The 288358-nt window shown below is 40.4% G+C and overlaps 1 long non-coding RNA gene across 10 annotated transcripts; it reads left to right on the top strand.

Moving 5' to 3' along the window:
• The first annotated feature begins 66106 nt into the window (after positions 1–66106).
• Positions 66107–268741, top strand: LOC147364553 (uncharacterized). Of its 10 annotated transcripts, none has more exons than XR_015134659.1 (5): positions 66107–66299; positions 80326–80441; positions 222221–222507; positions 241842–241993; positions 266694–266826. It is a non-coding gene; the product is annotated as an uncharacterized LOC147364553 (long non-coding RNA). The 10 variants fall into 10 exon arrangements; XR_015134658.1 differs by lacking the exon at positions 241842–241993 and adding an exon at positions 265229–265261 and having other exon boundaries at positions 266694–266801; XR_015134660.1 differs by lacking the exons at positions 241842–241993; positions 266694–266826 and adding an exon at positions 268186–268741.
• The last annotated feature ends 19617 nt before the right edge of the window (positions 268742–288358 follow it).

Genomic DNA, 288358 nt, shown 5'->3' with positions numbered 1-288358 from the left:
AGAAGGAAATGGCAACCCACTCCAGCGTTCTTGCCTGGAGAATCCCAGGGACAGGGAGACTGGTGGGCCACTGTCTATGGGGTCATGCAGAGTCGGACACGACGGAAATGATTTAGCAGCAGCAACAGCATAATGAGTGATGTTGAGCATTTTTCATGTGTTTTTTAGCCATCTGTATGTCTTCTTTGGAGTAATGTCTGTTTAGTTCTTTGGCCCATTTTTTGATTGGGTCATTTATTTTTCTGGAATTGAGCTGCAGGGGCTGCTTGTATATTTTTGAGCTTCATTTGCTATTATTTTCTCCCATTCTGAAGGCTGTCTTTTCACCTTGTTTATAGTTTCCTTCATTGTGCAATAACTTTTAAGTTTAATTAGATCCCGTTTGTTTATTTTTGCTTTTATTTCCATTGCTCTCTGAGGTGGGTCATAGAGCATCCTGCTGTGATTTATGTCAGAGTGTTTTACCTATGTTTTCTCTAGGAGTTTTATAGTTTCTGTTCTTACATTTAGATATTTGATCCATTTTGAGTTTATTTTTGTGTATGGTGTTAGTGTTCTAGTTTTATTATTTTACAAGTGGTTGACCCGTTTTCCCAGTAACACTTGTAAATAGATTGTCTTTCTCCATTGTATATTCTTGTCTCCTTTGTCAAAGATAAGGTGTCCATAGGTGTGTGGATTTATCTCTGGGCTTTCTATTTTGTTCCATTGACCTCTTTTTCTGTCTTTGTGCCAGTACCATCCTGTCTTGATGACTATAGCTTTGTAGTATAGTCTGAAATCAGGCAGGTTGATTCCTCCAGTTCCATTCTTCTTTCTCAAGATTGCTTTGGCTATTCGAGGTTTTTTGTATTTCCATACAAATTGTGAAATTATTTGTTCTAGTTCTGTGAAAAATACTGTTGGTAGCTTGACAGATATTGCATTGAATATATAGATTGCTTTGGGTAGTATACTCATTTTCACTATATTGATTCTTCTGATCATGAACATGGTATATTTCTCCATCTATTTGTGTCATCTTTGATTTCTTTCATCAGTGTTTCATAGTTTTCTATATATAGGTTTTTGTTTCTTTAAGTAGATTTATTTCTAAGTATTTTATTCTTTTCATTGTAATGGTGAATGGAATTGTTTCCTTAATTTCTCTTTCTGTTTTCTCATTGTTAGTGTATAGGAATGCAAGAGATTTCTGTGTGTTGATTTTATATCTTACAACTTTACTATATTAACTGATTAGCTCTAGTAACTTTCTGATGGAGTCTTTAGGGTTTTCTATGTAGAGGATCATGTCATCTGCAAACAGTGAGAGTTTTATGTCTTCATTTCCAATCTGGAGTCCTTTTATTTCTTTTTCTTCTCTGATTACTGTTGCTAAAACTTCCAAAACTATGTTGAATAGTAATGATGAGAGAGTGGGCACCCTTGTCTTGTTCCTGATTTTAGGGGAAATGCTTTCAATTTTTCACCATCGAGGATAATGTTTGCTGTGGGTTTATCATATATGGCTTTTATTATGTTGTCAGCTCATTTTTTGTATCATCTGGTAAAGTAGTGCACTTTGCTTCATATGTATCATATTCTTACAAATTTGTTTCTAGGTACTTTTTAAAAAATTAATTAATTTTAATTGGAGGCATGTTTCTAGATACTTTATATGTTTAGCACTATTGTGGATGGATCTTTTTACTATTACCTGGCTATGTGGTCTAAATGGATACTGCTGAAAAGCTTTTTTTGTTTTTCAGTACATTGACCTTGTATCTGACCACTATCCTGAAGCCTCTTCTTCATTCTAAGGGGGCTCATTGTGAAGGAGTGTTCTGATTATCTTAAATTTTTTTATGTTTAATGAAAGGTCATCTGAAAATATCAAATTTATCTTCATCAACTATAGTGACACCTCTCCCTTTTTTCTCATGCCTCTTGCATTGCTTGGATCTTTACTAGAAATGCCTCTAATTTAGTGATTCTAAATGTTTGATTATATATTAGAATCACCTGGGAGAAGACTCTCAGGTGTGTGTATTTTGGGTGTAGGGGGAAGAATCTCCATAAGTAAATTCTGAAGTCTATCAGTTTTACTATTATCACTGCTACTGTTTATCATCATCATCATCATAGAATTTGTTTAATGTGCTTTTATACATTTGTACAATCTATGGATAACAATGTATAATAAAATGTACATGGCATTAAATAGCATTTAATACAAGTGTTATTATAATGCTTACTGAGTATCACTAAATTACAGACAGTATACTAAGCACTTAACATGCATCACTTGAATTATTCTTATACTAACTCTATGTAGTAAGAAATTATTATGCCAATTTTACAGAGAGAACCAAAGCAGAAAGATAAAGTAACTTAGTGAAGGTCTTATGGGAAGAAACTGTATACCCAGAATTTAAACCTAAGTCAGAGTGAGTTCAGAGCCCATTACTCATAACTAACATTGTTATGGCTAAGTGTAATGATCAGTGATCATATTAAGAACTCTTCTATCCCCAGTTTTATGAAATGTACTTAAAAATTCTTACCTACTGTTTGCTTAGTATTTGTTGATATGATTTTTCTCTTTTGCTATATTGACATTGTTCATTATAGTGATAGTATACCTAATATTAAATCACTCATTCATTCTCTGATAGTTTATCTGATTGCAGAGGAAAATTCTTTTAGACGCTATTAAATTTGATTGTCTAGTATTTTATTTAGTATTTTTCTGCCTACATTGATTAATGTAATTGATTCATAGGTGGGGTATGTATGTATGTGTCTATGTGTGTATAACAAGATTGAGTTTCAGGGTCATATTTCTTTCACTAAAAAATGAAACTGTGTAACTTTCCACTTTCACTGTGCTCTGAAACAAATTATGTGGCAGCAGAATGATGTGATGTAGTTCCTTAAACATTTGAAGGAATTTGCCCATAAAGCCTCATGGCCTCTTGACATGGTTTGTAGGTACTCTGTAATAACTGATAAAGTTTCTTCCATGGTGATTGATCTGTGGGAAATCATTCCTTACAGGTGAAAAAGGTATCATTGTTATTTTCTATAACTTGCTCATCATTGAAGACTTCAAAAACACAAAAAGTAGAGAGCAGCAGAGAAATAATCACCATGTCCCACGCCTGACATTCACTGCATTACTGTTAATGGATTTCCTTCCACTTTCTTCAAAATCACAATTTTTGAATTTATGCTGCACACTCACTGAATTTTGTAATCTGTTCTTCTCAGTTAAGGTGATAGAATAAGTGTTTTACTTTCATTATAAAGATTGTTTTGAAATATTGAATAATATTCCCCCACTTTAAGGGTTTATTTGGATTTAAGTTCCACAAAACAATCTTGTTTAAAGATTGTATTCTAATTCAACTAGCTGTGGAACAAAGGAAGAAAGGAATGATAATATACAAATGAATTATCATTAAGAACCATCCTGCTTTGCGATGTTCCCAGGCTATGAGTGCAAGAGAGAGCCAGGGTAGATTTCTGTGTCCTTCAATTTAACTCACTTATATCTTAATATTAAATATTCAGGTGATTGTTAATTATGTCATTCTGACCTAGGAGTAATCAGAGTGGAAAGTGACTCAATTGGTGTAGGGCAATGAAGCAAGAGGATACCTGGAAGAATGGACAGCTTTAGTGTTTTTTAAAGGACAAATAGAAATTTCTAGGACAACAGCAAATGGAAAAGTCAAATACATAGGGGCATGAAACAGAGACATTGAAGAGGGAGTGGTTATAAGTAGTTCCTGAAACATCAGAAGTGAAGGAGCACAGGTAGTAGAAAGTAGGCCCAGAGAGACGAATGCTATTGAGATCCATGAACAGCAACCCTCTGTAGCCAATGGTCTGAAAGCCAAGTGAAGTTGGACCCTCTAACTTGGCTGGGCCTATGAATACCATCCCAGACTGCAGGTGCTGTCAAATTGACAAGTTTTAAAAAATATTTTAAAATAGATGCCTTTTTAATACTGATTTCTTCAAATTCTGATTTAGTAGGTAACTATTTTCTACTTGTTGTTATTGTTCAGTCGCTAAGTCGTTTCTGAATCAGCAACCCCATGGACTGCAGCATGCTAGGCTCTTCTGTCTTCCACCATCTCCCAGCGTTTACTCAAATTCATGTCCACTGAGTCAGTGATGCTATGTAACAGTCTCATCCTCTGCCACCCTCTTCTCCTTTTGCCTTCAATCTTTCCCAGCATCATGGTATTTTCCAATGAGTCAGCTCTTCACATCAGGTGGCCAAAGTATGGGAGCTTCAGCTTCAACAACAGTCCTTCCAATGAATATTCAGGGTTGATTTCCTTTAGGATTGACTGGTTTGATCTCCTTGTGATCCATGGGACTCTTAAGAGTCTTTTCCAACATCATAATTCAAAAGTATCAATTTTCTGCTTAGTTGGCAGTAACTGTTTGGTGACTTTGTGTTCTCTCAGAGGTAGACCCTAAGTTAAGTATTTAAGTGTAAGTAATGATGGGAAAACCAGACCACCTGACATGCCTCTTGAGAACCTATATGCAGATCAGGAAGCAACAGTTAGAACTGGACATGGAACAACAGACTGGTTCCAAATAGGAAAAGGAGTACGTCAAGGCTGTATATTGTCACCCTGCTTATTTAACTTATAAATAAAGATTATAAGTTTAACTTCTCATGACGCAGAGTACATCATGAGAAATGCTGGGTTGGAAGAAGCACAAGCTGGAATCAAGATTGCTGGGAGAAATATCAATAACCTCAGATATGCAGATGATACCAACCTTATGGCAGAAAGTGAAGAGGAACTCAAAAGCCTCTTGATGAAAGTGAAAGAGGAGAGTGAAAAAGTTGGCTTAAAGCTCAACATTCAGAAAACTAAGATCATGGCATCCAGTCCCATCACTTCATGGGAAATACTTGGGGAAACAGTGGAAACAGTGTCAGACTTTATTTTTGGGGGCTCCAAAATCACTGCAGATGGTGATTGCAGGCATGAAATTAAAAGACACTTACTCCTTGGAAGGAAAGTTGTGACCAACCTAGATAGCATATTCAAAAGCAGAGACATTACTTTGCCAGCAAAGGTCCATCTAGTCAAGCCTATGGTTTTTCCAGTGGTCATGTATGGATGTGAGAGTTGGACTGTGAAGAAAGCTAAGTGCCGAAGAATTGATGCTTTTAAACTGTGGTGTTGGAGAAGACTCCTCAGAGTCCCTTGGACTGCAAGGAGATCCAACCAGCCTATCCTAAAGGAGATCAGTCCTGGGTGTTCTTTGGAAGGACTGATGCTAAAGCTGAAACTCCAGTACTTTGGCCACCTCATTCTAAGAGTTGACTCATTGGAAAAGACCCTGATGCTGGGAGGGATTGGGGGCAGGAGGAGAAGGGGACGACGAGATGGCTGGATGGCATCACCGACTCGATGGACAAGAGTTTGAGTGAACTCCAGGAGTTGGTGATGGACAGGGAGGCCTGGCAAGCTGCTATTCATGGGGTCACAAAGAGTCAGACACAATTGAGCGACTGAACTGAATTTTTTTGTGGAGTGATTCTAGAAGGTACCAGTAGAGGACTAAAGAAGGAAGAAAGGAAAGAAAAGGCAATCAACAGCATTACTGTTATAGGCAACTGAAGCTTCATCCCACTTGTGGGTCTGGGGACTCTAAAGCAATCCCCCCTTCTCAACCCCAGAGTTATCCCACCTGGGAAGCAAGGGAGTTAAAGTATATGTATACCGTCTCCTGCCAGTCAAGGATTTCTGGGAAACAGTCAATGGTTAGTGTCCCACATGCCTGTCTTGCTGTGTATGCAAGCAGAGTAGACTCTGGAGGACCAAGAAAGACCTCAGGTAAAGAGGGTTAGATGGAGTTCAAGCCAGCATGCCCAAGGGGATATGGGTGGGGGCTGACAACTGAACACTTTGTACTCTAGACAAAATACAATAAAATAAAAACTTTTAAAGCTGCTCTGTGTCTATCAGCCTTGGAATCTTTTTTTTTTTTTTTTAATATTTATTCTTTTTTTTTTTTTTTGACTGCTCTGGGTCTTAGTTGTGACATGTGCGGAACTCCAACCCCGGTTGCAGCATGTGGGATCTTTTCTTTTTTTTATTTAATAGTTGCAGCATGTGAAGTCTTTAGTTGTGGCATGTGAACTCTTAGTTGCAGCATGTGGGATCTAGTTCTCTGACCAGAGATTGAACCTGGGCCCCCTGCATGGGGAGCACAGAGTCTTAGCTGCTGGACCACCAGGAAATCCCTATTGGCCTTTCATTCTTTTGACAAATACTATAGGTTCTTAAAAATCATAGAGACCACTACCATTCCTGCTCAAGCCTCCTAGATTTTATGCCTACAAATTATTCATGTAGCCCCATTTGAACTCCCAGTGACTCAACACTCCATCCCTTTCTCCCGAGGGATCCTATCAAATTTCCAGACTGCTCAGTGTTTTAAAAAGTGTCTCCTAATAGTCTAGAGAGATCTGTCTATTATACCACTGTTTCTTGGCTGCATGCTGAGAAAATCTGATTTCTCATTTACATGGCACTCCTAGCCCTGGTTGTGTGTCAGAATCACCTAGGGGACTTTTAAAGTGTACAGATTTAGAGAGGGTGTTCCCCCTCCAGGACCCCTAAAAAAGAATCTCTTGGGGCTGGGATTGAAGAATCTATAGAATTATCCCAGGATGTTCCTACAGACCTAGGCCAGCTCTGATGTATGGATTAGGTCATTAGACCATTGCTCTGGGCTTCCCAGGTGGCACTAGTAGTAAATAATCTGCCTGCCAATGTAGGAGACATAAGACATGTAGGTTTGATCCTTGGTTCGAGAAGATCCCCCAGAAAAGGGCATGACAACCCACTCCAGTATTTTTACCTGGAGAATCCTGTGAATAGAGGAGCTTGGCAGGCTGAGGTGACTTACCATGTTAGCACATTGCCCTAGATAGCATTCTTCAGTAAGCTGTAGGCAGCCATTATATTCATCTTGTTTGGTTGGTTGTGTTCATTTAAAAAAAGTTTAGCCATTTTTAAATTTAAGTATAGTTGATTTGCACTGTTGTATTAGTTTCAGGTATAGCACAAAGTGATTCAGTGATATATATATATATTTTTTCAGATTCTTTTCCATTATAGTTTATTACAAGATGTTGAATATAGTTCCCTGTGCTGTATAGTAGGATCTTGTTTATCTATTTTATATATAGTAGTGTGTATCTGTTAACCCCAAACTCCTAATTTATCTCTCCCTACCCCTGCCATCAGATCCATCTTAAAAATTCCCATTTCCAGGAAAAAGCTTCCCATTCTGTGCAAGCACTTCTAATGGGACATGGCTTCAGCATTTTGTCTCCTCTCCAAAATGTAGTTGTGTCTATTTTTACATTAAAGTGTGTCAACAGGAGTGAATATATTTGTGATCCGATAGGGTATAGCACAGCAAAATTTTCCCTCTTGCCTTGTAAACACTATAATTTAATGAATGCAGCCTCAGATCATATTAATGCTTTTTGAGGCCAATTAAGCTATGGATTCAAGATGAACTCACCATTGGCTAAAGCTTCTAAATCTCCTTTCTTTACTTTGGAAGTTGGACTTTCAGTTTAATTTGATTGTGACTCAAGGGCAGTACTCTTATTGCCTTCTCTTTTCTTCAGTATTTGTTTATCCTAATTCCAATTTATCCTAATTAAGACAGATAGTAAGGAGATGGAGTCAACAGAATTTGATCAGTTAAGGTGTATTTCAGATAATGGGTTAAAGATGCCTCTAAGGATTCTCGCTTGAGAAGTTACATGAAGCTCAAACTACGAATTTTTTTTTTTAACTTTACAATATTGTATTAGTTTTGCCACATATCAAAATGAATCCGCCACAGGTATACCTGTGTTCCCCATACTGAACCCTCCTCCCTCCTCCCTCCCCATACCTTCCCTCTGGGTCGTCCCAGTGCACCAGCCCCAAGCATCCAGTATCGTGCATCGAACCTGGACTGGTGACTCATTTCATACATGATATTATACATGTTTCAATGCCATTCTCCCAAATCTCCCCACCCTCTCCCTCTCCCACAGAGTTCATAAGACTGATCTATACATCGGTGTCTCTTTTGCTGTCTCGTACACAGGGTTATTGTTACCATCTTTCTAAATTCCATATATATGCGTTAGTATACTGTATTGGTGTTTTTCTTTCTGGCTTACTTCACTCTGTATAATAGGCTCCAGTTTCATCCACCTCATTAGAACTGATTCAAATGTATTCTTTTTAATGGCTGAGTAATACTCCATTGTGTATATGTACCACAGCTTTCTTATCCATTCATCTGCTGATGGTCATCTAGGTTGCTTCCATGTCCTGGCTATTATAAACAGTGCTGCGATGAACATTGGGGTACACGTGTCTCTTTCCCTTCTGGTTTCCTCAGTGTGTATGCCCAGCAGTGGGATTGCTGGATCATAAGGCAGTTCTATTTCCAGTTTTTTAAGGAATCTCCACACTGTTCTCCATAGTGGCTGTACTAGGTTGCATTCCCACCAACAGTGTAAGAGGGTTCCCTTTTCTCCACACCCTCTCCAGCATTTATTGCTTGTAGACTTTTGGATCGCAGCCATTCTGACTGGCGTGAAATGGTACCTCATAGTGGTTTTGAATGGGAGAAAATAATAGCAAATGAAGCAACTGACAAACAACTAATCTCAAAAATATACAAGCAACTCCTACAGCTCAACTCCAGAAAAATAAATGACCCAATCAAAAAATGGGCCAAAGAACTAAATAGACATTTCTCCAAAGAAGACATACAGATGGCTAACAAACACATGAAAAGATGCTCAACATCACTCATTATCAAACTAGGAATTATAAGGACTTCCCTGGAGGCCTAGTGGTTAAGACTCTGCATTTAGATTCAGGGGGTGTGAGTTCAGTCTCTGGTTGGGGAACTAAGATCCCACATGCCTCATGGTCAAAAGACCAAAACAGGAGGAGTATTATAACAAATTCATTAAAGACTTTAAAAATGGTTCACATAAAAAAAAAAACTTAAAAAAATGAAAGATTTACAGAAGGTGAAGCCATTGAAGGGTGGAGTAGAGGTGATTAATTCAGCTTTAGCCATTTTCAGTTCAGTTCAGTTGCTCAGTCGTGTCCAACTCTGGGACCCTGTGGACTGCAGCACGTCAGGTTTCCCTATCCATCACCAACTCCCAGAGCCTACTCAAACTCACATCCACTCACTAGTCAGTGATGCCATCCAGCCATCTCATCCTCTGTTGTCCCCTTCTCGTTCTGCCCTCTATCTTTCCCAGCATCAGGGCCTTTTCAAATGAGTCAGTTCTTTGCATCAGGTGGCCAAAATATTGGAGTTTTGGCTTCAATATCAGTCCTTCCAATGAATATTCAGGACTGATTTCCTTTAGGATGGACTGGTTGGATCTCCTTGCAGTCCAAGGGACTCTTAAGAGTCTTCTTCAACACCACAGTTCAAAAGCATCAATTCTTTGGTGCTTAGCTTTCTTTATAGTCCAACTCTCACATCCATACATGACTACTGGAAAAACCACAGCTTTGAGTAGATGGACTTTTGTTGGCAAAGTAATGTCTCTGCTTTTCAATATGCTGTCTAGGTTGGTCATAGCTTTTCTTCCAAAGAGCAAGTGTCTTTTCATTTCATAGCTGCAGTCACCATCTACAGTGATTTTGGAGCCCCCCAAAATAAGGTCTGTCACTGTTTCCACTGTTTCCCCATCTATTTGCCATGAAGTGATGGCAGTGCATGCCATGATCTTAGTTTTCTGAATGTAGAGTTTAGCCACTTTGAGGAGGCAGAAATGTCTACTAGATAGATACAGAGCTCAGAAAACAGGCTGAAGATATAAATTTGGAGCATATAGTTTTCTAGTTGGTAATTAAAGCTATAGAACTATTCCTCCTAGTTTAGGTTATTATTCACATATTTTATCAGTCATTTTATTTATAATGCAGTCACTGAAAAAAAATACAGGACTGCAACATGGTTTTAAAGACCTTCCTCCAAGTTGCTGTTGATTATCCAGAACATATTTCTGTATTAAACCCATTCAGATAGCAGAAGAAATCTTGGTCAAATTTCTAAATGAAGTTCATATATATTATTTCTGTCTCATTTCCCTGATGTTCCATATTAATAATCACGTAAGAGGAAGGAGGTCTGACTTTTGGAACAAAACATTAGCAAATTATGTTTCTGTTTGCAATTCTAGTCACAAAGTTATTTGTTCATAGTTTTAAGTAATGTCTTTTGGCTCCGTCTAGAATCTTTGCATATGAATTGCATTCTAAGCCTGGCTCTTTTTTAACATTTTGTAAATTGTTTTAAGACCTTAGGTGAACTAAACATAGTTTTGATGAGCACTCTTTTTCCAGGAAGAAACTTTTAGGAAAAGCACTGATGAGTTAATTTATAAAATAAAACTAAGCAATTTTAATGAAGGTACCAACTGCTTCTCTTTCTCAGCACTCAGGTCTCAAGGTGCGACATGGTTAAAACTAGGAAAAGCATTTTGGGTTTTCATTGGAGAAATAGTCCCTGGGATGTAATTCTGCTTTGTCCTGACTTCAAACAGAACGGAATAACAGGCTGGGGTTCTCCATGCTTTCGCTATGTATGTGATCATTTCCTTGTTATGAATTGCTTTTAAATTATTCCCTTTGCTCCTGTTTACCTCATTATTCTTTGAGCATAAATCTAACCCTCAAATAATTTATGCGTAAAGGAATCTGATAGAGGAACAGAACAAGCTCACCAAGTGTCTCCTGCTCATTACAAGTGAATAAATAAATAGGCATACCAAACAATCATTCTCATCAAAAGAATGTGGTAGGATTTTTTTTTCCTAGACATGTCTAATAATTACTAAGGGATTAGGGGAACCTAACCACTGTGAAACTCGGTACAAACTATCAAAATCAGCAGAGTCAAATATCTGAGATTTAGCCTTGGTGACATTATTTTCTGTCGTCATAAACCTTTTCATGATTAATCAGAGATTTTATGCAGTTGGGGGCTCAGTTTTCTGTGGAGTTAGCGTGGGCTTAGAGAGGGAAATGCCATCCCACTCCAGCATTCTTGCCTCAGAAATCCCATGGACGGAGGAACCTGGAGGCTACAGTTCATGGGGCTCGCAAAGATTTGGACACAACTGAGCAACCAAATACAAGGTGTGTTTCATTGGGAGAGGGGGTGGTTAGACTAGAGCACTATTTTTTTGTGACATGATTTGAGGGACTTATACAATGTTTCACCTCAGGCTATCTGCTACTGCCTGCTTACCCCAAGTTGGTGATGATCGAAGGAATGAATCTAATTGGCCTAAATATGTGTTATGCATACACCCTTAGTCTTACTAGCACAGCAAACCAACCAGCTAAGTAGTCTCGCTTCTGATAGCCTTCCTTCTCATCTATCAAACCTAAGAGTCAAATGTCCAATCCAGTCCACTCTCATTTATTCCTATGGATTGATCACTCAGAGTCTCTCACGTGGGGAAAGGTACTAGCGCCTGACTCTTCTCTGGCATGTAGGGGCTCATACTAGATAGTGATCTTAGAGGGGGCAGAGGGTACTGGCTTTCATCCCAGCCTACACACAACGGAGTCCCATCTGAACTTTAACTGCATGTGGTATATGCTCAGATCCCTCTTCAAGAATAAAAATAAGATGTTCTCCCAGGTGCTGGGAGTGCTTGCCAAAAGCAGTCCTAGAGCCCTTTTTGGGAATTGCCTTGGCTGAGGAAAACTGTCCCATCAAAGGTCACACTTTCTTCCATGGGCAGCTCACATTCACAATGACTGATCAACAGAAGGATATAAAAGCCAAGCCTGCTGCCCCAGCTTGAGAAGACCATCCCAGCTCCAGACCCCCCTACTGGACCCCCCAGGGCTTGCACTAGGACTACATTACAGCCAGCATCTCCCTCTGCCCAATTCTGTTGTCTTTCCCTCCCTCCCTTCCATAGGTGCTGTTCCCGGGAACTTTCCCTGATAAAAGCTCTGCGTGCTAGTCTCTGTCTCAGAGTCTGTTCCCCCAGGGACCCATTCAACTCTGATGTGTGTGAAGTAGCTTTATGTTACTTCATTCGTTATACCCTAGCTTGCTCCAAAAAAGATTCAGTTTAGGTCAAGACAGAGTCTGATTAAGCAAAATCCAGTGGCTATTTCTGCCACTTCTGTGACTCTGCTTTTAGCTGATATGCATATGGTAGATCATCAGAGTGAATGTGGGAGAGGAGAAGGCTCATCAGGCCCTCGTCCTTAATAGGACTCTCCAGTGAGGCTTGGGGATCTGTTTTTTGTTCAAAGTCCCCTATCTATTCTGAAGTGTAGTCTCGTTTCAGAATCATGGCTCCAAGCCATGCTGGCATCTTGACTTACTATGTAGAGCTCAAGGTACCAAGCCCCCAAACTGGTTCTTCCGGTGCCCTGACAGAAATGTGACAGTTATTAATCAGCTCAGAATGGATCACTTATGTTGTCCTCTTGGCTCCAGGAGAAATGTATCTCTGGGAAAGTTTCCAGGGTGACTTTAGGTCTGCCCTCTAACAGATATTCAGATCTAGCCAACAGCTGACACAGCTCTAGACCTTGGAGTTCCAGCTTGACTGGGCTGTGCTTAGAGGAGGAACATGATCCTTTGGCCACTGAAGAGGCTGGGGAACTCTAGGCTGTGGCCCAGATTGATCCACCAGTGTGCTCCATGAACCAAAAGACACACACAAGCTCTCAGGAGCTTTGAATAACCTTGTGGCACCATAACAGGCTTGAGAACATGAAACTGCCCCTGGGAGCCACTGGAGAGAGTGCTTGGGTCTGCAGAGTTCTAGGTCTTAAGAGCATGGCTTCCCTGGTAGCTCAGCTGGTAAAGAATCTGCCTGCAATGCAGGAGACCCCAGTTTAATTCCTGGGTCAGGACGATCCACTGGAGAAGGGATAGGTTGCCCACTCCAGTATTCTGGCGTGGAGAATTTCATGGACTGTATAGTCCATGTGGTTGTAAGGAGTTGGACATGACTGAGTGACTTTCACTTCACTCCACATCCCCCAGTAAAGGCTTGTCTTTCTTGTAGTTTAGCCAAATGCTGGGTTGAGTCAAATTCTTTCCTTGCTGTTCACCAGAAAATCATGGAAGCATGCAGATTTTTTTCAGGGTTCACCCAGGACTATTTCTCAAAATGATAGCACCCTCATCCTCTAATATCACCCCCACCACTGTCACCTCCAACCCCGCTCTCACTTCTTTATCTGGTGCTCGTGGCATAATCTCTTTTTCTTGGAAGCTATTAAATTAATCCTTTCCTAAGGAAACTTGGGAGACCTTTGGGAATTAGTTTCCAATGGTGGAATTTCAGTCATTCTGGCAGGACACAGAGAGCTTTTTTTTTTTTTTTTTTTAAAGCACAACCTGAATTCCTAGTTAACCTTCAAATCAGACAAGAAAAGAGACTGCCTCCTGTGTCTATCGCTGAAGCTGTCCCACAGAGGGCAGGGGGGCATTCAGGGGACTGGTCTGGAGCAGCCAAGAGAATTCACCTACGAGGTTTTCAGTACAAGACTTCATTGAGCAAGGGCCTAGCTGCTGTGCTTCGAAATCCATCACTGCATTTGCACTGAAGCCATGCCATCCCTGAGTTTCTCTTTGCTACAGACTGACGGTGGCAGAGATCATAAGGCCATCCCATTTCTGGAAGACACAGGACTCCTCTGACAGGCCATGTGGGCTCAAGGGCCCACCGGCTACCTTGCAGAGCCTCCCTCAGACTGCATGGTGGTCTGGGTTGCCCCTTCTCTCCTCATTTTCCACTGAGGGATCAGAGTTGCCTGGCGGTCTGACAGCTCTTTCAGATCTCCCAGTTCTGCCCCGTTTGCACTCCCAGGCACTTCCTCTAATAAAATCCCTGCACATTTAATCCCTTCTTGGCTTCGGCTTTTCCAAAACCCAGATTAATGAACCAGTCTTCTGTGTTAGCTGCCAATATTTGACTATTTACTAATCAACTCCTTCCACTACCACCATCCCCCATCTCAGAAGAGTAGGAAACGATCCTTTCCAATTGGACAAAGGGTTTTTAGATTCAGGAAGTCTCAGAGAGAACTTGGGGTAAGAAATAGCAACCACCAAATAATAAGATAATCATTAGAATTGCTTAAATCTTAAAAAGAGCATTCCTATGTATTATTAATTTAATCTTAGCTGCTCCATTAGAGGGAAGAACAGCTTGTAGTTGTTTTTGTTGTTGTTTGTTTGTGTCTTTAATCTTTGGCCATGCTGCACAGCATGCAGGATCTTAGTTCCCCCACCAGGGATTGAACCGGTGCCCCCTGGAGTGGAAGCTCAGAATCTCAACCACTGGCCCACCAGGGAAGTTCCAACAGCTCATGTTTACTGAGCATGTAGTACATGGCATGCGCTTGCCTCACAATTTTCACAAAGTGAATATGAATGCCAGATGAACAGATGAGGAATCCAAGGTATGGAAAGGCAGCATAATTACTCCAAGGTCACATTTCTAGCAAGAGATGACCTAGTATCAAACACAGCATTGTTGGATCTCAAAATCTGTGTGATGCCCACTTGCTGGGAACAAAGTAAAGATTTCTACCTCAGCCTTTTGACGGTGGGATGGGGAACAGTTGCCTCAGCAGCTAGTGGGGGTCATTTCCTGACCATACTGATGAGCCAAGGGTGACCTCTTTGTGTTTTCCTGAGTCTCTGCACCAAATAATTGTGAAAATAAACTCCCAGGGGCTCTAAACAAGGGGAAATGCTCTCAGCTCCCTGTGGAGGGATTGCCAGGACTGATGGCAAAGCCTGGGAAAGCAAGAAGGAAGATGAGGAGCGATTTTAAATATATAGACAGTCCAAGGGAGACCCATGAATAACAAAACCTTTCTCTAGAAGACAGAACAGAGCTGTGTCCTCACTGATACCCAGAGCATCCTCTACCAGCTCCCTCGCCCAGTCATTCCTCACTCTGATTCACTTTCCTCTCATTTTGCCTGGATAGAAACTGGGATGTGATTGAAGAAGCTGAAGGTAGGGGGGATTTGGGAAAAGACACACAATCTTAGGTGTGCTCCACATGGCAGGGCTCTGTTCCCCTCAGCAGGTGGAGAGTCTCATTCAGCCCAGTGGGAAGTTCTGTTTCCTGGAGAAGCTGGCTTCTGGACATTTGGAGGAAGTCTAAATCTCCTTACCAAATTCAAGAGGTGGTCAAACAACTTAGGAATGACTTCTACAAAATAAAAACCATGTATAGGAGCTCTTAGTATAGAAGTTCGTTGGAAGACTACTTTTGTTGTGATCTAGAGAAGAACCTAGAAGAAACTTGTAGCAAAATCTTCTGCATTCTGGAATTCTTTCAGTTCCCAGCATATCATTCTACTCTAGTCCCCTGAGCAAGGATATGAATGCATATCCCCTAAAGTTAAACAAATTGAGCATAGATCCCCAATTTTAGTTCTTTCCTTATACGTACATTTTTGATAAATTATATAAATATGCTATTATGATTTGCTACTCTTCCAAGGCACAATATATGTAATTGCATCAAGGTTTATGTTTCATGGGGGTGCATATAAATCTGTATTTCAGATAATCTTTGATCACTTCTGATTTTTTTAGCTGACCTTTAGTTTGATCTAATTGGATCATCATTATTTATATCATATGAAAGGGTTTGCTCATTCTGGGAGTAGAAATATAAACTGACATGTTTTCTTATTTTCATTTTTACTTTATTAATACATGATATCTTCTGTGAGACAGGTCTTCATGGGTTTCCTTTTTTGTTTGTTTGTTTGTCTTGAGAGCAGAGGCTCGGGCAACTTTCACTCTGGGCTATCTTCTCAAGGATATTTGTACAGCAAACAGCCTTGAAACTTAAAAGTCGTGGCTCCCAGAGCAGAGAGCAGCTTTGTTTGCTGTCCAGGATTATAAAGATAATGTCCTTCTCTGGGGCAGAGTATGGACAGGATTTTAGCAGCCCCTTTATATTGAATAGGATATTTGAGTTTCCTTCTCTCAGGCTTTGTTTAGCTGTGACACCCAGGCTGTCCATATTGGCCCGGAGGGACTTGCAGGATGAGGGGGTAAGGGAAGCCAGGACAGACATGCCTGCTGCTCCCTGTTGTGTTGTAAACAGTCAAGTATTTTGTCTCTGACCCAGGGGTCTTATATTCTGCCAGTTTCCATGGAATGTGGCAAACTAGTTTATTAGCTTGCAAGTAGAGGAAAACCTCAGACTCCCCATAGTTTTTGACGATATCTTTTATAATCTCTTTTTTTTTTAAACCTTTTTGCTGAATTTGTTACAACATTGCTTCTGTTTTGTGTTTTGTTTTTTTGCCTAGATAGTGAAGGACAGTGGAGCATGGCATGCTGCAGTCCATGGGGTTGCAAAGAGACAGAAATGACTTAGTGACTGAACAGCAACGACATGTAGGATCTCAGCACCCTGACCAGAAACTGAACCCACACCTCCTGCATTAGAAGGCAAAGTCTTGACCACTGGACCACCAGGCAAGTCCCAATACTCTTAAGTAGAGCAGAAATCCTTCTTAGCCATTTATCTGGTTATGAGGGTTAGTTTGGTTAAAACTCGGTGATACTGACAGCCCACTTCATTGCACACACTAACTCATCTCAGCATGCTGGCATGAAGACCAATACAAGGGCCCCACTGCCCACCAGTCCTAGTAATGAGCACTTCTTTCCCTTAAGATAGTGTGCCTGCCTCCCAGGTCACGTGGACACTGACACTCAGACTGAGGGAGGCTGCAGGTCCACCGTTATTTCAAGTGTTTGTGAAGCTGTTTTCTCTCCTTTGTAGATAAAATACAAATATCAAAAGAAATTATAGTATCTTCTTTGCACACTTTCAAAGGATAGCCTTGGTACCCCTTTGGGGACAACAGCTTCTGACTATATCTTCCTCACCATTACATTGTTTATAAGTGCCTAGAATGAACCAGTCCTTGAGCCAGGCACTTCAAATGAGGTTTTTTATTTATTTCATATGACACCTGAGGAATACCATATCTGTTCCATGTGGGAGTTGACTGTGGCTTAGATGTATCTCATACAGCAAAATGGGTACCAGCCTCTGTGGCCACAACGTGAGCTCCAATATCGTCTCCATTTTGCACATGTGGCAAGGTGTGCAAGGCCAAGGTGACTGACCCGACTAATCTCTGCCCAGCACCAGCTCCTATGTATGGGAGTGCCTTCCTTGTCAGGATGGCATAGGACAGGCCCTCTAGTCTTTGCTGAGTAACTGTGGTTATGAGCACAACCTGATTAATTTCTATTTAATGAAATCTATCTTGTTCAGAAACAGTATTAGAAGATGACATTTAAATATGCTCTTTGTTTTTGTGTTTTGAAATATGAAGATTGGGATTTTGTTCCTTAAGGATCTGAGGGTAAGAGAGGGTGGGCAGATTTGGGATAAGAGAGAAACTTTGATTAGTTTAGGAAACAAAAGGGAAGGATAGCCCGTCATACGACTCTATCGTACTTAGGGACATACACATGATTAAATACATACATGAACAGGAAGCAATTAGTCCAGCCAGTTCCACGGTTACGATATGATAAATTATCCTCCTCAACAGAGACTCTAGCAAGTCAGATGCGTCAGATCCAGGCTTTTGAGCACTGTCACACTTGACGCCTGCAGGTCTTTAAAAAGATTGATTATCCTGACACCCTCTGAGAAGACCACCACTGCGCTCCACTACTATTTTCCATGTTCTAAAAATGATATTTCAGTTTAATAGAACTCAAGGAAACTTTCAAAAACTGCCAGGCCATCTCCTCCTCTGACGTTTTAGAGGGAAAATCATCTAAGCTTCCAGAAGTAGGAAGAATGCTTGTGTTTGTGTAGACGGGGAGGTGGGGAGATGAGCGTGGAAGCTGGAAGAAAAGGTAGGGGGAGGCACAAGTGAAAATAGGGATTTTAAACAGATGAAGCAATTTGTTGTGCATCTTAACCATGAAACACTGCTCAAATGCCCCATTTGTATTCTCTAGCAGTGTATGAGATGGAAATCTTTCCAGGAGTTACTCAATACATTTTTTTTGGAGGCTGCAAAGCTGTATGGCATGGAAGCTTCCTGAGGATGGACGGGTTGTGGGCAGAGAAGGAAGGTAGGCAAGAGAGGCAGGATTTGGAGTAGGGCAACAGCACTAGGGTTTCTGAAGTTACGTTATTTGCAAGTCTTTCATGCTTGAAAGCCGTCTGATATTTCATTCATTAGCCAATCCTGTCTTTGCCACCCCCAAGATGATTCTGGCTCGTCCTCATTTTAGAGTTCATGATGATATGTTATAAATGCAGAAACAGGGGATTCCCTGGTGGTCCAGCGGTTAAGACATAAGCATTCGCTGCCATGGGCCCAGATTCAGTCCCTGCTCGGGGAACTAAGATCCCACAAGCCATGCTATGCGGCCAAATAAATACAAAGCACAAACTCCCCTTTGAGAAATTAAATAAGCGCAGGAACAATGGAGACCCATGTGCCTCCAGAGATTGTGTCTCACAAGAGGAGGGTTACATGTTTCTGGACATTTTGTGGAAGAGGAAACAGAACCTGAATAAAGGTACTGAGAAAAAAAAACCAACTCACTTATAGTCTCAGTTAATATAAATCACCATTTTTTCTTGACCACTGGTTAGGAAATTTTAAGATTTCCTTGTCATTAGAAAAGTCTTTTTCTATCCTTGATTACTTATCAAAGTGTGACAGTTAGAGTTGAGCATAATGAGATCATAGGGTTGGCATCTAGCCCAGCCTCCTCATTTCACAGAATAAACTTAAGCTCAGAGACATAAAGGGTCTTACCCAAGATCACACAGCACACCAGAGCCAAAAACCAGCTCTGGAACCTAGGGACCAGTGTCAAACATCAGCTCTCCTTTTAAAATGCAAAGTTTTCTGGAAGGATCAAAAATAAGTATTTATCTCCCTCAAAATGAGTTTTTCCCTTGGCAGAAGCAACATAGCCAAAAACCTTTGGTTTAAATAGAGAGGGCACAGAAAGGGTTGCAAAAACCCTGACAACAAACTATTCTCTAATATCATTGCACAAAGGCATGCAATCCACATAGTCATTTTCTCAAACTCTGCTGTCAGTATGTCACTCTCCTGCTCAAAAATCCTCCACAGGCTCGATCATCACCTACAGAATAAAAACCAAATTCCTTCACTGCACACAAACCAGCTTCACCTTTCCAGTCCACCACTTTCCTGTAATGAGTTCATGGTTGGTCAAGTACCTATTTTGTGCTGGGCATTGTAAGGACATGGGAGACACAGTAGTAATGACCAAACCAGGTCTTTTCCTCATGGGGCTCACATTCAGGAGAGGGAACAATAACCAAGTAGAGAAAAGAATGGACAAAACAATTATGACTTATAAGAATAGCCAATATGATGAAGTGACATAAGTAACTGGTGATGGTGATGGAGGAAGGGGAGGGAGTTTCTAACTACTTTATCTGGAAATGACATGTGAGCTAAGATCCAAAGGCAGCGATGAGCCAACTTATGAAAAGCTAAAGAAAGAACTTTCTAGATTGAAGGAACTGTAGTTTGTCCAACTGAAAGGCTAGCTAGTGCTTGCCTGTCTTCATTTCTTTATTCATGCCATTTGCACTGCTGAAAATGCCTTTCCCCCACTTGCCTAGACTGGCCAGTCCCAGCTGAAGCAATGCTTCCAAGTGCGGGCTCTGTGTTAGTTGCAGTGGGTTTCTGTTCACCATCTTGGGCAAGTCACTTCACCTCTGTGAGCCTTAGCTTCCTCATTTTTAAAGTGGAGATGATAATAAATCTTACCTTAGGGATTTACTATGAAAATTAAGTATAATATTTCATGTAAGACCTTTAACATAGTAAAACATGCAAAAAGCAATAAATCTTGGTTATTATCTGCTCTTCCAGACCGAGCTCAAGTCATATTTTCTCTATGTACTTTGTGAACAATAGTAGCCCAAACCCAAAGTAAAATTTATTTTATTGGAATTCTTATGTTTCCAGACCTGAATATCCCCCTGAACCCTTCCCCGCTGCAATTTTCTGTATCAGTGTTCTCTTGTGTATTTTATGTGGTATGTTCATCCATCTCCCCTAGTAGATTGTGAATCTTTCCACTGTAAGTTTGCCTTATGCTTACATTGCTTAGCTCATAATAAGTTATACTATATTTGTGTTCAAAGTACATATGTATGGTTGGCCAAGGAAAGGGGAGAGTGAAGAAGCAATGCTCATCACAGATTGTAGTCTTGGTTTTATTTGCCTGAGTTTGTTGGCCAGACCCTAAGATACCGCTCCCCCCACCCCCCACCCCAATGATCTGCTCCTGGTATTCATACCCCTGTATAAGCCTGCCCACTTCAGGGGCAGATGATGCTTGTGACTTGATTTTGTTCAGTAGAATATGGCAAAGGTGATGGGATGTTGCTTCTTCGACTAAGTTGTAAGAGTGTGACCTCTGTTTTCGTAGCAGAGTCTCTCTCTCTTTATTGAATTGTAATTAACATATATTATATTAGTTTCAGGTGTACAACATACTCTACACATTATGAAATGGTCACTGCAATATCATCCATCACCATACAAATTTGTTACAGTATTATTGACTACATTCCTGTGTGTACATTACATCCCTCTGACTTATATCAGAGCAGGAAGAACCTTCTTAATCTATTTTCCCTGTTTCATCTTTCCCTCCATCCCCACCTTTCTTTCAGCAACCACTTGTTTGTTCTCTGTACCTATGAGTCTGTTTCTATTTCGTTTTGTTTGTTGTTGGCTTTGTTTTTTTAGATTCCACTTGCAAGTGAGATCATACAGCATTTGTCTTTCACTATCTGACTTGTTATGCTTAACATAATACTTTCAGGTTCATTCATGTAACCTCAAATGGTAAGATTTTAATCTTTTTGAATTAGTATTTTCATTTTCTTTGGATATATACCCATAAGTGGAATTTCATTTTTGGTTTTCTGAGGAACCTCCATATCATTTTCCACGTGCAGAATGTGTATACTGCTACTTTGGGATGGAATATTCTATGTAAGTCTGTAAGTTCATCTGGTCTAATGCACCACTTGAAACATGTGTTTTCTTGTTAATTTTCTGTCTGGATGATTTAACATTTGATGTAAGTGGGATATTAAAGTCCCCTGCTACTGCTAAGTCATTTCAGTCGTGTCGGACTCTGTTCAACCCCATAGATGGCAGCCTACCAGGCTCCCCCGTCCCTGGGATTCTCCAGGCAAGAACACTGGAGTGGGTTGCCATTTCCTTCTCCAATGCATGAAAGTGAAAAGTGAAAGTGAAGTCGCTCAGTCATGTCCGATTCTTCGCGACCCCATGGACTGCAGCCTACAAGGCTCCTCTGTCCATGGGATTTTCCAGGCAAGAGTACTGGAGTGGGTGCCATTGCCTTCTCCGTTAAAGTCCCCTACTGTTTTTGTATTGTTGTCCCTTTCTCCCTTTATTTCTGTTAATATTGGCTTTATATATTTATGTTCTCCTATGTCGGGTACATAAATTTTTACAAATGTTATATCCTCTTCTTGAATTGACTGATTTGTCATTATATAATATACTTTCTCATCTTTTCTTACAGCCCCAGCTTTCTTTTCTTTTCCATTTGCATGAAATGTCTTTTTCCATCCCCTTACTTTCTGCCTATATGTGTCTTTAGATCTGTGGTGAGTCTCTTGTAGGCTATGTATAAATGCATCTTTTTCTTTTTTATAATCCATTTGACTACCCTATGTCTTTTGATTGGAGCATTTGGTCCATTTACATCTAATGTATTTATTAATATGTATGTTCTGTCATTTTATTAATATTTTTATGATTATTTTTATTGTTCTTCTCTGTTCCTATTTTTTTTTGTGTGTGGTTTCTTCCCTTGAGGTTTGATGGATTTAGTTAGTGTTACATTTTGATTCCTCTCTCTTTATTTTTTTGTGTATCCATTGGAAATTTTTGATTTGTGGTTACCATAAGGTTCATATATATCAACCTGTATATATATCCATCTATTTTATGCTAATTGTCACCTTAGTTGATGGTTCGAAGCAGTATATTTTTACTCCCTACTACCATGTTTTATGGTTTTTCTTTATGTTATATTTTGTATCTTTTTATTTTGTGGTTCCCTTACTTACTGTAGTTATGGTTGATTGTAATATGTTTGTTTTTTAACTTCACACTAGCTTTTTTAAGTGGCTGATCCACTGCCTTTATTATATATTTGCCTCTTCCAGAAAGATTTTTCCTTTTACATATATACATATTTCTAGTTATGAGTTTTACTTCTCTGCTTAAAGAAGAGTCTTTAACATTTGTAAAACTGGCTTACTGGTGATGAATTTCTTTAGTTTTTGCCTGTCTGGGAATCTCTCTTTAATTTTGAATGATAACCTTGCCAGTTATAGTTTATTTTGTTTTTGTTTTTTTTAGGTTTTAAGTTTTTTTCCTTTCAGTGCTTTAAATATATCCTGCCACTCCCCGCTGGTCTGTGAAGTATATGCTGAAAAGTGAACAGATAGTTTTATGGGGTTTCCTTTATATATGATTAGTTGTTTTTGTTTTTTGCTGCCTTTAAAATTTTCTCTTTATCTCTGACTTTTGCTATTTTAATTGTGATATGTTTTAGTATGGATTTCTTTGGGTTCATCTTATTTGGAACTCTTTGGGACTCCTGAATTCTGTTTTCTTCCACAGGTGAGGAAAGTTTTTAGCCATTATTTCTTCAAATGAATTTTCTGTCCCTGTCTTTCCCTTGTCTCCTTCTGGATTCCCTATAATATGAATGTTAGTACATATTTGATGTCCCAGAGATCCCTTAAACTCTACACATTTTTAAAAATTTATTTCTTTTTTATTCTGTTCCTACTGGGTGATTCTCACTATTCTGTCTTCTACGTAACTTATCCATTCCTTTGTTTCATCTAATCTGCTATTGGCTTTTTATAATATATTTCTTAATTTCAGTTATTATATTACTCTGATTTGTTCTTTCTTATATTTTCTAAGTCTTTGTTGTTGTTCTCACTGTGTTCCTCCATTCTTCTCAAACTGAGTTTGGTGAGCATTCTTATGACCATTTCTTTGAATTCTTTATCAGGTACATTACTTTCTCTGTTTCATTAGGAGTCTTTTGGGGTGGCAGAGGAGTTACTTTGTTCTTTCAATTGAAACATATTCCTCTACTTCCTAATTCTGTTTAGATTTCAATTTTTGTTTCTATGACTTAGGCAAACTACTTCTCTTGATCTTGAAGGAGTGGCTGTGTGTGGCAGCATCCCCTGTAAGACTGCTTGCACCTGGCAGCTTTAGCAGGCCAGCTGGAGCAGTTATCAGCAGGGGACAGTTCCTGGGGAGTTCTGTGCCTGAGGCCATCCTGGCAGGGAAGCTGGGGCTGGAATGGCCTAGACCAAAATTCTTCCCTGGGGAATGCTTAGTCTAAGGCTGACTTGGCAAGACAACTGTGCCTGGAGTTGACCCTGATTAGGGGCAAGTCCCTGGGCCAAGGCCACCTTGATAGGGTGGCTCAAGTTGGAGCAAGCATGGGCCAATGGGGGCCCTAGAGGGACACAAGAGAATAGCACCTGCCAGAGCCTCTAACACTAGAGAGGATTCAGAAGCTCTATGGTTAGCAAATGGATTTCCTTCTCATATGGTCTATGTGCCCTTTAAACAGTTGGAGTTGTTTTTCTGTTTTGTTTTTTTTGTTTTGTTTTGTTTTTTACTATCTCCCAGGGCTGGGGAGTCTACCCTGGGGCCCCTCAGCAGTATCCCTCTTTACTATAGGTTGCTGTGTGAGGCATGGAGTTTCATGAATACTGTGTCTCCACCTTTACAACCCCTTTCTATGTGGTTTTTTTGTGTGCAGTAGCTGTTCATTCAGCACCAAGTTTTCCTCAAGATGAATTGCTCTATATGTGAGTATAGTTTCAGTGTATCCGTAGGAAAAGATGAGCTCAGGGTCTTCCTCTGCCACCATCTTGTACTTCTCTCCCAGACTCTTTATTTGAAGAAGCAAGTGACCACATTTTGAGGAGGTTTGGAGGCAAGGAATGGAGTGTGGCCTCTTGTAGAGGTGAGCAGAGTACTAAATCCTACTAACAAACAAGAGACCTTGGAAGAGGGGCCATCCCCAGTTGAGCCTTCAAATGCAGTGCAGCCTGGCTAATACCTTGATTGCAACTGTGAGAGACTCTGAAGCAGAGGACCCACATAAGCTGCACCTTTAGTTCTGGTTCACAGAAACTATGAATGTGTGTGTCATGCTGAGCCCTTAGTGATAATCTGTAATATGCATTCTGAGTCCTTAGTGATAATCTGTAAAATGTTTGTAGTAATTTGTTATGATTTGTTAGAAAACACATAAATTTTTAGAGTAACGTTGGAAATATAACCTCACCTCTCTGAACTGTAGCCTCCTCTTTGTGTTGAGCACTAGAGTGTATATCAGGTCTACAGCAGCAGAGGAGACAGGCAGGATCCTGCTCCCATGCAGCTGCTAGTCCATCTTCAGTTCCCATGGGCTGTTGCTTTCACCCTACTGGCTGCACACAGAACTTAAGCAGTTCCAGGCCTTTTCATTAGGAGAACCAAACCACTTAGTAAAGAGAGTAAAGCCTGAGTCATTCCAGAAGCTCTTAAGAAAGAAAATAGGGGACTTTTCTGGTGATCCAGTGGCTAAGGCTCCAGGCTCCCAATGTGGATTAGATCCCTGGTCAGGGTACTAGATCCCACATGCTACAATGCAGACCTGGCACAGCCAAATAAATAAATATTCTTTTAAATAAATGCATTGTTTAAAAGAAGAAAGAAAATAATATCAAACAGATAAGTGCTTTCAACATAAGCAGATGAAATCAAGTTTTTTTTTTTAAATTTCTATGATTTTAAAATAAAGGCAAACATGGTACTTCTTCTAAGTAATGAGTATATGACATGAAAGGCATTCTATAGCCAAATTACATTCTATTTACCTCCAGCTCAAACTGGGAGCCTTTTTTGCTTTCTCAAGAGAGAAATGTATCTTTGCAAGTATCAGTTGATACAAGGAGTACCAGGACATTATTTTACTGCTAGGGTAAATTTTGGACTGTAAATAGGCATCTTTGTAAGAAGCCTTTTTTCTTTCAACTAGCCCCACATGGACTGTGAACTCATTGTCAGAAAGGAGGGCCCAGTGTCCTAACCCTGGACCCCCGAGCCTGCCTCCTGCTCCTTGCTTCCTTTATATATCTTCTCCCAGCCTTCCCTGCCTAAGTGCATTCCTCCACCATACTTTCTGTAGATACTACTTTTGCTCTTACCTAAAAATTTTTAACTCCAGCTCTCGTCTTCTTTGTTAGTACTCCATGATCTCTGTGAAATCATCCTTTGAAAGGACTCACAGCCCTTAAAGAAACAAAACGTGTTTATCTTCTTTCAAGGCTAAGTAAAGGGCTCAAAACTAAATGGCCTGTTGGTCCTTCTTGGAAGGAAGATACAGGTCTTCCTTTTTTTTGAGATACACATCCTCATGCCCTCCTAACCCTTATGAAGAATGGGCAGAATGTTGTCTTTCAGAATAGGACTCATTCACTGGGTCCAGAGTCCTTGCTCATGCATACATGCATGCTTAGTCACTCAGTCGTGTCTTACTCTTTTTGACCTCATGGACTGTAGCCCACAAGGCTCTTCTGTCCATGGGATTTCCCAAGCAAGAATATTGGAGTGAGTTGCCCTTCCCTTCTCCAAGGGATCCTCTCGACCCAGGGATCGAACCCCAGTCTTCTGCATTACAGGCAGATTCTTTACTGTCTGAGCCATCAGGGAAGCCCTAGTCCTTGCTCAGCCACTTATAACTGTGTGGCCTGTGACAAATTATTCAAACCCTCAGTTCTCTGTCTTTTTTAATGGGGACAATAATAGTACCTACCTCATAGACATGACATAAAGTACTTAGAATGGTTCCTGGCACAGAATAAGCACTCAGTAAATGTTAGCTATTACTATGATGTACCAACAGGAACAAACAAACCGAAGCAGACAGTTTTCATTTCTGATTGCACTGAGTTTGATCAGGACACAACTAAGAGAAACTAGAAAGATAGATATTTGTCCTCCACATTTTGTATTTTCTATTCAGATCCTCCTTTACTGCTATCATTTGCCAGTTCCCTTCCTCTGTCCCCTTCTTGGCCAAAGCCCCTCAGGGCAATACCCCATCTGGGGCCACGTCCTCCAAGCCTCAGATTTTACTGTCCCACTTCCTTCCTCATCACATCTCTCCTCTCCCCTGTCCTTATCCCTAGGGCTTTTGCTAGCATCTGATCAACTAATTTGTGCCAAAATGTTAATCACTCTTGGTTTAAATCAATCTTTTTCACTTTTTAAAATATATCTCCACACCTTTCTCATGAAATATATAATAATCCATTTTGTAACAGCATCCTTCACCATCTCCCATGCTTTGAGCTCTGTGGAGAAAGGGGGGAGTTAGTCTAGAAAAGCACCCCGCACCCTTATCAGGGTCTCGCCTCCAGTCCCTCATGACTTTCGAGAATCACAGCAAGTGCTGCCTCTTAGATTCGTCTTTTGGCAGATACCTTCAATGACATAACCCAAATAATATCTGATAATGAAAACTTAAGGTTCTGCAGCAGAGTCATATTTAAAGCCTATCAGGGTTGCTAGGTGGGGACTTCAGAGAAGGCATATTCGATCACATTTCTAATCACAAATGTAATCTGTCCTCTTTATCCATCTCTAAAAAAAAACCAAGTAACTGGTTTCTTAGGTTGATTTTCCTCTGACTTTCAAATACAATGTTAGACTGGCTCTCTAAGACCATCCTCTCCTAGTGTGTTTAGAGCTGGTTCTGGGAAAAGGGCAACATCTTTGTTTAGAAGTAGGAATAATTTGGAAATTCAGCTCTCTACTTACTTAACCCAAAATGTTAATTGTGTAGGGGAAACCTTCTTGTAGCTGAGAGTTCTAGTTGGTCTGAAGGGCAAGGTTGGCTGGGGAAGGCAGGATGGGCCTTCTGTTTTTATCCCTTAGGCCAATCAGGGCATAGTGACTACCTAAACCTCATATTGGTATCCCAGCCTAGGAACTCCTTGATGTCCCCAGTTCCCCATCTTCACTGGATGACCCTAAAAGGCAAATTTCTCCAGAAGGAGATATACCTCATGCTATCGTTCCCATTCAGCTTGAGTCAGGAAAAATGGTAATTGGTCAGATAAAATTCCAAGTATTTAATTCTGTCTCCATAAAATCATCTAAGATGTTTAATATTTTGGCATCAAACCAAAGTCTTCCAATTTGATCTGGGTAATGGTATGGGGATGTTGCTTTAAAATATCCTGTAACTGGTACTGTGTGTGTGTGTTTGTGTGTATGGATGTACCTGCTAGAACAGTGGTTCTCAAACATTGCCATATATTAGAATCTGACTGCACATCAAATCAATTAAATGAGAATCCCTCAGCCACTGGTATTTTTAGTTTCCCAGTTGGTTCCAATATGCTGCCAGTTTGAGAACTGGAGTGCTAGAAGGAAAAGATCTCTCAGGAAAAAAAAAAAAAAAAGATTTAAGCTCCAAGGAAGGCTTATCTCTAAGATCTTTTTTTTTTTGGCTCTAGTTTCTATGACTAAATAAATCTTTGTTGCTGTACAGAAAGAAAAATACATCTGCCAGACTATTACTTGCACCTGACAGTTGCAAAAATATGAACAAACAAACAAAAAAATCTTGTTCAGAAAACGCAGTCCCTAGACTGAAACTTTAAACTGGCCAAATACCAGTTCTGAGAATGCATCAACTGTCCTGTGGGCTGGCCTTGTCTCCTCTCCCATAACATTCTTAGATGAATATTTGGTTTCTCCAGGGAAAGTGTCTTACCACAGACAAGGCAAAGACTAAACACCAGAGGCCAGGTGGAAACCCAAGTCCCTGGCTAAGCGTTGAGTACTTCCTGTTGCATGTGCATGGATGGTGGTGTGGGACTCAGTCAAGGCTGCCAGAGGCATCATTAATTTCAATTAGGTGGAGAGTCTGTGGAGTGGGATGCTCCAGTGACAGTCATTTCAGGATGTCCTCTGCACATGGTGTTTTGGTGTTTTTTTTTCCCCCACAAGGATACTGCTAATGGAGTTTAAGGTCCTTTCATCTCAACAGAGGCTTTATTAAGTCTCCTCACGTCTGTAAGTACCTGTAGCTGCCCTGCACCCTCTTAATTCACTTTCTGTGCCACATTCAACAGTATTTGGAATCTCCACAAGAACAAATAAACCTCTGAACTCTGATACACATGTAATCTGCCAAGGTCCACCCCACAACTCCAGACTGTCCCCACACCCAGCTGAAACAACATCAGAAAGCATCAGTGTTTCCTGCAATCCATTTGCCAAAGACAGTGCACCAGACGAGTCCTGTTTCCTATTCCAGCCGTGCCAGTCATTGCTTTCCCTCCGGTAACTGGGGCAAGGGGTCAAGGGGGACTCTCAAGGTGACAGATTTGTTCAAGAAAAAAAAAAAAAATGCAGTCACTTTAGCCCCCAGGGCTCAGCACTAACCCCTCCTTATCTGTTTTCCTTTCTTTTTATTTTCACTCAGTGGATAAGTGCAGACTTTGTGAAAGGCAGAAAGCATGGTTGAAAGTTCTTACAGGAGCCAGCTATGCGACCTTGGGACTCAATGGCTGCCTCTGTGAAACAGATAATTCCTTAGAACACTCAGAATTTCTTTAATAAGGATTCTATTCTAATAAGGACACAAAGGGAAAATGAGTTTATTTCTATTGCCACAGGTACCCTTCTGGCTCAGCTCCCTCTTCACAGCAAGTTTATGGCCCTAAAGACATGCAGTTTTCCAAATACTGGACAGAGGCTCCCTCAGTTTATTGGGGAAACAGGGAGACAAAGGTCTTGATAGATGTATGCAGTGTACCTTTTCCTCTTTCTCTGTAAACTCTCAGCAACTAGAAAGGCTGGGGATGCTTCTCCCTCTTGTAATTACTTAGGAAGGAATGTCATAGCCTCAAGCATAATTAACAGCATTTTAATTCATTCTCTCTTTTTAGGCTGTTCACATACTTGCTGTTGCAAGAATGAGCACAGCATTATGGCGTGTTAACTTTTTTAAAATGAGGCCAACAGTGTTGAACCCCAGTGATCCCCATAAGGCAACATGGTCTCAGTTTAAATGAGGGCTGGGGAAAGCATTCTGTGGTGCGATGAGAATGTATAGGCTGGCCCTGGTCCTGTCTTCCCCAAGTGAGATACAGACAGAATTTAGCTATGCTTTTCTGAAGGAGCACCTGCTCATTGTGTGGCCAACGGGAAAAGATTCTACAAATAAAGTGCCCTCTGACAAGTTACACAGGCAGACGCGAGACTGTGATGGTGCACCTGTGGGCTTGCCCTCTCTCTCCCCACCCTCTGGATCCCTGGACCAGCACCTCTCCCTACCTGCAGGGGCAGCCATCCTCACCCTCTCCAGCCCAAATTTTAACAAAGAGAAAAGGTTCCTGTGTATTTGCTTGTGAAAGACAAGGCATGTTATTCCCTAAAGTGGAATGTGACAATCTCCTTTCTCAGAATGTTTTTAACTCCCATGATTATCCTTTCTTTGCTTAAAACACATGAAGACACACACCTGTACACACACATCTGCAGACATTGACTTTATAGAAGCAAGTAGTTCTGTCTGTCTGTTAATTTCCCACTCGGTGGTAATGAGTTATTTCAAACAGAAGCAGTAAATGTGCAACTTGACATGGGTTGAAATTTAGGGCATCCTGCTTTCCTATACATTATTCCTCACTTCTTAAATATTCATAACCACTTAAAGATGATTTATAGGGGTATATCTAGAATTGTATCCTGACAATAAGAGCTTTACATATTTTTATTTCTCAGGGTATAGATATGTTTGGTAGCAATTGGAGACTAAAATGTAGTAAAAAATATGTGTGGGTTAATTATGTAATATAAATATACATGTGATATATATACATATACATATTGGCCAAAGCTCTACAATGAGAGATGCCATGTCAAAAAGCAGTAAACTGTCAGGAATCTATGAATATAAATAGTTTTTAGCAATAGCATATTATCAAGGCATTCGTAACTACATTTGGCATTTTTGGAGCAAGAAAAATGCTGGGATTTCATTAAACTGCAGTGCAAAGGAAATGGAGAATCTGGATTCTATACGAAGATGTCCTTGAAATGAATAGATTGCACAGAAAAGCTGAAAGGTTTGTTCATGCAAAATTATACCCCTCCCCCTGCCAAAGAAATCTCATTTCATTTTTTAAGTGCCCAGAAATTAACAGAAAAAATGTGGTAAATAATTAAGAGTATGTTTAAATGTCATATACAATATTATTCATGATGAAAGGGAAGTTCATAAAAGATTCATTTGTGTTTTTTTGCTCAGTTAAAATAATGAGATCAAACAGTGAAAAACTCTATTTTTGTGATTTATCTCAATTGTGTACATTGTTATTTGATCATAGGAAAATTCCAGATGATGTATAGTGATTTACTGCTAGAAGAATATATATTCTTTCAATGATGTAAGCTAAAGGTATGTGGCAAACTGAAATTATAGATGATTCTTATTATGAAACACCAAGACAATATTTTTACTGTATTTTGGGTGCCAGGATATCACCCCAGGTACCTCATTGAAGCCAGCCAATCTGTGCTGTTCTCAGAAAAGAATTCGTTTCTGGGAAATTCGCCATTTGAAATTCCAATGGTTACTTATCCCCTTCTTAGGCTAATGGTGCCAGTTGCTAAGAAAACAGGACTTCTTGGCTGGCCAGAGGACGTAGCTCTTTTTTTGTGTTGCTGAAGGATCAGGGATCAACTTTGAGACACTCATTGTCCTGGAAAATTAGTTTATTGTGAGTTTTCTCAAACTTGGCATCCAAGAGTATAATCTGTATTGTTTGTTTTTTGATCTTAGGGAAGGTGCTGATAACAGTTTTGAAGTCAGTCTGTGTTAGCTCCCAAGATGCTCATATTGTAAAAAACTTGAGGTCTGGCTGGCTCGTAGGAAGACTTAGGGGAAGAATTTCCTAAGACAGAGCCAAAGAAGAGGGGCTGGCTACAGGTTTTAGTCATATTTTAATCTCCTCCTCCCTCACCAGTGTTCTTTCTCTTCAACTCTGGTGATAAGCTACATTAATTTAGGGCTATGTTCTCGTATGCTCTGTCTCTGTATGCTCTCTTGGGTTCTGTGCTGGACCCCTGACACTGATGCTAAAAATGCATTGTTAGGACAGGATACCTTCATTGTTGTGCCTGCGCAGGATGCCAGATTTGGCCAGAAACAAAATGGCTCACTGTCTCAAGACAAGACTCCATGATAAGCGACAAATGGGCTTCTGGAGGTCATAGTCAGATCTGTAAATACAGTCTCGAACCAAATTTTCTCCACCACACAAGACCTAATTCTCTTTTATGAACTATATTCTTTCTTCAAATGCTTCTGAGTCTGATATGCAAAGCTTTTCTACCTAGGATTACTGAAACAAAGAGTATGCTAGAAGAAAGAAGTGGAGTTAAAGGGAGGATGGTCCTAAAGGAAGCTTGTGGCTTAAAAATATCTGCAGAGTGAATGGTGAAGGAAGGCAGTGTAGAACAGTATTCTCTACCTGAGCAATTGGTTCACTCATTGATATAACTCACTGATTATAAACTTTAACGTGCTCCCTGACTGCCATTAACATCCTCCCCTCCTTGTGGCAATGATGTTTGTCCCCTCTACCCTTCCTATTTCTTCACAAAAATAATCATACAGCTATTATCATAAATAACTGTTTATTATCTATTATGTGCCAGGCCACATGAAAGTGAAAGTTGCTCAGTCATGTACAACTCTTTATGACCCCATGGACTGTATCCATGGAATTCTCCAGGCCAGAATACTGGAGTGGATAGCTGTTCCCTTCTCCAGGGGACCTTCCCAACCCAGGGATGGAACCCAGGTCTCCCGCATTGCAGGCAGATTCATTACCATCAGAGCCAGCAGGGAAGCCCACTTAGAGGTGCTGTTAAAAATCTTTGCATAAACTGTTCAAGGAAAGTTAAACACTCTTCTTTTTACAGATAAGAAAATTGGGAGTAAGACAAGGTAAATAAATAGCTTATCCAAGATCACAGGGCTAGTAGGTGGCATAGCTGGTTTCTAATCAAGTCAGTTTCCAATCAAGGTGTCTGAACCTAGTCTGCTATCTTAATCACTATATGTACTCCTGCCTCTGTAGGGGTACAGACAGAACTTTCTTTATTCTTACTTCCTCTCTCCATCACTACTCAATAGTAGCAGCTCAAGATCCTCTCTGAACCTGAGGTCCCAAATCCAGGTCTGTTTGATGCCAGAGCCTCACCATTTTCCACCAAATTTACACTGTCCACTAAAGTGGTCACTGGCCACTTGTGGCTATTGAGTACTTAGAATGTGGCTCCTCCAAATTAAGATGTGCTCGAAGTGTCAATACACACAGATTTCAAAGTCTTAGAATGAAGCAAAGAAGGTAAAATATCTCATTAATAGTTTCCTATTGATTTGATGTTGAAGTGAAACTATTTTTAATATATTGGATTAACTAAAATGTATTATTAAAATGATATTTAGTTCAGTTCAGTTCAGTCGCTCAGTCGTGTCTGACTCTGCAACCCCATGAATCGCAGCATGCCAGGCCTCCCTGTCCATCACCAACTCCTGGAGTTTACCAAACTCATGTCCATCGAGTCAGTGATGCCATCCAGCCATCTCATCCTCTGTTGTCCTCTTCTCCTCCTGCCCCCAATCCCTCCCAGCATCAGGGTTTTTCCAATGAGTCAACTCTTCGCATGAGGTGGCCAAAGTATCAGAGTTTCAGCTTTAGCATCAGTCCTTCCAACGAACACCCAGGACCAATCTCCATTAGAGTGGACTGGTTGGATCTCCTTGCAGACCACGGGACTCTCAAGAGTCTTCTCCAACACCACAGGTCAAAAGCATCAATTCTTCGGTGCTCAGCTTTCTTCACAGTCCAACTCTCACATCCATACTTCTTTTTACCTTTCACGGTGTGACTCCTAGATTATCTAAAATTACACATGAGGTTTGTAGTAGTTTTCCACTGGTCATCACTGCATGAGACCAGACAGCATCTACACAGAAGGATGTCGTGAGAAGGGCTGCCTGCTCCAACAACTTCACTGTCTCTATTGTCCCAAGCCTTCATCTCCCTGCCTCAATATTTCAAAAGTAATTGCTTCCCACTAAAAGGTTGGGGAGCCCTAGTATGTCATAGAATCTCAAGATTAGGAGGAAACTTATAAATCATCCAGTTCAAACCACCCCAATAGTACTTTTATAATCTCTGTTTTGGCACAGCCATTGTGGAGATTATATCACTGTTCCAAAGACTCACTTGACCTTATAATTCCCTGCCCATTGATGCCAAACTTGGCCAGGGTACTAGTAGTGCTCCCTTAGGGAGGACCATACATCCTCATCTCTTTTCATAAAAACTTATTTTTTGGCTGTACCTAGTCTTAGTTGCAGCACATGGGATCTTCAATCTTTGTTGTGGCACAGGGAATCTTTAGTTGTGGCATTCAAACTTTTAGTTGTGGAATGCAGGATCTAATTCCCTGACCAGTGATCAAACCCAGGCCCCCTGCATTGGGAGTGCTGAATCTTAGCCACTAGACCACCAGGGAAGTCCCCATCCCCACCCTTTTAAACTCAGGAGTGGCCATAAACTTGCTTTGGTCAATGAAGTATAAGCACAAATGTCCCTTCTGAGCTGTGGCTTTAATAAACAACTCATGTTGCCATGACTCATTTTCTTCTGACCTGAGGCCTGCAGTGTCCCAGGTAAAGGCTGCTGTGTCAGCCTGGGTCTTTAAGGGAGAATGATTAAGGGAATATTCATGACAACCATGGTGGACATTTTAATCTGAGTGAAAAATAGGCCTGAGTTATTGCAAACCACTGGGGCTTAGGGAGTCTTTGTTATTCAAAAACCTGGATACAGATGCCATCCTCACCATATCCTCACACAAGTATATTTGAAACCCTTCAGTGACAATAATTATAACTACCACCCCAGGAAGAGTATCTGATCTTTGGCTAGCCCTGGCTGCTAGAAAGATCTTCCTCATATGGCATCGATATTTGCTTTCTGGGAAAAACTTCTCCCTGAGCCCCAGAACAGGCTTCCTTCCAACTGTCTGCATGGGTGAGGGAGTAATAAGCTGAACCTGGGGCTGAGCTCAGACATCAGCAAAAGCAGAAGAGGTCACTGTGGGTCCCTCCACAGAGTCAGTAGACTTAAGAGTGAGCCAAGGGGAGAACATGACAGGCTGAGCCCAAGAAATAGGTGAGCTCCAAGTCATGGGGCAGATGAAGAGGAAAAGCCAGGGAAAGTAGGAAATCCATCCATGGTTGGTCTGCTGGAAGTTGTCAGGATGGCAATGTGATGTGATGTGACAAGCTGTCTAATGAACACTCTGCTCACTGGGCAGGCTCTGGTAGTATGAGGGACCCCAAACTCTGAACTGCCATTGCCACCTTGAGTCATCTACCTACTGGTTTCATCCATGGACCCATGATGTAAAGTTCTCTCCTCCTGCCCCATACCAGCCCTCCATATATTGGAGACAATATCATTTTGTTGCCTGAACAAACTAACATCGATGCTCTGTAATTCAGCTAGAAGCGTAGGGAAGTGGTTCTGAATTTGTGTTTCAGAGTTGAGTTAGATCTTGGTTCAAATCATAACACCATCAACTGATAACTGTGCGACCTTCAGCAATTTTCTAACCTCTAGAAACCTCATTTATCTATAAAATAAGGATATTTTACAATATCCCACTTTGAAGGGCTATTGTTTGAAGATTCAATGAAATAATACCAAGTGCTTTCTTCTATATCTGCCCTCCAGTAAATGATAGTTATATATTCTTCTCTATTAAAACCAAAGGAAAATTTTTAAAAAGTGGTAGTTATATATTTTTTCCTCTCTTAAAACCAAAGGAAAAATAAAAAAAACATCCATCATAAGATGACAACCACACTGATAACACACCCCATGTGTTAAAACTCATTCAGAGCCTTACAAAATCCTCAGTAATTCCATTGGTCCTTATATTTTAGGACAGAATCATCTGCTATTGAAATTTGCCCCATGATCCCATAAAGGTTCATTTAAGGTAATTCAGAAAAGGGATGCATTCCTTATTTCTATTTGTGTCCTATTTTCTGTTGTATTTCCTTATCTAATTTCTCCCCTTCTCTTCTATTGAAGTCAGTGCTGAGAATCAGCACCTTACAAGAGCATTATAGCAAAGGCGTGTAGGAATTCCACAGCCAATTTCATATAAATATTTGAAAGCACAAGAGAAGCAAGAGGTGAAGAGAACACTTATCATGCAGTGTGCAGTCATAAAAGCATCAGAAATGCTGCAACAGAACTGGCCCAGCCAACCAGCCAGCTCAAGAGTCTGTCCCTGGCACACAAGGTTGTCCTTCCCTGTGTCACCTTGAAAAGTTTGGTTCTGCTGCAAACAGCTCAGCTTCCCCTGAATGTTATTAAGCCCATTAACAGAGCATAATATATAGTTTGTAAAAATTCCTACCTGAGTGTGTGTGTGTCTGTGTGTGTGTGTGTGTACAGAGAGCGGGAACAAGGAAGAGGGGTATGGAAGGAAGGAGAGAAGGAAAGGAGGGAGGAAGGGAAGAAAATAAATAAGGAAAGCTATTGGACCTTTTGAAATCCTTGTGTGTTGTTTGAACTTAGATTCTACTTCCTCTAGGTCTTCCTCAATCCTATGAGCAGGAAGCCTGGTGTTTACTTCCTTAGTCACTTCAGATGTCCTCCAGCCCTTTCCAGGGTGCTTGCATTTTATGGAGGGCCAATAACCAGAACTGCTTTGGGTGGTGGGGCACAGTATGGTACTTGATTTTCCCCTGGCAGACGTGAATTCCCTTGTTGATAATATTCGGGATACAGATCTTCTGAGCCCTACTCTATTCATCTCACAGCTCCAGTCTACAATAATTTATGTACAGATGATACATATCTGCAAGTAAGATAGAGACAAACAATACAAACTTGGGCCCTATAGCTCTATAGGTATACTGAGGATCATATATTTACATTATCCATTTTATAGTGTTTTCCCAAAGTTCTAACCCAATTCAAACGAAAGTGTTCCCCAATTGTGCTTACTTACCTTCAGGGTGCACAATAAAATAAAGTGCTTATATTTTTGTAAAATTAGAGTTTTTAATTCCCTTGAACCCACCTCAATTATCCCATTTTCTGTCTTCATTCTTTAGCAGACTATTAACTCTCATACATGTATATCATGAGTGGGGGATTTGGAAAATGTATGCACACCTGTCAACTTCTGAGTTGTCATAGTGGTAAATTGGATGTGCCCAGTACACCCTCTCTCAACTTCCTATCAAAATGCTCCAAGAATACATACAAAGATAGAAATTGGTGACATAGTTATCACCTAAACTTGCCATGGTCAGAGATTTACGTCAACTGAGTCACTGATGATTGTGGGTTAAAAAGCCCATTGTAGGACTACACCTCACAAACCACACACACCATCCTGTGAACCAGAACAGACCAGATAGTTGCTAAGAAGGCTGGACTATGCCCACTGTCTGGGCTTAATCAACCCTGTTCTACTGAGGGAAACAGGGAAACACAGCCCAGTGAAACACTGACCTCCGAGCCCAGAGCCCTACTCTTCCTTGCCCACATCGGCTGTTTTTCTGCATACATTCAGTCACTGTTAACTCAAAATTCACAATACACCATGAATAACTCTTAGTTGTTGAAGAGAAAATGTCACAGACAGGAGTAAAGGCAGAAAGAGATTTGTGAATGGTGAGTGTTCTTTCAAACTGTGTCGGCTTCTCCATGTCATGTCACAAAAGCAAATATCATATCAAGGTTCAACTGAACACGCTCACACTGGAGGAAGCCTGTCTGCGGCAAATTGAGCAAGGGTACTGCTTGTCAAACTGAACCAAGAAGCAGGAGCTGCCATACCCAAGTGAGCAGCAGGGGCATCTAAGGAGATCTAAGGATGACATCTTTTGTGTTAGTCAAATAGTAACTCAAGAGAGCTTCTTTCCTCTTGAAGGCTGGTAAAGAATGGCTGGCAGGCTGGCTGACTGGGTGGGTGGATGGATAGATGGATAGGTGGATGGATAAGAGGAAGGGAGGAAGGAAGGAAGATGAGGCAGAAAAAAAACATATAGAATGGGAATATAGATATAAGGCAATGGCGACCCACTCCAGTACTCTTGCCTGGAGAATCCCATGGACGGAAGAACCTGGTGGGCTGCAGTCCATGGGGTCGCAGAGAGTCGGACACTACTGAGCGACTTCACTTTCATTTTTCCCTTTCATGCGTTGGAGAAGGAAATGGCAACCCACTCCAATGTTCTTGCCTGGAGAATCCCAGGGACGGAAGAACCTGGTGGGCTGCAGTCCATGGGGTCGCAGAGAGTCGGACACGACTGAGCGACTTCACTTTCATTTTTCCCTTTCATGCGTTGGAGAAGGAAATGGCAACCCACTCCAGTGTTCTTGCCTGGAGAATCCCAGGGACGGGGAAGCCTGGTGGGCTGCCGTCTATGGAGTCACACAGAGTCGGACACGACTGAAGCGACTTAGCAGCAGCAGCAGCATAGATATAGATTGTAGACACAGAAGCAAACATAGCTATAAATAAATGTCATGCTTATGAACCAAGAGCAAAGCAGAAAACAAAGAGACTTTCATAAGACTTGGAGGAAGAGATTAAAAATGATTTTCTGAATGTTCCACATTCTTCGTATTTAGCAACAGGAATCCCTTACAACTCAAATGGCAGCAGACAAGGGAGAACTTAGGCCGTCAATGTACATGTAAAACAGATACATACATATAAAACAGAGGCTAGATTTGTGTGGCCTCTGTGACTCAGGGAGGGAAGGAAAACATTTCTTTCTTATGGGCTTTATGCTCACGTTTTGGAAACACTGATGTCATACTTAGCTATCAAAGAATCAGAACGCATTTTAAGACAACTAGGTTGAGTAAAAGGCATTGAAGAATGCATTAACTTGCTGGAAATAATTATGATATATGAAGTTCCCAATTGATGGAACTATTTAATAAGTAAAGACTAAGAAATTTCTTTGAAGTCATAAAACAGTTTAAAAATAAATTGGTAAAAATAACTTTACTACTTAATAGAGAATTATTCAACCAAGAGAAGAATCAAATGACTATTATTTGTTTATTGGTTAGTAACAGCTCATTTATAACCTTGATTATATTGAAGGATAACATTGTTAGTGTATTCTGTATTAATAAAAATGAAAAAAAACTTAAAAAGTGATTTTCTGAAATTGAAATTAAAATCTCACATTTTTCTAACTTCCTAAAGAAAAAATACAGGGTGACATGACTTCCTTGAAACAGGATAAGATTGTCATGACAGAAAATGACTAAGATGACTACAAATATGCAAAAATTTTCTGGTCAAAACAAGAAATGACTATGGAGCAATCCAAATTTTAAAATTGGCTTTAAAAAGTCTTATTGGGAGCCACAAAGCATATCATTGAGACTGCAAAAATAAATTGACTCAGTGATATAGAGACAAATATAAAAAACCAATTATACAGAATATGTATAGAAAACCTAGAGTGAAAGTCGGTGAGTAAGAAGCTATTCAATAGGACATCAGAAACTGGCTTTATAATAAAAGAATTGCAAGTAATTTTGAGGATTAAACCAAAGCAGTTAGAAATAGTAATCAAAGATATAATAGAAGGTGATTTTCCTGTGCTAAATAAGAATTAGAAGAACTTAAACGAACACAGAGAAAATAAGTTCACACTTTTGGTCAGTGATGGCTTAACATTCTAGTAATGTTTCTGAATTTTGAAAATAAAAAAAAGCTTACACACATCGAGGAAGTTAAAAAGTTACCTACAAATCAAGTTGACCTCAGACTCCACCTGCAAACAAACAAAGAAGCAGAAAACAACGGAGAAATGCCTACAGATTTTTTTTTTAAAAAGGAAAGTTTGGGATACATTTCTAAACTCAGAACTCTAATATTTACATGTGACAGCAATAGAAATAAAATTCTAGAGATACCTCAACAGATAAAACATACTACTTATATCAAAATTAGAAACTCAGGATTGGGAATTTATAGAATACGAAATAATAGTGCTGGGCATTGAAACCACTTAAACACTTTAAGGGGAACAAGTGCTCTCAGTATGAGTCCATGTTTTGGAAATCATTTTAATAGGTTCTTACTCTCGCTTCTGATCTCCTGAATCAGAACCTTTGAGAGATGGAGCCTGGACAGTTGTGTTTTTTAAGAACTCCACAAAGGATTGTGATATGCAGCCCAGTTTGAGAATCCTTTTAATAAATGGACAGTATCTTTGCTTGAACTTGCCTTCTTAATCAATAGTAAAATTAAATTTCTGTTTTTTTTAAGCTATTTTATGTCTTTTGTGAATTATCTGGTCTTGGTTATATTTCTCTTAATATATCAGTATTTGTCTTCCAGTTTTGAAAATGTTTTTATGTTGCGAACATTAAGCATTTATCATAATTGATAAAAATGTTTTTCACAGTTATCATTGCCTTGGACTTTGTTAAAAGATCTACCTTGTCATTCACATTCAAAGAGATGGATTTTAACTCTTCTGGACTCTCTGGGTTCCCATAACTTTTAAATTCTTGAATGTCTTTCCTGTTGTCTAGCATTCTTGAATAAAAAAAAAAAAAAAAGAAAAATAGGCACATCTCTAGGACAGCCATAGCACTATGCATGCTGCTGCTGCTAAGTCACTTCAGTCGTGTCCGACTCTGTGTGACCCCATAGACGGCAGCCCACCAGGCTTCCCTGTCCCTGGGATTTTCCAGTCAAGAGTACTGGAGTGGGGTGCCATTGCCTTCTCCCTATGCATAGGGAAAGTATTAATATATCATGTGGTAAAAACATTCAGAAGTAATTGGGACAACAGAAATATCATTGGGTCTTCTCAGATCATTCCATGTTGAGCACTATTTCAAATCTCTGTTCAAACACAGAAAGGAGATAAGGTAACCATGTTTAAGGCCATAAATCCCACAGAGCTCACCCAATTCGGATGGAGAACTTTCTAAATCCTCAGAGAAGGACCCACTGATCTTTTCCTGTTTGGTTTTTTTCCTTTGTTTTTATGTTGAGAAAGCCTTTCTCACCCAAAGGTTTTTGTTTGTGTTTTAAATTGATCTCTATTTCTTCTGGCCTTACGGATTCACCTTTAATTCACTGATTTATCCTTGCAATTGATGTACTATTTCCCATTTTTCATATGACAATATGAAAGCTCAAAAATGATTTTAAAACTTGGCTCACCATCAGATGTTCGAATTCTAAATCAGTTCATTCCCAACAACCCTAGAATAGGAACATGATTTTCAATCATGATAGCCTATAATTCTTGCTATCATAGGACCTGGGTTAAAGGACATGACCTAGCATGAGTCAAAGCCATGAATGGAATGATGTCTGATTTATTAGCCCCTGACTCTAGCCAGTGCAACAAGAGTGGTTGGAGGGCTACTCTGACACTACACAGAGCAATGGGGCTGTGATCTACTCTAGGGACCAAATGGCAGCCACCACTCTAGGGACCAAGTAGTAGCCACGAATGTGTATGTTTAAACTTCAGCACAAGAACCTTTTCCAGAGGGATTTGTGGAACCTTCTAATATATTATTACTTCCAGGTATTTTTCTATTGTTGTTGTTTAGTCGCTAAGTCGTGTCTGACTCTTTGGACCCCATGGGCTGTAGATTGTCAGGCTGTTCTGTCCATGGGATATCCCAGGCAAGAATACTTGAGTGGGTTGCCATTTCCTTCTCCTGGGGATCTTCCTGACTCAGGGGTTGAAACCAGATCTCTCGAAACCAGTGTAGCAGGCAGATTCTTTACTGCTGAGCCACTTTTACTTCCAATTATTTTTCTATGTATCTTAGCTTTCAAAGAAACTATAGGACAAGATAAAAAAAAATTATTTGCATATACAGTAGATACCAAAAAATTAATCAGTCTGAGTAGTGTGAGTTGAATATTTATTCTAGTGTTTGTTTCAGCCTATTAAATGAAAAATAATTACTTTGATATTTCAGAAATGTGCTTCATTCTGTTTTGGGAATTATTAAGACATATTTTAACATGAGAGAAAATTGGGTTGGATAGTGTCACAAATTTACTTCTACCTTTTCTAAAATCTCTTTAGTAACTCTACCTCTGAAGCGTGGGTGCTCACATGTACCTTTTGGGCTAAGATTGAACCAATATTAAATATGTCAATTTGTCACTACAGAGATTTACATAAGGACTGAGGAGAGTTTTATGTATGTTTTTTAAAAAATGGATAAATCCCTACTTGGTATAGTGGATTGTTAAGGAAAAGGAAAGTGATCACAGTGTACAGCCTTAATTAAAATTCAACTCTGCCATTTGTTCTTTCTTCCTTGACAACCAAAAAAGAGAAGTGATTAAATAAAAAGATTCTGTTTTCTAAACACCACATTTTTTTCTTGATAGCTCATTGATAGGAATATCTTGTTCTTAAGGTATAAACTACTCACCTTGGCTTTCTGAGTCTTTACTATTTTCTGGTAAGGATAAATTGCTAATCATTTTGGACGGTATCTCTTAAACTTTCCCTGTGAACAAAGCATGCTTGTCTGTGAGATGACTGAGATAATTAAATGAATGAATGTAACTTAATACCCTATGGTCAGTGTTACAAATTTATATCCATTGTCTACTAATCATTCATTCATCAAGCACTTATTGAATACTTAGATAAGTCAGGTACTCTGCAAGATATTTGGAGTATAAAAACACAGACAACTGCCCCCACAGGCTAATAAGGGACTCTGCTGGGCGAGTTAAATGCTATATTATGGTAATAATGCTATAACAGAAACACATATGAAGTATTAAGACAGAATGGAGGACCTAGGAGCCATTATTCTTGTGGGAGTTATGGAAGGCTTCATTGAGATTCTAATATCTGCGTTGAGTCTTGATGAAAAAAAGGAAGTTTAGCAATTTTAGCAGCATGAACAATGTGTTCAGAAGTAAGTAATCTTAAATGACAATGATATGTTTGGGGAATAGTAAGAAAATCAGTCTAATTTTCTAATATGGGAAATATGTTGTGTATAGACATAAAAGGGGATTGAAAAAGTGGATTGAGCTGGTAATTTTTTTTTCTGTAAAGGTAGTAAATAGTTATGGCTCAGGAGAGACTTATTCTACTCTATACTTGGAGTGCGAGAGTAGCCATAGACAACATGTAAACAAATGGACATGGTTGTGTTCCAATAAAACTTTATATACAAAAAGAATTAGTGGGCTATATTTGGCCCACAGGTCATAGTTCTAACTGATTAGCTGAAATATAAAGTGTAGTTTAACATCATATTTTAGATTCTAGTGGCTCAGATGGTAAAGATCTGCCTGCAGTGCAGGAGGCCCAGGTGGTTTGATCCCTGGTCAGGAAGATCCGCTGCAGAAGGGAATGGCTACCCACTCCAGTATCTTGCCTGGAGAATCCCATGGAGTGAGGAGCCCAGTGGGCTACAGCCCATGGGATTGCAAAGAGTCGTACGTGACTGAGCAACTGACAAACATAGATGTGAACCCGATCTTGATGTCTGTAAGTATGGTGTTATCAGACATATTCTCTTGAAAGTTAATTGTCATATCATCATGCAGGCAGAGATAGGCATCAGAACAATGATCTGGGTCCTGAGAAAGAAAGATAGTGGGAAAGAGAAAAAGGGCCAGATGTTTGAAATAGTTCCAAAATGAAATGAACAGGAAGTGAAAGTAGAGTGGAGAGTGAGAGGATGAAGCTGACTTTCACTCTGAAGTCTCCCGTATGTGTCTTGACGATCAATATAGGAAGGATGGGGTTTTTTACTTCTGTATCTCATTATCCTTTTTTGGAAGATTGAAACCAGAAGATAAGCCCCAAAAGTTTGTATCTAGAATAGGAATTGTTTGGTTTTAGGTCTCAGCTCTTATTCTCATTGTCAAGCCCTAAGTTTTTAAAATTCCTGAAACTGGCCACACCTAAGATGAGCAAATCTTTCTCCTGAGAAATCCCTGATGTTGAATGCTGTTATTTTCTGGAAAATCTTTAGAGATTTGGACTCTAAAGATATGATATAAGGAAAAAACATACAGGATGAAAACATTCTAACTTTCTTTTTCCATTTATGCTCTTGTTTTACATTCTTTTCATGGATGTTAAATGTTCCAAATGGTTGTATCTTGACTACAAGATGTCCAGAGTACCTTGAAACTTGAAAAAAAAATCACTGCCATGACTCAGAATTGAAATTACCATATCATAAATTTCTTAGTAATCTGTCTGTCCCTAGGCACCTGGCCTTGTCACCATGAGTTTAAATCCTGTGATTTACTCCTCACCCCTCCTCTGCTCTCTCACCTTCATTTCTGCTGCAGCAGACAAGAGTCAACTCTTCTAGACAGAACATTTTTGCTCACCATTAGCATTTTGACTTGATCTAATCGACATAGATCAGCTCAGAGGATCCCTGAAGTGGCTTTTAAAAACTAAAACATTGAACTTTGTGTGGTCATTGTTTATAAAGCATGACTTACCAGTGAAGCTCATTTGAACACTTGTCCTATATCTTTGTTATGACTAATTGCTGGCTTTTGGACTTCAGTCTTCCCTTGCTTCAGGTTCAGTTGTGGGGCCATCTTGCTTTGTGGGATTGCTGAAAACCCAAGACTTCTCTGCCTCCTCAAGGTGTCATCTGGTGACCCCGAGATTCATTTTGCTGCAGGAGTGTGCTTCATTGGCTTGCCTTCCATCCCTTGGAATGTACAGGTCATCTTGCAGCTCCAATATAAACTACAAAGTGATAAATGAATGTAGGTAGAATTTGTACTCCAGAAACCTTCCCTCTGAAAGTTGTCTGCATGTCAATGAGGAAATTGCAGCTCATGTTCTTACATGTGTTCCGTTTTCCTGATTGAATGTATAGGCAAGCCAAGTACTTTTTCCTAGGGACCTTGCTTTCAAAATGAAGGAAAAATTAAACACATTTTAGGCTTTTAAAAAGTGCTTTAATTTGACTAAAATATTATGGATTAGGAAGACTTTCAGAATACCACATACTAAAAATATTTTATGGAGAAAGAGTCAAATGTAATTAAAGCACAGTTAGGACTTAAGAGAAGCAGGTTCTTGTTTCAATTATTGCCAAAATATGTGTGCTGAGTAATTAATTTCTTATTTGTAAAATAACAAAGTTGAATTAATGCTTGATATCCTGACCAACTTTTAAAGCATTGTAGTTTTTGTGTATGTAATTACAACTACTTTTGACTTTTGGTGGTGTACTGATGTAACTGTACTAGACGTGTGGCTAAAATCCTTATTAGGCTTCCCGGGTGGTGCTAGTGGTAAATAACCCGCCTGCCAATGCAGGAGACATAAAACATGGGTTTGATCCCTGGGTCCGCAAGGTCCCCTGGAGAACCTTGTAAACCTACCCCTAGTATTCTTGCCTGGAGGATCCTATGGACAGAGGAGCCTGGTGGGCTATAGTCCATGGTGTTGCAAAGAGTTGGACATGACTGAAGCAACTTAGCATACCGAAGTAACTATGAAAAGTATACCGAAGTTATTGTAAAAAATGTATGGCTAAAATCATTATTAAACCTGATTGAGGAATTCAACATTTGGTTGCAAAATTATTCTTAAATTTTTGTCTGATGGATATGTGTGTGTGTGCTCAGTCACTCAGTCATGTCTGACTCTCTGCCACCCCATGGACTGTAGCCCATCAGGCTCCTCTGTCCATGGGATTCTCCAGGCAAGAATATTGGGGATGGGTTTACATGCCCCTTCTCCAGGGAATATTCCTGACCCAGGGATCAAACCACATCTCTTATGCCTGCATTGGCAGGCCAGATTTTCACCCCTAGTGCCACCTAGGAAGTCCCTGATGGATAAAGGAGTTCCTAAACAATAGTGCTGTGCAAAGAAGATGAGAGATACCAGCAAGTCTTCCTATGGTTTTATGGTAGATTTCTTTACTGCTTCTTTTCCTACTTTGAGGATGGAGGAGCAGTCCAGACATTCAGATAACTGAGAGGGTTGAGATTCAGTGATCCTCAAAGTGTGACTATAAGACCATCTTAATTCAAATCACCAATTTATTTTTTTCACTGAAGATTAATGGATCCATCTTATAGCGAAAGACTCTAAATGCCTAACGGTGGAGCTCAGGATTTTGCATTTTGAAAAAGAAATTGGGTGAATTCTCTGTGAATTCACGTTAGAAAACCAGCAGCCCTGTTGAGAAGGTTTGAAGTTCAGTGGTTGAGAGGCTTTGGTTTCCAATAAACTCATTGTAAAATTGGTAATAATAAAATCCTCATGACAGGAATTTGGGGCACCAAGTGCCTGGGACATAGCATTCAGTATGTGATAGTTATTAATGCCATCATTTTTGTTTGATTGCTGTTCAGTCACTAAATCATGTCTGACTCTGCGATCCCATGGACTGCAGCTTGCCAGTCTTTCCTGTCCTTCACAATCTCCTAGAGCTTGCTCAAGCTCATGTCCATTGAGTCGGTGATGCCATCCAACCATCTCATCCTCTGTTGCCCCCTTTTCCTGCCTTCAATCTTTCCCAGCATCAGGGTCTTTTCCAATGAGTTGGCTCTTCACATCAGGTGGCCAAAGTATTGGAGCTTCAGCATCAGCCCCTCCAATGAATATTCAGGGTTGATTTCCCATAACTATTTGACTCAATTCTCCATTTTACAATGGAGAAATAACTACGTTTTGTGAGAGAAATCTTTGTCATTCAAGGTGGGACATTGGCAGTTTGTCATACCGCTTATGACTGTCATCTTGCCTCAGGAATGGGGTCTGTATGGGATTAGAGAAGTGGCTTCTGAGCTGGGTTCTGCCACGGTGTATCAGATGCAATGCATGCTGCATCCTAAGTCACTTCAGTCATGTCTGACTCTGCAACACTGTAGCCTGCCAGGCTCCTCTGTACATGAAATTCTCCAGGCAAGAGTACTGGATGGGTTGCTATTTCCTTCTCCAGGATCTTCCTGATGCAGGGATTGAACTTGGGTCTCCTGCATTGCAAGCACGTTCTTTACCATCTGAGCTACAGGGAAGTCCCCAGTGTCAGATGCAGAGGCAGGCTGGCTGCTGTCTCCTGTCCCTGTGAAGATGAGCTGTTATCACAAGGGAACCTCCATTTCCTTTTGTTTACTGGATCTAGAGGATTAGCTCAGAGAACACAGGAAATTCCAGGTTGGGATGTTGTTCTCTTTTCTGACTTTCTTCTCCTTTGTCAGAAAACAAGAGGGATGGATGGAATGGTCTCTTGGGCCTCTTCAAGTTCTGGAGTTCAAAGATAGCATATAATCTAGCATTTTTGAATCACAATGTTTAATAACTGGGAGAGAATTTAGTGGTTGGATTCTGTGACATATTTTCTTTGTGTAAACTGGCAAAGCAGAGAGAAAATCATACTGATTTGAGAATATTGGAAATTGTCAAGTTTCTTAGATCAACAGCCCTCATCTCAGTCCAGATATTCAGCTGGCCTACAGTGTTTTCGTGACGGAATCTGACTAGCCATGGCTGTGTTGTGCTATTACATAGCGCTGACAGGGAATATTTTCTCTTAGGAATAATCTGGTCTGGGAACTTGACACTGAGATTTGTTCATTGTCTTAGGCTGGGTTTCCTAGAAGCAAAACCAGAGATGTGGCCTCTTGTCAAAGGAATTTACTGAGGGGAATTGCTCTCAGTTGAAACTTGAAAGGGAGTGAGAGGAACAAGAGAGGGCAGGGGGAACAGCTAGCAAACCTGTGGGTTGACATGACACCTAGCCACAGCTTGACCCCCACCCCCAGCCCAGAACTCTGGAGAACACTGGTCCCTTGGGAGTATACCAGTCATCCTGCCTGGAAGCAATGGAAAATACCTTTTTTTTAATCCTATTAGTCACTGACTGGAGGCCATGATCCCTCCTTGTTGGATTCTTGATCTTAAAATATCTTATCACCAAATGGATTCGCCCTGAGTTTTTAATGACTTTTTAAAACATGATAGTATTTTTCCTTTGTTCCAGGTTTTCTTAGAATTTTATTTCAATCATGTAAATATACTGAATTTTATAAAATGTATTTTCTGTATCTGTTAAGATAATTCTGTATCTTTTCTTCTTTAAGTTGTTAATGAAGATTAGTAGTTTTTCTTCTGCTAAACTACTCTTGCATTTCAAAGATAATCCCTTCCTAGGTAGAGTATATTATTTGTCAGGATGCTCACATTCTGTTTGAAATTTATATATCTGTTGCCATAACTGAGTTTAGCTTATTTGGTATTGAGATTGTACTTGGTTCATCAAATTTACAATAGAACAGTTTTTATAATATTGGGATTATCTGTGTATTAGTTTCTTGAGGCTGCCTTAACAAATTATCACAGACTCGGTGGGTTAAAACAACAAAAATTAATTTTTTTATAGTTCTAGAAACTGGAAATCCAACATCAAGGTGTCAGCAGGGCCATGCTCCCTACAGAGGCCTTAGGGAATAATCCCTGTCTCCTCCAGCTTCTGATGGCTTTTGGCACATCACTCTAGTCTGCCTCCAGGGTCACCGTCCTCCTCCTGTTCTGTCTGTGCCTCTCTGCTCTGTGTAGCTCATTTAGGACACACTATTGGATTTAGGGTCCTCCTGGATACTCTAGGACAATCTCTGCATCTCAGAAGCCTTAACTTACTTACATCTGCAAAGGTCGTTTGCTCAAATGAAGTTAATATTCACAAGTGCCAGTAATTTGATGTGGCCGTAACTTTTGAGGAGATCACCATTCAACCCACTACAGTCTGTTTCTTGAAAGTTTAGTAGGTTTCATCTCTAAAATCATCCACTCCTGGTGTGTATGTGTATGTGTGTGTGCGTGTGTGTGTGTGTGTGTGTGTGTGCTGTGCTCAGCTGCTTCAGTCGTGCTCGACTCTTTGAGATCCCATGGACTATAGCCCACCAGGTTCCTCTGTCCATGGGATTTCTCAAGTAAGAATACTGGAGTGGGTTGGCATTTTCTGGAGGGTGATTTGAAGTTAAAGTTTTGAATACCGATTCAACTTCTTTAATAATTTTAGGTTAATTCACTACTTCTTCTTGTGTCTGTTTGATGCTTAATTTTTTAACCTTAAAAGGTAAAGGTAATACCATACCTTTTATTTGTTCATCTTATTTATTTTCTAGGTGGCTCAGACAGTAAAGCATCTGTCTACAATGTGGGAAACCCGGGTTCGAGCCCTGGGTTGGGAAGATTCCCTGGAGAAGGAAATGGCAACCCACTCCAGTACTATTGCTTGGAAAATCTCATGGACAGAGAAGCCTGGTAGGCTACAGCCTATGGGGTCGCAAAGAGTCGGACACGACTGAGTGACTTCACTTCTTCTTCAGTCAGAGCAGAGATTTTCATCCATTTGGATCACTAGGTATCTCTAGTACCTGTAACAGTCATGAAATATTTGCTTAATGAATAAACCAAAATTTGACTAAAATTTTGTCTCTCCCATTGTTTTCTTTTCTATTAATTTATGCTTTTTATTAATTCTTCTTTATTTTCCCTGAATTTCAGTACTTTTTTTTACTTTTTATGTTGAATACTTAAGTCATTAATTTTTTATCTTTCTTCATTTCTAATATAAGCATTAAAGATAAGCATATTTCCTCTTTGGGGAATTTTCATTGCCATTCAGTTCTAGATGTTTTATAGTTTCTTTATGATTTCCTCTTTCATCCATGAATAATTTAATAATGTGTGGATTATTTTTAGGGTTTTTAAAGTGAAATAGCCATTATTTTGCTGTTGATTTATGATTTTATTGTACTTTGGTGGAAATATGTTCCTCATAATATTAACTTGCTGAAATTGGTTGAGACCTAGTATCATGTAGACTTTGCAAATATGCCACTTTTGTGGTATGGCGTTTCTGGTATTACAGATAAGGTGGATTCTTCTGTTATTGTCTGCCCTCACTATCCACAGGTTCTATATCTGTGGATTCAATCAATTGTGTATGGACATTCAGCTGGTTATATCTGCAGACATGGAACCCATGAAAATGGAGCATCAACCATGTTTTGTTCTCCTTGAACTGATATGATTCTCTTTAATAACAACATTTGATTTTCAAACCTTATGAACATTGCCTCTTTTTTTTTTAAGGTGTTATATGTTTATTTTAAAGACAATAGTCATTAACTATAAATGCCATGATCTTGTCTCTAGAATAATGGAATGTGTTTTATTTAATGTTTTATTTTTTAATTAATAAATTAATTTTAACTGGAGGATAATTGCTTTACAATATTCTGATTGTTTTGCCATACATCAACATGGATCAGCCACAGGTATACATGTGTCACCCCAATCCTGAACCCCTCCTCCCACCTGCCTCCCTACCCTGTCCTTCTGGGTTGTTCCAGAGCACTGGCTTTGGGTGCCCTGTTTCATGCATTGAATTTGCACTGGCCATCTGTTTTACACATGGTAATGTACATGTTTCAAAGCTATTCTCTCAAATCATCCCACCCTTACCTTCTCCCACTGAGTCCAAAAGTCTGTTCTTTACCATCTGTGTCTCCTTTGCTACTCTGAATGTAGGATCCTCAGTACTATCTTTCTAGATTCCACATATATGCATCAATATACAGTCTTTGTCTTTCTCTTTCTGACTTACTTCACTTTATATAATCGGCTCCAGGTTCATCTACCTCTTTAGAACTGACTCAGATGCATCCCTTTTTATAGCTGAGTAATACTCCATTGTGTATATGTACCACAACTTCCTTATCTATTCATCTGATAATGGACATCTAGGTTGCTTCCATGTCCTAGCCATTGTAAATAGTGCTGCAATGAACATCGGAGTATATGTATCTGTTTCAATTCTGGTTTCCTTTGGGTATATGCCCCACAGTGGGATTGCTGGGTCATATGGCAGTTCTATTCCCAGTTTTTAAAGGAATCTCCACACTGTTCTCCATAGTGGCTGTACCAGTTTGCATTCCCATCAACAGTGTAAGAAGGTTCCCTTTTCTCCACACCCTCTCCAGCATTTATTGTTTATCGACTTTTCGATGACAGCCATTCTAACCAGTGTGAGATGATACCTCATAGTTGTTTTGATTTGCATTTCTCTAACAATGAGTGATATTGAGCATCTTTTCCTCTGCTTATTAGTCATCTGTATTTCTTCTTTGGAGAAATGTCTGTTTAGTTCTTTGGCTGACTTTTTGATTGGGTTGTTTGTTTTTCTGGTATTGAGATGCATGAGCTGCTCTTCTCACATGGATTTGTCTTCCTAGCAACATGGTCATTGTGTTGTAATTTATCAAAATTCGCTGACTTTCATAAAAATATGTATTTTTGCAATATACACAAAAGTTATAGTGGAATATTACTCATCAGGCTATTCATAACAATGGTTTTAGATACTACATCAAAGTGTGAAACTTATATTTTAGGAAAAAATATCTTAGTATTTTTTAAAAAATATTGTAAAACATCAAAATGTTTTCCCTTACTGTGTCAATTGAAAAAACTTATAAACATTTCCTCTACTTGATAAAACTAATGAGTTAAAAGTGAAAAAAAAAGGCTTTTTCAAATGTATATAATGCTCTAACTTTTAAAAAGTTTATTTTAAGCAAAAACTTTTTTTAAAACATTCTGTTCAGGGAGAAAGAGATTTTCATTCTGAAATGAGAATTTTTAACCTAAAAGAACATTTCCTTCAATTTAAAAAATATTTTTGTCAATCTGAGAGTTAAATGAACTGTCCAAAAAATTAAACCTCAAAAATGTCAGCAGCACCTAGAAACCCAAAACACGTTGCATATTTATGTCATGTGTTATGAGATCCAAGATAGTACAGGCAAGCCTCAACTCACAAAAAATGATGCATTATAGTAGTGTTCCTTCAAATAAACCAGTTTTTGGAGCTTGACCCACAGTGGTCCTCAAATAATGCTACAGAAATGGAGTCAGGTCCTAGGATAGCCCAATCCCTGATGATCTGTTAAAACCAAAGGCACTAGGAATGAAGGATAGTATTGTGTAATCACTGATAAAATAATGTTTCTAAAAGGAGGTGTAGAGGCACAGCTTGGAATGTGAGACACCCTTCTCCCCACTCAGTCAAGATATAGAGCCTCCCCTTCCTCTGCCTGCCTCAGCCTCAAGCTGGCAGTGGGAGACTGCTGACCACAGTTACAGGAACAGACTTTGCTTGGGAGCCTGAGCCATTGCAGGTGAAATACCTTTCCTAGCCCTATCTCCAATACCCTTTCCTCTGCCCTTTGCCCATGGTCCAGTCTTAGTTTTCAGTGCCCTCTCCCGATCAAAAGAGCCTCCCCTTGAATAGACTCCTACACTGTGCGAAAGTTGGACTGTGAAGAAAGCTGAGTACCAAAGAATTGATGCTTTTGAACTGTGGTGTTGGAGAAGACCAGTTTGATCTCCTTGCAGTCCAGGGCACTCTCAAGAGTCTTCTCCAATACCATGGTTCAAAAGCATCAATTTTTGGTGCTCCAAAATCACTGCAGATGGTGATTGCAGCCATGAAATTAAAAGACGTTTACTCCTTGGAAGGAAAGTTATGACCAACCTAGATAGCATATTCAAAAGCAGAGACATTACTTTGCCAACAAAGGTCCATCTAGTCAAGGCTATGGTTTTTCCTGTGGTCATGTATGGATGAGAGAGTTGGACTGTGAAGAAGGCTGAGCGCCGAAGAATTGATGCTTTTGAACTGTGGTGTTGGAGAAGACTCTTGAGAGTTCCATGGACTGCAAGGAGATCCAACCAGTCCATTCTAAAGGATATCAGTCCTGGGTGTTCTTTGGAAGGACTGATGCTAAAGCTGAAACTCCAGTCCAGTACTTTGGCCACCTCATGTGAAGAGTTGACTCATTGGAAAAGACTCTGATGCTGAGAGGGATTGGGGGCAGGAGGAGAAGGGGACGACAGAGGGTGAGATGGCTAGATGGCATCACCAACTCAATGGACATGAGTTTGGGTGAACTCCGGGAGTTGGTGATGGACAGGGAGGCCTGGTGTGCTGCACTTCATGGGGTTGCAAAGAGTCAGACATGACTGAGCGACTGAACTGACACTGTACTTGGACCAGATGATTTCGAGCCCTCCACTAGCTCTTTGAGATTTAATTCTCTCCTATGAGTTTATGTCTACCAGCTTGTTTTTGTAAGCCCTTGATTGCCAGATTTGTGAATCAGACTTTATCCAGTTCAGCTTGATGCCCTCCCTTGATTCCAGGATCTATCCCAAGCAGAGCAGCTAGTGCAGGCTTTGGTCAAACACTGGAGTATGTTTTCCTTCTTTAACTTGAAATGTGAATTTCTTAACCTAAAAAAGTAGCTCAAAATTTTGGGCAAAGTAAGGATGTGATTTTTTATTCCTAGATCCCTCTATTACCCAGGTCTAATATAAAATAGTGGTTATATTAGTTGACAAATCATTGGCTACTAGTAACAGAAAATCTGACTGCTGTTGCTTTCACAAATAGAGGTTTGTTATTCTCAAGTAAGTAATCCAGGGTAGACATCTGCTGGTGTTGGTTCAGCTGCTCCATCATGCCACTGGGGATCTGGGCTTTTTTCCCTCCATGCCCCATAGTGTATTGGACTTTTGGTCTCATACTTCTTAACCCTGTTCACAAATGGCCACCTAAGGTCCATTCATTCCAAGGCAGCATGCTCATCCAAACCCATCCTTGCCTGCCTTCCAGTATACCACAGTGATCTCCAACCCATCTCTGCTTCCACTCTGCCACCACCTCCAGCTCCATTCTCCATGTCACAGCCAAGATGGTCTTTCTAAAAGTAAAATCAGATTCTATTTTTCCCAGTAGAATTAGAGGAAAACCCAAATAAGCTGCAAGGTTCTAGGGCAGCAGTCCCCAAAGTTTTTGGCACCAGAGACCGATCTCATGGAAGACAACTTTTCCACAGACCAGGAGAGATGGTTTCGAGATGATTCAAGTGCATTACGTTTGTTGTGTGCGTTATTTCTATTATTATTGCATCAGCTCCATACAGATCATCAGGCATTAGATACCCCTCTATTCTAGGGGCTCTGATCATTGCCCCCTTTGCTCCTCATCTTCTGTCCTTCATCCCTTCTCTCTCCTTAAACTCAATTGCCCTGCTTTCTTGCTGTTCCTCAGAAATATGCTGCTTATCATCACTCTAGGCACTTTGCACTTCCTGTTTGCTTTGCATGGAATGTTTTGTTGCTTCTTGTTTTCCATAACTCTGCTCAAAGACCAAATGCTCAGTGAAACCCTCCCTGACTGCCCAAAATAAATTAGCTATTCCCTCTGCCCTCTCCACACTCACCCAGTTATTCCCTTTTTCAATTACACCATGGCTACTCCATGATTCTTACTCCTGGTTGCAGGTCTGAATCACTTGGGAAGCCTTAAAAAATACTACATTCAGTCCCTATTTCATAATTCAAGTTTAATTAGTCTGGGATGGCCCCCAAGCACTGGTATTATTTTTAAAGCATCCCACGTGATTCCCTTGTGCAGCTGTGATTGAGAACTACTGGGCCACATGGTTAAAGGTAAGAAAATGTGAACATAATTTTGGATAATGCTATAATACTAAAATTTTTTTTCTTAATATGCCTTAACTTGATGAGGCGGAATTAGAATAATACTCATTCTTGGTATATATTCCCTATAGCATCTGGTGAGTATTTGTATTAGATTGATACCTAAGGTAAAGGTTTACTTTGTTAGAAAAAAAATGAGAAAATAGTGTTGCTCTGTGTGTGTCTGTGTGTGTGTCTGTGTGTGCATGCATGCATGTGCACTTTCTCAGAGTGTGGTTTCTCAGTTTAGCTTGCCCTCTACACCCTCTCTACTAACAGCATTGGAGTTGTCTGTCAGTTTTGGGGAGATGGACTGTGGAGGCAGGGACCTCAGGGGGTTCTCAGCAAGCCTGGAGCCGGCCCGAGTGGTCTGTAAGAGGGAAGGCACGGGTCAGAGGCTGACAGATGGTCTTTCTGCCACACGGACGGCAGGCAGATGGCTTTGACAGTTTGGACAAGGCCACCACTTTGGGCTGCTAAGGCGGAGCTCTGAAAAGATGCTTGAAGAAGCTGCCTATGACAACCCTCTCTCTTGCCCTGAGCAGACATTGAGCCTGAAGACTCACAGGAGGTGGGGAGGGGGAAGAGAAGCCAGAAAATTAGGACAGTTGAGAGACTGTGGCTTGCTTACTCTGTGAAGGCAGCTCTTCTGCTCCCCTTCTCCTTCCTACTACAGGCGTGGAGGAGAGAGAAGCTTTGGAGGCAGGACAGGAGAGGTTAAGTGCACAGCTGCCTAAGTTCCAGTTCTGGTAACCTTCCAAGGGTACCAACATCTCATTCCTGTGTGCTCGTCATGCTTGAATCTAAATAAAAGCATTGGCTTGTTGGGGCCACACATTGGTACCATACTCAGGGTGAAGCCTGGACCCCAGTAAGAACTCTTAGCAAGTGGGCTCTGACTTATGTAGGGTGCTAAGTCACTTCAGTCATGTCCGACTCTTTGCGACCCTGTGGACTATAGCCTGCCAGGCTCCTCTGTCCATGGAATTCTCTCAGGCAAGAATACTGAAGTGGGTTGCCATTTCCTTCTCCAGGGGATCTTCCCGACCCAGGGGTCGAACCCGCATCTTTTATATCTCCTGCATTGGCAGGCAGTTTCTTTACTACTAGCACCACCTGGGTTTAAAAGGAAGTAAACTAAATCATGGCTTCCTTATTAACACATCTGATGGCTTTACTTCTTTGTGACTCCAGTCTTCTCTCCACCATATGCTCTTATTTTCAGTTACCAAAAGGCTCTATTTCTACTGAAAGGAGGTGGAGTGCCATGAGAAGGGAGTGGCATGAAAAGTGAGAGACTAGTCCCATGTTTACTACTAATTAGTAATTACCTCTACTAATCCCATGAGGCTTAGGCACAATGCTTAACCCTCTGCAATGATTGTTTGCACAGGCAGGATTTTTGTTTCCAGTTATCTGCTCAAGGGCCCAGAAGAAGGTCTTGATGACTCTCCCAGTTTGTTAAGAGACACTTGGGAATGGCCACTGTAGTGAGCACGCCTGTCCTCTTTTCCCCATACACTGGTTTTGTAAGGCCTCTTGGCACAGAACTCCAGCAGACATTTAATTAACATAAAACACTGTATAACACCATCAAGACAGTAGCTAGATTGGGAAGCTGGCAACTCCCCAACCCCGTGAGGTCAAGTTCTCAGACTCCAGTCTGTCCTTCAACTTGCTCATGGTGGTTGGAGATGCAGGAGATCTCTTATCCTAAGCGGTTGCCTCTGAAGCTCCTCCACCAGCCTTTTCTTGAACTTCTGGGGTAGAAGCTGGGAGCACTGCTGCACCCCCTTCTTCCACCTATCTTTTGGGACTCACCATCTCTTTTGCAGCCACTGAGTCACCCAGGCCTAGACTAGATGACTTCTCAAAACTGCAGGTCCAGTTCAGGCCTCTCATGACCTTTGGAGTCACATCACCTGTCCTGGCTTAGGCCAGTGTGTCTTCTTCAAAGTCCACTCTAAGTCCTCACTCTCCAGCTTTCCCCCTTGATGTGACCAAAGCTTGATACCCCCTTTGGAGGCCTTCATGTCACACCTAATTTGCATGCCACACCTTTTCCTCCAATTAACTGGATCATTTCCATTTTAACTCATATTACATGGAAAAAAGAATGTGTTCTATTACTAGACAAAATGTAATTGAGCACTTGCTGTTTGTCCAGCAACTAAAAACCAAAAGGCTGAATAAGGTGTGGTCCTTCTCACTGAAAGGATGTAGTCTGATGAGATGCCTCATACATACACCTCACTTTAATGCCACAAAGAACTCTGGAAGCAGAGACAACGGGTTAACCACTCTGCTAGGAAAGAGTGACATGTGGAATCAGAGGACAGCAAAGGATAGTGAAAGCAGCAGTTTTAGCCAAGTTTCTCTCAGGGCCCCACCCTGCCTTCTTCCTTGCTCCAGGTGTGGGTCTCAGGGCTCACAGATGCGTCAGTTGAATGATTAGGGGTACTGAGAAGGGCTTTCATAAAATCACCCTCTGTGGCCTGGCCTAGATCTGAGATGTCAGCATTTGAGATTTGTTTTAATTGTCATTATTTAGGGCGCCAGCACATTAAGCCTAGAATATGTCATTTAGGATTAATTTATCCTACTTTTCTCCTTTGGTTCCTCTTTGGTCATTCTTTACTCCTTCTAGGAGTGTCTAACAAACTCTGATTGGAAGGTGAAAGTGAAAATGAAGTCGTTCAGTCATGTCCGACTCTGCGACCCCATGGACTGTAGCCTACCAGGCACCTCTGTCCATGGGATTTTATTAGACCTGCATGTGGGCAAATTGCCTTTTCTCCTTAAAAGGCCAAGAAAAGGGCTTCCCTTGTGGCTCAGCTGGTAAAGAATCCGCCTGCAATGCAGGATACCTGGCTTCCATCCCTGGGTTGGGAAGATCCCCTGGAGAAGGGAAAGACTACCCACTCTAGTATTCTGGCCTAGAGAATTCCGTGGACTGTATAGTCCATGGGGTTGCAAAGAGTTGGACACAATTGAGCAACTCTCACTTTCACTTTAGCCAAGAAAATTGCTTGATTTTCCAGAAGTTACTTGGTTAGAAAACCAATGACTGGGGTGGAGGTGGAAATGGTGGATAAGGGAGAAAACACAGCAGATGGAAGCACAAAGCCAAAGCCAGAAATAGTAGCGTTTACTAATGCCATTTGCAGCAACAAGGACGGACCTAGAGACTGTCATCCTAAGTGAAGTCAAAGACAAATACCATAAAATGACATTTCCACATAGAATCTAAAACACAATACAAATGAGCTTATTTATGAAACAGAAGTAGGCTCACAGACATATAAAACAAATTTATGGTTATGAAAGGGGAAAGTTGGGGGCAGGATACATTAGGAGTTTGGGATTAGCAGATGTAAACTACTATAAACAAAATAGATAAAAAGCGAAGACCTACTGTATAGCACAGTACTATAGTATAGATATACAGTATAGATATAGATATATAGTATAGATATTGAAGATATAGTACTTCAATATCTTATAATAAACTATAATGGAAAATAATATTAAAAAGTGTATGTGTGTATATATATATATATATATATATATATGTATATATATATATATATATAACTATACATGTATATATTGCTGGAGTAAAAAATGACCCTGGAAAATTCCATGGACAGAGGAGCCTGGTGGGATACAGTCCATGGGATCACAAAGATTTGGACACAACTGAGTGATTGAGCATGCACATATATTATTCTTGCCTGGGAGAATCCCATGGACAGAGGAACCTGGTGGGCTCCTCCATGTGGTTGCAAAAAGTCAGACACGAGTTAGTGACTCAATCACCACTACCATATAACACACACATAACTGAATCACTTTGTGCTACACCAAAAATTAAGATAAAATCAACCATACTTCAATTAAGAAAAAAAAAAATAGAAAGGATTGAAATTCATGGTTTAGGAGTCCTGGGCCCGGGTCCTTGTGTAACTACTCACTGGTTTATGGTTTTTTCTGAGCTTTAGTTCCCTACCCTGCACTGTCTACCTTTCAGCTTTGTTTTGCAGATCCCACTCTATACTGTTTTATAATGTCCAAAGTTTGGTTAGAGAAGCCAGCTTATTTGACACAGATCCTATTCCAAGTGTGATCCATGGACCAACAGCATTAACTTTACCTGGGTGCTTGTGAGAAAGGCAAACACTTGGGCCCCACCCCAGACCTAGTAAGAAATCAGACTGTGTTTTAACAAGATCCCTAGTGATTTATTTTCGAACGTTGCAGATTGAGAAGTCCTCATTGAGACCACTAGATCTCAAATTAAAAATCACTTAACAGAATGTTTAAAATACTGGGGGTCAAAATTCCTTTCCCAGAAATCCTCATGAAATTAGTATGGAGGTCGACTTGGGCATCAAGGTTTCTGAAAGCTCCCCAAGGTGATTTTCACATGAAACACATTTTGAGAATCAAGGCTTTCAACCGGTGCTTCTCAAACCATCTCTGATGAATGACCATTTTGCTTGTAAATTTCCAATCCATCAGATTGTAAAATTATAAAGTGTCCCATGCCTTGAATACAGCAGGAAAGTCAAATTAGTATAAAGATGAATAAATTCTTGCTCTCAGTTTGTTCCTTCACTTGTCACAAACCTGTGACAGAGAGTTCTTGGGCCAACAGTGGTCTCTGGGTCATACTTGGACTGAGATACAGTGCAGATCAGGCCACCCTTCACCCCAGTTAGGCAGCCAGCCCCACCCACCCATTCCATCCCCTCTGATCCTTTCTTCTAGGTCAGAGGATGGAGTAGATTATTTTATTGAACACACAGTTACATGGCACTTATTTTGTACTAAGTACTGTTGTGTTTTATGTGTTTCTACTAATATTAGTATTAAACTTAATTATCATTACCCTCTTCCCTTTTGTGGGAGCAGAAACAGGCATTGGAAAGTAAACTAACCTTGCCCAAAGTCACAGAGTTGGTAGGTGGCAGAGGCAGGTTGTCCAGCTCTTAATCACTATGCTGCCTCACTCACAGGTGCTTGTAGGAGAAAGCAAGCACATACTTGCTTTCTAGTCTCTCACATACACCATACCTCATCGGTCATATGTCCTGTCCCCTTGACCCCTAAATGTCTCTAAGTCTCCATCTCCCTTTCTTCATCCTCTTCCCACTCGTTGCCTCCATCCAGGCTCTCAACACCTCTCTCCTGCACCATTACTATAATCTTATCTCTCCTCTTTGAAAGTATCCTCTGAACCTTCATCACGTTATCTTTTCCAAATGCAAACCTGAGCAGGTTCTAAATTCTTTAATGGATCTAAGTCCGTTAAGCTTATCTTCCTAAGTTCTGCACAGCAGCCACTGTGCAACAGGGTGCTGCCTGCCCAGCTTCTTTCTTGTCCCTTCCCCTCCTCTTACTCCAGCCACGCAGAATCAACCACATTGGTCATGGACTTTGCCTCAGCCACTCACACGTCAGGTCTCTTGTGTATTTGGTTTCCTGGATGGATGTCCTCTGTCTGAGGCTAACTCATCCTTCAAGGTGTAGCTCAAGTATTGCCTCCTCTAGCAAGTCTTTCCTGAGCATCTCCTGCAAGTACCACACCACTCCTGGTGGCTTATCATTCCCCCTTCATGCTTCTCCCATCACATTTGAGACACTGTACCCTGGTTCCCGGCTTCTGTGTTAGCATTCCTCTTGATTGCGACCTCCTCAACTTTGTACTTTAAAACTGGTACAAATTTAGAATCTTAAAAAGTATTCACAATTTATTTGGAATGAATGAGTGAGACAGTGAATGCATGCAAGCAGAACCACTATACCTCTTTAGAGGCACAGCAGGCGCTCCTCTTGTTCTATTTCTCCCTATCTTACTCCACTGCCTCGCACCCCCACCACCCTCTGCCTTTGAATAGGAAAGCTCTGTGTCCTCATTTTGACCTTGCCAAAGCTCTTCAGACTGTCAGCTTAGGAAGTCTGCCCCTTTCTCCAGAGAGCATCAGCTGTTGGGCAGCCGGCACCAAACAGTGGTCTCACTTTCTCTTATCGCTTCCTTGCTCTCTGTGCCCTGGAGAGAATATTAAATGTTTACACAAAATAGATGCTAAAATATTCATGAATATATTCAGAAGATTTTTTTTTTTGGTTAAGCCCCCTTTGTCTGAAAATAGAACAAGAAGAGACAAATAGACAAATGTGACACACAACAGTATGGAGAAAAATATACAGTAAGCAGTTAGATGCAATCGATCACTTTGCACTAGGTTAGCTAAAGACCAGTCTTAAAACATACCTGAATGTCCAAGGAGAGACATCCCCCTGATGTTGGAATAGAATGATTTTGAATTAACGTCTGCCTTTTGTCTTCAGGACCATGAGTCATAAGGTTGTTCTGCCTTTTTCCCCACCTTTTAAATATCTGTCTATTATCCCTTGAGGTGAACAGGCTTTGATGAACCTGGAGAGTTGGGTCAGTCTGGATGGCTTTGCCCTGGTGTTGTGGCTTTGTGGGTCGTGGCAAGCCCCCAGGGCAGACAGCTAGGTGGTGATTGTGACTGGTGCTATAAGGTGGCCTTAGACAGAAGCAGGACTGGGCAGCCTCACTTACATAGGAGGGAGGGTTCTCTGTGCTTTGGGACCTCTTGCCTGCATTGTCCATCTCAGCGGTTTCCACAGAGGAACTCAGTTCCTCCTTTAAGACCTTCCCAGTCAGCCTGGTCCACGGGTGTGTTGCACACATCTAGCCTCCTATGTTACCACCTTTTCTGTTCATTTCCTTCCATCCACCCTTCTTTCTTTCTTTACCTTCCTTCCTTCTTTTCATTTTTTCCCTCCCTGTCTCTGCCCATCTTTTCTTCCCTCTGTGAAGAATCATCTTATCATTGCCAAACCTGGAACAGTAGTTATATAATAAGAGCTATGACAGCATTTATTAAAGGGTATGGAAGTTATGCTTAAATGAGGAGATCTATAGACCATTGCCCACTAAGATACAACTCTTTTTATGGGGATAATATGGTGATACAATAAAAAGATGACTGTTCTAAAGTAAAACTCAGGCTTTGGGAAATGGACTGATGTCAGACCTGGGGCCAAGTAGCCACGGTACGAGGGCTAGGTCACAAACAGAGAGGGACAAGGGTAGTGTTTTTCCCAAAGAGCGAAGATTTTTTTCACTGCATTTCATCCTGGAAGGACAGTCCAGGGTACAAAACGAGAACTTGAGAGGCAGAACTTAGGCTGACCCAAAGATGACAAATGTTCCCTTTCCCAATGCAGAGCTTGTGTCAGCCCAGATTCTAAGGCCTAAAGCAGTTTCTTCAATGGCGAGTGAGCTGCTCCTGGCCGATCCCATAAGAGGTCATGATATTGCTGTTACACTGCCATCAGTGTCTGTGATATTGCTTTGTGTTCAGTACATCCATTTGTCTTTTGTTCACCTCTCACCTGACATTACCATTAGTCTCTGTGGTGTGTGGAAATCTAGGGGGGAGCTCAGTGTCCACATCTGGGGTATGGAGTAGGGGAGGACAAGGTCCTTTCCCTGAAACAGGGCTGGGGGTGGAAGCAGCTTCGTCGTGCTCAGCAGGCCCTGGTCTCAGCAGAGCCATGGAAGCCAGTTAGTGGGTAGTGAGACAAGGAGTCCAGATAAACAATTTAAGTGTTCATATCCTGAGCAATGAGAGGTCTAGACAAACTCTGACACAGTTGCGGGCCTCAGAGGAGGCTGACTCCCAATGCAGCGTCATCAGGGACTGCATCTCCATCATTTGTGGCCAATGTAGACTTGACCTTGGATAACAATGACTCCAATTTGAAGGAACACAGAATCTAATACCCCGGGTAGATTCGAGGTCTTTAAGTTAGGCAGATTCCAGATCCCTTAACTTAATATTCTACTACCTGAATAATGGTTTCCACAAGTTACAAAGTATCTCTGAAAACTAGTGCATTCTCAGTAACATAGCAATTAGTATAGTAAGTAAGAAGTCTCATTAGTATTAACAGAAATAAAAGCAAAAAAAAGCAAAATAACTAAAGTGCCTTATATGAATTGTTAGAGGATTTAATGATCATGACTGCTAGTTTCTTTTCCCTTATATCCACAATGGCAGCAGCAGGACAGTGACAAGCATATCCAGTCATACTACTTTTCACAATGTTTGTACAAATTTCACAAGCCTCAGTAGAAGGAGTCCAGGTAGCTGTTGCTAATACCCAGAATCTGTGTGAGAGACGTCTTCTCTGCCACTGTACCTGCAAATCATACCATTTAAGCTAGTGCTTAGCTCTCATGCTAATTGTGGCACCTATTTCTAAGCCTACCTAGAGAAGCAGGCAATTTGAAATGGAAGATCTCCTATTTCAAAGATCTAGACGCTGAGGATCGGAGAGGGCAATGGCACCCCACTCCAGTACTCTTGCCTGGAAAATCCCATGGATGGAAGAGCCTTGGAAGGCTGCAGTCCATGGGGTTGCTGAGGGTCGAACACGACTGAGCGACTTCAATTTCACTTTTCACTTTCATGCATTGGAGAAGGAAATGGCAACCCACTCCAGTGTTCTTGCCTGGAGAATCCCAGGGACGGGGGAGCCTGGTGGGCTGCTGTCTATGGGGTCGCACAGAGTCGGACACGACTAAAGTGACTTAGCAGCAGCAGCAGCAGAGGCTGAGGATACTGAGAATACCCCCTGAACTCTGGAGCCTAGTTACCAAGACAGCATTTCAACTTTATGGCAGAAGTACGGATAATGTCTTAAGGAAGTTATGGCAGAAGCATGGATAATGTTTTCTGGAAGTAGCAGCAGCAGCAGCAGAGAAAGGAGCAGGATAGCCAGAATGCTTCCTGGCAAAGATAGCACCTGGGCAGAGTCTTGAAGGGAAAAAAGAGAGCTGAGCAAATGAAGAAGGGATAGGGCATTATGTAGGCAGGGAGATGTACTGAGTAGGGAAACAGAGATGAAAGAACTGACTATATGCAGATGAATAATCTTTCTGGAGAATAAAATTCAAAGGATGAGGTGAGGGGAAGGGAGGGTTGGGTGTTAAAAGGGGCCAGGTCATAGGAAATCTTAAATTCTGTGTTAAGGAACTAGTACTCTCATCCATAGCCAGTGGTAACCACCAAAGCATGTTTAGCAAGGAAGGAGCATGACCAGAATGAAGTGTTGAATCTGAAGAGCAACATGTGGCCTGGAAGAAACACACGTGGGAAACAGGTTAGGATGAAGCTGCTGTTGTGGGATTGGGGGTAGAGAGCAGGGGTCTGACAACACTTTAGGAGCTAAAACAAGGACTGCGTGACTGACAGAAGGTCACAGGAGCAAGGCTGGAAAACAGAGAAGGCCAGGAACACCTTGGAGGCTCTATCTGCCTGGAGTCAGTACAAGTTTACTGTAAGGAGAAACTGAGGCACAGGGACTAAACTTACTTCTCAAATTTGTTAAAGGTGGCCCTTGTGCTTGGAACACCTGAACTCAAGAGGACAGTTCTCCTCTCCTCTCCTCCTCTCACTACATAAGACAAAGGAAAATAAGAAGTGGCACCTTTTTAAAATAAATTAAACCTCTGTGGTCTATAACCAGTGAGATTATGGGCTGTATGTTCACAGAGTATCCCATGCCTTCCATTTACTTTAATTTTCTTTTTTATTATTTATATATTTTTGGCTGCATGCTGGGTCTTTGTTGCTGTGCACAGGCTTCTCATTGTGCTGGCTTCTCCTCTTCTGGAACATGGGCTTTAGGGCACACAGGCTCAGTAGTTATGGTGCACGGGTTTAGCTGCCCTGAGGCATGTGGGATCTTCCTGGACCAGGGATCGAACCCATGTCCCCTGCCCTGGCAGGCATTTTCTTAACCACTGGACCACCAGGGAAGTCCCAAAGGTAATTTTCATCTCATTTTTTTTCGACACATAAACTGCACAAGCATTTATAGGAATGATATTATTTTATAGCCAAAACATGAGTGAAAGAAAAAGGGGAGAAAGAAGGGGAGAAAACTGAACCTGAGACTGCTTAGAATGTTGTTATTATTGTTCAATTGCCAAGTCATGTCCAACTCTTTGTGACCCCGTGGACTGCAGCACTCCAGGCTTCCCCGTCCTTCACTATCTCCCAGAGTTTGCTCAAACTCATGTCCATTGAGTTGGTGATGCTATCTTATCCTCTGTCTCCCGCTTCTCTTCCTCCCCTCAAATCTTTCCCAGCATCAGGGTCTTTTCCAATGAGTCTGCTTTTTGCATCAGGTAGTCAAAGTATTGGAGCTTCAGCTTCAGCATCAATTCTTCCAATGAATATTCAGGGTTGATTTCCTTTAGGATTGACTGGTTTGATCTCTTTGGAATCTAAGGGACTCTCAAGAGTCTTCTCCAGCACCACAGTTTGAAAGCATCAATTCTTCAGTGCTCAGGGTTCTTTATGGTCCAAATCTCATATAATGAGGATGCTACTACTTATGTTCCTAGTCATGGCCACCCCTCTTCTAGAACCAGTTTTCCCCACTGGGGTAGAAAGTTGGCAAGCTATTGGTCATAGTGCAGAACAGTCACTGGGCCACATTTTACCAGCAAAGATGGTCCACTGTGAGCAAAAGGGCGAAGCTCTCTGCTCTCTTCCCGCCCTGCACTTGAGTTGTTAAGGTGAGACCACTCCCCAGAGATGTTGTCTCCCTCTTTCTTTTTTTCCATGTGGCGCCCATTGATGAGTGGCTGTCCCCCTCCCTCTTCCCAGCCTCACTTTGTCCATTTTGGACTTTAAAAGTTTTTTTTTTTTTTTTTTTATGCATTACATCAAATTTACCACTGTATGAATGGAAATTAAGACTTTTTGTAGTTTTTATATGTTGTAATATTTCTTCAAATAAATCTCTTGTATAAAAAAAGCCCAGTGAAGCACAATGGCCTTCTAGTTGAGATTTGGGGTGTGGGCATAGAGACAGGGAGAGTGGTGGTTGCTTGTGCACTTTAGTTTCAAATCTAAGCCACATGCTGCAACAAGGGTTTTTCTCAGCATTTTAGTTTGGGGGCTGAACTCTTGCACAGCTATTAATAAAGTGGCACCTTGTTCCCATTCTGTTATTGTACCTGGTGTACATAACACTCTCAGGGAAGGAGGGGTGAGAGAGGAGAATGGGGAAGAGTGGTTTTCAGGCCAGGATATAACTATTCCTGGATTTCTCCATGGTCAAAATCACAATGTTATGGGCAAACCTGTATATCGGTTTCTAATGATTATAAAAAGGAAACCTGTCCCAACAAGGATGAACTCCACTGTGGACTTGAGGTTTCCCTAGGGGCTCAGAAGGTAAAGAATCTGCCTGCAATGCAGGAGACCCAAGTTCGGTCACTAGATTGGGAAGATCCTCTGGAGAAGAAAATGGCAACCCACTCCAGTATTCTTGCCTGGAGAATTCCATGGACAGAGGAGCCTGGCGAGCTATAGTCCATGGGGTCACCAAAGAGTCAGATGTGACTGAGCAACTAAGGCTTCTCTGAAGTTTGAAGATGCAACTTTCCTTTGAGATCAGAGGCCGTAGCCCTTTTTGATGTTTACAATTATCTGTCATTCTCCCTTTGGCCTATAAAGTCCCAGGCCATATGCTGCTTGATCCCATGGTCTGATTTTAAAACCATTTTACTCAAGGAAATTATGTTGGGGGATTAAAAGTGACGACCAATCTTAGCTATTTTATTAGATCCTGAACTTAATAAAGGTGACCTACACAAATCCTTTGAGGAAGGAAAACAGTAAATAGCATATGAATGAAGAGAGACAGAAGCAAGTCCATGTGTTACCTGCCCATTATGTGTAAGGCACAGTGCTGTTGCCTTGCATCATTTCCTTTGTTAAGAGTTAATGGGTATGTGCTTTGCACTTTACATGGCACCGTATACTGACATCAAGTACACCTCTTATAGTAGAGGGGAAAGCAGGGATTCTAGTGGAAAAGACTCAGCTTTACATTCCAGCTCTGTACCCACTAGTGATGTGACCATGAGCCGCTTCCTCATCTTTCTGGATATCTCCATTCTCGCAGGTAAAAACCAAATAGGGCATGATGGCATCTATCATGCCTGTGATAATATCTGCAAAAGAACTTTATAAACTAGAAACACAGTGAAGCACTGTAGAGCTCAGAGATTGTTATTATAGGTCCTTTGTACAGCTGTGCTTGGGGGTTGGACTGGCCCTGTGAACTGACGTCTGATGAAGACACGTGTGGGGAGAGACCACGTAGAACCATGCAGTCTGCAGGGTCCTCAGAGGATTCCTATTAGTGTTTTCAGCTGAGATGAGCACTCCGGCCTTGTAAACTGGATTTTGCTAAGTCATTTAGGAGTTACATGCCTGCCAAGGAGGTGCCGGAGGAGCGTAGCTTGCTGTGCTGCTCTTGTGAGTGTGAACTACACTTCTCAGGTACGACAGGGCTGGCAGGACTATTATAATATTTGGTGTGATGTTGCCTTCTATTATCACCATCTTACCCTCTCCTCTTTCCCCAAGCTGTGAGAATGGGAGAGGTGCTATATGGTTCATATGACTGGGCTGTATTTGCAGGTTTGGAGAAAAGATAGCTACATGCATTGTAACTTAGTAAATTGCCTTTCATGTTGTGAGAGTCCCTTATTCAGAGTTTGGTGGTACCGGACCACCCACAATTTACCAGAAATTGGAATATGTGTTTGAGACTTTTTCCCCCTACCTTTGGTCTTCAATAGATATTCCATACATCTTGAATAATGTTTTCTTAGATAGTCAGTTCACTACTCAAAGAGCTACCCAAACACTGAAGAACTGACCCCACTGTTGCAGTAAATCATCAGTCATTGATGCTGACTGTGGTAGCTAATCTCAACAGAAGGCCTCAAACCAGTGGTTCTCACCCCTGTTAGCACAGTAGACTCACCTGGGGAGCTTTGGGGACAATAACAGTGCCTTGGCTTCTTCCTAGGGATTCTGATTTAATTGACCTGGGAAGGACTCTAAAAATTTATATCTTAAGTAATCCACTGATACTGAAGGCTTGGTTTTACTTTGAGTAGAGTCGGAACATTGACTATGAATTAGAATCACCTGGGAAACTTGCATAAGTACTGTTGTCTGGGTCCCACTCTCAGGGGTTCTAATTGTGGCCTGAGTATCAGGACTTTTCTTAAAGCTGCCTGCTTATCTCTCATGGAGCCAAGGTTGAGAACCAGTGGCTTAAGAGAAAGATAGAAGCATCCTTTCTTATAAACATACAGCTTATAATTAACACAGTCCAATTTAAATAAGATGCATAAGGTTATTCCTGTACTGTTTGTTGTTTAACATTCATTGTTGTACATTTTATTAAAATTTTTCTAATCAGATATCTCACTCTTTTGCATAAATCCTAGTCCTGAATATAATCTTAGACCTGAATAAATTGCTTCCTTCTTAACTTAAATCTTGGTTCATACTCTTGCTGAGATGACTCATGATTTTTTTTGGCCAGTTTGTTGTCAAAAGTCTCTGGAAATATATCCTCAACCTTCTGCCCCCTTTTTCTCGCTTCACCCATAAAGAGCCTCTGCCCGCTTTTTTCCATATGGATTATAGAGCTCTTCAAAAGTTCCTTTTACTCTGCCTTTCTGAGTATGTTAGGATGATTAGCTCTTCCTCTCAGCTTCCAGAATCTCCTCTCTCCATCCAGCTAGGACAGATGGTTCCCAGCCATATACATTCTGGTTTCAGCTTTTAAGTTCAACCTCAAATCCTGTCTGGATTTCACTTAAGATGCAATGACTATATAGATCACTTTGGAAGAGAATTACTTTGGAAGAGAATTAATATCTTTGCTATATTAAGTGTTCCCATCTATGAAGATCATGTACTTCTTTAATTTAGATATTTTTTAATGCCATTCAATAAAGTTTTATAATCTTCTCTGAAAGATCTTGAACATGTTTTATTAGATATATTCCTAAGTTGTTAAGGCATTCATTATATCTTTTAAAAATTTATTTGTTTCTAGTATATGATTTCCGTATATTGATTTTTTAAACCTGGCAAACTTCCTATACTTTTAATAATTCAAGTAACTTATTTGGAGATTCTTTTGAATTTTCTAAGTATGGAAACATAATCCAGAACAACAACAAAAAAAGACAGTTTTATTTCTTCACTGAAAATGATGGTATTTCTTTTTCTTCTCTTGCTGTGTTGGTTAAGATCGTCAATAAAAATATCCAGTGGAAGTGGTAATGGAGGCATGTTTCTTTCTCCCTGTCTCCAACGGAAACTATTCAACTGTCATCTATGTTATTTGCTGCAGATTTTTAAACTATATTTTATAGACATCCTTTATTAGTTAAAGAAAGTTCTCTTTTTTATCTAATATGATAAATTGCATGATTATTCTTGGTTTTTCACCTTTCCCTGTGTTTGACTTCTATCACATGACATTGCAGTTCCTCCCACTTGACGTGGCATTTCCCCATGCCCAGGGATATTGGGCGTGACTATGTGATTACTTTGACCGGTAGAATGTCAGTAGAAATGTCTATGTGCCAGTTCCAAGCCTCAGTTCTGTTTAGTCACTCAGTCGAGTCCGACTCTTCGTGACACCATGAACCGCAGCATACCAGGCCTCCTTGTCCATCACCAAATCCTGGAGTCTACCCAAACTCATGTCCATTGAGTAGTTGATGACATCCAACCATCTCATCCTCTGTCGTCCCCTTCTCCTCCTGCCTTCAATCTTTCCCAGCCTCAGGGTCTTTTCAAATGAGTCAGCTCTTCGCATCAGGTGGCCAAAGTTCTGGAGTTTCAGCTTTAACATCAGTCCTTCCAATGAACACCCAGGACCGATCTCCCTTAGGATGGACTGGTTGGATCTCCTTGCAGTCCAAGGGACTCTCAAGAGTCTTCTCCAACACCACAGTTCAAAAGTATCAATTCTTATGCGCTCAGCCCTCCTTATAGTCCAATTCTCACATCCATACATGACTACTGGAAAAACCATAGCCTTGACTAGATGGATCTTTGTTGGCAAAGTAATGTTTCTGCTTTTTAACATGCTGTCTAGGTTGGTCATAACTTTCCTTCCAAAGAGTAAGCGTCTTTTAATTTCATGGCTGCAATCACCATCTGCAGCGATTTGGGAGCCCAAAATAATAAAGTCAGCCACTGTTTCCACTGTTTCCCCATCTATTTCCCAGGAAGTGATGGGCCCAGATGCCATGATCTTAGTTTTCTGAATGTTGAGCTTTAAGCCAACTTTTTCACTTTCCTCTTTCACTTTCATCAAGAGGCTTTTGAGTTCCTCTTCACTTTCTGCCATAAGGGTGGTGTCATCTGTATATCTGAGGTTATTGATATTTCTCCTGGCAATCTTGATTCCAGCTTGTGCTTCCTCCAGCCCAGCATTTCTCATGATGTACTCTGCATATAAGTTAAATAAGCAGGGTAACAATATTCAGCCTTGACGTACTCCTTTTCCTATTTGGCACCAGTCTGTTGTTCCATGTCCAGTTCTAACTGTTGCATCCTGACCTGCATACAGGTTTCTTAAGAAGCAGGTCAGCTGGTCTGGTATTCCCATCTCTTTCAGAATTTTCCACAGTTTATTGTGATCCACACAGTCAAAGGCTTTGGCATAGTCTAGACATTGGGAATTAACTTGTGTTTCTATTTACTCTTTTGTTGCTTCTGCTATCATAAGAAAACACACCCATGATAGCCTATTAGTCCAAATATGGACAGACTTGAACCTGCCTAAAACTCGAAACCAAGCCTAGATTAATCCATATAGATTAGCCAACGATCAGGTGACCTGGCATTTTGTTACACTGCATTATTGTGTCAGTAGTTCACGAATATACAGAAGCACTGAATTAATGATAATTAGATAAGTATGACTCCAGTATTCTTGCCTGGAAAATCCCATGTGTGGAGGAGCCTGGTAGGCTACAGTCCATGGGATCACTAAGAGTTGGACACGACTCAGCGACTTCACTTTCACTTTTCACTTTCATGCATTGGAGAAGGAAATGGCAACCCACTCCAGTGTTCTTGCCTGGAGAATCCCAGGGACGGGGGAGCCTGGTGGGCTGCCGTGTATGGGGTCGCATAGAGTTGGACACGACTGAGGTGACTTAGCAGCAGCAGTAGCAGCATTTTACCAATCAGATCAGATCAGATCAGATCAGTCGCTCAGTCGTGTCTGACTCTTTAGCTATCTAATTTGCTAATAACTTTTTAAAGTCGCAAATGAATTTTGAATTGTATCAAAGGCTGTCACTTTCTCTATTGAAATGAGTATTTTTTTCCCTTTAATCTATTAATATGGTGATTACATTAATTTGTTTTCCTAATGTAAATCAGTCTTGCATTTCTGGAATAAATCCTATTTGGTCATAATATATTCTAGTTTTCATGAATTTCTTGACTTGGTTGGTTAATATTGTTTAGGACTTTTGCGTCAATGTTTATGAATGAGATTCCCTGCAACTTTCTTGAATTGTCCTTGTCAATCTGGGTAGCAAGGTTGCAGTAGCCTTATAGAATAAAGGATGGGTATCACTCCCTCTTTTTCTGTTCTTTGGAAGGGATCACATAAAACTGAAATAATCTTTCTTTAAATATTTCAGAACTTGCAGGTGAAGAAACTGGGCCTAAGATTTTCTTTATGGGAAAATTTTTGACTTTTACTTTACTTTTATTTATGGCTATACAAATATTCAGGTCTTTTGCTTATTCTTGAATCAATTTTAGTGATATATTTTTTTCTAAGAATTTGTTGATTTTATCTAAATTATTCATAATATTTGTTTATCTATTTGACATCTACAGAAATTATTGTGATCTTCATTTCATTTCAGATAATGTTTATGTATAGCTTTTTATTATAACTTTGATCAATCTCATCTTAAAGTTTTTTAAACTATAGTATCAGCTTTTTAAATAATAAACCTTTGACTTTGTTGGTTTTCTCTGTTGTGTGTTCTTTCTCTGTTTTATTCATTTCTATTCTTGTCTTTACTATTCTTTCCTTCTATTGCATCTGCATAATCAGTACTTTTAAATTTGTTGAGAGTGGCTTTATGGCTCAATATAGAGTAAATTGTTCATATTCTGTCTACCTTTAAAGAATGTGCAGTATGCAGTTGCTGGGTGTTGTGTTCTATATTTGTCACTTAACCTAAGTCTGTTTTACAAATCTTCTATGTCTTTATAGGATTGTTGTTGTTTTTGCTATAAGTTACACCTACAATGGGGCCTCCCTGGTAGCTCAGCTGGTAAAGAACCCACTTGAAATCCAACCTGGTTCAATTCCTGGTTTGGGAAGATCCTTTGAAGAAAGGATAGGGTACCCACTCCAGTATTCTTGGGCTTTCCTGGTGGCTCAGTGGGTAAAGAATCCGCCTGCAATGAAGGAGATCTGGGTTTGATCCCTGGGTTGGGAAGATCCCCTGGAGGAGGGTGTGGCAATCAACTTCAATATTCTTGCCTAGAGAATTTTCATAGACAGAGGACCCTGGAGGGCTACAGTCCATGGGGTCACAAAGAGTCGGACACAGTTGAGTGACAAGCACAAGCACACCTATAATGATTGTGGATTTTTCTCTTTATCCTGGTAGTTCTATAAATTTTTTCTTTATATAGGCACTATGAGTTTCAAATCAGCATATCTCCCTGGTTATTACATTTGTCTTTATGAAGTTGTCTTCTTTATCTTTAGCATTTTGTTTTCTTTTGACTTTTGGTCCATTTGTTCTGATGTTAATGTAGTTACGCTTGCAGTCTTTTGATTAGAATTTGTCTGGAATGTCATTTTCCATCCTTTTACTTTTAAGCATTCTGTAGTTGTATGTTGTAGGTGTATACCTCATAAATAGCATATGGTTAACTTTTTAAAATGCCTTCTGATATTTTATCTTTTATTTGATACATTTGTCCATTCATATATAATGAAATTGCCAATATATTTATATCTACCGTCGTAGTTTGTAATTTCTTTTTTACCCTCCCTTATAGCATTCTTTTTCTGTTAATTATTTTTATCTTATTCAAGGTTTTTTATGACTCCTTTGAAATTTATGTTCTGTAGCCCCTGCTAGCTGGGAGATTACAGTAGGTCTGTATAATGTATCAGAAGCTAAAGTTAATATTTTAGCCTGGGGGAAACTTTATCTTGGGGGAAGCCCCAAGATGAGAAATTTAGAAGAGTTAAACTCCGTATCTACCCACCACCTAACTTATATGTGTTTACTGTTGTTGTTATTGTGCTTAGTTGTCTCCAACTCTTACCCTGGCAAAAATGCTGGAGTGAATTGCCATTTCCTCCTCTGGGTGATCTTCCCAACCCAGAGATTGAACCTAAATCTCCTGCATTGGCAGGTGGATTCTTCACCACTGAGCCACCTGGGAAACCCATGCACTTGCTATAATGTGTTCTAATTCAGTCTTAAAGAAAAAAAAAAAAAAAACTCTTAGTAATGTATTAGTTAGGTAATGCTTGGGCTTCCCTGATGGTTCAGATGGTTCAAGAATCTGCTTGTAATGCAGGAGAGCTGGGTTCAATCCCCAGGTCAGGAAGATCTCCTGGAGAAGGAAGTGACTCCAGTATTCTTGCCTGGAGAATCCCATGGACATAGGAGCCTCGTAGGCTACAGTCCATGGGGTCACAAAGAGTTAGACATGACTGAGTGACTAACACACACACACAGATTATAACAAGTAAATCCTGAAATCTGGGTAGTTATACTATGAAAGCATATTTCATACTCATGTTCCAGGCCATTGGGAAATATTTCTGGTTGGCTACCTTCAATGTCATCATTCAAGGATTCAGGCTCCTTCTATCCTATAGCTCCACCCTCTTTTTCATCTTTTGATCACTCTCCATTAAGTCAGCAAATGGGAGAAGATATACCCAATTCTTTACCACCTTATACCAGAAGTAGCCTGTATCACTTTTGCTCAAATGCTGTTAACCAAAATGCGGTCATGTGCCCATATATAATTGTACTCAATTCAGGTTCCTCATGAGAGAATAAAAAGAACAGTGGTAGTGATAACGACCTCACAGCATTTGTGAACATAAATCTCAGTATATGGCTTCAGTTCAGTTCAGTCGCTCAGTCGTGTCCGACTCTTTGCGACCCCATGAATCGCAGCATGCCAGGCCTCCCTGTCTATCACCAACTCCTGGAGTTCACTCAAACCTGTGTCCATCGAGTCGGTGATGCCATTCAGCCATCTCATCCTCTGTCGTCCCCTTCTCCTCCTGCCCCCAATCCCTCCCACCATCAGGGTCTTTTCCAATGAGTCAACTCTTTGCATGAGGTGGCCACAGTATTGGAATTTCAGCCTCAGCATCATCCTTCCAATGAACACCCAGGACTGGTCTCCTTTAGGATGGACTGGTTGGATCCCCTTGCAGTCCAAGGGACTCTCAAGAGTCTTCTCCAACACCACAGTTCAAAAGCATCAATTCTTCAGCGCTCAGCCTTCTTCACAGTCCAACTCTCACATCCATACATGACCTCTGGAAAAACCATAGCCTTGACAAGACAGACCTTTGTTGGCAAAGTAATATCTCTGCTTTTGAATATGCTCTCTAGGTTGGTCATAACTTTCCTTCCAAGGAGTAAGCGTCTTTTAATTTCATGGCTGCAGTCACCATCTGCATTGAATTTGGAGCCCCAAAAAATAAAGTCTGTTATTTTCCCATATGATTTTATTGGATTTTATTTCTTGGAGCCCCCCAAAATAAAGTCTGTTATTTTCCCACTGTTTCCACTGTTTCCCCATCTATTTCCCATGAAGTGAGAGGACCAGATGCCATGATCCTAGTTTTCTGAATGTTGAGCTTTAAGCCAACCTTTTCACTCTCCTCTTTCACTTTCATCAAGAGGCTTTTTAGTTCCTCTTCACTTTCTGCCATAAGGGTGGTGTCATCTGCATATCTGAGGTTATTGATGTTTCTCCCAGCAATCTTGATTCCAGCTTGTGCTTCTTCCAGCCCAGGGTTTCTCATGATGTACTCTGCATATAAGTTAAATAAGCAGGGTGACAATATACAGCCTTGACATACTCCTTTCCCGATTTGGCACCAGTCTGTTGTTCCATGTCCAGTTCTAACTGTTGCTTCCTGACCTGCATATAGGTTTCTCACAAGGCAGGTCAGGTGGTCTGGTACTTCCATCTCTTTCAGAATTTTCCATAGTTTATTGTGATCCACACAGTCAAAGGCTTTGGCATAGTCAATAAAGCAGATATAGATGTTTTTCTGGAACTCTCTTGCTTTTTCCATGATCCAGCGGATGTTGGCAATTTGATCTCTGGTTCCTCTGCCTTTTCTAAAACCAGCTTGAACATCTGAAAGTTCATGGTTCACGTATTGCTGAAGCCTGGCTTGGAGAATTTTGAGCATTACTTTATTAGCGTGTGAGATGAGTGCAATTGTGCGGTAGTTTGAGCGTTCTTTGGCATTGCCTGTCTTTGGGATTGAAATGAAAACTGACCTTTTCCAGTCCTGTGGCCACTGCTGAGTTTTCCAAATTTGCTGGCATATTGAGTGCAGCACTTTCACAGCATCATCTTTCAGGATTTGAAATAGCTCCACTGGAATTCTATCACCTCCACTAGCTTTGTTCATAGTGATGCTTTCTAAGGCCCACTTGACTTTACATTCCAGGATGTCTAGCTCTAGGTGAGTGATCACACCATCGTGATTATTTGCATCTTGAAGCTGTGTATTCTTGCCACCTCTTCTTAATATCTTCTGCTTCTGTTATGTCCCTACCATTTCTGTCCTTTATCAAGCCCATCTTTGCATGAAATGTTCCCTTGGTATCTCTAATTTTCTTGAAGAGATGTCTAGTCTTTCCCATTCTGCTGTTTTCCTCTATTTCTTTGCATTGATTGCTGAGGAAGGCTTTATTATCTCTCCTTGCTATTCTTTGGAACTCTGCATTCAGATGCTTATATCTTTCCTTTTCTCCTTTGCTTTTCACTTCTCTTCTTTTCACAGCTATTTGCTTAGTATCTATTAAATGTTCAACATGTGTCAGGTACTCTACTAAGTGCATAGTTTTTATCATTGGGTATAATCCTCACAGTAACTTGTAACATGGGATCTAATTCATTCCATCATCAGATGAAGCAACTAAAGTTTCAGATGAAGTGACTCATCTGGAAAGTAGCCTGTAGCTACTTATTTCCTACTTATTTTCTGCTCCTATTTTCACATCTAAACTGTACTATTTGCACTTATATGAGCCATCTTGCATGTATCTCTATTTGTTCCATGTGAATTGATGCTGTTTCTCCAACAAAATGTTAACTTCTTGATGGCATGTAACATGCCTTACACTTGGCTTACACTTGATTTATGATCCCCAAACTGAAATCTCAGCATACTGAACACAGAAAGGTCTTAATGCCTATTGTTGATAATGTCCAAGACTCTTTATTTTTTTTAATCTTCACAGTTCTTAACATAGCTAAGCAATTAAAGCATATCCCATAAATTATGTTGATTGATGGATAAGTGTATCTTTATATGCAGGATTTGCAAAATGGCAAGGTGGCCAGAAATAGAATGGACTAGACTAACATTGAGTTACTTATGTGGTTTTGGATTTTAATTTCTTGGGCTTTACCTTTCTCATCTGTCAAATCAGGTGTCTGAATTCAATATCATAAGTCTCTTTTACCTCTAAAATTCCATAATTTTGTGGAATTTGGAGATAAAAAATATATTGAGTTCTTACATAATTAATTCAGTTTATCCTTGCAACAAACATGTTGGTAAGTAGCTTTTATCCCAGCTTTATAGATGAAGAAACCTGAAGTTCAGAGTAGCTGAATAACTTGTATAAGGTCGCACAGTTACTAAATGGAAGAACTGGGATTCGTGCCTGGGTCCCATAGAAACCAGAGAACACATTCTCCCTCCTTTACCCCTCAGCCTCCTAAAAGCCTCTGTCTTAGCAGTAATAGAAGATTTTTATCAGATTTCTTTTAACTGCTTTTCCTCTAAATGGACTGTCTCAAGGCTAACCATGTCAGAGAAAATCCTAAGGCTATTAGGTCAGAAATCAGTTGCTGGCAGCTCCTCTTTGCAAGGTTCGTGTTTGGCTCACTTTAATTTGTCATTCATTAAGCCTGGAGGAACGGGAGGAGAGACATCTTTGACTTTGCAGGAGCCAGAAGAACAAAGTTATTACCCATACTAGACGTAAGCAGTTGGGTTTCGTTTGGGTTTGAGATTCTGGAAAAAGTTCAAAGCTTTCCATTTTCTGTGAAGCCACTGCCCATTCCTGTCAGGAGATCAGTAAATTTTGAAAGAGATTCCAGAGCTGATGGATGAGTCACAGATGCCCTGCCTCCGTAGAGCCTTGCTTGCACAAATAAAATGACCAGATAAGATCCTGCAGCTTCTTTGTGTTGCATGGATGTTTGCCATCAAACATGACATAGTACTGGGCTGTTCATGCCAGTGGATGAGAGGACAGAAAATTATAAAAGGGACACTTAGAGCAGTGTCCAGTGGATCACCTAAGACTTTGGTCTGACTTTGTTTTGTGACACTGTCAAGTGCTACCAAAGAACCAAGGGTGAGCAAGGCACAGCTCAGGGGAGTAGGTAAGGATGTGGAATTTGGCCCAGGCTGCCTGGGATGGAATTCCCATTCTGTCATCTACTCATGAACTTGACCAAGTTACCTAACCCTATTAGGTTAGGTTTCAGTTTCCTCATCTATGAAGTAGGATGAGATCAGTAGGATGAGCATGGTAAAAACAAAATGAAATAATATATATGAAGAAATTAGCACAATTCCTAGAATTCAGTAAACATTCTGTATATTGTAGAATTTTTTTAAATGTTAAAATATGTGTTCAAAGCCTTGATTCTCTTTATCTTTTCAACTGAGGGAACTGAGGCCCAGGCAAGTGAAATAAACAGGTCCTTCACTTCACAAGTGATGCAGAGGAAGAGGGGAACCTACGTTTCTTGACACATGAAATGTAGGTGTTAAGAAATCTCTTCTATTTATTTTTAAAATTTATTTATTTTAATTGGAGGCTAATTACTTTACAATATTGTAGTGGTTTTTGCCATACATTGACATGAATCAGCCATGGGTGTACACATGTTCCCCATCCTGAACCGCCCCCCGCACCTCCCTCCCCATCCCATCCCTCAGGGTCATCCCAGTGCATCAGCCCTGAGCACCGTCTCATGCATCGAACCTGGACTGGCGATCTATTTCATATATGATAAGATACATAGTTACAATGCTATTCTCTCAAATCATCCCACCCTCGCCTTCTCCCACAGAGTTCAAAAGTCTGTTCTTTACATCTGTGTCTCTTGTGCTGTCTCGTATATAGGGTCATTGTTACCATCTTTCTAAATTCCATATATATGCATTAGTATACTGTATTGGTGTTTTTCTTTCTGACTTACTTCACTCTCTATAATAGGCACCAGTTTCATCCACCTCATTAGAATTGATTCAAATGCATTCTTTTTAATGGCTGAGTAATATTCTGTTGTGTATATGAACCACAGCTTTCTTATCCATTCATCTGCCAATGGACATCTAGGTTGCTTCCATGTCCTGGCTATTGTAAACAGTGCTGCGATGAACATTGGGGTACACATGTCTCTTTCAATTCTGGTTTCCTCAGTGTGTATGCCCAGTAGTGGGATTGCTGGGTCATATGGCAGTTCTATTTCCAGTTTTTTAAGGAATCTCCACACTGTTCTCCATAGTGGCTGTACTAGTTTGCATTCCCATCAACAGTGTAAGAAGGTTCCCTTTTCTCCACCTCTCCTCCAGAGTTTATTGTTTGTAGATTTTTTGATAGCAACCATTCTGACCAGCGTGAGATGGTACTTCATTGTGATTTTGATTTGCATTTCTCTGATAATGAGTGATGTTGAGCATCTTTTCATGTGTTTGTTAGCCATCTGTATGTCTTCTTTGGAGAAATGTCTATTTAGTTCTTTGGCCCATTTTTTGATTAGGTCATTTATTTTTCTGGAATTGAGCTTCAGGAGCTGCTTGTATGTTTTTGAGATTAATTCTTTGTCAGTTGCTTCATTTGCTATTATTTTCTCCCATTCTGAAGGCTGTCTTTTCACCTTGCTTATAGTTTCCTTCATTGTGCAAAAGCTTTTAAGTTTAATTAGGTCCCATTTGTTTATTTTTGCTTTTATTTCCATTGCTCTGGGAGGTGAGTCATAGAGGATCCCGCTGCAATTTATGTCAGAGAGTGTTTTGCCTATGTTTTCCTCTAGGAGTTTTATAGTTTCTGGTCTTACATTTAGATCTTTAATCCATTTTGAGTTTATTTTTGTGTAGGGTGTAGAAAGTGTTCTAGTTTCATTCTTTTACAAGTGGTTGACAAGTTTACCCAGAACCACTTGTTAAATAGATTGTCTTTTCTCTGTTGTATATTCTTGCCTCCTTTGTCAAAGATAAGGTGTCCATAGGTGTGTGGATTTATCTCTGGGCTTTCTATTTTGTTCCATTGACCTATTTTTCTGTCTTTGTGCCTGTACCATACTGTCTTGATGACTGTAGCTTTGTTGTATAGTCTGAAGTCAAGCAGGTTTTCCTCCAGTTCCATTCTTCTTTCTCAAGACTGCTTTAGCTATTTGAGGTTTTTTTGTATTTCCATACAAATTGTGAAATTATTTGTTCTAGTTCTCTGAAAAATACCATTGGTAGCTTGACAGGGATTGCACTGAATCTATAGATTGCTTTGGGTAGTATACTCATTTTCACTATATTGATTCTTCTGACCCATGAACACGGTATATTTCTCCATCTATTTGTGTCATCTTTGATTTCTTTCATCAGTGTTTTATAGTTTTATATATATAGGTCTTTTGTTTCTTTAGGTAGATTATTCCTAAGTATTTTATTCTTTTTGTTGCAATGCTGAATGGAATTGTTTCCTTAATTTCTCTTTCTGTTCTCTCATTGTTAGTGTATAGGAATGCAAGGGATTTCTGTGTATTAATTTTATATCCTGCAACTTTACTATATTCATTGATTAGCTCTAGCAATTTTCTGGTGGAGTCTTTATGGTTTTCTATGTAGAGGATCATGTCATTTGCAAACAGTGAGAGTTTTACTTCTTTTCCAATCTGGATTCCTTTTATTTTTTTTCTACTCTGATTGCTGTGGCTAAAACTTCCAAAACTATGTTGAATAGTTCTAATCTGCTGCTATTTTTGTTTTCTAGATAATCATGTCCCTAAAACATCTTCCACACTATCAACTGACAAGAATTGAGAGAGAACATTAAACTCATTTTAAGGAAACTTGGTAGAAATAGTCTCCCCTGAAAGCTCATGTTTCCATTTATCAAGATATGTTCCTTAAAATGATAAGAACATTATACATCCAAAGCAAATGCCTCCTTATAAGGAGAAATCAAAGAGGACTTGTTTGTCCAAGGTAGAAACAACCAGATTTCTACTGATTAGCTCAAATTAAGGTATTCAGGTCATGATATTAATAGTGTAATTTTTCAAAAGGATATCACTGATTCAGATATCTAAGACTCTGCTTCTAAGGGAATTTCATCTTCAAATGAACTGGTAAATAGTTCTTCTGTAATGGAACTCTAACTTGTATACTGAAATATGTATCAGCCATTAAAAAAAATAATTTCTGTGCTTGATTAGATTTTAAAGATTTTTTGAAAATAAAACTGTCAAACATTCTTTATCTTAAAAGAATACTGTGGGATGAAAGATAAATAATTGCTAAATAAAATATTCTGGTTTATCACATTATATGCTTTAAATATATGTATTAAGAATAATTAATATTAATAGAGCACTTGTTATGTACCAGGCACTGGTGCTGAATTCCTTGGATTAATCACTTCATGTAATCCTCATAATATCACAATGAAATAGATGCTACCATTATTCATTTTTGGTGGATGATGAAAGTTAGGGAAAGAGAAGATAGGTAGCTTACCCACAGTCATGTAGCTGGTCAAGTGATAAGACCAGAAAAATGATAAGCTGGTCAATCTGTGTCCAGAGTCTGCCCTCTCCAGAAGCATCAGAATGGAGCAGAGGAACATGGGCCTTGGAGACAAAAAACATCTCAGGTTAGAATTCTGACTCCACCACTTACAGGCTGTGTGACCTTGAATCACACTATATATTCAGCACTGCTATGTTGCAGACTGCTTGGCTGGTAGACAACACTATATTGATTAGGAATCATGCCAATTGAGTCACTGTGTGGTGTGGCATACAAGATACCTATATTAACTCATCAATAGGTTAATACAGTACAGGGATGTACTGGTATATGTGGAGCCACAAGCCCTCCGGTGAAAAGAGTTTCCTAATTGATGAAGAGTTTCCTAACAACCTAATTGGGTGGTTTTTGCCTATTTCTGTAGTGTAAATACTCCTCTATTACTGATTTCAGGATAAGATTACTAAATGCTGAACTGGAAGGAGATACATACAATCACATCCTCCAAGCTGACATAAGCTGGCTCCAGCACACCACTGAAGGAGATTCATTCTCGTACATAACACCAGGTAAGCATTTGGTGCATAACTGTTCAGATCTTGAGAGTGAGTGAGAAGATCTGGACATCAGGCAAATAACAGTATGGTAATGATGCAGTTTTTACTTAAATGCCTGCAAGGAGGTTTATTATAGCCTTGCTATAGAAAAAAAAAAAAAAAACTTGGACACACCTCAGAGACAAAAAGTAGGGGATTAGGAGATACTACAGTGCAATGCTAAAGTACTCAAAACATTCACCAGAGTGAATTTGGATCAATGAATATTATATTTACTGCAATTGAGGGCCATACTGTCATGGATACGTTCAACCAGTGGAATCCTGTTTTGGGTGGGTGTGTACCCTAGGAACAGAAAGAAACAGCATTTTAAAGGTAGAAGCATAATGCTAAGCCAATGCCAAAGAAAGATTTAGTATTTATTGTAAAGTAAATCAATTTGTCCTATTGGCAATACCAGGATTTTATATGGCAATTAATAATGTTAGGTGTTATACAGTAGTAAAGTGGGACTACTTAAATACTGCAAAGCTCTTAGCACACTGCCTAGCACATAGTAAGTGTTCAATATACATTGGCTCTAATTATTATTGTGATCAATTACAGTGTCCCATATGATAGAACAATGATCATTAGACTTTTATAGATGATTATTGACATGAAAAGATAGTCACAGTTTATTTTAACATGAAAAAGGTTTTATCTTATTCCTGGAAATATATATATACAGTGTTTTTTATAATAGAAAAATGTCTGAAATTTCATAAGTGATTCTTTATGGATGGCATGATATTGCATTATTTTAATCTCTTTGTTGTGTTTGTGAAGATATGCACAATGTTCTAAATGAATTTTTCTTATTGTTATTATTAAAAATGCTTTATTTAAATTAAAAAACAAAGCATGCCTGTATAAGTATTTCTTTCCTTGTTTCTTTGGAAGAAAAATCAACACTTGTTTTGTGGTTCAACACTGGACAATCTGGCGAATCTTTTCCTTGTTAGTTTTGTTGAATAGCAGATTGGTTAATATCTAGATGGAGCACTTGGATAATATTTTGAGTCATGTACTGCCCCATGAACCTGCATGGCTAAAAAACAGAGCAAGCCCAGAGAATGGAATGTGTAGCTAGGAAAAACTTAAGGAATCACCTCAGGTCCTTTGGGTATTTTTTATTCTTAACTATGTTAAGAATAAATATGAAGATATATGAAGTAGATTTTAGACCACATATACAGTGTGGTAATCTTGGCCTTTTAGTTGGCATGTTTAGAGCATTTACATTTAATAAAAGTATTAGTATATAGAAGAAGGGGACAACAGAGGATGAGATGGCTGGATGGCATCACTGACTCGATGGACGTGAGTTTGGGTAAACTCCGGGAGTTGGTGATGGACAGGGAGGCCTGGGGTGCTCCGATTCATGGGGTCGCAAAGAATCGGACATGACTGAGCAACTGAACTGAACTGAACTGAGGTTTAAATTTATCATCTTGCTGTTTCTTTCCTATTTGTCCCATTTGTTATTGTTCCTTTCCTTTTTCCTGCCTTCTTTTGCTAAGAAACAATTGATTGAGTTGTTTAGCAATTCCATTTTGTCTCCACTATTGGCTAATCAGCTGTATATGTCTTTTTCTCTTTTTTTTTTTGATTGGTTGCTCTAGGGTTTATAATATGTACTTTTATTTACATATGCACATCACAATCTAATTTATACTTCATTGTGGAAGGAATCATAAGTCTCATATCCTTTCTAGAGCATAGGTAATAAGTAAGTTGATTAGAATTAAAGGGTGAGATATGACAAACATACAAAAAATGAATCTTTATGTAAGACAGGGTATAGGTCTGCTTTTCATTGTAGGAGTATCTGAGTAGATTTTATTATATTTTTCATCCTTTTGTTCTAGAGTTCTAGAGAAACAGCACAATATAATAGAAAGAGAATGTGCTTTCAAATCAGGCCATCTAAGATCAAATACTCTGGGCCCCACTACTTTCTATTGTGTGATTTTAGACAAATTACTTAAAATATGTGAACCTCTTTTCAAAAAGGGGGTAATAGTACCATCCTTCAGGAAATTTTTGGGGATTAAATGTCGTCATATGTAAATGCTTTAGTAGTAGTAGAGCACACACTTAGTTAATGGTAGTAGTTTTCAACTAGGAAAATGTGTTTGTGTTCATTTAGTTATTTTTAAATAGTTTCTTTTTGTCAAATTAATCTTGGAGTCAGAATGAATTTTTATTTCTCTTAAGTATTCCCCACCTCCCTCCAAAAAATCAGGCTTCATATCCTGGTTCTGACATTTCATTATTTGCAGTCAGGTAAATCACTGAACCTCAAGTGTTTGCTTCCATCTCCATGACATGGAGATAATTTTTTCATAATATTTTCAAAAATTATTGTGAGAATGAGTAGATATCTCTTTTTAAAATGGTGGTACCAATAATACATCTTAATCAAAATATAAGGCACTATTAAGACTTTGATGATGATAATGATAATGATGATAAATACTGGAGTTCATTATCATATACTTACCCAAACATGGATAATCCAGACATGGATTGTTCACCTAATGATCTTGAAAAGTTGAGATCATGTCTAGTAATAATGGGTAGCATGTCATTACCAGATGAGGGGCATAAACAGAAAGTGCTAAAATATTTCAAGGAAAGGAGAAGTTTGTGGATTCAAAGGATAGGAAAATGCCTTATCTTGGTAAAGGGGAACATGACCAGGTCATAAAGATGGGTAAAAGTCATGTTAGTAAAGCAGAGAGAGGAAGGAGAGGCCAGATGGAGGAGGACTACAGCCAAGGGTGGTGTGAGCAATGTGGAAGCTGATATGCTTATCCCAGAAGGTCGTGCAACTGGAATATGGTTTTATAGTGGGAAACAGGGGCCTTGAATTCTCACTGAGGAATCAAAACATTTTTCTGTAAGCTAAGTGTTTAGGGAATGGAGGAGGATAGATGGGGATTGGTACTATATGAGGGAAGGAATGTTAAACTTAATCAGACCCCATTTTTGTCATTTCTGTTAAGTTGTCTTTTAGCCAAGAGCGTCATTCCATTCAACTAACATCTTGCAACTTACAAATATGTTTTGGTAAATGTACTAATTTTCCAGGAATATGGCAAAACATTTTTATATAATCCTGTTTATCTGGAGTGGTCAACTAGTTTTAAACTAAATATGCATATTTTATATAATAAGAGAATGTTATGCAGAAAACAGTATATCTCTAAACAACATTTGTTCCACTTCATTGGAAACATTACATGAGCACAACACACTCTTTCAAAATTGAATATGGAACCTGAGAGTTAGAAGACATTTTTCTTTCAAGGCTACTTTCCCATTAACTCCAGACACTGAAAATGGATTATTCCAGAACAGGGTTTGGGCTCTGATTTAAGAGACAATCCACAAGCTTTCACTTTGGCTCTTTCCAATCTGTGGCTTTTTTGTCCTGTTCTTTATTGACGAGTTTCCTCCTCATAAGGGAAAATGTGGGTAGCAAAGTTTTGCAGGTGAAGTAAAAGTTATTTTTAGCCTTTTTTATAAGCTACTGGGGAAAATTGCATTTCATTTACCATATGTCATAATGGCTCTAGATAGAATGGAAAACTATTAGACCTGAGGAACGTGAAAATCCAGGCCAGTAACATAAATGTTGTCAATCCCAAAACACTCAAGGACAGTACTCACAAGAATAATTATTTTACTTAAGCTATGACTAGTTTGGTTAAGTTGGCAGGCTTGAATTGAGTTGAAATTCATTACAGTTTTAAAAAACATTCAGCCAGGCTGATGGAATTAACTAGTTACTTGACTAAATTGACTCCCAGTGTGAAGTAACTAGTCAATTTAATCAAAATGTTCCGACTGACTGTGCATACAAAGGTAAACCAGACACTTGAATGTGCTCTCCTGACTATTCTTTATTAAATGAAATAACAAATGTAAGGAGTTTTATAAAAGGTAATATGAATAGCAGATGATATAAAATGGGACAGAAAGCAAGCAGTTTCTGCCCTGGGATTAGCACTCAGAAATCTCACTCCCAGAGTTTGGATCCTCTAAATATATTTGCCAGATTACTGCTTAAACTCACAGTCCATACTGGGTCTTCCTGACTGTATCTGCTAGGATATTTCTGGTCATTCTCTGTAGAGCCAGAATGTTTTGAGGATGTACTCTGTTCTGTGCATGTCTTTACTCATACAAAGATTACATTTCTACTTAAAGGGAAAAAATGTAAAATCAGATCATCTATGACATGCTCTAACAATGGACCAGAATATTTTCTTCCTGGAATGTATCATTGCCAAGTTTTTGTGTCATGGGAAGAAAGGATAGAGGGAGGGAGGGAAGGAAGGAAAAATAAAAGAAAGACATGGCATATTAGAGAAAAAATATCAAGTGGATTCTGCATCATATAAAATGAGTAGTAAATTGAACCAAGTTAAACTATAGAAACAGCTTCCTTCTAACCCTAAGAACCTCTGAGTCTCAAAAGCAAAATCACTTCTTAGCATCCTCCTCCTTCTTTCTTTTGTAACATTTTATTAAGATGCTGTGGTACTTCTTTTTAAAGAAAAGGACAGATTTTTAAAGATGCAGGATATATTCAGTAGCATGCAGGACTCTAGAAATAGGAGTTCTGAATGCTAAGCCTGAATGTTACTGTCTTTGGGGAAATGGGTTCAGATGATGAGTCCTCCTTATTGTGGAGAAAGAGAAAAGTTGAATAGTTTGAAGACTTCTTAGCAGTGAAACTCAACTCTGAAGAGCCTTTGAGGTGAGTGAAATAAATCAGAAACATATGGATTACATTTCGCTTCAAGTGCCTCAGGGCTCAGAGTGTTTGGCTAAGTACATTTTAGGTTTTTCCCAATACAGAATTGAAAAAATACGATTGCCTGAAGCAGTTTCCCAAGCCCAACTTGTACTAGGATTCAGCTCAAGGAATGTCTTGCCCCTCTTCCATTAGAAATGCAAATGATCCCCAAGCATCAAATTTTTCAGAATGCTCTCAGGGAACGCCTGGCTGATCTGTAGGAGGCGGCTCCATAGACGGCATGATTATGAGAAGAAAAGGGGAGAAGAAAGAGAAAGAGAGAAAAAAAAATCCTCTCTTTAGAATCTTCTCCTTTGTGCTAAGCAATTATTTGTGTTCTTTCTAGTTGCCTCTCATTCTGAGCAAAGGCAATCACAATGTTGTGTGAACCTCTGGGTGTGAATGAGGTCATTAGGTTGTCTCCAGGGAAGGTCACTAGAAAAAATCTGGTCCAGAGGATCACACCAGAAACCTCTGAGACCCCCCAAAAAAGGAGAAGCTAGTAGAATTGCTAAAATGAGTACAGGATACATATTTCTTCCATACTAGTAGAGCATTTATGATATTGGGGCTAGATTTCAGCTGATTAACCTAGGACTCAAATAATAAAGATGATAATAATGTCAGATAATTTGCTTACTATGAATAATCTGATTTTGATCAGTTTTATGACTTCATCCCTAGACATTCTGATTTCATTTTCTGGAATAGGGTATGGATATTTAGTGTCCAGGATAGAAGCTATGCACCAGAAAATGCCTTTCATGATTGTTGGGAGTAGCGCTCTTTTTGAAATTAAAAAAACTTAACAGCCCAAGTGTTCCTAAGCAGCAAAATGGAAAAATAAACTGTACTATTTTGTACTATGACATACAATGGAAATTCTCTGCAGCAGTATAATGGACTCTAGACACAAGTTATGAAAACATAAACATGGCAGCATCTTAGAAACACATGGAGTGGATGCTCCCACTGAAATTATTCCTTTTGCCTCTGGAGACCAGATATAGCTATCATTGCTGCCACCTCCCATCTTTAGGATAAATGTCTGCTGTCCTTGATGGGAGGTGTCTGATTGACAAGCCTGGCCCCTCTTTCAAGGCAGCTGGTAAAGCCAATCTCTGTCACTTTCAAATTCTCTAGTGCTAGGTAGAAGAAGGTCTAGATTGTGAGGTAGGAAATTTCCACAATAGAGAAAGGAAGATTGGAGGCTAGGAAACTGAAAAAAATACCAACCGTTACTATAAACTCCAAGAGAAAGACATGAGACATGAGAAGCAGGAGTGACTCAGGAAACCAGTGAAGTCACTATTAAGTCTAAGTAAGCTATAGTTGATGTTTTGAAACTGTTAGTAACACACTAGAATTTAACTCCTAGATAGTATCTTATGGGAGATAAGGAAGAGATGGGGAATTAAACATATCATAAATCTTTTGTCCAATTTTGGAAAATGATAGAGATAATAATTGATTCTAAAATTGACAGAAAATTATTTATATTATATATATATATATATATTTCTGTCCAAATATAACATTTAAAAATATAAGGATGGAGGGAGAGGAGTGAATAGATGGAGCACTGAGGATTTTTAGGGCAGTTTTGTATAATATTTTGTATAATCCCAAAATTTTGAAGACACCATTAGATGTCCAAACTCATGGAAGTATAGTGTGAAGAGTGAACCATGATGTAAAAACTATGGACTTTGGATGACTCTAATGTGATAGGGTAGTTTCATCAGTTATACCAAATGTACCAATCTGGTGGGGGATGTTGATAATGTGGGAGGCTGTGCTTGTGTGGGCACAGGGAGTACATGGGAAATCTTTATACCTTTCCATCAACTTTGCACCAAACTGTAAATACAATCTTAAAAAATTGTAACAACAATTTCTTGGGGGTAATAATTAGAATGGGCCACAAGAACAGTTTCAGAGGTGCTGCTAACATTGTATGCTAATTACATCACTGTGTAAAAATATATGAAGCTGTATGCTTGTGATACATTTTGCTTCAATAAAGGTTTTTAAATATATTTTATGAAAGAACAATATGGGTTCATGTTAAAAAAACACTGTTTGAAAGTAAAGACATAGAGTAAATAGTAAGTCTTCCTATACCTGAGACCCACAGTATTCTATGTCCCCTACCTAGAGGCAATGCTGTAATAATTTCTTCTAAATCCTTCCTGAGATACTTTAGAATTGTGTATATTCTTATTTGTGTGTATGCTTGTACTTAGGAGAGAGATATATATACACACATATATTTATATAAAAATATGTTCATTTGTATTTCCCCCTCTTTTTTCATAATCAGTACACTATTATATTCTACATGGTGTTCTCCATCTTGCCAATTGGGTTGATTGCCCCTCATTTTCCAGGGCTACACAGAAATCATGGATTCTATTGTATATTAGACTGTTCTGTATCCAGTCTATGGCTACTGAAAGTCATACAGCAGAGAATGTTTGTATAAATATGTCACTGTATAAATGTATGAATATATATTAGCATGCATATATGTATGAATATATGTACATAAGCATGTGAAATTGCTGTATCAAATGGTAGATGCATTTCTAATTTTGATTTCACCAAAATACTCCCCAAAAGTGTTGTACCATTTATATTTTGCCAATGAGTGAAAATACTGTTCCTCCCTGTCTTTACCAGCATAATATATTGTCAGGGTTTTTCAACATGGCCAATCTGATAAATGAAAAGTGCCACTTGGAAATTTTAATTTGCCTTTATTCAACTGGCTAAATTTAGTAGTAGTTAGAATTTTTTTCATGTGTTTAATAGTCATTTATATTTTTTGTATATTCTTGTTTTGCTCATTTTTATAGTGAGTTGTCATTTCTTTATTAGTTTTTATTGTGATAAAATATACATAACATTTACCATTTTAACTATTCTTAAGTATATAATTCAGTGGCTTTAAGTGCTTTCATATTGTTATGCAACCATCAGTACTGTCTAGCTCCAGAACTTTTTCATCATCCCCAGCTAAAACTCTGTGCCCATTAAACAGTAGCTCCCCATCTCCTTATTAATTTTATGAGTCCTTTATATATTAAGATCATTCATGATTTATCATTTAAATCCTCTTCATAACCCTCTGAAGTAGGTAGCTGTTTGTTTAATTCATTCCAGTCTGATTTTACCCTCAGTACTCAACTATATCTGTTCTTACCAAGGTTGTCAATGACCTTCATATTGATAGATCCTATCATCAATTTCATTTCTCTTCTTGCCCTATGAACAGAATTTGACATAATTGATAGTCTTCTAGTAAAACTTTTTACACTAAGACTCCAAGGTGCCACAAACTCATGGATTTTCTTTTCTTTTTTTTTCGGAGAGGCCCCAGTGGCACCCCACTCCAGTACTCTTGCTGGAAAATCCTATGGACGGAGGAGCCTGATGGGCTGCAGTCCATGAGGTCGCTAAGAGTCAGACACGACTGAGCGACTTCACTTTTCACTTTCATGCATTGGAGAAGGAAATGGCAACCCACTCCAGTGTTCTTGCCTGGAGAATCCCAGGGACAGAGGAGCCTGGTAGGAGGCCATCTATGGGGTCGCACAGAGTCGGACACGACTGAAGTGACTTAGCAGCAGCAGCAGCAGCAAGTATCAGTACTTAACATTACTTCTTGTCTATCCTCACTCCTTTTGTGATCTCTTCAAGTCTTACGGCTTATGTAGCATCTGTATGCTAATGACTGCCATATTTATAACCCCACCCCAGATCTCTATCCTGAACTCCACACTTGTATATTTAACTGCTCCTCAATATTATTACATAAATACTTATTATTAAATACATCAAAACTAACAAGTTCAAAATTGAATTTGTAGATTATAGCTTCTGATAATAGTAGAACAACTTAGTTGGACTATCCCTCCAATAAATAGGAATTTAGCACTGTGGACAAAATATTTTTAAAACACATTTAAAAGTATTGTAGAGCAAGCAATATAGAAAGAAGCTGTAGGGAAGTAATTCCTTGAAAAAATAGAAATTATTTATGGTAATGTGTACATTTTTGTGACTGTTTGCCTGAGGACACTCCCTGATCCACATGAGGCAGAACTAGAGGAAGTAATAGGCTTGCTGAATTGAGGTGTCAGAGGACAGAGTTTTGGGCTAGCAGAATAACTTGAAAATTAAAGGTAGGAGAAATACCAGAAAACAGGGGCTGCATAGGTGTCCAACCCCCAAAATATGAACATAACTCTTAGAATTCTTGAGTAATCACTGAATTGTGAGTGTTATATGAATATTCCAGGGGCCTTGCAGAAAGAGCATATGAAGGCTAAAAGAACTGAGAGGAAATCTCAGTGCTTCCCACAACAAGAAGGACAGTTTGGGATTTGAATCAATGCCCTTCATAGGGAGATAATGGAATCCAAGTTTCTACAACTTGCTACACACTGTCCAGCATTCACTTAAAAAAAAAAAAATACTAGACAGATGAAGAGACAGAGAATTCAAACCCAGCTTAGAAAAAAAGCAATCTGGGTAAATAACCCAGAGATTCTTCAGATGTTGAAATTAGTAGATAAGAACTTTAAAGCCGATATTATATGTATATTTCAAGGAAATAAAGAAAGCTATATTTATAATGAATAAACATGAGAAATCTGGCAGAGTAATTAAAACTTTAAGAGAATGCAGTAATTGAAATTAAAATTCTGCAAGATGAGTTTTAAAGCATATTGCAGATGGCAGAAAAAAGAGTGAATTTGATGATGGATCAGTAGAAGTTAACCAGTTTAAAAAAGAAAAAGAAGCATGTAAGCAATTTATTTCATTAACGTATAAGAATATATCAAGCAGTGTAACATATGTATAATTGGAAACCCCAAAAGAAAGCAAAATGGTACAGAAAAAAACATTTGAAGAAATAATGGAAAAAATTTTCCAAAATTTGGTGAAAAAAAAAAAAACACACACAAATTTCAGATCCAGTAAGCTTAGTTACAATGGAAATTAGAGAATATTTTGAATTAAATGATAATAAAACACAACATGTGAAATGTGTGAGGTACAGTTAGAAAAGTGATTAGAGAGCCATCTGTGGCTGTAAATGCTATTTTTAGAAAGTTTTAAAATTAATTATTTGAGTTCCCACTTTAGTGAGCTAGAAAAATAAGAGCAAATTAAACCCAATGTAGTAGAATGAAAGAAATAATGAATACAGAAATGAATGAATTTGTAAATAGAGGAAGAATCTAATGTCTATTGTGTTTCTACATACTAGCAACAATTAATATTATTCATTTATAATATCTTTCAAAAATACAGATTTAGGAATAATTTTTATGGTGAAAGACTTATATTCTGAAAACTGCAGACCATTACTCAGAGAGATTATTGAAGACCTAAACAAATGAAGAAATATACCATATTCATGAATTAGAAGACTTAATATTACAAAAATAACCTTTCTCCTCAAATTGAGCTGCAGATACAACACAATCCCAATCAGAATCATCAGGATTCCTTATAAGAATTTAGAAGCTAATCTTAAATTTTATACGGAAATGCAAGCGACCTTGATAAGCTGAAGAAAAGGAATAATAAGGTTTAAGAACTTGTACTCTCTGATCTCAAGACATTTTTTTTTTTTTTTATAAAACTGTAGTAGGCAAGGCAATATAGCATTAGGTATAGAAAGACAGATAGATAAGGACAAAAAGAGGACCTTAACCATTACTTCATATCAACTAAAAGATCCATTTGCAAAGAAACATAAAATCTAAAATTATAAAATCTTAGAAGAAATTATAAGAGTGTATCTTTGTTATCTAGTATCAACTTTATCTAGAGTTGGTCAAAGATTTCTTAGAAAAGACAAGGAAAACAATTACTATAAAACATCAACAGCAAAAAAGATAAATTAGACTGCATCAAAACTGAAAACATTTGTTCATCATAAAAGAACATTAAGGAAATTAGCAAATAAGCCACAGATTAGAGGGGAATGTTTTAAAAAATACATCAGGCAAAATGTACTCTACAATCAAAAGGCAAGCCAACTGATAAAATATAAATACTTGAATAGACACTTACCTAAAGAAAATCCAAGAATTTTCAACAAGCACATGAAAAAGTGATAACATCATTATTCAATAAGAAAACACAAATAAGTCCACTGTGGGGTATGCATTATTTACCTTTAAAATGGTGAAGAGTAAAAAGACTATCATGCTTACTGGTGGGGTATAAGATGGAGAAGGCAATGGCACCCCACTCCAGTATTCTTGCCTGGAAAATCCCATGGATGCGGGAGCCTGGTAGGCTGCAGTCCATGGGATCGCTAAGAATTGGACACAACTGAGCGACTTCACTTTCACTTTTTCACTTTCATGCATTGGAGAAGGAAATGGCAACCCACTCCAGTGTTCTTGCCTGGAGAATCCCAGGGGCAGGAGAGCCTGGTGGGTTGACGTCTATGGGGTTGCACAGAGTCAGACACAACTGAAGTGACTTAGCAGTAGCAGCAAGATGATGTAACTACTTATTTTTTAAAGGTCTGGTAATTTCTTTAAATATCTGTGACCCTATGGTCCAATAATTCCACTTCTATCCTAGTATTTACCTAAGAAATAAAAGCATATATTCACAGAGTCTTCTATAAGACTGTTAATAGAATCTTCATCTACAATATTGCCAAACTAGAATCAGCCTAAATATCCATCAACAGAATGATGATATGCAAAGAAATGCTATGGGGCAATAAAATGTGGTATATTCATATATTTATGCCATGGAATATTATTTAGCAATAAAGTAGAACAAGTGAATGAATGGTGCAACAACAACATGGATGAATGGATCTGAGACACAGTGGTGAGCAAAAGAAGCCAAAAGAGATATAAATAGTTCCATTCATACAGGCAAAGTAATTCTATTCTGGGGAAAAGAACAAAACAAAACAAAACCTGGAACAGTGGTTGCTTCTGGTAACTGTGGCTCAGACATAAAGTGTCTTCCTACAATGCAGGAAACCCGGGTTTGATCCCTGGGCCCGAAAGAAACCCTGGAGAAGGAAATGGCAACCCACTCTAGTGCTCTTGCCTGGAAAATCCCATGGATGGAGGAGCCTGGTAGGCTGCAGTCCATGGGGTCCCAAAGAGTCGGACATGACTGAGTGACTTCACTTCACTGGTAACTGAGAAGATATAAGGGAAGCTTTATTGGGTGATGGAAATGTCTCATATCTTGACAGGGGTTTGGTTTATACAGCTGTATTTCTTTTTTTGCCAAATCTCATCAAATTATGTAGTTTAGATTTGTGCGTTTGAGTATATGTAAATTTGGGCTTCCCTAGTGGCTCACGAAGAAGGCAATGGCAACCCACTCCAGTACTCTTGCCTGGAAAATCTCATGGGCAGAGGAGCCTGGTAGGCTACAGTCCATGGGGTCACTAAGAGTCGGACACAACTGAGCGACTTCACTTTCACTTTTGACTTTCAGGCATTGGAGAAGGAAATGGCAACCCACTCCAGTGTTCTTTCCTGGAGAATCCCAGGGATGGGGAGCCTGGTGGGGTGCCATCTATGGGGTTGCACAGAGTCGGACACAACTGAAGTGACTTAGCAGCAGCAGCGGCAGTGGCTCAGTGGTAAATAATCTGCCTGCCAAGGCAAGAGACATGGGTTCAATCCCTGGGTGGAGAAAATACCCTGGAGAAGGAAATGGCAACCTACTCCAGTATTCTCCTGGGAAATCCAATGGACAGAGGAGTCTGGTGGGCTACAGTCCTTGGGGTCATAACTTAGTGACTATACAACAAAAATATATGTAAATTTTAGATTAAGAATAAAATTAAATTAATATTACATTCAAATTACTAGGTGTTCGTTTCATCCTTTTGTGTATTCCAAACTTACATAAATGAGCAAATATGTTGAGGATAAGGAAGTTAGCTTCTCACAGCTGGGGAAGGATTACAATCAGGGAAAGGAAAAGCCAAGAACCGTGTCTGTGTTTTCGGATTGAAATATTAGTATAAAGTCATGGCTCTTAAGGCAGGTATATAGATAAATAGATGGATAGATGAAAGAAAAAGAATGAGAAATATTTATCTATAAGACAGACTTTGTATATATGTGTGTGTGTATATATACACACACATATACATGATACATGCATCTCTGTATCATAAGTATTGACACATACTGCCCAAGCTCTCTTTGCTTAGAGGGTCCAGGACCGATTGCACACCATCAGTAAGAATAAACATGTGTCCAGATCTTAGTTTCTGCCCCATTACCTTTCTCTCATATACCCATATGGTTTATTCCCCTCCATCCTTCAAGTATTTTCTTATATGTCTCTCAGTGAAGCTTAAGCTAATCTCTTCTATGTAAAATTGCAACTTTTCATCCAGTCTACTCTTCTTATCCACCATCCTTGATTTTTGTCCACATTGCTTTTGTATAATTCTCTAACATGCTGATTGATTAATCAGTTTTATTTTCTTGCTTCCTACTAGAGAGTGAACTCCTGGAGGGCAGGGGTTTTGGTTTATTGCTAATTCTCTAGCACGTAGAATGGAGTCTGGCACATACTAGGTACTCAGTAAGTATTTGTTGAATAAATGAATGTCTGACCACGTTGCCAGAAACAAGGTTTAAATTCATGGCCAGTCAGTAACAGAGGTAGGATATGACTTTGTCTTATATTAACTACAGGGTTCGTTACACAAAATGCCTTTATCATATGAAAGATCTGTGATGTGAAACCAAATGTGATTCTACCTTGTAAGCACTCAATCCTCTGTGGTACCTAAGGTAAATTTGGCTGGCTTCCTAGTTCAGCCCAGGATAAGTTTAGGCCAGTTAGACTAAACTCAAGGGCTATACTCAAAACCCTTTTGTTCTGAATTTTCATTTAGGTCAAAGAAGAGAGACCAGGCCTTTGAGATATGGTGGCACCTACCTAATGTCCTTACCCTGGGATCCAGATTTTCTCTGCCCCAGGAATTGCTCAGGTTTCAGGTCCTGTGTATGTTCTTTCTTTATTTACACAGTCACCAATAACCTGGTAAGAGAGTGTTCATGTGAAATCCTAAGAAATTTGTCCATGTAAGGGAGAAAAGGGAATGAAAGGAAAAAAGAAATAGAGAAGAAACAAAAATTAGCATCAAAAGAAACAGCTGCACGTTTGGCAACTGATGATTGTTTTTTTAAGAAAAAAATATATATATACTTTCTCTAATATTAGTTCCTAAAAGGGTAACTAGAGACAGCTGGATTTCTGTAGCAGAAGCACAGAGCTATAGACAACAGTAAGCAGCTAAAGCAACAAAACAGGAAAAGCTCTGTCTGGACATTTTGGCTTAAAGTAATTGAAAGTTTAAAGAGGAAAAAGAGAATATGACAGTTTAGGTATCACTCAAGTCTGTCCAAATGAAAATATGTACCTAGAGACCCAGTTCCTTTAGATTCCTCAGTCTACTAGGTTCTGAAGGGACTGCTAATTATTCAATTTTTTCCTTGGTCATTGGTAGACATGTGACCCTCACCTGGCTGATCTTAATACCAAGAACCTTTGATCATGGTGAGGGGCTTAGGAATGACCTCATGCCCTAAAGGGCAGGATTTTTTTATAGATTTCATGTAGCGACTAAGTGAGATAAATCTTCATTTTCTCCTGCGCTTCCCAAGCTGGGATGGCATAAAGCTGCCTTTATTAGTGGCTATGGTCCCCTCTTCTTGTCAATGGAAAAAGCCTGTGGACAGCAAAAACAAATGAAGCCAAAAGCCAGTGTGAACATAAACAGGAAGAAATAGAGAAGCCAGGTTCACTATCTGAATTCCTGGGAGCCTTCAAAACTCTTCCTGCCCCAGGACTTCCTGATCATGTGGATTGTTTCTAGCTACTTGGTGCAAACAGAATCTAGACCAACAGACCCACCCTTCAAAAATGCCATTTGTCTGTTTGTCAAATGATTCTTGACACTATACTAAGCATTGTAAAAAGGAAGAAACTGCCATGAACCCAGTCTTTAAGAGCTGAAAACATAAAACACGCTGTTGGGAATATCAGACCACCTTACCTGTCTCCTGCGAAACCTGCATGCAAGTCAAGAAGCAACAGTTAGAACCAGACATGGAACAATAGACTGGTTCAAAATTGGGAAAGGAGTATGTCAAGTCTGTATATTGTCACCCAGCTTATTTAACTTATATACAGAGTACATCATGAGAAATACTGGGCTGGATTACTCACATGCTGGAATCAAGATTGCCAGGAGAAATATCAATAACCTCAGATATGCAGATGACACTACCCTTATGGTGGAAAGCAAAGAGAAACTAAAGAGCTTCTTGATGGTAAAAGAGGAGAGTGAAAAACCTGGCTTAAGACTCAACATTAAAAAAACTAAGATCATGGCATCCAGCCCCATCACTTCATGACAAATAGATGGGGAAACAATGAAAACAATGACAGACTTTATTTTGGGGGGCCTCCAGAATCATGGTAGATGGTGAATGCAGGCATGAAACTAAAAGACACTTGGTCCTTGGAAGAAAAGCTATGATAAACCTAGACAGCATATTAAAAAGCAGACATTACTTTTCCAAAAAAGATCCAGCAAAGTTTGACTACACTTTGCCAACAAAGTATAGTCAAAGCTATGGTTTTTCCAGTAGTCATGTATGGATCTGAGAGTTGGACGATAAAGAAGGCTTAGAGTCAAAGAACTGATGCTTTTGAACTGTGGTGTTGGAGAAGACTCTTGAGAGTCCCTTGGACAGCAAACAAGTCAATGCTAAAGGAAATCAACCCTGAATATTCATTGGAAGGACTGATGCTGAAACTGAAGCTCCAATACTTTGGCCACCTGATGTGAAGAGATGACTCGTTAGAAAAGACCCTGATGCTGGGAAATATTGAAGGCAGGAGAAGGGGACGACAGAGGATGAGATGGTTGGATGGCATCACTGACACATTGGACATGAGTTTGAGCAAGCTCTGGGAGATAGCGAAGGACAGGGAAGTCTGGCATGCTGCAGTTCATGGGATCACAAAGAGTCGGATATGACTGAGTGACTGAAGAACAACAATAGCTATTGAGATTCTAAGAATTCCCCCAATGTGGTTTAGTACACCTTGGGGTGGTTTTCCATTGAGCCGTGCCTAGCCATTGGTTGAACTCAGATAGGCTCAGGAATAAGACCTGTTTATTCTCAGCAGCATAGTTAAGTAAGAGAAGGAAATTGTGATGAGACCAAGTCCTGGGGAATTTCTGTAACTACAGGGATGACTCTGAGCTGAGCAATCAGGAGACCAGCTAAGAGTGCTGGATTTAGGCCAGTCATAGAATTGAAGGAGATCCAATATGAGTGTGAGACAAAAGGACAGAGTGAATGAATCTGTGAGTCGTAAGAGGCAGGGGAATTACAATTCTAGGTGATTGATCCATGGGAGGGATATTGTCAACCTGTGGCCTGAAGTGTGGGAGGAGGTACCAAGTTATATTGGCCAGAGTCCAGTGGAGTTCCAGCCTAATAGGTTGCAGTTCTTTGGAGATCTGGTTTGCCTTTTCTGTGTGGACAAGTTACCTATCAACCTATCATTCAAGGTCCATGTGAGAACCCAGAGTTCAGAATTCACAGTGAGCTCTGAGTCTTCACCCTAAACAGCCTGGAGAGGATGAGTCAGATGACACCTGTAAGCCGCAGTCCTAGAAAGGGTCCAGGACAAGCCAGAAACCAAAGTTCAACATTCACTTCTAGGGGAAACCCAGAACTGTAAATGTAAGACCAGACAAAGTGATTCAAGGCTGAAGAACCCAAGGAACAAAGTAGGAGACAGGAGAAGTAATGAGAACAAAGTGATTGCTTCCAAGATTTCACAAAGGCAGCTGCAGTGCTCCCAAATTGTTTTTACTAATGGAATAACAAGTAGGGCATGACTTGGAGACTGAACAACAACAATAAGTGGGTTGTGGAAGATGGTGGACATCAAAGGCAGAACCATTGACACACAATGAGCAAACAGTGGGCTCTGGGAAAGGCAGCGTTCAGTTGGTACACAGGCGGTTTGGGCCCCATCCTGGGTACTGTTGGGGTGGTGTAGTGGCACTATTTACTGGACTTATAGTCATGTCCCAAGAATGGCAGGATCCTCTTCTTCCATCTGCCATATTCATTCCAATAGAAGAGAAGTATAATGGGTCTGAGCAGACTACTGCTGCTGCTGCTAAGTCGCTTCAGTAGTGTCTGATTCTATGGGACCCCATAGATGGCAGCCCACCAGGTTCCCCCATCCCTGGGATTCTCCAGGCAGGAACACTGGAGTGGGTTGCCATTTCCTTCTCCAATGCATGAAAGTGAAAAGTGAAAGTGAAGTCGCTCAGTTGTGTCCAACTCTTAGCGACCCCATGGACTGCAGCCTACCAGGCGCCTCCATCCATGGGATTTTCCAGGCAAGAGTACTGGAGTGGGTTGCCATTTCCTTCTCCAATGCATGAAAGTGAAAAGTGAAAGTGAAGTCGCTCAGTTGTGTCCAACTCTTAGCGACCCCATGGACTGCAGCCTACCAGGCTCCTCTGTCCATGGGATTTTCCAGGCAAGAGTACTGGAGTGGGCTGCCATTGCCTTCTCTGCTGAGCAGATTGCCTGTACTCAAATGCTCGGTTCCCTGTTAACTACCTCTATGCCTTTAAACAAGTTATTTAGTCCCTATTTCTTCATTTCCTCATCTGTAAAAAAGAAAATGTCTGGATACTACTGCATAGGATTATTATAATTGTCTCATTAATACACATTAAACACTTAAAAACTGCCCCTAACAAGTATTAAGCACTCACTTAATGTTAACAATTATTACTCCCTCAAGAGAGAGATGCATAGGAACGGTTAGCAAATGGGAAACCAAGGGCCTCTTTGCTTTTAACTTGCATGAGTATCTAATAAGCCCAATGCAAAGCACATGATTGGAGTTTAAAATCTGAGGGGATCTTTGCTACTCCCTAAAGCTTAAATCGAAATCTTGGATCTTAACAATGTCTGGCCTGGCTTATTATTAGAAACTAAAGGAATGACCATTGTGCTTGGGAATGTGTGAATAAAGAAGAATCTACTTATTCACCAGCTACAGTGACGAGAAGACAGCAAAACAGGGAATGGTGATGCTCCTAGTAAATGCAGCCCAGTGAATGCCCCAGGCTCCTCCCCAGTCATACTAATAGCGTATTTCCCTACCCAGACAGGAAAATGGGAGTGGGCTGGTCACAGGGAGTAGAGCTGAGTCTCTGTCGAAAGAACTGAGGCAGGTGCTTCCACACCTATCCAGCCATTCGTAATATGGATATCTACTCGTAATATGGATATCCAGCCGCTCGTAATAAAGCTACTTTTAGAACCCTCAGGCTGGTGGGTCTGAGCTTATTTGAAAAAAGCCTGTCTCCCACTTTTGGAATTTGTTCAGAACTGGCCAGAAGAAGAAGCAACACATCCCATGCATGGCTAACTGGGCATGGTAATTGACTGAAACTTTCTTCCCTCATGGCTCAGCTGGTAAAGAATCTGCCTGCAATGTGGGAGACCTGGGTTCGATCCCTGGGTTGGGAAGATTCCCTGGAGAAGGGAAAGAAAGGCTACCCACTCCAGTATTCCTGCCTGGAGAATTCCATGGACTGTGTAGTCTATGGGGTCACAAAGAGTCAGACACGACTGAGCAACTTTCACTTTACTCTCAACCATACTTGTATAATTTTTGATAAACAAAGTGTACAAACATGAGTTGATATGTCACATAATAATGAGTTTATATTGATAACTTTTTATTTCCATCTTTTAAAGAAGCTATTTTATTTTATTACTGGCTAACTCAGCTAAAGCTGTTTAAGAGGTGTGAACAGTGTTGTCTTTCAGTGCAAGGTCCTGCAGTGCTCTTTCTTTTTTTTTATTTTATTTTTAAACTTTACAATATTGTATTAGTTTTGCCCAACATCGAAATGAATCTGCCACAGGTATACCTGTGCTCCCCATCCTGAACCCTCCTCCCTCCTCCCTCCCCATACCCTCCCTCTGGGCCGTCCCAGCGCACCAGCCCCAAGCATCCAGCATCGTGCATCGAACCTGGACTGGCGACTCGTCTCATACATGATATTACACATGTTTCAATGTCATTCTTCCAAATCTCCCCACCCTCTCCCTCTCCCACAGAGTCCACAAGACTGATCTATACATTAGTGTCTCTTTTGCTGTCTCATACACAGGGTTATTGTTACCATCTTTCTAAATTCCATATATATGCATTAGTATACTGTATTGGTGTTTTTCTTTCTGGCTTACTTCACTCTGTATGATAGGTTCCAGTTTCATCCACCTCATTAGAACTGATTCAAATGTATTCTTTTTAATGGCTGAGTAATACTCCATTGTGTATATGTACCACAGCTTTCTTATCCATTCATCTGCTGATGGACATCTAGGTTGCTTCCATGTCCTGGCTATTATAAACAGTGCTGCGATGAACATTGGGGTACACGTGTCTCTTTCCCTTCTGGTTTCCTCAGTGTGTATGCCCAGCAGTGGGATTGCTGGATCATAAGGCAGTTCTATTTCCAGTTTTTTAAGGAATCTCCACACTGTTCTCCATAGTGGCTGTACTAGTTTGCATTCCCACCAACAGTGTAAGAGGGTTCCCTTTTCTCCACACCCTCCCCAGCATTTATTGCTTGTAGACTTTTGGATCGCAGCCATTCTGACTGGCGTGAAATGGTACCTCATAGTGGTTTTGATTTGCATTTCTCTGATAATGAGTGATGTTGAGCATCTTTTCATGTGTTTGTTAGCCATCTGTATGTCTTCTTTGGAGAAATGTCTATTTAGTTCTTTGGCCCATTTTTTGATTGGGTCATTTATTTTTCTGGAGTTGAGCTGTAGGAGTTGCTTGTATATTTTTGAGATTAGTTGTTTGTCAGTTGCTTCATTTGCTATTATTTTCTCCCATTCTGAAGGCTGCCTTTTCACCTTGCTAATAGTTTCCTTTGTTGTGCAGAAGCTTTTAAGTTTAATGAGGTCCCATTTGTTTATTTTTGCTTTTATTTCCAATATTCTGGGAGGTGGGTCATAGAGGATCCTGCTGTGATGTATGTCAGAGAGTGTTTTGCCTATGTTCTCCTCTAGGAGTTTTATAGTTTCTGGTCTTACGTTGAGATCTTTAATCCATTTTGAGTTGATATGTCACATAATAATGAGTTTATATTAATAACTTTTTATTTCCATCTTTTAAAGAAGCTATTTAATTTTATTACTGGCTGACTCAGCTAAAGCTGTTTAAGAGGTGTGAACATTGTTGTCTTTCAGCACAAGGTCCTGCAGTGCCCTTTCAACAACTCCTCCCCAGCCTCCAGCACTGCTGCCGGCTGCGTTCACACCATTTCTGATGACACTGAAGGCAGCCCCCCGCACATGAGCTACATAGAGATATGACATATCCTTGTGTGCACCGTAATTTAGAAGGATGAGAATACACAGAAATCTGTGGGGAAATATTAAGAATATTGTACACAATTAATATTTATGTATATTATGAGACGGCGGCATCTACAGGAAGGTAGATGTTACCTGGGAAGGGTTGTTAATCCCACTTTGTCTTCATTTTTGGTATATTGGCTTCTATAGATAAGATATGTAGCAAGCCTCCTATAGTGAAATATTGCTGCTAAACCTATGAGAGCAGAAATTTTGTTTTTCCTTTCTCTCTTCTTTCTCACCCCAGAATAGTCTCTTCTGCTTCGGTACAGACAAATCTCACAGAATCACAGCGTTTATGGTCTGGAAGCAGTCTCTTTGCTCATCATTCTTTTTCTGATACAGATTTCCCTCCTAGAACAATGTTTCTTTTCCTTAAAATACATCCTTTAGATATTCCTTGAGTATACATCTGTTGTTGGTAAACTCCAACTTTGTTTGTCTAAAAATGTTTTTGTTTCACTTTCATTTTGGAAAGATCATTTCCTGGGTATATATGTGTAGATGGTTATTTTTCCTCAGAATTCTGAAAATATAATTTCACTGTATTTGAATTTTGTATTGCTGCAAGGAATCTGATGTGAGTCCAATTGTTTTTTCTTTGGAGATAATCTTTTCTAAAACACTGTTTTTTTATGATTTTATTTATCTTCCTTATCCTATAATTTTATTTACAGATAGAGATTTCTTTTCTGTTTCATATTTGTTGTGGTTCTTATCTCTGAGAATTTGTGATTATTATCATTTCTGAAAAGATTTTGTTATCTTTCAGATATTGTTCTTCCCACTTTCTCTGGTCTTTTCTTCTGGAATTTTGATTAGATATTTTCTCTTTCAACTGTCCATATTCTATTACACTTTCGTCTTTCTCCTTAAATAGTAATTGCTTCAGTATACAGTATGTAAGAAGCAGTTTCCTTAGAGTTATTCTTCAGTTCACTAAGTCTCACTATAAGTCTCCCTTTAACTCTGCCCATTCTGTTATTCAGTCCATCTATTGATTTTTAATTTTAAAAGTTATGTGAAATTTTTATTCATAGACATATTTTTGTTTGATTTATCTCAAAATGTGTTTATTTTTTTCCTTGATATATTGTTCCTTGATCATATTTTCAATTTCCTCTTTTACTTCTTTACATGCCAATTGTATATTCTTTTTCTGGCAATTCCTTCCTGAAGTCCATGGAAACCAACATCTTTTTGTTTGTAGTTTTGTTGAATCTTACTCATTTAAATTTGTTTCTCAAAGTTTTGTCATTTTGGTTTCTCAACTCCAATTCGTTTCAGTAATACCTGTGTGAATTCTGCAAAGTTCACTTCAAAGATGATTCTTTACAGGAATAATTTGCTCTTCTTTCTGCCAGGGACTTTTTCCATGATCACTGTAAGTTCATTTGGGACTGAGGCTTCCTAAGTCACCTTCATAGTATAGAAATGCATGTAAACACAGAATTCTCCAGACAGACTTCTTTCCTCACAAGAGCTTACATCCAGATTAACAGGCTTTTCCTCTTTCCAGCAGAGTAATGTTTTCTACCCACCCTTTCACTGAAGTTAAACTCCCTTTAAAGCTCTTGACTCTATATAGGAGTCCCAATTTCAACTCGTGTGTTACATAGCCCCAGGGTCTGTCTCATGTCCTCATATGCAGCCTTTAAATCACACTGAGTCACAGGGACTAGCAAAGGCCTGGAGAACAGCCCCAGCTTCAGTATCAGTCTGTTATACTTGATTCCCATTCCTTCCTAGTTTTTGGTCCCTAAGGATATCTCTTACTTTGTTGTAAATGTGGCCAAACCTTTAAAAGTCTTTGTTATATTTTGTTCTGTGCTTCTAAGTGTTTTGAAACAGGATATTTAGTTCTTAATAATTCCCTGGTAGGAGTTGCTGGGTTAACTTAGGTTAGTCTGTTCTTTATCACAACACAACTCTTATTTCAAATGGCTTGTTAAATTAGTATGTTTAAATAAATAAAATAAAAGCAGAACTTCTCTGGCTATTGCAGGGCAAGCCTTTTTGAACTTTTTCTTACTCTTCATGACAGCATCCACAGTACCTGCTGGGGCCGATAGAACTACACAGATCATGTAGGACTTCTCTCTTAGACTGTGTTCATGCCACAAACTGAAATGGGTTAAGATGATAAAGTGAGGTAGCATCTCTCTATTGAAGCATTTGGCTTCCTATTTATAAATACAAATGGGACTTATACCTAAATTTACAGTTAATATATTTATGTGGTTCTATTAAATTTAAATGCAGGGTTACCTTAATTTCTGAAATAACTATGATAATGAAAAATTTAATGTAAATCAAACGCTCCATTCCCACTTACTTTCGTTGTAGTATCAGAGCTACATTACCATGGGGAAATTAGTATGGCCCCGGGACCCAAAACTACCTTAAAGAATGCAGAGAATCTATTATAAGTACTTATTAATTGGAAAAAAAAAACAATCCTTTATAATAAAATATTATCTCTTAATAAAATATTAAGCAAAAAATGGAACATCGTAAATTAGATTGTAAATGAGATATGGAAGAAAGAAGCTCCATTTCATTAATCAAGCACTCCAGGTTTTAAAAATTATATTTATTATATCCACAAACCCAAGACATTCACAGAAGGCTGAGTTAAGGATGTCTTCCCTGATTGTTTCTGGTTCATACTTTTCCCAGGTGTGTTAGGAGAGTTAAATGTAATGGAGTAAAAAAGCTAGTCACAGACACAGACAGGCTTAGATTTCTGTAACCAAGAATCTCTGTCAGTGTGAAGCCCCACACTTTATCTTCTGGCCACAATTGTGGTGGCTGACTTCAGAAGTCAGATCCAGAAAGATCTGTGATCCGGAAGCGTGGAGAAGTGGACTTGGGTGGAAAGACCACATGGCTTGGAGGTTTGTTTGCTTCCCCAGTAGTACAGTAAGAGCAAAGGGAAAAACATGAAAGTGAGGCAGGAAAGAGGGAAGGGAGACAGAGCAAAGAAAAACACAAGGGGAAGATGCAAAAAACAAAGTGCCTTTTCTCAAATGAGCAGTCAAATTTGAGAAAGGGCACCGGTATGTGTCTGCTCCTCTGAACTCCCTCGCCCAGCGGCCTGTGTTCTCTGCATCTTGTGGTATGTCCTGTCTTCCTTACGCAACTAAATTTCTCGAGAGTGGAGCATAAATAATAATTGTTATATTTCTGTAACACTTTGTTTATAATTAGATTCTCTCTTACATTATCTCACTTATTATTCAAATTAAGGAAGGCATTTATTAAGATCATCTCCATTTTATAACTGGTGAAATTGAGTTTCAAGAAACATTAAAAGATTTGCCCAGGATCATATAGCTAGTAAATTATAAAGCCAGGAGTCAGACCAAAGTTCTTTGACCAACTTTCCTGTATTTGTCCTCCTAAACCAATGCCCTTGTCCAGTTCACTCCTGTATCATTTATCACATCTTGTGTAGGACTTCACACAGAGAAGATGCTTATTTAGTGAAGGAATAAGTGTTTCTGGAAGGAAACAAGCTTCCTATTGAGATGAACTGGAGGAATGTTTTCAAGCAGTCATGTGATGTTATATCATGTCTAATTTGATCTGGTTGTATTTCATCTAATATCTTATATATGGTTATTTGTATAGCCATGATTTTCAAAATATTTCTACACCTTTCTCCCACGTGGGAGGGGTCCTTTCTAAGAATATAGCCTCTTTCTGTAATAACTTACACTTTATGATCTCTTCTCTGGGCACTGCAGTTGGCTTACACCATTGGGAGTGATGATTAAACTGCTAGAACTAACATTTGTAAACCATCCACCAGAGGCCAGGACAGTGCTTGGAGTTTTAGAGGCTTCTTATCATTTAATCCCCTCAAAATATGATCATTTGAGAAAGAATTATAATCAACAAGACTCAGAGACATTGCTCAGATTAAGTAATTTTCCCAAGATGATTGTACTGATAAGTGAGAGAGTAGGGATGCAAACTGAGGTTGACCTCATTCAGCAAACATCTAAGGCAAACCCACGCTCTTCTAGTAGGTTAAAATGCCAAGTACTGCCTCCAAGGAGTTTGCCTTTTTCAGTCTACTGATGAGGCAGACAAGCAAAGAGATAGAGGATTGCAGTGCTTTGTGGCAAAGGCTATTTGAGAACCAAACCTGATGTGCGGTAGGAAGGGGTTTTGAGGAACATCCAAAGAAGACTTGAGGGTCAGGAAGACTTTGGAAAAAAGAATATCTTGAACTAACTCTAGGGATTTGAAGTTAGTCATATATAAGATAGAACAAAGTACATTAAAGGTAGGGAATATAATATACATAATATACCTGACATATATATATTTATATATATATATATATATATATATATATATGAGAAAGGAAATTGAAACATCACAGGTTCTTTGACATGATGTCTATGCCATGGTAGTATCATAAATAATAAACAAGTGAATAGATAGATGGTTGTTCTACTCAGACAACTGTCAAGAGAACCAGAAATTAAGAGCGTGTGTGGTCTAGTGAAGGTAAAGAAGTGAGGAAAACTTTGTGCATCAAGCTTAAGAGTTTGAATTTGATCCTGAAAGTAATACAAAACCATTGGAAAAGTTTTGATACAAGAGGATTCAAGGGGAGTGATAAGAGATTTAAGTTTGGGAAACATCACTCTTAGAGCAAGCTATGTACAAGCCATAAGTGAAGAAGCCTCAAACTCTAAGCAAGGAAAAATTTAGGGAACTCCTGTAATAATAGCACAGGAAGATGTTGTAAGAGGCTAGACTGAAGCAGTAATAGTGAAAATGGATGGGATGGAGCTAACTTAAAAACTTAGGGACAGAGAATCTATGTAAGGTTTGGGGGAATGATTGGATTGGAAGATGACCTGGTGGTGGTCTCCTCTTTTAATGAATTTAGAGATCATGTGATTTGGGAGAGGGGAGTGGATTGTTACACTTAGTAATGAATACATGGAATTTTAATCATAAATTAGGATGAGATCACCAGGAGACAGAAATGGAGATCCAAGGGTACAGCCCCAAGGAACACTGACTATAAGCGACAAGAGCCCAAAAGGAACCTGAGAGGAATAATACAGAGGAGGCAGAAAATTAAGGAGGAGGGAGAGAAAGGTTGTTTGGAAACCAGACCCAAGTGGGGTGGTTACTCCTCTCAAATGTCAGAGAGAAAACACTTGAAACAAGGACACAATGATGTTGTGTGGACTTCACAAGGTGACTCAGAAAGGATGACATCAGGGTGAAGGCGTAACCCCCATGCAGAGGGTTGTAGGACAATGTGAAGAGTAGGCAGGGAGCATTCGTTCAAGAAGCCTGTCTGCGGAGGGAAGAACTGACACAGGAGAGTATCAGAAGGAAGATCAGATGTATGTGTTGTGAATATTTGCTCCTAGTCTGAGGCTTATTGGTTTATTTCCTAAATCATGTCTTTTGATGAGCTGACATTTTTAATTTAGATGGAGTCCAATATATCTTTTTTTTTCCTTTATGGTTAGTGTTCTCTATGTTTTCTCAATGAAATCTTTACTTAGCCCCTAGGTCATGATGATAATCTCCTCTGTTTACTTCTAGAAGTTTTATAGTTTTAACTCTGTTTATATTTATGACCCATGGTCAATTAATTCTTGTGTTTAGTGTGAAGTAGGAATTGAGGCTCATTTTTTCCTATGAATATGCAATGGTTCTGGCATTCACTTTTGAAACTACTTTCTTTCCTCACTGAATTGCTTTGGTCCCTTGTCAAAATGTATCTGACTGCATAAACATTGGTTTGTTTCTACCCTCTGTATCCTAGTTCATTAATCTGCCTGCTAATCCATTTGTCAATACTCTAGTCTCTTAATTAACATATCATCTTGGCTTCAATTATTCAGTTGTTAAGTAACGAGTTAATTCAATTGACTCACCATAATTACGGAGACCTTTGCCATTGTTTTGTTCTTTTGTTCATTTGTTTTTTTCATTTATTCAATATAGATTTATGGAATGCCAACCCTTTAACAGACACTGTGGTTGGTACTGGAAAACAGCAATACATTAAGTAAATGTAATTCCTATCTTAAAGAACTACTGTAGTGAGGGAGACACTTAAAGAAATAATTTTTATACAATATAATAAGAGCAATCACTTAGTCAATAAATATTTATTGAGCATATACATATTAAACTTGGCAGTGTGGGTTACTGAGCTCATGTCAAATTTCAGCTTTGCAAATGCACGTGTGAGCTGCTTTTCCTAACTTCATGTCACCCACATACTATCTTTTCCAAGGTACACCTTCATCGCTAATTAGTTGGATCCTTCTCATTTGAACATTTTCCTACCATAATAATATGAATAGTAATACCTTATATTTGCATGGTGCTTTCAACTTTTCAAAGTGGTTTTACATCCATGATTTTGTTTTTCTTTTTATTGTATATTTTTCCTGTGAGTTAGGTAGAGCAAATATGATTAGCTTTATTTGACAGAGACAAGTAGATCATAGAAGTGCTAAGTGATTTTTTTACTATCACACAGCGAGGGCTACAAGCCTTCCCCTATTCACCCCCTCAAATCCCTTTCTGCTTCTTTCCCATTGCTCTTTCTTTTGAGCATCTTATCAGTACACACTATACCGGGAAGGCTTCCAATTTCAGGTACCACTTCTGGGATCCAAGTTAAGCTGCCACAATGGTACCTTATGCTGAAAGACTACAATAGATTGTCAGTGTTATCTTCAAGTGCTGACGGAGATTTATGAATGGGGATGGAGAGAAGAATCATGATCATTTTCACTATTACAATTGCCCGCAGAAGATGTATAAAATGTCTGACACTTTCTTCATCCTTTTCGCCAGGCATCAGCTGTCAGGGGAAGGTTGCCCCTTCCCACCCAGCTTTGGAATGAAGTGATAAATGTGTCAGAAAGCTCGTGCCAGGTGCAGTCTTCTGCCTTGTAAACAGTTTTCATTGATAACGTTAAAGTTTGCTTTCTTTTCTTAAGCCTTCATAAAGGTGCTTGAGAAACAGCACTGTCACTGCTAAATGTCTCCTTTATTGTGGGACTTTTATGGATATAGACTTATTTTTTAAAAAATTAAATTGTTTAAGTGTCTGGATATCTTGCATCTCATTTGACAATACACTGTTCAGGGTGTCAGGGCAATTGCTTTTACATGAAGAAATATACACCAGAATTCTGAATTTTCATGGGCTCATTCTCTTCTTCCATCCCCCCTTCTTTTCCACCTCCAATAGCTTACAAAAAAAAAAAAAAAACCTTATCAAGCCTCTAAAGACATGGAAATACTAAATGCATATTTTTTTAAACCAGGATTTTTAGGTCAGTTTATTTTTTTCAGTGTTTAATGCAGAAAAGGGCCCCATTTTGCATTCCCGTTGGCAATGTAGACAGAGTGAAGAGTGTGTAATTGGGATCACGGCAGGAAGTGTGCTAGGGACTAAGAAAGTTTTGCAAAATTAAACTATCTAGAGGATACAGGGAAGAAAAGGACGAATATCTCTTTGGGCAGAATACAGGATACAGGATGTGCCCACTTTTTGACAGAAGATGAAAGGGATGCATTATCCTATAAAATAAGAAAACAAAAAATGCTGTCAGAAACGGAGCATGAAATGATCCATTTAGTCTAGGTCTCCTATTATTATTATTATTGTTTTGTTAAATCGTATATTGTCCAACCAAGTCAAAGAGAGAGTAAAGTCAAACCTGCATAAGAATTTTGCACCAAACGTACGTCTACAGTGCTCTCACACTCTCAGTTTCTTAGTCATCCAAAGTCATCATCTTGGGCTCCATTGATGGATAAGTCAAGAGGAGCAGAGACTAAATGATTTACCCAGGGTTATAGAGACGGAGACTGTCCAAGCAAGAAACTAAGTCTTTTATTTATTTTTGGCTGCACTGGGTCTTCGTTGCTCTGCGTGAGGGCTTCCTCTAGTTGCAGCGAGTAGGGACTACTCTCTTCTCTACTACTTCTCAGCACAACGATAAGCGTGCCTGCTTCTCATTGTGGTGGCTTCTCTTGTTGCAGAGCATGGACTTCAGTAGCTGCAGCACACAGGCTCTAGGCATGCAGGCTTCAGTTGTTGTGGCATGTGGGTTTAGTTGCCCCTTGGCTTGTGGAATCTTGCCAGACTAGGGATCAAACCTGTTTCCCCTGCACTGGCAGGTGGATTCTTTACCACTGGGCCACCAGGAAAGTCCTAGTCTTTTTTTTTTTTTAATTGGTGTGTAATTGCTTTACAATGTTGTGTTAGTTTCTGCTGTACAACCATGTGAATCAACTGTATGTATACATGTATACCCTCTCTCTTGAGCCTCCTTCCCACTCAGGCCATCATCCCACCCCTCTAGGTCATCACAGAGCTTCAAGCTGAGCTTCCTGTGCTATACAGAAGCTCCCCACTAGCTATTTATTTTATACATGGTAGTATATTTATGTTACTGCTCTTCTCTCAATTTATCCCAGAAACTAAGTCTTTTTGAGTAATTCCTGCTGTTCTCCCTCCTTATCTAGTCTGTTACAGTGTCCTGACAGTTTTTCTGCTTCTGTTTTTTCCTTTCATCCCTACTTCCCCCACACTTACCAAGTTTCTCCTCACTTTACCTCTAAGATTTTTCGTTCTAGCCTCCTCCTATCTTATGTGTCCTGAACTCTGACCTTCAGAAACCTGGTTCTAACCATATTCTACCCAGGTATGCCTGCTCTCTCTGGGCTGCCTCTTTCTCAGTGCCAATCAAAATCCCTATAAATCCTTATGTATTCATTTCTTATGGCAGTGATAGCAAAGTACTGCAAACTCGGTAGTTTAAGACAATAGAATGTATTGCCTCACAGTTCTGAAGGTTAGAAGTCCAAAATCAAGATGTCAATGGGGCCAGGCTCCCTCTGAATCTTTCCTTGACTCTTCCTTTTGGCCTTCTTTGACTTGCAACTGCCTAGTTCCAATCTCTGTCTCTGTCTTCCCATGGTGCTCTCCCTGTGTATCTCTGTTTTTACATGGCCATCTTCTCATAAGAACATGAGTCAGATTGAATTAGGGCCCATCCTTCTCCAGTAGGACCTCATCTTAACTAATTGCATCTGCAATGACTCTGCTTCCAAATAAGGTCAATGAGCTATTTCCAAATAAAGTCACATTCTCGGGTATCAGAAGTTAGACCTTCAGCGTATCTTTTTGTTTTTTGGTGGCACCTGGGAGTGCACTTTTCAACCTGCAACATATTCTTAAGTGACCAGATCCAATGTAGCTAGTTTTAAATCCCAAGTCTCACGATATGTAACCTCAGTCTGGTTCCAAGTGTGCCATACAGACAAGTCCGGTGATAGCACCACCATGAAGGAGAAAAGGCTGAATCCTGAGGAGAGCATCTGCCTGAGAAGAAAGTTTATTCAAGGCCTCCTAAGGCATAACACCTGGAAGGAACTGTGGTCAAGGGGACCATAAAATTGCTGGAAAGGACTACAGACTCTCCTTTGTCCAAGACTAACCATATTCATTCCCACTTTGGGGCCTTGATTTATTCTGTTTCTTCCCACCCCCAGATAGCATCCACTCTGCTTACCCTTCAAAGTCCTATTCATTCCAGAAAATTATTTGCACAGTCCAAATTTTCTTGGAAGCTTCTGGACAACAACGTAGTCTTCATTGCTCTTATTCTCCAGCCCCCATGGGACCTGCAGCCTGTATACCATAACTTTGCACTTAACCATGTACTGCTCATCACCATTTGTACCAGATCTGACCATTTATTCTCTGTCCCCCAGAGGACTAAGACCTGGGATGAACACTTGGAATACTGGAATTCTTTGGGGCTAGATAAAGCTTACGCACCATTTCCTGACTCCTTAAATTATGCTGAGAGGTACCATGAGGATGGGTGTGGTAAGAGGGGATGTTAGGGGAAGAGCTGCTAAGCCAGCCACTCTTGTTCAATTCATCATCCTTCTTTGATCCATATTTTTAATTGGGGAGAGCTATATAGACATCATTTGGATTTGAAGGAGTTCTCCAGCTAAGTAAAAGTTTGAAAGCACAAATCTAATTTAGTTTCCTCATTTTGTAGGCAACTAAACTGACATGCAGACGGACTGAATGTCCCCTACATCACAACATAGCTAGTTTGAGAGCTAAACATTCTTTCTACTAGGAATATACCTACTTCACCTAGTATAATTCTCATAACAAACTTGGAGAACGTGTTGTTATTATTTCTCTTTCAAAATTAACAGAATTTAATACAAAATAAAATCCAGATGATTTGCTCAAACTGTAACAGTTAGCAGGGGTGGAAATGCATTGTTTCAGAAGAATCAGGAACTCTTGGGGCTAACCCATGAAGATCATTTAGCTGAACCAGCTTTATGATGTTTGCTGTAGGAATCATAAACTCATTAATGTGTCACAATGTGTGACACATTAAGGGTTCAGTGAAAACTGGTTTAAATTGTTGTGTCATTTGGTCATATTTTACCTATGAATTTTATATAGTCAACTTTGTAATAAAAGTGATAATCTGTTTCTCTGTATCTGTGGTATGACTGGGATATAATAGGTTCTTATTTACTGCATAATCCTGCTGAAATTGTGCCACGACGAGGCATTTAATCTATTGGTATCTTCTTTTTCTCATGTATTACACTGAAAGACTTTAGTATTCATTCATATTCCCTCTCTTCCGTGCCTCATGATTTTCCAACATGGCTGGCTTCTTCTAAAAGCAACGCCATAAACACTCTTGGGAAGCTGCTTCAGTTCTTCTGTGGAAGCCCCTTTATAAACCAGGGAAGCTAAATTAGGTCACAATAACCTAAGGATCTGCAGTGGTCCTGCTTTTTCTGGCCTCAGACAAGAGGCCTTCTCTGATAACAAATAGGGATACCTAATCTCTCTTTCCCCCTGAACAGCATGACCCTGAACACAAGATGCTGTAGGAAAGTGGTACATAAGAAAGCTGAGGAAAGGATCTTTTAAGTTTCAAGTGGCTGTTAAATATTTTACTTTTGCAAACCTTTAAAGTTGCCACAGGTGCTGGCTGGTGTCTCTTTGTGTTAGTTATGGATGACATAAAACTGTCTGGCCAATGAAAATTTAAAGGATGCTTTCATTCTTGTCTATCCCAGGTAGTATTTCTTCTCAGCTCAGTAAGCATACAAGCATTTCTGAATTCTGATGCTGTGCTATATGCTGCAGTTTTTGAATACAGAAAGAGGTAGAAATTTGTCTCCAAAGCATCCATTTAGAAAAAGTGAAAGACTAGCATGAACCCAGTGGTGTTGGGTTGGAAACAGAGATATCAGTATGAACTCATGGTTTTGTAATATATATACAAAATGATGGATACAAAACTAATTATTACTTGAGTTATAATAATTACTTGAGTTATTAGTACTTGAGTTGATAAACATGTATATATTTCCTACTTCTGTCCAGTGAGAGCACCTAGAAGAAATGACACTCTAACAACCATGATCACATCTAGTGCCCAGATTTTGGTTTCTAAATACCATTCTCCGAAAAATAGGAACCTGGGCTTCTTGCAGAAGTGATTGATTCCAAAGCTGGGGCAGGGAGAACACAAGATGAACCGGGAATATCTGTGGTGCCACAAGTAAGAAGGATGGAGGCTTGCTGAAAAGGCAGGAAGCTCTCAGTGGCCAATTTGAACAGTAAAAAATAATATCAGTACAATTTGAACAATAAAAAATAATGCTAGCATTGGATTAGAGCCCAATAAATAACTATTTGTGAGTCTATGTTAATATAAATTTAAAAATCAAATAAGTAAATACATGGGGAAGAAGGGACATTTTTCCTTACAGAAGAATTCCCATTCATCATTATTAAAAAGTGTGCCAAATATGAAATCTACGTTAGAACTCCATAGTAATAATTGTTTGAGGCAAGATCAACCAATGAATGCTAGAATTAGTGGACAAAAGTTTGAGAAGAAACAGGATATTTGTATAGTCTAAAAGTATCTCATCCAAGATTTTAATTTATTATAAAGAGGAAAATAGTAGCTTTACAGTGGTATTATTCTGCAGGCAACAGGTATTATTCTGCTGACCTTGACCAACAGAGTGGTCAAGGTCACCTTTGACACTGTGTATCCCCTGGTATGGTACACTTTGATGCACTTAGCAAAATAGCAAGATTTGACACCTCTTGCCATAATGTATGACTTTAATCTAATCATGATAGCTCATCAAATAAACAACAAATTGCAGGAGAGTCTAAAAACTTACTGACCAGTACTTTTTTAAAGTGTCAAGGTCATAAAAGACAAGGAAGGTGTGAGGAATTCACAAGATTAAGGGAGGCTAAGGAGCCATAATAACTAAATGCAACCTGGGTTCCTGGGTTGGATTCTGAAACAGAAAAAAGACTGTCAGAGGAAATACTGGTGAAATCCACATGAAGTCTGGAGTTAGTTAAATGTACTGTGCCAATGCTAATTTCCTAGTTTCAATCATTGTACAGTAATTATTTAAGATGTTAATGTTATGAAACTGGGTGAAGTGTATATGGGAGCTCCCTGTGCTATTTTTGCAACTGTTCTGAAAATATATAATTATTTCAAAATAAAAAATGTAAATGATAAGTATGCATCCAGCTAGGACATTTTCTATCACAGTGAAATTTGATTAATTGCAGCTCAACTGACTGAAACCTTAAAGCATCCAAAATCATCTTCTCTCACTTCTGTATTTAGCAAAATAAACAAATAAATAAAGCCTGGAAAATAAGTTACCTACTATTTATTTAGAAATGTCAAAGGAAAGCCTGAAGTTAGTGTAGCTTCAGTATTAGTCTACAGTCCTGGATTCTTGGGTAAGTCCCATCTCAGCTCCCTGCCTAGCCTCTTCCTCTCTGGGTAGCTTACTCTCCAGTTTCTGAACTGGTTTCTGAACCCTTCAGACACTTTTTCATCTGTACTTTATCCATGCTTTCCTCAACTGAGAACTGCTTTCCCCCTTCATTTCTGTAGTGCCTTTGGGATCAGCCAGAGTTTGGTGTGAATGATAGATGGTCCTGTCATAAATTAGTTATACAAGTCTAAGTGAGTTACTTAACTCTCTGAAGGTTAGTTTCCTCATCAGTAGAACATTGGCACAAATCCTCACCCTACATGTATTTTAAGGTGTTGAGCTCAGTGACTGATCTCCATAGACACTCTATAATGTGAAGCCCTGCAGCTGGTGTTATTGGTGGAAGGTTCACATGTGTTTCCTTTCCTGCAAAGTCCTTAACTGATTAACTTATTCGTGTATTCATTAAACAAAAGTCTACTGAAATCTACCCTGTGCCAGGCACTGTGCCAGACCTTAGAGATACAGCAGTGCCGACAGGCACAGCTTCCAAAGGCTAATATGGGCGGTGTAAACAAGTCATCCAAAGGGAGAGCGGTGCTAGGAGAGGGGTTATGTTGGTTTTGAAACCTGTTGTGATCTCATTGGCTAGAATCAGTTACCCCTTTCTCTGCTTTCAGATAGCAAAGACAGATTCTTGATATTCACGGATTTTCTCTGGATAAGCAGAAGTGAGGGAAGGTAAAATTAAGATAGATTATTTATAACTATTTGAGAAACATAGACTTCTCCAGAAAACTTCATTTCAATGGAAAGCTCCACTTTCCATTCATCATGTCCTAATTAACTGAAAATTAACTTTAATTCCTTAGCAGTGCTTTTCACTTGTAATATGCATTCATCTGAAATCTCTCAGGGCCCTAGTTTGGATCGGGTACTTTGCTGGACTTCAGCCTCAATGAATTCTCTGGCCAATGGTTAACATAAGGCTACATAAATATTACAATACAGTGTGACGAGTTAAAGCCCAAAGCAGGAACGTTAAATTCTGCCTTGAGAGAGAGGTCAGAGAAAGCCTAACCAAGGAGGTGATACTCATCTGGGTCTAAAGGAATAGACTACTTTCTATGAAGAAGATCAGGATATCCTTCTCTATTCTTATGTGAAAGGGTAGAGAAGGTACCACAGCGTGGGGGAAATCCCTAAATAGTCAGTAATATGTTCCCAGACCAGTAATTTGTCATTTTACTTCTGTCCCACTGGATTTGGTAGGCTAGGAGGCAAGGGCCAGCTGGGGCTCTGAGAAGCAGTACTCTTGATGTTGTATGCCGACTGTCCTCAGAGCCAAATTTAGGCCAGGCACCGGTATTTATGTTCATCAAGTTTGCAGCCATTCTGGGTGATTCTATTCTTTGTTTAAGTGTTAAGTTTCTTTTGATTATTATCTGCTTATGAGTCACTCCCCAAGCTGTATCTGTTCATACTCGTCATATCTCTTTCAGTCATTTCCAAACACCTCCCTGAATCTCAAATGCTTCTCTGTTGTGGGTGTTTTTGCAGAGAGCACGTTTGCCCCGAAGCTCAGGCTCCTATGTGTGCCACCAAATATATCAGCAGCCTATCCAGAATGAGCGTAGACATTCCTGCCTAGAGGGCACCATCCAACCCCGGGGATGGTTGCCAGAGGTTCTATAAACTTTGTTTCCTGGAAGAGTCAGGCAGTGGGATGTGCCAGAAAGCAGGCTACACCTGGAATCTTCTTCTGAGTCTACTTTTTAAGGGTACACAGTCGGGATGCTACCACTGGGGTTGTAGAAAGAGCTATAACCCTGGAGTCAGATGATTTGGATTAAGCTCCAGTTCTGTCTCTTGTTAGCTTTGTGTGTGTGTGTGTGTCCTCAGGTCCTCAGTTGTGTCCGACTCTTTGTGACCTCATGAACGGTAGCCCACCAGGCTCCTCTGTCCATGAGATTTCCCAGGCAAGAATACTGGAGTGGGTTGCCATTCCCCACCTCAGGAGATCTCCCCCAACCAGGGACTGAACCTGTGTCTCTTGCATCTCCTCCATTGGCAGGTGGGTTCTTTATCAATATGCCATATGGGAAGCCTGTGATTTAGCTTTAACCTCTCTCAATGTCAATATCCCTTTCTGTTAAATGGGCATAATAAAAATTGATCATGCCTTGTTCTTGTGAAAGTCTGAGGAGATAATGAATGTGAAAGTTCTGTAAACCGCAAAATATTGTACAAGTTTGAGCAAGGTATTCATTCCCATGATGCTGCTGCTACTGCTAAGTCGTTTCAGTCGTGTCCGACTCTGTGCGACCCCATAGACGACAGCCAACCAGGCTCCCCCGTCCCTGGGATTCTCCAGACAAGAACACTGGAGTGGGTTGCCATTTCCTTCTCCAATGCATGAAAGTGAAAAGTGAAAGTGAAGTCGCTGAGTCTTGTCCGACTCTTTGTGACCCCATGGACTGCGGCCCACCGGGCTCCTCCATCCATGCGATTTTCCAGGCAAGAGTGCTGGAGTAGGGTGCCATTGCCTTCTCCGTGATAGCCCTAAATAATTCTGAATATAATGGAATGATTCTTTGTTGACATTTTCAGATTTAAAAATTAATCACTGTCATTTTTTAAGACCGCTTATTATGGTTATCATACATTATTGGAGTAAAGAAGTTATCATTTATCTAAGTTTTTCTAGATATATGAATTTTTAATGTGTATAGTTATCTTGTCATGTACTTCAAAACCCCCACCAAAATTTTAGCAAGAGATGATACATTCATGTCCCTCCCACCTTTGAAATCAGAGCAAGAAAAATGCTAAGGAGGAATATCTTGTGCTAAGAACTCAGGCCCCAGGGAGGTAGGGGAGGGAAGGCAGGCCCATGCAATTTGGGTCCTGGCTTATCTTGGTCACAGCTGGTTGACCTAGGCCTCAGCTCCTCATGGGAATAATGACATCTCCTTCATAGGTTAGAATGAATATTAAATAAAATAATGCATGTGGAAAATTCTTTATCAACTGTTCAGCACCTCAGATAAACTATAGTTACTATCATTAAGTGAGAGATCTTGTAATCTTTTTTAGACTGACATGAATCAATCACATCTCTGGGCAGTGGTGTGTGTCTGACAGTGTTCCATGTTGTAACACATTAGAACATAATGGAAAAGACTGTGAATTACTGTCACAGTTCTTGAGTTCAACTCCTCTTACCAGCTCAGTGACCTGGAGCAAGTCAACCTCTCGGTGCCATGGTGTCTCTTTTCTAAAAGACACCTGCCTCAGCTTCACAGGAATATGATGAAGAGAAAATGATTCAGACAACGAATGAAAGACGTGGTGTGTAAAGGTCAATTCTTATTATTGTTATGTATTTTGGGTGCCCAGTATTTCAAAAGAACCCTTTCTTTCATGATCAGAGTGAAGACATGACGAAGGAAACCCTTAAATACTGTTAATGGAGAGCAGCCCCACCCCTGCGGCCCACCTTAGAAGCTACTTTTCTGTCATCGGGTTTATTTATGCTGGTTTTCCTCTTGGAAGACCTTGGTCTTCCCTGCATCTCTACCTACACCATAACCGGCTGCAACATCCAAAGGCAAGACTGGCTTTTTCTTGAAAGCCTACTGTCCTAGGACACATCGTAAACCAGAAAGGCTTGTTTATAGTTTGCTTATCATGTTTTAGGAACCACTCTTGTGGATGATGGGACACTGGCCTGGGAGTTGCCAGGTTCTGACCTCAGCTCTTCCACTAACTCCACTGTGGCCTTGAGCAAGTCTTTCCAGCTCTCTAGCTCCTATGGTCCTCTTGTGTGCACTAAAGAAGAGATTCTCTGTTTAAAGAAATGTTCCAATGGGCAAAATACTTCCTTTCTGCATTCTTTATGTTTAAACTGTTATTTTTAATTTCTAAAACAAAACAGAAAAAAGACGGTGGGCGTAGTTGATAGGTTATTTAGGGATCGTTTGTTTTGATGCCCATTTGGAGGCAGAATTCAAGGTGGCAGTTCTCTCTTGCTACACATTTGCGCTTTTTAAACCGCAGTCTGAAAACCACTGCATTAGATAAGAGATGGGGGCTGGCAGAAGTCCCTCAGGGATGACTGATAACTGAGACCGCCCCACTCCACAAGCCCACCAGAAGGAAGGAAGTTTGGGGGTTCCACCTTGGTGTCTTTTATTAGGAAGGTTTAGATTCTCAAGTGCATTGCAGAATTTTTATTTCCCAGGAACAAAGTGAACAAATACAAAATGTTTAATGAACAGCTACAAAAGTAGATTGTTGCTTTCCATTTCCCTTTCTCTTTCCTCTTGGTACCATATCCTTCATCACCTGCTACTGCATTGATCTGTCTCCTCTTTCTCCCATCTAACTAAAAGCATCTTCCTTTGGGGCAAAGGTCATAACTTATCCTGTCCATGTTCCTAGTGACTAGTATCTAACTGTGCACATTATAAACACTTAATAGACTGAGTTGAATGAATGATGGGTGGGTGGATGATCACTAAAATACTTCTGGCCTGCATATTCTAAGTCCTATAGCAAAACATTGTCTAATTTACTTTTTCCATTACTTCTGGCAGAGTCTCCTAGCATATGGACAGAATTAAAGTGTAATTTATTAAGTATTGACCCATGTCCTTTCTCTTTCCCTTTATTCCTTCCTTCAGTCCATAGCAGCACTGGATACATGAGATTGAATAAGCCACATATAGTCCCTGCCTTCAAAGACCTTACAGTCTGGTTAAGGTGACAGATAATCACAACGTAGAGTGTTGATTGCAACGATAGATAGCAGGGAAGCAGAGTGCCTGAGGCAGAGGGAAAATGCAAGCTTCCTAAGATGGAAAACTTTGAAAGTCCAGCCAAGATCTCCGTGTCTTCATTCCAAGGGTTAAAGTAAGCTGTGTCATAGACTCTTCAAGTGCTTCTCCTGAGACCATCCCTACTTAAATTCATTTCTGCCAATCATACTGTCCTACTTGTACAAACTTGCTCAGGTATTCACTTGTCTCAGTAACAGATTCTTCTACCCTCTCCTTCATGTTCTGCCATCTTATTTTTATCCTCCTAGATCACACTTCCTTCTTTATCTGACTCACCATCATATTGTTTAACTCCTTCGCTAGCCACCCTCCCTCATTTCTCTCTCTCCGTTTTCTAGTGTTGAGATTTTCTGCTTGTGTAGCTGGCCTTTCCACCACTGGCCCCATTAGCTAATGAAAGACACTGGATTTTAGAGAAAAAGCCTGAGCTTTGAAGACAGACAGACTTGAATCTAAAGTCTAGCTTCACTAACTAACAGTTATGTGACCTTGGGTAAGTGTCAGTAATTCCAAATGCCCAGAGAAGTCAAGTAAAATGAGGAAATTGAGTTTCAGAAAAATGTCTCTTAACTGTTTTCATTCTATCTTGATCGACTCTATTCCTTTTATGATAATAGCACTGAGGATATGTTAGGTGCTTTTATAAATGCCTTACATGTATTCACCCAAATTCCTTATAGTATTCCTATGAGATGAAGTTGTAATCCTTATTCTTATCTCTCTTCCACCTTACATAAGAGAACACAGATGCACAGGAAGATGTGGTATGTGCCCCAGGTTGCAACAGCTTGTGAGAGTCAGAAGCCTGATATAAACATGGGCATTTCACTCCACACCATGTACTCTGGCATCCCCTTGTTCCCAGTTGTATTTCTCAGTTTTCTCCCCTGTAAAATGAGACTAATAATACACACTTCATTTTAATGAGAATTAAATAAAGTAATGTATAGAAAGGGCTTCCCTGGTGGCTCAGTGGTAAAGAATCTGTCCACCAATGCAGGAGACATGATTTGGATCCCTCAGCTGAGAAGATCCCCTGGAGAAAGAAATGGCAATCCACTCCAGCATTCTTGCCTGGGCAATCCCACGGACAGAGGAGCCTGGCAGGCTACAGTCTAGGGGTTGCAAAAGATTTGGACTTGACCTAGTGACTAAACAAGAACCACAGTGCCTAGAAAATACCTATGCGCTGCCTGCTGTGTGGCTCAACTGATAAAAAGTCCATCTGTAATGCAGGAGACCACCTGCAATGTGGGAGACCGGGGTTCAATTCCTAGGTCGAGAAAATCCCCTGGAGAAGGAAATGGAAACTCACTCCAGTATTCTTGCCTGGGAAATCCCATGGACAGAGGAACCTGGTGGGCTACAGTCCATGGGGTCGCAAGAGTAGGACATGACTTAGTGGCTACACCACTACTACCACCAAACAAATGTCAGTTACAACCCCATGGACTGTAGCCTGCCAGGCTCCTCTGTCCATGGGATTTCCCAGGCAAGAATACTGGAATGGGTTGCCATTTCCTTCTCCAGGGATTTATTAAAAAAAGAATGTGTTCCTTTATTTAAAAAGAATACATTCTATGATTTTACATTGGTCTTCATTTTGTTATGATAGACCCACTGTGTTCTACCTATTCTTCATGTAACATAGATATAAAAATATATCATGCTTTGCCTTTTATATTCTATCTTCTCTATTCAGTCATCAAGTCTTCTAACTGCTATCTCCATAGCTTTCATTTGACAAGTGATTTGCATCAGTGTAAGTGTGTATGTAGTTCAAGAAGGCAAATGGTACTAAAAGATTTATCCTAAAAATATCAGTACCCTGCACTTTCTGCCCCACATTTTAATTCTGCTCCTAAGATGCAGCTACTTTCAACTTTTTCTTAGTCTTTTTCCTTGAGTTTCCTTCTATATTTTAAAATAATATATATAGGTTCTATATACTCTGCCTGCCATGTGGCTCAGTCTGTAAAGAATCTGCCTATAATGCAGCAGACCACCTATAATTCAGGAGACTGGGGTTCTATCCCTGGTTGGGAAGATCTCCTGGAGAAGGCAATAGCAACCCACTCCAGTATTCTTGCCTGGGAAATGCCATTGACAGAGGAGTGTAATGAGCTATATTCCATGGGATCATGTGAGTTAAGACATGACTTAGCAACTAAACCACCACCACCATGCTCTATATGTTGATTTTTAATTTTATTGAAAGATGATGTTTCTATTGACATCTTATCATGGAAGATGAGGGTTTAACAACCACCACCACTCCCATCCACATATACAGCTGTCCCACACATCCCTGTATTTTAATTACATCGCAATTTTGAAAGATGTAATGTCCGATCTCTATATCATTATGAACACTGAATTAGACAAATAATGTGTATATGTGTACCTTATATATCATGTATGTATACATATATAATGTGTGTATATATATGTGCATGTGTATGTGTGTATATATATGTATGTATGTATGTTATCAGAGTTTAACCAAGTAATAGACTATGATTACATCTAGATTTTCATTCATATTCTTCTTTTTCATGGAATTAACAACTCCCTGTAGCTCTCCTGGTCTCATTACTGAATCATCTCATAACAGGGAGACCCCAAACTTTAATAGAAGGGAACATGTACTCTACCTAACCCCTAGCTTCCAGTCTGGTGCCTCAACCTCCCTTTTCTGTGCCATTTGTTCCTAGGTTTGGACCTTCTCTGGTGCCATCGAATCACAGAATAGACCTCTGATTCCTCTGGGGTGGAAAGGTGATAGAGATTTGTCTGTATGGGTTCAGAGAAGGGTGAGGGTTCCTTTAAATTAGTGGTTCTCAACTGGGGTTCTCAACTGAGGGGGTGGATTTTGCACCTGAAGGGATATTTGCCAATGTCTGGAGACTGGTTTGGTTGTCACAGCTGGAGAAGGGATTGCTGCTGGCATCTAGAAAGTAGAGGCCAAGAATGTTACTCTACATCTTATGATGCAAGACAGCCCCCAAGAGTTTCTCTTGCTCCAAATGTCATAGAGCCAAGGTTGAGAAACCATGCTTTTGACAGGATTTCCAGCAGTCATCCTGTTTGCACCCTCTCTGCTATCTTCAGAGGAACTTGGCATCTCTAATTCCTGAGCTAATTCTGAGATATGCAGATGACACCACCCTTATGGCAGAAAGCAAAGAAGAACTAAAGAACCACTTGATGAAAGTGAAAGAGGAGAGTGAAAAAGTTGGCTTAAAGCTCAACATTCAGAAAACTAGCATCTGGTCCCATCACTTCATGGGAAATAGATGGGGAAACAGTGGAAACAGTGGCTGACTTTATTTTTCTGGGCTCCAAAATCACTGCAGATGGTGATTGCAGCCATGAAATTAAAAGACGCTTACTCCTTGGAAGGAAATTATGACCAACCTAGACAGCATATTAAAAATCAGAGACATTACTTTGCCAACAAAGGTCCATCTAGTCAAGGCTATGATTTTTCCAGTAGTCATGTATGGGTGTGAGACTATAAAGAAAGCTGAGCGCAGAAGAATTGATTCTTTTGAACTGTGGTGTTTGAGAATATTCTTGAGAGTTGCTTGGATGGCAAGGAGGTCTAACCAGTCCATCCTAAAGGAAATCAGTCCTGAATATTCACTTGAAGGACTGATGCTGAAGCTGAAACTCCAATACTTTGGCCACCTGATATGAAGAAGTGACTCATTTGAAAAGACCTGGATGCTTGGAAAGACTGAAGGTGGAAGGAGAAGGGGGTGACAGAGGATGAGATGGTTGGATGGCATCACCAACTCAATGGACATGAGTTTGAGTAAACTCTGGGAGTTGGTGATGCAGTCCAAGGGGTCGCAATGAGTTGGACATGACTGAGTGACTGTACTGAACTGAACTGAATTACTGAACTTTTCCAAGTCCCTAAAGAATGAACATGGTTTCCCAGGTGATTCAGTGGTAAAGAATCTGCCTGCCAGTGCAGGAGATGTGGGTTTGATCCCTGGGTTGGGAAGATCCCCTGGAGAAGGAAATGGCAACCCACTTCAGCATTCTTGCCTGGGAAATCCCATGGACAGAGGAGCCTGATGGGCTACAGTCTATGGGGTTGCAAAAGAGATGGACACGACTTAGCGACTAATCAACAACAAAGAATCAGTCAGCTAACTTTTCATTTGTACCTCCCTGTACAAGCACTTATGTTCCAATGATCCCTCATCTACAAGTTTTCCACCTTCCAAAATACTTTTTAGCATTTCTGGTCCTCTTTTGACTCCTATCCCATTTTCCTTGTCCTCATAGGTATAAACCTGTTTTATTCCTTGAATCTCTTTTTAGTTGAGTTTTGAGAGAGAGCTGAAAGAAATGTATGTGTTCAATCTGTCATGTTTAACTTGGAGTTTACAGCTTTCCTAAAATTCTTAAAGAAATATGTTCCTGCTTTTTTTTACACTCCTATGTCATGATCTGTAAGTTGTTCCTTTGTTTATTATGCAAAGATGCTGGGAGCCACAGAACCAGGTGAATTGTCGTATAAGGAGGATGGACAAAGGATATTCTTGGTCTGTAAATGTATATGTATTATCAGTAAAAACAGCAGTTAGGAGACATGAAACATGAGAAAGCTTAGGCTCAATAGAGTACTTAATACTTTTAAAACTTATAATTCAAAGAAAACTGTTTTCTTTCTAATTACAAAGAAAACATTGTATCACAACGATCAGTGATCACTCGCCATAATTAGAAGGAGACCTTAAAATCAAATACCACTGGTGGGAGTGGTGGTGGGAGATGGACAGTATTTCAGGTCTAGCCAGATGCTGCTGCCTGCCAAAGGCTCTGAGACTGAGGTCCACTCTTTTTAAAAGGAAAATCAGTAAAGAATTAGAGGGTGTTAAAGACATACCAGCACCCAACTGAAGCTTTCTCTATGATACAACGCGAGAAGAAAAGTAGTGTATTTACTGTGCGTTTCAACATCCTCAAATATTCCCAGGTCCCAGATGAGCAGTGTTAGGCCTCTGCCCCTTTAGGTAGCCCTAGCCTAGTCCAAAATTCTCTTTATTCCTCAGATGATGAGTTGAAGGGTGAGGGGGAAATACCCTCCCCAGCCTCCCCAGCTGGGTAAGAGCAGTGGCAATGCCTAGTTCCTGGCCTCCAGACCCCCAGTCTGTGCTTTCTCTCCTGTGTACATCTAACATCCCACCAAAGTACAAGCATTAATAAGACAGTGTTGAAAGAACTGAGTAACCAGATGTGAAGTCAAAAACAGGGAGACCTGCTTCTCTTCCCCCTCTTCCTGTCAGATATGCAGTAAGGCAGAAAGATTGTCAAATTTTCGTGCATGTATCATGGAAGCTTGCTTTGTTTCCTTTTCCTTTGGACCATTTTTCAGTTAAGGGTTGTTTTCCATTTGAAAATACGTTTTAGCTACTTTTTCACAACATTATCCACACTCTACAGAAAGGAAGCTTATTAAAAGTTAAAAGGAGCACAGAAAATAGCACTTACACGAACAAAAGAATGCATATGGTGGAAAAGCTGAGAATTGTGCCTTTATTAATTAAATGACAGTACAGTTTCTGTTTTCATATACATTTTTAACCTGGCAGATTTAGAAATAGATACTGAACAGTCATGGGCCTGAAAATATAAATCATATTTTGGCTTGGGGTTTCAAAAAAATAAAGAGAGGAAAGCTTATATGAAGCCTAATTAATTCAATTCACTATGTCTACAATAGAAATTCTCACAAAGAAACAAAACCAAGGAAACACAGTGATTCCCCCAAATTCCTAGGCTGCTTTGTTTCTCCAGTCTTTATCTCCAGATGTGTTTCAAGGCCAACTTTAATTCCAGAATTAGGCTTATTTTTGTTAATTAGGATGCTCCATAATAGGAGAAGCTAGGGAGTCTACCAGTTTTTGAACAAGTTTTTGCATAATGCAAGTGGGTGTTTTTGTTTTTCTTTTAATGAGGTGGAATTCATCTAAAAATGTTACCCCCTATGTATTTTACATGTCTTGCTTTATTTGCTAGTCACATCAACTGTAATAGATAAAGTGTTGACGTATTAGTCATGGTTCTTATACCTCCCCAGGTCCCTTTTTATCTTCACACATGGAGCCCTCCCTGGCCAGGCAAGCAGGGCTATGCTGCTCTTTGCAGAGGTGGCCCCTGACTGAAGAAGGTGGTCATGTGACCTGAGACAGGCCTCTCAGTCAGGGTCACCACCCAGTGACCTTGCTGTGAAGGACTTTCTCCAACTGGGTTGATGATCATGAGCTAATTCAATCAGACTGTCTCCTTCCTCAAATTGGCATTCATAAAACAGAGCTGCAAGAGACACACAGCAGTGGAAATGCTTTGCAAGAGAAGTCATTTGGGCCATTAGAAAGGAGTGGAGAGATTCACAGACCTGATTCTGATAGATTTTCTACTTCTAGGCTAATTTGCTTGTATTTTCCAGAGTGGTCCAAGGGAATTCTGTTGCCTCACTAACAGAAGTAGGTATTAGAAGGCCCATTGCATAGATGAGAACACTGAGGCTGTGAGGTAAGCTATAAGCTAAGCTAAGCTAAGCTAAGTCACTTCAGTTGTGTCCGACTCTGTGTGACCCCATAGACAGCAGCCTACCAGGCTCCCCCGTCCCTGGGATTCTCCAGGCAAGAACACTGGAGTGGGGTGCCATTTCCTTCTCCAGTGCATGAAAGTGAAAAGTGAAAGTGAAGTCGCTCAGTCATGTCCAACTCCTAGCAACCCCATGGACTGAAGCCTACCAGGCTCCTCAGTCCATGGGATTTTCCAGGCGAGAGTACTGGAGTGGGGTGCCATTGCCTTCTCCGAAGCTATAAACATCACTCATATAATTCAAATTCAGGCCTATCTTTGTCCCAGCCCAGTGCTCTATTCCCATGCTGCTTCCCCAGATTCATCATCAGAGACCCCCTTAGCCCAAGATCTCACACAAGTCCAGAAATGTTCATAAGAAGGGAAAAAAGACTTCAGTCAGCCCTATCTTCAAAATACATCCTCATCTTTCTACTTCTTCCTTTCTTTTTCCCTCTCACTCAGTTCTGACCTGGTCCCCTTGTCTTGCTCTTAAAACAAGTAGACCTAACTGAACTCTTAGTTCCAGCTTCTTTCTGCCCTCATCCAAGCACTTTCCACACAGTAGCCAAGTGATTTTCTCAGATTGATTTTTCTCATCTGCTTCAAGATGACGGACCGAGTGCAGCCCCTCACCCACTTCTCTTCCTAAATCCCATCATGCTTAGAAATCATAGAATACAGCACACTTTTCAAGTGTCATGAATGGGAAGAGGGTTGATTTATCCATAGCAGAGATTTTGATGATTTTCTAGAGGACAGTAATGGAGGTGGAATCATGTTAACTGATAAACCAGGGAGAAGGGAGACTCAAGTCAGAAAGGATGTAATAAAGGGGGGGGGGTGTCTTTGTGCAGAGCTCCAGAGTGGCTCTGAGACAGGAGGCAGAATTCCCTCTGAGTAGAGACCTAGAGAGGAAGGCAGTCCCAACAAGTCTGTGTTGAATGCTCCCTTGGGTCTAATGCTGAACACGGTTTTTCATTCATAAATATGGTAGGATGACCAAGGACTGCCAGACAGCTGAGGCAGCCCAATAGCAAGAAGATGGACATACACATCCAATCACCTAGGGGATAAAAGAATTCAGGAAGTGAAGCAAGCTTTTAAAAAATTCTTACTAGTGTCCTTGGACAGATTTAAGAATATATTTTCCCTATAAAGCAATAATAGGCCACTATGAAAAGAAACAGTCAAAGAACAAGAAAGAATTCATGGAAAGGAAAAAAATATGTATTTGCTTGCCAGTAAATTCATTTAAAAGTGACTAAAAAACATGAACCCATCTAGTCAAAGCTTTGGTTTTTCCAGTAGTCATGTATGGATGTGAGAGTTGGAATATAAAGAAAGCTGAGCACCGAAGAATTGATGCTTTTGAACTGTGGTGTTGGAGTAGACTCTTGAGAGTCCCTTGGGCTGCAAGGAGATCCCACCAGTCCATCCTAAAGGAAATCAGTCCCAAATATTCACTGGAAGGACTGATGCTGAAGCTGAAACTCCAATACTTTGGCCACCTGATGTGAAGAACTGACTCATTAGAAAAGATCCTGGTTCTGGGAATGATTGAAGGCGGGAGGAGAAGGGGACCACAGAGGACAAGATGATTAGATGGCATCACTGACTCAATGGACATGAGTTTGAGTAAACTCCAGGAGTTGGACAGAAAAGCCTGATATACTGCAGTCCATGGGGTTGCAAAGAGCTGGACATGACTGAGAGACTGAACTGAACTGACTGAAAAAACATGGAGGAGTTTTTCTAAACATGGAGCAAGAAATACAAAATGTAGAAAAAGAGAAGGGGAAAAATATGAGATGCAGAAAATCAACCAAGAAGGGCTAAACATCCATCCAAAGAAAGAATGTTTTGGATGCCCAAAGAGAAAGAAGAAATAAAGAGAAAAGGTATTCTTGGAAATAAAAATAATATTAAAACTAAAAACTCAATAGATGAGATAAACTTTAAACTGGACACAGTTTAAGGAAAAACTAACGAAAGAGCAAAATGACAAGTACTAAACAGGTGAAAAAGATGCTCGGCTTCACTAGTCATCAGGGGCTTGCAGACTGAAACAGTGGATTCTATTTCACATCTCTTTGGTTGGCAAAGTTTTCAAAATCTTAAAATGCTAAGTGTGGGTAAAGATACGAATAGAAATGGGGAATCTCATCTATTGCTGAAGAGTACAAATTGGCACCACCCCATGATTAAATATTTAGCAAGATCAAGTGAAGATAAAGATGCATAGACCCAGAAAACTGGCAATTTCACTACTTAGCATCCTGGAGGGAATTTCACACGTGTGCACAGGGAGATATTCATAAGAAGGCCTATTGCAGCATTGTTTGTGGCTAAAAATTGAAAACAACTTTAATACACATCAACATAAGAGATAAATTTAGACATAGCCATACTGTTGAATGCTTTAAAATACTGAAAAAGAATGAATTATCCATGTATCAACACGAATAAATCTCAAAAAACTCTGTTGAAATGTGCAATACACAAATTTGGGGAAAAATGTGCAAACCAGTTCTATATATTGTTTAAGACACGTATATGTAGTAAAACTATGAAAGATAATGAAAACACCAAATTCACAATGGCTCACCTCTGGAGAGGAAGGGAGGAGAATGGTGTTAGAGAATGTTACACAGAACACTTCAATATCTATAGTTTAAAAGGATATTGTGGAACATTTCAAACATACACAAAAGTAGAAAAAAATAGTAAAACATACCCCCATGTACCTAACACCCAGCTTCAATGATTATCAAATAATCATCAAACACTTGGCCAATCTTATTCATTTTCCCTCCATATGCATCCACTTATTTTTCTTGAATTAAAAAGTATATATATCAGACACCATGCTGTTTTGCCCATTAATATTTTAGTAAGCACCTGTAACAAATGAGAACATATAAAAAGCATAATTACTATATCATTATTATATTTCTCAAAATTATCAGTAATTTCTGTAGTGAGATGAATAATGCTTCCCCTAAAGATATCCATGGCTTAATTTGCAGAATCTGTGACTATGTTACCTTGCATGGTGAAAGGAACTTTGCAGGTGTGATGAAGTTAACGCTCTAGCAACGGGGAGAGTGTCCTTAATTATCCAGGTTAGTTGAGTGGAGTCAACGGGATAAATATAAGAGGGAGGCAGAAGTGTCTGAGTAGGTGATAGGAGTGGAAGGCAGAGTGAGCTTTGAAGATGCTACACTGCTGGCTTGGAGGTGGAGGAAGGGGACATGAGCCAAGGCATCCAGGTGGCCTCTTGAAGCTACAGAAATCAAGGAAGAGATTCTTTCCTAGAATCTCCAAAAGGAACACAGCCCCACTGACCCCTTGATTTTGTCCAAGGAAAGCCACTTCAGATTTCTGATTTACAAGACATGTAAGATCATAAGTTTGTGGTAAGCCACTAAGTTTGTGAAAATTTTCTGCAGCAGAAAGAGGAAACAAATGCAATTCCTTAATATCATCAAACAGACAATCAATAGTTAAATTTCCCAATTGTCTCGGAAATATTTCATTACATTATTTGTGTGGTACTTCAACAGAAGAACTAATTTAGGTATCAGAGGCCAGGATTTGTTATTATGTGGCTTTGGGCAAATCATTTACCTTTAGTTTTTGTTTCTGGGTTTGTATTTTAATGTTTAATGAGTTTTTAATCAGCATCCCTATCACGGGGAAGACATTACCAAATGTAAACATACTTTAAAAAGATTAAAATACTGTGTACCTATAAGGCAATTGAATCAGCCAAATGAGATTTATTGAGCAACTATTGTGCAGGATGCTTCCAAGCAGAGGTAGGACACCAGTATGAAAGGGCTTGATTCCTGGCCACAAGGGTTTCCTGTCTAGTTGTGAAAAGCATCTTAACGTCAATAGAGGCTGTATGGAATAGTGGGCATCCCAAGATCTGAGTCAGACAGACGTAGGTAAAAACACAATCTGATTCCCAGCTCGGCCAGGTGCTCTTGGAAAAGTTGCTTAAGCTCCAAGTACTCTTGTGTCCTTCAGAGAGTTGATAGGGTGATTAAAGGAGTTAAGCCCTGTAAAGCTCTGAGCAGGTAAAAAAAATGCTCCACGTGAGCTATTTCCCTCTCAGGTATCTTAGCAGCAAGATAAGCATCACTCAGCCTAGATTCATGACTCAGCAGCATGAAACTATCTAAAGGATGTCCATGCTGAGGTTGGACAACTCAGAGAAGGTGAGACCCTTGTTAGGGGGAAGCCAAAAAAAATCAGTGACTTAATAAAGATTGTAGGATTTGACCCAAGCTTTGCCAGATATGAACCATGCAGATAGGGAGCAAGCAGGGAGGGAGCCATTCCAGGTGGGAGAGGGCAGGGATGGGGGGCAGGTTCACATTAGGAGTCAGACAGCAAGGAGATGGTGTCACTGGCAGGGGAAATATACAAAGGACAATAATGCAAGACAATATGGGGAGGGAAGCTTGTAGCCAGATGATGGGAAGTTCTTTATTAACCCATCTTTTGTAGCCGTAGCACCTACAAGGTGCCATTCATCATGAGCCCTTCCCTTTCTCGCTCCTACTACTTTTTCAAAGAACCTTGAACTCTGCTTTGTCTTGCCTTTTGGAATTCTATAGCTTAAAAAATAAATAAACCCAGTACAAGAAAAATTCATAAATCCCGGACACTATGGCATCGTGACAGAGCAGAGCACACTGAGGCTGCTGCCAGAAGCCATTTCACAATTCCTGCTCTGAACCTTCCATTAATCCCCACGGTTTCCATTTAATTTGGAGGCCTGTACAGAATGTCCCACTCAGAATTGCTTGCTGTCTTATTCACCTTCATCTCCAAGTTCCTGTTTGACCCTTACATCAGCATATATTACCCAGCCCCATACCCTTCATGGTTTTTTTGAGGGGAATGACTCCAAATGAAGCAGTTCCTGGGTCATGAGCCCAAAAGAAGTTAGGTGAGCAGATACATGAAAGGGGAATTGTTTCAGTATGAAGTGCTTATTTCTTTTCTCCTTGCTGGAGGTAGGTTAGGAGGCTGGATAGGAAACTGTGCTGTTGGTTCAGCAAACTGAAATCCCCTGTGTATTTCAGACAGAATGACATTTAATATAGAAGGACTTACCAGATCATGGGGAGGGCTGGAAAAGTGAGCTCTAGGCTGACTGTGCTCCTGATGACTCCCAGATCACTGCAGAACTGACCCACCAAGGGAGCCACCTCCTGTTTCCTCAATTAGGTGGTTGTCCCTGAAGCTGAGGACCACTGCAGGGTCACCAAGAGCCCTGGATAGACAGTCACAGCTATAACTGACTCCCAGCTCCACCCCTCACCAGTGTGTGATGCTGGGCCACATATGTAATTCTCTGAGCCTCCATTTCCTCTTCTTTAAGATGGATATGAAAATCCAACCCTGATGGTGGTGGTAAATACAAAAAGAGATATGGTAGTGGAGGAATCTACCCCTACTTGTTTGAACTCTTAGTGAATTTCAGTCTCTTCCTCTTCCTTCTACTAAGTGCCTCAGGGAGGGGGGAATATTCAGTGGGAGAGTGAAGGGCTTTCTTGGTGGCTCAGTGGTAAAGAATTCACTTGCCATTGCAGGAGACATGGGTTCCATCCCTGGGTCAGGAAGATCCCCTGGAAAAGGAAGTGGCAACCCACTCCAGTATTCTTGCCAGGAAGATCCCACGGATGGAGGAGCCTGGCGGGGTACAGTCCATGGGGTCACAAAAGAGTTGGCTACAACTGAGCGACTAAACAAGAGTGAAGTTTGGTTTTAAGTTTCTGGCTATTGACTGTGGGAAGAACATTTGGGACAATATCAAACAACAACTGAGAGACGTTTTAACCTTGTGTTTAAGAAAGTCCACAAGGAAGTCATCTTAGTTTAAAAACAAAGTTATAATTGATGTGCATTGTGAAGCCAAAATCACAGGTGAACGATGGCCTTTTCCAATGTTCAGGAGGAAAGGGTGGCTTCCTATGGATGCTACTTTGTCATCTTTTGCCCCCATCATCTCCATCCTTTTTCTCAGCTGTACAGAAGAGCTTCACCAGTGGAGCCCCAAGCAGCCAGTCCTAGGGCTGTGTTTGCCAGCAGCATCCCTGTGTCTATTATGAAGATATCTGCCTGCTCGTTTCTTGCCAAAATGAGTCATGGCCCATCATAATCTTCATGAGTATCTCTTCAAACATGGTCTCCTGACTTCTACTGGTGATCAATCTTCTTAATTCTCTTAACATTTCCTGGGAACTTACACAAGGCCAAACCCTAGGCTGTCTCTGGAGGAAATGAACTAGGATCACTCTTGGACTAGAGAGGGTGGCAGGCACGTAAACAAAGACAGTAATTGAATATGAGCGTATAAAGACAATCAAGATTGGGGTGGTGTAGAGATGAGCCCTGACTCTGCCAGGGGAAGTTGGTAATGCTTTCCAGAAGGGCCTTACCTTCATCACTCTCCCAGTAGTATCCCACCATCCACTGCTTCATCCTCCTTGGAACTCCCTGCTTCATTTTGGGACCACTGCTGCCCACTTGGAGAAGGCGATGGCACCCCACTCCAGTACTCTTGCCTAGAAAATCCCATGGACAGAGGAGCCTGGTAGGCTGCAGTTCATGGGGTCGCTAGAAGTCCGACACGACTGAGCAACTTCACTTTCACTTTTCACTTTCATGCATTGGAGAAGGAAATGGCAACCCACTCCAGTGTTCTTGCCTGGAGAATCCCAGGGACGGGGGAGCCTGGCGGGCTGCTGTCTATGGGGTCGCACAGAATCGGACACGACTGAGGTGACTTAGCAGCAGCAGCTGCCCACTTTGCTCCTTCCTTCCACTCCTTCCTCAGCAGTCTCCTTTGCCATCTGTTCCTCTTCTGATGCAGCTCTAAATGTTAAGCCTACCCAGGGCCTCTGCTAAATGCAACTTCTTCTTTCCCTAAGGTTTGTCACCGTGTGATTGAATTCACTCCCAAGGATTTAAATGCCCACTGTGTGCTAATACACTGAACACCTCTTCTGAACCCATATGTCCAACTACCCACTTAGCATCTCCCCTTAGAGATCTCAAGAATGTCTGGAACTTATATCCAAAACAGAACTTTCGATCCCAATAGGCCCCCAGCCCAGGTTCTTCCATCTCAGTAATACAACCATATACCCTGTCCTTTATTCTCCTAAATACCACCTTTCTTTCCTCCCATATCCAACCCATTAGCTTGTGGGTGTTCAGACTCTAATCTTTAGCTCTAAGTTTAGCCTGTCATGTCTGGCCTTGATTACTGTTACCCTGCCTCCACTTCTGCCCCTTCCAATCCATTCATACAGAGCAATAAACATGATCTGTGAATAACGAGAACTGTAGAACCTCAGTCATCTGCTTAAACCTTCTACTGACTCCCTGTTGCATTTCAGGTAAAATCCAAATTCCTTCCCTTTGTGGAAGACCTGGTGTGATCTGGCCTATGTCCACATCCCCAGACTCATCTCTCACCATAAAATTAGGTGGTATCAGAGAAGTTGCTTCATACCCAGGTCTGGGGATGCAGGAGTGCTGAAAGGACCCAGTGAGCCAGAAGAAGCTTGAGGTCAGGATGAGGGGTGGGGACATGAATACCTGAGCAACAATCAGATTCTTGACTCCCAGTAGTCGTACCATCAGAACACCTGACTGGAAAGACTCATTGGACCCCAGAGCAGGATTCCCAATCATCAAGAAGGACATGTGTCCATTCCCAGGAGGCCAGGGCAGACCCAGAAGACAGGCACTCTGCCTCCTATGCCCTGGTACCATGGAAGGAGGAGGTGGAGGAGTATGCTTGCAATTTGAGAAAAGTACAGATGGGAAGTTTAAACTTTGAATGGACTGAACATTTAGAAAAGAGAAACTATTGTAAGTTTTAGCCACTTAAGTGGAAATGCTTTTTTTTCTTTTGAACTCCATCACTTGGAATGGGACTCCAGAACAAGAGGAAGACATTTATAATAAGTTTTTAAAAGTTCTGTGTTTTGAACACATCTTGCTGCTGCTGCTGCTAAGTCGCTTCAGTCGTGTCTGACTCTGTGCGACCCCATAGACGGCAGCCCACCAGGCTCCCCGGTCCCTGGGATTCTCCAGGCAAGAACACTGGAGTGGGTTGCCATTTCCTTCTCCAATGCATGGAAGTGAAAAGTGAAAGCGAAATTGTTCAGTTGTGTCCAACTCTTCGCGATCCCATGGACTGCAGCCCACCAGGCTCCTCCATCCATGGGATTTTCCAGGCAAGAGGACTGGAGTGGGGTGCCATGAACACATCTTATTTGTGTTCAAAATAATCTGACCCATTGCAGATATAAATAGAACTATATATGTAGATATAAACTGGAAATAAGTCAACCTAAATATTAACAATAGTCATTCCTGGGATGTGAGAACAAATATTTTAATTTTTTGATACTTTTTCCTCTTTTCTTATTTTTCTGCAATGAGCATGTGTGACTCAGAATCAGAACAGCACAGTTAACATTTTTTTGAGAGTTCAAGCACTCTTCATCTGTGAAGACTTTCCTGATTCCAAAGGCAACACCTAAGAGCTCCTTCCGTGTCCGCCGATAATTATCTGGCTTCCTCACAAGGCTGTGAGCTCTTCAGAGTGGGGGCGGCGTCTCTTCATCTATATATTCTCAGTTCCAGCTCAAGAAATGCAGCCATTGGATATTTAATAAGTATTTCTTAAGTAAAAGATTAAGAATCCACCCTGAGAGGCTCTTCCTTTTGGCTGTAGATATTTCATTTTTAGGATACTTTTGTTCAATCTTTGATTTCTAATAGGAGAATAAACCCTTTGTCAGCAATTAACATTCAGTACGGATTAACTGAACAGGGCTTAGAAAAACGAGGCAGTAGACTGTAAATTGGGCTTGTCAAGGAGGAAGCAGAGACAGGGTCAGGGGCCAGTACACCCCATGAATGATGTAATGTGGAGGCAGGCAGGACCCAGGCTGGGGAGGTGAGGGAGGCACTTGCCTTGGGCACAGAATTTCAGCAGGCTCAAAAATCTCAGTGATCAAGAGATATCATATTTCAATACCATATTTTAAAAATCAAAATTTATGTAAAAAAATCCACGATAAGCAAAAAATCAAAATTGTTCAATAAAAATAGGATCAGTATCACTAATTTTTCTTTTTGCCTTGGGCTATAGTGTGGCTCAGTAGAACACTGCTACTGATTTTGTCTTGACTGAAAAGTTTAATATTTTGTTCATCCTGGCATTTTTTTTTTACAGTAAGTTTAATTTTTAAAATAATGAATGAAAATATTTATCTTGATGTTGGAGTTTTTGCCATCACCTTAAGTTTTGCCCTGAGGTGAGTACCTCACTCCCCTTCCCCTAGTACTGACCCTGGGTGATTGTCAGCCATGGGGTTGGAGGGCGGGTGTATGTGAAAATGTCCACATTCTGGAACAGGAGAAAGGATCTTCCTGGCCTAACACCAAGTGTCTCACTCTACTGGAGCTGCCAGAACATATTACCACAGACATGGGGGCTTAAGCAATGAAAATTTATGTCCTGAAGTTCTGGAGGCTAGAAGTCTGAGATCTGGGTACTGGCATGGTCAAATTCTTGGAGAGTACCCTCTTCCTGGCTTGCAGACAATCACCTTCTCCCTATGTCCCTCATAGTGTAGAGAGAGGGAGAAAGCACTCTGATGTATCTTCTTGTGCATGCAAGAATACTAGAATGGGTAACTATTGCCTCCCCTAGGGAAACTTCTCAACCAGGGATTGAATACTCATCTCCTGCATCTGCTGCCTTGGAAGGTAGATTCTTTACCGCTGAGCCATTGGGGAGGTCCCAGCGTTTCTTCTTCTCTTAAGAATTAGTATCTTATTACTAATCCCATCTGTAGGTGCTACCCTCATGACTTCATCTTGTTGTTTAGTCACTAAATTGTGTCTGATTCTTTGCAAACCCAGGAAGTGCAGCACACCAGACTTTTCTGTCCATCAATATCTCCTTGAGTTTGATCAAACTCAAGTCCATTGAGTCAGTGATGCCATCCAATCATCTCATCCTCTGTTGCCCTCTTCTCCTCTTGCCCTCAATTTTTCCCAGCATCAGGGTCTTTTCTAATGAATCAGCTGTTTGAATCAGGTGGCCAAAACATTGAAGCTTCAGCTTCAGCGTCAGTCCTTGCAATGAATATTCAGGACTGATTTCCTTTAGGATGGACTGGTTGGATCTCCTTGCAGTCCAAGGGACTCTCAAGAGTCTTCTCCAACACCACAGTTCAAAGCATCAATTCTTCAGTGCTCAGCTTTCTTCACAGTCCAACTCTCACATCCATACATGACCACTGGAAAAACCATAGCCTTGACTAGACGGACCTTTGTTGGCAAAGTAATGTCTCTGCTTTTGAATATGCTATCTAGGTTGGTCATAACTTTCCTTCCAAGGAGTAAGCATCTTTTAATTTCATGGCTGCAATCACCATCTACAGTGATTTTGGAGCACCAAAAATTGATGCTTTTGAACTGTGGTATTGGAGAAGACTCTTGAGAGTGCCTTGGACTGCAAGGAGATCAAACTATTCTTCTCCAACACCACGGTTCAAAAGCATCAATTCTTTGGCGCTCAGCCTTCTTCATGGTCCAACTCTCACATCCATACATGACTACTGGAAAAACTATAGCTTTGACTATATGGACCTTTGTCAGCAAGGTGATGTCTCTGCTTTTTAATACACTGTCTAGGTTTGTCATAGCTATTCTTCAAAGAAGCAAGTGTCTTTTAATTTTGTGGCTGTAGTCACTGTCCACATTGATTCCGGAGCCCAAGAAAATGAAATCTGACACTGTTACCACTGTTTCCCCATCTATTTGCCATGAAGTGATAGTACCGGATGCCAAGATCTGGTGAAACAGTAGAGTAAGACACATGGTGTTAATGCCAGTTTTTTGAATGTTGAGTTTTAAGCCAGCTTTTTCACTCTCCTCTTTCACCTTCATCTAGAGACTTTTTAGTTCCTCTTCAATTTCTGCCATTAAAGTTATATCATCTGTATACCTGAGGTTGTTGATATTTCTCCTGGCAATCTTGATTCCAGCTTGTGACTCATCCAACCTGGCATTTTACATAATGTACTCTGCATAGAAGTTAAATAAGTAGGGTGACAATATACAGGCTTGACATACTCCTTTTCTAATTTTGAACCACTCCATTGTTCTATGTCCAGTTCTAACTGGTGCTCTTGTCCTGCATACACATTTCTCAGGAGGCAGATAAGGTGGTCTGGTATTTGCATCTCATTAAGAATATTCCAGTTTGTAGTGATCCACACAGTCAAAGGCTTTAGCCTAGTCAATGAAGCGGAAGTAGATTTTTTTTTTTTTAATTCCCTTGCTTTTTCAATGATCCAACATATGTTGCCAATTTGATCTCTGGTTCCTCTGCCTTTTCTCAATCTAACTTGTACATCTGGAAGTTCTTAGTTCATGTACTGCTGAAGCCTAGCTTGAAAGATTTTGAACATAATCTTGCTGGCATGTGAAATGAGTGCAATTGTATAATAACTTGAACTTCCTTTGGCATTGCCTTTCTTTGGGATTGGAATGAAAACTGACCTTTTCCAGGCCTGTGGCCACTGCTGAGTTTTCCAAATTTGGTGGAATAATGAGGGTAGCACTCTAACAGTGTCAACTTTTAAGACCTGAAATAGCTCAGCTACAATTCTATCACCTCCACTACTGTTGTTGATAGTAATGCTTCCTAATGCCCACTTGACTTCACTCTCCAGGATGTCTGGCTCTAGGTGAGTGACCACATCATCATGGTTAACTGGGTCACTAAGAGCTTTTTTGTACAGTTCTTCTGTGTACTCTTACCACCTTTTCTTAATCTCTTCTGCTTCTGTTAAGTCCTTGCTGTTTTGTCCTTTATTATGCCTATCTTTGTGTGAAATATTCCCTTGCTGCTGCTAAGTCGCTTCAGTCGTGTCAGACTCTGTGCGACCCCATAGACGGCAGCCCACCAGGCTCCCCCATCCCTGGGATTCTCCAGGCAAGAACACTGCAGTGGGTTGCCATTTCCTTTTCCAATGCATGAAAGTGAAAAGTGAAAGTGAAGTCGCTCAGTCATGTCTGACTCGTAGTGACCCCACGGACTGCAGCCTACCAGGCTCCTCCGTCCATGGGATTTTCCAGGCAAGAGTACTGGAGTGGGGTCCCACTGCCTTCTCCAGAAATATTCCCTTGGTATCTCCAATTTTCTTAAAGAGATCTCTAGTTTTTTCCCATTCTATTGTTTTCCTCTGTTTCTTTGTGTTGGTCACTTAAGAAGGCTTTTTTTTTTTCTTTAATCTTGCCTTGCTGTTCTTTGGAACTCTGCATTCATTTGGGTATATCTTTCCCTTTCTCCTTTGCCTTTTGCTTCTCTTCTTTTCTCAGTGATTTTTAAGGCCTCTTCAGACAACTGCTTTGTCTTCTTGCATTTCTTTCTCTTGGGGATGGTTTTGGTCACCACCTCCTGTACAATGTTATGAACCTCCGTCCATAGTTCTTCAGGCACCATGTCTAGCAGATCTGGTCCCTTGAATCTATTCATCACCTCCACTGTATAATCATAAGGAATTTGATTTAGATCATATTTGAATGCCCTAGTGGTTTTTCCTACTTTCTTAAATTTGAGCCTGAATTTTTCAATAAGGAGCTGATGATCTAAACCACAGTCAGCTCCAGGTCTTGTTTTTGCTGTCTGTATAGAGCTTCTCCATTTTGACTGCAAAGAATATAATCAATCTGATTTTGGTACCATCTGGTGATGTCCATGCCTAGAATTGAATTTGGTGTTGTTGGGAGAGAGTGTTTGCTATGACCAGTGCATTCTCTTGGCAAAATTTTGTTAGCCTTTGCACTAGCCTTTGCACTAGCCTTTATTTTGTACTCCAAGGCCAAACTTGCCTGTTACTCGGGGTACCTGCCTGTCACTCCAGGTACTTGACTTCCTACTTTTGCATTCCAGTCCCCTAAGATGAAAAGAACATCTTTTTTTGGTGTTAGTTCTGGGAGATTTTGTAGGTCTTTGTAGGCTTGTTCAACTTCAGCTTCTTCAGCATTAGAGGTTGGATCTAGACTTGGATTACTGTGATGTTGAATGGTTTGCCTTGGAAACAAACTAAGATCATTTTGTCATTTTTGAAATTGCACCCAAGTACTGCATTTTGGTCTCTTTTGTTGATTATAAGGGCTACTCCATTTCTTCTAAGGGATTTTTGCCCACAGTAGTAGATACAATGGTCATCTGAATTAAATTCCCCCATTTCATTCCATTTTAGTTCACTGATTCTGAAAATGTCAATACTCACTCTTGTCATCTCCTGTTTGACCACTTCAAATTTACCTTGATTTATGGAATTAACATTCCAGGTTCATATGCAATAGTGTTTTTTACAGCATCAGACTACTTTCACCACCAGATACAACCACAACTGGGCATCATTTCTGCTTTGGCTCAATCTCTTCATTCTTTCTGTAGCTATTTCTTCATTCTTAATATTGGGCACCTACTGACCTGGGGGATTCATCTTTCAGTGTCATATCTTTTTGCCTTTTCATACTGTTCCTGGGGTTCTCAAGGCAAGAATATAGAAGTGGTTCTCCAGTGGACCCCATTTTTTCAGGCCCTAACTAGCAGGGACATGCCATTCAGCCAGTCAATGTAGCTGGATGACATTCCCGGTGCCCTGGCTGTCCCACTGCTGGTCCTTATTGAGCATTTAAATCTTCACTGGCTGTCGGGTGTCAGTCAACATGCAGCCACAGGTTGAGGCAAAGGCCCTGCTGGAATGTCTGGGAAGGGAATCCGGGGAAGGCTCGAGTCAGTGTTGGATGAAGACCATGAGCAGAGGTCGCCTTGACTTCACAGCTGCAGTTGGCTTTCCTGGAGCTGATCTGCTGCCCATGGGTCACTGTCCACTGTGGAGCTAATCAGCCACCCAAGAGCCGTTGGATCCGTTAGAGCTCATCTAACCCCAGTTATGTTCCAAAGGCCTCACCTCCAAATACCATCCCATTGAGGGTGAGGCCTTCAACATGTAAATTTTGGAGGAACTCATTCAGTCCATAACACCAAGGGTGAGCATTGCTTTTGACATCAATGCCCAAAATAACAAGAGGGATATTAATAATATTAATAATGTCTTAGAGCATGTTCCAGTTTCACTTCTGTTGTCTCATCTAATCATCATGAAAAGTCTGTGAGGAAGGAAGAACAGGCATTATCAGTTTGTTTATAGAATGAGGGAACTTGATGAAGGCAAGTGGTATCTGACTAGTAGGGAATTCTTTGAACTCTGGGCTCCTGATTCCAAAGCAGTGTTTTGTCCACCACTCCAGTACTCTCCCTCCCTCTCCCTTTACTGAAGAAAGACATTTTACTTATCGGGTCCTTTAACTCCTGTTATCTCCTTCATGATTCTGACAACAACACTGTGAAGTAAGCAGGACAGGGATTTTTATCCCCATTTTACAGATGAGGACACTGAGTCCAAAAAAGACATCACCTTGGTGCAAACCATAGAGCCCCCAAGTGGGAAAGTCAGGTTTCAACCCCGGGTTCTGTGAGCATACCTCCTCCCTAGCAGAGAAGCACCCAGGTCCCCATTCCATCCCACTGTGAAGGATGAGGGGGTCCTGCCTGCTTGTTGGGCCTGGACTGCTGTGATGACAAAAGACCTTAGAAATCCAGTAAGTGGGAGAGTTTTCCTGCCAAGGCACCACAGGGCAGCATTTGACTTCTTGGAATGATGGAATATGCTGGCAAGTTCTTCACGCCCAGCTCCAGTCTTTACCACAATCCCTGTGATGTTCACAACCCTTCAGTGGGTGACAGCAGTTCCCAGGCTCACAATATGCAGATGGTTCCCAGGACAGGCTGTGGGAACCAGGTTCAGTGCCCTCATTTCACCTGCATTGATCAGTTGGTAGCACGAGGGGCTTTCTGAGTCTCCCTTGTACCATATCTTTCTCAAAACAGGAGATGGACCCCAGTCCCCTCCAGGGACTGTAAAAATGCTAGCACATGGTAAATGGACCACACATCTTGAAATTCAAATATGGTGCATGAACATGGGAAGAGAAATCTGATCCCAGTAAAAGATACAGACTCAAAGGAGAGCCAAATGAAACCCTTGAGGAAGAATTCAAGGGGTGCCTCATACAGAACTCAGCCCTTTGAAACTCAGGGAATCAATCACTGAAGACCTTCATCCACTTAGTAGAGTAATGATGAGTCTTTAGAAAGAAGGATGTCAGGTAAATGTGTTTGTGGCTCAGAATAAAGAATTAACTTGTGCCAAAAAGTCCGGTGGCTATAGCATTAGCTGTGAATGATTGAGAACAACAATGTCAGAGGCTGGCAATGTGTTGGAAGCCGCCAATGGGATGAGAACCCAAGGAAAGTTTTATCTCCCTTAGAAAACATCTATCATGTGAGTAGACTACATTAAATACGAAAATGCCAGTTACTTGCCTCTTCCTCTTCTCATTCTCCTTCTCTTCCTTCCTCCTCTTTCTGTTCCTTTTCTCCTTTTCATTTCTTCTCTTCTTCTTTCCTTCTCCTTTACATTTTGGTATGTTGTATTCTTTCTCCTTTTTCCTCTTATTTTTTCTCTCTTTCCCTTTGTCTCTCTCTCTCCTCTTTCTAGCTTTCTCTCTCACTTCTGCTCCCTCTACCCTTTCCAGCTAGATTTTTTTGCTCCTAAGTGCTTTTGGCTATGTGATCTGGGGCCACCTGGTAACAGAGAAGTCTCTCTGGAAATGAAAAGATTGTACTAGAAGTTTTCTGGCATAGGACAGGAAAGCAGGTATATTGCTTGTAAGCTTTACAAACTAGAATGTTATATAGCCATTAGAAATGATGGCCCTGGAAACTATGAAATGGCATGAGAAGAGCTTATCTGCTACATTGAAATGAAAAATTCAGGAGGCAAAATCATATGTGTGGCATGATTACAATTGTGTTTAAAATGCAGCCAAAATCTATGCACAGGAAAACCTGGAGGGAAATAAACCAAAAAGTTGACAATTACCTTCTTAAAGGAGGGTGACTTTAAGTGGTTATTCTCCATTTTTTACTCCTAACTTTTACTTAGTAAGCACACTTTGCCTTTATAGTGATAAATTAAACAGTACAGAGAGATCAAACCAGTTAATCCTAAAGGGAATCAACCCTGAATATTCATTGAAAGGACTGATGCTGAAGTTCCAATACTTTGGCAAGGAGTCAACTCTTTGGAAAAGACCCTCATTCTGGGAAAGATTGAGGGCAGGAGGAGAAGGGGACAGCAGGGTGAGCAAGATAGCATCACCAACTCAGTGGACATGAATCTGAGCAAACTCCGGGAGGGAGTGAAGGACAGAGAAGCCTGGCCTGCTGCAGTCCGTGGGTCACCAAGAGTTTGAACTGAACAACAGCTAATTACTGAATGACAACAACAATGATAGTCATGTCAGAAACTTGCTATCCGGGCATGACCACTCTACAGTTTGGGGTTACACCTTATAATGGGCAGGGCTTGGTGCCAGCCAAGGGAGATGGAGCTACTTATGAAATTTCATACCAGTCCCCACACAATTCATGGCTCCTGTAATGCCACTTGTCTTTTCAGCCTTCGGACAGGAAATTTGTACTGTACTTATTGAGTCCCCCCTACAAAGGAGCACGTATGCTGGAAGCTTCACATACCTTATCATTGCAGCCCTAAAAGAGAGGGGCTATTATCATCCCCCTTCTACACGTGTAGAAACTGAAACTTGGTAGGTGATTCATTCATCATCCCAAAGAAACTCAGTCATAAAATAAACTTTAACTCAGTTTGGTCTGAATTCTGCATTACCCCAAGTGATCGCCAAGGAATTCAAGCTTCTGAAAGAAGCAAAGGTGGAGGAAAGCTCCTCAAGGTAGTGAAAAATCAAAGAAACCAGTCAAATTTGGGCTGGGAAAGAAGTTAGCTCATTGTGCAGAGGTAAATTCCCTGAGTATTGTATGATATTAGTTATCACTACTGAGCTGAGAATAACTTTTCCCAGACGTCTTAGTTCAAACTGTTTATATGTGTAAGCAAACTATTAACTAGGGACCCTAAGAGTTCCACATTCAGGACACAGCACCATGCATTGCAAAAGTAGATTTTTAATAATGTTTTTTCAATCTATGTTATTAATTATGTTCACTTACCACTAAGATAACTTTGTAATATGTCATGAGGAAAATAAAGATATAATATGACCATTCAGTTACTTTAACTGCTTATATTTTCATTGGTGTCTGTAACTTTTTATACATGTGTACATGTGTTTATACAGTTGCAATCATACTTTGTACACAGTTTTTGTCTGTTTTGTCCTAACAGTTGATATATGCTTTCCCATTTCCTATACTTTGTCTTCATAATTTTCAGTATACCTAATGTTTCTTGAAATGAATATGCTGCAGTTATCTTAACTGCTTATCATTGGGCATTTAGGGTTGTTTTAATCACTAGAAATAATGCTGTTATAAATATGTTTAACATATCACTTTTTTCATGTAAATTATTACCTTAGGACAAATTTACAAGAGTCAGATTACTGGTACTAAATATGTGAAAATAGTAATGATTCTACATATGTGCTGCTGACTTAAGGGATAGGCCATTATATAGTACCTGGATCTCAGTAAGTACTTAATAAATAGTTAATGAATACATGAATAAATGTTACCAGCAACATATGTAAATCTTTTTTTGAATATATAAACCATTTAAGCAGAAGAGACCTATCTTTAATTTATTAAATGCATGTAATCTAGTCACACTGGTTGAAACCAGAACTTCTGAGAATCAAATGTTCTCATTTGTTTCAGTTGTTCTAAGCAAAGATTTCCAATAAAGGAAGTTTCTTCATCAAACCGATTTGGCGACTTTTGCTAGGGAAAAAGGTGGAGATGAACCCTCTCACTACATCCACTGGAAGCCTGGGACTGGGTTGGAAGCCCTCAGGATTTCCAGGCTCCCCCAACTCTCCAAGCTTTCCTGTGGCCCTATTGGCTTGCCAGGTCTGTGATTATTTTCCCCATCCCTCAGTACCCGCTGAGTTTACAGCTTCAGTATCACCAGGTCTCTGTTCCTGATTATAGACTTGAGCAGAGAGAGAGTAGATCTACCACAAACAACCCAAATGCAGACATCAGAAACGAAGGAATACATCAGTGAGGACTCAGGATGTAAGCCTCAAAACCAATATGTCAATCTGAGAAAAGCTCTAATGAAACAGGCTCATTATACTCACTCAAAGGGATAGAAAGCCAACAAGAACACAGAGAAGACACCAGTAATGGGATTGCCCTGCTGCTGCTGCTGCTGCTACTAAGTCTCTTCAGTCGTGTCCGACTCTGTGCGACCCCATAGACGGCAGCCCACTAGGCTCCTCTGTCCCTGGGATTCTCCAGGCAAGAGTACTGGAGTGGGTTGCCATTGCCTTCTCCAATGGAATTGTCCTAAAGGCAGCAAAATCATCTGATAGTACTCCTTTGACAGATAATAGGAAAAATAATAAGTGAGCTTGCAGGAATAGCAAAAGACAGCACTAAACTTGTAAAATGATAATAGAACCTAAGACATCCATGACCCTTTCATCAGGGTCGAGAATTAACTACAGAAGCCTTTGCATACCTGATCCAAATCCCACAAAATGTACAAACATTTGATAAAATGCAAGAGAACAAGAGACCTGGGCAAAAGAATATGGACTTACAGCCAATGGACAAAAGAAAACCAAGCCCAACAGGGTCAGTTGTGAAGAATGTAAAACAGAAGGGTAGAGGGTGAGTTCACGCAAAATGAATGGTTTTTATGTGAGGAAAGTGTTTCTCAACAGCAGTTCTTAAAGATATACCATCAGAAAATGACCAGTCAGAATTGAAACTGAAGGACGAAGACTCTCCTAAGTGATGATATGCAAAAATAAGAATTATGTCAGACTTCACCCATCCACATTTGGCCCAGAGCAAAGGCCCTTGGAGGGACATCCACCCAAAGTGAAGAGAAATAAAGTTTGTACACAAACAACTTCTTGCCAAAATTATTGTTCTTGTAAGCGCAGAGAGGATGTTCCAAGACCCACCCACAGGATGTGAAATGATTTGTCAACAAAGTTCCACAGACACAAGGATCACTTTAGGAAGCAGTGAAGATTTGAAGCTCAACAGGGCATAACATTTTTTTTTCTTAAAGATATCTCCTAGTAATTAATATTAATTTTATCAAACTTTGCTGTCTCATGTGTGATGTTCTCCAGCCTAAGCTCTTCTGCCTTTACTGCTCTGGTTAATACACAGTGAAATGTTGACCCTTCTTTTTCTACATATCTTTTAAGGTCAAACTTTGAACTTCATAAGGTGAATTTATTTAAAATGATGCATTCTTGCAATTCAGGAACAGTGCTTAACACATTACTCTGCAAATTTTGCGCATTTTGTAAGTGTTGATAATGATAAAAAGGCCTGTGTCAAAAGTAGAGGAAAAATGTTTTCAAAGAGGTTGTATCAGCATGCTCACTGAACTTGGATTTTTAAAAAATTAATATTTATTTTATCAAAGTAATAAATGCACATAGATTGAAAGTCAAATAGTTCTAAAAGGCTTATAACAATTTCTAAGTAATTCTTTGCCCCACCACTCCACAATTTTTCTGGTCTCCTTGTTTAGAGGCAACTATTTTGATTTGGGGGGGTTATCTTTTGGTATTTAAGCCTACACATTTCTAAATAATATGCACATATTACTCTCTTTGGATTAATGAATTTTAAGTATTATTTTCTATCTTTCTATTATAGATGAGGACTAAAGTTCTTTTCTGCTTTTCCTTCCCCATTGCATTTGGCTAAATCAGAATTCAATATTCCTGTGCTCATGTTTCTGGCTTTGTATTGTAGAATGCATACATGCTAAGTCGCTTCAGTCAGGTCCAACTCTGTGCGACCCTATGGACTGCAGCCTGTCAGGCTCCTCTGTCTGTGGGATTCTCTAGGCAAAAACACTGGAGTAGGTTGCCTTGCCCTCTCCAGGGGATCTTCCCGACCCAGGGACTGAGCCTGTGTCTTTACCACTAGTACCACTTGGGAAGCTCCATATTGTAGAATACTACCCTGTACTTGCTGTCTTCCTTGCCCTTTGTCTTTTCTGAAGTGGATTGATGTGTATGTGTGAGTGTGTGTGAGTGTGAGTGTGTGTGAATGTAAGTGTGTGTACTTTCATATTACTAGTCATCTTTGCATCAATTGCTAATTTTCCCCACATTCTCTCAAAGTTTCTCAATACAACCTTCTACACAGTCAACCACATCAAGAAATTTAAATATTTTTATTTTTTTGCTTGGGTATATCCATCTAGAATATGTTTATCCTCCTCCTATTGCAGCTAAGTGCTGTCCAGACAAGTGGAACAGTGCCATACTAGAAATTTGTTTTGGTCTTTCTCCAGAGTTGGATTTCCTGCCTTTGAGTTTTTCATGATCCTGGTTAGAAATCTAAAGTTATTCTGATTCTTCTTTTTGGGTATTTGTTTATTGTTACCATCAGCTTGGAGGAACTTTTCTTGGAGCCAAACACCCTAAAATGTCACAACAGTATCCATTGGTGAGAATCCAGTTTCTCACACTGCGTACTCCAAGGATCCTTTTAATTTGGAGATTCTTGTCCTTCAATTATAAGAAATATTCTAATGGTATTATTATTTCCTTTCCTAAATTATTCTCTTCTGTATAGACCAACTGTTTTTTGCATGTTGAAACAAGTTGACTCTCTAATTTTAAAAATCTTTTCAAAATTTGCCTTTATTAAGATTTTTTTAATTTCTGATATTATGTTTTTGATTTTCATGTGTGTTGTATGTGTGTGTGTGGGGAAGGTGTTCTAACTGCTCCTTTTACACAGCATTCTGTTCTAGTTTTGTGGATGTACTATCTTTTCTGATTTCTGCCAGTGAATGATGATGACCGATGATATGTTTGTTGTTCTCTTCTCCCTGTATAATCTACCTCTTCTGATTTGCATTGTTCTGTTTGTTTGCTTTGGCCTCCGTCTTCTGTGTTAGAGGCTGTCCTCACATGTTATTATGTGTCTCACATGTTATAGACTGTCCTCACTATCTTATTTTTTTGCAATTATGGGAAATAAGGTAGTTGATTAAATGTGAGATCCGTGGTAGCATTTTGTGGATGAGCTCTTTAGGAGAACCTCTGATATGATTATTTTTCTGTTTTCCCTTGGGCTTGTCACATACTCCAGGGAATACTGTTCCAATACCCTGCCTGGAGGGCAAAACCTGGCCACCAGCATTCTAAATTGAACCACAGTGTTGAAAGTTCTTGGCATTGGGTATGTGATTAAACACTCAACACCACCCACTATGCTTGTCTACGCCATGTTTGCAGACCTTTTAAAAAATCTTTTCCAGAGAGTAAACCTTCAAACATTTCATGAAATGGGGAAGGACTTGTCACCCAGGAATGTGGAATAGGGAAGGGAACTCCTTAACAAAAACTGCTTTTGACAGTCATTTGATTTTACCTTTCGACCTCTCTTCACTCCTAGTTCCAGAAGTCCTAGTGTTAGTAGTTTCTGAGCCTTTTAAAGATTCTACAGTACACCTTTGGTTAGTTGTCAGATTTCCTTACTTCATCTTACAGTTTTATCACAGGTGCTAGATGCGTTCTCACTCATCTGCTTGCTTTTCCACCTTCAAACTTTTGAATTATTGTTGCTTCTCCTATTTTCCCTTCTTCTCAGGTTTACGTATTTTAGAGCAATCTACTTGTTTTGCTTTAGTGGATTTTAAGATCAAGGTGAATTACTGTACACATTCAGGAATATGTTGTTTTCAATTTGAACATTGTAAATCTGCCATTTTTATAGGTTGAAAAAGGTTGGAAATTGGCAGTTCCATATGATTCAACCTTACCTTACGTATGCCTGTTTTTATATGTGACTTAAAGATCTCTTTTCAATAGTGGGAGAAATTATGGTATATATTAATATATTCCTAAGTTGAAAGCATGAGATCACCCTGAAAAGTTGACCTCAGCATTTTTTACTAAATGATACCTGCCCACGTATTTACTTCCCACTTTAATTGCTTATTTTCCCAGTAAAAGGATTTCTATGTTCTATGCCAGGGTAAAGTAAGCCAGGGTTTGGTGTACTGAAATGAACAATGGTGTTGACATGAAAGGCACAATTTTTACCTTCAGTATTTACTCTCTGTATAAAATTAGGAGTTCTGCAATCCCCAGTGTTTTCCTTAATAAATTCTCTGTATTTGGTGTTAGACAGCACTGGTTTTACAAATTTACTAGCTGAGTGACTTTGGAGAGTCTTCCTTTCTAAATAGGATTGAAAGCATCATGGGAGAACTAAGTGTGACCCTAGAAGTAAAGATCTTAGCATTAGTACCTGGCAGGCAATAAAGGTCTTAATGTTAAGATTATCAGTGTTAATTATTAGCAGTATTAATACATGACAGATTATTAAGTTATAATGATCAATTACATGTTCATTTCCTCACTCACCATCACTTCTCTATAAATGTGAGAGTCAAATGAGACAACATATGTAAAATTTCCATGTAAATCATATCTATAGTTCACCATGTATCGCAGACACTAATAAATATTTTTCTTCGGATAGTTAACCCAAAGGAAGCTGCATAATGTTGAAAGTAAGTGCTTACTGCACCTGCCAATCAGACAGATGTACTTTCTGTGTCTTTTGTGCCTTTCTGCAGTACCTCCCCAAATCCCTGGGATCCAGACCAGCAGAGGTGACAAGTCAGGTGCAAACCAAAACTCTTCTAAATCCAAATGTATTTTATTTTTCAAAACTGACATTGGTTAGTTTTTTTTGTTATGTTAACCAAATAACATTGGTTATTTTTCAAAACTAACAAAGGATAATCCTTTCCCCTAAAACTTTTAAGGGATGTAATAATTAAGAGAAAGATAAATGTTAGACTTTCTTTTCCAAATGTGAGTTTTCCTGCATATTTTTCAGATAAGACTGACCAAAGCATTGTTGGTCAGTGTGGCTCTTAGTTTTACTACTGAGTGAAACCTACTGTGATCTTGTACAATTTTGTGAGATGTAAGCATATGGAGAAACTGTAGATGGATCAAAGGATGGACAAATTCCCAGACTGTCTTCCCACTGATTGAGATTATTTCTATGAGAAAGTTTACAACAAGAATGTCTTTTAGCAAATAGATAGAGCAGAATCCAATAGGAAAAGGTCTTAAAAAGAGATGTACTATGAAGTATTATTGCTAGTGACTTGTTGGAAGGAAATGCTTTATAGATTAAGAGAATAATTCAAACCACCCAATAGTCTAGTTTTTAGAATTACAGAACACTATTGTTATAGACTAAGTGACTGAGCACACACATGTCCACCATTATAGAATAATCAGAGTGAAGGAGCAAACTAACAGTTATTGAATACCAACTCTTCTTCTCAGCCCTCTGGGAAAGGAAAAGTGGGTATTTTATCTGTTAAATAAATGAGTAAGCAGAGGGTCAAGGAGATTAAGTAATAGCCCAAGAACTCCCAGCTCTTTGTGTTGAAGTGGAACTGGAACTCAGGACTATTCAGTGCTAAGGTGTTAGCTTTTTATTCTCTGTTTATAGTTGTTCAGTCATGTTCGACTCTTTGCAACCTCATGGACTGTAGCCCTCCTCTGTCCATGGAGATTCTCCAGGCAAGAATACTGGAATGGGTTGCCATGCCCTTCTCCAAGGGATCTTCCCAACCCAGGGATCAAACCCAGGTCATATGCATTGTAGGTGGATTCTTTATCATTTGAGCCTCAGGGCCTGACATATAATTAAAGGGAAGTGATATACTTCAGGTTTCACTGCTATTTAATAGTTAAACCAGAACTCAGGTTTCTTGACGCTTAGCTCAGTTCACCATCTTATACTCTGAATTGTCTTTTGCACAAGTCACCCCATAGACTGTCATTTTTTCAATAATTTCGCCAAGTTCATATGTGAAAATGGATTTGTCTTGGTCTCAGGCTCTAACACAGGGTTAGTAGAGAATAGAAATGAGGCTTGCTATAACTGATGGATGATACCAAGTTCTACTCTGGTAAGAATTCACAGATGACCAGGAGCTTAGTCAGCAGAGATTCTTTGTCATTTCTTGGCTTGGTCAGTTAGTGACTGTTGAGATCCATCATCTTGTTATTTCTCAGAAGATGTCTGAGAAGTAATTGAGAGGCTCCATTGTTTGTTTGACTTGACATAGAGAAAACTCATTTGTCTAAAGGAATAATCCTTTTGAGCATGATGATTCGGGCCATCATTCTGTAAATCCACTCTAGTTGTTACAGATTTCACAGGCTTGGCTATGGCAGGAAGACTTTATATGAACGCTCTGAAAGTATTTTAAAGGGACATCTTGATAGCTAATTGCTTTACTTAATGCTAAGGTGTGGGAAATTTTTCTTTTAAGTAATGGAATGTTTTTCATGCTGTGAAAGAATTGCCTTCCTAATGAGTTCCATGTTAAAACATATTGAATATCAACTCTATATGTGTATATATAAATGACAATCAAAATTATCATCAGGAAAGTTCTTATTAACTTTCTAGAATATTCTAAGAGCAAAGAATAAATTACAGAAAATATTGAACAGATCCATGGGGATTCCTAGCAAATAGGAAGAACATACAATGAAATTGAGCTTGTTTTAATTTTCACTTTAATTTCAACCTTATTTATTGAATTGTTAAAGTTTCAAATGTAACATATATGTTTGTATATATATCAGTTCAGTTCAGTTCAGTCGCTCAGTTGTGTCCAACTCTTTGCGACTCCATGAATCACAGCATGCCAGGCCTCCCTGTCCATCACCAACTCCTGGAGTTCACTCAGACTCATGTCCATCGAGTCAGTGATGCCATCCAGCCATCTCATCCTCTGTTGTCCCCTTCTCCTCCTGCCCCGAATCCTTCCTAGCATAAGGGTCTTTCTTTTCCAATGAGTCAACTCTTCGCATGAGGTGGCCAAAGTATTAGAGTTTCAGCCTCAGCATCAATCCTTCCAATGAGCACCCAGGACTGGTCTCCTTTAGGTTGGACTGGTTGGATCTCCTTGCAGTCCAAGGGACTTTCAAGAGTCTTCTCCAACACCACAGTTCAAAAGCATCAATTCTTTGGCACTCAGCTTTCTTCACAGTCCAGCTCTCACATCCATACATGACCACAGGAAAAACCATAGCCTTGACTAGATGGACCTTTGTTGGCAAAGTAATAGCTTTTGAATATGCTATCTAGGTTGGTCATAACTTTCCTTCCAAGGAGTAAGCGTCTTTCCATTTCATGGCTGCATGTATATTTTGTGTAAAAATTAACTGGAATGCAAGATAGTTTGGTGAATTCTTGTCTCATGGTGAAGATTTCAGACTTTAAACTAGAAAGGTATAGGTTGAAATTCGTGATTTGCCACTTAGTGGTTGTGTCATCCTTAGTGACAGATGTAAGCATTTTGAGCTATTTCTGGAATCAGGGCAATAATGCCTCCCCATGATTAAGCATCTAAGAGTTTTGGAGTTCTTAGATGAGTGCCTGGCACATTGTGTAGATTGTGTTATTGCCTCCAATCTTTCACCCTTTGCTGAATTCACATTCCTTGCTATGAATCTTTACAATGCTCTCCTGCTGTGAACAGGGGATACACTTGCTTATCTCTGGTCTTGAAGGTGGTCCTGTGATATGCTTTGGCCAATAAAAGGAGGGCATATTGAGACATGTACCAGTTCTCATCTGTGGCCTCAAGAGACCTTATATCTTTCTGTTGTGCTCTTGCTCCTCTTACATCACCATGAAAATATGCTGGATTAATCTGCTAGTCTCAGGAGTAGGATAAGAGATGTCTGGAGTGGAATTGTCCTAACAAAGGTGCCCAAGCTTAGGGCAGAAGTCCCACCACTCCCCTGTCCCACTGACACATGAGTAAGTCCAACCAGGATGAACAGAGCCAGTTAGCTAAGCTCAGCCTACCTTAGCCAGCCCCCAGAAGCATTAATTGCAGTGATATATGTCATTTTGGGGGCTCTAAATTCACTGCAGGTGGTGATTGCAGCCATGAAATTAAGACACTTACTCCTTGGAAGGAAAGTTATGACCAACCTAGATAGCATATTCAAAAGCAGAGACATTACTTTGCCAACAAAGGTCCATCTAGTCAAGGCTATGGTTTTTCCAGTGGTCATGTATAGATCTGAGAGTTGGACTGTGAAGAAGGCTGAGCGCCGAAGAATTGATGCTTTTGAACTGTGGTGTTGGAGAAGACTCTTGAGAGTCCCTTGGACTACAAGGAAATCCAATCAGTCCATCCTAAAGGAGATCAGTCCTGGGTGCTGCTCATTGGAAGGACTGATACTAAAGCTGAAACTCCAATACTTTGGCCACCTGATGTGAAGAATTGACTCATTGGAAAAGACCCTGATGCTGGGAGGGATTGGGGGCAGGAGGAGAAGGGGACAACAGAAGATGAGATGGCTGGATGGCATCACCAACTCGATGGACATGAGTTTGAGTGAACTCCAGGAGTTGGTGATGGACAGGGAGGCCTGGCATGCTGTGATTCATGGGGTTGCAAAGAGTTGGACATGACTGAGTGACTGAACTGACTGATGCCATTCATAAATTTATAAAATAAATTGTTTTAAACCACTGAGTATTTGGGTGGTTTGTTACAGAGCAGTCGCTAACTCATTCATACACTTACAATAGGTACCTAATAAGATCTTTTCTAATCAAATCCAGAGTTTAAAAACTACAGTACATGGATCTCTCAGTGACATGCCTGTTTGTACCAATTTGGCCTCATTAACAAACTCTGTACTTGCACATCTGAGGCTACAGGCACCCTGCAGATTCCCTTTAGCAGCTAAGAGTTAGTCTCCGGTCTCCTTCTCTATTAGGTATCCTCAGATTTATTACTTTTTACCTGGATTCTTTCTCTTGGCCCAGCTATGCTGACTTTCATCTTGGTCCTTTTAACAGCTTGGTTTCTAATTTCAACTGAGGCTGGACACTCTGACACACAATATTCAGTTTTATCCTAACAGTTTGGGGGTCTTGTCCCACTGTATCCCCATAGCCAGCCCAAGCTCTGAGTTCTGACTTTTCTTTTGTCTAGGAAGAAAGACTGAGCAAGAATTACCCACTATGATAGTGGCTTAAGCAGCACTCTGTGTCTTTTGTTGATTAAGCACCACTTAATCAATCAATCACTTGACTAATCGATTCTTATTGTAGTGTGAGGGGAAGACAAGAAATTTTGCAAAATACTGTCAAAATTGTCCTCTTGGACAAGTGAGAGCCCAGGACACTGGAATCCCAGAAGCTTATACTGGACAGAAGTAAAGTGAGACTAGTCTTCACATTTATAGAGAATAGAAATACAGAAGACCCAAGAAACAATAGTGATGGATAAAACTTGAATCAAAAGCCAAGTAGACAGTTCAACCAAAATATCAATACAAAAGACTTAGACCAAGAGGTATAATCCAGGAGTGAGGTGATAACTAGGAATCCCCGTCCATGTTTGAGGGAGAAGATTTCCACTAGAGAAGGAAGTCGTCCTGGAGAAGATACCCACATTCTACATGGAGCTCCCATCTGTGCTCAGTTGTGCAGTCATGTCTGACTCTGCGACCCCCGTGGACTGTAGCCCACCAGGCTCCTCTGTCCACGGTATTTTCCAGACAGGAATACTGGAGTGGACTGCCATTTTTTCCTCCAGGGGATCTTCCCAACTCAGGGATCAAACCCTTGTTTCCTATATTGTCAAGCGGATTCTTTACCACTGAGCCACCTGGGAAGCTCATGGGGCTCCTGAGAACTCATTTATGGCTAGGGAAAAACTCCCCATGTGTCACATGACAACTCTGACTGCACCTTCAATGAAGTACAAGTCAACTAATCATTATTGTCAGAAGACTTCTCATGGTTCTTGGGCTTTGTATAAAATATACATTCAAAAAGCTAGTTTCACCCAACCACCTTTCTCCCAGTTGCTCTCAATCATTCCACAGTAGAAGAGAGGAACAGAACAGTTGCCCTTACTCACCACATCCTGGGAACAGCTCAGTTTCTCAGTTCCCAAGGATTCCATGGGAATGGGGTAATTGCTGTCTATTTAAGAAGTAAATTGTTTGTCTACCCACATTCTATGTGTAAGCATAGAATTTTAATACAGAAGTGTGTGTGGTGTGGGAGGAAGAAAACTAGATGACCAGCAAGGGGTCAATCTTCCGATAGGTTGAATTCATAGAGATAGGTGTGGATGTACCTTCAGATGTCTAGTAAATCATATAGCCTTTAAAAATACCTTGCATCTCTGCCTGACATCGTGTCATCAGAGATCCACTTACAGGGTTAAAAGAATACCTTAAATATTTCTCCAAGAGTACTCTATTATAATAAAGTGGTCCTTGGGAGAGGTAAGAATCCACTAGTCATCTAAACTTTAGTGGCAATTAGCTTAATAGAATGAGGTTGGGATAGGCAGGCAGACCTAGTGGAATTTCGTGTGGGTATCGTAAAGCCCTAAGCACCTGGCTATGAAAATGACGACAGAGTTGGGACCAGGAGACAAAGAGGGAAGTAGACAAAGTGAGAGAAAAACACAGAAAGAGAGAAAATTTTCACATACTTGGTAGTTTGAGTGTTGGAAACAACTAGAAGGAGAAAGGACAAACCAGGGTTGTAATGCTAACATCTTTCTCACTGGATCATCTGGGCGACCAACTGAAATAATGTATATAAAGCATCTAGCACAATGCTTGATACACTAGACCTCCAATAAATAACAGCTATTGTTACTTTCATTATGTTTTATTTTCCTAAGGAGATGCTTGTGTCCTGAAAACAAGTGCCCAGAGACAAGTCAGATCCTAAACCTCTTAACTTGATCTAAGGCCACTTTCCAATTCTTACTCCACCCAGTCCTTCTGCTACCAAGCCTGCTGCCTACCTCCCGTTTAAGCTCTTTCTCTTCCTTTCCATTTGGATGTACCATCAGGTTCTCTGGTCCTTCTTTCTCGTCTGTTTTCTTTTCACTTCCTTTGTTCAGTGTTTACATGGACCTACCACCCTTCCTTTGAGAAGGACATGGCAACCCACTTCCAGTATTCTTGCCTGGAGAATCTCATGGACACAGGAGCCCGGCGGGTTACAGTTTATGGGGTCACAGAGTCAGACACTACTGAAGTGACTTAGCATGCACACACACACACACTCTTTCTAGAATAAACCACCCTTCAGACTCCTCCTGTATACTGTTACCCTCACACAGATCTTTTTAGTCTGCCTTGGACTTACAGGAACAAACTTAATGAAAAACAACTCATACTTTTAGAAAAACTGAGTGTCAGACTTCATGCTGCCCCCTTAGGTAGCTGTGTGTTACCATAAGAAATTTATCTCTTAGCTTCAATTTTCTCATCTATAAAACTGGGATAACATTTCCTACCTTTTCTGTTCATTCAGCATTCAATCCATGTTTATTGAACAATGATCTTGACAATAAGTACCCTATAGTGAGTAGAAAATAGGCATGATCCTTCTCTCTACAGAGCTTATAGTCCAGAGTGGGAGAAAGCAGCTCAGATATGATCAAATAATATAAATAAATAGAATTCAGAGCGGGGTAGAGGGAGGTGGGATGAATTGAGAGGGTAGCGCTGACATATATATGCTCCCATGTTAAAATAGATGTCTAGTGGGAAGCTGCTGTGTACACAGGGAGCTCAGCTTGGTGCTCTGTGACGACCTGGAGAGGTGGGATGGGGTGGGGTTGGAGGGGGTCTCAAGATGGAGGGGATATATGTATACATATAGCTGATTCACATTGTTGTACAGCAGAAACGAATACAACATTGTAAAGCAATTATCATCCAATAAAAATTAAAGATAAAATATCACCTGGGACGAGTGCTAGGAAGAAGGGATGTTGGGCATAAGTAGAAGGATTTTACAGAGCTATGGAGCTGGGAAACATTACCTTTTCCTTTGGAAGTAAAACTTGAACTAGGATTTGAAGAACTAGCATGAGTAACAGGACAAGAAGTAGGAGTAAAGCATTCTGGGCAAATAGTGCAAAGTGTTAAGCGGTCCTATATTTATATGGGATATCAGCCCGTGTTGAACTGTATAAAAAAGGTGGGAGAGTTGAAGGTTTGAGAGCGTTTTTTCTTTCTAGTGGATGAATGGCAGTTCCATGCATTGTATAGTTGTCAAAAACCAAAAAGAGTCTAAGATTTTACTCTACTTGCTGGCTAACAAGTTAGCCTCCTTCAGTTTTATCAGTGCTGGCAGAAGACATGAGACTCCTGGGCCAGAAACAAAGGCCTTTCTTACTCGTATCAGAGCCAACAGTGTGGGTTTAATGTTTTCATCGGTTTTTCTCCTCCCAGTTTCTGCAGGGGTGCCTGAAGTGGCCCAAGTGAATGCTGTGCACACAGTGGGTTCTCACAGCTGAGGGGTGTCCAAGCTTAGGTTGGGCTTCCCGGGTGGCTCAGTGGCAAAGAATCTGCCTGCCAGTACAGGAGCTGCAGGAGACATGGATTGGATCCCTGGGTTGGGAAGATCCCCTAAAGGAGGGCATAGCAACCCACTCCAGTAGTCCTGCTGGGATCATCCCATGGACAGAGGAGCCTGGAGGGCTACAGTCCATGGGGTCACGAAGAATCAGACATGACTGAAGTGACTAAACAAGCTCTCAAACTTAGGTAATGCAAGTCGTTCATAATGAACTCACACCAAGTGGCCATTTGCTCTGGAAGGAGACATTATCTTTATTTTGTCCAGACAAAATAAAGATAATGAGCAACAAGCAAATCTGCTCTTTGTTGCAGAGGTTGGCATTCCACAAAAAGGCCATGATTGCCTCTGCTCCCGAGATGTGTAGAAGCATAGGAGTACCCCTAAGAGGGAACTGACCCCCTGTGGCACTAAACACTGGAGAAGAATCATGATGCTTTATGGCTACCACTGGGACTGAGGATCAAACAGCACAGTGTATGCTGCTGCTGCTGCTGTTAAGTCGCTTCAGTTGTGTCCGACTCTGTGTGACCCCATAGACAGCAGCCTCCTGGCTCCCCTGTCCCTGGGATTCTCCAGGCAAGAACACTGGAGTGGGTTGCCATTTCCTTCTCCACTGAGTGAAAGTGAAAAGTGAAAGTAAAGTCGCTCAGTCGCGTCCGACTCATAGCGACCCCATGGACTGCAGCCCACCAGGCTCCTCCATCCATGGGATTTTCCAGGCAAGACTACTGGAGTGGGGTGCCATTGCCTTCTCCAACAGTGTATGCTAAGAGTAAGCAAAGAGAAGGGGTCATGGTAGTGGCTCTCTGGCCTTGGTCAATAGAGGTAGAATTAGGATAATCAGAAGTGAGTCTACAGGAAAATGATGACTTTTCTCATATCTCTTAATAAGTGGGCAAACAAGCCTTTCTTTGAAAACTTATTATTAAAAAGCATTGCAAACACACCAAATATTATCAGTGTGACACTAGCTAAATAAACTATCGAATACCCATGCTCTGAGGTACTATGTTAGCCATTAAAAAATAAAGTAGATATATATATGTACTGACATGAAAAATAGTACCTGGATACATTAATATGTGAAAAAAGCAAGTAACAAAATAATTGTTATTTATATTTTGTGTGAGAAACATCATGAGAAACGCTGGGCTGGAAGAAGCACAAGCTGGAATCAAGATTGCCGAGAGAAATATCAGTAACCTCAGATATGCTGATGACACCACCCTTATGGCAGAAAGTAAAGAGGAACTAAAAAGCCTCTTGAGGTGAAAGTGAAAGAGGAGAGTGAAAAAGTTGGCTTAAAGCTCAACATTCAGAAAATGAAGATCATGGCATCTGGTCCCATCACTTCATGGCAAATAGATGAGGAAACAGTGGAAACAGTGTCAGAATTTATTTTTTTGGGCTCCAAAAATCACGGCGGATGGTGATTGCAGCCATGAAATTAAGATGCTTACTCCTTGGAAGAAAAGTTATGACCAACCTAGATAGCATATTCAAAAGCAGAGACATTACTTTGCCAACAAAGGTCCATCTAGTCAAAGCTATGGTTTTTCCAGTAGTCATGTATGGATGGGAGAGTTGAACTGTGAAGAAAGTTGAGCGCCGAAGAATTGATTCTTTTGAACTGTGGTGTTGGAGAAGACTCTTGAGAGTCCCTGGGACTGCAAGGAGATCCAACTAGTCCATCCTAAAGGAAATCAGTCCTGATTATTCATTGGAAGGACTGATGCTGAAGCAGAAACTCCAGTACTTTGGCCACCTCATGTGAAGTGTTGATTCATTGGAAAAGACTCATGCTGGGAGGGATTGGGGGCAGGAGGAAAAGGGGACAACAGAGGATGAGATGGCTGGATGGCATCACTGACTCGATGGACATGAGTTTGGGTGAACTCCGGGAGATGGTGATGGACAGGGAGGCCTGGTGTGCTGCGATTCATGGGATCGCAAAGAGTCGGACACGACTGAGCGACTGAACTGAACTGAACTGAACTGAAAAACAAAAACAAAATATGTATACCTGTGACTATAGATATATGGATAGGAGACGATCAGAAGCACTAGTTAACTCACCTGGGAATGTGTGTATGGGGGAGGGAGGGCTACGTAGGGGGTTGTGACCCCCAGGGGGATCTTTACATTGCATTTTATATAATTTTGTAGTGTTTGAATCTTTTACAATAAGGATGCTTTTCTAGATAACAGTGAAATGTTAGGCAATGAAATGTAAAGGCAAAAAGAAAAATAACTCCACCACCCCTTATATTTGTCAAGTCCAAGTTTGTTCCACATGCACAGTTTGGGCCACAGAATACATTTCCCTTTATTACTGCATAGCATTTAAACCCAGGGCTTGAATTTTGCATGTGCCCAAGTACCTTTTAACATTGCCCATGGAAGGATTGTCATTTAAAATATGTTTTGTACTGCTTTTGAAACACATTTAATCTTTTCTCCATTAATCTGCTTTCCCTAAACCTTTCCCTAATTCTTCTCAAGGATTTCCTACCTGCTGTGCAGGATATACAACAGAGTGACTCTAATCATGTTTGGAATTATTTTTATCAATTTAATCCATATTTGGCAGTTATTTCCATTCCCAAGTCTTAGACATTCTAGGCCGTATGCTGATCAACTTCTCAGTGTTACATGACATTGGCAACAGATAAGATAATAAATGGATAATTATCTTCTGAAAAATAATGTTAGCTCTTCACATAGGCTAAGCTAACCTGAGCTCTATCTACTGAGTATATTTTAGGCCTTCCAGTTTCGGAAGTTCTCTCCAGCTGAAAATAATACTGTTTGACCAGGTTCCATATAGGCTGCATCTATTTTGAAGTCCTTTTCATGCAGGCTTACGGGTTTGTTGTTTTTTGCTGCCTTTTGATGCCTGATCCAGTTTGAGACATTGAGTAGAAAGGGAAGGTCAAGTGTCTCATCATTTGAAATTCTACTTCCATTAGATTTGGCCAGGACTCCCTTTTGTCCTTGAAGGAGCTTGGTGGGGGAGGGGTGCAGTGTCTCCTGGGATTTTGACCCCCTTGGTTGCAGATGCTGAGTCTGCGGCCTCACTCTGCCCCTCAGAGTCTCTTCATTTCTACAAGACACAGCCACCAGGAGCACGCGGGAAAGGCAGCGAGGCTGACATCACAGCCACCAGGCACTGGGTGGGCCTAGGGCTGCCAGGAGACAAGTAGACCTCATGGGGTGTGTTGTTTGATTTTATTTATTTGTTTGCTTGTTTATTATTCTTTTGTCATGAGGTGGAAACATGGGATGACACTGAGTAGTTCTGATGGCAACCCACTCCAGTGTTCTTGCCTGGAGCATCCCAGGGATGGGGGAGCCCGGTGGGCTGCCGTCTGTGGGGTCGCGCAGAGTCAGACACGACTGAAGTGACTTAGCAACAGTTCTGATAGAAAGCTCTGTGTTTTGAGCCATAGGGTTTATTTCCAGTTTGAACTGCTGTGTGATATGGACTCTGTCTTCATGGTCTCCATACACTATGAATTCCAACCTTTGCCAACTGGAAATTATATCTACTAGCCTTGTTCTAATGCTGTCATAAAAGACTGAAAATCCTTTATATCAGTGAGACCCCACCAGAATGAAATATTTAGTTACTTTCTGTACCTTAAGCTTAAGGGGGCAGTAAAGCTGACAATGCCTCTTACCAGCTGTGTGTCTTTGGACAGATAATTAAAACTCTGAAAGCCTTGATTTCTTTGTGGCTGTAAAATACACTTCCTTCATGAAATTGTCGTGAGAAATAAATGAGATAAAATAAGCAACCCTGAATCTACCCTACCTCTGGACTTCTCATCCTTTAAAATAATTAATGTCCTTACCGTTTAAAATGTGTCACCTGAGGATTCTTCTGCTTGCAAACAGGAGCATCCTGACCAACAGGTCACATCTGATTTTTCTGCTTCCAGTCCCAAGGGTTAGCCTTAAACAATTGTATCCTGGCCCCTCAGGAGTCACCCCCAAAAGAGTGACCATCCTAGGGGTTATTTTCCTTCTTCATCTACCTTCAGACAGTAAACATCTGGTAGCATCTGAAACTTTTCTTTTTAATTCTTAGTTTCCTGAATTCTTGTCCTGTATTGAATTGCTTCAAAGAGACAAACTCTTGACTATTTCAACTACTCTACTTGGAGCCCGAATCCTGAGTGCTTAGCCTATGTTTGTTTCAGATCTGCCATCTGGCCTCAAACTTCTGTCCTAGTGTTTGCTCCGTAGCTACTGCTGTGCCTTTCCTGGGGAGGAGCCCCTGCTGGCCATACTTGATTTCTCTGTCAGCAGCACTAAGCCTCTTGTTCCAAGCTGCACAATTTCTCCATGATTCTTCTACATAAAGAAGACACTGCCAGGGAAAAATTAAGGGACTACGTTTCTTTTCCAGTTTCTTTTTCTACTTACAAAATAATGCAATAATATCGATATATATGTACATGAAACTCTGAGACCTCAGATTTCTAAGCTATTTTGTTAAACTTCTTCAAAGCTCCCCATTCTTTCCTGATCGATACCAAACTTAGCTGAATATTATGTGTAATATTCTGTGTGACTTAGAGCATGTGCTCTAAATTTCTATAGTTGTTTAGAGTAGAACTTCAGCTTCCCAAGCGGTGCTATGGTAAAGAATGTGCTTGCCAATGCAGGAGACCAGGGTTTAATCCCTGGGTTGAGAAGATCCCCTTGAGAAGGAAATGGCTACCCACTTTAGTATTCTTGCCTGGAAAATTCCATGGACAGAGGAGCCTGGTGGGCTACAGTCCATGGGGTTGCAAAAGAGTAAAACATGACTGAGTACACACACACACGTTTCCTGATTGTTGAGTAAATAAATAGATTTCTCTTGACTAGTCTGGTAACTACTAGCCACCATTTAATATGATTTTTAAATTTAAATTCAGTATACCTTAATAAAATTTAAAAATCCATTTTTAATCACACAACTACTTTTTTAATCACACTTAACCACATTGGAAGGACTGATGCTGAAGCTGAAACTCCAATACTTTGGTCACCTGATGTGAAGAGCTGACTCATTAGAAAAGACCCTGATGCTGGGAAAGATTGAGGGCGGGAGGAGAAGGGGACAACAGAGGATGAGATGGTTAGATGGCATCACCAACTCAATGGACATGAGTTTGAGTAAGCTCTGGGAGTTGGTGATGGACAGGGAAGCCTGGAGGGCTGCAGTCCATGGAGTCTCAAAGAGTTGGACACGACTGAGCAACTGAACTGAACTGAACCACTTTTTTAAGTGTTCAGTGTTTATAGTAAGCTAGTAGCTACCATATTGGACAGCACAGATTATAGAACCTTTCCATCATCACAGAAAGTTGTATTATATAGTACTATTCTAGGTCTTGAAATGTCAAATTTTAAAAACTGAGTGTTAATTTTCCAATTATGAAAGGGATATGGGCTTAAATATGGTGATGATTTATTGACCTTCAGCGCCACATCTCTGCTCAACATACTAACCATGTGACCTATACAAATTACTTTCTTGAACTTCAGTTATTCCAGAACTACAAAACTGTGATAAAATGCCCACTTCCCTGAGCTGTTGTAAATTAAAGTGCTTTGTAAATAAAAATTTCACATTGAACTTTGGGGGCATTGCATGAGGGTGTGCAAGTGGTCACCATGTGTCTTTTGCCAGCTCTTAAAATGGGGGGACAATTTCAAGGCTGACCTTTAAAATAGGTGGGGGTAGAAATGTAGTATTGACCATAGCTCCACTAGAAACTGGAATCGGTCACATGCTATTTTTGTCAGATGTTCGTATTGTCAACCTTTCCTCTCTCAACTCAGCTGCATCCAGAAACACACTGGTTGTTTGATCGTATTTGAATACATTTTATCCAGAGCCACATCCTTAAGGAGCAATTCTTACCCACATTCTTACCCATCAGTGTCTGAGTAGCACAAAAGGGGGCCCTCATTTCATTTGGTGGCTGTCACTGACCTTTCAAGACCAAATGCAAAGACTCTGTTCTGCCTTTTGATTTAGAATACAGAGGCCCACCACTCACCCTGGGATGATGCCCTGGTATAGCATCAGTGAGCTGAGTCTTAAATAATCTCATCACAAACAGTGTGTAAGCCATTTGCAAAGTCCCACAATTTATGCCATTTTCCTATGGAGGAGGACATTAGAAACTCAGCCCCATTTCATTATCCATTTGAATAACTTTTTCAATTTCGAGCTTGCTGCCTAACCATGAGGGCTGAATTATGACTAGATTCCCCCTCTTGCTCTTTCTCTCTCTCCTTGCCTAGTGGGAGCACTAAATAGATAAATAAAAATCACTGCAGAATAATTGTAGGTGCTGTGGGCTAGAAGCCAAACTGGGCTGATGTGCAGCCTCTGAGCCTTGTCTGTCTGGGTCTTTTTTTTTTTTTGGCCCATCATTATAGAGAATTCAATTATAATCTTTCTCCATAAGCACAGTGGAAGTTTGCATACACCAGCCCTGAGGCATTATTCATCATAATGCATTTTGAGAGTGAAAGAGAAAGAGGAAGATGTCTCTGGTTTCCCCTAAAGCTGTATTTTTCATTTGGAGACTTGGTCAAATTTTAGCATTTTTAACCCTCCCCTAAGTCCCTTTCTCATGCAAAAGCTATTTTCAGAGTATCTTCACAGAAGTGCAAGAGAATGGCTTGAATATGCAGGCAAGGCTTATTGGCATCTACTGGGAAGGGTCCCTTACAAAATGCCAAGCAAGCAAAAAGAAATTTGAGCCTGGGGATTTGTCCCTTTCCGTGCAGGATTTGGGGACTGGGGGAACATCTTAGGGAAAGTTTCCACTGAAGGGGAGACAACCATGTCTGCTTTCTCTGATACTACAGCCTGTCCTAATAATGACAGCCATCCCTGAATGCTTCCTCCGGGCCTGGCACGATTCTGAGTGCTGAAAAGGTATTAACCCATTTAAAATTTGTAGAACTCCTTTGAGGAAGATAGTATAATTATTCTCATTTTGTAGAGGCAGACCTAGAGAGGTTTTTTTTTTTTTTTTTTTAACTCAATCCAGTCACAAAACTAGTAAATGGCAAAGTTGAGATTTAAATCTAGATAGTCAGAGCCTCTTTCTTTATTCTTTGTTGACTTGTTGTTGTTGTGTTGTTTTATTAAATAGTTGTAAGTCATGTCTCTTTGTGACCCCACGGAATGTAGCCTGCCAAGCTCCTTTGTGGGTGGGATTTCTCAAGTGAAAATACTGGAGTGGGTTACTATTTCCATCTCCAGGGGCTCTTTCTGACCCAGGGATTGAATCTGTGTCTCCTGCTTGGCAGGTGGATTCTTTACCACCGAGCCACTTGGGAAGCCCTTTATCCATTATATATGCACAAATATTTTATATTCAAAATAAGAAGGAAACACTCAAAATTACTACAGTTAATCTTGTCTGCTTCTTTTAACATGATTTAATCATAGATCAGGGGAGTGTTAAGGGGCTCCAGCAAATTTCTTGCATTGCAAACATATTCGTCCCTTCCTTTATGATGTAGGAGCAAACCAGTTTCCTCCTGTAGTCAGGCTCAGTCACCCTTTCAGTAGAATAGCTCCCTTTTTTGCCTGTTGATTCACTGGCTTGAGAATCACAAAATGGCCAGGTGGCAATTTCAAGTTTCAGTTTTAAAGAACCATTGCTCTGTCCCATGGGAGAAATGTTCTTCCTTCAGAAGCTTGTCTTGTAGCAGATCCCTCACTTGTGGGAACAAGACACAAAATTGTTTCTAGCAGATCACTGAGAAGAGATGGCTCAGCCATTTCCACCCCGGATTACAGTCCCACAAATGTTGTCAGTGGGAGAACTACCACCTATTGGTGGCTGATTTGGAGCACATACTGTCTCCTGTAGAACACTGTCCCAGCTCTGCAAGGTCTTGCTGCTCAGTTGTTACTCAGAGTTTTGAAAACCATTGCACTTTTCTACTAGGCCAGCTACTTTAGGAGGGATTGGAGGAAATATAAGACCATGACCATGGGCCCATTTCTGTTTCATTTGCTGTAGAATGAGTTCCTTGATCAGAAGATTGGCTGTGTAGAATGTTACAATGATGAAGAGGGCATTCACAAGTCAATGCATGGTGGTTTTGGTAGAAATATTGCAGGTGGGGCTTCTCTGGTGACTCAGATGGTAAAGAATCTGCCTGCAATGCAGGAGACCTTGGTTCAACTCCTAGGTCAGAAGATCCCCTGGAGAAGGAAATGGCAACCCACTCCAGTATTCTTGCCTGGAAAATCCCATGGACAGAGGAGCCTGGAGGACTGCAGTCCATGGGGTCACAAAGAGTTGAACATGACTGAACAACTAACACACACAGGGGAGGAAAATGTAGATTAGAGTAAGTGTCTATTCCAGTGAGAACACAGTTCTGCTCCTTCCATGCTGCAAGTGTTTCAATATATACAACCAGGTAGCTGAGTGATCCCCCTGGGGAAAGATGCCATACCAAGGGCTCAGCAGGTTGTTGGCAGATTGGACATTCTATAAGGTCAGAAGCCAGATTGCACTTCCATATTGGAAGTCCATAATTGCACTTGAAATAGATGGGGAAACAGTGGAAACAGTGTCAGACTTTATTTTTCTGGGCTCCAAAATCACTGCAGATGGTGACTGCAGCCATGAAATTAAAAGACGCTTACTCCTTGGAAGGAAAGTTATGACCAACCTAGATAGCATATTCAAAAGCAGAGACATTACTTTGCCAACAAAGGTCCGTCTAGTCAAGGCTATGGTTTTTCCTGTGGTCATGTATGGATGTGTGAGTTGGACTGTGAAGAAGGCTGAGCGCCGAAGAATTGATGCTTTTGAACTGTGGTGTTGGAGAAGACTCTTGAGAGTCATTTGGACTGCAAGGAGATCCAACCAGTCCATTCTGAAGGAGATCAGCCCTGGGATTTCTTTGGAAGGAATGATGCTGAAGCTGAAACTCAAGTACTTTGGCCACCTCATTCGAAGAGTTGACTCATTGGAAAAGACCCTGATGCTGGGAGGGATTGGGGGCAGGAGGAGAAGGGGATGACAGAGGATGAGATGGCTGGATGGCATCACTGTCTCGATGGACGTGAGTCTGGGTGAACTCCGGGAGTTGGTGATGGACAGGGAGGCCTGGCGTGTTGCAATTCATGGGGTTGCAAAGAGTCAGACACAATTTAGCGACTGAACTGAACTGAACTGAATTGGAAGTCCATATTACTGAACCCATACAGACTCCCTGCCTTGCCACCAGAACTACTTTGTTTGTGATCCCTGGGCAAGGATCAAGGTGGCTGAGGAAATAAACTCACTGATGTCCACAGGACAGGTTATCTTATCTACCTGGTTAAGTTTATGATAATCCACAGTCAATCTTCAGGATATTTGCATCTTCTGCGTTGTTGAATGAGGCGGTGATAGGAATCACCATCCCTACCTCCTCCAAGTCCTTGATGGTGTTACTAACCTCCATAATCCTTCCAGAAATGTGGTATTGGTTTTGGCTTACTACTTTGGTGGACAGAGACAATTTCAGTGGCTTCCATTTGGCCATTTTTGCCAGAGTAGTTCTCACTCATTGGATAAAGGAGTCAATATGAAGATTCTCCTATATCGTGGTATCTCTATTCATATTATGTATTCTAAGCCTAGTTTAATGACTGCAGTTTCCACTATTATTAATAACCTTTATGAGAACAACCACCACAAATATCTTTAAGAAGGCTGGATATCCCTTGCAAATGCATTATTCACAACCTTGGTAAAAAGAATGTGTTTATAACTCTTCAGGGGATGTGATGAGGAAGTGAGTGAACAGGTCTTTACCTGACAAACCCACTCGAGCACTCTAGGCTCTCTAAGACTTTAGATAACTTGTTGCTCAGTCTCAGTCATGTGTAACTCCTTGTGACCCCATGGACTGCAGCAAGCCAGGCCTCCCTGTCCCTCACCATCTCCCAGAGTTTACCCAAGTTCATGTCCACTGCATTGGTGATGCCATCCAGCCATCTCATCCTCTGACGCCCTCTTCTCTTTCTGCCCTCAATCTTTCCCAGCATCAGGGACTTTTCCAGTGAGTCAGCTGTTCACATCAGATGGCCAAAATCCTGGAGTTTCAGCTTTAGCATCAGTCCTAGATAACTCACTCTGCAGCATACTAGGGAAGTTCTGGGATTTTAACTTCATTTGGTTTTGACTACCTTTAGGTGCAGGTTTCAGTTAACCAAGCAGGCAAACTGTTAAAGCCATTCCTGCCTCCTCAACCTGAAACAATGAATCTGAAACCACAACCCTGAGATTTTTTCATCCTAGATTGCCTTGCTGATTTCACCCTATTCCTGGCTCCAGTAGAACTGAAGAGCAAAATACCCGCCCTCCCACCGCATCCCCCACCCCCCCACACCACAGTTACCTAAAATACTGCATGCAATGAGCTGTCAGGCAAAGAAATACTTCTTTGGAAGCATTTGAAAAAATTATAATGTGGGATATAAAACATAAAGATCACTCCAGTAACCCTTGGCCTTGCTGAAGGCAAATTCCTGGTCTTGCTTTCAAAATATTTAAAGCCAATAGTGAGCGAAATCTAATGCTGCATCAAATTACAGGCCCATATAAACTATTTGAGAGACTGAATATGTTTCCTCAACTAGTGGCTTTTAGAGACATGCTCTTTTTTGAGAATAAAAACTATTTAGGTCAATCTCTATAATTTTTTGTATACACTGTCTATCATAGTAGTAGTTAATGCCTCAAATACTTTGTTATTTGGAAAATAGAGTTAGCGCAAGCAAACAGTTCCTTGATCATCCCCAAACTTACAGTCAGTTCAAACAACAGGTGTACAGGTATTTATGGTCATTCTCCCTTCTTTTCCTGAGCTTCACTTGGCATATGGGTCAGTGAACTTCTCCAAATGAAGGTCACTAGATAAAGTTGTTAACAGGAGAGAAACCAGAAGGCAAGAGAGAACAAACCAGAAAAACAGCAGTAGTCTTGTAACTGTGGCTAATAAAGCCTTCCTGAGCAGCTTGAGATCTCAGAGCTTATCACACAGGGGAAACAGGAATGAAAAAAAGCATGTCTCCTTACTTAATCCACTCAGTGTAAGTTTGTCTCCCTACCTGATGTGTGCCGAGGAATAGGTTGTTAAGGGCTCAAGGCACCTGGGCAGGACTACATGTATCATGTAGCTTTAAGAAATAAACCAGCTAGTTAGGAAAAAAAAAAAAAAAAACCCTCACTCAGGAAGAGCCAGGAGTCTGACTACACAAGATAGTATGCAGTCAGCTGCTCAGTGATGTGGTCCTGATTCACTCACCGTGGGAGTCTGGAGGGCAAAGAGATTCGTCTATATATGGGGGAAACTGTTGAACAATGTAGGCTTGAAGTGGACACAAAATATTTCCTTTTTTAAAGAAAAATAGCTTTAATAAGGACTCAGAGAAAGAAGAAATATAGAAATAGACATTTGGAGGGTAAAAGAGTAGAAAATGGATGCACTGTGAAATCACTCAATTTCTGTGAGCATGACATTTTAAGACAAGGGCTGATACCAATATAGCCATTAAAACCAAGTTAATCTTCAGTTTAACGTTCATAAATTAAATAATGATGGCTTTTACACTCAATGATTTTGAGGTTAGTTATCCAGGAAATATTCACCTTCCAAGAGAGAAGGTGGCAAAATCTCCTACAGTTAGGTACTATTTACTGTATCCTGTACAGTATGTCCGTCATCCTGATTCATAAGCACAATGTGTCCTGTGGGAATCTTGAAAGACTTAGAAACGTACACATACACAAACATAGCAAGGAAACTTTTTTGGCCCTAATTACACCATCCAGAGATTCCACTTCTTCGTATGTTTTCTTTATCTTTTCAGAAATGTTTACATGTGTGCTTGAAATGATCGCATTGAAATGATGCAGTCTCACACTGTACATTTAAACTCATTCATCCTCCCACTCGAATGAAAACCATGTTCGATTCAGATAATGAAAAGTCCTCCAGTCACTGAAAAAAAAAGAAAAAGTTTATTTATTTTATTTTTGGCTGTGTCGGGTCTCAGTTGTATCTCTCGGGTTTAGTTGCTCCTTGACACGTGGGAACCGTTTCCCAACCTGGGATTGCACCCACTTCGCCTACATTAGAAGGTAGATTCTTAACCACTGGACCACCAGGGAATGTCCCCCTCCAGTCACTTTTGGTCATAAAGTGGTTTAGTTCAGTAATTAACATCCAGCCCAGAGCAGTAAACTTCAGTCTTAACGGCAAGCCCCCCCACACCGCCCTCCAGTTTGCCCCGAGTAGGTCTGCTGTCTGCTGTGGGAAAGGATAACTGGTTCTTCTTTCCTCACCCAGTGCTTTCCTCACCTCTGTGACTTGCTCGCTTGGTTTCTGATTCTACAGAGCTGAAGCATGAGCAGGGAGAAGAGGAAAGGACATAGGAGAATTCTTACTTGACTGGATGCTTAGTACTATCTGGTTGTCTTAAGTATTTAGATACCTTCTTTCAGAGCACTCCTATGGGGTCTTTTTGTGTGTGTGTGGGGGAGGGGTGTTTTGCTTGGAGATCCCCTCCCCCACCCTAATGTTGGGAATTGCTCACTTGTAATTCCATGGACAGTAGTTGATGCCTTTCTCCTGGCTGATCATTTAAAATGCATTTCTGAAGTCAGAAAGAGAAAAGCAAATATCATATATTAATGCATATATATGGAATCTAGAAAAATGGTACAGATGAAGCTGTTTGCAGGGCAGGAGTAGAGACACAGATGTAGAGAATGGGCATGTGGACACAGAGGGGAAGGAGAGGTGGGACCCACTGGGAGAGCAGCACTGGCGTGTATCCACTGCTACTGCTGCTGCTAAGTCGCTTCAGTCGTGTCCGACTGTGTGTGACCCCCTAGACGGCAGCCCACCAGGCTCCCCCCATCCCTGGGATTCTCCAGGCAAGAACACTGGAGTGGGTTGCCATTTCCTTCTCCAGTGCATCAAAGTGAAAAGTGAAAGGGAAGTCGCTCAGTCATGTCTGACTCTTCGTGACCTCATAGGCTGCAGCCTACCAGGCTCCTCCATCCATGGGATTTTCCAGGCGAGAGTACTGGAGTGGGGTGCCATTGCCTTCTCCAATATATCCACTACCATGTGTAAAATAAATACCTAGCAGGAAGCTGCTGTATAACACAGGAAGCTCAGTTCGGTGCTTTCTGATGATCTAGAGGGGTGGGATAGGGTGTGGGAGGGAGGCCCAAGAGGGAGGAGACATATGTATATAAATAAATAAATAAATGAAATGCCTCTCTGAGCTTCTAAGATCTAGCAGTACATCTCTAGCTTGCTTTGCTGAGGTTCCTGTGTCCTCCAGGGGCCCCTCTTGGACAGGATCTCAGGCAGCAGCTCACCAACTCTCTCTGCCATGTGGCCCTCCAATCTGGCCCACAAGAAACAGAGCTTCTACCCAGGCCAGAAGTGAAACCACAGCCCCTAGTCCAAGTCTGCCAGCTACTTACTCCAGCTTCTGTCTCTCCAGACTTCTTAGGCAGGAGTGACACACTCCAGAGGACATATATTAAATTCTCTAAACCATCTCATTGAAATCTCTTCCTTGGGCTGAAAAAGGGGGAGAGAGAGAGATGAGCCTCATAAAACACCAGTAACTCTCTTCCTCTCTAACTTACTCCTCTTTGCATCTGTAACTTCAGATTCTTTTTATACTCTTGAGGTGGATGATAGGTTGTTCTGTGAACACCTTTGCAGATCCTCCATGGCACTCCCACATCTATCGTCTTAGGTTCACAGCTTAAACTGAGACTAATCTACTTTTATGTGTATGTATAAGTGGATATGTATATAAACAACATCTGGCTCCCATAAGGGAGGGGTTTGGCTGCGGCAGAGATGAGATAGCTGTTCAACCACCATTTCCTTTTCTTCCTAGATACACAGTTTAGACAATATTTTCCTCTCCCCTTGCACTTAAGTATTCTCGTGGGAGTGTGGCTCAGTTCTAGCCAAAAGAATATGAGTGAGTATGACATGTACCTCTTCTAGGTCAGGCCTGTAAAAACATTCTATACATGCATCCTCTAGACCTTTCCTTTTCCACTGGTTTTTGCAGTAAATACAACCATATTGGAAGCCACATATTAAAAATGATGGTTTCCCTCAGTTTTTACAGGGAAAAATACTTCTCTGCACTGAGGAACACATACTTATGTTAGACTGTGAGGGGGAGAAGGAATTTCTATTGTAATAAGCCACTGAGATTCCCACTTGGAACTGTGAGCTTTGCCCTAACTAATAAACTTTTTAATGTTAGAGTGTTGAATGTTTCTTCCTGATTTGCATGATCCCTGTATTTATTATTAAATATGTGTTATGCACTTTTGCCATAAATTTTGCACACAAAAAAATCCAGCTTGTTGTTTGCATTTAAAATTGTTTTTATATTAGCATCTAAAATATTAAGTTTTACACAGTGGAATCTTGCAATGACTATTTTTTATGGTTTGAATCTTTTGCCATTGCTTTTAGAAAGATACTCTTTTGTTGTTGTTTTTTTTTAATTTTTTATTGAGGATAATTACTTTAGAATGTTGTGTTGGTTTCTGCCATACAACATGAATCAGCCAAAAGTACACATATGTCCTTTCTCTCCAGAACCTCCTCCCAACCCCTCACCCTCCTCTCTAGGTTGTCACAGAGCACTGAGCTGAGCTCCCTGTGCTATATAGCAGCTTCCCACTAGACACCCATTTTACACATGGGGTCGCTAAGAGTCAGACACGACTAAGTGACTTCACTTTCACTTTTCACTTTCATGCATTGGAGAAGGAAATGGCAACCCACTCCAGTGTTCTTGCCTGGAGAATCCCAGGGATGGGGGAGCCAGGAGGCTGCCGTCTATGGGGTTGCACAGAGTCGGACATGACTGAAGTGACTTAGCAGCAGCAGCAGCAGCAGCAGTGTATATACGTCAACGCCACTCTCTCATTTCGTCCCACCCTCTCCTATCCTCGCTGTGTCCATAGTCTGTTCTTTATGTCTGCGTCTCTAAGGAATCTGGAAAAATGGTACTGATAGAAAGATATTCTTGATTGTTGGTAATTGTAAATTCAATTGCCAATCTCTCCATTGATATTCTGTTCTACCCAGCAAGTCTTAGTTCTTGGTTTGGAGACTTTTCATCTAGAATTACACTAAGATTTTGAAACGGTCACTTAAAATACTGAGTGAAAATTTCCCAGCTAAAGAGGGAAACAATATATGCTGTTGGGCCTGGTAAATAAGATTAATCTTATACCATTAAAGAAAAAAGTCTTGTCACAATTTACATAAGTAAAGTTCAACTTTAGAGTTTTGCAACTTTGTATCCTCATTCCCATCTCCTGCCAGACATTCAGCACTCCCAAGATAATTCCTGGATGAGTAGGAATCTTTAAGAACTCTCATTATTCCTGGCCTTTGAGCCATGATTCATGAATCCAAATTCACCTTCTCTTGACCTATATCCTGTTTGTTTAGATAACTGCAGTGAAAAACAGAATCTGAATATAAGCACTCACATCTACATTATTATCCCATATCCAAGGTGGCAAAGAATGAGAGAATTTGTGCAACTTTGGAGAGGAGACCCCTAAAATCAAGCTACCTCAGGCATTCCCACTTTTTTAATGGGTAGGGCTGACCCTGAGTCAGAAGTGATTAATGTAATTATTCAGCATCTGATTTGATCACATCAAAAAAAAAAAAAAAGAAAGCAATAACAACAACAACAGTCTTTTCAACGGTAAGATTTTCAGTATTGGCATACTCAAGATTTCAGTTAAATACAAGAATTTTTTTTAGGGAAAATGTTTCATGTTGAAGATGTCTGCATTCCCAGTACTTACCACAGTATCTGACATTTAAGAGCCATTCAACACACATATGTTCAATGATTGAAAACTTTTACCATGAGGACACAGAAAGTAGCTTAGAGGTGTCAGGTACAAACATACCTGAGAAAGAAGAGAAACTGGAGGGGAAAAAAACAAATTATGCTTTAGCAATATTTGTTGAACAGAGACATGAGAACTTCAGGAGACTAAAGGCTTAGAATATCAAAACAACAACAAGAAAGAACAGCAAGAGTGAAGCCAAGGATGTGGTCAGAAATTTTGGTAAATCCAGAGAGGCAAGGGCTGTCCAAGAAAATGGCACCAGCTCACAGAACCACTGTTTGTGAAAAACCAAGAAGGAGTTCCAAGGGAGAGAGAATCTAGGAGAGACAAGTATGGCAGAAAGCCACTCCCAAAAGTCTCAAGGGAGAGAGGCATACCGATCGGAGCTCCCTCTGATGATGCATTAGCTCAGTTGTTCCCACTGGAGGACTCCTCTTAGTCACTTTGTGCACCCTTAAGTCATCAAGTGGGAAGACATTGATTTATTTTTATTCACCCCCTTACTGAAACAGTGTCCTGAGGACTTCCAGAGCTGGGGCAGGAAGAGGAAGAATCTAAAACACTGGAAGGAGACTCCAGATACGGGGAAAGTTGACAGCATCCTCCCCAAAGTGAAAGCATGACCAGACTCCTGACATAAGCATCACAGCCCTGAATGGGGTGAGAACTACCCTGACAATGTGTTTCATATGAAAAAGCAAGCAGTTTGTATGTGTGTAAATGCCTGGCAGACATGCTTGGCATTTAGCAAATCCTCTCCCATTATTTATTACTATCATCTCATGATTTATTAAGTCAGATTAGCATCTCAGATTAGTTTAGCAGTGAACAGGAATAGGAGGATAAGAGGTCTGGGGAAACTTAACTCCAATAAGGAGCTAAAATACTGGATGGTTAAGGTCTATAACAGAGGTTCTCCAAGAATGGACATTTGGACCAGCACAACCTGGGCTGTTGTTAGAAATGAAAAAAGTCCCTAAATTTGGGACTTTTCTCAGAAGAACAGTTATGGTACCAAAATACATAAACACCTTTAAGGCATGTTACATGTATTTTTAAACTGCTTTCTAGAAGGATTATGTCAATTTGCATTTCTATCAGCAATTAATAAGCATTCTAGTTTTCCCACACATTTACTTGAATAGTTTCATTATTTTGGTTAGTTTGGAGCAAATATTATAGTTCAAAAATAGAGGAATGATTTAATGCTCATTCCTGAACTGGAATTTCTTTTATCTTGTCCTTCCTTATACTTGAAAGTAGACCATGAGTTGACATATTGCTCATTCATTCCCATCATTAAACTACAACCAGAAACTGGAATTTTCTTATGACATTATTTGCTCAGGAGTCTGAATAAGGTACATCTGATTTGAATCACATCTATGAGTTTAGTTAATTTGGTTCTAAAAAAGCTCTTAATAACAACATCACTTAGAAGGTGCTATCAAGGTATGATCCCTGAAGTGTTAAATTGAAGTTTCAATATGAAGAGAAGGAAAAAATAAGAAAAAACAGAGTAAGCCACATTGTCTTTATAATTGCTCATAATAATATAGACCTTTTAACTAAGCACTTTGACATCAATTCTTTCATTATGCCAACATTATTATTCTAAGTCTTAAGAAGCTAAATGAATCAAAGTTTTTGGAGGTTAAATGACTTGCCTAAGGTTACAGAGCTACTTATACCAGAGATTGACCAAAACCCTAGAATTTCTGTTCATCCATCCATCCATTCATTGATTAAGTGAATAATATGTATTGACCATGCTATATTTCAGTGCTAAGTCCTGAGACTAGAACATTGAACACAAATAGAGATAGAAATGGTACTTTCCCACATAAAGCTTGTTATTAGACAATATGAAACAGACAAGAAAGCATTCAATTACATAATCAATGACATAAATTGTGGTACATATTACAGAGGAAAGAAACATGGAAAGAATAATAGAGAGCTATTTTATTTAGCAGAAATGGTCAGAGAAAGCCCCTCTAAAGAGATAATGGATAAGCAAAGATCTAAAAGGTAAGAAGGCTTCAGGCAGGAGTGTGGTAGTGTGCGTGTATGTATGTTTAGTAAAAGATGCATTCCAGATAGATCCTGATGTTCAAATCCCTGACATGGAAAAGCTTTGCACAAGTTTCAGGAATAGAATAAACAGGAGTCTGCCTGGTGCAAACTGCAACAAGTTATACCATTTGACAAACCCCACCAAGCTCCCTGCTTGCAAACAGCTTTTATTAACTCTCTCTTGAATACAGATAAACAAATAAGAAAAGCAGACATCTTAGGAACATTTCCAAAATGAAAGAATAGACTAGAAGAATCCAAAAAAGGGATAAGGCGGAGGAGAACTCTCAAAATCAAATGATAATTAATATTCTTAGAATGTGTTATGATAGCCATAAAACAAGTACAGGATGCTATGAAAAAAGGAACAGAAGATTAAGTGTAAACTCTTAAGGATTGTAACCTGACAATCAAATTTTTTTAATTAATAGAAATATTGAAAGATACGTATTTAGGGGCAATCCCATAGATCATAAAGAAAAAAACAATGAGAAAGGTTGATAATCAGCCCAAGAAAAGAGAATATAGTTAGAAAATTGCTACAAGAAGCCCACCATTCAACTAATTTGATTCAATAAAAATTCACCAAATTACAAGACACATTTCTCTCATTTAAAATAGACTTGAGTTAGTGCCCAGCACAGTGAACAGGAAAAGGCCTACAGCGCGGAATTTTCCATTGTGACTTTTAGAACGCAGGGGTAGAAGACCCAAAGGTAGACAAAAAATAAAATAAACACACACAAATTTAAAGGAACCAGGATAACTAATTGGACTTTTCAATAGCAACACTGAAAATTAGAATAAAATGGAGCATTGCTTCAAAAATCTGATTGATGATAATTTTTAACATAGAATTATATTCCTAGCTAAACTTTTAACCAAAAGGATGAAAATACAATACATATATTTTCATAGTTGTAAGAATTCAAGTAGATATATTCTTTCTTTAAAACTATTAAAGAATGTCCTTTAGGACAATACAATTGTAAACCAGGAAAGAGAAAGTGATACAGGAAGGATTTCACTTAACACAGGAAAGTGATGAAGAGGAGTCATGAGATGTCACCTGTTCAGGAAAACAAGGATTGATTAATGCAGGACAGAAGGTTATGGGCGTGAAAAGTCCAGAGAAAGAAATAGAAATCTGATGTGTTTGCTTTTTGGAGAAGGTGATTAAAAAACCAAATAGCTCCTAAAAGACTATTGACTCTGTGCATTTACTTCTTAGATAAAGAATGAAAACCATTTTAAAAGAAAGTGAGCAAAAGCAAATGGGCTGGATAAGTTTGCTTAGGGAAAAGGAAAAGCAGCTCAGACAGACCTGAGAACATTCTGAGTCAGAGGCCAGATAAAGGGAGGAGTGGGTGTCATGGGAGCCAGAAGAGGGAGTGTAAGGGGAAGGTGGTTGGCTACTGAGAAGTTGAACAAGACGAGACTTGAAAGCCATTTGTTTGACTTGGAAAATTGGGTATACTCATTTCCAGCTGAAATTATTGGCCAGGTGGAAGGGGGCAAAGCCAGAATAAAGTGGGAAAAGTTAGTGTGAAGCCAATGTATGTTGTTGTTGTTTTGTTTAATCCCTCAGTTGTATTTGACTCTTTGCGACCCCATGGACTATAGTCCACCAGGCTCCTCTGTCCATGGGATTTCCCAGTCAAAAATACTGGAGTGGGTTGCCATTTCCTTCTCCAGGGGATCTTCCCAACACTTCCTGCATTGGCAGGTGGATTCTTTATCACTGAGCCACCAGGAAAGCTGAGGTCAATGTACATACAGACAACTCTATTTGTCTTAGGCTGTGAACTCAAGAAATAGTATAGAGAAAGAGAGTCAGTAGATGCTTTTTTGTTTTGTTTTCAATAAATTCAGGCAATAATAGAACACGTTTATTTAGTGGTGGGCCTGACCCAGTAAGAGAGGAACTGATAATGTAGAAAGAGGGAACAACCAAAGTAGGACAGTATTTGAGGGGATGAGAGCCCAGGTGCATGTAGAAGAAATTGAACTTTGATAGGCTGATGGGCATTTTTTCCACTTTAACCAGAGCAAAGAAGGAGAAAATGGGACCCACTGAAGATTGCAGGTTTGGTAAAGTGAAGATGATTTTTCAATTTTATCCATGAAATGAGGAGTCATCATCTGAGATAGAGCAAGGAAGGTAGGAAGTTTCAGGAGAGAAAAAGAAGGTATAAAGTTGTATTCTTGGGGAATAGGGAAGTAAGTCAACAAGAGAAAAATACAAGACCTGCTGGGCAGTTTTGAGTGCCCATTTGAAGCTGGAGCTCATGAATTTAAAGTGGTTCTATACCTCCCTTGCATTTTTTCTTTACACATTCAGGAGCTCAGGTACAAGTTAAGACAAAGAGAAAGTAGAGTTTACTTATTGCTGGGGTCTGGTCTGATGAATAAGGTGGAGGAAGTGAAGAGCAGAAGTTTTTGCAAGGAAAAGGTCATAGTGAGAGAATGCTAGAATCTAGACTGATGGGCAGAGGGAAAAGGCTGACCTCATGAAAAAATGGGGATTGGTAGATGGGATGGCTTTGCCCCTGGGGCCTTGGAGTCTCAAGAGAAAGTAGGCATTTGAATATCAGGACACAATGTAATAATCTTGCTGGAATGGTAATTGGAAGAATAGGGTTGCATGCTTGTCAAGAGAATCTATGGGATTTTCCTTCAGGCTGGTGTCCAGGGCAGAGCTGAAAGTGCCAACTTCTGAGTTCCCGTATCCGTCTTCAGAGCCCTGAGAGAAAGAATTTATTTAAATAAGGGCTTACCTAAAGTTGATTCCCAGGTCTCCTCCAACTAGAATGCCGTATGTGCTGTAGAAGCTAAGACCTGGGCTATCAGAAGGCTAGTGTTTCAGATTCTGGGACCATCACTTACAGGGCTATAAGGCTTCAGGGAAGCAGTGTTATCTTTCTGACCTTGAGAAATATTCCTGGTTTCTAATGTGTTTCTTAGAGATCTGATTTTGAGTGAGTAGAATGCATGTGTCCCACCATAGAGAAGAGAACATCATACATCATCCCATACATACGTGAGAGAGTTTTATTACCTCAAACAAGGAATGTCCAACCGGCCTTGCTAAATACTTATTGCAAAGAGGAAAAGCTATGGATCAATTATTCTGAAATCAGTTATTTTGGTTGACATTTCCAGTGGTAACTGCGTGGTAAATACTAATCCCGTAAGATGTGACCATTTAGTTGCTTTTTTGCCTGTTCCTCTCACTAGCATGCTTCCCCCAGGTTCAGGGGTTTTGTACTCAGGAAGCTCTTCCCCAGATGCATTCATAGTTAGAGTTTCACGTTCTACAGGTTTCATTTGAACCACCACTTCCTTAGAGACACCCTCCCTGACCAACTCTTTGCAGACCATCCCCAGCCCACCACTGTTATTCTGTCATAGACACAGTCCATTAGTTTTCTCCTGGCACTTCAGTTCATTTCAGTTCAGTCACTCAGTTGTGTCCGACTCTGTGACCCCATGAATTGCAGCATGCCAGGCCTCCCTGTCCATCACCAACTCCTGGAGTTCACTCAAACTCATGTCCATCGAGTCGGTGATGCCATCCAGCCATCTCATCCTCTGTCATCCCCTTTTTCTCCTCCCCTCAATCCCTCCCAGTATCAGAGTCTTTTCCAATGAGTCAACTCTTTGCATGAGGTGGCCAAAGTACTGGAGTTTCAGCTTTAGCATCATTCCTTCCAAAGAACACCCAGGGCTGATCTCCTTCAGAATGGACTGGTTGGATCTCCTTGCAGTCCAAGGGACTCTCAGGAGTCTTCTCCAACACCACAGTTCAAAAGCATCAATTCTTTGGCACTCAGCTTTCTTCACAGTCCAACTCTCACATCCATACATGACCACTGGAAAAACCATAGCCTTGACTAGACAGTCCTGGCACTTAGCTAGCACCTTTTATAATTATGTATTTATTTGTGTCATTTATCATCACATCCCCTCTCTGTTGCCCAATAGATGGAAGACATTAAATTTATATTCAATTGTTGAAAAATGGAGAAGATTGATATCTTGGGCATGATGTCTTCTTGTATGATAAAGTGGTTATGAGATTGTTGGGTTTCCCACACTAGTCGTTCACCTCTGTTTGGGCAGTGATTCTGTGTTTTTTCCTTTAATTAAAAAACGTTCTATATAATTTTAAAGGTTACTTTCCATTTTCAGCTATTACAAAATATTGGCTTTTTCCTCATATTGTACAATACATCCTTGAGCCTAAGCCTTGATAGTTTATATCTCCTCCTTTCCCACACCTATATTGCCTTTCCCTCCCAGTGGTACCCACTAGTTTGTTCTCTGTATCTGAGACTGCTTCTTTTTTGTTATATTCACTTGGTTGTTGTATTTTTTAGATTTCACATATAAGTTATATCACACTGCATTTGTCTTTTTCTGATTTATTTCACTTAACATTATGTCCTTCGAGTCCATCCATGTTGCTGCAAATGGCAAAATATTTTTTGATAGCCGTTTAGTAGTCCATTGTATATATGTACCACATCCTCTTTATCCATTCATCCTTGATGGACACTCAGGTTGCTTTCAAATCTTGACAGTTGTAACTAATGCTGCTATGAGTGATCCTGAGTTTTGTTCCCAAGAGTATGCCTAGTATATGACAGGTGACCCCAAAAATGCATTGGCTCAGTAAATAAACTGATGGATGAATAGACAAATAGGTTTCACAAATAATTTTTCTGGAAAAAATAACATTGCCCAAATGTAAGTATTCTATAGATGTTTTGTGGAGATTTTCCTTTAGCCAAGTGAAGATCAGTTCCAGTGGTATCAAATATTTTTCAGGCTACAACTATTTCATCCTTGTTATATGAAGTATTACTTAAGACCACAATCATTCAAAGGAGTACTTTTGGAGAAGAATCCTGTTCTTTCTCAGAATATTCCCTGAAGTTTATTCACCTCAGAGCAGGGCTGAGATGACTTTTATTTGGATTGTGTTCTTGTTAAACAACTGTGCCTAGTTTTCCATTAACTCATTTGGGTCTCCACTCAAACAGAGCTGCCTGCTATTTGAATCTCTCTGATTCGCTGCCACTTAGCATCTTCCAAGTTGAGCTTAGGAAAATGGCATTGAGGGATGACAGTGGAGAGAGAGGTTTCTTGAAGGACACATAATTTTCCATTGCTCCAAGTTATCTTTCAACCAGAGCTGCCTGCTATTTGAACAATCTCTGACTTGCTGCCACTTAGCATCTTCTAAGTTGAGCTTAGGAAAATGGCACTAAGGGATGACAATGGAGAGAAAGGTTTCTTGAAGGACACATAATCTTCCCTTTCTCCAAGTTATCTTAGATAGAGTTTTGAATTAAACCAGAGCATCAACCCACTCCAGTATTCTTGCCTGGAGAATCCCATGGACAGAGGAGCCAGGTGGGCTACAGTCTGTGGGGTTCGGACACAGCTGAGCACACACAGCAGCAGCAGCAATCAACTGCTAGGTACTAGACAACGTTTCATTTGTCCCTGAAAGACTACATTTCTGAATTATGCTTGGTTTTGATGCATTAGCCTCCACTGGGGATCACTGTTGACATAACCCCATGGAAGCTATCCTAGGGTCTATTGTGAGTAACTGTTGAGAAAGTCACTCATTATGGTACACCATATCCCCTCTAGGAAGGGCCATAGGAGATACCCTCACATTATCTGGGTGTGAAAATAAATTTGCTTTCTTTGGATTTTTTTTTTTTAATTACATGACTACTGGGACTTCCCTGGCTGTCCAGTGGTTAAGACTTCACCTTTCAATGCAGGGTGTGCAAGTTCAGTCCCTGGTCAGGGAACCAAGATACCACATGCCTCATGGCCAAAAAACCAAAACATAAAGCAGAAACCACATTGTAACAAATTCAGTAAAGACTTTGAAAATGGTCCACATCCAAAAAAAAAAAAAAAATCTTAAAAAATTACAGGGTGGGGAGATTTGGGAGAATGGCATTGAAACATGTATGATATCATGTATGAAACGAGTCACCAGTCCAGGTTCGATGCACGATACTGGATGCTTGGGGCTGGTGCACTGGGACGACCCAGAGGGAGGGTATGGGGAGGGAGGAGGGAGGAGGGTTCAGGATGGGGAGCACGGGTATACCTGTGGCGGATTCATTTTGATGTTTGGCAAAACTAATACAATATTGTAAAGTTTAAAAATAAAATAAAATTTAAAAAAGAAAAAATAAATAAATAAATAAATATGCACTTCACAAAAAAAAAAAAAAAAAAAAAACAATTACATGATCACTATGAATTGTTCAACTGACCAGATTCCCCTTTTCTTGTTGGCTCCTGGAAAGTGGCTCACTCTGAGCAGGTACACATTCCCCATGTGCTAGTTGAGAGCCTCTTTCCTGGTCTCCCTTGTCTGCACCCAGAATTTTCTTCTCATCCCCCCATTTAAACTTGAGCTTTCTTGTCCTATGTTAAATGTTCTTGAACATTTTTCAGATTACTGATGAAAATAAAATATGAATACATGAAAATTAATAATAATTTCTATCTTGCTGAGGGGCTTCCCTGGTGGCTCAGATGGTAAAGAATCTGCCTGCAATGTGGGAGACCTGGGTTTGATCCCTGGATTGGGAAGATCCCCTGCAGTAGGGAATGGCGACTCACTCCAGTATTCTTGCCTAGAGAATCCCATGGACAGAGGAGCCTGGTGGGCTGCAATTCATCTTGCTGAACTATTATAAGAATTACCCATACACAATTTAATATCTACACAATTTAAAATGTAAAGGATATTCCGTTAATGATTCTGCTGCCATTACCATTATTGCTGGTGCTGTTGGTGCTGCCCACACTCCAGGGTCTCATCTTAAATTTCCTCACCTTACTAATCAAGCCATCGCCTGTAGCTTTAAATGGACCCTGGTTAGATTATTGTATTAGTGTCTACCCTCCCGTTCTCCCGCACAATTACCCTAATGGCACATACTGGATAACAGCTGGAGAGTATTAGGGATGTCAGTCTGGTTTTAATTTCATTAAGAACTACTTGAGACTGCTTCACAGATCTGGCCACTAACCACTTAGTGAGAGAAGAGAAGGTTCTGAGCTTTGAAAAGAGGTCCTGTTCAGAATCCAGGGAATAATTTGGAAGCACTGGGGGTCAGCGAGGACTTTACTACCCAAAGTGTGCTCAGCAAGTCAGCAACATCAGCCCCACCTGGGCACTTGTATTCAGGCCTCCTCCAGACCTCCTGAATCCGCGTCTGCAATTTAACAACCGTCCCAGGTGATTTGTATGCATTTTAATGTTTGAGAAGCACTGAACTAGGACAAACTGTGAGGATGGCAGTCCGGGCAGCCTGCATTAGCAGATGGAGAGGTGCCATGCCACCAGCCCACTTGGCAGGATTTCGATGGGATTATGGGAAGCATGTGCACACAGGGATCTGAAGAGCGGTTCAGATCCTTACCCTACGGCTGGTGTGCTGTGTGATCTCAGACAACTGATTTCACCTTTCAGAACTCGTTTCTTCATCTGTTAGATAGAAATAATCACACACAACCCCTTGGCAGTTTGCTGTGCGGATGGGATGAAATCATGTATGTTAGGATGACCCACATAGAAATCTCAAAGTATGACAGTTTCTAAGCAGTGCCATACAATGACCAGCTGCAGCCTTTGCCTAAAGGGCACTGGGTTTTGGGAACCATCTCTAGACCACAGGACCTCAAAGGTGGCTGTCTATGGACCAAGGGCCAGAGTCACCACAGGCACTATCTCTAAGGGTCTAGGGTCCTCTAGACTGTGGGTCCTTTCCCCTGGGGCTTCTCTCCAAGCAAAACTTAGCCAGGACCTTCTTGCTTGATTATCCATTAAGGGAAGACCAACTAGGAAGGAATAGGCCACCCTAAAGAAGAGGAATTATTAGTCCCATCTGATAAATGAAAAAACAGAAATTGATTGATTCATATCCCACAGCCAACATTCAGAGACTTGGGGTTTGGACACAGCTTTTTCAACCCTGTGCTCTTTCTGTCTGCATGATAATTATTGTGGATACATTGATCCCACCATTGTAATTGGGATTTAATTAATACTAATCTAATAATGCTCATTCTAAGGTAGGGTATCTCTATAATGCACACCCCAGATACATAGTCTGTTCACACAAAATAAGGGCTCTCTTGTTTAAACGCTTTTGTAAATATAAATGGTGTCTTTTTAATTATAACACCCTATAAATCCCACTGGCCTTGGGGCTCTAAATCGCCTTTATGGTTCTGCTAATTGCAATTAGAATCTCATCTCACATTGAATGGTCCTTGTCTGTAAGGACAGTGATCAGGGGCTTCCTGGAGTCTACTCTATGTGATTACCTTGGTAATATTTCACCTGCATCTTCCTGGGCTAAAAAGTACCAACATTTCACATCAGAACCTTGATTTACTAACCATCTGCTCAGAAGTCTGTCATCGACAGGGATGATTTCTTACTCCCTCCAGACTGCAAGACTCTGCCAAGGTTCTAGTGAGTCAAGCCCTGACCTTGAAGGCAAAAAGCATACTGTCCCTCTGTCTTTAATTGGTTTAATTGTCTGCCTACAAAGGTAGGCAGCAAGCCTTTTTGGTTTTTCTTGCCAAATTTCCTACATGTTGGAGATGTGACTTCAAGGCAGCCTCCTAGGGGGCTCTCTGAGGAATTTCTTCTTTATTGAGACTTTATTGTTTAGGATCTTTGACACAATAATCTTTTAGTTGGAAGGAACAGATTTGCTTGGTCCCCTGGGTGGGAAAAAGAAGAGATGAAATGAAAAGATATATGTGTATGCTAACCCAGGAAAAGTTGAAGAAGTGGGTAGAGCAAAGTCATAAACTTGGCTGTCTTTGGGGAACAGCTTTTTCTATCTGTCAGCTATACTTTCCTGAGGACTCTTGCTCTACTTTTTATTTCCACTGTGTTTAGTTGTGATTTCCTCTTAACTTCCTTCCACATCCTACATCATGGCTGACAGGTTGTCTCAGTTCAGTTCAGTTCAGTCGCTCAGTTGGATCTGACTCTTCGTGACCCCATGAATCACAGCACGCCAGGACTCCCTGTCCATCACCAACACTTGGAGTTCACTCAGACTCACGTCCATCCAGTCAGTGATGCCATCCAGCCATCTTATCCTCTGTCGTCCCCTTCTCCTCCTGCCCCCAATCCCTCCCAGCATCAGAGTCTTTTCCAAGGAGTCAACTCTTCGCATGAGGTGGCCAAAGTACTGGAGTTTCAGCTTTAGCATCATTCCTTCCAAAGAAATCCCAGGGCTGATCTCCTTCAGAATGGATTGGTTGGATCTCCTTACAGTCCAAGGACTCTCAAGAGTCTTCTCCAACACCACAGTTCAAAAGCATCAATTCTTTGGTGCTCAGCCTTCTTCACAGTCCAACTCTCACATCCACACATGACCACAGGAAAAACCATAGCCTTGACTAGACAAACCTTTGTTGGCAAAGTAATGTCTCTGCTTTTCAATATGCTATCTAGGTTGGTCATAACTTTTCTTCCAAGGAGTAAGCGTCTTTTAATTTCATGGCTGCGGTCATTATCTGCAGTGATTTTGGAGCCCAGAAAAATAAAGTCTGCCACTGTTTCCACTGTTTCCCCATCTATTTCCCAGGAAGTGATGGAACCAGATGCCATGATCTTAGTTTTCTGAATGTTGAGCTTTAAGCCAACTTTTTCACGCTCCTCTTTCACTTTCATCAAGAGGCTTTTTAGTTCCTCTTCACTTTCTGCCACAAGGGTGGTGTCATCTGCATATCTGAGGTTATTGATATTTCTCCCGGCAATCTTGATTCCAGCTTGTGTTTCTTCCAGTCCAGCGTTTCTCATGATGTACTCTGCATATAAGTTAAATAAGCAGGGTGACAATATACAGCCTTGACGTACTCCTTTTCCTATTTGGAACCAGTCTTTTGTTCCTAGACCAGTTCTAACTGTTGCTTCCTGACCTGCATACAAATTTCTCAAGAGGCAGGTCAGGTGGTCTGGTATTCCCATCTCTTTCAGAATTTTCCACAGTTTCTTGTGATCCACACAGTCAAAGGCTTTGGCATAGTCAGTAAAGCAGAAATAGATGTTTTTCTGGAACTCTCTTGCTTTTTCCATGATCCAGCGGATGTTGGCAATTTGATCTCTGGTTCCTCTGCCTTTTCTAAAACCAGCTTGAACATCAGGAAGTTCACGGTTCACATATTGCTGAAGCCTGGCTTGGAGAATTTTGAGCATTACTTTACTAGTGTGTGAGATGATTGCAATTGTGCAGTAGTTTGAACATTCTTTGGCATTGCCTTTCTTTGGGATTGGAATGAAAACTGACCTTTTCCAGTCCTGTGGCCACTGCTGAGTTTTCCAAATTTGCTGGCATATTGAGTGCAGCACTTTCACAGCATCATCTTTCAGGATTTGAAATAGCTCAACTGGAATTCCATCACCTCCACTAGCTTTGTTCGTAGTGATGCTTTCTAAGGCCCACTTGACTTCACATTCCAGGATGTCTGGCTCTAGGTCAGTGATCACACCATTGTGATTATCTTGGTCGTGAAGATCTTTTTTGTACAATTCTCCTGTGTGTTCTTGCCATCTCTTCTTAATATCTTCTGCTTCTGTTAGGTCCATAACATTTCTGTCCTTTATCAGGTTGTCTACTCCGTGGCTATTCTTTTACACTCAAGCCTAACTAACTGGCAACAGCCTCTCCCATCTTCACATGGCAAAATTCCTTAAAGAGAAATCAGATTAGCCCAGGTGGTTTTCACAGGTCAGGCATTGAATTGAGTGCCTGCCCAGACCAGCCTGATGATGGCTCCCTCATCTCCCTCTTCCAGGAGTGACCATAAATAGGGTAGAGTCTCCAGGACCCATCATGGACTGGACATGAATGTGTTATTCCAGGCACATCCTTGTCTTTCCAGTTCTCTGGTCCAGGATTTAGTTGGGGCAGAGTGAGTATGCACAAAGTTACCTCAGCCACAAGTTGTTGTTCAGTCGCTAAGTCGCATCTAACTCTTTGCAACCCCATGAACTGCAGCACACCGGGCTTCCCTGTTCTTCACTGTCTCCTGGAGTTTGCTCAAACTCATGTCCATTGAGTCAGTGATGCCATCCAACCATCTCATCTTCTGTCGCCTTTTCTCCTCCTGCCCTCAATCTTTCCCAGAACCAGGGTCTTTTCCAGTGAGTCAGCTCTTTGCATCAGGTGGCCAAAGTATTGGAGCTTTAGCTTCAGCATCAGTCCTTCCAATGAATATTCAGGGTTGATCTCCTTTAGGATTGACTGGATCTCCTTGCTGTCCAAGGGACTTTCAAGAGGTTTCTCCAACACCACAGTTTGAAAGCATCGGTTTTTTGGTGCTCAGCCTTCTTTATGTCCAACTCTCACATCCATACATGACTACTGGAAAAACCCATAGTTTTGACTATATGAACCTTTGTCAGCAAAGTGTGTCTGAGGCACAAGTAGCACCAAACACAGCAAAAAGGATGAACAGGAGAAGAGACAGCAAGCACGCATAAGAAAGGATATTGCTCAGCTCAATTCCTGGGGCACTCAAGGCCCCTCTGTTTAGACCCTCCACGCCTTGTGTCTTACTGCCTTCCTGGCTCTCAGGCTTCCCCTTCTCCTTCCTCTAATTAGTCCCAACCTCTGACTCCATAAACCCAGCCTCAAAGTCTTAGTTCCCAGGTTTTGACTTGTGATTCTTGACCTCTGATGCTTGTCCTCTTATCTAACTTGTTTTCCTTTCCATATCTTCATTTTGAAAATCCAACTTGAGGATAATATGCTATAGTGTCTACCTCAATTATGGGCATCCAGCACAGGGGTAGTTAATGGAATTGTACCCAAAAAATAAATTGACTCTTTCCTCTAGAAATAATGTGAATGGGCCATTCACTTCATAGAATATCAAGTAGGCATCAACCTTGAGAAAAAGCATGTATGAAGAAAGATTCTAAAATAGAATATTAAAAAGAATGTGAAATTATTCTTACACTATGGATATTCTTATATAAAATATGAGATATGAGGATTAAGTGAGATGGAAATTTTTGAAAGAAAAAACCTAGGGTGTTCACTTTGTACTTTTGTTTAAAAATTCTTCAGAGTTTGGGTTGCTATTTTGTTTAAAAGAGTGGTGGGGGTGGGATGAGAATGGTGTGAACCTCCAGATCGAGTGATCAGAGGGAGAAAGAAGTCCTTTCTAATTAACTGCCACAGTTGGACATGTGAAGTCAGCCTGCTGCTCCCTCTCCATCTCTTGAAAACAGCAGAAATGTTTCAAGGTGCTTTGCCAAAAGTGATCAATAAACTTCCTTTCAAGTCTGCTTTGTCAAAGTAATGATTAAAAGGTGGAGAGTGCTGACCGGAAGTATGAAAGTGAGGTTGTGGATGGGTAATGGAATGAAGGGGATAGAGTTTGAGGATCAGATTGAAAGAACAGAAGCACTGTGGGTAAGACGCACCAACAGGATGAAGCAGAATGACCTTCTGGAATGAGGTGTTTGGAGGTGACTCAGATACCCAGAGAAGATAAAGTCGTGGCTGGTCTTTGGGAGTGCATGGAACCCATGTCCCAAAGGCCTGCCTGTTAACCAAGATTCCAAGGTCTGGGCAACTAAGTGATAGGGAGAACTCAGAATGGGGAGGTCGGCCCTCTGGAGCTAATGTTGTCTAGCTACCAGAGTTATGAAAGCAGAATTGCCCAGCCATGTGTGCCACCAGGATGATTGCCCCAGGCCTCATTACATCAGGATCTCTGCACTTCAGCTTTCCAGCAGGGCACCATGTCCTCGCGTGGTCTGGCTGCCCTGCTCTGAACAGCAGGTAACACAGGGAGAATGTGTTTGCTTTTATGCTGCGTACTAAACGGGTCTCTGTCGTGTATAAGTGATGTCAGACTTCCCAGATAGGCTGCTTTTCTGTTGACCAGTGTCATGTGTCTGTATTACCATGGACTTCAGGTAGAAGATTTTGGGCCTTGACTGTAACCCCTTTGCAGCTTAACAGGACATAGACAGTGGTTCTTAGGATGAGGATCTCAATAAATTTGAGTTCTATAACCCAATAGATGCCAAAGAACCATGGATGGAAAGCAAGGTGATAGAGTCACCTGGATGTTGAACCAAGAGTCCAGGAACTATATTCTCTCAGCAGGTCTGCATCTCACCTGTTGTTTTCCTTTGGCAAATAATTTAGCATTTCAGGATCTGAATTCCTCTTCTATCCTATGGGAATAAACTATTTCAAATTTACACTTTGTTAATAATTACTTGATTCAGTCCTACGCCTTTAAACCTGTCAACCCATCCCAGGTTTCCTAGTGAGAACCCAATAATAATGAGACCCTGAGAGTTTCTTATATGAATTACAGTCTATATCCTGAACTCTCTCTTTTGTCCAGCCTTGCTTTCTAACTGCTCATACCTCAGGTTTTCTTGGCTTCTGCATCACTCTTCTCATCAGTGTTGAGATGAGCCTCTTAGGGAAAAAGCCTCTGATTCCAGTGTGTCCCTCCGCCATACACCCTCCTCTTGATCTTAGCATTCTTTGAGACTGTCCCCATAACAGCCTCACCCACAGGACCCTCCCTGGCACCACTTTCACTTAATTTCACCCAAGATCCAACAATGAGAACTACACAATCATTACGTAATGTCCTGTGATTTTATTCAGAGACCTGCCCTTAACCAGAAAGCATGTTGGTGTAAAACAGGGGCTGGGTCTTGCTTTTGCTGTTGTTGTTTTTTTTTTTAATTTTATGTTTTAACTTACAATATTGTATTGGTTTTGCCATATATCAACATGCATCCGCCACAGGTATACACGTGTTCCCCATCCCGAACCCTCCTCCCTCCTCCCTCCCCGTACCATCCCTCTGGGTCGTCCCAGTGCACCAGCCCCAAGCATCCAGTATCGTGCATCGAACCTGGACTATTCCATTTAAAATTTCACATAATTGTCCTGACTTGGGGACATATTTTTAAAATATGAGTGATAGCAACAACCCAAAACAAGCAAACAAGAATCCTGAAAGAATGAGCAAATCCTATTGTAAAGTTCATTTCATGTAAAGTAAGTCCCAAAAGACATGAAAAACTATCCTGTAAACAAAAGAAGAATTTTAGGGACAGTATGTTTGAAAAATGTCCTATTATGCATGCTGCTGCTGCTGCTAAGTCGCTTCAGTTGTGTCCGACGCTGTTGGACCCCATAGACAGAAGCCCTCCAGGCTCCCGCGTCCCTGGGATTCTCCAGGCAAGAACACTGGAGTGGGTTGCCATTTCCTTCTCCAATGCGTGAAAGTGAAAAGTGAAAGGGAAGTCACTCAGTCGTGTCCAACTCTTAGCATGAAAGCACATTAATTGCTCTGAGAAATACTACAGTAAAGAAACCTATTTAAATTTGCCTAATCCAGTATTTGCCACATTAATTTGACCAAGAATCCTTTGTTCATGAACATCTATTCATATATATCACAGCAGTGAAGCTAAATGGAACATTTAGGGAAACACTCATTTAGAAAACTGAGACATCTTTAATGGTCCATATCTATCTATCTATGTATCTATTATCTATCTATCACTCTCTTCCTCTCTCCTCTTACCATCATATTTATCATTTAATAAACATCCAGCTGTCTGAAGACTGTAATATTTAGTGATCAGAAAAAAAAGCTGATGTGGTGCTACACAAATATTGAGAATAGCTTGTGGTGATACATTGAATGTGTTGCTTAGAAATAACTTAATAGTTACCTGGAGGCATCAAGTCCTAGATATGTGAAGTATATGAGACACTGGGGAAATGATCAAAGAAAGAAAAAGAGGAGACTTTAAGAGGCTTATAATCAAATTGCAAGAAATTATCATCATGTTACATTCAAAATAGTTTGAGAATAACTTTGACAAAACCTGTTAATACCTGAAAAATAGTAAAATAATGTCTACAGAGCTAAGAAAACAGTGGTGAGAGGAAAGTGGAATTGATATAAAAAAATAACTATAATTGGATAATCAGTGAGCAATAGAATTCTGGAAGCCAGCAAACATTTGGGCAAGTCATAAAGAACTTAGCAGACCTGAGAAAACGAATTCTAAACTTGCACAGGAAATTGGCAAGAGTCTGTTTTATTTCACAGAATCTGCAAAATACTCAGGAGTTGATCCCACAGTACCTCAGGAGATACAGAGTGGAGAGAGGGTGGAGGGCATGGAAAGGTTAAAATTAAAGATGCTGGGTTGGAAGTCTATGAAGCATTTAGATCTCGATGCCTGTGCCTACTCCCAAGAGCCCAGAAGATACCCTGCCTTTGCCCCCAACAAAACACTGCTGCTAAGTTGCTTCAGTCGTGTCCGACTCTGTGCGACCCCATAGACAGCAGCCCACCGACTCCCCCATCCCTGGGATTCTCCAAGCAAGAACACTGGAGTGGGTTGACATTTCCTTTTCCAATGCATGAGAGTGAAAAGAGAAAGTGAAGTCACTCAGTTGTGTCTGACTCTTAGCGACCCCATGGACTGCAGCCCATCAGGCTCCTCCGTCTATAGGATTTTCCAGCAAGAGTACTGGAGTGGGGTGCCATTGCCTTCTCCAACAAAACACTAAAAAAGGATAAAAACAGAGTCTCTGGTTTGGGAGAAGTTGGCACAGTTGAGGATGGGAATACTGCAATGAAATTGGGCAGTTTACGAAACATAGACATATTGAATGGAAAGAGAGCCAGTTCCCCCACCCCTACTCCAATGTTTTGGCAAATCAATAGTAGGGAAGCCAGACAGGTATAATCCAGACAGAACTTAGAAAGGGCCAGCTCTTGGGGATCTGAACAGCCCAAGAAGGGACACTGAAACAAAAAAAAGCAAGTTGACAACAAAGATCCAAGACATCTAGGGAAAGCCTCTAAAGTAGAAATCAAAGGCCAAAATGAATAGAAATAAGCAACTTGAAAAAATCAGAGATGAAACAGGAAGAGACTTTCAAAATACTATCATCAATGTCCTAAAAGATTAGAAGTTACTTCAATCATGAAATAAGAACAGTGTACTATAAAAAGGATCATTCAGAGAACAACTGCCACTACCCCTCGGAAATTACATTTAATTAGAAGAAACAGAACAGCTGATAGGAGTTTTCAAAGATTAGTAAAGGAAAATTCCTCAAAAGACAGAAAAAAACGAAGAGGCAGATAAAGTAAGAAAATTAGACAGCCAGTTCAAGAAGTCCAACATCTAAAAGTTCTAGAAAGGAAGAATAATAAAAATGTGTGGAAAGAAACAATCAATAGACTAAAACAAGAAAATATTCCAGAGATGAAGAACCCAAGTTTCACGTTCAAGAAAGTCAAGTGCCCAAAAATGTACACAGCAATAGACCTATACAAAGAAAATCCTTCTGAAATTCCAGAACACTCAGCTCCAAGAGAAAAGCATATAAAGTTCTGGGAGGAAAAAACAGGTCACATAGGAATGGCTGTGAGGAATCAGAACAGCTTAAGACTTCTCAGAATTAACATTTTTTTCACGCAGTTGAGCAACGCCTTCCTTCGAAATTCTAAAGGACTATTGTTTCCAATCTAGGCTTCCATGAGAAGCCAAATTGTCATTCAAGGAAGAGTATAATAAACACTTTCAGTGATACAACATATCAAAATATTTACCTCATGAAAACAGAAAACATGGGATACTAGAAGCAGTACCTCCTCCAAGAGGGAAGGAGTAAAGGGAATCCCCAGGTGAAGGCAGATCCGCAGAAGACAGCCATCCACTAGGTGTACAGAGCCGTCAGTCTACTTTGGAGCAGTCAGAAGTCTCCCAAAGGGACTTTTCAGAAGATAAACTTGTTAGAATACCTATTGCACCTGAATGCCCTGAAAAGAGATTTAGACAACTGCCGAGTAGTTAGTTTGGGATTTGAATTAGTGATAAAACATAGAAACTAAGCAAAGAAATAAATAAAAGTATCAACATTGTTTAAGCAAAACCCACATGATGCAGGCAAGGAAAAACTGTCTCAGTTTTGAACAGCCCTTACATTGTCTTTATAATAAAACACTAGTGTAGTCATATTTAACCAAAACTATTGAGAGGTGAAGAGATGGGAAAAGTACATGTGCGTGTGTAGGAGCAGAGGAAGGAAAGAAAGATAAATTCTCTTCCCTTATATTGAGAAATAAATACTTCCTACTAACCCTGAAAAGTCATGAGGTAGCAATGCAAGCATATTTTCCAGAAATCTTGAGTTAAATGTCAAAATGATCAGCTGAAAATTTTTGCCACTGGAGAGAGAAAAATGGTAGTTGTGAGGAGAGGTGCTAGGGGCCAGGGAAGTTTTTTTTTTTGGTAGTAAATCTTAGAGAAATCATTTTACTCTTAAACGCATGTACATTTATAACATACTGTAAGAAAAAAATGTGGAAAGGTTTTACAGGTCATTTTATAAGGTTATTATTGCCTTGATACATATGAAAATGAATTTATAGACCAATCTTATACAAGCATAGATACAGAAAGCTCATATAAAATATTAACACATTTAATTTAGCAGCATTTAAAAAATAATATGCCAAATCTAAATATATTTAATCCCAGAAATCAAAAAGCAAAAACACATTAAAAATTGATCAATATAACACACTGAGTTAACAAATGAAAGGGGAAAACATGTGACCATTTAAATAGATTTAGAAAAATCACTTGATAAAATTTAATCTTTATTCAAGACATGGATCCTTAGCAAATTAAATTGTGGAGGCAATTTCCTTCATATGATAATAGGTATCTAAAATCTGTATCATACATTATATTTAATGAAAAATTTAGAAGCAATTCCATTAAATTGGGAAACATTGCAGGAATATTCACTATCACTACTTCTAAGATTCTAACCATTGCTTTAAGAAAAGAAAAAATCATAAGTATCGGGGGAAAAGAAAAAATGTCTTTATATATAGTGATTGTTTTAATAGGAAGTCCACCAAAATTTACCAAAAACTTTCATAATTAATATAAAACTCAGCATGATATCTGGATATGTTTTTACTATTCAAATCATTATTTATATATATACCAAAAATAAACTCTTGAAATGGAAACTAAATTTTTATTCACAACAGTGACAAATCTCTGAGGCAATTAGTACTAAATCAACAAATACATGTATTATAGTTCTGGAGAACATTTCAATAAAAGATTTTCTAATATAATTGAAATTGTATCATCTATCACTTGGGAAACTCAGTATCATATATATATGTCAGTTCTCATACAATTTATAAATACAAGAATGTCAATTAAGATCCCAAGAAAGTTTTTTTTTAACTTGGCAATTTGATCCTTAAATTCATAAAGAAAAGAAAAATGCCTAAAGTAGCCAATACAATTTTGGGAAAAATAACAAGGCTGGGGCTGGTGGTGGTCTGTGCCCTATCAGATACCAAGATGCCTTATAACAGCATACCAAGTGATATAACACATTACAGACATAAAGACAGACAAACAGACAAGTAAAGCACATAGAAACAAAGCCATCAAAAGCCATGAAAAATTGATATATAGCAGAGATGGCATTAAAATCAAGGGACAGAAATGGACTATTAAAGCGGGAAGGAATCCCCTGGTGGTCCAGTGGTTGGGACTCCCAGCTTTCACTACTGACGGCTAAGACTCAGCCCCAGAAAAGTTATAAAAAGGAAAAAACACCAATAGGACGTGGGGACAATTGGCTATCTATGTGGAAAAAGATAAAATTGGAAGATTGGAACCCTCTCTCACACCGTACATAAATATGTTCTAGGTGGATTAAAGACTTAATTATTGGGGGAGAGGTTCATAAAATACTCTCTGTGAAAATGTAGAACATATTATGACTTGGGATAAGGAAGGATTATGTAAACAAGACATAAAATACAATTATATAAGGAATTTTAAATTCTGTTTGATGGTAGACAAGAAAAATGAAGGGAAAAAAGCCCAAGCTAGGTGACAGTATTTGCAATGCACATAACTTACAAAGGATTGATATCCAAAACCAATAAAGAACTTTAGAAATAATGTCAAGCAAAAGAATGAGGAAAATGGCAAAAAAAAAAGTAAAAGTTCAGAAAAGAAGCACCTCAAATGAAAAACAAACAAACGTAGTAACACTTATACCTAATAACAATCTGAGGAAATGCCAAATAAGACAATTAAAGGCCAGTTTATGCCAACCAGACCTGCAAATATTAAAGAGCTTTTCAACATCAAATGTTAGCAACATGTGGGGAAAAGGGGACTCTCAAGAACTGCTGGTAATAATGCAAATTGATGCTGCCTCTTCCAAGGGTGCCTTGAAAATATCTAGAAAAGCTGAATATGTATGTGCCTTACATACATTCTAGCTTTCTCACTTTTACTATGTGCTCTTGAGAAACAGCAACAAATGTACACAATGAGCCATGCAGAAAACAGTGTACATCCAAGCACGGTTTGTGATAGCCAGAAACTGAGATATGATCTAAGCTAACAATGGCTGTTACCCTTTGGACAGAAACTTTAATGCCATGACGTATCTTATGTGGCTGCATTAAATAACTCCAGTATAGTAGCTCAGGAGTTTTATGGTCAGCTACTTCAGGTCCATTCTATGTCATGTGAGCTACACATACTCTAAAAGCAAAGCATTGCTGTTTCACGTTGCAGTTTGGTGATATGGCTGTGTATTCAGTCCTGTCTGATTCTTTGCAATTCTGTGGACTATAACCCTCCAGACTCCTCTGTCCATGGGGTTCTCCAGGCAAGAATACTGAAGTAGGTTGCCATTTCCTCCTCCAGGGAATCGTCTCAACCCAGGGATTGAACCTGCATCTCCTGCATTGGCAGGAGGATTCTTTACCACTGTATTGCCAATCTGATGTGTGTGTTACTTGCTCAGTCATGTCTGACTCTTTATGACCCCATGAACTATAGCCCACCATGCTCCTCTGTCCATGGGATTCTCCAGGCAAGAATACTGGAGTGGGTTGCCAGTTCCTTCTCCAGGGGATCTTCCTGGCCCAGGGATTGAACCCAGGTCTTCCACATTGCAGGCAGATTCTTTACCATCTGAGTCACCAGGGAAGCCTAATATTAAAGGGACAAAGCCATATCATCATTTAGAACAGAGCTCAGACACCTCAGTCATGACAGGTTCAAAGCTTAGTTTTGCTAATTTAACAGAAGACAAATGAATATCTTTGGATATTAACAAGTGAAGACTGACAACTATGTCGATCAAATATTTATTTGCCAAGTGCAAAAGTCTTTTAATTTTGTGCATTTGCTCTTAGCACCACAGGTTCTACAAGTGTAAATGTGATTGCAAAGGATCGATACAAGCCAATTCCCTGATGATCAGTGGGCTCCTCTGAACAGTCCCTGGTGACACATTCTCCTTTGAATGCTTGATACTTTTGGCAAGAGGCACCACTTAAACCAGGCAGCTGTGCTTTGCAGAGTACTGAACATCTGTCCAAATCATGGCACAAAACCTGCCTGTCCCAAATTGACCTCATTACTCATTTATAAACATACAAATAGATGATGGGGGAAAATCATCCTTGAGCTTCACAAGAGACTGTTCATTATGCACCCCATCAGCTCTGCTACTGGCTTGCATTTCTGGGGAGACCTGGAGAGCTTTTCAACAGGCAGCCTTAACAAACACCACATTACCACTTTGGATGCATTATGGACATAATAAGCCTGCAAGGAGAAAAAAAAAAAAAACAGTCTTTGTCCCTCCTATTCAGAGATGATTCATACATGTAACATGAACACATCGTCCAGAGCACTTGTTCTTTGATGCTTATTTCCTGTTTCCTCTTTTAATGAGCAGCCCAGGTTTTGCCTGTGTGCTGTGGGCTTTGTGAGCCCCTAAATGATTTCTAGGGAGCTGCCAGTAGCATTAGCTGGTTTGGTAAAGCATTTGGACTCTTGCCCAGTTTCCACTTCACCTTCAGATGAGGAGGAACCCAGTTGAAAGCCCTGATCAGACTTTGTGCTTCCTGCAGTTTTTCTAAAAGCCCAAGGGCAGCCTGAGAAGGATGAAATGTTTCTGTTCAATTTTCAGATCAAATCCAAGTAACAGGAAATCAGTAATGCCGTTAAGCATGAGCTGCTTCTTTGTACAAAGGATGCTTTACTTTAGAATTAATTTTTATTCTCTTTCAGATAAAGTCAATAGATCCATTAACAAGTACTAAGGCTTTTATAGATTACCTAGCACAGGCCATTTACAATAAATGGAAAAGAGTATGGACAGCCTACTTCTGAACCCTGCCTCTCTTATTTTCTATTTGGTGTGGTCTTGGATGATTAACTGAATTTCTATAAGCCTCAGTTTTCTCATCTGCAAAATGAAAATAGTATTAGTAGCTACCTTACAGGGTTGTGAGGATTAAACCAGTTAACACATGCAAAGAGCTGAAAACCGTGTCAAGCACATGGCAGCTGTTCAATAAATGCTGGCTACTGTGAAAGCCTAGCGTTATGTTATACATTTGGGGCTAAAAGAAATTATAGAGCACTGCTGCTTCCCTCAAAGGTATTTAATTGAAACAGACAAGTACTATTCATATGAGATAATTAGTGCACAAAGCATTTTCTTTGTCAGCAGCATATGCTAAGGTAACTCCACAGCAGAGTGATGCAGGCTGTTAGGAAAGAAGATTGCATCTGCTCTGCCATTTCCTCCATGTGGTTCTTAAAGAGTTAACAGAAATGAGATCTGGGAGTGATGAACACCTGAAGCAAGCCTCACAGAGGAGACAGAACTTGACCTGGGACTTGAAGTTTTAGCAAAATACACATGGATGGAAAAGGGATCTGGCAAAGCCACTTTAGAAGGAAGAACCGTGTGAGAGAAGAGACAGATGGAGTAAATCTGGCATGGGAGGAGACGATGAGGCAACCTCCAAAATGAGATTCAGGCCCCCATCACTCTTTGCAGCCCCAGTTCTGAACTGTACACCTGCAATGACTTTGTTCATTGCTTTTCCAACCAGATGTCCCTGTTTCTTTTCACGCTGTCTCTTTCCCCCTTTTCCTCCTTTCCTTTACCCTATAGATGAGATGCCTCCAGCTCATGACTACAGTTGGAATCTTTCACTAGCTGAACAGCCTCTAGATCTTCTTGTCAAAATCTCTGTCTCCTCAATGTTGTCCCTGGTATCCATTCCCCAAAATGGTGCTCTTGTCAGAATAGAACTTACAGGAAACAGACACACTAGTCAGTGATATTCATTGTCAGGTGCTTCAGGAAGGCACATTTTAGTAGGAAACCTATCTAAAGTTTTTGTTAGTAGTATGGCCAAGTTATTGCTTAACATCAGTCTCAAATTCTTTTATGGGATTGCTTTAGTTACTTTTGGCTGTATTAGGTCTTCATTGCTGCAGGCCAGCTTTCTCCAGTGGTGGCGAGCGGGGGCTATCTCTAGCTGAGGTGCTCGGGTTTCTCATTGCAGTGGCTCCTCTTGTTGTGGAACAGGGGGTCCAGTCATGTGGGCCCTCAGAAGCTGCAGCATGTGGGTTCAGTGGCTGTGGCTCCTGGGCTCTAGAGCACAGGCTCGGTAGTTGTGGCACACGGACTTTTGTGCTCTGCAGCATGTGAGATCTTCCTGGACCGGGGATTGAACCCATGTCCTCTACATCAGCAGGAGGATTCTTAACCACTGGACCACCAGGGAAATCCTACAGGATTGCTTTTAATAGATATTGTTTAATAATCTCACCAAATCCCCAAGTAAAAGATAAATTATCTAGAAGAGAACTTTTTTCCCCCAAAATGAATATCTGAACTAGCCTGAGCTTCCTTCAAAGTTTTCTTTCCCTCAATTCCCTTTAATTGAAATTTTCATGTTTAATATGTACCTTGAGTGAAAAAAAACAACACCAACAACAAAAACAACTAGATACAGGCGAAGAGAAGAGATGGTGTCACGGAGGCGAGGATGATGTCTCTCAGAGATGTTCTAAAAAATGAACTGGTGATTAGGAAACCTGGAAAACTCAGCAGTGATTCTTCATCTCCAAGTGGGGCTCCTCAGAATCTGCCTCATGTCATCATCTGTCAGGATTTCCAAATCTAGAGCCTTTGTCACCAGCACCAGTAGTAAGGCCCCTGAGTAATAAGGACATTGCTCCTGGTCTCCACTGGGCAAGGTAGATTGTATTCAAGAACGTGCTCATCCTGCAGTCTGTTCCTTGCAGGCTGAGCCATAGTTTCCAAGCTCCAGGGCTGTGCTTTATAGGAAGGGGTAATGGGGAGAGAGGAAGCACTCCCAATGGGAAGACTTCCCATCTGAAGCCTAGGCTCTTCTTACCTCTTGACAAGGGAAAGAGGTTTTTTTTTTTTTTTTTGGATTATAGTTGCTTTCTAATGTGTTAGTTTCTGCTGTACAATGAAGTGAGTCAGCCATATGTATACGTCTATCCCCTCCCTCTTGGACCTCCCTCGCCATCCTACCCCTCTGGGTCATCAAGAGCAATGAGCTGAGCAATGTACAGTAGTAGGTTCTTACTAGCTTCTGTTTTACACATGGCGGTGCACATACATCAGTCCTAATCTCCCAGTTCATCCCACCCCCACCTCCACATGTCCACACAACTCTTCCCCATGTCTGTGTCTCTATGCCTGCTGACAAGGGAATCTTTTAAACAGTGCTCCTTTCCCCACTGGGTTGTCAGTACCTGGCCAGAGGCCTTTGAATCAGAACAGAATAATTTTGTACAAATGTGTGGCAACCACTGGTTCACTCCTTGGAAATCCAGTGGCCTATGATGTACCAGTAACCAGCCTAGAGAAGAAACAAGTCCAGGAAGCAATAAAAGGGAAGGCACTCTTGCCTTTATATGTTATAAGCCAAAGAATTTTATAGCAAACCACAAACCTGGCCTTAAGGCAATATGCAGGTCAAGTGACCAGGCCTTGCACATAATTCTGAACTGGTCTGCAGACCTCAGAAGGACTAGGTGGAGTCTCCTCTAGTCTGCAGACTGCTTGTCAGTATCTTACTATCTACAGGGACTTGTGCAGTGCCTGGTGCAATTGAGTATTTGATAAGTTACCAGAGAGTTCCAGAAAAACATCTATTTCTGCTTTATTGACTACGCCTTTGACTGTGTGGATCACAATAAACTGTGGAAAATTCTGAAGGAGATGGGAATACCAGACCACCTGACCCACTTCTTGAGAAATTTGTATGCAGGTCAGGAAGCAACAGTTAGAACTGGACATGGAACAACAGACTGGTTCCAAATAGGAAAAGGAGTACATCAAGGCTGTATATTGTCACCCTGCTTATTTAACTTATATGCAGAGTACATCATGAGAAATGCTGGGCTGGAAGAAGCACAAGCTGGAATCAAGATTGCTGGGAGAAATATCAATAACCTCAGATATGCAGATGACACCACCCTTATGGCAGAAAGTGAAGAGGAACTAAAAAGCCTCTTGATGAAGGTGAAAGAGGAGAGTGAAAAAGTTGGCTTAAAACTCAACATTCAGAAAACAAAGATCATGGCATCTGGTCCCATCACTTCATGGGAAATAGATGGGGAAACAATGGAAACAGTGTCAGACTTTATTTTTCTGGGCTCCAAAATCACTGCAGATGGTGACTGCAGCCATGAAATTAAAAGATGCTTACTCCTTGGAAGAAAAGTTATGACCAACCTAGACAGCATATTCAAAAGCAGAGACATTACTTTGCCAACAAAGGTCTGTCTAGTCAAGGCTATGGTTTTTCCAGTGGTCATGTATGGAGGTGAGAGTTGGACTGTGAAGAAGGCTGAGCGCCGAAGAATTGATGCTTTTGAACTGTGGTGTTGGAGAAGACTCTTGAGAGTCCCTTGGACTGCAAGGAGATCCAACCAGTCCATTCGGAAGGAGATCAGCCCTGGGATTTCTTTGGAAGGAATGATGCTAAAGCTAAACTCCAGTACTTTGGCCACCTCATGCGAAGAGTTGACTCCTTGGAAAAGACTCTGATGCTGGGAGGGATTGGGGGCAGGAGGAGAAGGGGACGACAGAGGATGAGATGGCTGGATGGCATCACTGACTCAATGGACGTGAGTCTGAGTGAACTCTCGGAGTTGGTGATGGACAGGGAGGCCTGGCGTGCTGTGATTCATGGGGTCACAAAGAATCGGACATGACTGAGCGACTGAAGTGAACTGAACTGAGAGCTTATACATTAATGTCTCAGAACATCTGAAGTCAATGAGAAGAGTGAGAGACTGGAGAATCAGGGGGGTTGGTAGGGCTATGATCATGTCTGTTTTGTTCATCTGGGACAAGATGTGCAGCAGTTGTTTTCACAGGTTAATCTCATCCATGTAGGAGGGAATTCAGTGGCCCATGACGTGGGGAATCTTCATTTTACTCTGGCCTTGGTTTGAATTGCATGTGCTTATGGGTTAATGTGTGTGATTCCATCAAATGGTTCCTGAGTGAGCCTAGCAGAGTGCTGGAGTCTACATTTGACACAGATATTTATTCTCTATATATGTGTCACATATCTATGTATGTGTTTTATGGGAAAAAATTCTGTGGACAAATTTCAAGTTTAAAGTTCCTGATGGTTCCTGTGATTAAAGTCTCATCTTATTAGCAGAGGAAGGAGGCATCAGATCTAATAAGGGATCTGATTAGAACTGAAGGGCAAAAGACATAGGAAGGAGATTTCAACACTGGAATAACTTTCCTTCCAGTGCAGATTAATGATTTCAAGAGGGTTTGAGAAAGTCAAGTTTTCAAGGGTTTTGTGGTCAAGGGAACCCATGATGTCTGTCTTCATGCCTCTAGTACTCAGCACAGCAGCTGCTACATGAAAGGTCTGAGTGAAATATTAAGATACTAGAAATATTAATTCTGTCATCCAATCACACTACTAACTCATGAGGAAAGCAAACCCCCAAAAGATTAACTGACACCCTGAATATCTCACACTATGACAGTACTAGACAGAGCCCAGTTCTTTAAATGCCATTTCAGTGCTATTCCTGATAGAGAAGCACTTCACATTTATATCCATAATAATACTCTTGAGGGTTAGATAGACTCACATATTTAAGTGGTTTCTCAAGCTATTTCTGGAACTTCTTGAAAGAAAGGGTTGTTTCAGGACATGGTGGACTGGAACTTTGCCTTTCACCTCCTGCTTCGCCATTGTACCACCTTCTCCTCCACAGCAGAGACTGACACGAAAGGATGTGAGAAAGGCACACAGTTGATTCACTGCCTCCAAAAGGCTAAAGCCCCCATTGAAAGAACTGAAACTTTAGGAACTCACTTAGGGGAGGGGCTCACTTCCCAATTCACCCTCATGATTGACACAGACACAGGGAGGAGCTTCAATCATGTATTCAACAAGCATGGATGGCATTGTTCGTACCCCAAGCACTGGGTACTGTGGATGGTGCTGGAACGATGTAAAGAGGAGAGGGGTACCAAAGCTGATGAATCCGGAGGAGAGAGAAGACAGCTGCTTCCATACACAGAACAGGCACTGAAGGCCAGATAAAGCGCTGGGAAGCTCTAGAGAGGGAAAGATCTCATCTCCTAGGAGGCCATCAGAAAGTCTGCCTGGTTTTTGAAAGATGTGTAGGATTTGCAGATGTAGTTTCAAGACTGTTCGAGGCAGAGGGGACTGAGTTGGCTAAGGCACAGTGTTGGAAAGCTCTGAACTGTGTGTGAAATACTAAATCATCCTGTCATAAGTGTAAGATTCATGAAGGGGAAAAAAAAGGCAAGCAGAGGTAAATGTTTGCACCTAATGACATTACTTTGCCAACAAAGGTCCGTCTAGTCAAGGCTATGGTTTTTCCAGTGGTCATGTATGGAGGTGAGAGTTGGACTGTGAAGAAGGCTGAGCACTGAAGAATTGATGCTTTTGAAGTGTGGTGTTGGAGAAGACTCTTGAGAGTCCCTTGGACTGCAAGGAGATCCAACCAGTCCATTCTGAAGGAGATCAGCCCTGAGATTTCTTTGGAGGGAATGATGCTGAAGCTGAAACTCCAGTACTTTGGCCACCTCGTGCGAAGAGTTGATTCATTGGAAAAGACCCTGATGCTGGGAAATATTGAAGGCAGGAGGAGAAGGGGACGACAGAGGATGAGATGGCTGGATGGCATCACTGACTCGATGGACATGAGTCTGAGTGAACTCTGGGAGTTGGTGATGGACAGGGAGGCCTGGCGTGCTGTGATTCATGGGGTCACAAAGAGTCGGACACGACTGAGCGACTGAACTGAACTGAATGCAAAATTATTGGGACTTTGAGGCAAAGTACTTAGAGCATTTAGGGAGTCACTAATGGTTGCTAAGTAGAGCAAAGCGATGATTAAGCAGTAGTGTGGCAGTGTTTTGGGGGCAGTATTGCAAACATTTGGGTATTGGACACTGTCAAGGTTCTGTCAAGTGCCTGGGTCCCTTAAAACCCTTTTACTATATACCTCTGGGCCCCTTTTCCTAGCTTCTATAGGCTTTGCTTCTAATAGCTCACACCTGTAACTTTATTCAGAGACCTGTCTTTGGGCTACAGGAACTTTGACAAAACGAGCTGAGTGCTGAAAGTGCTGGTGAATTGACATCCCTTGGGGCAGCCCTGAGCCAATGATTGACAGTGTAGAGATATGAAAGCGTGACTCCCTTGCTTCCACTTGGCAGGAAATCTGAGGCGTAATGTATATTGCCAGTTCCCTGTGGGATCAGGTGGGAGCTGGACTGTATGTGAAAGCTCATCTTTGCTTAGAGTCTTCCCCTCCCTGTCTTGATTCCTGTGCTCCCTTTACCAGTTTCTCCAAGAAGCACTTCCTTGATGAATTATTTGCTTATGAGTCCTCCTCTCATCTCATGGTCTTCTTCTAATGGACAAACAGGTTGAAATAGGAGGAGTGATAAGGTCAGGCCAGGTAGGAAGCTACTGTGAAACTCTAGGCAAGAGATTGCAGAGACCTGTGCTAGGACAGTGGCCATGTGATAAAGGTAGGAAAAGGAAAGGAGAAATATTCCAGAAACAAACAGACTAGACTCTTAGGTACGTGGGTAGGAGAAGTAGAAGTCAAATAAGAGCCTATAATCCAATCCTACATAACAGGATTTGTTAAAAGATATGGAGAACCCTGGAAAGAAGGGCATATCTGGAAGAGGAGACTGGTTTAGTTTGTGGAGGTACCCATGCAGTACTAGAAAGAGAATTAAGTATGAATGCTGAGCAGCTGAAAGAAAGGGTCAGGGATGGAGATCCCATTTAGGCCATCATCAGCACCAAGCTACTCACTGAAGCCATGAACTAGGAGAAACTTCCAGAGGGAATCTGAGCTTTGTGTCCATCTGGTGGCGCAGACGGTAAAGTGTCTGCCTGCAATGCAGGAGACCCAGGTTCAATTCCTGGGTTGGGAAGATCCCCTGGAGAAGGAAATGGCAATCCACTCCAGCATTCTTGCCTGGAAAATCCCATAGACAGAGGAGCCTGATAGGTTATAGTCCATGAGGTAGCAAAGAGTCGGACATGACTGAGCGACTTCACTTTCTTTCACTTTCACTTATGAAGTCCCAAGAAGGAAAACATGGCAAAGCTCTTGGCCTTTGGGAAACAAGTCCAACCCCAGCAGTGGGTGTGACTAAGTCTGGGATGGATCTAAGCTGACTTCTGTCTGTTATAAACAACACTCAGTGAGTACCCTGCCCAGGAGGTGACCTCTACTCCTTCTCTCAGAAATGGGTCTGAGAAGCATTCGGAGACCATGGAGCATAAGCCATGACAGTCCTGAGGATGTTGATCGAAAAGCAACATTGTCTATAAAGAGTTCATTGGGGAATTATTCGTGAATCTGTTATTTTATTCTAAAGATCTTATCACAGGATATCAAGGCTGAGAGGTCCTGAGAGATCTTTTAGTTCATTTGGCAGATGAAGAAACAGTTGCATGGTCAGGCTGGATCATGACCAGAGAACTCATGCCTCCTAAGGCCAGTGCTAGGCTCTTTCCTCACTCAAAACAGGCCCTACCCGGCTCCTGTGTTCTCCATCCCAGTCCTGTCCTGCCATTCATATCCTGGTCAGGGGTGGGAGACTCTCGGCATGGAGTCATTTTTCAAATGAAATGATGTTATAGCCACTGGAGCATCTTAGTATGTTATGGAACTATTGTTAAGGATTTACTAAGAGGAAGGATGTGAAAATGTAGAAGAGTGCTGTTCAAAGGTAGCAATAATGCAAAAGGTTTGTACTTTCTGGCTTTGTTCCTATGATGATTACAGATGGTGATTAGGATCATGAAGTTAAGTGAAGCCACCAGACTTCTGCAAGACGTGACACTCTTCCATCCTTTTCATTTACATTGGACTCCAAGCAACCAAATGAACATCATTTGCTTCTATTGAAGGGAAATCATGTTTAAACCAAAGCTCCTGGATAATTAAGTCAAGTGATTGTGTCTGCCATGAAATAATCAAGCACAAACATGTGCTGATCAACAAACATGGGTCACATGTTGTAAGAGGCTCTGCAGTTGCGAAATGAGGTACCACCCAGGCCCTCAGGAGGTCACAGTCTAGCTGAGGCCAAAACTTGTACAGAAACAATCCAAATACAGTGAAATAAGTGCTCTGATGGAGAATTATTCAAGGACTGCTGCTGCTGCTGTGAAGTCGCTTCAGTCGTGTCTGACTCTGTGCAACCCCATAGATGGCATCCCACCAGGCTCCCCCATCCCTGGGATTCTCCAGGCAAGAACACTGGAGTGGGTTGCCATTTCCTTCTCCAATGCATGAAAGTGAAAAGTGAAAGTGAAGTCGCTCAGTCGTGTCCAACTCTTAGCAACCCCATGGACTGCAGCTCACCAGGCTCCTCCATCCATGGGATTTTCCAGGCAAGAGTACTGGAGAGGGGTGCCACTGCTTTCTCCTATTCAAGGACAGTAACAGACAAATAGGAGTGCAGACTCTTACCAGGAAAGGACTTGATTTACAGAGAAGATGGTGCTTGATGTAGAACTTGGATGAGTTGGAGGTGAGCCAGGTAGGAAAGGCAGGGGATAAAGGACATCGTGTTAGGAAAGTCAACAACAACAGCAAAGGCAGGGAGGTAGGGAAGGCTTTGCTGCTTTCAACAGTTGTATGGGATTTCAGAATCAGGCATCTATTAAAATGGATGGCTGAGTGGATGGCAGTGAGCAGCAGCAGTGCTGGGCAAGGTTGGAATGGCAGAGAAGTGCCAAATGACTGAGGATACCACAGGTCACAGTGGTTCATCGGCTTTATACACTCCAGGCCAGTGGTTCTTCAAGTGTGATGTCTGGACCAGCAGCATCACCATTATCTGGGAAATTATTAGAAATGCAAATCATCAGGCTCCAACCCAGACCTTTGAGTCAGAAATTCAAAGGACCCAGGAATCTGTTTCTTAATAAGAACTTCAGGTGACTCTGATGGATGCCAAAGTTAGAGGACCACTAATCTAGACACTGAGGAGAGAGAAAAAAATTAGAAGATGATTTTACGAAGACAATGAACCATACTCATTTATTGGGGCAAAAAGGAAGGAAGAAAGTGTTGGCTGCTCTGCAAAAATGCTAGCCAATCCTCCAGGAGTGCTCAGCTAGAGCCTTCTGGGGTCCTGCCTGTGTCTTTTCAATCGAGTCCTCCTGTCTCATCAGGTAAGTAATCTTGTAGAAACAGCACCTCATTACCCTCCATCAAATGAGTAGTGAGGAAGCACTTTTCATTTAAGAGTTAGAAGACTGAAAAGATTTGTCTGGGGCAATCGCAGTAGATGGCAGTGATTTAAGCTAAATTCAGTTCTGGGAGACAGCTGAGCTCTGGGACAACCTGTGTAAAGTTTAGGCTGAGGTGTCAGCAGGAATGTTGAACCGTGCACTCAAACCCGAAATAGCAGGAATTCAGTGCATTCCCCGGTCCTCTTTCAAACCAATTTCTATATTGAATAAAATGGAAGTTTGCGCCTGACCTCTCATCTGAGGGTGAAGTCAGATGGCTCATGACTTGGTTGACTGAAAAAGCAAACAATCACACACTGCTATCACCCTCTCCCCAAAATACTAATGAAAGAAAATGGAAAAATCAGTAGAGAAGCCAAATGATTTATAAAAATCAATTTAAGCAACATGAGATAAGCAGAAAGCTTAAATTTTTAAAAATGCATCAAACAATTCCAAATGAAATATAAATATCCTTAAACAAGATTCTGTGTAGCCTTGGGTAATTGCATTGGGCTGATTTTGACCACAAAATCCATGGTTAAAATCCAGAGAGATCTCGTTGGCTGGAGACACATTATAACAGACCCAGAAGAGGTAAAAGGAAGATCTGAGCATCAATACAGTGAACAAAGGGCTTCCCAGATGGCGCAGAGGTAAAGAATCTGCCTGGCAATGCAGGAGACACAGGAGATGCAGATTCTATCCCTGGGTCGGAAAGATCCCTTGGAGTAGGAAATGGCAACCCACTCCAGTATTCTTGCCTGGGAAATTCCATGGACAGAGGAACCTGGTGGGCTCCAGTGGAGTTGCAAAGAGTCAAACATGATTGAGCATCTAAGCTTGCATGCATGCACACACACTGAACAAAGGCTTAGGGAGGATGAATGGACAGGCACAGAGGCTGGATTGGTGTACACGTTGGAAGAGTCCCCTTTTACCGTGACCCACGCTGCCCACAACTCCCTACCCTGACAGCTGGTGCTAGTATGGAAGCCGGCAGAACACATAGTCAATAGGCAATTACAGTAATCGAATCTTGGAGGAAGTGACACAAGTGTAAATAGCCTACTCCCAGTTGGCCTGTGATTAACGTGACAACAACTTGGATGCGATTCCCTCCATGGAAGCACGAATGCCCAGTCACTTGGAATAAAAATGGATAAAAGAGTATCCTCCTCTGTCCATCACACCCAAACTCTCAGTTAGTATCAGCTGGAGAGGAAATCTAGGATGGAAGGAATAGCTGGGTACACTTTGAAATATGAGAAGTATATGTTGAGCATCTTTTCATTCTGCCCATTTTTTGATTAGGTTGTTTTTTTATATCGAGCTGCATGAGGTGTTTGTATATTTTGGACGTTGTAAAGTAACTATACTCCAATAAAATTTTTTTAAAAAAGAAAAACATGTGTTGGAAGTACCAAATATTTGCAAAAGACCTCACATATCCATTAATGCACTCAATCCATTATGAAGCAGATGTTAACGTGAGCCCTGTTTTATCCCTTTTTGACAAGAACACAGACGCTGAGTGGTTAAACAGCCTTTTCGAACAAACTGGGTAGCAGCACGTCAGATGCAAACTCACGAGTTTTCCAAACTTAGATCCTAAGTTCCTCTAACAACAAGAATAATATAATTAACTGGGGCTGCAGGGGAGGCAAAGCGATGCATGAGTGTACAATCAAAAGAGATTAATGAAAAGCTTATTAGATCCAACCTTAGGCATTAACCATGGCCTCAAAACTCAACACGACCTCAGTTGCTATGGCTGTCGATCATATGGGTACTCACGTGTGTGGAGACTCTCCTAACCTTGGCTGCTAATGAACCCACAGAGGGAAAAAAGGCTTTTGCCTGCACCTTGAGATTCGAGGAACAGTGGCAGCAAACTAAGAGACATGGAGATTTTAAATGTGGTGTGGAAAACGAGGCGTGGTGGAAGAGTTAGAAGGAGAGCTGTTTATGACAAACAGAATGGGAGAGAGTCTTCTTATCTCACTTGCCAATAGGATGGGGACTGGGAATTCCCAAGGTCTTGTTTCTAACGAAGCTAATTTCAAGGTACAGAGGAAAAATGGAGGTGATAATTGCAGCCCTTGAGGATAAGGTCCAGTGTATTGGAACCAGGGCTTCATGTCAGAAGTTGGGGAGGGGATGGAAATGTGAGGTATTCTAAGGGGAGAAAAAAATCTTGGCAGACAGGAAATCTAGTGTTCCTGATAGAGGAGAGGCTCTAGATAGAGAAGCCAGGTGTCACCCTGACTCAGGAGTAAGAAGCCTAGGGTGGGCGGTGGCTGTGCCAGTGAGGAAGTATGGGGAAGCCATGGGCCAACGACGCCCCCTAAAGCCACTCTCTTTGCACTCACTCTCAGACCTCCTGCTGAGAGGAGGTGTCATCAAGGAGGGCAAGGACCACTCCTCACCTGGGAGCTATCACATCGAGAAGAATTCTGTCAGAAGCAAGTGCTATCAGACTCCTTAGAGAAGATGAAGGAGGCTCTGCCTGAGTCTGAGGAGGTCTGAGTACCACCTGATTTTTTTTGCCTCTTCCATCAACCACTGCTGCCTTGAGAGGATAGTCATATAATGGCTTACAGAGACAGGAAAGACATTCTCTTTGTCGGAAGGCAGCCAGTGAATGAGATGTGAAGGAGGGGGATGCCCTAATAACCTGCTTGTGATGGGGGCCAAGAGGAAAAAGCAGGACCAAGTGACAGAAGATGGCTAGGGCCTGCCTTCAGTAAGGAATGTGCTCCAAACTGGAAGCCCTTGGTTTACAAATATCATGATGATTCTGGGCATCCACGTGGGAGGGCAAAAACTAGAGAGAGTTAAATTGGCCTAAGTCTTACCCTCGAGAGAAGTTCAAGTTGAGAACAATTGAGAGAAGACATCCAGTGACACTTGGGAGCTCCCTGATTCCTATGTCAGGGATGTAAAGACATGGCCAAGAGGCCAAAGAAAGGTGTTGGGAGAACAGCTGTGTTCAGAGGGAGTTTGTGGTGTTGGTTGAGTGTTGTGACGTAACTTCCTTTTCAGTGTCCTCTACAATGACACGAGATGCTTAATTGTTGCTTTTCCACAAGTGAGTTATTATTGGGGGTCAAGATCACGTAGAAAATGAGCTGAGCTCTGCCAGTTGAAGGAATACAGGAGCCAATGCTTAGGGTAACAGCCCTCTGGCTTCTACACACACCATCTCCTTTAACATTTTCACAACTCTGTGGAATGGATATTATGATCACCATTTGGAAGTGAGAAAGTTGAACCCCCAGGAGGTCTGAACATTTGCCCAAGAAGCTGAAGCAAAGCTGTACCTAAATCCTTGTGATGCTGACGCTCACTTGCTTCATTTCCGTGTGAATTCTTGTCACGTGTGGTCCTCTGCGCCAGCAGCATCAGCCTCGCTCTGGAACTTGTTAGAAATGAAAACCCGCAGGTCCCGCTCCAGACCTACTGAAGCAGACACTCTGGGGATGGGGCCCGGCATCTGTGCTTTAATAGGCCTTCCAGATGATTCTGTTGCTCACTCAGGGTTGAGGACCATTGATCTGCACTGCAGTGCCTCTCAGAGAGCCCACACAGCACTTCAGGTCTGATGGGTCTTTGACTCACGGCTGGGGATGTGACAGCCCCCTTGACAGCTCCAGGTGCCTACGTGAGCAAAACCTGCAGAAACACAAAATCCGGTCCCTCGGTTGTAAAATGAGATACAACCAACCCCAAATCTCAGAGGAACTGATGGGATCCCATGGGTGGGAAATGTGCGGGTGTAATTACAGTTTGAAAGTCAAGGCAACAATGTGAAAAATAAATGTAACCACCTTGCCATCATCACCTTGCCTCCAGGCCACCGCAGCAGTTATCTATCTTTGGGCAGAACTGTCTGTGCTTTGGTTTGCTGTGTCTATAGACTGTCTGGAAAAATAGGGTCTGTGCATCTTTCAGAATTGTATATATAATAGGTACATATGACTCGGGAAAACACAACTCCAGACTGAGCCACAGAGAAGCAGGAAGTGTGGTGAAATGGCAGTATCTCCTGGCTTCTGAGCTCTAAATTCAAGACTTACCTTGGCAGACCACTCTCTCTGTGTTCTCTGGCAATTCACGTAACCTGTTTGAAAAGTTAGGATTATAGTAACGTCTACTTGTAATAGTTTGTCATGAGAATGAAAGACATTGCACAAGGCAATGTTTTGTAAAATATAACATTGTATGTTGTTATCATGGTTTAGAGAGAGAGTGTGTCATCCACTCTCCTACCCTAGCCTTCACAGATACGTGCCTCATTCCTTCAAAATTCCCCTGTCTCTGGAGTCAGTGATAGACAATTGGTATTCATTTGTTAAGTGAATCCTTATGTTCTCTGATCCCTCCAGGATAACAATGCCCCATGTAGAACACCCCAGGGAGTGCCAGGGCAAGCCAGAGGTAGAAGCGTGTTTCAATCCTGGGAGTTTCCTGCAGAGGAGACCCTTTGGTTTTTAGGTCACAGAGGGGCACTTGGAAATCATGGAATCCATTCTCACCATCACCACCCCCTTTCTTTATAGATGAAGAAACAGCCCAGAAAGGGAAGTGACCTGCCCAAATAATCTGTTTCTTTATAGCCTCCATTTGAGAGGATGGTCCCCGGGAGGGTGAAAGCACCCGTCTCCGGCAGTGACGTGGGGCAGGCCCCTCCCCCAGATGCCAACACAGGCCATTTCTCTGGTGCATTTGCAGGTGAGAAAAACCCACTCCTGGCCAGGGCTTTTTCTAGTTACATTGTGTAACTGAAGTGTCTGCTAGATCACAAGTCAATGTGGGCGCTGGGAAAAGGAAAGTTTTGAATGCAGTGAGGGTAGAATGATACTTATAATCTGTGAAAAGCAGCATGGGGATAGAAAGCATGCTAGCCTTGGGAAAACAAAGACAGTATAAATTTAAATATTCTTCTTCATCATTGTCATTGTCATCATTAACATTTATTGGGTTCTTACCTAGTGTCAAGTATGAGGCCACATACTTTGTATGGATGATCTCATTTCATCCTTCAGTGAGTCCAGTGGATTAGGTATGAGTTGTTGTTCAGTCACTCAGTCGTGTCCGACTCTTTGTGACCCCATGAATGTCAGCACACCAGACTTTCCTGTCCTTCACCATCTTCTGGAGTCCTCTCAAACTCATGTCCGTTGAGTCAGAGTAGTACCTCCACTTTGAAGATGAGAACTGGAGCTTAGGTAGGTAGGGAATGCTTAGGTAAGTGATTTGCCTGGGATCAAGTGAGCTCGCTGTTAACCAAACAGTCAGACTCCAGAGCTTTAAGTCGTGTTGCTATGCCTTCTGAAAGGGCCACTGCTTCCAAGGTGGCGACTTGGGCCAGATTCGTCCACTTCTCTGATTGTCATCTGAAAACATTCCAACAGTAGTAATCCAGCAACCCACAGGGTTGTTGTAAGAATCAAAATAAGAAAAGAAAAATCACTTTGTTGACCTACCACACACAAAATTAATTACTATTACTGCTAGCTTACTTACAAAAAGAATAAAGGACACATTTACTGCAGGGTAGCAAAAATGGGAGTAAAGGAACGAGAGTAGTACCAAAAGCCTAGGGTAAGTTGGGTTACCACAATGGAGCCATGAACAAAAGAGCTTGGCGAAAAGGGAAAACAAGACCTTTCATAGTGCTCACTGCTGCTGCTGCTAAGTTGCTTCAGTCGTGTCTGACTCTGTGCAACCCCATAGACGGCAGCCCACCAGGCTCTGCCATCCCTGGGATTCTTGCAAGAACACTGGAGTGGGTTGCCATTGCCTTTTCCATTGTGTGAAAGTGGAAAGTGAAGGTGAAGTCGCTCAGTCTCGTCCGACTTGTAGCGACCCCATGGACTACAGCATACCAGGCTCCTCCATCCATGGGATTTTCTAGGCAAGAGTACTGGAGTGGCTTGCCATTGCCTTCTCCATAGTGCTCACTAGCTTATCACAAAGGAATGCACCAGGAAAGACCAACTTCTTATACTACATTCTAATTTCTCCCCTTATTACTCTATAAAGGATACTAAACAACCCAGGAAAGACTGCTTGTGATGACTCTACAGAAATTTCAGGAAAAATTTTTGAATGACCTTATAAAAGCAGAGGGCTTAATTATCATTCTAGGAAGGTGTTTCAATACGTTAAAATAATACAGTCATTGCATGTGTGGTTTTTTTCTCCCTTCAGAGAGAAATAGAATCTATCTAAAGAAGAGTTTATGATTTGATCTCAGTAACATTAGAAGGATTTTCAATATACAGCCTTTTCTTCTTGGGACATGGCTCCAAGATTTCTCTAAAACTATTCCATCTTCTACCTCTGAATATAAAAATGGAGGACTTCTTCTAGACAATTGCTGTTAGCCTTATTAAGAGAGGTACATAGGGCAGAGGACTCTATTCAATATCCTGTCATAAACCATAATGGAAAAAAATATGAAAAAAGAATATATGTGTATAGCTGAATCACTTTACTGCACAGCAGAAATTAACAGTGTAAGTCAACTATGTTTCAGTGAAAGAGAGGTGTTTGTGGGACCTCATGCAGAGGAGAAAGGTCCATCCAGTGAAGGCAGTCCAAGTTTCAGCACAGGGAGGTGAGATCAGTGACCGATGAGACCAGGAAGAGACAAGGTGGCCGCTCTTGTGCACCCAGGAAGCTGCCAGGTAGAAGAGGGCCTAGGCTTGGTTTCTATAGCCACAAAGAGCAAGATGAAATGAACAAGTGGAAACTGCCTATAGATCCATTGATTTTATCACAACCTCAGGAAGAGTTATTTTGCCTTAGAACTCTTGGGTGGCTTTCCTTCTGAGAAGTTAACTTTTATTCCGATTTTCATGGCTATGGTATCTCTGGGGGATTTGATGAGAAAAAGGAAGCTAAACTGGAGGAAATAAAAGCATTTTTTTCGCTTTCTCCCTCTACTGTGACCTTTTGGAAATCAGCGTAGCATGGTATTGAAGGTATGGATTCTGCCGCTAAAGTCTTGGATGCTTCTCCTGTTTACTGGGAGCAATAGTAATACTCGGGGTTGAACTGGTTGTTTAGCTCCCACCTCAGATCCATTTCCACCCTTCTCTGCTGTGCTTGGTACCCAGGAGGCTGAAGTTTATGGACTCTATCACCCAGCTCAGGGCCCCTCTGAGTTCCACTGGAGTCCAGCCAACAGAAAGTGGGAAGAGAAGGGTCAGGGGTGTGTACTGCCTTCTGATGCTTCCACTCTGCCCGAACTTAATGAGATCCTAATTGGAGAAGTGGTTACAGAAGCTGACAGCCACGGCCCTCACGCCTGGATTCTAAACACACCAGTACCTCCCTGGCCCTTTGCAACTGTTGTGATGAGCAGCACTGATGCCCATTTTCTGTAGCCTGTGGGTTCTGTGCCATGCTTAGGTGGTTCCCTTAATCCAGATGACATATCTGCAAGAGTAAATAGCTCTTTTACTTAACTCTCTTCACCCTTTGAATAGGCCACCTGTTTTCTGGCAGGGACTTGCTTGATACAAGTTTGTAGGAAAGTTAGTGCCTAACACACAGTAAGTGCTCAATAAATGTTGGCAGTTATTATGAGCAACAACAGTCCAGGCCCAGGAGAAATACAGTTTTTTCTTATCCTTATTGTCCAAGTCATCCCAGGACATGAAGCTCTGCCTGGCAAACCATTGGGTTCAATGGCTGAAGCAGATTAGCTGAAAAACTGAGGGAGAGAGTTTATCCAAAAGGAATTAAGTGCTGGAGCCAGAGGATGGGGGAAAGCTGTTGGGAAGGAGCCCCCTGGAGCAGTGACTGGCTGAGAGGGACCATCCGAGACCCGGGTAGGGGGAGGGCACCCTGGGCAGCTGCCCTTGTGTTCTAGGATGGGCTTCTCCCACCACTGGTTCAATGACAGTGTGACTCCTCCCCACAACACCCTAGGTTACTTTAAGGAACCCTAATGGGACATAGATGAGCTCCAATATCTGTGTTTTGGAAACAGGCTGGGTGCAAGTTGGGGACCCAGGAAAGAGGATATTCCTGCCACTTGTGGAAGAATTTCTGACTGTTGGAGTTGGCCCAAGAGAAACTGCATTTGTGGAAATGGTTCCGCACCACTAGAAGACCCACTATTTTGGTGTCAGTCAGACTCCTGGGAGCAAGCAGACGACACAAAGTGGGTAATCAGTGCAGAGTTGAACACAGAGGTTAGTTACAAGGTGCGGGCAGGTGGTAGTGGCCGGCAGCTCAGCGCAGCTGCCGACAGTGCACGTTACTTCCCAGCTCCATCCACATTGACCAGCTTCCTGTTGGTAGTTTGACATCTGCAATGATGGAACAGTCACGTCACCATATATTCATTTTAGTTTGTGGAGAGCTGGTTGAGCAGCACATCAGTGTAAGAAGCATCCCAGGGCTATTAACAGCTAAAATGTGTTACCAGTTCTAGGCTTGAGAGAATGAGTGTGTGTGTGTGAGTGTGCACATGCGCTAATTGCTTCAGCTGTGTCCATTTGCTACCCTGTGGACTGTAGCCTGCCAGGTTCCTCTGTTCATGGGTTTCTCCAGGCAAGGATACTGGAGTGGGTTTCCATGTCCTGCTCCAGGGAATTTTCTCAAGCCAGTGATCAAACCTGCATCTCTTTTGTCTCCCACGTTGGCCAGCAGGTTCTTTACCACTAGCACCACCTGGGAAGCCCCAAAAGAATGAGCTGCTGCTAAGTCGCGTCAGTCGTGTCCGACTCTGTGCGACCCCATAGACAGCAGCCCACCAGGCTCCTCCGTCCCTGGGATTCTCCAGGCAAGAGTACTGGAGTGGGTTGCCATTTCCTTCTCTAGTGCATGAAAGTGAAAGTGAAGTCGCTCAGTAGTGTCTAACTCTTAGCGACCCCATGGACTGCAGCCCACCAGGCTCCTCCATCCATGGGATTCTCCAGGCAAGAGTACTGGAGTGGGTTGCCACTGCCTTCTCCAACTACTGCTGCTACTGCTGCTAAGTCGTGTCAGTTGTATCCAACTCTGTGCGACCCCATAGACGGCAGCCCAACAGGGAAGGTAGCAAATATCAGAGCCTGCAGGCAGAGAGCTCTGAAGGCAAGGCCTCTGGACAGGAGCTGAGCTCTTTGGTAGAGAGACAGATAACGTAACCCATGGTTACCCTCAAGGGAAGGAACCAGGGATATACTTACCCAATTAAGCCCTCCTTACTGCACGGTTCCCATTAGCCAAACCCAATGAGAATCAGAAGGCCAGTAAGCCAGTGTCTTGAATTCATACAGACCAGGTGCCTGCAGAGTAGATTGCATTTGGAGGGTGAGCATTGGTGAGCAGATCTGGAGCAAAAACAGAAACTATGCAAGTCCCCTGATAGAGGAAATTCAAGCACTGTGTTGAGAGTGGAGATAGGGGTGTGGACCTGAAATTTTCAGCCACTTGCAACCCAAGAATCTATCATAACAGGGCAGGTTTTCCCAAGGTCCAAGGATTCAGGCCGGTGCTGAAATGTTTGAGGTGAAGGGCAGGGTGCCATGGAAGGCAAAGAAGGAACTCCAACTGAATGGAAACCAATTTGCCTGCCTCAGCCTGGTCCAACGCAGCATGGCATCCGCACTGCAGTTTGATTAAGGACCCTCCCATCTCCGGAAACACGGCCCTTGAGCCCTTGGAATTCATAATGAATCCCTTTTCTTTGGCTTCTGTTATTAGCACATTTCAGGCTAGGAAAGAAACATAAACATTTCCGTGCCACATCTAATACAATTATAAGGTCGTTACACATTCTGTAGCACAAAACAGCTGTTCCAAAGAGTCTTATTAGAGTTTAACAGAGTTTTATTTGTTTGGGACAAAAAACAATCTTTTAAATTATGATTTAATGAGCCTGTTAAATGTTCATCACCAAGTGGTTACTTACAAAAGCTGCATGGAGCTTGGCTATTTGAGTTCAGAAGAGGTTAACTGAACTTTTCTCCCTACCCCAGCCCTACACACACACATACACACACATATATTCTCACTCACACACACACATACACAGGCACACTCACACATGTGCATGCAGGAACAAATCCACACATTTTGATCTCTTTTTTCCCAAATTATGACCCATTCTTTTGAGGACAAACTTTATAGACTACATAAACCTAAACTTAAAATGTCTGTGACTGAGTGGCTTTTAAGTCAAATTCAAGGAGTCTTTGTAAAAATACCTTGATTTCTAAAAATTATCTTCCCAGCACCTTTGAAGAAGGATGTGTTTGCGTTGCAATTTACCAAACGATAAAATGTCTGTTACCAGTGGGTTACATATATATAGGTCCTTGTGGTTTTTATACTATTTCTCACTAGATTGAGAAACTTGACATACCACCCTCTTTCCTGGGGGTTGGGGATAAGCAGGGAGAGGAAGGATTTCGCCTGATGACCTACCAGTGATCTAATACAGATGTGTCACTTTGTCAGGCTGCAATACTGTGGCAGTTAATCCACCAGCGTTTATAATAATTGCTGTATCCTGCAGAAGCCGTACTGTGACACAATGTATCCCTGGAATTCATAAGTAGGTTGTTTAAATGCAAAATAATTATTAAGCACTCATTCTTGGAATTCATCCTGAGATAAGTAGCCCTTAAGAAAATGTCTAATACAAAATGACATTTGGGTTTTAGAATATATAACCTTTTGTATTAATGGTATCCCAAGGTGTTTTACATGGTAATTGGATGGTAGTGTGGTAAGGATTTCAGTAAATGAAATGGCTCTTGGGACTGAAGCAGAGGTTTAGCTATTCTTGGATTTCAAGTTGGATTTCATTGACTATGGGGAGGTGAGGTGGAATGCCAGGCTGTTTAAAAGTAGCCCAAGGCCTTCTTAAAACGTCACTAAAAATAACAGGAAGCAGAAGGGGCCTCAGAGGTAAAGAAGCTGAACCCCGTTGTGATAGATGGCAGACTTGAGCACAAAGATGAGTTAGTGGTCCACACAGGGCTTGAAACCAGATTTCCTCAACTGAGAGGACCTGAGGCACCATGTTTGTTTGGGGTTCACATTTCTCTCCATCTACTAGGCCCTAACTGGGTAACTCAGAACAAGTTCCTTAATATTGGTGGCACTCCATATTGTCATCTTCAAATTATAAATAAGTCAATCTGTCAGAGTCAGGGGAGAAATTAAAACTTATTGGAGAAGGTCATGGCAACCCACTCCAGTATTCTTGCCTGGAGAATCCCATGGACAGAGGAGCTGGGTAGGTCCCAGACCATTGGGTCTCAGAGAGTTAGATATGACTAAAGGGACTTAGCACACACACATAACATATATATATATATATATATATATATATATATATATATATATAAACAAATTCAGTTCCAAGAACATATTAGATGCTTCATAATGATTTATTATTGATAATCCTTCCTTCAAAATGGATTATTATTATAAACCCGCATTGCTGTAAATCTTCCCTGCTCGAACATTTTCGGTATCGATTTGCATCACTTATCATATTAATGCTGTTATGTTTTACAATTACAAGTTATAATTAGGCAAATATGACTCATTCGACTTTCCATGTCCAACTCTCAGCACTCCACCCGCACATCAAGAAACAAATCAAAATGCAATTAGATGCTGACGGGATGCTAAATAGTAAGTTTGTAATTTATTGTCTCCTCGAAGATTACATTGTGCAAGTGGATTGATCTCGTGTCAGTCATGGACGTGTTGAGACTAGATCTATGTCAAGCATGGAGAAGATGAATGTAGATGTTAGCTTGATATGTTTGGTGGGAGAATGTCTTAAATTGCAATGGGTGGGTGTTAAAAAGTACAACCACACAGCAACAGGCTGAGAGACAGCTAGGCATATTTGAACAGACAATACTCTGCATTTCTTGTTTATTAGAATATATGTTACATATACATCAATATCCTTATAGATTGGCCACTGCCACCCACTTTAGATTTTTGGAAGTTCACATGCAATCCTTCTTCAAAAAATAAGAAATACATAATTGCTAATTTACCGAAGAAGTCCCAACCAGAGGGTTCTTTGAAATGCCTCATCTCCCTAGTGTGAGTAAAGTATGATTTGACTTGTTTTAAAATCAATTTACAAGTAAAATTTTCAGGAACACATCTGCTAGGTAAAGCAAGTTCTGCCAGTATCCTGCAATGAAAATGACAGTGATATGTTCGGTTTTTATAAAATTATGTGAGCAGAGAACATAATTATATACTTTAGAAAGAACACAGAAGTACTTTTAAACCTGGGTTTTAACAACCATATTTTAAATTTCTAAATCAGTGTAGGAAACTATTCAGCGTTTACCTATTTCCCTGACTCCGTCACCACTGAGGCACCTGGTGCGTCATCCCACAAAAGTTACGGGAAACCTACTAATGGCCGCACCCTGAAGACTGTAAGAAAAGCTGCCAAGCCTTTGCAAACTGGTGGCCTAAATTAATCCTTGGGCAGCTCTGTGGACTGGAATATCATTATCCCCGTTCTACTGATGAGGAAATTAAGGCTCTGAAAAATGAAGGCATGTACCCAAGCTCACGAGGTTGGAATTCTGAGTTGGCTTCTTACCTATTTCTTGAAGCACACTACGGCCCCCTCCTCCCACTGCCCTGATTCACATCAGCATCGTCTCTCAACTGTCACAGCACCTCCTTTGCCAGTCTCTGCCTCCAGCTTCATTCCAGTCCATACATCACAACTCTGACCTCTCAGCTCTCTGCTCAAAACCGTAAGTGGCTTCTCATTACCCACAGATAAAGTCCAAACTCTGTCACATGTATTCAAGACTCTCTACCATCTGTTCCCCATGTACATCTGCCTCTACCCTTATTTTCACTCCTCCCTGCTTTGCATGTTTCATTCCCAGCCACAGTTTGACTGTAGGTCTCTGTGAATGCTACATATGTCACCTCACGGATTGTTCCTGTGTCTCTTCTCTCCCCTCCTCCCCTCTTTGTCTAGCTCCCTCCTGCTTTCCCTGGGTATCACCTCCAAGACCCTTCTCTGCCCTCCCCGATCTCCCTGGGTGGATTTTGTTGTGCCTCCCCAGGGCTTTCATAATCCTTTGTTATGGCCCTCAAAGCATTGTTCCACGGGTGTGTGATTGCCTGAACATGTCCCTCAACATGAGGGATTCTGGGATCATCTTTGCTGCCCCAGGCCTCACTCAGGGCCTGATCCACGTTATGTTCCCAGTAAATATTTGTTGGATGGATAAATGCATATGTGAATGAGTAATAAAACATAGTCCAAGGCTTTTAAATGTAAGTCCAATTCTCTTTTTAATGTGACAAAATTTAAGTAACAAAAGACAGCAAGCACCACCACCTGTGCCCACGCCTCATACTGAAGATGCTCACAGACCCGACAGGCATGGGACGTACAGACCCTGGACTGGAAAGAAATGGCAGTAAAGGGTGATGTTCAAGGGCTAAGGGATTCCTTGTACACCATTTCCTCAGGAGCTCCAGGGAAGATTCCCTCTTTGCCAGTCCCTAGCTTCTGGAGGTATCCAGCCATCCCTGGCATTTTCTGGTTTGTGGCTGTGTCACGCCAACCTCTGCTTCCATGATCACATGGTCTGTCTGATGTTCCTCACATGACCTTCTTGTAAGGATACTGGTCATTGCATTTGGGGTCTATCTTGATCCAGAATGACTCATCTTAACTAACTACATCTGCAAAAACCTCATTTCTAAGTAGAGTCATGTACTATCTTATGTTTTGAGGTTCTGGTGGGCGTGAATTTTGTGGGGGCATCATTCAACTTTCTACAGATGGTTCTGTTTATAAAGTGGTCACCAAGACCCTTCTCTAGCCCCTTCCCAAGCCCAGGTTGGAATGTCTACCAAGCTTAGCTGGACTAGATGTCTTTCCTTTGATCCCCAGTTTTCCTGTAACAGGGATCCCAGTAAATCACGCCAGACTTTCTGAATATCAACCCCTCCTTTTTCTGGACTCCAGTCAACTTCCTATTCATTTTATTTGGGTGAGACTCTGAACTATAGTGGCCTCACCCTAAACGTTTGTCTAATGTTACTTTTCATCCTCCCAGACTGGCCCCCATATTCAGAGCCACACGGACGTATCTCCCTGGATGTGCTCCCAAGCCCTTCCCAGGCTTGCACACCCTGACACTTGACCTTGCCTAGTTTGCAGCTCTGATGGATTCCCCAGTGCTGGCATTCTCTAGGCTGGCTCACCACACCTCTCACAAAAGCCCTGATTTTTAACAAACAAATATATTTTCCCTGAAGTAATTTTTCCCTTCCCAATATTGCCCATGACTGTTACAGATCTCATTTATAAACTGAAATAGTCCAGATGACAAGTTCCAAATGTACTAACACTTTAACATCATAACCAGTGAAAGGGGAAAATGTTCTTGGTCATCTTGCTCTCTTTCAGATGTTTTCTGTCAGTCAATCTGCAAGCTTCCCTACGGGGCCCCTCTGTAAAATACTTACATAGAAGCAAAGGCAGAGGATTCGGCTCTATTTGTACAGTCATTGCCAATGTGCTCTACAGGAGACAGATGTGGGTTTCATCTTTCATTAGCACAGTACCTACACTCTTTTAAAAATGGACCTGCTTATGAATGTGAGGTATGAAATCCATCTGAATATACTCTTCACCTAAAAAAAAAAAAAAAAAAACAGCAAATTTCACACCAGTAACTCCTTCCTGTATCAGGCAATGGGGTGAGATGAGGTTCTGACAAAAATGGTAGGTATTACATAACACCCCCGTCTTCTTACAGATGCGTGCGCAGCTTTAAAATAGAAACGGGAAAGCGGTGCATTGTCTGCAGAAGCAAACTGTTTGAGGGAGGTTAGCAACGTTCCCATTGCCCACGATATGAAGGTAACAAATAAGCAGGGGATGATAAAGATCCCTGTTGGGCATCTCAGAGTGATATCAGAGGAAGTAGGCTAGCTAGACATCACTTGGGAAACTTTCAGGGGTCAAGAAAGAGCTCCCATCACCTTGAGGGGGTCAGCTTGTCCTTGAGTCAGGAGAATCTGTCCCTGTGTGCAGAAGATGGTGCTTTGTAAATTACACCATCTATAGTGAGATGGTTGGATGGTTTCACCCTTCTCAATGGACATGAGTTTGAGCAAACTCCAGGAGATGGTGAAGGACAGGGAAGCCTGGTGTGCTGCAATCCATGGAGTCTCAGACACAACTGAGTGACTGAACAACAACAACAATAGAAAGATTGATAGTGTCCCTTAATATTTCATGTACACCTGGAGCCTCAGGATGTGATCTTATTTGGAAATGGGTCTTTGCATATGTAATCAGTTACAATGAGGTCATACTGGATTAGAAAAGTGAAAAGTGAAGTCACTCAGTCGTGTCCAACTCTTAGCGACCCTGTGGACTGTAGCCTACCAGGCTCCTCCGTCCATGGGATTCTCCAGGCAAGAATACTGGAGTGGGGTGCCATTGCCTTCTCCAGGGGATCTTTCTGACCCAGGGATCAAACCCAGGTCTCCCACATTGCAGGCAGACGCTTTAACCTCTGAGCCACCCAGAGTAGGTGCTAAATCCAGTCAGTAGCTGGTGTCGTTATACAAAGAAGTTCACGTGAAGACACACAGGGAAGATCAGGAGATGACAGAGTGGAGTAATCCAGCTACAAACCAAGGAATTCCAAGGATTGCTAGGAGCCATCAGAAATTAGGGAGCAGCAAGGAAAGATGCTGTTCAAGGGCTAAGGGATTCCTTGTTTTAAGCACCAATCTGTGGTCATTTGTTACTGCAACCAAGGGAAACGAATCTACCATCCAACCCGTTTTCACAACCAGGTAAGAATAGGCTCTCTTGCTACTTTCCACCCATGCAGATGCCTCCATATGTCACACAAGTGCCCCTTTATTCACCTGTCTGCCTCTTCCATTCCTGCCCATGGGCTCTGGTTCAATGTTCTGGCATTGGCCTGTCTCCTTACCCATCAACTCTACCTTGCTCAAGGCCTCAGCCCTCATCAGGCTAAAACTAACTATTTTAGGGTGTTAAAATAGCTGTTAGCTCTGTTAGCTGTTAACACCTCTGTCAGCCATGCAGACCAATGATTTGGACCTACTTCTGTCAATTTTGACCTCCCTCCAAATACCAACCCCCTGCTATTGCTCCAGAACAGTCCCTGCTCCCCTAGACTTGGGAAGGCTCTGTACTCACAAGAGATACTCACTGAATTTGTGCTAAACATATGTTATATGTCTGGTGGGTCAACAGCCTAACAAAAGTTGTACAGCATTTCATATAGCCCTCTGGAGCTTGTGCCAGTGGTGAAATGCAAACCCAAATGCACTGTACACATGACTTGGGTGTAGAAGGTGGTCTGGCATGGTGGGAAAGAGCCGTCACCTCAGAGACCCAAGGTGGAGATCCCAGCTCATTGCCAGGCTTATTCAATTCTCATATTCTCTGGTAAACATTCTCCTTCCTCCAGTCATTCATCAAGAATTAGTCACTGAGCATCACATGAGGATAGGAGCTGAGAATTCAGCAGTGAACAAGGTAGACAAGACCCCAGTTCTCATGGAGATATTTTTTTTAATTAGGCTTTATTTATTTAGTGCAGTTTTAGGTTCACAGAAAAATTGAGAGGATGACACAGAGATTTCCCATATACCCCCTACCCCCACACCTATGTAGCCTCTCCTATTTTCAACATCCCCCACTAGACTGGTACATTGGCTACAATCAATGAACCTATATTAATACATCAATAGCACCCAAAGTCTATATTTTGCATTTGGGTTCATTCTTGTTGCACATTCTGTAGGTTTTGACAAATGTATAATGATACGTATCTATTAAAAGTAGAGACATTACTTTGCCGACAAAGGTCCGTCTAGTCAAAGCTATAGTTTTTCCGGTAGTCGTGTATGGATGTGAGAGTTGACCTATAAAGAAAGCTGAGCACCAAAAATTGATGCTTTTGAACTGTGGTGTTGGAGAAGACTCTTAAGAGTCCCTTAGACTGCAAGGAGATCAAACCAGTCAATACTAAAGGAAGTCAGTCTGAATATTCATTGGGAGGACTGATGCTGAAGCTAAAACTCCAATATTTTGGGCACCTGATGCAAAGAACTGACTCATTGGAAAAGACCCTGATGCTGGGAAAGATTGAAGGCAGGAGGAGAAGGATATGACAGAGGATGAGATGGTTGGATGGCATCATCAACTTGATGGACATGAGTCTGAGTAAACTCCAGGATTTGGTGATGGACAGGGAGGCCTGGTGTACTGCAATCCATGGGGTTGCAAAGAGTTGGACACGACTGAGCAACTGAACTGAACTGATTATGGCATCACACAGAGTGGTTTCACTGCCTTAAAAATCCTCTGTGGTTAGCCTATTCATCCATCCTTTTCACTAACCCTTGGAAAGCATGGATCTTTTTACCATAGTTTTGCTGTTTCCAGAATGTCCTATAGTTGATATATGTAGCCTTTTTAGATCAGCTTCTTTCACTTAGTAATATGCATTTGTTTCCTCTATGACTTTTTGTGAATTGATAGCTCATTTCTTTTTAGCTTGGAATAATATTCCGTTGTCTAGATATACCACCGTTATCTATCACCAACTGAAGGACATCTTGGCTGCTTCTAGGCCTTGACGTTTATAAATAAAACTGCTATAAACATCCTTCCATGTGCAGGTTTTGTGCAGAGATAAGTTTTCAACTTATGAAGAGCGCCGGCTACGACGGACCGTGCAGAAGCCTGGCCGAAAGGAGCTGCCCCTCGCCCAAGGTCAGGGGCAGCGGCCCAGAGGAGGAACCCCATGTCAAAGAAGTGGTGGCTGCGTGGGCACAGGAGGGCCGAGAGGAGCTACTCCACATTCAAGGTCAGGAGGGGCGGCCCTGAGGAGATACCCCTCGTCCAAGGTAAGGAGCAGCAGCTGCGCTTTGCTGGAGCGGCCGTGAAGAGATACCCCACATCCAAGGTAAGAGAAACCCAAGTAAGATGGTAGGTGTTGCAAGAGGGCATCAGAGGGAAGACACACTGAAACCATAATCACAGAAAACTAGCCAATCGCATCACACGGACCACAGCCTTGTCTAACTCAATGAAACTAAGCCATGCCCATGGGGCCACCCAAGACGGGCGGGTCATGGTGGAGAGGTCTGACCGAATGTGGTCCACTGGAGAAGGGAATGGCAAATCACTTCAGTATTCTTGCCTTGAGAACCCCATGAACAGTATGAAAAGGCAAAATAACAGGATACTGAAAGAGGAACTCCCCAGGTCAGTAGGTGCCAATATGCTACTGGAGATCAGTGGAGAAATAACTCCAGAAAGAATGAAGGGATGGAGCCAAAGCAAAAACAGTACCCAGTTGTGGATGTGACTGGTGATAGAAGCAAAGTCCAATGCTGTAAAGAGCAATATTGCATAGGAACCATCAAGGCAAATTAGAAGTGGTCAAACAGGACATGGCAAGAGTGAATATCGACATTCTAGGAATCAGCAAACTAAAATGGACTGGAATGGGTGAATTTAAGTCACATGACCATTATATCTACTACTGTGGGCAGGAATCCCTTAGAAGAAATGGAGTAACCATCGTGGTCAACAAAAGAGTCCGAAATGCAGTACTTGGATGCAATCTCAAGAACGACAGAGAATGATCTCTCTTTGTCTCCAAGGCAAACCATTCAATATCACAGTATAATCCAAGCCTATGCCCCAACCAGTAACGCTGAAGAAGCTGAAGTTGAATGGTTCTATGAAGACCTGCAAGACCTTTTAGAACTAACACCCAAAAAAGATGTCCTTTTCATTATAGGCAACTGGAATGCAAAAGTGGGAAGTCAAGAAACACCTGAAGTAACAGACAAATATGGCCTTGGAATATGGAATGAAGCAGGGCAAAGTCTAATACAGTTTTGCCACTAAAGTGTACTGGTGATAGCAAACACCCTCTTCCAACAACACAAGAGAAGACTTTACACATGGACGTCACCAGATGGTCAACACCGAAATCAGATTGATTATATACTTTGCAGCCAAAGATGGAGAAGCTGTATACAGTCAGCAAAAACAAGACTGGGAGCTGACTGTGGCTCAGACCACAAACTCCTTATTGCCAAATTCAGACTTAAATTGAAGAAAGTAGGGAAAACCACTAGACCATTCAGGTATGACCTAAATCAAATCCATTATGATTATACAGTGGAAGTGAGAAATAGATTTAAGGGACTAGATCTGATAGAGTGCCTGATAAACTATGGACTGAAGTTCGTGACATTGTACAGGAGACAGGGATCAAGACCATCCTCGTGGAAAAGAAATGCAAAAAAGCAAAATGGCTGTCTAGGGAGGCCTTACAAATAGCTGTGAAAAGAAGAGAAGCAAAAAGTAAAGGAGAAAAGGAAAGATATAAGCATTTGAATGCAGAGTTCCAAAGAATAGCAAGGAGAGATAAGAAAGCCTTCCTCAGCAATCAATGCAAAGAAATAGAGGAAAACAATAGAATTGGAGAGACTAGAGATCTCTTCAAGAAAATTAGAGATACCAAGAGAATGTTTCATGCAAAGATGGGCTCAATAAAGGACAGAGATGTTATGGATCTAACAGAAGCAGAAGATATTAACAAGAGGTGGCAAGAATACAATGAGAACTGTACAAAAAGATCTTCACGACCCAGATAATCACGATGGTGTGATCACTCACCTAGAGTCAGACATCCTGGAATGTGAAGTCAAGTGGGCCTTAGAAAGCATCACTATGAACAAAGCTAGTGGAGGTGATGGAATTCCAGTTGAGCTATTTCAAATCCTGAAAGATGATGCTGTGAAAGTGCTGCACTCAATATGCCAGCAAATTTGGAAAACTCAGCAGTGGCCACAGGACTGGAAAGGTCACTTTCATTCCAATCCCAAAGAAAGGCAATGCCAAAGAATGCTCAAACTACTGCACAATTGCACTCACCTCACACGCTAGTAAAGTCATGCTCAAAATTCTCCAAGCCAGGCTTCAGCAATACGTGAACTGTGAACTTCCAGATGTTCAAGCTGGTTTTAGAAAAGGCAGAGGAACCAGAGATCAAATTGCCAACATCTGCTGGATCATGGAAAAAGCAAGAGAGTTCCAGAAAAACATCTATTTCTGCTTTATTGACTATGCCAAAGCCTTTGACTGTGTGGAGCACAGTAAACTAGAAAATTCTGAAAGAGATGGGAATACTAGACCACCTGACCTGCCTCTTGAGAAATCTGTATGCAGGTCAGGAAGCAACAGTTAGAATTGGACATGGAACAACAGACTGGTTCCAAATAGGAAAAGGAGTACGTCAAGGCTGTATATTGTCACCCTGCTTATTTAACTTCTATGCAGAATACATCATGAGAAACGCTGGGCTGGAAGAAGCACAAGCTGGAATCAAGATTGCCAGGAGAAATATCAATAACCTCAGATATGCAGATGGCACCACTCTTATGGCAGAAAGTGAAGAGGAACTAAAAAGCCTCTTGATGAAAGTGAAAGAAGAAGAGTGAAAAAGTTGGCTTAAAGCTCAACATTCAGAAATCGAAGATCATGGCATCTGGTCCCATCACTTCATGGGAAATGGTTGGGGAAACAGTTGAAACAGTGTCAGACTTTATTTTTGGGGGCTCCAAAATCACTGCAGATGGTGATTGCAGCCATGAAATTAAAAGATGATTATGCATAATACATCATGAGAAACTCTGGGCTACAGGAAGCACAAGCTGAAATCAAGATTGCCGGGAGAAATATCAATAACCTCAGATATGCAGATGACACCACCCTTATGGCAGAAAGTGAAGAGGAACTAAAAAGCCTCTTGATGAAGGTGAAAGAGGAGAGTGAAAAAGTTGACTTAAAACTCAACATTCAGAAAACGAAGATCATGGCATCTGGTCCCATCACTTAATGGGAAATAGATGGGGAAACAGTGGAAACAGTGTCAGAGTTTTTTTGGGGGCTCCAAAATCACTACAGATGGTGACTGCAGCCATGAAATTAAAAGATACTTGCTCCTTGGAAGGAAAGTTATGACCAACCTAGATAGCATATTGAAAAGCAGAGACACTACTTTGCCAACAAAGGTCCATCTAGTCAAGGCTAAGGTTTTTCCAGTGGTCATGTATGGATGTGAGAGTTGGACTGTGAAGAAGGCTGAGCACCGAAGAATTGATGCTTTTGAACTGTAGTGTTGGAGAAGACTCTTGAGAGTCCCTTGGACTGCAAGGAGATCCAACCAGTCCATTCGGAAGGAGATCAGCCCCGGGATTTCTTTGGAAGGAATGATGCTAAAGCTGAAACTCCAGTACTTTGGCCACCTCATGCGAAGAGTTGACTCATTGGAAAAGCCTCTGATGCTGGGAGGGATTGGGAGCAGGAGGAGAAGGGGATGACAGAGGATGAGATGGCTGGATGGCATCACTGACTCAATGGACATGAGTCTGAGTGAACTCCGGGAGTTGATGACGGACAGGGAGGCCTGACGTGCTGTGATTCATGGGGTCACAAAGAGTCGGACACAATTGAGAAACTGAACTGAACTGACTGATTTCTTGGAAGGAAAGTTATGACCAACCTAGACAGCATATTAAAAAGCAGAGATATTACTTTGCCAACAAAGGTCCGTCTAGTCAAGGCTATGGTTTTTCCAGTGGTCATGAATGGATGTGAGAGTTGGACTGTGATGAAAGCTGAGTGCCAAAGAATTGATGCTTTTGAACTGTGGTGTTGGAGAAGACTTTGAGAGTCATTTGGACTGCAAGGAGGTCCAAGTAGTCCATCCTAAAGGAGATCAGTCCTGGGTGTTCGTTGGAAGGACTGATGCTGAGGCTGAAACTCCTATACTTTGGCCACCTCATGCGAAGAGTTGACTCATTGGAAAAGACCCTGATGGTGGGAGGGATTGGGGGCATGAGGAGAAGGGGATGACAGAGGATGAGATGGCTGGATGGCATCACTGACTCAATGAACATGAGTTTGAGTGAACTCCAGGAGTTGGTGATGGACAGGGAGGCCTGGCGTGCTGCAATTCATGGGGTTGCAAAGAGTTAGACACAACTGAATGACTGAGCTGAACTGAACTGAACTGAAGTTTTCAACTCCTTTGGATAAATACCAAAGACCACAATTGCTAAAGAGCTTCCCAGGTGGCACTAGGGGTAAAGAATCTGCGTGCCAGTGCCAGTGCAGGAGACATGAGTTCCATCTGTGGGTTGGGAAGATCCCCTGGAGAAGGGCATGGCAACCCATTCTAGTATTCTTGCCTGGAGAATCCCATGGACAGAGGAGCCTGGCAGGTACAGTCCATAGGAATACAAAGAGTCAGATACAAATGAAATGACTTAGCACTCACAATTGCTAGAATGTATGGTAAAAGTATGTTTAGCATTATAAGAAATGGTTAAACTGTCCTTCATAGGGCTGTACCATTCCATCTTCCCACCAGCAATGAGAGTTCCTGTTGCTCCACATCCTTGTTGGCATTTGATGTTATCAATGTTCTGGATTTTGTTCATTCTAATAAACGAGTATTTCATTATGTTTTAATTGGCACTTCTCCAGTGATGTATCATCTTTTCATAGCAGCTAATATTTTAGGGCAAGCAACTCAGCCTCTCCTCTCTACAGAGCACAGCATTCTCCAGAAGCTCTGTGCATCACTTTATCGTTGTCTCCTGCAGGCTGACAGGCTTTGGAGCAGGCCCGTCAACTTTCATTTTCTTATTTCCCAAAGCGCTTGGCACAGGGTAGGTGCTCAATAATTGTATGTGAGGTGCCTGCATGTTGAATGGTTGAAAATTTGAGCAGCGTGCTGATTCAGAGGATTCATGGCAATGGGCAAGAGTAAAAAGATATGCAGCAGCATTTGTGAAGTAATGAGCAACAGGCATGTATGCCAGTGTTGGATCAAGTGCTGCTCTCAGACTGCAAGTTGACTTCTGGCCAGAGCCCTCCTGAAAGTTTCCTTATTCTGCAAGTGTAGCTCTTTTCCTCTCCCTGACAGGGGAATGTATTGAGTGCTCCCAGATGGGCCTTTCCCCAAACAGGGCCACTGGGGCCCAAATGAATCAAGTAGAAGGAGGGTGAGCAGAGTCAGCAGCGGAAGAAAGTCTTAGCTACAAGGTCAGACCTCATTTGAAAATAAGCACGATAGAAGACAGGCAGTTTTTCTGGGATCCTTGTACAAGGAAAAGGAATATTTCCTTCCTTTGCTGGTGAATACCTTCTCACTGTATGACTAAATAATACTCTCGTCAATTCTATCTCCCATCTGAAATGAGACCCAAGAGAATTCTGGCAAAATTCTGGAACCCGGTGTTGGAAGACCCTGTTCCGGTCTTGCCACCACTCTAGCCAATGCCAGTGACTTGGGACTCCTGACGTCTCTGTGCCTCAGTTTCCAGATCAAATAAAGTGGACGTGGTAAAAACTTCCCCTGGGCCTGTGGTCATGAAGCAGGATGGCAATTAACTTGGAAAGCTCAGAAAAACTGTGAAGCACTCTACAAAAGCAAAGCACTAATGTCTCCCTGTTAGAAGCAACTTCTTAAAGTGACCCCTGGCTTCCACGACATCCTTTCTCTTCTCCATCTCTGCTGTAGGAAGCAGCACCTGAATAATGGAGAAAACAGCAGAGAATGCAGACTTGAGGGAACCAGTGGCCTCTAGGAAAGGAAAGAGGCCAAGAAGCTAGAAAAAGGAAGGAACCAGTAGTTCAGCACAAGGTCACTGAGGAATATCTGACCTTGGTACAGTGTTTTGCATTATTCAAAGTGTATTCCCCACACTGTTTTATTCTCATGAGAGTTGATTGACTCTTTCCAGGTCAGATGGACATTCTGTTCCTTTTGAGTGACAAATACACTGAGGCCTAAAGAGGATAAGTCTTGTGTGAAGTCTGTAAAAGTCTAGAGTGGAGCGGGAACATCAAAAAAAAAAAAAAAATCTCCTGAATTCCACCCTTGAGTTTCCAATATAGCCCACCATGCTGCAGTATTGGGCAAGAGAGGGCACGCTTTGGTTCTACAGTCCCTGATCTGAGAAGAATCCTGAGAGACAGCTTTAGCTTCTGGAATCTTCATGAACCACTTTGAGATCATGATGAAGATCTGTAAAACTAACTTCCAGGAAAATACATGCCCTTCACTCCAATTCTAACATACAAATTTAAGGGCTTGCTTGAATATGGAGTTGAGTCCCTCTTCTAGAGTGTACTTAGAGGCGTGTTCTGAGCAAAGAGGTGAAACGTTTACTGACTGCTTAGGGATAGGGAAGGGAGTCATTTTGGTTTTCTCTACTTATAATACCTCAACTAACACATACATTTCTAAAAGGAACTGGTTTGGAAAACAGGAAAATAAAAAGTAGACTTCAATCCAAGCTGCCTGTCCCAAGAATTGCCAAAATGTTAGAGATACACACCCAATTTTTAAAAGGCTTCAAAGTAGACCCAAAAGATTATTAGTTTTAGAAATTGCTTCTGTTATTACTATTTCTGCTTTTTAAAATTATTACATTTTCTGCAATTTTAGCCACTCTTGCTTTCCAAGTCTAAAATTTTAGCCAAGTAATGCTAGATAGGAAAATTAAATGTAAAATACTGAAAATTTCAAAACTTTGCTCAAGAAAGCATCAGCTGGTGGTTTAAATGGTCAAGAGCTGCTAATAAGAATAGTTCAGTCTCCTGTTTGTAAATTGAAATCTTGACAAGCTTAGAATGAATTTCGGTTGTGTTCTTTTTCCTACAACCCAGTGTAAAATTCTCACAGCCATTCCTTTAAGCCTTGAGTCCAAACATTTCTATACCATTTTATGTATAATCTAAATGTAAATTCACTTTTAGAAAAGCACTGAGGAAAATCCTAGTTCAGTGCTTCTGAGCTTCATAATCAAAGATGTGCTGGTTCATTTAATGTGAGATCTTTTTACTGAGTAGATATTCTTTAAAAACTAGGTATTTAAAAATTCTTGCCCAAAGTTAGGTCATCCACTTTAATGGCTAATGTGCAGCCTCTCCAGACTCTTTCTAGGCTTTCAGTCCTTTCCATGACACCTGGAGGCGTCCTTGAAAACCTTTACTCAAATTATCTGAAGCTGACATAATTTTTTCCCTTGAAACTTATTCCTCACCTTCCAGTTCCTATTGAACTCAACATATCTGCCCAGATATACAGATGACAAGCCCCTAAGATACCTTGAATGCTCCCTGTTCCCCATCCAATTCTGTTCATTCCAGCCAGTTGCCAGGTCCTAAGCTGTCCATCCGCACAGCATCTCTCAACTGCCCATCATCTCCATTCTCACAGGTGCTCTCTAAGCTCCAACCTGGACCGATGTTACTAATTTTCCCACATCTGATATCTATGTGCTCTTTCTTAACGCTATGTTTTTGAATAAAGACCCAAACTGAGTAAATGAACAAAACAGCTCTAATCAAGTCATTCCTCTGTTCAAAACCTTCAAAAACATTCTAAGCTATGTCCAAATTATTAAACATGGTATTCAAGGCTCTGCAGGGCCTTGATTTGTGGGCTTCTCTTCCTGCTCCTAGTTGCACACTCTAGAATCCAGCCACATTTTCCCTGTTTTCTGCTCCCTCTAGACTGCAGTCACATTTCCCTGTTTTCTGCACCCATGCTTCTTTCTGCTCCACTCTTCATTCTATTAGTATAAGAGTTCATGAGTTTCACTGCCTAGTTTCACTGCCTAGTTTTTCAAGTTCAGCCCATTACAAGCTGTTACCCTGGGCAAGGCACCTCTCTATGCCTCTTGTTTGTAACAAGAGGATAATATAATATCACAGACACTGTGAGAATAACTTAAGTATATAGAATGTTTAGCAGAGTACCTAGTACACAGGAAGATAGAAATAATTGTCAACTACTGTTATTATTCCCCCCCATTTACTTTTGTCCCAATTCCTATCATTTTTCAATGCCAAACATATGTCACCAATCTCTTGGAGCCTTCTCTTGTCCTCGGAAGATAATGTTTCTCCTATCAACGGTCCCAGTGCACTACCTTCTCGATGATGAATATGCCGTTCTCTAACTCACATTTATTTGTATCTACACATTATCTCTGCCACCAAATTGTAAATTCCTTTTAAAAGCAGGATTTATTCATTCGGTTAATAGCACTTAAGGGCCTGCTATGTGCTGGGTTCTGTGTTAAGGATAAGATCAATATCTCATTCCTCTTTTTATGCTTGCCAGCAGCGAGCACAGTAAGACATAACTGGCACTTAATAAATATTTCTGTCATAAATGGATGATTATGCCCATTCAATTAATGATTTGGTAAGAACATAAATGAGCTCTTCCCCCCAAATCGTGTGAGAATGTGTAAGCCCCAGAAGTGAAACTGGCAACCTATTTTAAGACAAAACTTTAAAATCCTATAATCTTAAGAGCTGCTACGTTTTTAAAAATATTTTTAAATTGATCATTTTATTTAACAAAATTCCCAGTTTTTTTTTTTTTAGAACTTAAAAGTATGGACAGGCTTATGGAGTATTATTCAGCAGTAAAAAGAAGCAAATTAATATTACATGCAACTTGTTGGATGGATCTTGAGGGCATTATGCTAAGTAAAAAAGCCAGATCTCAAAAGGTAACATTTTGTATTATTCCAGTTATGTAACATTTTCAAAATGACAAAATTATTATCTTGTTAATGATACTATATTTGTATCAATTGTACTTTACTTAAAGTTATTTTAAATATTGGCTATATTCCCTGTACTGTACAATATATCCTTGTCGCTTATTTATTATTTTATACATAGTAGTTTATACCTCTTAATCCTCTAACCCTATCTTGCTCCTCCCCTTTCCATCTTCCCATTGATAAAAACTAGTTTGTTCTCTATATTTGTGAGGTGTTTCTTTTTTGTTATATTCATTTATTTGTTTTATTTTCTAGATTCCATGAATAAGTAATAGCATACAATATTTGTCTTTCTCTGTCTGACTTGTTTCACTAAGCATAATACCCTCTAGGTCCATCACGTTGTTGCAAATGACAGAATTTCATTCTTTTTTACGGCTTCTATTCTTTTATGTATGCACACACACACAACACATATTCTTTCTTCATTTATCTGTTGATGGACATTTAGACTGATTCCATATCTGGTTGGTTGTTGTTGTTCAGCCTCTGTCGTCTCCGACTCTTTGTGACCTCAAGTACTACAGAACAACAGGCTTCCCTGTCCTCCACCATCTCCCAGAGCTTGCTCAGATTCACCTATATTGTGTCAATGGTGCCATCCAACCGTCTCATTCTCTGACTGCCCTTCTGCTCCTGCCCTCAATCTTTCCCAGCATCAGGGTCTTTTCCGATGAGTCAGCTCTTCATATCAGATGGCCAAAGTATTGCAGCTTCAGCTTTAGCATCAGTCCTTCCAATGAATATTCAGGATTCATTTCCTTTAGGATTGACTGGTTGTATCTCCTTGCTGTCCAAGGGACTCTCAAGAGTCTTTTCCAGCACCACAATTTAAAAGCATCATTTCTTTGACACTCAGCCTTCTTTATGGTCCATTTCTTATGTCCATACATGACTACTGGAAAAACCATACTCTGACTGTATGGACCTTTGTCAGCAAAGTAGTATCTCTACTTTTTAATACACTGTCTAGTTTTGTCAGAGCTTTCCTTCCAAGAAGCAAGTGTTTTTAAGTTTCATGGCTGCAGTCACTGTCCACAGTGATTTTGGAGCCCAAGAAAATAAAATCTGTCACTGTTTCCACTTTATCACCATCTATTTACCATGAAGTGTGATTGGACCACATGCCATGATCTTTGTTTTTTGAACATTGAGTTTTAAGCCAGCCTTTTCACTCTCCTCTTTCACCCTCATTGAAAGGCTCTTTAGTTCCTCTTCACTTTCTACCATTTGAGTGGTATCATCTGTATAGCTGAGGTTATTGATATTTCTTCAGCAATCTTGATTCAACTTGTGATTCATCCAGCCCAGCATTTAACATGATGTAATCTGCATAGAAGTTAAATGAGCAGAGTGACAGTACATAGCCTTGACATACTCCTTTCCAATTTTGAAGCAGTCCGTTGTTCCTCGTTTGGTTCTAACAATTGCCTCTTGACCTGCATACAGGTTTCTCAGGAGGCATGTAAGGTGGTCTGGTATCCCCATCTCTTAAGAGTTTCCCACAGTTTGTTGTGATCCACACAAAGGCTTTAGTGTAGTCAATGCAACAGAAGTAGTTGTATGCAAAGAATGTTCAAACTATCATACAATTGCATTCATTTCCCATGCTAGCAAGGTAATGCTCAAAATCCTTCAAGCTAGGCTTCAGCAGTATGTGAACAAAGAACTTCCAGATGTACAAGCTGGATTTGTAAAAGGCAGAGGAACCAAAGATCAAATTGCCAACATCCTCTGGATCATAGAAGAAGCAAGGGAATTCCAGAGTAGTACCTACTTCTGCTTCATCTATTTCCATATCTTGGCTACTGTAAATAATGCTTCTATGAACTATGGGGTGCTGGCATCTTTTCAAATTAGTGTTTTCATTTTATTTGAATACATACTCTGGACTGGAATTGCTGTTATACGGTAGTTCTATTTTTAGTTTTATGAAGAAACTCCATACTACTTTCCATGATGGCTGTACTGATTTACATTCCTACCAACAGTGTACAAAAGTCCCCTTTTCTCTGCATCCTCACCAACATTTGTTATTGTAGACTTTTTGATGATAGCCATTCTGACAAGTGTCAAGTGCTGTCTCATCGTGGTTTTGATTTGCATCTCTCTGATTATTAGTAACGTTGAGCATCTTTTCGTGTGACTGTTGGCCATTTGTATATCTTCTTTGGAAACATGCCAGAATTATTGAGACGGAGCACAGACGAGTGGTTCTCAGGCATTAGAGACGGTGAGGGGCTGGGGGTTGACTATAAAAGGAAGTACGAGGGAGATCTTTGTGGTGATGTTCTGTATCTTGACCGGGGGTCTTGAGTACAAGAATCGACACCTGTCATGAAATGACAGAGCTGTACATACACATTCCACTATCAGTTTCCTGGTTTCAGTGTTGTGCTATAGTTACATTAAGGTGTGACCCCCTGGGGGAAACTGGGTAATGGATATACTATTCCTCTCTATTCAGTCTTTGCAACTTGCTCTGAATCTGTAATTATTTCAAAATTAAAAGTTAAAAAGCTGTCTTGGTTTAAATTAGGAAGTTGTCTGGCTCTTCTGGGAAGTTAAAAGGAATCACCAAGTTTACTAGGGACCCGTAGGGCTGGGACCTCGTTGGAAGCACCAGAAGCTTCATGGGAGACTCTCCTGTTGGTCCTACTGACCATCAGAGGTACTCTTGTTATCACAATACTCTTCTTTATCCCTGTCACTACTTTCTTTTTGTGCTCATTTTTCAGCTGTATACATTCTCTATCCCTTCACTTTCAACTTTCTCTATGTTTTTAGGTATGCTTCTCATAAAGAGCATTTGTATTTGTTATTAATACAGTTTAAGAATCTGTGCAAGTGGAGATGTGTTTAATTCATTTACATAACATATCAGTCAGCCCTTAAGTGGAAAAACAGAACCAGTAAAAGATCTATATTAGGAAATTTATTACAAGGAATTAGATCAAATTAGATTATTAGAGCTGTTTAGGCAAGTCTGAAATTGTAGGGCAGGCTGTCAGAAAGGACAGGCTGGAACTTTCTGGCATGAACTGAAGCTACTGTCCACAGACTGAATTTCCTTTTCTTTAGAGAAGCCTTAGCTCTGCTCTCAAGACCTTTCAACTGATTGATTTGGATAATCTAGGATAATCCCTTTACTTAAAATCAACTGCTTATGGACTTTAATCACATCTACAAAATACCATCATAGCATCATCTGATTATTGTTTGAGTAACTGGGGACTGTAACCTAGTCAAGTTGATAAATAAAACAGGTCTTCACAAATAGTATATTGTCATCATTAACATATTTAGATTAATTCCTATGGCCTTATTTGGATTTTCTCTTTACTAGGTTTTTTTTGGTTGCTGCTGCTGCTTCTCTTACCCTTCTTCCCCCCTCCTTCTTTCCTAATTCCCTGTCTTCTATTGAACTGTGAGTTTCTCAATTACTTTTCACCATTTTCTAGTTTACAAGCTATAAGTTTTATTCTTTATGTGATTGCCTTAAAATTTTTAAGGGCACTCAGACTTTGTGCTTTTCTAACCAAGTCTTAATCATCTTTATTTCCCCAAACAAAAATGAGGAAAATAGACTATTCTAATTATTTCTCAACTATTTTATCCTTAAGAAAATAATTCATGTTTTATAAGGCCTTACTTTTAAACTCATATTAGTTGTTATTTCTTTTCACAGCCCAGTGTCATTTTTTTTTTTTTATGAACTTGCTTACTAATATTTTTCTCATCATCATCAGTTAGGTTCCATTTCTCCCTTCTAGATTCTATTTCCCTCATCAGAAAGTTCTTTCAATAAGTGATGAACTCTCTTTGTATTTCTAAAATATCTTTATTTCATCTTCACTCTTGAGTGATAATTAAGTGTAAGATTCTGGATTGGCTGTTATATTTTTCCCTTGACACTTGGGAGGCATTTTCTTTTTTCTTCCAGATTACTTTTTGACTGATGAGAAGTCCAATGTCAATTTGATTGTTTTTCCTAATAGATTACCTGTCTTATCTCCTCTGGTGGTTTTTGAATTTGTCTTCTTTATGTTTGATGCACAGCAGTTTGTCTCTACCTCTCTGTTTTTCCTGCCCCACCCCACCCCCGACCCCAGTTTTCTTCCATTTGGAATTTTGTGTGTGACTTTTCAATCTGAAAACTCACGTCTCACTAAAAAATTCTCCACCAATATATTTGCATTTACTCCTTCCCTTTTCCCTCCATCTGGGTCTCTTAGACACATAATGTGTGCTGCTATGTGTGCTGCTGTGTGTGCTGTGCTAAGTTGCTTCAGTCATGTCTGACTCTTTGCGATCCTATGAACTGTAGCCCACCAGACTTCTCTGTCCATAGGATCCCCCAGGAAAGCATATTGGGGTGGACTGCATGCCCTCCTCCAGGGATCAAACCCACATCTCTTATGTCTGCTGCATTGGCAGGTAGGTTTTTCACCACTAGCAACACATAACAGAGCTTCTTGTTCTATTCTTCAAATCTCTCATTGCCTTTTTTTTTAAAAAATAATACATCTTTTGAGGTCTCCAAGTCACATTCTTAAATTCATCTTCCAACTTATTAATTTTTGCTTTGGTCTACTCTGACATGTTCAGTTGGGTTTTACATCTATGATGGCAATTTTTTTTATTTCTAGAATGTATGCTTATTTTCAAGTCTACTTATTCTGTTTTCGTGTCTTCTTCTAACATGAGTTCAGTTGACTCATTTATCTCTTTGATCATTTTTTAACTTAATTATTTTGAAGTTCTTTGGAAACCGCTCTGCTTTCTTTAGTATCTCAACTGAAAAGTCTCTCATTTACTGTGTCTGTTGCTTGTCTCTTATGAGAGACGGCTTCCTAATGTGCTTCATATCTTTTTACGGTTAGCTTCTTTTCAACAGTTGCTTCCCACAGTAGCGTCTCAGTAGTGCCCTGGATTGTCAAGGTGATCTCAGCCAGCACTTAAGCATTTGCCTTTAACAATACCTTCCTGATTTATCAAGTCTGGAACACTTAAAAACTGTTTTATAGTAAAATATTTCAGGCATACAAAAAGGTATAAAGAATACTATAATTGGTAGTTATATAGCCTTTATTCAGCTTAAGCAATAAAATATTACAAATACTTCTGAGGCCTCCATGTATCTTCTTTCAGGGGCAATTTCCTCTCCCCGCCTACCTCCAGAGATAAACACTGTGCTGAACTTGGTGATTTTCAGTCCTTTACTTGACTATATATTCCTCCAAATTATATATAAGGTTGATTTACATATTTTTAACTTCATAAAATAGTATCACACAGTATCCTTTTGCTACTTTCACCTTCAATTAAAATTTTTATCTCATTGTTTTAATGATAAATAAATCTCTAGTTTATTTATTTTCAGTTCAGTCTTATATTCCATGGCATGGGTATACTATAATTTAATTAAATTCATTCTACTTGCATATTTAGGTTTTTCCTATATTTTGCAGTTACCAATAATGCTGCTATCAACTTTCCTGTGAAAACCAACTTGTACACATATGCAAGAATTTTTCCAGAGAACATCCTCAGGAAAGGGATTGCTGGGTAGTAGAGAATCTGTATGGTCCACTTAAGAGATTTTGTCAAACTGCTCCCTGAAGTCACACATAATTTACCCTCCTACACTTATAAATGTCATTTCACCTGGTTCTTCATCTTAACCAATTCCTAGAATTATCAGTATATGAATATTTCCTACTCTTGTGTGTTTGAAATCATATCCCCTGGTAATTTTAACTTGTGTTTTATTTCTGTAGTCCCCAGTCCGCCATTTAGTTTCTCCCTCTTATTCCAGTTCTTTCAAATTCTTTTTCTTCTAGATTTGGGATGCTTTCAAATTAGCAGGATGCAGATTTCCAGTGGCATACACTGGAAATATCTCCTGCCAGTCTCACTTATCTTTCACTTTTTTAATGGTGAATTTTGATTTACAGAAGTTTTCATTTTAATATAGTCAGAGCTCTCAATCTATTAGTTAAACATGTATGTTGTGTGTGTTAAGTCGCATTCAACTCTTTGCAACTCCATGGACTGTAACCCACAAGGCTCCTCTGTCCATGGAATTTTCCAGGCAAGAATACAAGAGTGGGTTGCCATTACCTACTCCAGAGGACCTTATCTTCCTGACCCAGGGATCAAACCCGTGTCTCTTAAATCTCCGTTATTGGTGGGAAGGTCCTTCACCCCTGCTGCTGCTGCTAAGTCACTTCAGTCGTGTCCGACTCTGTGCGACCTCACAGATGGCAGCCCACCAGGCTCCCCCGTCCCTGGGATTCTCCAGACAAGAACACTGGAGTGGGTTGCCATTTCCTTCTCCAATGCATGAAAGTGAAAAGTGAAAGTGAAGTCGCTCAGTCGTGTCCGACTCTTCTCTATCCCAGGGACTGCAGCCTACCAGGCTCCTCTGGCCATGGGATTTTCCAGGCAAGTGTTGAAGTGGGGTGCCATCACTTTCTCCGCCTTCACCCCTAGTGCCCAATTTAATATAGTTGTATTTATTTTACCTAATTAAAAATCTTTCCACACTTGAATCATAAAATATTTTCCTACTTTTTGTTTAATTTTAAAGTTTTGCGATGAAATTCAGCATTTAAACCCACCTGGAATTTATTTCCAGTATGGTGTTAGATAAGACTCAATTTCATTTGTGCATATAAATAAATAATTGTGCCAGTAACTTCAATTAAATTTTCATTTTTTCTAAGCACTGTCCAGTTCTACCTCTATCATAGATCAAATTTGCTTTATATACAGGTCTGCTTCTTGCCTTTTATTCCCTTCCGTTGGTGTATCTGTCTTCTCTGTGACAATTCTACATCATTTTATTTATCATAGCCTTATAAAAATATTTGCTATTTTGATAGAATAAACCCCATTCTGGGCTTGCCTGATAGCTCAGTTGGTAAAGAATCTGCCTGCAATGCAGGAGACCCAGGTTCAATTCCTGGGTCTGAACCGGAATCTTGCTCTGCCCTTGTGGCTCAGTTGGTAAAGAATCCAGCCTGCAATGTGGGAGACCTGGGTTCAATTCCTGGGTTGGAAAGATCCCCTGGAAAAGAGAAAGGCTGCCCACTACAGTATTGTAGCCTGGAGAATTCCATGGACTGTATAGTCCATGGGGTTGCAAAGAGTCAGATATGACTGAGTGACTTTCACAAACCCCATTCAACCTTCTTCTTCAGAGTTGCCTTGGGTATTTATGGCACATTGCTTTCCATATAAATGTTAGGGCCAGCTCACCCAGTTCTGTCAAAGAATCATCCATTTTTATTGGAATCACATTGAAATATTAGTGTAAATTGTGCATTACAATACGGCATCTTCTAAATTGTTGATACTCAAAGTGTGGTTTGTAGAAAAGCAGCATGGATACTACGTAGGAACCTGTTCGAAGTTTAGAATCTTGATCCTCACTCTAGATCTGCTGAATCAAAATCTGCATTTGAACAAGATCCTGTGCACATTAAAGTTTGGGAAGCCCTGTGGTAATCCATAAACATGGAAACCCACCCCAATTATTTAAATCTTTATAAATTTGTCCATAAATGCCTCGTACCTCTTTTGTTAGGTTTATTGCTAGATGCTTTGTTTCACCATCAATGACAACTCTAACTATATTCTGTGGGTAGTACAGATGTAGGAATACAGTTGAGGTTTGTGTATTAAACTTCTGTGAGTTTTGTTTTACTGCCTTATCTCAAAATTCACAAATCATTTCTTCTACTGTCTCATCCACTACTAAACCAATCTATTCCTTTTATTAGTTGTTATCCTTTTATGTCTAAAATGTTTATATTCCTTTTTTTTTAACAGAGTCTTCGATTCATTTTATAATGAAATGCTCTATTTTCCCTTGGTTTTCTTGAGCATACAATCATACTGTGGTCACTTGTGGGGCAATTTCTACTGTTATATTTTTGACTTTGTTTTTGGTCATTTGACCCTCTTTCTAGACTTCTGTGGTAATTTTTATTGAATGTTGGACATTGTCTATAACAACAAAAAATATAGAGGCTCTGGACTATGTTCTCTTTCTATATAGAGGATTTAATTTTTTTCTGGCAAGTGGAGAGAGTACAGGCAGATCGCTTTAACGAATTGAGGCTGGGCTTCAGGCTTTGTTGGAGAGAAGGGTCTCTATTTTCAGTTTGCTTTTGCACATAGAGCCCAGCTCTGACTCCTAGAACATTCCCTTCAGGTGTCTCAATGGCAAGTCAAATGTGTTAACCAGGACTTCACTTCTGTAAGTCATAGCTCCAACCTCTTTCTTTCCAAACAAAGCCTCAACTCAAGTTCTTTGGTCTCACAGAAGCTGCTGCTCTCTCCTTGGATCCTTAGCACCTTGCCCAAAGCACATATGACTTAGAAGTTGAAAACAACCCTAAATAAAAGTACCAGTAGAATTTTAACCTGACTTCTGTGTGGTTCCCACTTTGAGATCTGGACTTCTTAAGTCCTGGCCATTTAGGTCATCCAAACTGTCCAGCTCAGTGAAACCACCACAAATCTTATACTGCTTCCTTTTACTTCTCTTCCTTGTTCCACAAATCAGCAAATTCCCTTAGGGAAACAAATAGAAGATAACGTGATTATGCCCTCAGCGAGCTTATCTTCTCTTTAAGATCTTGGACTCTTACATCGTGTCTATCCTGGCGGATCTCTGATGAATTCAGATAGTTGTTTTTAGTTTTTACCAGTATAATTATTCTTGAATAGTTGTTATTGATAATAGAGTTAGTGTTGTACAATTTTGCCATTAGAGACACAAATAGTACTCACTTTATACAAAATTTTATTTCACTCTATTTTCTAACTTTTTCAGTAAGTGCTTGGCTCATTAGTTTTCAGCTATTTTTTTTTTTTTTTTACTTTTTTCTAATGGAATTTGAGGTGTGATGTTCTCATATATATTACCATTGTCGCTACCCCCCACAAGTTTGTGTATATATGTGTGTGTGTGTGTGTGTGTGTGTGTGTATCACTCCATTAGTATTTGGGTCTAAATATGTTTAATTAACCACTGTGACTTATTCCTTGACCTATGAATTCTTTAGAAGTGGAGTTTTAATTTTCCAAATATTTGGGGTTGTTTCTTTTTCTTTTTCTTATTGATTTCCAGGTTATTTGCACTTTGTTCAGAACCATGATCTCTGTGGTATCATTTCTTTGGTATTTATTGGGGCTTGCTTTATGGCCTTGCTTTGTTAGATGGTATTCTTGGTCAGTTTTCACAGAAAATCTAGAAATGTTTGAAAAGAATGTGCTTTCAAGAAAACATCCTATTTCAAGAATTTCATCAAATATTAAATGGAAGACTAAAAGACTGAGTACATAAGTGAAAGTTCTTAAATGTTTTTAGAAATATCTATCAACAGGTAATTACTACTATTTTTGCCATTATCAATTCTAGTTATATGCCACAGAGGAGAAGAGTTGAGATTCTGGACGGTTAATACGTCCATTTCAACGCCCCTACAGCTTCAAGTATTACGCCCTGAAAAGAACAAACGCTTAGAAATTATGGATGGATCCATATACAGCAAAAAATCCATAGTGAAATTTATAGATTAGTTTTTTAATTGTGTTTGAAAGTTAATACATTTGCCGTATTAGGTCAGGATATATTGTCAGGGTTTTGCTCCTGAGAGTTGAATTCAGGCAAATCCAAACATATTTTCAGTTATTGGTAGACACTTAAGCTTTTAATAATGGATTAAAAAAAAATCCTTCTCAGAATGAATGACTGTCCTTGATAGCCGAAGTGTAATAAGGCCTTAAATAATACATTAACTAATTGCTTGTTCTTTCTAGTGTTTGCTGTTAATGCTTTTTAATTGTAACATATGAATTTTAGTTCATTTGCCCCCAGAAACCAGAAACAAAGGCAAGGTGAACGTGGTGACCGCTACCAATCCAGGAGTCAGTGAGGCACTCTTTACATGTCACCTATTTAGATGATATAAATTGATCTCTGCATGAGGCCTCAGACAAGTTCTTTACAACAGAAACCCGAAGTGAAAAAGTTGATTGCAGCAGCTACCCTGGGCAGAGTCTTTCTGAAAGAGCCGCTGCCCAGCATTGTTAGAAACATACTTGTGGAATCTCAATGTGGTTTTTGGTCCCAGTGGGATATTGTAGGCACAAGCTTTGCCAGCAAGACAAGGGGGCAATCTTACGATCTCTCCATTATATTTATGGGTCTGACCAAAGTGTGGGGAACCATCAGGGAAGCTGAGGCTCTAGGCATAATTCATCTGTATTTACCAGTGCCGATAAGTTACTTCTAGATGGAAATGTCAGAATCCTCATTACCTGGGGAGTGAAGGAGGGTTACTCACCTCCATCCTTAACTCCACCTGTTTAACCTCCACCCTGGTAAACTCAGCCAATACTCTTTTCAGTCCAGCAAGTTTTCCCTTCTTCTAGTCATCCTTTGACTTGGTATTAAAATACCATCTATTTCATACCAATCTCCTACTCAGTGATAAGCAATGCCTCCCCATTGCTTAAAGTCTAAATTCTGCATTCAGAGCTATCCACTGTGTTGTTCTGTCTCCGCTCTGATTCTGGTTTCTCTCTCCCGTATCTACTCCCACTGCAGACCCTTGCTCTGACAACCTAGCTTATGTAGAGTTTCAACGTGTTCTATTCATTCCCTCTTGTGTGCCTGGAGCTCCTCTTGCAAAGCCCTCAGCTTTTGAAGGGCCCCATTTGGAACAGTGTGGAATGAAGGACATCCTTTAGCTATTCCAGGTGAGCCAAGTCAATCTAGAATCACCTGCATGATGGTGGTGGTATACTATCAGCTGTCACTAACATTTGCCTTCTACCTCTCTTTGAAAGCTAATCCAAATCTCATCTTTCTTGGTCATCTCAGTTCTCTTTTTCCTCTCAATAATTTTTAAATTTTAGCAATTTAAGCTAAAACAGATACAAGATTAAAACAACTTCCATATTGGGAATCAATATATACCCAACCCAAAAAATATATCAACCCTTCCAGTGGGAAAAAAAAGTCTTTCATATCCTTACTGTTAAATTAGTTTTATGATAATATGTAAAATATACAACCATAAAATGAGGTACAAGTCCATTCTAATTTTATATTATATAAAAAAAAATGATCAGAAGATCAGATCAGTCGCTCAGTCGTGTCCGACTCTTTGCAACCCCATGAATCTCAGCACGCCAGGCCTCCCTGTCCATCACCAACTCCCGGAGTTCACTCAGACTCACGTCCATCGAGTCAGTGATGCCATCCAGCCATCTCATCCTCTGTCGTCCCCTTCTCCTCCTGCCCCCAATCCCTCCCAGCATCAGAGACTTTTCCAATGAGTCAACTCTTTGCATGAGGTGGCCAAAGTACTGGAGTTTCAGCTTTAGCATCATTCCTTCCAGAGAAATCCCAGGGCTGATCTCCTTCCGAATGGACTGGTTGGATCTCCTTGCAGTCTAAGGGACTCTCAAGAGTCTTCTCCAACACCACAGTTCAAAAGCATCAATTCTTCGGCGCTCAGCCTTCTTCATAGTCCAACTCTCACATCCATACATGACCACTGGAAAAACCATAGCCTTGACTAGACGAACCTTTTTTGGCAAAGTAACATCTCTGCTTTTGAATATGCTATCTAGGTTGGTCATAAATTTCCTTCCAAGGAGTGTCTTTTAATTTCATGGCTGCAGTCACCATCTGTAGTGATTTTGGAGCCCAGAAAAATAAAGTCTGACACTGTTTCCACTGTTTCCCCATCTATTTCCCATGAAGTGATGGGACCGGATGCCATGATCTTAGTTTTCTGAATGTTGAGCTTTAAGCCAACTTTTTCACTCTCCACTTTCACTTTCATCAAGAGGCTTTTGAGTTCCTCTTCACTTTCTGCCATAAGGGTGATGTCATCTGCATATCTGAGGTTATTGATATTTCTCCCAGCAATCTTGATTCCAGCTTATGTTTCTTCCAGTCCAGTGTTTCTCATGATGTACTCTGCATATAAGTTAAATAAGCAGGGTGACAATATACAGCCTTGACGTACTCCTTTTCCTATTTGGAACCAGTCTGTTGTTCCATGTCGAGTTCTAACTGTTGCTTCCTGACCTGCATACAGGTTTCTCAAGAGGCAGATCAGGTGGTCTGGTATTTCCATCTCTTTCAGAATTTTCTACAGTTTATTGTGATCCACACAGTCAAAGGCTTTGGCATAGTCAATAAAGCAGTAATAGATGTTTTTCTGGAACTCTCTTGCTTTTTCCATGATCCAGCGGATGCTGGCAATTTGATCTCTGGTTCCTCTGCCTTTTCTAAAACCAGCTTGAACATCAGGAAGTTCACGGTTCACATATTGCTGAAGTCTGGCTTGGAGAATTTTGAGCATTATTTTACTAGTGTATGAAATGAGTGCAATTGTGTGGTAGTTAGAGCATTCTTTGGCATTGCCTTTCTTTGGGATTGGAATGAAAACTGACCTTTTCCAGTCTTGTGGCCACTGCTGAGTTTTCCAAATTTGCTGGCATATTGAGTGCAGCACTTTCACAGCATCATCTTTCAGGATTTGGAATAGCTCAACTGGAATTCTATCACGTCCACTAGCTTTGTTCGTAGTGATGCTTTCTAAGGCCCACTTGACTTCACATTCCAGGATGTCTGGCTCTAGGTCAGTGATCACACCATCATGATTATCTGGGTTGTAAAGATCTTTTTTGTACAGTTCTTCTGTGTATTCTTGCCATCTCTTCTTAATATGCTCTGCTTCTGTTAGGTCTGTACCATTTCTGTCCTTTATCGAGCCCATCTTTGCGTGAAATGTCCCTTTGGTATCTCTGATTTTCTTGAAGAGATCTCTAGTCTTTCCCATTCTGTTGTTTTTCTCTATTTCTTTGCATTGATTGCTGAAGAAGGCTTTCTTATCTCTTCTTGCTATTCTTTGGAACTCTGCATTCAGATGCTTATATCTTTCCTTTTCTCCTTTGCTTTTCACTTCTCTTCTTTTCACAGCTATTTTTAAGGCCTCCCCAGACAGCCGTTTTGCTTTTATGCATTTCTTTTCCACGAGGATGGTCTTGATCCCTGTCTCCTGTACAATGTCATGAACCTCATTCCATAGTTCATCAGGCACTGTCTATCAGATCTAGTCCCTTAAATCTATTTCTCACTTCCACTGTATAATCATAAGGGATTTGATTTAGGTCATACCTGAATGGTCTAGTGGTTTTCCCTACTTTCTTCAATTTAAGTCTGAATTTGGCAATAAGGAGTTCATGGTCTGAGCCACAGTCAGCTCCCAGTCTTGTTTTTGCTGACTGTATAGAGCTTCTCCATCTTTGGCTGCAAAGAATATAATCAGTCTGATTTTGGTTTTGACCATCTGGTGATGTCCATGTATAGAGTCTTCTCTTGTGTTGTTGGAAGAGGGTGTTTGTTAGGACCAGTGCATTTTCTTGGCAAAACTCTATTAGTCTTTGCCCTGCTGCATCCTATATTCCAAGGCCAAATTTGCCTGTTACTCCAGGTGTTTCTTGACTTCCTACTTTTGCATTCCAGTCACCTATAATGAAAAGGACATCTTTTTTGGGTGTTAGTTCTAAAAGGTCTTGTAGGTCTTCATAGAACCGTTCAACTTCAGCTTCTTCAGCGTTACCGGTTGGGGCATAGACTTGGATTACTGTGATATTGAATGGTTTGCCTTGGAAACGAACAGAGATCATTCTCTGTCGTTTTTGAGATTGCATCCAAGTACTGCATTTCGGACTCTTTTGTTGACCATGATGGCTACTCCATTTCTTCTGAGGGATTCCTGCCCTCAGTAGTAGATATAATGGTCATCTGAGTTAAATTCACCCATTCCAGTCCATTTTAGTTCGCTGATTCCTAGAATGTCAACATTCACTCTTGCCATCTCTTGTTTGACCACTTCCAATTGGCCTTGATTCATGGACCTGACATTCCAAGTTCCTATGCAATATTGCTCTTTACAGCATTGGACTTTGCTTCTATCACTAGTCACATCCACAGCTGGGTATTCTTTTTGCTTTGGTTCCATCCCTTCATTCTTTCTAGAGTTATTTCTCCACTGATCTCCAGTAGCATATTGGGCACCTACTGATCTGGGGAGTTCCTCTTTCAGTATCCTGTCATTTTGCCTTTTCATACTGTTCATAGGGTTCTCAAGGCAAGAATACTGAAGTGATTTGCCATTCCCTTCTCCAGTGGACCACATTCTGTCAGATCTCTCCACCATGACCCGCCCATCTTGGGTTGCTCCACGGGCATGGCTTAGTTTCATTGAGTTAGACAAGGCGATGGTCCTAGTGTGGTTAGATTGACTAGTTTTCCGTGACTATGGTTTCAGTGTGTTTGCCCTCTGATGCCCTCTTGCAACACCTACCATCTTACTTGGGTTTCTCTTACCTTGGTCATGGGGTATCTCTTCACGGCCACTCCAGCAAAGTGCAGCCATTGCTCCTTACCTTGGACGAGGGGTATCTCCTCACCACCACCCTTCCTGACCTTCAACATGGGATAGCTCCTCTAGGCCCTCCTGCGCCTGCGCAGCCATGGCTCCTTGGATGTGGGGCCAGTCCTCAAAAAAAATTATAAGTAAAGTGAAACTTCATAACCAAAATCAAGTTCACAGCATTTATGTCTTTTTGCTGAATTAATTATAGCAGAAAATGTCATATTGCTGAAACTAAATCAGCAACAACAATATGAATGTGGTTCTGAGTGCCATAGTACTAGTTCTTCCGGGTTCAACTAATAATCTGTCACTTAGCTGTGTCCTCATGGGCAGATAATTTCTTTGCATGTTAGTGTCCTCATGTGTAAATTGGGTCAGTGACTGTATCATAAAGTTATTATGAGATCAAATATGTCTGGAAAATATTTAACTATAGGACATTTGTGAAGTTTTCTGCCAAGTGTCTGACATGTCATGGTTGTTCAGAAGTTAGTAACTTTCATTATCATCATTAGATTTACACAACTGTTTGTATTTTATAATTTTAAAAACCTGAGTCTTAGTTAAATAACTGTCCTTAGGTAATGTGGTGTTGGAGAATACTCTTGAGAGTCCCTTGGACTGTAAGGAGATCCAACCAGTCCATCCTAAAGGAGATCAGTCCTGGGTGTTCATTGGAAGGACTGATGTTAAAGCTGAAACTCCAATACCTTGGCCACCTGATGCAAAGAGCTGACTCATTTGAAAAGACCCTGATACTGGGAAAGATTGAGGGCAGGAGGAGAAGGGGACGACAGAGGATGAGATGGTTGGATGGCATCACCAACTCAATGGACATGGATTTGGGTGGACTCCGGGAGTTGGTGATGGACAGGGAGGCCTGGCAAGCTGCAGTTCATGGGGTCCCAAAGAGTCAGACACGACTGAGCAACTGAACTGAACTGAATGGAAGATTCTTTAAGTCAAAATGCTCTGGTAAGAGCCTACAGTACAGAGAAGAAGCATTGCAAATTTAGGATTCTTTATGGTCATGGGTCGACTCCATTTGGACAATAATCCAAACACTGCAGAACATAATGTTAGCATTGCAAGAATATTTCATTTCATTATTTATTTATTCTCCACCTTGTTCTGCAAAGCATTTGAGACAGCTTGCATATGTGTAATGCAAAAACATAATAAACTGAAGGAGAAAACAAGATACAGAGAAAACAGAGACTCTAGTAAGAAAGTCAAGGTTAATATCAGTTAGGCATACTCTACATTTCAATGAAGTCACTGAAGGTAATGCAAAAACTTCCAACTTTTCAAACAACTGAAACATAAGGGATTTTCCTCCTGTAAGTCATCAAATAGGAATACTGTTTGAAAGAGTGACCTTGATTTCCATGTTCTTGCTTAAACTCCATTGTGAGTTTCATGCAAATGATAGCTGCCTTGTTCTCCAATGTAAGCAAGTAGCATAACGTGAAAGTCACAGTCAGTAGGAACCTGTTTCTACAAGATGGCCCAGACTGGTTTCCAGATGTGGAGAGAGGGCCACCCTTCATGAGACCTCCAGGGACAGTATTCTTTCAACTGAGCTTTAGGCAAATATTCAATAACAGATCATTTTTTGGTTGATAAAGATAATAAAAGCAGCTGCATTTTGACTCCTATGGTCAAATCATCAAATGCTCTCAATTGTTTATCTCTGATACTAAGGACTACCATTTATTTGGTGCTCTATATCTGGTAGGTATACTCTGGTGATTCAGACATTAAAAAAATCTGCCTGGGATGCAAGAAACCTGGATTCAATCCCTGGGTCGGGAAGAACCCCCGGAGAAGGGAATGGCCACCCATTCCAATATTCTTGCCTGGAGAATTCCATGGGCAGAGGAGCCTGGCGGATTACAGTCCATGGGGTCGCAAAGAGTCAGACATGACTGAGTGACTTAACACTTCCACTTTTTTTTTTAATGTGGTAGGTATAGAACCTATGAATTGTGACTATAAATAGTTCCTGAATTTTATCCTATGACTATCCTGTTTTACCATGAGGAAACCAGGGCTCAGAGAGGTTATTTAACATATCCAGGGTCAGTGAGCTAATAAGTAACAAAGCTGGGATTCCAACCTGAGATTCAGGTTCATCTGACCACAAAGCCAATGTTCTTAACAAACATCTCATGGCTGCAGACCATCAGTTCATCTCAGAGCTGCTGGGGGAAAACAAAAGGGCAGGACCAGGCAATTCAGTCTTGCTTTTGTATATATATGCATGTGTGCATGCTAAGTCCATTCAGTTGTGTCCAACTCTGTGCGACCCTAGAGACTGTAGCCTGCCAGTTGCCTCTTTCATGGGATTCTCCAAACAAGAATACTGAAGTGAGTTGCCATGCCCTCCTCCAGGGGATCTTCCTGATATGCCTAGTGGGTTTTATTATAGTAATGATTACAAACATTTATTGAACCCTGTTATGTACCAGATGCAATGCTGAGCATTTTAATTTCAGTATCTCATTTTAATTTCAGTATCTCATTTTAGTCTGTTATTTGTCCTGTAAGCTAGGTCCCAATATTATTATCCCTCATTTAGTGGTGAAGAAATTATTGCTTAGAAAGATTGTGTGACTTATTCAGAGTCTCAGAGGTAATGGTGCCAGAATTTAAACTCAGGTATAATGTTTTTTGGAGCTGGTCTTATTATATTGTATTGCTTGGAAGTGTGCAGAGGGCAGAGGGGAAGGTATTATCATTATAGTTCTTCATATCTCTAGAGTCATATGACCGTGCAACTGTGGGTACTCAGAAACTGTTTGTTGACTGAACTACTGTGAACACCATCAACTGTGGGTTGATGAGTATCTATGAAGGATCTATATAGAAGGAGATAAAAGGCTATGTGTGCAATGATGGCAGATGACAGATGATGGATGGATAGAAAGCAAAAAAGAAAGGAAGGAAGAAAAATAAATATAGGTAGATGATAGATAAAGAAAGATAATGAGAGAGAGAGGGAGAAAGAGAAAGGTAAGTTGATAAATATATTTTCCTGTACATCTCTACTCAAATACCCATTCCTCACGTGTGTCACCTTCAAAGGAATTGACAACCATAATTATTGGCCAGTTTGCCAAAATAGCATGCTCTTGTGGTGAGGTTAAAGAATACAGGTTTTATGTCAGTAGTTTTGAATGGGGAACTTGTTCTTTTCCAAGCACAATCCAGTTTTTCATATTTTTAAACAATGAAGTCATATGGTAAAAAAGAAAAAAAAATTACATTTAGTTCTCATTTTACCAGGAAATCAGTCTCAATTCTCCACTTCTCTTAGTAAGTATAGACCTGGCCAAGTTGTCCTCAAACACCCTCTCCCACCCCTGAATGCCAGCCGAGCTCCGGGGCAGAAGGTAACAGATTTCCAGAATGAAACCTTTCAGCACCGGCAGCCAATCACGTGGGAGTAAAGGAGGCTCTCTCCTACAACTGAAACCACCAGGGAGTTAGAACAGGAGGCAAGATAATTACCTACCTGGACAGCAGCCAGGGGAGCAGCCCGGCCTCTTGCAAAAATGCCATGGGAAATGTAATGACCACATGTGGTAAGGAGTACCTCGCTTTCTTACCTGATCTGATAAGCAAGGTCAAGGCAGGACACTGATCCCAGGGACAGAAGGGACTGGTATTTATTATTTATCCAACACCAGGCAGCCAGGCAGGTTCTGTGTGATGCGGGGATAGGTCTGAGCACTGACCTTAGGGCTTAACATTTTTCTCTGAGGATCTCAATTTCTTGAGTCTAGTGTTTCCTATTTACTTAAGCTGAACCCGGACATCCAGGCATCTCTAGTGACCTTCATGGAAGTGGGAGGCAAGGCTTCCCAACAGACATTGGAAGTTCACCCTGACTCCTCACTTGTGATTTCACCTAAGCTTCTCTTCCTCTGTCCTTCCCATCTCCCTGTTGGTTATCCATCAGGACTGAACTTAACTGTCTCTTCCCTGGTCTCCCGGGAATGAACAGGGGACTCCCTCGGAAGATGCCTAACATTTTGAAACATCTTCTGCCACAATATGCACCTCACTGAGCTGTGAACTCCTGTCTCTCTCACTAGACTGGAAGTTTCTTGCCATCAAGGACTGTTCGGAATCTTACTCAAAGGCAGTAATCCAGTACCATCTGTTCTTGTATAGCACGTGGTCTCTGTGATGCACATGGGCTCATGCACAGTTATGGTGTCTGTGTCAAGTGGAAGTCTCATTGGTTTGTAGGCATTTCATCTAACTCTTTAGTCTTGTTCCACCAAACAGCACCAGTGCAGGCTGAGACAGTGACTCTAGCAAGCCACAGAAGAACACCGTGCTGAACCCGAAGCCAAGTCGCCTCAGGGTGTAGAATCCCCATTTGTCCCCTCAGAGGCCCTGCAGGTTTCCTGCCAGGATCCTTCCAGCCTACATACTTCTACTAGGGTCGCTTGCAAAGGATTGCAGGACCGGTCAATCACGGTCTGACTGTCTCTCACTGAGGGTAGTCTCTGCCTTCTGAAAGGTAGTGCGTGGCTTGTGTATTTGACAAGAAGTGCCAAGGAATTAGTGCCTGAGGAGTGATCTGCCACCCACCAGGGTCTCACTTGGGGTTGAGTCCCAGTTACCCACTGCAGTGGCTCCTCAGTGAGACCACTTAATAAAAGGAAGTGATTTTCCTCCCTTCCCTGTTTCACTGCTCTCCTCCCGTGTTATGCTTCCTGAGGTCACTTCTCAGTAAACTCCCTGCATACAGATCCTCATCTCGAGGTCTGTTTGTGGGAAAGCTAAGCTACCCCACCTCACTCTTCCTCTTGGCTCCGTCTTCATACTGTATTGAGAGTATCTGTAGCAGGATCCTCCATAGCCTTGGCCCTACCTCCATAACTGAGCAGCCCCACCTCCCTTACACCTCACACGCACTTCTACCAAGTATTAATAATATTGTCTTTAGAAAACTACTTATTTAATAAGCATTTATTCTAGTTTTTCAGAAATCTAGCATGTCTTTTTAACTATGCTGTATTTTTTAGAATACCTTATTTATTGTTACTTGTGTTTATTAATGCTCTGGTTCCAAAATTGCCTAGGTTGTTTATTTGTTTGTTCATTTTTGGCTGCGCTGGGTCTTCGTCACTGCCTGCGGGCTTCCTCTGGTCGTAGTGAGTGGGGGCAATTCTCTAGTTGCAGTGTGCGGGCTTCTCATTGCAGTGGCATCTCTTGCTGTGGACATGGGCTCTAGGGCATGTGGGCTTCACTAGTTGCGGCACTCGGGCATAGTTGCCCCCAAAGTTAGTTGCCCCGTGACATGTGGGATCTTCCTGAAGCAGGGATCAAACCCGTGTCCCTTGTACTGGCAGGCAGATTCTTAACCACTGGACCACCAGGAAAATTCCCAAATCACCTAGGTCTCGAGTAGTCTGTTCTAACTTTATTTTACTTCCAAGTTCCGTTATTTTTTTTTTTTTTAACAGAATATGAGGCTTTTTAGGAATACATGTATTACGTTACAGCATAACCACCTGTGTTCAGCAAGGTGCCTGGCATTCTTAAGTTGATCAATAAATGTTTGGTGAATAAATAGACAAATGGCTGCATGAGCATTCTAGTTGTCCCACCTAACTTTGGAGAAACTCCAATTTTCCTTGTGACAGAGCCTTCCATTTAAAACTAAGATGCCAATTCATGTGTCCATCAGAATTTTCGGCAATGTTTTCATTATAGTGATTACCTATCTTATTGGATTTAATTACTTACCATTAAGGTATCAGAAATGGCAACCCACTCCAGTATTCTTGCCTGGAGAATCCCAGGGACAGAGGAGCCTGGTGGGCTGCAGTCTATGGGGTCACACAGAGTCGGACACGACTGAAGTGACTTAGCAGCAGCAGCAAGGTATCAGAAGAAACTTTAAATCCTTAAGCAAGGAGTATATTCAGATGAAAAGGCCCTCTCAGAATTTAGATGTGTATAATTCACTATGTCTAGCTACATATTTATTTCTACAGAAGCACCACAACCTATAAATTGGATGGCAGCTATTTTGCTGTCTGCATGTAGGTTGCTCTTATTCCTACTATTTCTAAGTTTTAAAAAACATTTTTCACTGACAGCATGCTATTATAAAGAGTACAGTCAATTTATACAATTTAAATAAATATAAGTTCAGCCAACAAGATTAAAATGATACACTTAACTCCATATAGCAGTCAATTAATCAGCATGTATGGAATTGATTAAACATATTTTACTTGGAAGAAACTATACTATGAATTATGGGAGGACACACAAAATATAAAATGATCATAATTTAGGTTTTTCATGATTGGACTTCAGATATTCTACCCTCTTTTGCCCAGGAGTACATGAGCTGCATTTTGGGATTTGAATTAGGTGGTACCCATAATAATCAGTATCCTCTATCTTCAAGGGACTTTAATTTACTTAGGAAGATAGTTGTGGAAAGGAAAACAAATGGAGACAGTGCAAGTAACACAGATCCATTTCCTTCAAAAATATGTTCCCCAAGTGTCCCAAGTATTCTTTGGGAGATGAGAGGGGAGCTGAGTATGGAGGGTCTAGGATATTTCAGAACTCCACTTCCTTTTTCACATGGGGCTTGTGCATAATATTTATTGTATTTTTTAAAAAGATTCCATGGTGAGGGGGAAGTTAAGATCCACAGACATAATCAATTAAGAACAAAGAACTGGGAGGAGGGGCTGGAGCTAGGGCTCCCTGTGAACTCCGATTGTGGAGGAAGGCCTTTTGAGGGAGAAAGGGTCTTAGGAGGGCCTTGAAGGAAGGGTGAAATTAAGATAAATGAACAGAAGGGAAAATGTTAGGCTAGTAATGAGGCCATCAATATACATACACACAGGATATATGGTTGCAATGAACAAGTTAATGCTGCCCTCTTCCCAAATACCAAACCCAAGCCTGAGAAACCTGCCTCCTGATATATCTAAATATCCAAAGCTGAATGTGTTTAACCTTAATTTTCCATTAAAAAATTTTTTTTAATTCACCTTGTTTACAATTATCTGAAAGTGTTGGGAAAAAAGCATAGTTTGGGGGAATCAAATGTTCCTGGGTTAAAAGCCTACCTTTGAAACTTATAAGTACTCAACATCTTAAGATCTTAGCTTCCTCATTTGTAAAATGTAGAAACACCACCTAATAGGCAGTAAAATTATTCACTCTGCAGAGGGTACAAAACAGTGCACCCTACATACTAACTTTTCATGTACTTTTTGAACATGAGTGAAAATAATTTAGCTTAATTTTAATGTTGTAATGAAGTTTTATATCTATACATTTTTCACTATTCATCACCTGCTAAGTAAGAATAATGGGCCCTCATGCTTCCTATAATGGAGATGGGAAGAAAAATAACTCTGCAAAAAATAAAGTGCAAAATCGCATTAAGGCTAGGACTTCTCTGGTGATCCAGTGGTTAAGAATCTGCCTTCCAGTGCAAAGGAATTCAGGTTCAATCCCTGGTCAGGGAACTAGGATCCCACATGCCATTGAACAACTAAGCCTGGGTGTCATGACTACTGAGCCCCAGCACTCCAGAGCCTACAAGCTGTAGTGAAAGATCCTGCATGATGCAACAAAGACTCCAAGTATATACCTAAGATCCATCACAGCCAGATAGACAGATAGCCTTAAGGCTGCGTGTAGAGGATCAAACAAATAGCTGATTTTCCATGTGGAAACCACCACGCTATTTTAAGTGTCTGTGCATTTGCTCATGCCATTTATTTTTTTACGTACTTTCTTACCTTCTACTCCTTCTTGCCTAGACCAGAGATTCTCAGATGTCAATGTGTTGCCAGGAATCTAGTTAAAATGCAGATTCTGATTCCCAAGATCTGGAGTTATGTCTGGGATTTGGCATTTCCAAAAGTTTCCAAGTAATGTTTTGTTGCTGGTCTATAGACCACACTTTAAATAACTAAGACCTAGGTACTAATTTTCAGTCTTCAAAACCCTGCCCTTGGATGAGACCTCCTTTGAGGAAGCCTTTCTACCTTGACATTGTCTCAGTCTTTGGTGAAATGCTAAGCAAGTAAAAGTTCAAGACATGTCCTGTGCCATTAAGGTTGCCAGCTAAAATCCAAGGTTCTCAGTTAAATTTGAATTTCAGATAAATAACCCCCCAAATTTAGTATATTGCATGGGACATACTTATGCTAAAAAAAGTATTTGTTGTTTATTTGAAATTCAAATATACCTTGGTGTTCTTTATTTTTATTTGCTAAATCTGGCAACCCTACCTACCTCCTACTGCTCCCACCTACTCCCAGCGCCTGCAATTACATTGCTGCTCCTCAGAGTCTTAAACAGACATCCCAGAGCAGGTACAGTCTTTTGTCCACTGCAACATGCTAACCTGGGGACATTCCTCTGATTTTTCATTTAGCCCACAAGAGGAGCTCATTGTTCACTGGGCATCCACCTCCCTGTGACCTCCTTGAGTGTAAGGACAGCATCTTCACCTGTGTCTCCCCAGTTTCTAGTAGCACGAAAGATGCACAAGAAATACTTTCCAAATTGAAGTGAGTTAAAAGAGCTCATTTTCCAACTCAGCTCCCTTGGGTGATGGCAGAAAATGCCTTTGAGCAGAGATTGGAAGGCCCTGAAATTTGGGTTTAGAGACAGGGCTGGGGTCTAAGGAAAACACAATAATCCTCCTTTCAGCAAAGATCTTTGTTCTAAAAAGCATATATATTTTGATTAACCCAATCATGGATTGTCTGTCTACAGGTCAGAACCAAGCTCTCTCTTAATTCCAACTAGGTTAGGTGTATTTTCTACCACCCCCAGGATAAACTATCCCCACCTCACCCCTCAGCATCTCTCCCAGAGGATCCTCTGCTCATTGTCTCTATCTCCCTCTTTACTTGCCCAAGGACTAAACTCACGTTTACTCCAGATATTATGTGACCCCTATTTTTTGCCTCTTTAGTGATCTGTAGGGGAGATTGTCCAGATCTTATAGAATCAAATCAAATTTAAGGACATGGGGACTTTAAATATTTTTGAGGGGTTTTGGATAAAGTGACTTTTACCAGTTCCATTCTATTTGCATGTTTGAAAGCTAAATATTAAATACCCTCGGGTGTGTCCTGAGACATGTAACCCTTTCCAATCTGTGATGTCAACATTCAGCAGCTGTGTGTCACAGATCTGAGAGCGACTCTGAAGACCCTGTCCTATGAGAGTTTCTGGCACCTAAGTATGAAGATTTAGACAGCTTATATTTGCAGTCAGGGGAATAAAGAAAAAGCCTCTGTTTATCTCTAGAACTTTCTCCATCTTTCAGCCAAGTGGAGCACTGACCAGGTTGTTGCGTGTGACATCTCTGATGTTCAAGGAGGCTGACATAAGCATGATTGCCTCCAAAACCACACAAAGTCATGGAAGGCCCGTCACAAGCAGCAATTTCATTTTAATTCATTATTCAACATTTACTCAAGCTTAGGTTCATTTGGTATATGTAATCGCTAGCAAGCCAAGTTTCTTTTATGAAAACTGAGAGTCCAAACACAGAGTAATTACTCTGCAGAGGGAAAAACCACTGTCGGTCAAATAGTGCCACTCTAAATATTGACACTGTATACTTTCTGCCCTGGTTAACCATGTGCATCCCACTGGCCTCCCTGTGTCATGCTATCTCTGCATACAAAGAAGGAAGGTGTTAGGTATAGGAAAGTGATAGGAGGAGGTTTAAAGTCAAAGCAGCAGCCCAGGAGGCAGGAGTGGAATGGTCAGTGCAGTAAGAGGCAAAAAATGAAAGTTGTGGATCCCATTTACAAGTTACAGTAGCCATAGCTACTGTAGTCCTCTATGCTTATCAACCCCTATGCTCAATGGACATGAGTTTGAGCAAGCTCCAGGAGTTGGCGATGGACAGGGAAACCTGGGGTGCTGCAGTTCATGGGGTCTCAAAGAGTTGGAAATGACTGAGTGACTGAACTGACCTGACTGAAGTGCTTTATATACATACATGTATAATATAGTACTCACAAAAAGTCCTCTAGAAAGTTGCACAATACCCATTTCACCCCATCGTCCCTGAGGTCTACGTGAGCAGACCATGCATACCTACAGAGCAGAGGTCTTCCAATCCCAGGAAGTCAACCTTCAACATCCTCTTGCTCTGGATATCTCTATCACCTGACCTCCCAAAGTGAATCTTTGTTAAAAATTCGCTTTGTATTTTTTCCCCTCATAACAATATATGCTGAACATATTTTCATTTCAAGAATGTTTCTGTGAAAACTCTGGATCTTTGGCTGAGCTCAGGGTGGAAGTACAGGATCCCTTGTCCCCAGGGCAGGAGTGCCCCTCAGATCATAGACGAGAACTATCAGAGGTCTTCAAAACCAATCAATTCTCCCTTTCTTGTTTTAAGAGGTCAAACCCCAAGGGGATATCACTGTGGAAAGAGAGTCCCATGGACAGAGGAGCCTGGCAGGCTACAGTCAATGGGGTCTCAAAGAGGTGAGCACAACTTAGCAACTAAACAACAACAACAATAGTTATTATCAATTAAGAAGGTAAAGATAATGAAATCAAACTTAAGGACATCTAAAAGTCTCACTGCCGAGATATAAACACTGCCAATATTTTGTCTAGGAATTCTTCTGGGTGTATGTAGGTATATGTGCTTCTCTGTACTTAAATATATTTCTCTTGCAAAAGGAAGATAGAATATGTTATTGATGTTGTTTAGTCACTAAGTCATGTCCAACTCTTTGCAACTCCATGGACTGTAGCCCGCCAGGCTTCTCTGTCCAAGGGATTTCCCAGGCAAGAATACTGGAGTGGGTTGCCGTTTCCTTCTCCTGGGGATCTTCCTAAGCCAGGGATCCAACCCACATCTCCTGCATTGGCAGACAGATTCTTTACCACTGAGCCACCAAGAAAGCCCAAGATAGTATCATACTTACTGCTTAATCATTTTTCAATTAATAATAATAGCAAATTTCTCCTTATGTCTCTAAATGCATTTTTAACCTGTTTTGGTGAATGCAGAGCACTGTATTATTAAATGTATTAAATATTCATTAGCAAACATATATTGAGCACCTGTTTTGCCCCACATAGTAATGCTTGGTACCAAGGATACAGAGTTGAATAAGACAGTCAGCATCCCAGACTTCATGGAGTCACACCACGATGCAGTATACTCAGTTTGCTTCTCAGAACCACTGGGGTTCTGAAGTTTGAACTTCTAGGCCTGTGTAGCAGGAGCAATAGCTGTCACCCAAGATGTTCAGATAGCAGCCCGAGAACATAGGTACCAAAGGCCAGGAGATCTTTAGAACTGGTTTTGGAGAATATGACTTTCTCACATCTCTCCTCTTCTCACCTTCTGACCCTGTTCTTACTATAGAGTCTGATGCATATAAAAAATAAATAAATTCTTATTTATTTATACCCGGTTTGTACCCAATAAATAAATTCTTGTAGAACTTAGTGAATGCAAATTATTGTTATGTGATATATGAATGTGTTCTCTGCTTTTAAAATGTACATTTTAAGATAATTTACTCCCCCACAATGTAATGTTAGCAAGCAGAGAACATTGCACAGAAGGTACCTTGCTGTTCTTTATACTGTACTATATTAGTATTTAATACATACTATACTTGTCTGTTCTGTACTATATATACTAGTATCCAACTCTTAGCGACCCCATGGACTGCAGCCCACCAGGCTCCTTCATCCGTGGGATTTTCCAGGCAAGAGTACTGGAGTGGGGTGCCATCGCCTTCTCTGGTACTGTACTATACTAGTATTAAATACATAATATACTCACCTATTCTGTACTATACTAAACTAGTATTTAATATGTACTATTCCCATCTGTTCTGTGCTATACTATACTAGTATTTAATACATACTGTACTCATCTATTGGAGAAGGCAATGGCACCCCACTCCAGTATTCTTGCCTGGAAAATCCCATGGATGGAGGAGCCTGGTGGGTTGCAGTCCATGGGGTCGCTAAGAGTCAGATACGACTGAACGACTTGACTTTCACTTTTCACTTTTATGCATTGGAGAAGGAAATGGCAACCCACTCTAGTGTTCTTGCATGGAGAATCCCAGGGACGGGGGAGCCTGGTGGGCTGCCGTCTATGGGGTCTCACAGAGTCAGACATGACTGAAGTGACTTAGCTTAGCTTATACTCATCTATTCTATTCTGTACTATGCTGTGCTATAATTAATACCACGTGAATAACTTGTCACATAATTGTACTTTTGACCTAGCAGAGTCTACAAAAAAAAACAAGAATGCTTTTTCATTCACTACCGTAGGTGGGAAGGATAACATTAGCTCCTTTAAAATATGGGAAAGTAAAGCCTGAAAACATTAGGTAAGTTACTGAATATCCTAAACTAGGAGCTATTGGAACCCGAGCCAGAATACAGGCTATTGCCTTGCTTGTCAGTTTAGCTGCAGAGCATCAATAACAAAGCAAAGTTCAAGCAAAAGCAAAGCAAACATGCTGAAGTGGAGGATGGGAGACAGCAGAACCTCCTCAGTCTATGACAGCAGAAAGAGTGAGACTTTTAGAATCACAGAGAAGTGGGTTCAGATCCCAGTGCCAGCACTTACCAGCTCTGACACCATAACAAATCTCTCAATTTCTGGGACTCAGTTTTGTCATCTTTAAGTAGGAATTTGTAGAGGTATGAGGAGGATTAAAGATCATGTGTACAGAAGTGTCTTACATGGGGCCTGTATGTCATAATGCTCAATGTGTGCATGCATGCTAAGTCGCTTCAGTCCTACTCTTTGTGACCCTATGGACTGCAACCCACCAAACTCCTCTGTCCATGGGATTCTCCAGGCAAGAATATGGGAGTGGGTTGCCATTTTCTACTCCAGGGGATCTTTCCAACCCAAGGATTGAATCTGTGTCTCTTACGTCTCTTGCATTGGCAGGCAGGTTCTTTACCACTGGCACCACCTGGGAAGCCCCTTAATGCTCAGTAAGAAGATGCTATTTTTGAGAGCATTATCATCATTATTACTATTAATACTATTATCATTATGGCTTCTGTAAGAGGAAGGATATTCCCTTCTCCAGTCCTTTATTAGAATATTCAAAAGCTAAGAAGTTTGGAACTGCTCATCTGCCATGGGGCTCTGTTTACATCTTGAATTACTCAAATGAAATGTAAAAACAGCTTCACTGCTTCGTAAAGTGCTCATTACTTTAATTCAAACAGCACAGAGTTCCCCTCAAAATAAATGACTCTGTCCATCTGCTTATTTCCCTCTGCTAAACTGATTTCCTGCTTTTCTTGGACTGGTGAGAAACACTTCAAAGACAGCTGATGTAAACTAAGTAAGGAAGTCCCTGGCCCACATTACCAGTCTCTGGAGGGCCTCAGACAGCCTGGGCAGAAAGGCAGTCGTGCAATATCCAGCCTATATGTTGTGATGTCCATGGTCTGTAGGCATTGTCACTCAGAGGTCCACTGCAGTGAAGGATTTGTTGGGATGCCATTTTCTACATCGATTGCATTTTGTATGATCAAATATAATTTTCTTTTATCTTTGTAATCGTCTAGATCATGACTGTCATAGGACACCATTTCAATCACAAACTTGATGATAACATATCATAACTAAATGATTTTGTGTATAAAGACCAGAAAAATAAATTACATGGAATTGATACCTAATTTATTAAATGTATGTGTTGGTATCTTATTAATCTTCTAAGCACTGAAAACTCATCAAAAGACCACTCTGCCGCTACTCCTGCTAAGTCGTTTCAGTCATGTCAGACTCTGTGTGACCCCACTGACAGCAGCCCACCAGGCTCCCCGTCCCTGGGATTCTCCAGGCAAGAACACTGGAGTGGGTTGCCATTTCCTTCTCCAATGCATGAAAGTGAAAAGTGAAAGTGAAGTCGCTCAGTCGTGTCTGACTCTTAGCGACCCCATGGACTGCAGCCTACCAGGCTCCTCCGCCCATGGGATTCTCCAGGCGAGAGTAGTGGAGTGGGGTGTCATTGCCTTCTCTGAAAAGACCACTCAGGCATAGGCAGTTATTAAATTATCTTCAATAACTTTCTTATTTTTAGTCAGACAAAACCCATAAATTTTCACATATTTTTCAGTTCTGTCATTATTTGTCAAAACATAATTGATTAAATGTTCATTAGACATCTGATGCCTTTAAATATTTGGACGTGTTATATGTAGGCCTCCACTTACATTCATGCCGCAGACCCAGCAAATGTTAGGGACAGGCCTATTCCTGAAGCATGGTGACCACAGTGAGTATGTGAGTCCACAGGTCTGATGGTGCAAGTGTTAGACTAACCAGGAAGACCAAGAGACTTTGACAGAATAATTGCCTCTTTTATGATTTCTACATATAATTGACCCTTCTAATCTTTTTTAAAACTTGAAGAATAATTGATTAACAATATTGTATTAATTTCAGGTGTAGAAACTTACATTGCCCTTCCCTCTTCCTCTCCCCACTGAAAACCACTAGCTTCTTCTCTGTGTGTGTGTCTGTTTCTGTTTTATTATATCCACTACTTTGCTGAATTTATATCATTTCCACATATAAATGATAATATACAGTATTTGTCTTTCTCTGCCTGACTTATTTCACTAAGAATAATACCCTCCTGGTCCATCCATGTTGTTGCAAATGGCATAATTTTATTCTTTTTAATGAATTACTAGTATTTCACTGTATATATATTTATACACTCAGTTCAGTTCAGTTCAGTTCAGTCACTCAGTCGTGTCCGACTCTTTGCAACCCCATGAATCGCAGCACGAAAGGCCTCCCTGTCCATCACCAACTCCCGGAGTTCACTCAGACTCGTGTCCATCAAGTCAGTGATGCCATCCAGCCATCTCATCCTCTGTCGTCCCCTTCTCCTCCTGCCCCCAATCCCTCCCAGCATCAGAGTCTTTTCCAATGAGTCAACTCTTGGCATGAGGTGGCCAAAGTACTGGAGTTTCAGCTTTAGCATCATTCCTTCCAAAGAAATCCCAGAGCTGATCTCCTTCAGAATGGACTGGTTGGATCTCCTTGCAGTCCAAGGGACTCTCAAGAGTCTTCTCCAACACCACAGTTCAAAAGCATCAATTCTTTGGCCCTCAGCCTTCTTCACAGTCCAACTCTCACATCCATACATGACCAGTGGAAAAACCATAGCCGTGACTAGATGGACCTTCTTTATCCATTTACCTGTTGATGGACACAGTCATTTTCATATATTGGCCATTGTAAATAATGCTACTATAAACATTGGCATGCATGTCTTTTTTAATTTATAATTTCATTTTCTTTGGATATATATGCAAGAGTGGAATTGCTAGATCATGTGGTAGTTCTTTTTTATATTTTGAGGAAACTCCACACTGTTTATTTGTGGTCTTTTTCACGATAGCCATTCTGATAAGTTTAAGGTGATATCTCATTGGTTTTGACTTGCGTTTCTCTCATGATTAGCAGTATTGAGCATGTTTTTATATGCCTGTTGGCCATCTGTATGTCTTCTTTGGGAAAATGTCCATTCAGGTTGTCTGCTCATTTTATAATCAGGTTGTTCGTTTTTGTGATACTGAGTTGTATGAGCTATTTATATATTCTGTGGTCATATCATTTGCAAATATTTGCTGTCATGTAGTATGCTGTCTTTCCCTTTTGCTGATGGTTACCTTTGCTGTGCAAAAACTTTTAAATTTAATCTAACCAATAGAATTTAATAAAATCATGGAAAAGATCCATGAAACTAAGAGCTGGTTCTTTGGAAAGATAAGCAAAATTGACAAACCTTTAGCCAGACTCATCAAAAAAAGATAGAGATGGCCCAAATCAATAAAATCATAAATTAAAAAAAGTTACAGTTGACACCAAAGAAATACAAAAATCATAAGATTTTACTATAAACAACTATATTAATAAAATGGACAACATAGAAGAAATGAGCAAATTTCTAGAATATACAATCTCCCAAGACTAAATGAGGAAGAAATAAAAAATATGTACAGACCAGTTAATAGTAATGAAATTGAATCAGTAATGAAAAACAGAAACCTCCCCAAAAGCAAAAATCCAGGCTCAGACAGCTTCACAGGTAAATTCTACCACACAGAGAAGTTCAGTTCAGTTCAGTGACTCAGTCGTCTCTGACTCTTTGCGACCCCCATGGACTGTAGCACACCAGGCTTCCCTATACATCACCAATACCCGGAGCTTGCTCAAACTCATGTCCATTGAGTTGGTGATGCCATCCAACCATCTCATCCTCTGTCATCACCTTCTCCACCTGCCATCAATCTTTCCCAGCATCATGGTCTTTTCCAATGACTCAGTTCTTTGCATCAAGTAGCCAAAGTATTAGAGTTTCAGCTTCAGCATCAGTCCTTCTAATGAATATTCAGGACTGATTTCCTTGAGGATTGACTCACTTAATCTCCTTGCAGTCCAAGGACTCTCAAGAATCCTCTCCAACACCACAGTTCAAAAGCATCAATTCTTTGGTACTCAGCTTTCTTTATAGTCCAATACATGACTGCTGGAAAAACCATAGCTTTGACTAGACAGACCTTTGCTGGCAAAGTCTCTGCTTTTTAATATGCTATCTAAGTTAGTCATAGATTTTCTTCCAAGGAGGAAGCGTCTTGTAATTTCATGGCTGCAGTCACCATCTACAGTGATTCTGGAGCCCCAAAAAATAAAGTCTGCCACTGTTTCCACTGTTTCTCCATCTATTTGCTATGAAGTGATACAACTGGATGCTATGATCTTAGTTTTCTGAATGTTGAGCTTTAAGCCAACTTTTTCACTTTCCTCTTTCACTTTCATCAAGAGGTTCTTTAGTTCTTCACATTCTGCCATAAGGGTGGTATCATCTGCATATCTGAGGTTATTGATATTTCTCCCGGCAATCTTGATTTCAGCTTGTGCTTCCTCCAGCCCAGCGTTTCTCATGATGTACTCTGCATATAAGTTAAATAAGCAGGGTGACAATATGCAGCCTTGATGTACTCCTTTTCCTATTTGGAACTAGTCTGTTGTTCCATGTCCAGTTCTAACTGTTGCTTCCTGACCTGCATACAGATTTCTCAAGAGGCAGGTCAGGTGGTCTGGTATTCCCATCTCTTTCAGAATTTTCCACAGTTTATTGCGATCTACACAGTCAAAGGCTTTGGCATAGTCAATAAAGCAGAAATAGATGTTTTTCTGAAACTCTCTTGCTTTTTTGATGATCCAGCGGATGTTGGCAATTTGATCTCTGGTTCCTCTGACTTTTCTAAAACCAGCTTGAACATCTGGAAGTTCACGGTCCATGTATTGTTGAAGCCTGACTTGGAGAATTTTGAGCATTACTTTGCTAGCATGTGAGAAGAGTGCAATTGTGGTAGTTCAAGCATTCTTTGGCATTGCCTTTCTTTGGGATTGAAATGAAAATGGACCTTTTCCAGTCCTGTGGCCACTGCTGAATTTTCCAAATTTGCTGGCATATTGAATGAAGCACTTTCACAGCATCATCTTGTAGGATTTGAAATAGCTCAACTGGAATTCCATCACCTCCACTAGGTTTGTTCATAGTGAAGCTTCCTAAGGCCCACTTGACTTCACATTCCAGGATGTCTGGCTCTAGATGAGTTCTCACACCATTGTGATTATCTGGATCATGAAGATCTTTTTTGTATAGTTCTTCTGTGTATTCTTGCCGCCTCTTCTTAGTATCTTCTGCTTCTGTATTAGGTCCATACCATTTATGTCCTCTATTGAGCCCATCTTTGCATGAAATATTCCCTTGGTTTCTCTAATTTTCTTGAAGAGATCTCTAGTCTTTACCATTCTATTGTTTTCCTCTATTTCTTTACACTGATCACTGAAGAAGGCTTTCTTATCTCTCCTTGCTATTCTTTGGAACTCTGCATCCAAATTGGTATGTCTTTCCTTTTCTCCTTTGCTTTTGGCTTCTCTTCTTTTCACAGTTATTTGTAACAGCTCCTCAGACAGCCATTTTGCTTTTTTGCATTTATTTTCCATGGGGATGGTCTTGATTCCTGTCTTCTGTACAATGTCACAAACCTCAGTCCATAGTTCATCAGGCACTGTCTATCAGATCTAGTCCCTTAAATCTATTTCTCACTTCCACTGTATAATCATAAGGGATTTGATTTAGGTCACACATGAATGGTCTAGCGGTTTTCCCTACTTTCTTCAATTTAAGTCTGAATTTGGCAATAAGGACTTCGTGATCTGAGCCACAGTCAGCTCCCAGTCTTGTTTTTGCTGACTGTATAGAGCTTCTCTATCTTTAGCTGCAAAGAATATAATCAATCTGATTTTGGTGTTGACCATCTGGTAATGTCCATGTGTAGAGTCATCTCTTGTGTTGTTGAAAGAGGGTGTTTGCTATGACTAGTGCATTCTCTTGGCAGAACTCTATTAGCCTTTGCCCTGCTTCATTCTGTACTCCAAGGCCAAATTTGCCTGTTCGTCCAGGTGTTTCTTGACTTCCTACTTTTGCATTCCAGTCCCCTATAATGAAAAGGACATCTTTTTTGGCTATTAATTTTAGAAGGTCTTGTAGGTCTTCATAGAACCATTCAACTTCAGCTTCTTCAGAATTACTGGTCAGGGCATAGACTTGGATTACCGTGATATTGAATGGTTTGCCTTGGAGACGAACAGAGATCATTCTGTTATTTTTGAGACTGCATCCAAGTACTGCATTTCAGACTCTCTTGTTGACTATGATGGCTGCTCCATTTCTTCTAAGGGATTCGTGCCCACAGTAGTAGATATAATGGTCATCTGAGTTAAATTCACCCATTCCAGTCCACTTTAGTTTACTGATTCCTAGAATGTCAACATTCACTCTTGCCATATCCTGTTTGTCCACTTCCAATTTGCTTTGATTCATGGACCTAACATTCCAGGTTCGTATGCAATATTGCTCTTTACAGCATTGGACCTTGCTTCCATCACATCCACACTGGGTATTGTATTTGCTTTGGCTCCATCCCTTCATTCTTTCTGGAGTTATTTCTCCACTGATCTCCAGTATTGGGCACCTACCGACCTGGGGAGTTCATGTTTCAGTGTCCTATCTTTTTGCCTTTTCATACTGTTCGTGGGGTTCTCAAGGCAGGAATACTGAAGTGGTTTGCCATTCCCTCCTCCCATGGACCACACTTTGTCAGAACTCTCCACCATCACCGGTCCATCTTGATTTTCAGGCAACCTTAAATTCAAAGTCATCCTGGCTATTTCCTAAATAGTTTAATAGCATGAAGATTTTCTTGTTTAAATTAGGAAAATAATTACCTAAAATCTTACAATTTCCCCAAGTCACTTGTTTTGTTCTTTTATATGTCCCCTTAATCCATAACATTTGCACTACCAAAAAGAGTAGTATATTTTAAATTCTGACCTGTTTAGAATTTTATATCCTAATTTTTTTCTGCTTAACATTGTAGTATTTTTCCTTTATTGTTACAGAATCATCATAAATAACTACAGAAATTTTATCAAGTTAGTAGACTCTATTTTATGTAATTGTTTTTCTACTGCAAGTTTTAGTTGTTTTCAATTCTTCACTATTAAAAAAAATATTGGCAATATATTATTCTCCCTTTCTCTAACTTTTCTTATTTGGGGGACTTCTTAGCAAAACTCGTAGCAATGATGGTAGTAGAAGCACTCTATAATCCATTATGGAGAGCCCTTGGGGAAATTATGTTTTGGGTTTCATAATCATTCAGACTTTAGAAAAACCATGCAATCATGCAATGAATATGCTGTGTATCATATAAAGCTTCCAGCAGTGTCTGAAAGCAACACCTCATAGTCAGTCTCGTTGGTAATTCAGTATTGAGATGTATGAGTATTCACCATTTTTCTTAGAAATGCTTTTTTTTTTTTTTTTTTAGATTTTAGTATTAAATATTACACCTGATCTATTGTTTTAGGTTTCTTCTTCAGACCACAATTATATTTATGTAGAATCTCCTTTGCCGACTTCCATTTCAACCAGTTTCTCTCTAACCTGTTTTACTTCTTACTTAATCTTGCTTTCATTCTCTTGGTTGTTTACCTGCCTACCTTAGTACTCTTAAATTACACTTGTATTTTGATATTATTTTGTCTTTTTCTTCTATTTCATTCCTGAGTTCCATTAGCTTATGTTTAATATTTCCTTTTTCTGTCCATTTGGGTTCTTAGCTTTTGTATTTCTGATTCAAGTTTTCCCCCCACCCCTAATCTTGATTGAGGGTATTTAATTCCATTTAGAATGCTGTGTTAAAGTTTTTTTCAGATTTATGTTTCACTGGGGTAGGGGGGATTTTTCAGCAGCAGCAGAATGTTATTCACATCCTTTGACTTTTTGTAGTAACTTTGTATAGATAGAGTTTTTTTTTATTAGCCCTATTTATTTCATGGATAGATTTTCTAATTAGAGTACAGCTTTCTCTATCAGCTTTGTCTTCTTTGGGAAGGTTTTTCAATTATGATTTTGTTGGTGGACGGAGAAGTTCATATTTAGTTTCCCTTTCATTTCTTAAGAATCCTTAATTTTTCTCATATTTCCTTCTTTTTTCATCACTGCATCTTCACTAAGGGATAACACCTTCTCTATATTTACCTACTCCCCCTCCAGAAGCACTATTTCTCCAAGGCTGACACTTCTGATTCTATAACACTCTTAAGCCCCTTCTTCACAGCCTGGGCTTTGAATGACCAGGTCCTTATCTATGTTCATATTTTTGCATTTATTGCTATGCTTTCCTTTTTTAAAATATGTTTTTATTTCTTTTTCTATTTTTAAAAAATTTTTGTTTATTATTTGTTTTTGGTTGTGCTGGGTCTTTGTTGCTGCAAGCACGCTTTCTCTTGTGGTGGTGAGTGGGAATTACTCTTCATTTTGGTGCAGGAGCTGCTCATTGCAGTGGCTTCTCTTTTGCAGAGGTGCACAGGCTTCTGCAGTTGCAGCACACAGGCTCCGCAGCTGTGGATCATGGGCCCCGGAGTGAGGAGTCTTCATCAGTTGTGATGCATCAGCTTAGTTGCTCCATGGCACGTGAAATCTTCCTGGACCAGGGATCAAACCTGTGTCCCCTGCACTGGCAGGAGGATTCTTATTCACTGTACCACCAGGGAAGTACTGTACATTCTTTCTTGTAGGTGATTTTGTCAGAGCTTCCTCTGAGTCATCCACTCTTATCTGCTTTTTTATCACTGAATCTTTTAAGCCTTTCCTCGTCCACTCTTTGCATGTACAGGCTTCAGGAGTGGATCAACAGCAAGATCTCTTGGACATTTTTTTCCTACTTATATAATTTGAAGGCAGTAGAGTTTTCTTTTTCCTAGCAATGCAGAAGGTGTGTTTTGTTTTTGGGTAGTTTTATTTGTTCTCTTTGTTGATTTTATGTTTTGGGGAGAAGGAGGAAAAGATTTATAATCAGATGATTACCATTGTTCTGCAAACTTGAATGTCACACCCTATTCTTTATTTCACACTTTTGAAAGTATATCTTTTTATTTTTTATTGATCCAACAAAGAAGCATGGTATGCTTTTTAAGGATACAATTTCACATCTCCTGAGTTCATAGTTACACCATGGAGATTGTTTAAATATTCACTCCTGAGGATGGGAAACACCTACTAGTCAACACTATTTTCCTTTATATAAAAGCTCCTGGCGTGATTGAACATAAATTGTTCCAAAATATAATAAGGTATTATATAGCAGAGTTATTGTTTGCTTTTGTTATTCAGTTATAATTCATTATTATTTCTAATTTACTAGAAGACTTACAAGACTTGTCAGCTTTCAGTACTTGAATACAAGCGTACAAGTTATAAAATCTCCAGATGTTATCCCAGGCATTTCTACCCTTCCTCAGCCCTGAAAGGGCCAACAATCTGATGGGGATGCCCCAAGACTCATAGACTCCAATTTTCTCTCCCCCTTCACTAAGAATTAATGATATTAATGATTGATTTTTATTAATTTTTATATTAATGATAGTAAGTATTCCTTTTATAAATTCATTACCAGGAAAAGAGGAACATTCAATTATTATTATCAATGAACATTTCAACTCTCAAGTATACCCCTGGGAACAGGAGAGTTAGGACCACTGAGGCTCTCAAGGGGGAGGCACTGAAGGGGCTAAAAGCAATAGCAAAAACAACAGCAAAGTAACAGCAATAACAACAGCAGCAGCATTGCCTACATGTTACTGCTCTAATCACAGAATTCCATCCTTTTGACAATCCTATGATTTTTAGTATAGTATAATTATTCCTGTTTTATACATAAGAAAATAGAACTGTATAGAAGAGTCACTTTTCCAAGATACAAAACAAGTACAGACGTGATGTGTGTAAATTATCTTACTTAATCCTCAAATAATGTTACGAAGGATTTAGTGTATTTTTTACTGTTTAACAGGTTCCTCAGTGGCTCATGGATAAAGAATCCACCTGCAATACAGGAGAAATGGCAAACATGGGTTTGATCCCTGGGAAATGGTGATCCATTCCAATATTCTTGCCTGAGAAATCCCATGGATAGAAGAGCCTGATGGGCTACAGAGCATAGGGTTCTGAAGAGTCAGACACAACTGAGTGACTGAGCCTGTTACTATTTTACAGATAAGAAAATAAACACTCAGATAACAAAGTGTCCAACTTGAGAAAGTTTAGAGTTAGTTAAAAACAAAAATAACACAGAGACAAGTTAAAAAAGAAAGAAAAATTAAATGACTCATATTTTCACACTTTTGTGGTTAGTATTCTCAATGTTTTGCTGTATTCCCTTTCAGCAGATATACAGATGTATATATGGGATCCTACTAAAAGAATTGTTTGTAAACTGTTTTAATAACTGTATGAAAATTCCTCGTGTGCATGCATTGTTCCTACAGTTTTCTATTGTTGATCATTTATGTTTTCGTTTGTTTGTAAATATTGCTGTGATGAATATCATAAAGGGGAAAATTTTTGCACATGCCTAATTACTTCCTTTGATTTTGATCCTAAGCGTTCATTTCACATTTAAAAGTATTGCATCTTTAAAAGATTTAATACTTAAATCACATTTCTAATAATCTAACATGTTGCCATTTTATGTCACAGTTTTGAACTTCACTCAATACATTAAGTTGTGATCACAGAACTCTATACATACTTGTGCATTCATACTAGAAATGTGTAACCATGCCTAATAATATATTTCCATTGAAATAATTTTAAAAGACCTATCACTGAAAAAAGTAGGCAAACATTTATGTAGATCAGAAATACCCAAAGGCAAATGGCATCTAAAACCTTGATCTTCTATTCTGCTTCCTGAATAGAAGCAGAAAAAAGGCAGTCAGAGTTCATTCCAGGAGAAAGGAATCAAACACAGCTATTCATGGTTACAGATCATATTTAGAGTCACTTTGTGAGAAAGGTTCTAGGGTAGGGCTCTCCTAGTGAACTGAGGTTGAAAAGGTTTATACTCTTACCTGGGTCTGCTGAATGACTGTGTAATTAAAGATCTAGTCCCATGGGACAAGAATTTAGGGGTTCCAAATATGAAACCTATTTCTGAATGAGGGACTGTACATTGAGAGCCTCTATGAAGGCAACCAAAAAAAAAAACCCACCCAATGGATAAGACTGAAATCAGAGACAAAAGCATAATGAAACTTTCACACAAATGAACTTGCATGTAAAAATGTCAAAGTTAATGTGGGAATTTGAGTTGTGAAAGATACCTCATCAACCAAAATAATTTGACTTTGAGGAAATGGATATAAAAAAGGATCTGAAAGTAATTTCAAAATGTATATGTTTGAGATCTATGAAGAGATTAATGACAATCATACATATAGTAAAGAAGTGATAGAAAACAAAGCAATCAAATAAAAATCCTAGAGTTGAAAAATATAGCCATGGAAAGGAAGAACTCATAAGACTTAGACTAAACATCTTTTGACCAACGGAGTTGAAAATAGATTTGATGATTGAAAAGATAGTACTGAAGAATTTATCCAGATTGCAGAAGGTAGAGATAAAGAAAATAAAAAGTTTGAAAGACAATTTAGGACTTATAGATAATAGAATAAGAAATTGTAATATATATTAGAAGTTCAAGAAACAAAGGACAGAACTGCAGAAAGGTAGTGTTGAAGAGATATTAGCTCAAAATTTGCAGAATTAAACAAAGATTTCAATTATCAGAGAAAAAGAACATTGAATTGCACACAGGGGAAAAAAAATGTGAATGAAACTAGTGAACCACAGGTTTTCTATTATGGAGTATTTCTATTATTATGTTTACAGGCTTTACTTTGTTATCTTGGTCACTGTTATTGGTTTTATTCCTCTTGAAACAGTTATAAAGTACACATTACTAAGTAATCAAAAAATACCTGTGATATTCACAATACAGTGAACCAAATGACATGAATTTTTCCATACTGAACATGAAAGACTTCAGTATGTAGCTGAATTTCTCCAATATTTGGCCACCAAGTATCACTTAAAGGCTATTCTTTAAATCTACATAAAGCCTAGTCTTTACATCTCCATAGAGACAACTAACTTTACGTTAATTTTCAAAAGATTCATCATAGATTTTATACTAAAATATTGACATTTTTCAAACTAAAGCATTAATAGTATTTTTATGTCAGTCCCTTGTATGTCAGGGGTCTGTCCTGGTGGCTCAGAGGTTAAAGCCTCTGCCTGCAATGCATGTGACCTGGGTTCGATCCCTGGGTCCAGAAGACTGCTGGAGAAGAAAATGGCAACCCACTCCAGTACTCTTGCCTGGAGAATCCCATGGACGGAGGAGCCTGGTGGGCTACAGTCCACAGGGTTGCAAAGAGTCGGACGTGACTGAGCGACTTCACTTTCTTTCTTTCTTGTATGTCAAGTGTATATTGATTGCAGTCTATCACCAGCTTATCTGTACCAAGCCCACTATGAACTTCCCCAGATCTACCCAATCCCACTTAAAGTGGCGACTTGCCTTACCTCCTGGCCAGAGTTGCTCTAGCCACAGTTTACTCCATTCCCAAGATTATAAAGCCTAGCTGCTGTCACCAAGTGCGTGGTTAGGGAGCCCCGGTGTATGCTGTCAACGGATGAGAGGACTCCACACCTGTGTACCGGTTGGAGGGGGCCCATGGAGGCTTTGGCCAGAGGAGAGTTGCCACTTTTTAGGTGGACCTCAAAGACTGGAAGAGAAAAGGCAAAAGGGAACCAGTAGATAAATCTGTCAACACTTCTCCCACTTCCATTCCCCTTTACCTCCCCTACCCCGGGTTGTTCTGAAACATGCATGTTTCATATGGCCTCAGTGAACACCTGAGATACTTCCCTAAGAATGAACAACTGAGCTGTGTTATGGAATTTAGCCACTTCAGTAATGCACTCCCTTGTATCTGCTCTCTCCCCCTTCCCTTAATTCCCTTTTCCCCTCACTCTTAATTCCCTGGAATTGCATTTCCCAGTGAAGTGTGAACAGATTATCTTTTTGCCTTAGGCTCTGCTTTCTAGAGAACCTGGTCTAAGAATGTATTAATATCTTGACAGATAACTTGAGCCATAGGCCATGTTCTGTATCCAGTCAATTTCTCTTTTTGCTTTTTCTATTCACTATATTAGAAAATCCAAATTTACAATCGCAGGTTGTCAGGAATGGCAGCAGGTTTTTGGTGGCTCTGACAAATGGTTCTGGATTGAATATGGACATAGAAATTATGAAGAGATTTCCCACTGAAGACTACTTTTATCATTCAGTCAGATGCTAAATCAATGAGCATATCACATTCAAAAGCCAGAAGGTTGAATATTTCAACTTGAGAGATGGCAGCAAATGGATTCCCAATTTTGCTCTCATTGCATTTGATTTTAGAAAGTATGTCTGCATATCCTTATGGTTCACATTCTTTGATGAGTGTAGAAAACCAAGTGATGGAAAATGTCAAATTCTTGGTGGTAATATTATTTGTACCACACTCTGTTCTTTGTAAGACATCCTAACTTTTATCCTTGATATGAAAAAGCATTTTTTAAAACCTGAAATAATAGGTTTATCTTATTCAAAAGGCTTAAATTATTGCCAAGAATCACCATATGATTAAAAATGTAAATTCATAAAAATGGTCTTTATGAAAACTATGAGAATCATTATTTTATTTACTTTTATTAGATAAATTTAATATGTTACTATGAAAATTTTTCAAACATAGAGAAAAGTTGAAAGAATTGTACTATGAGAACTCATATATTACCCCGATTCTACAGTTAACATTTTACCTTATTTGCTTTATTATATATGTCTCTCTCTATTCACACTTCTATCCATTCCTTAATTCAACTCATTTTTGATACATTTCAAAGTAAATTGCAGCAGCATGTTATTAAATGGAGTTAATTTTTGTATAGTTCCTTGTAAAAATAAGTTTTATTTTATATAATGAATATACAAATCTTTAGTATACTGTTCTATGAGTTTTGACAAATCTAAGCACCTATGTTATACAAACCTCTATTGATATGTAGAAAAATACATTCACTCCTGGACATTCTTCATGCCTCTTCCCAGGCAGACAATTTCTACCTCTTTAATTCAGAGACTATCACGTTCTGATTTTTTCCACTACAGATTAATTTTGCCACTTTTAGAGCTTCATATAAGTGAAACTATAAAGTATGCATTACGAACTGTTTTTTCCTAAGAACTTTTCCACTCAGCATAATCTTTTAAAGATTCATCCAAGCCATTGGGTACATCAACAGTCTACTATTTTATATTGCTGTGCTCTGTTGTATTGTGTGAATATACCTGGTTTATTTAACCATTTTCTTGTTAATGAACATCTGAGCCATTTCTAGTTAGGCAATCTTATGACTAAAGCTCCTATGAACGTTCTTGTATCAATCTTCTTGTAGATATATCTTTTAATTTTTCTTAGGTAAATATCTAGGAGTAGAATTTCTGGGATATTAGGTCAGTGTATATTTACTTTGATAAGAAACTACCAAACTATTTTCTCAAAATGATTGAAGCACTTTTTATAAGCCACTGACACCATGTGAGAGTCTCTGTTGCTTCAAAGCCTTGCTAACATTTGGTGGCGTCCATCTTTTTAGTTTTTGCCATGTTAGCCAAAATGTAGTGAAAGTATCTTATTATGGTTTTATCTTGTATTTCCTTGATGATGTTAACACATTCCCATGTGCTCATAGCCATTTGTGTCTCATCTTATGTAGAATATTTGTTCAAATATTTTACTCATATTGGGTGAATTTATTTCTTTATTATTGGCATATAGAAGTTCTTTATGTATCCCAATACCAGTTTTCTGTTGGACACATATTTCTGTGAATGTTTTATCCTATTCTATGTCCTGTCCATTTTCTTAATTGTGTCTGCTGATGAAACAGAAGTTGTTTTTTTTTTTTTTATTGCAATCATATCTAATACATCTTTTTAATTTTATAGTTATTGTGTTCTGTGACCTAAGAAAATTTTGCTTACCTCCAAAATCACAAAAAAATGTTGTTTTATGTTTTCTGTTGTACGTTCTAGAATTTTACATTAAACTTAGTATCTTGAATAAATTTTAATGTAGTTTTTTAAGGGAAGAGTAGAGATTCACTTTTTTCTGAATGAACATCCAGTTTTTCCTTCACCACGTATTGAAAATACTTTGCTTTCTCTACTGGATTGCTTTTTCATTTTGTAAAGGAATCAGTTGAACCTCTATAGAACACTCTACCCAACAACAGCAAAATGTGTATCTTTCTCCAGTGCACAAGGAACATTTTCCAGAGTAGACCATATGCTAGGCCACAAAACTAATTTCAACAAATTTTAAAATGTTGAAATCATGCAAAGTTATATCCTCAAACCACAATGGAATGATATTATAAATCAGTTTAAGATGAAATTTGGAGTTTTCAGAAATCTGTGGAAATTAAACAACAGAGTTCTGAATAATCAATGGGTTAGGGAGAAGAAACTGCAAGAAAAATTAGAAAATATTTGAGATAAATCAAAACAGAAACATAGCATTCCAAAACTTATGAGATACAGTGAAATCAGTGCTCAGTCAGAAATTTATAGCTATAAATGCATACATTAAAATAAGAGTAATCTCATTTCAGTACTCTGACTTTCCACTTTAAGGAACTAGAAAAAGAAGAGCAAGCTAAACTCAAAGCAAAAAGGTAGAAATGAAATAATAGAGATTAGAGTGGGGGTAAACACTGTAAAGAATAGAAAAACTATTCAGGAAATCAGTAAAGCCAAAAATTGATTCTTTGAAAAAAAAAAAAAATTGGCAAACATTTATACAGACTGAACAAGAAACAAATTACTAAAATCAGAAATGAAAGAGGGACTCTTAACTACTGAATTTACAGAAATAAAAGGATTCAGAAAATTATTATGTCAATAAATTAATGTGCTAATAAAGTAGATAAATAAAATGGACAAATTTCCTGGAATATACAAACTGCCCAGACTTACTCAAACAGAAAACAGAAAACCTGAATAGACCAATAGCAAGTAAAAGGATTGACATAGTAAAAAAAAAAAAAAATCTCCAACAAAGCTATGACCAGGTGATTTCACTGGTAAATTCAACCAAACCTTCAAGAAAGAACTAGCAGCAATCCTCACCAAACTTTTCTAAAAAAATAGAAGAGAATACATCCTAACTTATTTTATGAGGCCAGTGCTGTCCTAATACCAAAGGCAGACAAACACAACATATAAAAAGAAAATTAAAGGCCATTATCCCTTGTGAATATAGATGGAGAAATTCTCCACAAAATACTAGCAAACTGAATTCAGCAGCACATTAAAAGGATCTACACCATGACCGTGTGAGATTTGTTTCAGGAAATCAAGACTGGTTCAACATACAAAAGCGAATCAATACAATACATATCATATTGATAGAAACCAACACAATATTGTAGAGCAATTATCCTTCAATTGAAAATAAAAAATTTTTTTTAAATAGAAATTAAAGAAAAAAAAGTGAGCATCTCAATAAATTCAGAAAAGTATCTGAGAAAGTCCAACACCTCTGGATTTCTCGTAATTTTGTAAATATAAGACAATGCCATCTTTAAACAGGGATTGTTTTTACTTCTTCCTTTCCAATCACTTCAGTGCAGTTCAGTTGCACAGTCCAACATGATAAAAACACTAACAAACTTGGAATAGAAGGGAAATTCCTCAACTTAATGAAAGGTATCTATGAAAAACCCACAGCTAACATCATATTTAATAATGAAAGATTTCAAGAATTCCTTCCAATACTACAAACAAGTAAAATAAAAAAGTCAGCTCTTAACACTTCTATTCAAAATTATACTGAAGTTCTAGCCAAGGAAATTAGGCAATAAAAATATGTGGTCCCATCACTTCATGAGAAATAGATGGGGAAACAGTGGAAACACTGTCAGACTTTATTTTGGGGGGCTCCAAAATCACTGCAGATGGTGACTGCAGCCATGAAATTAAAAGACGCTTACTCCTTGGAAGAAAAGTTATGACCAACCTAGATAGCATATTCAAAAACAGAGACATTACTTTGCCAACAAAGGTCCATCTAGTCAAGGCTATGGTTTTTCCTGTGGTCATGTATGGATGTGAGAGTTGGACTGTGAAGAAAGCTGAGTGCTGAAGAATTGATGCTTTTGAACTGTGGTGTTGGAGAAGACTCTTGAGAGTCTCTTGGACTACAAGGAGATCCAACCAGTCCATTCTGAAGGAGATCAGCCCTAGGATTTCTTTGGAAGGAATGATGCTAAAGCTGAAACTCCAGTACTTTGGCTACCTCATGTGAAGAGTTGACTCATTGGAAAAGACTCTGATGCTGGGAGGGATTGGGGACAGGAGGAGAAGGGGATGACAGAGGATAAGAGGCTGGATGGCATCACTGACTCGATGGACGTGAGTCTGGGTGAACTCCGGTAGTTGGTGATAGACAGGGAGGCCTGGTGTGCTGTGATTCATGGGGTCACAAAGAGTCGGACATGACTGAGCGACTGAACTGCGCTGAAGTGATTGGAAAGGAAGAAGTAAAAACAATCCCTGTTTAAAGATGGCATTGTCTTATATTTACAAAATTACAAGAAATCCAGGGAAAAAATGTATTAACATTAATAAATAACTTAAGCAAAGTTGCAAGACACAAGATCCATGTAGAAAATCAGTTGTATTTCTATATATTAGCAGTAAACCATTAAAAAATGAAATCAAGAAACAATTCAATTTATAATGATATCAGAAAGAATAACCTACTTAGGTATAAGTTTAACTTTTACAGTGGAGACTATAAAATATTGCTGAAAGAAGTTATAGAAGACCTAAATAAATGAAATAATATCTTATATTCATGAACTGGAAGCTGTAAGATTGTTAAGATGGAAACACTCCTCAAATTCAGTGCATTCCCTTTCCAAATTCCAACTGCATTTTTTGCATAAATGGACAGGCCAATTTTAAAATTTATATGGAAATATAAGGAACCACCAGAGAAGGCAATGGCAACCCACTCCGGTACTCTTGCCTGGAAAATCCCATGGACAGAGGAGCCTGGTAGTCTGCAGTCCATAGGGTCGCTAAGAGTCAGGAACAACTGAGCAACTTCACTTCCACTTTTCACTTTCATGCACTGGAGAAGGAAATGGCAACCCACTCCAGTGTTCTTGCCTGGAGAATCCCAGGGACAGAGGAGCCTAGTGGGCTGCCATCTATGGGGTTGCACAGAGTCAGACACTACTGAAGCAACTTAGCAGCAGCAGCAGCAGGATAAGGAACCCCAAGTAGCCAAAATTGTCTTGAAAAAGATTAGTAGACTCATGGAAGGTTTCACTCTCCCTGATTTCAAAATTTATTATAAAGACACGGTATTAATAATAAAGACAATGTACTATTGGCAGAAGGATAGATTTACAGACCAATGAAATAGACGAGTCTAAAAATAAACCCAGATATCTATGGCCAGTTTATTCTTGACAGTGCCAAAATCATACAGTGGAAGAAAAAATAGTCTTTTCAACAGTGTTCAGATAACTGAATATCCATGCACAAAAGATGAATTTAGAGCCCAATCTCAGATCATACGCAAAAATTATCTCAAAATATTGAAGAAAAAACTAAAACTACAAAACTTTCAAAAGAAAATATGGATGTGATTCTTCATAATGTTAAATTAGGCAATGATTTCTTAAGTGGGATACTAACAGCGCAAACAACCAAAATAAAAACGAGTAAGTTGGACTTCATCAAAATTTAAAACAATGTGGGGGAGGAGCTAAGATGGCGGAGGAGTAGGATGGGGAGAACACTTTCTCCCCCACAAATTCATCAAAAGAACATTTAAACGCCGAGTAAATTCCACAAAACAACTTCTGAATGCCGGCAGAGGACATGAGGCACCCAGAAAAGCAACCCAAGTCTTCGAAAGGAGGTAGGAAAAAATATAAAAGACAAAAAATAAAATAAAATAAACAAAAGAGGGAGGGACGGAGTTTTATCCCGGGAAGGGAGTCTTAAAAAGAGAGAAGTTTCCAAACACCAGGAAACCTTCTCACTGCCGAATCTGTGCCGAGCCTTGGAAGCACAGAGGGCAACATAACAGGGAAGAAAAATAAATAAACAATTAAAACCTGCAGATTGCGAGCCCTACGGTAACTCCCCCAGCGGAGAAGCAGCGCAGATGCCTGCACACGCTACTAGCAAGCAGGGGGCTGGGCAGGGAGGCGCGGCGCGGCTGTATCGCTTAGAGTAAGGATCTGGCCTGAATACCCTGAGTGCTATCTGAGCGAAATAATTTGGGCTAGCAAACCAGACTGTGGGATATCTACCACGCGAAAAGCCAGCCCTAACCTAAGACACCGCCAGGCCTGCACATGGAACAAAGGACTGAACAGAGATAGCCGGCTACAGACCGTCCCCCTCCAGTGACAGGCAGCCAAAGCCGGAAGGGGACAATCACAGCCCCAGAGAGACATTATCTATAAAACTGTAAGCAGGTTTCTTTGCTAACTAAAACTTTTTGGGGGTCTGGACGGTCAACATCTGCCTGAGAAGGTGCGCCGGTTGTACACCTAGATAACCGAGCAGCGGGGAGGCGATAAGCCGCAGCAATCACACTCACCAAACACCTCATCACCTGAGCTGCTTGGACCTGGGAAGGGCACAAAACGCAGGCCCAACCGAGTCTGGGCCTCTGAGGACTACCCGAGTGCCTGAACCTGAGCGGCTTGGACCTGGGAGGTGCAGGCAGCCCAGGGCCGGCCATGGATGGTTCCCAGGGGAGCAACCTAGAGCCTGAGCAGTGTGGGCAGGGAGGCTACACACGCGGTGAGTGGGGGTAGACCCAGTGTGGCTGAGGCACTGCGAGCACACGCCAGTGTCATTTGTTTGCAGCATCCCTCCCTCCCCACGGCGCGACTGAACAAGTGAGCCTAAAAAAAAAAATGTGTCCACCACCGTCCCCTTTGTGTCAGGGTGGAAACCAGACACCGAAGAGACCAGCAAACAGAAGAAGCTATAACAGAGAGAACCGCCTTGGAAGCTACAGGCAATAGATTCAAACCCTGTGGTTAGTACCGACTACATAGGAAGGGGCCTATAGATCTTGAGAAATATAAGTCGGACCAAGGAACTAGCCAAAAATGAACTGAACCCACAATACGCACAACAAAACCAGAGAAAGTCCTAGATATATTTTTACAATCATTCTTTCTTTCTCTCTTTTTTTTTTAAATTTTTAAAAAAAATTTTAAGTCCTCTATTATTCCTTTAATTTTCACTTTTATAACCTATTACTTTGCAAAAAAAAAAAAAAGACCCTATTTTTTTTAAAGCAAACTTCATATATAAATTTTTTTTGACCTTTTTTTTTTTTTTCTTCTTCTTTTCTTTAACATTGTATTTTTGAAATTCCAAACTCTACTCTAGATTTTTAACTTTAGCTTTTTGGTATTTGTTATCAATTTTGTACCTATAGTTATTTTTATAATTTCTGTGACTTTTTTTTCTTCTCTGTTTCTTTCTCTTCTTCTTTTATATAACATTGTATATCTGAAATTCCAAACTCTACTCTAGATTTTTAATTTATGCTTTTTGGTATTTGTTATTAATTTTGTACCTGTATTTTCTTTACAATTTTTGCAACTTTGTTTGTTTTTTTTCTCTCTTTCTTTTTCTTCTTTTTTTTTTAACATTGTATTTTTGAAATTCAAAACTCTACTCTAGATTTTTAACTTTTGCTTTTTGGTATTAGTTATCAATTTTGTACCTATATTTTCTTTATAATTTTCGCGACCTTGTTTGTTTTTGTTTGTTCGTTTTTTCTCTCTTTCTTTTCTTTAACATCATATTTTTGAAATTCCAAACTCTAGATTTTTAATTTTTGCTTTTATGTATTTGTTACCAATTTTGTACCTTTAAGAACCCAGTCTTCAGGACCCGTTTTTCACTAGGGAGCGAGATTACTGGCTTGACTGCTCTCTCTCCCTTTGGACTCTCCTTTTTCTCCACCAGGTCGCCTGTGTCTCCTCCCTAACCCCTCTCTACTCTACCCAACTCTGTGAATTTCTGTGTGTTCCAGACGGTGGAGAACACTTAGGGAACTGATTACTGGCTGGATCTGTCTCCCTCCTTTTCATTCCCCCCTTTTATCCTCTTGGCCACCTCTGTCTCCTTCCTCCTTCTTCTCTTCTCTGTATAACTCCGTGAACATCTCTGAGTGGTCCAGTTGTGGAGTGCACATAAGGAAGTGATTACTGGCTAGCCCACTCTCTCCTCTATTGATTCCACCTCATCTCATTCAGGTCACCTCTAACTTACTCCTCCCTCTTCTCTTCTCCATGTAATGCTGTGAACCTCTCTGGGTTACCCTCACTGTAGAGAAACTTTTCATCTTTAATGTAGATGTTTTATCAATGGTGCTGCATAGAACGAGAAGTTTTGAAACTACTGTAAAAATAAGACTGATAACTGGAAGCAGGAGGCTTAAGTCCAAACCCTGACTCCAGGGAACTCCTGACTCCAAGGAACATTAATTGACAGGAGCTCATCAAACGCCTCCATACCTACACTGAAACCAAGCACCCCACAAGGGCCAACAAGTTCCAGGGCAAGACATACCAAGCAAATTCTCCAGCAACAAAGGAACACAGCCCTGAGCTCGAAGATACAGGCTGCCCAAAGTCACCCCAAAACCACAGACATCTCATAACTCATTACTGAATACTTCATTGCACTCCAGAGAGAAGAAATACAGCTCCACCCACCAGAACACCGACACAAGCTTCCCTAACCAAGAAACCTTGACAAGCCACCTGTATAAACCCACACACAGTGAGGAAACGCCACAATAAAGAGAACTCCACAAACTGCCAGAATACAGAAAGGACACCCCAAACTCAGCAATTTAAACAAGATGAAGAGACAGAGGAATACCCATCAGGTAAAGAAACAGGATAAATGCCCACCAAACCAAACAAAAGAGGAAGAGATAGGGAATCTACCTGATAAAGAATTCCGAATAATGATAGTGAAATTGATCCAAAATCTTGAAATCAAAATGGAATCACAGATAAGTAGCCTGGAGACAAGGATTGAGAAGATGCAAGAAAGGTTTAACAACGACCTAGAAGAAATAAAAAAGAGTCAATATATAATAAATAATGCAATAAATGAAATTAAAAACACTCTGGAGGCAACAAATAGTAGAATTACAGAGGCAGAAGATAGGATTAGTGAATTAGAAGATAGAATAGTAGAAATAAATGAATCAGAGAGGATAAAAGAAAAACGAATTAAAAGAAATGAGGACAATCTCAGAGACCTCCAGGACAATATTAAATGCTACAACATTCAAATCATAGGGGTCCCAGAAGAAGAAGACAAAAAGAAAGACCATGAGAAAATACTTGAGGAGATAATAGTTGAAAACTTCCCTAAAATGGGGAAGGAAATAATCACCCAAGTCCAAGAAACCCAGAGAGTCCCAAACAGGATAAACCCAAGGTGAAACACCCCAAGACACATATTAATCAAATTAACAAAGATCAAATACAAAGAACAAATATTAAAAGCAGCAAGGGAAAAACAACAAATAACACACAAGGGAATTCCCATAAGGATAACAGCTGATCTTTCAATAGAAACTCTTCAAGCCAGGAGGGAATGGTAAGACATACTTAAAATGATGAAAGAAAATAACCTACAGCCCAGATTATTGTACCCAGCAAGGATCTCATTCAAATATGAAGGAGAAATCAAAAGCTTTTCAGACAAGCAAAAGCTGAGAGAATTCAGCACCACCAAACCAGCTCTCCAACAAATACTAAAGGATATTCTCTAGACAGGAAACACAAAAACGGTGTATAAATTCGAACCCAAAACAATAAAGTAAATGGCAACGGGATCATACTTATCAGTAATTACCTTAAACGTAAATGGGTTGAATGCCCCAACCAAAAGACAAAGACTGGCTGAATGGATACAAAAACAAGACCCCTACATATGTTGTCCTCAAGAGACCCACCTCAAAACAGGGGACACATACAGACTGAAAGTGAAGGGCTGGAAAAAGATTTTCCATGCAAATAGGGACCAAAAGAAAGCAAGAGTAGCAATACTCATATCAGATAAAATAGACTTTAAAACAAAGGCTGTGAAAAGAGACAAAGATGGTCACTACATAAAGATCAAAGGATCAATCCAAGAAGAAGATATAACAATTATAAATATATATGCACCCAACACAGGAGCACCACAGTATGTAAGACAAATGCTAACAAGTATGAAAGGGGAAATTAACAATAACACAATAATAGTGGGAGACTTTAATACCCCACTCACACCTATGGATAGATCAACTAAACAGAAAATTAACAAGGAAACACAAACTTTAAATGATACAATAGACCAGTTAGACCTAATTGATATCTATAGGACATTTCATCCCAAAACAATGAATTTCACCTTCTTTTCAAGCGCACATTGAACCTTCTCCAGGATAGATCACATCCTGGGCCATAAATCTAGCCTTGGTAAAATCAAAAAAATTGAAATCATTCCAAGCATCTTTTCTGACCACAATGCAGTAAGATTAGATCTCAATTATAGGAGAAAAACTATTAAAAATTCCAACATATGGAGGCTGAACAACATGCTGCTGAATAACCAACAAATCGCAGAAGAAATCAAAAAAGAAATCAAAATTTGCATAGAAATGAATGAAAATGAAAACACAACAACCCAAAACCTGTGGGACACTGTAAAAGCAGTCCTAAGGGGAAAGTTCATAGCAATACAGGCATACCTCAAGAAACAAGAAAAAAGTCAAATAAAAACCTAACTCTACACCTAAAGCAACTAGAAAAGGAAGAAATGAAGAACCCCAGGGTTAGTAGAAGGAAAGAAGTCTTAAAAATTAGGGCAGAAATATATGCAAAAGAAACAAAAGAGACCATAGCAAAAATCAACAAAGCCAAAAGCTGGTTCTTTGAAAGGATAAATAAAATTGACAAACCATTAGCCAGACTCATCAAGAAACAAAGGGAGAAAAATCAAATCAATAAAATTAGAAATGAAAATGGAGAGATCACAACAGACAACACAGAAATACAAAGGATCGTAAGAGACTACTATCAACAATTATATGCCAATAAAATGGACAACGTGGAAGAAATGGACAAATTCTTAGAAAAGTACAACTTTCCAAAACTGGACCAGGAAGAAATAGAAAATCTTAACAGACACATCACAAGCACGGAAATTGAAACTGTAATCAAAAATCTTCCAGCAAACAAAAGCCCAGGTCCAGACGGCTTCACAGCTGAATTCTACCAAAAATTTAGAGAAGAGCTAACACCTATCCTGCTCAAACTCTTCCAGAAAATTTCAGAGGAAGGTAAACTTCCAAACTCATTCTATGAAGCCACCATCACCCTAATACCAAAACCTGACAAAGATCCCACAAAAGAAGAAAACTACAGGCCAATATCACTGATGAACATAGATGCAAAAATCCTTAACAAAATTCTAGCAATCAGAATCCAACAACACATTAAAAAGATCATACACCATGACCAAGTGGGTTTTATCCCAGGGATGCAAGGATTCTTCAATATCCACAAATCAATCAATGTAATACACCACATTAACAAATTGAAAAATAAAAACCATATGATTATCTCAATAGATGCAGAGAAAGCCTTTGACAAAATTCAACATCCATTTATGATAAAAACTTTCCAGAAAGCAGGAATAATAAAAGCTATATATGACAAACCCACAGCAAACATTATCCTCAATGGTGAAAAATTGAAAGCATTTCCCTTAAGGTCAGGAACAAGACAAGGGTGCCCACTGTCACCACTACTATTCAACATAATTTTGGAAGTTTTGGCCTCAGCAATCAGAGCAGAAAAGAAATAAAAGGAATCCAGATTGGAAAAGAAGAAGTAAACTCTCACTGTTTGCAGATGACATTATCCTCTACATATAAAACCCTAAAGACTCCACCAGAAAATTACTAGAGCTAATCAATCAATATAGTAAAGTTGCTGGATATAAAATCAACACACAGAAATCCCTTGCATTCCTATACACTAATAATGAGAAAATAGAAAGAGAAATTAAGGAAACAATTCAATTCACCATTGCAACGAAAAGAATAAAATACTTAGGAATATATCTACCTAAAGAAATAAAAGACCTATATATAGAAAACTATAAAACGCTGGTGAAAGAAATCAAAGAGGACACTAATAGATGGAGAAATATACTATGTTCATGGATTGGAAGAATCAATATAGTGAAAATGAGTATACTACCCAAAGCAATCTATAGATTCAATGCAATCCCTATCAAGCTACCAATGGTATTTTTCACAGAGCTACAACAAATAATTTCACAGTTTGTATGGAAATACAAAAAACCTCGAATGGCCAAAGCAATCTTGAGAAAGAAGAATGGAACTGGAGGAATCAACCTGCCTGACTTCAGGCTCTACTACAAAGCCACAGTCATCAAGACAGTATGGTACTGGCAAAAAGACAGAAATATAGATCAATGGAACAAAATAGAAAGCCCAGAGATAAATCCACGCACCTATGGACACCTTATCTTTGACAAAGGAGGCAAGAATATGCACTGGAGAAAAGACAATCTCTTTAACAAGTGGTGCTGGGAAAACTGGTCAACCACTTGTAAAAGAATGAAACTAGAACACTTTCTAACACCATACACAAAAATAAACTCAAAATGGATTAAAGATCTAAACATAAGACCAGAAACTATAAAACTCCTAGAGGAGAACATAGGCAAAACACTGTCCGACATACATCACAGCAGGATCCTCTATGACCCACCTCCCAGAATATTGGAAATAAAAGCAAAAATAAACAAATGGGACCTAATTAAACTTAAAAGCTTTTGCACAATGAAGGAAACTATAATCAAGGTGAAAAGACAGCCTTCAGAATGGGAGAAAATAATAGCAAATGAAGCAACTGACAAACAACTAATCTCAAAAATATACAAGCAACTCCTACAGCTCAACTCCAGAAAAATAAATGACCCAATCAAAAAATGAGCCAAAGAACTAAATAGACATTTCTCCAAAGAAGACATACAGATGGCTAACAAACACATGAAAAGATGCTCAATATCACTCATTATCAGAGAAATGCAAATCAAAACCACTATGAGGTACCATTTAACACCAGTCAGAATGGCTGTGATCCAAAAGTCTACAAGCAATAAATGCTGGGGAGGGTGTGGAGAAAAGGGAACCCTCTTACACTGTTGGTGGGAATGCAAACTAGTACAGCCACTATGGAGAACAGTGTGGAGATTCCTTAAAAAACTGGAAATAGAACTGCCTTATGATCCAGCAATCCCACTGCTGGGCATACACACCGAGGAAACCAGAAGGGAAAGAGACACGTGTACCCCAATGTTCATCGCAGCACTGTTTATAATAGCCAAGACATGGAAGCAACCTAGATGTCCATCAGCAGATGAATGGATAAGAAAGCTGTGGTACATATACACAATGGAGTATTACTCAGCCATTAAAAAGAATACATTTGAATCCGTTCTAATGAGGTGGACGAAACTGGAGCCTATTATTTATTATACAGAGTGAAGTAAGCCAGAAAGAAAAACACCAATACAGTATACTAACGCATACATATGGAATTTAGAAAGATGGTAACAATAACCCTGTGTACGAGACAGCAAAAGAGACACTGATGTATAGATCAGTCTTATGGACTCTGTGGGAGAGGGAGAGGGTGGGAAGATTTGGGAGAATGGCATTGAAACATGTATAATATCATGTATGAAATGAGTCGCCAGTCCAGGTTCAATGCACGGTACTGGATGCTTGGTGTTGGTGCACTGGGATGACCCAGAGGGATGGTATGGGGAGGGAGGAGGGGGGAGGGAGGAGGGAGGAGGGAGGAGGGTTCAGGATGGGGAACACATGTATAACTGTGGTGGATTCATTTCGATATTTGGCAAAACTAATACAATACTGTAAAGTTTAAAAATAAAATTTAAAAAAAAATTTTAAAAAATTTAAAACATTGTGCATCAAAGGTCACTATCAAGAAAATAAAAGACAACCCATAGAACAGGAGAAAATACTTGCAAATTATGTGTGTTAAGGGTCAATCTAATATCCAGAGTATAAAAAGAACTCTTACAACTTAACAATAAAAAGATAAACAACCTAGGTAAAAATTGTTCAAAGAATTTGAATAGACATTTCTTCAAAGGAGGTATAGAAATGGCCAATAGGCACGTGAAAATATTCTCAACATCATTAGCTGTTATGGAAGTGCATAGCAAAGCAATGAGATATGAGATATCATTTCATGTCCACTAGAATGGCTGTCCGGAGAAGGCAATGGCACCCCGCTCCGATACTCTTGCCTGGAAAATCCCATGGATGGAGGAGCCTGGTAGGCTGCAGTCCATGGGGTCACCAGGAGTCGGACACAAATGAGCGACTTCACTTTCACTTTTCACTTTCATGCATTGGAGAAGGAAATGGCAACCCACTCCAGTGTTCTTGCCTGGAGAATCCCAGGGACGGGGGAGCCTGGTGGGCTGCCGTCTATGGGGTCGCAGAGTCGGACACGACTGAAGTGACTGAAGCGACTTAGCAGCAGCAGCAACGGAATGGCTGTCATCATAGTAATTTTTTAATGGAAAAATAAGAAGTATCAGCAAGAATTTGTTGAAACTAGAACTTGCATATACTGTTGCTGGAAATATAAAATGGTATAGCTATTTCCAAATGGAAAACAATTTGGTAGTTTCTCAGAAAGTGAGAGTTTCCATATGATGCAAGAATTCTTCTCTTTAGTTACAATGCAAGAGAATTGAAAATATATGTTCATATAATAGTAAATGTTTATAGTAAATGTTTTATTCATAAGGGACAAACAATAGGAAAAAAACCAAATGTCCATCACGGGATGAAAGGATTAATGAAATGTGGTGTAGATGTACAGTGGGATATTCCCAGCCATAAAGAAAGGAACAAAGTACGAATATATTCTACCACATGGATGAACCTGGAAGATATTACACTAAGAGAAGCCAGATCACTAAAGTCCACATTTCATATGATGACATTTATATGCAATATGCAGAATAGGCCACTCCATAGAGACAGAAACTAGATTAGTGATTCCCAGGAGATACGGGCGATGGGGACCAGGAGTGAGTGCTAACAAGTACAGGTTTTGTTTTGGAAGACTGAAAATGTTCTGCAATTAGGTATTTGTGATAGCTGGCCAATGTTGCAAAGATACCTTAAAAACCCACACAATTTAAAATTATATATTTTAAAATAAGAAATTCTATGTCATGAATTTTCAGTTCAGTTCAGGTGCTCAGTCATGTCCGACTGACTCTTTGTGACCCCATGGACTGCAGCACACCAGGGTTCCCTGTCCATCACCAACTCCCCGAGCTTCCTCAAACTTACGTCCATGGAGTCAGTGATGCCATCCAACCATCACATCCTTTGTCATCCCCTTCTCCTGCCTTCAATCTTTCCTAGCATCAGGGTCTTTTCCAATGAGTCGTTCTTCCCATCAGGTGGCCAAAGTATTGGAGCTTCAGCTTCAGCATAGGTCCTTCCAATAAAATTATATGTCATGAATTTTGTCTCGATACGAGAAAAAAGGTTTTGAAAAAAAGAAAATCAGTTGAAGACGTAAGTGTGTGTTTATTTCTGGGCTCTCTAGTCCGTTCCATTGATGTTTGTTTCTTATATCAACACCACCTCATCTTGATTATTGTAGCTTTATTGTAAGCTTTGAAGTTAGAAGTTTTCCAGCTTTATTATTCTTTTTCAAGATGACGTTGGAGAGTTTGCGTAACCCTTGCTTTTAGTAACCCAGGTGCGTGCTTTTCCATTTCACAGCAAGCACGCATCAGCGCAGGAGAACATTCTTGTACCTGCTGTCCATTTCTTAGCATAGCAAATTGAAAAAACAAATGTGCTTTCGTGGCTCTGATTTGCTTATATTCACAGAAGTCAATAGTTCCTTCAATATTTTATCAAGATCAAAAGGAACATCATTCACTCCCAATTGCCTTTTTTGAATAATCAGTCTGTGGATTGGTGTTCAGATAAAAACCTTTGAGTGTCTGTGGTAATACATTTTCTTTTTAAAATTTTTATTCATTTATTAAAATTTATTTATTTTTATTTTTGGCTGTGCTGGGTCTTCACTGCTGCATGCAGGCTTTCTGTAGTCGTGAGCAGAGATTACTTTCTAGTTATGGTGTTCAGGCTTCTCATTGTGGTGGCTTCTCTTGTTACGGAGCACAGGCTCTAGGCACGGGGGCTTCCGTAGTTGTGACTTATGGGCTCTAGAGCATTCGGGGTCAGTAGTTGTGGCAGGAGGGCTTAGTTATCCCTCACGTATAAGTTCTTCCTGGACCGGGGATCTAACCTGTGTCCCCTCATATCACTGGACCACCAGGGAAGCCCAAGGTAGTACAATTTCTTTTTTGAGTACATGCCTGGTGTTCCATCAATATTTATTACAATGTACCTTTTCCAGTTTTATCTTAGTTCAGAAAATGGTATTACCTAAACTCTTGTACGTGAATTTGTTAGTGATTCACAAACAAAAGTTTATGTCGTAATATGTCAGGACCTGACATGTACACTATAGATGGCTATTTTTCTCCCGATTGTGGGCCTTTGCTATGTGAGAAAATCATTTTCTTTTACATCGTATGCCACTGTTGTCTTGCCATGTCCATCTTTATCCCTTGATAAAGGAATTTTTCCAATAGCTTGTTCTAAGTATAATATTTGTTATATTGGGGATCACTTTATAAGCTTTTCAGGAGGGACACTTGCTTCCTGTCATGCTGTAAAGAATGAGACTTTGAAGGACACTTCTGTAGTTTTGGTTTCTTCTTTGCCTTTAGCAACAACAAACATCCATTTTGTGCTGGAAAACAGTATTTTGTGTATATTATGGAAAATCTAAATGTGTTTACTAGAGAAGTCAGTATGTTTAGAGATTTTTTTAATGCGTTT

This window comes from Bos grunniens, chromosome 10, assembly GCF_055505025.1.
Source record: "Bos grunniens cultivar Pamir isolate PY7600 chromosome 10, Bosgru_T2T1.0, whole genome shotgun sequence".
In the NCBI taxonomy this organism is placed as follows: domain Eukaryota; kingdom Metazoa; phylum Chordata; class Mammalia; order Artiodactyla; family Bovidae; genus Bos; species Bos grunniens.
The sequence above is the reverse complement of the archived record's forward strand: the minus strand, read 5'-3'. Positions and strand labels throughout refer to the sequence as shown.